General features: G+C 43.7%; 8 protein-coding genes and 1 non-coding gene across 13 annotated transcripts; 3 read left to right on the forward strand and 6 right to left on the reverse strand.

Moving 5' to 3' along the window:
* Positions 1 to 1,428: 1,428 nt before the first annotated feature.
* LOC131585971 (collagen alpha-2(I) chain-like) lies at positions 1,429 to 21,151 on the reverse strand. The gene is made up of 3 exons (XM_058852664.1): positions 21,147 to 21,151; positions 20,192 to 20,822; positions 1,429 to 4,686 (listed from the first exon to the last, which is right to left on the reverse strand). Exons 1-3 carry the CDS (start codon positions 21,149 to 21,151, stop codon positions 4,663 to 4,665), a joined length of 660 nt encoding a protein of 219 aa, XP_058708647.1. The 3' UTR covers positions 1,429 to 4,662.
* Positions 21,152 to 31,441: 10,290 nt separating this feature from the next.
* On the reverse strand, positions 31,442 to 31,513 carry TRNAT-CGU (transfer RNA threonine (anticodon CGU)). The gene has a single exon. It is a non-coding gene; the product is annotated as a tRNA-Thr (tRNA).
* Positions 31,514 to 36,721: 5,208 nt separating this feature from the next.
* Positions 36,722 to 149,745, reverse strand: RAB11FIP4 (RAB11 family interacting protein 4). 2 transcript variants are annotated; one of them, XM_058852543.1, is made up of 15 exons: positions 149,515 to 149,745; positions 117,233 to 117,320; positions 107,984 to 108,072; positions 57,155 to 57,378; positions 53,660 to 53,851; positions 52,024 to 52,158; positions 50,568 to 50,603; positions 49,514 to 49,613; positions 49,006 to 49,109; positions 48,351 to 48,491; positions 47,722 to 47,803; positions 47,323 to 47,460; positions 46,693 to 46,851; positions 46,220 to 46,363; positions 36,722 to 44,436 (listed from the first exon to the last, which is right to left on the reverse strand). In XM_058852543.1, exons 1-15 carry the CDS (start codon positions 149,656 to 149,658, stop codon positions 44,320 to 44,322), a joined length of 1,893 nt encoding a protein of 630 aa, XP_058708526.1. In that variant the 5' UTR covers positions 149,659 to 149,745; the 3' UTR covers positions 36,722 to 44,319. The 2 variants fall into 2 exon arrangements, with proteins under 2 accessions (XP_058708526.1, XP_058708527.1); XM_058852544.1 differs by lacking the exons at positions 107,984 to 108,072; positions 117,233 to 117,320; positions 149,515 to 149,745 and adding an exon at positions 68,327 to 68,403.
* A 7,534-nt stretch (positions 149,746 to 157,279) lies between these two features.
* SCPEP1 (serine carboxypeptidase 1) lies at positions 157,280 to 169,188 on the reverse strand. Its single transcript, XM_058852334.1, has 13 exons — positions 169,042 to 169,188; positions 167,951 to 168,096; positions 167,022 to 167,111; positions 166,162 to 166,317; positions 165,624 to 165,698; positions 165,334 to 165,406; positions 164,406 to 164,443; positions 164,097 to 164,225; positions 162,531 to 162,615; positions 161,660 to 161,773; positions 160,864 to 161,001; positions 159,406 to 159,569; positions 157,280 to 159,298 (listed from the first exon to the last, which is right to left on the reverse strand). The coding sequence occupies exons 1-13, from the start codon at positions 169,091 to 169,093 to the stop codon at positions 159,233 to 159,235; spliced, it is 1,326 nt and encodes a 441-aa protein (XP_058708317.1). The 5' UTR covers positions 169,094 to 169,188; the 3' UTR covers positions 157,280 to 159,232.
* A 16-nt stretch (positions 169,189 to 169,204) lies between these two features.
* COIL (coilin) lies at positions 169,205 to 174,783 on the forward strand. The gene is made up of 7 exons (XM_058852333.1): positions 169,205 to 169,455; positions 170,249 to 171,419; positions 171,730 to 171,816; positions 172,363 to 172,410; positions 173,043 to 173,118; positions 173,832 to 173,920; positions 174,425 to 174,783. Exons 1-7 carry the CDS (start codon positions 169,205 to 169,207, stop codon positions 174,518 to 174,520), a joined length of 1,818 nt encoding a protein of 605 aa, XP_058708316.1. The 3' UTR covers positions 174,521 to 174,783.
* A 5,675-nt stretch (positions 174,784 to 180,458) lies between these two features.
* On the forward strand, positions 180,459 to 187,778 carry TRIM25 (tripartite motif containing 25). 2 transcript variants are annotated; one of them, XM_058851989.1, is made up of 9 exons: positions 180,459 to 181,145; positions 182,212 to 182,307; positions 182,745 to 182,978; positions 183,447 to 183,603; positions 184,223 to 184,300; positions 184,679 to 184,744; positions 186,110 to 186,136; positions 186,465 to 186,563; positions 187,239 to 187,778. In XM_058851989.1, exons 1-9 carry the CDS (start codon positions 180,534 to 180,536, stop codon positions 187,769 to 187,771), a joined length of 1,902 nt encoding a protein of 633 aa, XP_058707972.1. In that variant the 5' UTR covers positions 180,459 to 180,533; the 3' UTR covers positions 187,772 to 187,778. The 2 variants fall into 2 exon arrangements, with proteins under 2 accessions (XP_058707972.1, XP_058707973.1); XM_058851990.1 differs by having other exon boundaries at positions 186,468 to 186,563.
* On the reverse strand, positions 184,932 to 199,089 carry LOC131585659 (meteorin-like protein). Of its 3 annotated transcripts, XM_058851994.1 has the most exons (8): positions 198,700 to 199,089; positions 198,116 to 198,193; positions 196,065 to 196,281; positions 195,872 to 195,980; positions 195,516 to 195,575; positions 192,992 to 193,155; positions 186,962 to 187,114; positions 184,932 to 185,069 (listed from the first exon to the last, which is right to left on the reverse strand). In XM_058851994.1, the coding sequence occupies exons 1-8, from the start codon at positions 198,768 to 198,770 to the stop codon at positions 185,058 to 185,060; spliced, it is 864 nt and encodes a 287-aa protein (XP_058707977.1). In that variant the 5' UTR covers positions 198,771 to 199,089; the 3' UTR covers positions 184,932 to 185,057. The 3 variants fall into 3 exon arrangements, with proteins under 3 accessions (XP_058707977.1, XP_058707975.1, XP_058707976.1); XM_058851992.1 differs by having other exon boundaries at positions 195,872 to 196,281; XM_058851993.1 differs by lacking the exons at positions 184,932 to 185,069; positions 186,962 to 187,114 and having other exon boundaries at positions 192,820 to 193,155; positions 195,872 to 196,281.
* Positions 199,090 to 205,197: 6,108 nt separating this feature from the next.
* On the reverse strand, positions 205,198 to 214,509 carry DGKE (diacylglycerol kinase epsilon). The gene is made up of 11 exons (XM_058851991.1): positions 213,931 to 214,509; positions 212,173 to 212,332; positions 211,584 to 211,694; positions 210,518 to 210,661; positions 208,590 to 208,747; positions 208,249 to 208,300; positions 207,984 to 208,097; positions 207,439 to 207,510; positions 206,784 to 206,911; positions 205,733 to 205,844; positions 205,198 to 205,374 (listed from the first exon to the last, which is right to left on the reverse strand). The coding sequence occupies exons 1-11, from the start codon at positions 214,374 to 214,376 to the stop codon at positions 205,216 to 205,218; spliced, it is 1,656 nt and encodes a 551-aa protein (XP_058707974.1). The 5' UTR covers positions 214,377 to 214,509; the 3' UTR covers positions 205,198 to 205,215.
* Positions 214,510 to 215,087: 578 nt separating this feature from the next.
* On the forward strand, positions 215,088 to 221,577 carry C17H17orf67 (chromosome 17 C17orf67 homolog). The gene is made up of 3 exons (XM_058851995.1): positions 215,088 to 216,574; positions 217,241 to 217,341; positions 220,267 to 221,577. The coding sequence occupies exons 1-3, from the start codon at positions 216,520 to 216,522 to the stop codon at positions 220,381 to 220,383; spliced, it is 273 nt and encodes a 90-aa protein (XP_058707978.1). The 5' UTR covers positions 215,088 to 216,519; the 3' UTR covers positions 220,384 to 221,577.
* Positions 221,578 to 288,358: the final 66,781 nt, after the last annotated feature.

The following is a 288,358-nucleotide window of genomic DNA, read 5'->3' on the forward strand; positions in this document are numbered from 1 at the left end:
CTTGTACTAATTTACTTGGGGCTGTTTAGCAGCACAAATCAATTAAGTGCAGCAGAAACCCACTGAGACAGGGAGAGTTCCCTATCTCTGGTTCGGCCGGGGTGGGAGGCACGCAGAGGTTAAGCTTGTGCTTTTTGCCACACAGGGAGTGAGGGTGGAGCGTGGAGCAGCCCCCAGCTCACCTCCTCTGTGGGTGTCAGCTCTCCCCAGCAGCCTCAGAGAGACTCACAGCTGCTCCAGGAGCTCTGAGGATCTTGGGGAGCTTCTCATCTGGCATCAAATAATCAGAGAACTGGAGAGTGCCAGCCCTGCTGCCATATCCCACTGAGATTGGCCAGGGAGCCTCACTGAACAGGGCTGAGCAGTCCTGAGGTACCAGCTGTGTCCTGGAGCAGGGACAGGGTACAGTGAGGGCCTCCAAGCTCACCTTCATGTGTCTCACAGGTCTGTCCATCATGAAATTGCCTGTACCTGCTGGGGAGAAGTCACTGCTCAGTGGTTTAGCTGCCACTGGCCAGAGGGACATGCAGGGGTTTAGAAAGTAGCAAAGTCATAAAATATGAATGAGAACAGAGTCAGAAAAAATGAGTGGCTTTAAAATAATCATTTGGTTGGTCTTGTTCCAAGTGTAGCACCAGCTCAGCATGCCAAGCAGAGCTCAGGAAGTGCCTTCCGGCTGTCAGCCCCATGGGAACGGGATGCAGGGATGTGCCTCTGCTTCAGGCTGGGCTGGAGCTTCTCACACACAGCACAGGCTCCAGAAACAGGAGATGGTAATTCAAGCCACATGATAAAGCTGATCCACACAATGAAGGAAGATAAAGCCTAACCAAGCAATTCCTGCTCCTCATGGGTGTCTCTCAGGAGGGCCTGAGGCTGTAGGACATACCCTCGGCTCACAGAGACCATTAATCATGAGTGTGCCTTAGTCCCTGGCTATTTTAATCACTGTTGAAATACACACTCCTAAAAATGGTATTTGATTCCAATGCACATGATTTCCTTTGGCTTTCTTTCCCCCAGTTAAGTGCAAGCTGTAACTGCTTGGAAGTCTACACACTGGGATCCATAGATTTGCTTCTCACTTGTCATGTAGCAAAAATCACTTGGTACTACACATAGCGTAAGATCTGTGACACCAGACATAAATATCAGAATATACCATAATAGGGCTGTGGTCTGAGTGTGCTCCCACCTGTCCTGTGCAGTGGCACACTGGAAATGTCACTGGGTCCTACTGGATCATCAGTCCTTCCCTGTTCCACTTTATAATGTAACGATTGAAAATGCCTCTTGTATATGCTAGCACTAATCAGGATGTCAGTCTGTTGTGGGAGAAGTGAATGAATCATGAGAAACTGATGAACTGGGGGTATATTTGTAAAGGGTAGGCTGTAGAAACCAGTTAGTCTTTAATTTTTCCTTTAAAAATGAAGAACAAAAGTCACAGGAAGTTTAAGGGGAAAACAAATTGCTTTTCCACAGATTGAGGAGCACAGCAGAGAGTCCTTGTACTGCTCAGCTTCTCTCATGATGCAGATGAGCAGCCTGAGGAGTCTGGGGGTGTCTTCCTTTAAGTGCAGACTAAATACATTGTGCCCAGCTCCATGGGCTTACTGGTACCGTAATTTACAAACTGAATTTCTCTGCAGTTTTTGTCTATGAGGGTGTTGCTATTGAGTTTAAAGAACCAATCTGAGTTTACAGACAGAAAGAAAAAGTGAAGTTTACAGGAATATCAACTTAAAAATATAAGGAACATTTTGCAGATACACTAATCATCAGGGACCCCTTCAGTATCTGTCACACTGAGCCAGGTCATAGGCCCATGACACCAGGACAAATAGCCAAGAGGACTTCTCACAATTATAACCTGGGGTTTAAATCATTACACCAAACAACATTATTTACCTGGGACACCACAACTGTTTTTCTTGTATCCTTTGTATTCAGGACACAGCACATTATTTTTTCTTTTTTTTTTTTTTTTTTTTAAAGCTGCATAGAAAGCAGCATCAATCTCAGTAACAAGAGGACTTTCTGTCTATTTGGCTTCCAGATTAAGAAGACAAATCCTGCTCCAATGACATAACAAACTTTTCAAACTTGATGTTGCAGAGAAGGCACAGTCATGCTGTTCTAGATCAGCTGATGAGTGTGTGTGCTGAACTTGGCACTCAGGGATGTCAGCTCACTTTTCTGAGGGATTGTTTTGGTTTTTCTCTTTAAAAAGTACCAAGTATCAGCCTTTGAACCCCAGGCAATACAAACTGGGCACCAGAACAGGGTCCAGCTCATGTGAAGGTTGGCCCAGCCATCCCACTGGAGAAGTTGTAGTTTCTTTCCCACCAACTCCAGCAAATGTTCTTTTGGTGAAACATGGCCAATTCTGGTCCAATTAAAAAGAAAAAGCCCAGTAACCACCTGCTAAAGCTGAAGGTTCCTTGAAAGCTTGGATTTATTCAGTCTTGCTGAAAATCAAATGTTTAAACTAGACGAAAGTTTGCCAAAATAACTATTTCCTCTGTGAAGTGGCTATTTATTCATCAGAAACTACATCGAAGTACCACAGGGCTGCAATAAAAGAAATAAAATGAATTTGCCTGCAAAGTGTATTTTCTACTCTAATTTTATTCCATGTATGTGTCTGACATACAATTTCCATTTGATTGAATGTACCACATTAAACTGTTCTGGACAGGAGCTGTGCACTGAAAGCAGCTGATAACAGTGCAAGGCAAGCATCGCCTGCAGTGAGAGACTCCTTGCAGGCATTAACAGAATTACTTGTACTTGAAGAGAAATTTCTAGTTTTTTCCCTTTTCCCTGCTGGGATCTCACCCTGCACCCTTTGCTCTGTGCTGCCTTGGGTCAGTTCTTTGTGGGCAGTGGTAACGCTGTCGCCAATCCAGATGCTCTGCACCTTCCAAGGATGGGCAAAGCAGCATCACTGGTGACTCAGGCTTAGTTCATCTGCTGTTACCTGTTTTTCAGAGAAAAAATTGTGTGCATGTGAGGACATGGGTGTTTTATTTCAGCAGGATCTATTTTCATGTTCATGACGCTTAGCACAGACTAGGGATGACAACTTGAAGGAAGTCTGGGGCAGAGCTTGACAGCAGTGGAAGCTGAGGGCATCACCTGAGTCTGAAAAGCCCCCATAGTTGCCTGCATGGACTTTTCAAAACACTTTTAGGTATTTCTGCCTTTTTTTCAAGCTAAATTGGAGGTGCTAAGTGACACTGAACTTTAAAAAGAAAGAAAATTCAATCTAGTCAGATTTGTTCTTGAAGTCATAGTGGCTTAGTGTGAGCACTAAGAAATGGACTTGGGTCCGTTGACAGTGTCCTCAAATGTTAAAGAGGGACCAGCAGGGCTGGATCCCACTGCAGGATGTGCACAAAGGATCCTGCATGTGAACTCCTGGCCATGTACCAAGTGACCCTAAGACCTCTGCTGCACCAACTCTCCTCTCTGACAGGCAGCGTGGCAACTTGGGGAGATTTGGGAACAGAACTGACAAAACCAGCACCAAACCACGGTGCTCTGCCATGCAGTCACACACATGAAGGGTTTTGTCCACAGAGCCCGGATAAGTGGGCAACTTGCAGCTTGCCACAAGGAAAAAGACACAAGGTTATAAAGCCCTGGAACAGTTCCTCAGACATTTCTATAGGCAAAGTTCCCATAGCACATAACATCCATTCATCAGGGCCTGGGCTGCAGGAGGAACTGCAGGAGTTGCTCTCTGCGCATCCTCTGTTAGAAGTTTTGACTCGTCCTTCTGACCTTAAAATCCATGGGTGGGTTCTCTTCACAGTGGCAGAGCTGAGTAGGAAGACGCTGGGGAGGCGTATTCCAGGGCAAAAAATATGTTTATTTTAACATATAAATATTCTTATTTAAAGTGTTGATACTAAAGATAAAAATTGTAACAGAAACTCATCCAAAAATGTTACAAACCCCCATTCCTGATCCTCCTGTTTTCATCACAAAGAATATTCCACAGTAGTAGAGTGTTACTTTGCAGCCTGTTAGCAGAAGAGATGATTGGGTCAGTTTGCTGTAGGTGTCAGAATCAGAACAGATTTAACTAATTCCATCCAACCATCTTGCCAAGGAAACATTCAAGCCCTTTTATCTCGTTTCAGTGTCCAAAAAAGACACAAGAGTTGCTGGATACAGAAATCCTTCTGGAGAGGAGCAGCAGAACTGGGGTTTCCTGTGATGAGGCAGTCTCAGAAATCAAAGGTGTAAAAGTGGGAAGTCTGGACACAAACAGTTCCAAAAGTGTCACTTTTCAGCTGACACGAAGGACACTCCCAGTTCCGTGGGGCCTTGAACAGCCCAGGTTTCTTTATTCCCGGTGGGTTGAACAGTATCCATCCTTCACTGATAGCAGCACCTTCCTTGTGCCCATTGTGTCTTATCTGTCACACAGTCACTGGGACATGGATTGTCCTTTAGGGCTTGCTTACCCAGCAGCTGCAATAGCTATGGCAGGATGACTCCATGTGAACACTCATTCCACAGCCACGGGATCAGCTCCTGGTTCATACCATACCTTAAGTGGAGCAGCCTCAGTGTGCCTTACAAAGTTAAGCCAGACCTGGGACTCAGCTCAGGGTTTCTAGTCATTCCTTGTTTATAGAGAATTCAGCTTTAAGAAAAGCAGTTGAAATGCTCCTGAGAATGACAAATAACAGATGAGTAAATCTTGCTCCAGAGCCATAAAACTCAATTTAAAAAAAAAAACAAAAAAAACCCCCATGCAATCCTAATCTATTGGCATAGGCATATAAAGCAGAATTAATTGATAATCATATCAATTAATTGATAAAATTCTAAAAGCCATTAACAAAGCCTTTTCAGAAAGGTAATGAATAAGTAATCCACAAAGACAACGTGAAAGGACTGCTGCTGCTGCTGTGGGGCCAGGGACCCATTATTTTGTCTATCCATACCCCTGGAGTTATTAAAGGATAAAAGCTTTGAACATTGCTGCAGAGTTCAATGAAAATAAAAACTTTTACTCAGCATACAGAAGCTTTCAGAAATGCAAATAAAGTATTAGAATGCATAAAGATGGCAAATAATTGAAAATTATGGTTCTGTTTAACAAATTGCTTCTTTGCACACAATTACTTCATCATGGTCTGATCTGAAATATGAGAGCAGGAATAAAGTTCAGAGAAAGATGCTGTGGATGACCAGAGACCTGCAATGAACTTGCTGAAAGAGAAGTAAAACAGAACTGGGAGGAATGGTTTGGGTAAGGGCTCTTTCAGTGGGCTTGGGGTGCATCTCTCTAGTTGCATTTATTTCTGGTGGGGAGAAATGTCACAGACACAACAAGGAGGGAAAGCACTCAGCTTGTTTAATTTCCTCATCTTTGTGCTACAGTTCTCATGCCCTGAGCATCATAAGAAGCTCATGCTCCACGCCACAGGTCACAGCACCACGTCCTTCTTGTTCCACTTCAACAGGAACGGCATCCCCAGCCTGGCACCCTGCTCTGACCTGCCAGCCCTCCTTCCCGAGGGCCGCCTGCCCTCGAGCTCTCCTTCCAGGCCTCCCCATGCCACAGTTGACTATTGCAAGAACAATAAGGATTTTTAGGGGCATTATGACTGGGTTAGTAAAACACAGCTGCCCCTGAAAGTCCCTCATTTTTCTTGCTGCCGCTCAGTCGGTCCCCAGGAGGGCAGGGTCTGACAGGTCCGTTCTCTCCAGCACGGCACACGCGGCTCTGCTGATGTGCCCGGTAGTGCCCCAGTGCCCCAGTGCCCAGTGCCCCAGTGCCCAGCCCACACAGCAGGGGAAGGTGTGCAACTGCTTTGCCATCCCTGCTGGCTCCTCCTAAGCGAACGCCACACTGCGTTTCAGCGTAATGCCAGATGGCTCGTCTGTCACTCGCGAGGATGCCACCAACCACAGCCTGGCACAGCTCTCTGCAGGCAGCCCTGGAACACCCCAGCCACCGGGGCAAACAGCAGGATCACCTTGTCCTGCACCCAGGTGAGCAGTGGTGTTTGGCCGGGGGAAGTGGAGACCCCAGGGCTGACCGGCCCCACACATCCCACACTGGGTCATAACCTGCAACCCCAGGGGCACTTGGAGCTCCCCAAGGGACTTGCAGCACCCAGGTCCCAGCAGGAAAGCTCACACCCATCTGCAGCAGCAGTTGCCTTTAATTTATTAATAAAGCTGAGAATTTTAGGGGATTACTTCTGATTTCTTAACAACTTTCAGCTAAAGTAATATCTGAAGAAGATCTGTACATTTCCATCTAAAAAGGGATTAACTATTTGGCTGGGAAATTTCAACCATCATTCACAAGTCCTCCTGGAAATCCCAGCCCAGCCCTGCATGTTCTTAGGGCAAGGAAGAACACTTTAATTTTAACTGATCAGTATTTTGATGGCAGTGGATTCAACAGAAACTACAGGCAGATTCCCACAGTTCTGCTCTTACAGGGGTGGGCCCCATCCCATAACGGGCTTGCAAGTGTCCCTGCAAGCTGTTGCCCTTGAGAAGGACTTTGAGAGATGCTCAAGCACTTCCAGGAGAGTTTGTGCCAAAGCAGGGAACTCCATAGCACTCTTGGGGCTTTTCTTCTTTTTTTTCCCCTTGTAGTAAAAGCATCACATTGGTGCCTCAGCAAGGGACCCTTTGGCAGCATCATGTTTGCAGGTGCTGCTATTCACACAAGCCATGTCCAGGGACATGCACACAGCTGGTGTGACCAGGGATGCTTGGGGAGCCACAAAGGTCCCAGCCCTGTGCAACACAAGACAAATATCCTCACCAATCCCACACAGGATGACACTCCATGATAACAGACAACCGGGCATCCAAAAACCTCAGAGACCCTCTCAGAACTGCACAGAGCCACACCTTATTTTCATTTACAATTTCTTCTGTAAGTCAGCTGAAAGCAAACCCTATGCCTTGACTTGGTAATAAAACATTCCAAATCCAAATATTATTTGCATCTTTGAGAAAGTTACAACAGCAGGGCAACAATAATAATTAAAAAAAAGCAGCAGCCCTCTAAATGCTAATGACGTTGGTGCCCTAAATGAAGCATAAAAGCCAGAGCCCACAAGAAGCACAGCATGAGTCAGAGCATCAGCAGTCCCACACTGAAAGCAGCACTCCTGGCTGTTTCATTCATTTGAGGAATCAATTCTTTTGGAATGAGCACCAAGTAGTTTTTAGGACTAAAATGAAAATGAGATGCATGTTGTTATTTTCAAAAGTTTTTTGCCCTTTTTTTCTTCTCCTTGGTTTGACAATAAGCAACTCTTTGTAGTTGAGGGGAGCCCCAGGCAGGACCAGGTCCCTGCAGCACTGGCTGCTGTACCACCATGGAAGAAATCTGATGAGCCCCTGCCCCAGGGAGAACACAACCTCCCCAGCAGCCAAGACCCCACTGCGAGCAGGCAGAGCAGACCCAGGGCACAGAAGAGCAGGTAACTGGAGTTGTTGCAGCCTAGGAAGGCTGTCTCACCCCCAGCTGTATTTTAATGGCATTGGGTCATTGGCAGAATTGAGTGAGGATGGATATGTGCTGAAGGGGAATACCCTCCACAGAGGCTTTGCATGTTCCCTCTTGGATTGTAAAGCCAGCACGAGGCTGTGCACTACAAGAGTGAATATTGCCTAAGCTACTTTTGGCTCCCTGCTACCCCTGTCCCATTTCTAGATAAAGCACAATCAGATTCTGATGATCAAAGCGCTCATCTCTAGGTTACACTGATGTTAACTCAAATTATATTTGTTGTGCTCTATCTGAAACTTAGAAAATGGAAGAGCAGAACAAAACCAAAGCGAAGGTAAAAAAATTATTGCAGTTTCTAGAATTCTTCCAGCTTTAGTCATGGAAAGGGATTGTTAGAAACGGACAAAGGGCTGTTTCCTTTAATTTTTTTAAGTGTGAATTTTGTCTTGACAGTTTCCTTTCAGAAACAAAAATTGAAAACAAATTGTCCCATACACAAAACAAAGGGACAGATCCTCAGCTGGAATGGACTGGTATTACCAAGTGAGTAACACCCACTCACAGGAGAGATTCTGAGCCTTTTAAACAGCAGCTGCCGATCCTGCTGTGCCCAGACAAGAGCTTCAGCCTCCGGGTTTAGATGGCAGCAGTGCTGGCTCTACGTTGCTTGGAAAAGACAAAGGACTGCCTTCAGAGCAGTTGAAAGTGCATCAAAGCTCTGAGGACTCTGGGACTGTACACTTCCCAAATCTGGAGTGGACAGCGGACACAACACCAAGAGAGCATCCCATATCAGCATGGCCCTGAAATCAATGTGTTGCTTTGGAGAAATGCTGGCAAAACTTCCAGAAACCATTACATGTGGGGTTTGCTTTCTGGAACAAGGCGTGGCTCTGCGTTTTGTCTCAAAACCAAGATCAGGCTGATCACCATCTTGAAAATTACAGGAGCAGTCCCCAAGAAAGTATTAACTGTACAGCACAAAAGGAATGCACAGTGAGAACTGTGATCCATCCTGGACGGTCCTGCCCCTGTCCCTCACCCACAAAAAATTAAAAATACACACATTAGGAGAATTCAGGAAGTGTCTCCCTTTGCCAAGGAACAGACCATGTCCCCATTGTCACTGTCTCCAGCAGAGCTGCCCAGCTGAGCTCCTGTCTGGGAGAGCCAAAGTGCAGGAACACTTGAGCACTACTGGAAGAGCACCCAGCCTCGGGGGCTGACAAGAGGTGGGTTTGACCACGTGCATTTGACATCTCCTCTCTCTTTACAATCCTCATTTTGCAGCATCAGTTTTTTTTCTCCCACTCCCAACATCAGCAGAGGAGCTGGAAAGCCAGAGTTATTTTTAGGAGATGGTACATTTAGGCTCTGTTCATCTTGACTGGGTCCCTTTGAAAATGGTAAGGTTGGATAATCAAACACATTTCACAGACTTTCCATAGAGGCTGCTTTGCAAACAAGCCTCCCACCATTCAGATACTCAGGCGCCAATATTTCAAAGAGGAGCTTTTGATGCTGTCCTGGTTTGCCTCAGCATGGTGACCTCACTAGCATTTATACACAGAGCCTTGGAGAACAAGCAGATTAAAGCAGCTGACTTTAAGTATATAAAATAAAACAATTAGTCATCAACAAGCTACTAGAGGCTGCCACATTACACTCATTTGAGTAGCAAGGGACCATGACCTGGCTCAGGCTGGCAATGAAGATGGCAGTGTTGCCTGGACAAATTGCCCATGTGTGGACAAAGCACACCTACAGCAGCTCAGGTGGGAGTTCACTGGTGCATGACTGACACATCAAACTGGCTGGCACCACGACAGAGACAGGAGGGGAGAACCGTAGAGCAGTAGGAGAAAAATGCCAAGGGAGAAGCTGTGGCTGGAAGAGGCTCCATGATTCCTTCAAATTAACCTGGGCATGGCCAACCAGACCAGCCTGACAACTGCTGTCCTGTTAAAGTCTCCAAAAGAAGGGGGGAAAGGGGACACATCTGAACAGCCTCTTGATAATGGTCCATTGCTCATGCTGAGTTTCAGACAATGTCCAGGACTGGCTGGAGCAGTCCCAGGCCACAGTTCTGCCCAGGACCACGCTCAGTACCACTGGCTGGTGGGTTCAGTAGTGCAGCTGTAAGCCAAGGCTCTGGCCCCAGCAGTGCTGGAGCAGCTGGAGAGGGCTGGAGGGGGGTATGGATAATGACCAGCAGTGCCCATCCTGCTGGCTCCAGAGGAGTGTGTTCCCACAGAGCCCTGCCCAGACTGCTCACTGACAGGAAAAGCAGCCACGCTGCTGGCCTCGACCTGCCAGTGCTGCCCCCAGTGCCCAACCCACCTAGACCCTGACCAGGGAGTCAAGAGAGAAGCTGCCAGCAAGAGGCTGCCTGGCCTGGGCTCTGCTGCCCAGCACTGAGGGAAGCAAAGAGTTATAGGAGAGCAGCAGGGAATTACCAAGCAAAAGGGATTTTTAAATTTCACTTAAAACAAAACTGAGGCATTACCACAAAGCATATGGCCACACCTTGCTACTTACTTGGCTTTGCTGACAAGACCAGCTTTTTCCTTAGCTATTCAAATATAAGTTCTGGGTGCCTAACTCGCTCTTTCAAACTCATTTTCAAACTCCAGCCAAAAATCACTTTCTGATTCACCACTTTCTCAGGCACAGTATTATTCAGAGAACGCCTGCAGGCTGGTACTGTGCTGTACAAAGTACATAAGCACAAGTTTAATTACTCCGTGGACAGGGGATGTGATTAATTGTATTTTTTAAGTTAAGCATGTGCTTAAGCATGCTACTGACCTGGAGCTTTAGGTGGATCTATCAGGTGTTCTGGTGCTCTCCCATTTACCAGTTCTTTGAGGTCAAATAAGTGGAAAGACTATAAGAATATTTCTTTGCTCATACACTCCAAAGAGTTCACACACAGTCCAGTTTCTGACTTTTTAAAAAACTACAAATTAGGATTTATTCTCCCTATTTTTGCACCAATGCTGATTATGAGCATTACAATAATATGTATATGGGCCAGAATGTATTAGCATTAAAACATGAGCTAATTATTGTCATTTACAAGCTTTTAAAAAGCATTTGGCTTAGTTCTTTACTTTGCCTGGATACTGCTTCAGGTAAGAACTTAGATTCACTTCATTTGCACACTTTGTGGATTAGTTCTCTTATGTCTGGGCAGTGTACAAAGTCCTAAAAAAATATGGAGCATATAATTAAAACTATTGCCCCTGCTAGCAGTGGACTCATCGCATGGAAGAAGTCAAGCATAAAATGTGCATCAGCTATGGGTGGTCACGTAAATTCACATTTCATTAGCCACAGCTTACATGATCCTGGGGATTTTTTTCACTGTGCTTTTCCACCTTTCCAGCAAAGACTTATTCCTAGTTCATAATAATTTAGCAAAGTCAAATTGTGTCCAGTCCCTGGGACCTGAAAGCTCCACTTTTTTTTTTTTAAAGACACAACTGCCCCTTTTGTGGTACTCAGGGAGCCTGGATGGACCGGACAGAGCCACTCCTCGAGGCAGGCGTGTGACCCATGTGCAGTGCCAGCATCCCAAGGGCAGGGAACACCCATGCCCAGCTACACCCACCAGCAGTGACATTTCACAGGGACAAGCCAAGAGACTTCCACTGGAGCAAAGCATGTGCAAATCAATTTTCAACAAGCGAGGGAGAGCACAGAGGGTTTGGTTACAAGCGAGGAGGCACGTGCCTCTGAAGGGAGCCTTCTTTGAAGAAGTAAACAGATACAATAATTGATAAGTGTTTTGGCTTCGCCTCATCACTAATCCCATCACATGCTGCTCCTTGCCAGCACATTCATGAAAAGTGTCTATTTTGGATTCTGAGGCACAACAGAGAGGAGAAAAAACCCCACAGTTCCCAGAGAGACAGCAGGCCAAGCCCAGGTGCACTCACTCTTCTTGAAGCACTAATACACTGACCTCAAGCTTTTAAACTATATTGCTTTCTGCTTAAGATGTTGGTCTTTTGTTGTAAGTTTAAGCTTTTTTTTGTACTAAAAGCGGTAAAATCTTGTACAGAAAATGAAGTTTACATTACTGGGGATCCCAGACTTAGTGCTGCAGGTGTGGGAGAATTTACATGACTTTTCCCTCTCATTTCAGCATTACTTCTTAGAGGTAGCTCTGAAATGGTTTTTTTCAAATGGAACAGATTGGCCAGGTGCAGATTCATAACCACTGATAACTGTGGAGAATGTCCACTGGTTTTGGAGTCTGACTCTATATATCCAGAAGCTCCTTACAGCAGCAAGTCACAGGACAACCCCAATCATTTGCTGAATGTCATTAATTAAACTAGACAGGAGTTGACAACATGAAGCCGAGCTAGGTGTCTTTAAAATTGCTAGTAGTTTAGAGCCATAATAATAGGTTAAAGAAACCAAATTCACTTGTCATAAAGATTGAAAGAAAGTTACAGCAACATGCAGAACAGCTGGATGCTGCAGGCACACCCTGGTGCTGGTGCCTGAGGGTGCTCAGTGCCAAGCCACCACTGGGACCTCCAGTCCCCTGTTACAGGTGGAGCTTCTCATCTGCAAGCTTGGGACCTCTCATACCAAAGCCATCAAGCAAGTCTCTGAGTTAAATGAAATATATGATTAAAAACCTTTATATTTGCATTAGTTGCTAGTGAGCCTTCACATCTGTGACTCAAAACTGATTGTACACACTTCCTGATGAGCACAGAAAGAGCTGTCTCCCAGCCTCAAGTATTAACTCACCCAGTGAGACACCCTGACCCTGGAGCCATCTCCTCCTTTCCTCTGCCTTGAGGGGAAGTCCAGACCAAGAACCCACTGTTTAGACTGATGAAGTTAACTGAACTCCATACTGGGTGAATTAGGAATCATTTTGCCAGGTACTTCTAATGAGATACTTCAGTGAGAATGAGATGTTATCATTTATCAGCTCTATGAGTGTCCAGGCCCTTCAGTACTGCATGGGGCACAAGAAATGCTTGGCAAAAGGGGAAATTCAATCCCTTTAAAAATACTTTTAATGAACAAGAGGCTTCTGACTGTCAAGTAATAACTCAGCAGTGCTGCTTACATTCAAAGCCATGCCTGGAAGAGTGAAGTAACAGCAAATTTCATTAAAAGTAAAATCATCAGTTGCTGTGGAAATCATTCAGGTGGGAGACTATTTCTGGAGGCTGTATTGGGATGTACCACATTTCCTTCACCCGGACTAAAGCTTTTCCTTCTGGGTGTGAATTTACTCAAGTGGGACAGGAGACAAGAGAGGAAGAGCTCAGCCTGGTGACTGATTCCGTTCACCTCCGTTACACTGCACAGGCCACAGGCAAGAGAAGCACAGGTAGCACAAGATCCTGACCACAGGTTTCAAAGAAACCCTTGTGTTTGCAGCCCACCAGTTCAGGGGTTATAATCCCATCCACACCACCCTAGAGCACAGCTCACACTGCACTTTGTAACAGCCTCTTTAGATGTACTTTTAAGCACTGAAACGCTGCTTTCTGCCTGCAAACAACTGACCGTAATCTGGCATTAATGTAACACTGATAGATGACCAGTTATAAAATATTTCTGTTTGGAAAACACACTTCAAAGTTACAGAAGGTTTGAAAGTATTAGAATTTCCTGACAGTTCTGAGCATAGTGCTATAAAATGATAGTGTGCTTGTGACTGTTTGTCTGAAAACATTACCCGTCACCAAAATTAGAGCACGGGACAAATCCTGGGCTGGTGCAGATCAGGAGATCTCTGCTGGCTTACAGGAGATGTTTTATTTAGCACTGGGCACACCTGCTGTTTCTTTGGAGAGCTGTAAATTCATTCTGTGATGTAGCCACATCTACAAGCCAAATTTATGTATTTTAAGACAAAACTACTATCAAATATTTTGAAATTAAATTGCAGTTTATGTTCTTTTTGAAGGCAATAATACCTTAAAAGTATAAAGACATCCAAAACTTTATATAACTAGTATTACATAACACCTTAAACTGGCTCATAAGCATCTTCCTTACTCTGGATTTATTTTTATGCCCCCATTTTTATTTGGGGCATGTGAAACAACTCGCTATACAAGTGCAGTTACTCATATGGGGCTGGCCTTGGGTGGGGAAAGAGTTCACTCTATGGAAATTCTAAAGTGAGAAACTTATTGCTATGTTTGCAAAGAAACACTGTCAGAAAAAAAAATGTTTAATTGTTTCTCACTGCCCTTGATGGCCATTGATACAGAAATTAAATGAAGCTTTAGAAGGGGGCTAGAAATAGCATTAGTTTTAAAGGCTGACTGCACACAGCCCCCTCCGACTGCACAGAGCATTAGTGCCATAAATACATGTGAATGTTCTCATTCAGACTGTAATTTATTCCCCAAGGAGATGCAAAACTAGCTCAAATATGCTGCAAGAGAACCAAACTCTTCCAATGAAGTGAGTGCAGTATGTGAATCCTGGAGCTAAATTTAGGCTGGGACTTGGAGTAAAGTAATTGTAACCTCAGAGTAGCACTTTGAGTTGCAGTAACAAACACCGTGCAAAGATTTGGGGAAGTTCTGCTCCTTTGTTACAATCTATTGTGCGTGACGTTTTGGGAGCTCTTTACTGACTCAGATTTAAGAAATTCAGCTTAAGTTACTCAGTCGAATTTTATTGTTCAGTGAAATTGTTTAAAACATCCCTTCATTTAGATTGTTTCTAAAATGTAGATTCAGGTTGGTTTTGGGGTGCATACAGCAGCAGACATTCTTAATGTACTGAAAGCTTGATGTAAAACATCATTAACTGTAGTGCTGAATAATCCACAAGATGGAAAAATTGGATAAATATCTGATGAATATCTGATTAGGGGGTTTTTTCCGAACGACATTATTTTTTTGCTGTCATGGTCCAAGGTAAATTAAAATGGATGAGCTCATTTGTGATTAAGCACCTTTCTGTTTCTTGTTCTGTACAACTGTTATTTGCATGGGAAAGTTTTCCTTCTTCAGAAATATTTCCTTCAAAATTAACAGATGAAGTCACAATTATACAAAATATCTCTGTAGTCAAAGCAGATTTTTTAATAAAAAATACTTTAAACACAACTGAGACTTCAAGTCTTTTATAGTATCCTTCAAGTGTAAAATACACCCATAATACAAGAATTGAGGAATCCTTTATCTTTCTTTAAAAAATCAAAATAGCATTTACAGTTTTAAATCAAGCGTATTTTAACTGAACTACAATAAAATTCTTTACAAAGCAAACCCTCATTTCATACAAGATTTTTCATGCATATTCTGGCTCCAAAGCTCCAAATCAGTTTGCCACAACTTGTTTCACTGGAATTCATCAAAAGACTAAAAAGCCAAGTGCCAATGAGCCGAGTTCTGGCTTCGGCAGAAACTGTCCAACCAATCTCTGCAGCCTGGAAAGCCCCAGTTCTCAGAATTAGCTGATGCTTTAAACAAGAGATCATAATCAAAATCATGATTCCTGACAAAGTCTCAATATTTCACTCTATAAATTCTTAATTCATTTTCCAGCCATTTGTAGGTTGCTGCTGGCTCCACCCTCTCAAATATCAGCAATTGCTGCTGCTCCTACAGAAAATTCCACTTTGGGGAAATGTGATATTATTCCAGATGTTACAGTCTACGGCAGTTCTGCCTAACCCAACCTGATCGTCACTCTGTAATGCAGCTGAGCCTTAAACAGCTTCTGGAATTTATTCCTTAAACTACTGCACTTGCATATTTGAATTTAACCCTACCGACAGTCATATACTCAAAAGCCTTGTTCTTTGTAACAACAGAGCCACCCCTAAAGAGTTTTTTTCCAAAAACATAAAACCATGACTAATTTTAGCAGGCCTTTGGGTCACTGTAGATTAGTTCCTACAGCCTGCTGATTGAATTAGTGTTTTAAACTGAGTTCCTTGCCATACTTTGAAAGTTATCATGCAGAGAGATTTTGTTGAGTCAAATCTGCTTTCAAATTTTATAGTTTGAGGAAATTCCATACTTGGAACAGCAAAAGAAAAAAAGAAAAAAGTGAAGTGCATTTATAGAGATTCAAACCAGTTGCGAGAACTGGAATGTCACTATTTTTTTTCATCAGATTTCACCAGGAAAAGGATGGGAAGAGATCCTGCCCTGCCTCCAGACATCCAGGACTGAACTTTCAGCAGACTGGACAGTTCAGGTGATGTTTCCTCCTCAGAATCCCATCCACGGCAGTGGGCATTGCTCCATGGGCCCACATCTGGCCAAGTTCTGCACAGTAACTGCCTGAGCAGGACTCCAAAGCCTCTGTCAGGTGGCATGCTTTGTAATTAAAATAATAATAATAACAATAACAATAATAATAATAATGGACAATTCCATCGGACATGATCTAGGAATCACAACTCCAGTCCTGGACCTATAAATGGTGTCACTAACAAATCTGTATTGGGAAAATACTGAAATCTTGCAAATGTGGGCACATCATCTACCCACATGGACATCAGGGACACTGGGAAGGACTTTGTCCCAAAGGACACAAAGATTAAAGGCCTGCTGCCACAGAAAGGAAAACCCAACAGCCTCATAAACTGACAGGCCACCAAGATCCAAATAAAATTCAGGAAGTCTATCCAAAATCAATCTCTTGGAAATATTTTGATTCTTCAGTGCTAAAGAAATGTGTCATGAATCCAAAGCCCATGAGTTGGGAAGGGGAAGCTGTCCCCAGACCAGCATCACCCTGGCTCATTTTCTTCTGTCTGCAGCCACATGATTTCTTTTCCACACTGCTGCTGGCTCACACCAAGCCATGGGTGATGGGATCTGAAAGAGCTATTCTGCCCTCAGCAAGGAAGGGTTTCCCTACCCCAGCAGTCAGACACTCCTCTCTGTGGGATCTGAGCAGTTGTAACCCTCCTGGTAGTACCATTACATCGACCCTCCCGAGCCCTAGAGAAGCCCCTCTACCAAGCCAGGATCACACTGGCAAAAGGAGACAGCAAAGCGTCTTTGCTTTGGCAAAGTCACACGGGTGCCACCAATTTACCTTTGACAGAGATGTCACTCGGACTGTGGCAAGGAGCCAAAGCCTCGGAGGTGTGTCCTCACCTGTGGGCCAGCACCAGCCGTCCTGCAGCCTCTCCCAGGCTCTCCTACCCTCTTCCCCTCCCCTCTGGGACCTGGCACTTTTGGGTCCTTAGAAAGGGAAGTGATGAAATCAGCAGGAGCTGGTTTTCTCAAGTAGGCCAGCAGTGGGAACGGAGAAGCACATTCCCTTCCCTGTCTGGTTTGCCTCTGTGTGCTGAAGAGCTGGCCTGGAGCGGGAGCTGGCACCAAGCACAGCCCGAGCTCAGCATTTGCCATCTGCAGATGGAGCCAAGAGTGGAGGAAAAAGTGTCTGCAAGCTGGGCACACACTCACTGCTGCACTCCTGTGAGGTTCAGTCCTCTCTACGGGTGCAAGGCTCTAACACAAGCACGTCCAGGATTCTATGAAAGGTCTGTACTGAACAAGAGAGCAGATCCCAGGCACGATCTGACTCCAACCTGCCCCTGATTACACATATCTGTAACCCAGACACCACAGGCTTGCTCTGCCCTGTGCCCTCCTGCAACTTAAAATACAGCCCTGGCTCGAAGGTCTCTATTTGCAAACATAGAGGAACAGTGGTTCTTAAATTGCAGGCAAACATTTGACTTCACTCAGGGCAATTGAAAGAATATCCTGCATGAACCCCACCCTTCTGCCTGACAACTCAAACCTTAATGCCTAGATAGTTTTCTTTCAGGCCTTATCACAGATAAAATATGGCCTTTTTTTTTCCTGAAGGAGTAAAACCTGCCAAATATTTACCAACTCTTTCAGAAAGCTGAAAATGTCACCCCTACAGTGTAATAAACTTCCCCGGAAAGGCCCTGATAAATAGAAAGCCTTGCTGTACTGCCCACAACTAGTTTAGTGTGGCCTAAGTATTGCCAAGTCTGACTGACAAAGAAAGCATATTTGTACACACAGAAAGATTAGCAAGAGAGGCATAAAGTTTGTAAGTGAAAATAAAACAAAGCCCCATTATTAACTGGGGAGGGGGGAATAATTGAATCTGCATCCCAGAGAGCACAGAACATTATGAAAGCCTCAGAGCTAAAACAATAATTTAAGAGCTTGTCCACAACTTGCAGCAGAAGCTTGAACCATCTTCTTTAGCATTTGGAAAGTGCTAAACCATGGTCTACCCCCAACTTAGTCTTCAGAGTAATATTATTTAAAAATAAAATATTTTTACTTGGTAATTTGACCCACAAAAAGTCATTTGGGGCATGAGGGAATGCTCCCTTCCAGCCTGAACTTTAATTCAGAGAGAATGTTTAAACTCCACAGTGTAAACCAGATGCTGAGAAATACATCTGCATTGTACTGTATGTTCTTTGGGGCACAGACAGAAGTTGGAAAGTGCCTGTCAATGCAGTGTGTGTGGCTACAATCTAAATAATCCTAATAATGTCGATGAATGGACAAAAACCCACATTCCTAGTACCAGCCAGTCTGTCAACAGACTTCTTGTAGCTATAGACAACTATATCCACACTAGTGCAAACAGATGAATATTGCTTAAAAAAATGTGTCCTTTCACCTTGGCAAATGCCCTTAAGGAAAAAAAAAAGTCTACAAGTGACTAGGGAGTTGGAAGCTCAAAGGTACACATTTAACAACCCTTGTGACCATAAAATACTGAGCACTCACTCTCTACAGAAGCCAGGCTTCCACTGAATCTTGACTGGTGCACTCAAACGAAAAGGTAGCAACTCAAATTACGCCGTATAGTGCTCCAAAATAGGTTTCAGGAGGACAAAACCTGCCAGAGCTACTTAAAGGCAGGAAGAAACCAATTGTTGCTGGAGAAAAAAAAAAAAATATCCAGATTATGTTAAACCTGACAAAAGCTAAACTCAGCTGTTTACAAAGTTTCACAAAGAACAGCACAGTTAAGAAACTCTCATATTAAAGGGTAAACTTCACATTAGCCCACCAGCAAGTCCAGGAGCCTGACCAGCAACACAACCAACAGAAATCCTGCTTGCCAGAGATGCCTAATAAGTTGCACAAGTTGAAGGAGCGGGCTGAGGAGGCACAGGAATCTCTTCCCCGTCCCCCTTTCACACCATCAGGTTTTAATGTTAATGATACGGCTTTGCATGCCTAAAGTATTTTTACACTATGCTTGTCTTCTTGTAGCGCTGACTTGTTCCAGGGAGAATGATTAGAATCAGATTTCTGTGATTTCATTGCAGATTAATTTCGTTAAGGGCTACAGATCTGCAGGGAGAAGACCGCTGCAAATACTCCGGCAGAGTGGGCTCCAGGGGGTTCTGTCCTAAACAGGTAACAGTATCTTTGTATTTATTCCTTAATTTCAGGTAGTTTTCCTTTTGTAGCCACTAGACTTAGTTATTTGGAAAAACAGGCATATAGGGAAAACAAACGTGCAAAAAGTTTTCCTTGAAATTTTGGTTTCAAAGAAAGCTCCCAACCAGACTAGGTTCATGAAGAGAACAGGCCCAAGTAAGATCTGACTGCATCCACTGTCCCCCAAGTCAAAAGAAGCACCTGAGGGACCACACACAGGAGATAATTCTGATCTGTCAAGGTCTGTATGTCCTGACATGTGTCAGAGCAATAGCTGTTAATACATGTTAGTGTGCTGTACACAAGTGTTTGGATATAAAGGGCCGAAGGAGAATAAAATACGCAGAGTTCTGTAAGAGCATTTGTAAATTTCTCTTAATTCCAAAAGAAATAACATTGTTATTTTTCATGGGCAATTGCTACAGAAAATTGTGCTGAAAACCGAGTTTGCTCGTAAAAATTTCATGGGAACAGAGCATAAAAGTTATGTGAGTCTGTGTATACATATACAGAATGTAGACTCCAGCAATGCTATATATCAGAAAGAAAATTAAATTCTAAGTGGCTCAAAAAAACACACAGGAAGATTTTAATTTTCCATTTGCTTTTATAGACTTTAGCCATGAGAATACTGTTGCCACTTGACCTTTTTCTTTACTGGAGGTCAATATCATTGACTTTTTTACAAGAGACAAATAAAAACATCTCTACATAAATCAAAAAATTATGAGTACCCTCAAAATAATTCTAAGAACTTAAAATGTAATGTAACATAACGCAGAACGGCACAGAAGTTATAAATATGATGCTATACAAGCCAAGAGTAATATACACACCCAGACTTGTATATACACTCTGCCCAAAGAAGGAGCACAAACCAGTGTCTGCAGACATGCAGTGTGCCGAATCGAAATCCAACAAATAATAAGGAACTCCGGAATGCTGGGTGGTAAAAGCGCTTAGGTGACTAAGAGAATTCCCGGTGCTCTGTATGGATGTGACTAGATTTGTTTAAAAAGAAGAAAAAAAAAAAAAAGAAAAAAAGAAAAAAAAAGGAAAAAGGAAAAAGAAAACAGATGTGTTTTTTGAAAGTGAAAGGGGAGGGAAGGATGCACATGGTCCTGTGGGAGCGAAACCCAGCGCTCGCTCCGCGCCAAGGCAGGGCCGGGCACAGCCGGTCCGGGCCGCCGCGAAGCCGCGGGGATGGCCGTCAGCACCGGTAGGACGCGTACATTTAAGGCCCTTTCCGAAGCAGAAAGACACAAAATGCACTTACGGTTCGCGGAGAACCAGCTCCGTTCTCTGCCCGCGGGGAGCCGGGACACCCGCCGGCCCCGGCGCCGGGCAAGCCGCGCTCCCCGAGGGCCGCCCGAGCAGCGCCCGCCGTGCCCCCGAGCCGAGCCGCCCGGGCCGGGCCCCGCGTCCCGCCCGAGCGGCCCCGGGCAGCGCCAGCGGCGCCGCCGCGCTCCGTCTTCGCCCGCTGCGCGCCCGGCAGGTCCCGGGAGCCGAGAACTGGGACTTTGTAGGCCAGTTGAAGACATGAACCTCTCATCTCGCCCGCAAAGACCCAGCCCTCAGCTCGCCCATCAGGCGCAGGCGACCACTGCTCACCGCTATCTTTAATTGAACCCCTTTTTCTGGCCGGTGCCCACCGCCAGCGCAGAGCCCCCGCCCCGGGGCCATCGGGGACCCCGCCGGAGCGGGATCGTTCCCCCGGCCGGGGGAGGCAGCGATCCGTGCCGTCCCCTCCCCGAACTTGAAAGCTGTCCCGGTCCCGGCTCCCGGAGGCAGCTCCGCACCTCGGGCCGGGCCCCGACGCCCATCGTGACTCGGCAGTGCCGATCCCGCTCCTGCGGGAACTTCGTGCGCGGAGAGACGGGAGCGAAAACACCAAACGGACAGAAAATCTCCAGCCCCTCCGTTACCTGCTGTGAGTAGGGGGGGCACGGGAAAGGGGATCGCGGGCCCCTGCGGCCGCCTCCCCGCCCAGAGCCGCAGGTCCTCGGGAATCCGCACGGGAAGGGCTCGGGCTGAGCTACAGCTGAGCGGGGAGCGGCGGCGGGCGGGCGGCCGCGCTCCCCTCTCCTGCCTCCCGCAGCCCGGTGGCTCGCAGATGGGTATTTAAGTCGGTATTGATCACGATGGGTTTTTTTCCTACCCTTCCTCTTTGCCCTTGCAAAAGGCAAAATTAAAAATAAATAAATAAAATGCGTTGCCACAAGGGACGTTGCAACATTTCTCTCGGCTTTTCAAACGCGGCGTTTGCCCCAGCGAGATTCAAGTGTCCCGACAAAAGAGCACCAAAGAAGTAGGGGAAAGAGGGGAAAACCACCAAAACCACCCAAAAGCAGCAGAAAAAAAAAAACCCATTAATTAAAAAAAGCCAAAATCCAACACCCAAAGCCATCAAACCGGAGAGAGACGAGCTGCTCCGTGCAGCGTTGCGATCCCGGGCGGCGGGGCTCCCGTCCGGCGCAGACACGCGTCCCTCAAAAGTTCGCTCCACGTGTTGCGGCCGCGTCCCGGGAGGGTCAGCGCGGCCCGGTGCACCGGGGCGGTGCGGGCTCACTCCGCCGCTCCCGCGCCGTTTAAGGAAGCGGCCAGTCCCCACCCCTGCGCCGGGCAGCTCCCGCCGCAGCCCGGCCCGGCGGCTCCGCCAGCTCTCCCGGACTGCCCTCCCCACCCGCTGCCCTCCGCGACGCCCCGCCGGCACGGCCGGCTCCGCACGGGGCAGGCGGAGGGTCCGCGGTCCGGAGCGGCCGGCGCGCCCCGCGCAGCCCCGGCCGCTCCCGCCCTTCCCCGCGCTCCTCCCGCCGGGGCAGCCCCGCGGCCCCGCGCACCGAGGGGGCGGCGCGCCCCCTGCCGGCCGCTCCCGGCGCTGCGCGGAGCGGGGCGAGCCGGGCCCGGGGGGACAGAGCGTGCGGCCACCCCGGCAGCGCCCGGCGGCGACACCCGCTCCGCGCCCCGCACGCAACGAGCCTGCTCGCGGCTGGCATCTCCCTGCGCTTCTCCCTGCATATCTCGCCCTACATCTCCCTGCGCTGCTCTGTGTGTATCTCCCCACACGGCTCCCTGCACTGTTCCCCGCAGATTTCCCTGTGCGCTCCTCGCATGTCTCCCTGCACAGTTCCCTGCGCTGCTCCCTATATGTCCCTGCGCACCTTGAAGTGGGCACGGACACCTTGTCTATATCACAGGTATGTCAAAGGACATACCCTACCCTTCCATGCGTGCCAAGTCTCTTCATTTACATCTCCAGTAAAGCTGGGTGAGTACACCTCTGTGACTGAGAACACCTGGGCACAGCTGTACAGTGTGTAGATAGATTGTGTCATTTCATTACGATACACTCAGTTGTAAATGTGTTTTAAGAAAATGCCACAAGGACCTGAAAAGTTTTTAGCTTCTTTTGGGATGACTTCTGTGCTCATGCATTATGTAATTGTGTGTTCATGTGTGACGTTAGTGTGTGCTCATGTGTGACATAATTACGTGCTCATGCATGAGGTAATTGTGTGCTCATGCACGAGACAATTGTGTGCTCATGCATGACATTATTGTTCCTTCATGCATGTGGTAATTTTGTGTTCATGCATTATATAATTGTGTGCTCATGCATGAGAAAATCAAAGCTAACAGCCAGAGGCCTCATCTTTTAAATTTTTGGGTTCAGCACCCAATGCGCCTCTCTGTCATCTACACCACATTTTTTTCCTGTACGTATGCTGAAGACAAGGCAGCCCTGTGTATGCATCGTTATGGATGTGGCAAGTGACTCTACCTGGCCTGCATGGATGGAATGCCAGAGAGAGAACTTGAACTGAGCTGCAGTGGAACTGCTCTCGATCAAGACTGTGAAGCCATCCCCTACACAGAAGAACGTGTTCCTTGGCTGGAAGCCTGATGAATATGTAGAGCCAAGGAACATGTTGTTTAAAACTGATAGTAGAATGCAAACTGAATCATGGACCATGGGCGAAAAGGTTGGAAGAAGGACAGCGCTCTATGAGCCTTTTGAAAATTAGACATTCTGGCAGAAGGTAGAGAAATGAAGAATTTCTTGACCATCTGGAAGGATTCTGCAGAGATGATGCCTAGAGAGTGTGCTACAAATTAAAACTTCTCAAAAAGGTGTAAAAGACACTAACCTTTTCTCTGGTGAAGGGAATAGATGCTGTAGAAATCACTTGGGTTGAACAAGAAAAGGCCTCAACAGGTTTTATTAAATAAGAGACTACTACTCTTACAGGATGCAAGTTACATCTGAAAGTTACATCTCATACTCTCATTTTTTTTTTTTTTAAATAATTATTTTTGCTCGGTCTCTATCATGTAGCTGCTCAAAACACCACAGAACAATTCTAAGAACAACAAATTCACAGCAAAAAATGTATGTATGTGTATGAAAGGAAGAGCATGAGCCAGGGAATGGAGTTCCTCCCTAACTGAGCTGATGGCACATTGTTTCTCTGATGTCCTGACCAACTGCTTAATTTGCTATTTTCAGCAGCCTCAAAACATGTTGCCTCTTGTCTTGACCTGGCCCCCACTAGTACTGATGTGAAGCGCCTCTTAATTTTCATGAGAGCAGAGCAAGACTTTCACACAACATTTTTGCCCAGCAGGAGCTCTTCTGCAGGGAGCCTGATCCCACGGGACGTGCTCAGCTGCTGGCAGCCTGTTCCCACTTCCACTGACGCCCCTGGCAGCCCTGTGGTAGTAACAGGATAAGGCATATTTCAGGCAAGTCTTCACTTGGAAGGAGGTGCTTCCATAACTGAGAAGGTCAGGTCTTAGGACTTCATCTCCTCTCACGAATACCTGCTGGCTGCCCTTCGTGGTGTGCAGAATCCATGCACAGGGAATGCATGAGTACACACCCCGCCTGGATGGGAGCTGGGAAGAGGATTAGCTCTGCATAGAGCTCAGATGTAATCACAAGCATATCAAGTTGTAAAGCATCACAACTTACACAATTCTAAAAATAAACATAACCAGTTTGTTTCAAGCTGTTTGGCAGCCAAAAGGCTAATATATTAATAACATTTGACCAGCAATAGCCCAGAACAATAACTATGGAACAACAGATTCTATCACTTCTGAAAATAGCCTTCTTTGGAAGAAAAGAAAACATTTTCACAAGAGCCACAAACCAGATGAAGTAGCTTCTTTAGAGGTGTTCACAAAGTGGAAGCCTGGTATGAAACCTCTGAAGTCAGGAGGGATTTTTCATGTGGGTGGGAGACTGCTCTGCCTGCTGCTGAGGGGGACACAGACCCTGTGGATGCTGCTTGGTCCAGTTGAATGAATACACGCATTAATCTGAGCCTGTCTCAATCCTGCCTGTGCTTATGCAGTACCTTTCTCTGCCAGTAGATCCACTGATTTGTTAACTCCCGTGTGTGACACTAAGCAGCATGTGAGCAAGAACAACTTGTAGCCAACAACTTGGTGTTTCAGCATCTGACCTTGTTGAGAAAGAGACTGGATTGTCAAAGACATTAAACTTAAACACAGTGTAATGATAGAAATAGTTGAAATCCACTGATGGCACAGGATGAAATTCACTGTTCTTCACCTGAGAATATGAATCCATGCCAGAGACCAGGGTCAGATCTCTCTCTCTTTTTTTTTTTTTTTTTTTTTTTTAATTTTTTTTTTTTTAAAATTTTTTTTTTATTGGAAGAGTAGGAATAGCAAGTTTGTGATTAAAAGTTCAGAAATGTGCAAATACGACACAGTGCCAGGAGCTGACCTCATCCCGTGTACCTGTGCAGCAACACCAGCAGCCAGGCTCATTAAGGATGCATAGAAAACTGCAGTCTCTCCCCAGAGATCTTTACTAGAACCTGGTGGTTCACCTCAGAGCACCCATGTAACACCAGTGAGCTGCAGCCTCCTGTCACTGCTCAGACATGCTCTGGTTCTCTGCTCACTGGCCAAGGCTCTGCCTGTCCAAAGAACCTCTGGCAAATCATTAATTCAAGAGGAATGCCCTACCAAAAATTTGGCCTTTGTATTTAAAGCATGTGTGCATATATTGGTAAAAGGAGAAAATCACAGAAGTAATGAGCTAAGATTAAGCTCAGAAATAATGGTTTCCTGTTCAAACACAGAGCTCTGTCTCTTCTTAGTACAACTACCTCATCCCCAATTGTGTCTATTAAAGACAATTACTGGGGGAGACAGATATGTGTAACCAGATGTGGAAATAATGGTCAGGGCCATATGCAGTTTAAATTCTTTGGGCCTGAACAAGTTACATAAAAAAAAATTGTGTGTGTGTGTTTGTGCACTGTGGAGCAGCTGTCAATGGGGAAATCCCCTTAGCCCACTTTAATCCTACGTTCCCCAATCCCCAGGGATTAAACAAATGCACTAACATTATTTACTGTAATGCTCCCTCCCTGAGGGGCTTCAGTCCGTGAAATCCACTCCAGCATTTGCAAGTTGTTGTGAAATAGGCTGTGCATATTCTATATTTGGTAGCTCACAAGTACTCTTTCAGTTGGGCCCAGAGTGATGAAAGGACAGGAGTCAAGAATTCAGCCCAAGCAAGTCTCAAAGGGACCAGGCTCAGACTTGGAGCTCATTTCTCACTGTGCAGGTCTTGCACAGGCACTGGGACATTGCAGTGACTGCTGAGAGGGGCAGTGATCACAGGACTGTACAAGTTGCTTTCCTATAATTAAAGGTGCTGCCACAGTATGAGTTCTCCTATCTATACTCTGGAAGTATGAAGTGAGGCTTTTAACCCAGCTACATCAGTAGAACCTTACACACCTCCTGCTTTCCTTTTCCTATGCTGAAATCTGTGTTCAAACTTGGGTACAATCCCTGTGAAATTAGTGACAGAAATTCCACCGATCCAAAGGCATAATCCTCACAGTCCCAATAAGGCTGTGACAGTGCAAACTGCACAATGCCATAGAACTCCTGCAACCATCTGGGTTCAATTGATGGCCACAATGCCCAGCAATAACACAGACAAGATTCAGGCTCCCAAGGACCCTCTGACATACTTGCAAGGCCAGCTGATTGCTCCATCTCTTGCTTAAGCCTCCTGTCCAAGTTTATTACAGCTTCTTCAAAGACAGTAAACATTACATTCTATATTAGGTTGTCCTTGCCTTGAATTCATATACAGTTTAAATTCTTTAACTTGGCTGATTGTACCAACTCAGCACTAGTTTGAAGCACCACTGCCACAAATGAGCTGGCAAGGCACAGCCTCAGGGAGCACCCTCTGAGGCAGCCACTGCTCTTAGTGCAGAGGATGGTTTGGCCCCACGTCCTTTAGGCACAGCAAACAGTAAAACTTCAGAAGCAAAGGAGTTTTACAGAATAGCTGAGGCTGAACCTCTGGGGGTCACCTGGTCCCACCCCCTGCTCAAGCAGGGTCACCTAAAGAAGGCTGCCCAGCACTGTGTCTGGATGGCTTTTGAATTTCTCCGAGGATGGAGGCTTCACAACCTGTTCTAGCTTTAGTCCTGCTCACTTGGAAAACTGTTTCCTTATGTTCAAATGGAACCTCCTGTGCTTCAGTGTGTGCCCTTTGTCTCTTGTTCTGTTTGCTGCTGAAGCTTTTCACTGACCTGGTACCTCAGGCTGGCCTCTGAGCCTGGCTTTGTCCCTGTAATCACCAGGCCTGTGCAGCTGTACTGTGCAGAATGCAAAGGAAATTCCTCTCCATAAGATTCAGAGAATTGCTTAGGTTGGAAAAGACCTTTCAGAGTCCAACATTAACCCAGAACTGTTAAGTCCACCTCTAAGCCATGTCCCTAAGCAACACATCTTTTAAATCCCATCAGGGAGTGTGACTCAACTACTTCCCTGGGCAGCTCTTTCCAAGGCTTGGCACCCTTTTGGTGAAGAAATTTTTCCTACTATACAATCTAAGCCCTCTCCGGTGCAACTTGAGGCCATTTCCTCTTGTCCTATTGCTATATTAATCCAACACCTGACTCTGCTCCCATGGCACTGCATTTCCAAATATATAATTTCATCAGCTCAAATAGAATTTTTTTCCAATTTACAGAAAGATGATCACAATAAAAGCTACACTCATGTTACTGTTCATCCTGCAACAGCTAGCTCACTGCAGTGAACTTCATTTAGTGGTAAAGGCAAGAGTGTACGCAGATAAGGAGAACCCTTCACACAAACCTTCCAGGCCTAGGCGGCTCTGATATTTTTTTTTTTTTTCATATAGTTTACAGCCAGGAACATGACAAAGTACCTGAGAGGGAGTCAGGGAGAAGAGCAGGGCTTCTGTGAGCAGTAGGTCCTGTGCTGTTGAGGTTAAACAGCTGCAAAGAAGGGATTAGTAATCTCCCATCCATCCATTTTGCTCCTCCCTCCCTGCATGGTTGCATCTCATTTGAGACACACTGCCTGGAGTGTCAGCTGGCATTTTCTGGGCTCCCCAGAAGCAGTAGCTGCTATTCAGCACCGCTTTTTTAATCTAAAACCTGTTTCACAGGTTCTCTCGGGAAGCTGAGTGCTGCTCTGCACTACACCAGCACAGCAGTAAGGATTCCCACTCCCTCTCCTCGGACCTCATTCACAAAATCCTGCAGCTGTCATTCCCACTGGTGCTCCTAGAGGAGCAGGAGCATTGCTGTGCTGGGCCTCCATCCATCCTGCTCAGGTGGGAATACAGATGATTGTAGCAACCTCAGGGACCTGTGTAAGGGTTGCTACTCCTGTACCAAAGCAAAAATACAACTGGGTTCCTCACAGGGGAACTTCACAACTGCTCCCCTCACATTTCTAGAGAAGGGGACACCAGTAATTCTGCCCCTTAAACACGGAATAAGGACTCTCTCTGCCTTTCCTATAGTGCTATGAACAGAGTTTTCAATGGGGAAAAAAAATCTTATTTCCTATCTCACTGTCATTTTTTAAATTACTGAATTCTGCAGCATTCAATGGATTACTATTCACAAACACATACCTGCTCCTCTTGCAGAACAAATCGAGTAATTTCTGTTTCTGCTGGAGCCTTTGGCATGCAGACAAAAACATTTTTTATTCATCAGTGGTAAAAGGCTACAGCCATTTGACTTTAAACACAGACATGCTTCTGGGCTGTCTTCCAGGAAGTCTGTGTCACCCAGGCTTCAGATCAATATGTTTGTCTGCAAAGTCACCCTTTTGATCTGTAATTTTTCATTTTGACACAAGAAATGCCTTTTGGTCAAACTTCAGCACTCCATTAAATTCCAGGCATAATAGAAATGGGAATCATTTTTATCACATTGCTGTAGCCATGCGAAGATTTCCACAGTTTGGGGTTTATTTACTCATGGGTTAATTTACTCTGCCATATATCTGGGACTCAGACAATGCTGCAAATACTGTTCTCCTGCCTCATCTGAGCTCACTGCCTCCTGCCCAGTTTGGGGTGGTCTCACTGGCACTGGCAGCTTTATAAAACATTTTGTATGTTTAATTGTCCAACCTGTAAAATGTTGTGGTTTGAGACTGAGGACATGGAGCATCCTCCACCCTGGTCCTGATGTTCAGCTCACAAAGAGGGGTCTGGGCTGCTGGGACAGCCCCCCACAATGGGAGGGGAACTGTGCCCGGCTCATGGCCCAGCTGGCTCGGACTGGTCACCCCTGGCACACCACGCTCTGTTTGCACAACTCAGCACAGGCCTTTTCTTTCCAAGGTCAAGGTTTCACAGCTTGGGCGGCTCATTTTTTTTCCTCTCTCCCCCTGCCCCACCCTTTTTTTTTTTAAGGTTCCAGCCATCCCATGGAAGGATAAACTAAAAAGCAGGAGAGGTGGGAAACAAATCCAACACCTTATTAATGGGAGAAGCGGGTCTGCCCAGCCTTTGGGACAATCCCCCTGCCTGGCTCCACACAGCAAGGTCCAAGCAAGGCTTTCCAATGATCTCACTGCTATTTCTGACCCACACTCAGCGCCTGCCGTGTTCCCAACACACTGGGTTTTGGTTGCTGAAGTTTGACCCAAGGGAGGATGCAACTTGGGAGAGTTGCAAAGCGTTGAAAATGTTATTATAATCCAAACAAACCCCATTATTTTTTGTCGCCATTCATTTCTTACTTTTCAAAAGCAAACATTTTCTGCCAGCCTCTCAAAAGTACATAACCCAGAAATAGTGCTAAAATTGAAAGTTTACAAGAAATACTGTTAAAATTGATTAATTTTCACATTTATTTTAAAGCAGTTAGGAAAAAGTCTAGGTTCTGAATAACTAGTTTGTCAAGCCAGAGAGGTCAGGGAATTCTGTATTTAAGTATAGCCAAGATTTTCAGCAGTAACACACCTTTTAAGTACATTATTTGTTATATGTTTTTATTGGGTAATTAAAAGGGGCCTCATTTTAATCCTCATTTAATAGCTCCTCATTTCATAGAGGTGTTATATTCAGAGCAAGGCAGCTCAGTATTTTCTGGGGAAAAAAAAATCAAAGATCTTAAAGCAACTCAAAAGGGCCATCTAAAAATTTTTATGTTTTCAGTCAAGACTTGCATCCAAAATAAACGATTCTTTCCTCAACTCACAAAAAACCCCAAGCCAAACTCATCTCCAGCACAGCTATGATCAGATCATAAATGTCTTGATTAAAGTTCATTGGCTGGCACTTCAGGACTTTAGCTATTAATTAATGCCAAAATCAAATTTATTGCCTGAGTGAGTAAGAAGAGGGGGTGGGAATTTGGGAGGTGAGCAAACACGTGATCTGCCCAACACATCCCTGCCCTGAAGACAACAACAAGGGCAGGATGGTACACACAGAACTGCCTGTTCCTGAACAGAAAGGATTCAGTCTTATTGTTCCAGGTGTGCTGTTCCAGAAGCGAGCAGATTCACAACAAGGCTCTCCCATGGGCCTCTCCCTGGGATTTCAGCATGGAGCCTGTGAAGGACCTTCCTCACAGACACCTGGGAGCTAGAAGGGAATATTCCAGTTCCACAGAGACTGAAGTTAAGCAACTGGTGAGCTGCCTGAATGTGTTATGGCCACAGAGAACAGCGATGCCAGAGCTTTATTAAAATGCCTGGTTCACAGTCCTGGGTTCGTGGCACACGTTTGGGCAGGACCTGACTGCTCGAGTTTACAGGATGGGAAACCTGCTTCAGGGAGAACCTCAGTTTCACAACTGGTTTCGACCAGAAACAAACCCACAGAATTCTAAGAATCTCTGCAAAAGCCGTAAAATGGCTTTTGAACCAGTAGAAACATTTTGGTTTGACATTCTACTGCTGTAGGGAGGGAAAAAAATAAATCAAAATAGGGTGTTTCAAAGCTGGAACTTTCATCCTCAAAAGCCTCCAACAAAGGTGATGGGATTTTGACAGCACTCTATTTTGCAAGTAAAATAGTGTCTGCATTTTTCTAAACAAGTTCTAAACTGCATTTCCTGTTTTTATATCAAAACGTACTATGGCTTGTTTTGTGGCTTGCTAATAACATCCTGCACAACCATTTTGTGCAGACCTCCCCAAACACCTCATGTGCTCACACTTCCAGCCCCTGCTGAGAAAGGCAAACAGCCCCCTGCCCAGCCAGGTCCAGGCCAAGTGAGGCACAGGAAACAGCAAAACTAGCTTTTTCTTAAGCATCAAAGGAAGCAGCAAGTTGTCTGGAAGAGGCTCCTCTGCTCTGCCCAGATCAGATTGCTGATTTTGCAATACAATGACTCTACTCTTTACATATTTTAAGCTGTCTGGAAGCAGCAATAACCAAAGTGATGTTATACAGAGGCAGCAGAAATGCCCTCACATGTATGTGTATGTTTGCACAGACTGATAGATCAAGAACCAAGTAATCAGGCTAAATTCTGGTGTAAATGGTACAATCTCACAAAAAGGGTGGTCAGCCATTGGAACAGGCTGCCCTGAGAAAGTGGTGGAATCGCCATCTCTGAAGGGATTAAAGACGTGGATGTGGCAGTTGAGGACATGGTTTAGTGAACATGGCAAGGCTGGGTTAATGGTTGGACTCGATGATCTTGCACGGTTTGTCCAACCTTACCAGTTGTATGATTGTAACTGCACTAAGCACTTGCTTATTCCAGATTGGGCCTGTCTATCTGTGAGAAGTACGTCAAACCCAGCTCCTACAGAAAAGCAAGAAGGCTCCTCACACCCGAGTGCACCCAACACTTCCCCTGCCGCATCACAGCGCAAACATCTGCTTTGTTTTCGCTGTGATTCACCCAGTTCAGGACACGGGTCCCTAGGCAAAACTCCGAGGAGTGTCCTCTGCAGGGGTGTTTCTGGATGCAGGGTGCTGGCAGGGACACCGGGGGATGCTCATCCACGGGCCCGATACCACCCGCGGGCTCTCAGCCCGTTCTGCGGCCCAGATACGCGGGTGTCGGGGACACCCGGCCGGCCGCACGGTGGAACTTGCTCCCTGATCCGCAGCTTCGTCGCGGAGCTCCGGGGCCGGATCTCCAACGCTGAGAGCAAAAATGAGCCGCAAACGAGGCGGCGTCCGCGGCCTCCCCGCGGCGGGGCTGCCAGCGCACCGCGCTGCCTCGGCAGGCACGGACGGGGTTCGAACCCGCGATCTTCGGTTTACGAGACCGACGCCTTACCACTTGGCCACCGCGCCCGACGGGCTGGCTGCACCCGCGCGCCGCCAGTGGAAGGCAGCGAGCGGCGCGGCCGGGCCGGGCCGCGCAGGGATGGGATGGGACAGCACAGGACAGACCAGGACAGGACAGGACGGGACAGCACGGGATGGGATGGGATGGGCCGGCAGGGCGGCCCGGGGCGGTGGGATCGGGGCGGGACGGAACGAGGCGGGGCGGGTGCGCCGTGCGGGGGCTCCGGCGGGCACGTGCGGACGCGGGGCGGAGCGCCGGGAACGGGAGCGCGGCATCCCCCGCGCTGTGTCCCCGCTGCGGCGCTCCTCGGAGAGCCCTTCCCGCTGCCGCCATCCCCCGGCTCCCCGAGCGCCGCTGCTCCGACACCGCGGAATCGGCGGTGAAGCTTTGCTTTCCTCCCTCCCGGTGTTGCTCACGGCAGAGGAACGCGGTGCATCACTGTGAAATCACAGGGCTGCCTCGGGAACAAACAGCAGCTGTTCGGAACGACAAAAGTCCTGCCAAGCTCGCATCTCCAGCTCGGCAGTGCTCCGGCACCTGCTCCCGGTTTGGGGAGGATCCCCCGGGGCAGGATCCGGCCCGCTGGGACGCATTGCCCGGACAGCGGGGAACAGCGGGGAACAGCGGGGAACAGCGGGGAACAGCGGGGAACAGCGGGGACTGTCCCGGCGCGGCTCCGTTCCGCCACCGGCACCCGCTGCCTCCCGCCTCCCCGAGAGCCAAACAGCGGCGTTTCCACCCCTTCCCTTGCGACAGGATCAGGCAGTCTGTGTTTCCTGATATTCAAACTGAATTTTCGTGTTTTACTTCAAACCTATTATGTTCTGTTTAAATAGTCAAATCATAATAGCATAAATCATAAATACAATACTGCATTATTAATATTTCCTCCTTTGGGTTTCCAGCTACCAAATATTTAACGTTATGGCTGACACTTGGTTAAAACCCAAGAAGTTAATCAGCTCTCATTTTTATCACCACTAGCTGTAGGACAGGAGGGAAAAATTTGAAGGTTGTGGTTTTGAATCATTATTTAGCTTTGCATCGAAATTTTTCATCATGGTTTCCAGTTTTGAACCAATGTTGGGCAGCAGAAAGTAATCTGGTATTTTTTTTGGCTTACATACTCCTGAAAACTACAAGCCAAACCAAACAAAAAGCAAAAAAATCCAGGCACAGTTAGAACCAATCTGACATAGTAGAATCACTATTCTTACTTATTGCTATGAATCTGTAACCAGGCCCCACTCTCTGCTGAATCAGATCTCAGTTACACAGCCTTTATTACAGGGACACATCCTGCATTCACAATGTGCTCCTTGCTCAAATAAGCCAACCATGTGAGGCCTGATCAACTCATTCCAGAGAGAAACAGTTGCTTTCCTGAGGGTCCCATTATTAGGTTTTCAAATAAATACTGCACCAAATCTATTCAAAAAAGTAAGTTTTACTTTTTGAGGCTACAGTCATTTGGGAAGTCAGCATCCCAGCGATATTCAGAGCCTGAAAACAGCAGGATGGCAGGAGCTGCTGGGGTTGCAGAACTAGCAGATGTTTTTCAGCCATGTCCTGCACCCTCTGTGGCCCTGGACTTTGCATTTTAGGCAGCGAGTGTTGAACCACACGCCTGTGCACAGGACAGCCCTGGCAAGGCTCCTCCTCCCTCCCCAGCTCTGGCAGAGTGATGGGAAGAGTCCAGCTGTTTTCTGCTGCAGGGAAGCTCTGCTGTGCCCGTGGCCTGGCCCTGCTGCTCCCTGGAATGGGGCCACTGAGAGGCTGCACCTTTAATCCAGATTTACACAGTATTTCCAAGAATGAAAGCAAACCCTGCTGCTGCTGCTGCTGCTGCTGCTGCTGCTGCTGTTCTTCAGGGCATCCCCCCATTCACTGCTGTGCATGGCCAGAGCTAAAGGACAGGCTTGGTCATGGGTTATTTCTCTGTTGTGGGGGACAGGTGCTTAGGCTGACCAGAGGATTCCTGAAGGGCGGAGAGCAGCTCTGCCCGGTGACTGTGCAGGTTTTAAATAAAAGCCTGAGCACATTAAGAAAAACCAAAGGGTGGCCAGGAGAGACAGTGCTTCACAAAACACTACCAGCAATTTTCTGCAGTACAACAGGGAGAGAGCAAGCACAGCCTTTCAGCAGCTGAGTTCCAGTACCTCTGTTGGTGCCACAGCCCAGCTCCTCTCTGTCTTTTCAGCAACAGTTACACACTATCACATAAAAATACAAACTGCATTGTTCGTCTGCTGAAGCACAAAGATCTCAATGTGATGGAAATTCAGATTTAAGCACCATGCCAGAGGTTATGCTGACATAACATCATTGCAAAGTCGTTTTAAAATCACCATTAACCCAAATAGTTATGGTTATACATCTGGGACAGTCTTCAATTTACTGGTCATATGGCCTAGCCTTTATTTGCATCCAAAAAGCACTTGGCTCTAAGGATGAATTTCACCCTGAGTTATGCAAGCTAGGAGAGTCCCCGCTGCATTGCATGTGTCAAAAGACATTTAGAGTGGAGTGACACAGCCCAGATCCCAGTCTGCCATCAGAGATTCAGGATAACGTTGAAACATGGGCCATCATGAACAGTGAACAGAGCAAGGGAAAACATCAAGGTCAGGGCTTTCAGACTGCTTTGCTGAAGAAAATGTGTCAGCCAAGACAACCTGAGCAGATCAGAGCCTGCTGCCAGATTACAGGAGCTGGCTAATGTACTCCCTTGGTACTCCCATGAGATGTGTTTCCTCTTTGCAACAGTTCTCCTTGTCAACCCCCAAGTTCCCAGTAGTCAGACCTCCTGCAATCTATTTCCTACTCTGCTACTACCCCATTTAGCCTCTGTCTGCCTCCACACCCACTTTTCTCCCCAAATGGTCAGAGCAAGGCAACATTCACCTCCTAGGAGTTCTGAGCTTTAGCTCCTGATTGTAAAATGACCGAAGAGTCTTGTGTATCCCCAGCCCAGGAAGAACAGCATAATTTTCTAGAAACTATTACAGACTTTGTGACACATGGTGTTGATGATTCCTGCCCCTAGAGTAACATGTGGTTTGCTTTCCCACTGTCTTTCTCATGTACCAGCGAGTAACTACTCTGCAAGTAGGTCAGTAGTACAGCACATTAGTCTGAGCTGCTGAGATTTGGGAACAAAACTACTCCCCTTCTTCTTGGTGAAGTGGTTTAGCATACACAGTAGGGAGTTTTCTTTGAGATAAATCTGAATATCCAACATCTCATTGCTGGGAGGAATCTGGGAACGGGGAAGCCTGAGAAGACAACACATACGTATGTTGCTCCATGGATTATTCATACAGCATCTTTGTTCTGATTCCCCAAGTATCTGTACACACTGTGAGAAAAGCTACCTCACAGCCTCATGGGATGATACTTTAAAAGACATATACCAGGTTTAGAGACTACTGTCAGTCAAATGGTAACTGTTTGGTATAGTATGATCACTTGAAGACCATCAAAATGTTTTTGAAGAGTAAAAAATTTGCCCTGCAAGGCCTGAACTTATTAGTGAAGTCTTCAAAATTCCCTTTCCTCTTCTGCCTTGCTTCAAGCCCAGCTGGAGGGAGAGATCTTACCACCTTAAACTCTGCTTTGTATTTTAAATAATATGCCACAGGCTTGGTTCCCTGGCTTTACACCCTTCACTATCTTTCACACAGGTGCAAAATATTCATATTTTGTCAGCCCAAAGACACGAGGTGACACTGGAGGTGCTGGCTGGGAGTGGGAACAGCAGCTTTTCAGGAGTCAAACTTCAAACCCACTGTGGAAACATCCCTGAACCACCTGCACCCTGTGGCTACATCAGGCTGACATTCCCAGGCTAACCCTGATGGTTCCATCTGAGATGCTGCTGGGCAGGTAGGACAAGGCAGGGAACTGCACTGGGCTGCTTGAGGGGACACCTCACCCTGGAGCATCCCCAACATGTAACAAAAAACCTCAGTTTTTCTCAAGTAAGGAGCATCCAGCATTTCTCTGGGCTGACAGTGTCTGCCCCTCTGCCAGCAGCATTTTCCCAGAGCATTGGACCCCTCTGTTGGGGAATGTGCCCACAGAAACCAACTCAGGAGCGGCTGCCTGAGGGGACCTGCTCCTGCACACTCCCCTCACTCCACACACATCTTGCAAAACGCAGCCTGGAACCTAAGCTGCTCCTCACTTTTCACTCCAGCAGTTAAAATAAAGCCCAGAAAAAGAGGCCAGCAGGTCTAGTGGCTCAAACTGGAGATTAAAAGAAAAAATTACCTCAGAGTGTTGGTCGAGCAGGCCCTGGGTGTGTCCTCCACCATGGTGCCTCGCACAAGGCCGGTCCAGCCAGCCATGGGGACGTGTCCTGGCCTGAGGGTCTCCTCTGGCCTGCAGAGCTGACACCAGTGACAGCTCCCGGCTCCCAGTCACAGCCAGAGGTGTCCCAGCAGTGTCCCAGTCCCTCACAGACAAAGCCACTGTGCTGCTCCCAGGATGGCCCCTCCAGGTACACCCGGGAGCCTCGGCCTCTCCCAGGGGCTGTCCATGGCAGAGTTTTCCCTCAGGACTCTCCTGCAGAAGCTGCTGCCTTCGGTGTAAGTGTGAAAGTGTCCTCAGCACATGCCCTGGGGTGGTGACTGCTGGCCATGCCAGGTCAGACTGCCCCAGATCCCTGCAGGACACAGCTCCAGGCTGTGCCCTCCCCACAAACAGCTCACTGCTCCTCAAGGAAGGAGCCACAGCACGTGCTCATTAGCTACATGGGTCAGTAAATAATTATATTTAAGTCGCATTAAAAAGCTGGAGCCAAAAAGCTGCGAACAGCTCCCAGCTGGAGTTCTCCATCAATTGAGAAGGGCAGCACTGTGGGTGGAGAGATTAACGGGTTGGCCCTATAAACTTTGGCTTGGAAATTTAGCACGACTGTGGATGTCAGGTGAGGCGTGTACTGAGCAAACTCCTTCCCTGGTGCCATCTGTGTTACTTATGCACAGCTAATGAAGCTGGTGTTTGGGAGGTGAGAACAGAACTGGGCAATCCTTCTTTAAATGAAGCACAGAAAGAGAGGTGGACCAGAGAGGAAGGTGAGACATTGAATCAGTCACCCACCACAGACGTTTTAGTCATGCAGGGAAAGCAAATAATTTATTTACATATCTGATTGTACATTACAGCTACCTGAAGGATCCACAGAAGCAAGGACAGCCATATTGTCCCCAGAAAGTATTTCAAGAAAATACAGAGGAAAGAGTGTAATGGCACATTGCAACAGTACTGATACCACTTCACTGATGTTATAAATTACAGAATGAGATTAAAAATAGTCATATGCCACTTTTGTTGGCTGCTTTATTTTAGTAACAATGGAGCAAGTGAACTTTGCTCATTTTCATACTAAGCAGCCTTTGAAATAAAAAATAAAACCACCTCCTTGCTTCTAAGGCAGCTTTATATTCTGTGAAATGGGTGTCAAATTCAGTCAAAAAATTTTTGCCCTGTGAGAGAGAAACATACTTTTTTATAGATAAAAGGTTTGTTCTTTGGAAGATTTAGGGGATATTGATGATTTTTTTCCTTGAGACTTACCACAGTTGATCTCACTGTGTCTGAGGGCTGGTGAATAGGATATTGATAAACAACAAGATGTGAGAGAGGGAACAATTTAAGGCAGGGTCAACATTCCAGAAATGAAACCACCAGCTCAAGAAGAGGCTGGAGGGAGGGAAGGACACTTCTAGGACCAGGTCCCTGGTTGTCAGAGTCACTGATGTCCAGGCTCACAATGCATCTACACAGCTTCCCAAATGCTGTGGGAGAGTGCTGTGCTACAAGGGAAGGAGTTTATTCAGCATTTCCCAAAATGTGAAGAGCGAGACACCCAATCTCTCACATCTGCAAGAGGAAGATCTCCAGTCATGCAGATCCAGGGTTTGTCCTTAGGAAACACTGCCACAGAAGCCAGGGAGGGAAGAGAAGGAATAACTAAAGTTTTAGGCACTCTAAGATGGAGAGTCTATGAATTGGTAATGTTATTTCTCTTTCCATTTCAATGGGCAAAGTAAGTCACTTGCCTGATCCCACAAAAATAATCCCAGAATGGAAGTTAACCTGAAATGGGCAACGTGTTCAAATGAGGTTTTGGTCTGGTGCCCATTTCAAGTATAAAAGGAAGCAAATTTGCTTTAATGGAAATAAAAACTATAATCACCAAGTCAAGACTGTAACATTTAATTGTTTTATTATTTTGAATTAACTGAAGCCAACAAGTGGATAGAATTGGTCTCATAACAATACTACAACAATAAATCTGCAGAGTGTGTGACATTGCCTTACAAGAGACCAACCAGCTGATACAACATTCCTAAAAGAAGACAAAGAACTGCTAATTATGTTAAATTTCATTTGCTACGTAATTTAGACCATGACCTAGTGCTTCTAAAAAAACCTGTACAAAATGAGTACTTTTTACATCTCAGAGGCACATGAATACAAATCTGATCTATTTTATATATACACATGTACATTACAAGAAACCAGATGATTAGAGAAGTGTATATAAAAAGTGTCGAAAACCAGATGATAAAATGTGAAAATAAAATGTTATCTTCACAACAGAGAAGTAAAAGGCACAAGTACTAAAATATGTAACCATGCAAAAAATGTGACTAGTCTGTGCAACAGAGAAAAACAAATGGCTCTCACAACTGATTTTACAGTAATTCTTAAAATGTCTCAGTATTTAAATATATATCAGTGCAACATTTACTGCCCTGTAGTGTACTGAAGTGTTCACAGGATACTAAATTCTTGGTTCTCCTTCTGATGTCCTTTCTCCAAAGCCAGAATAATTTAGCTATGGATAAGGTAGTAAATAAAACAGGCTGATGCTGTGGAGTGCAAGGTCATCACTGGGAGGAGGAGTGTCTGCAGCCCTCCTTACCATCTGCACAGATGTGTCCCCCAGAACAGTCACCTGCCACCCCTCACTGGGGCACAGCAGCTCTGAGGGGTTTCCAGGGTGTCACCGTGTCCAGAATAGTGACAGCAAAGCTGACAGCTCACTGCTGCTCCACTCACAGCACCTCCATTCCAGGGCTAGGTGTCCAAATTACACTGCAGAAGCCCATGTTTGTCAATGTTTTCATTAGCATAGCTAGTTGAAGTAAAAGTAAGTTTAAGTAAAAACGAATCTCTCTAACAGTACGTTTGACCAGGTACTACTCTTGCAGTTGAACAAAAGCCCCAGACTGAAGGCAGCAAGCTGAAACCCAGGGTGCAGAGAACACCAGGAGCCCTGTCAGCTGGCTCCACACTGTGGCAAACTACTGTAGTGTGGCCCTCCCTGCCTGCAGATTTTCCCTGCAGATCCTCAATGGCTGCTGCTGCGACCTCTGTGATGTGCTGGCCATGCTGAGCTGCAGGCCTGAGCCTCCCAGAGTGTGGCAGTAGAGCGTGTTGTGGGACACCTGGACAGAACTGCAGCACATCCCAGGGATCCCTCACCTGGATCCCTTCAGGGTTACTCACCCTACCTGCTTGGATACCATGAGAATCAGCTACAACGTTTTGTCATGGGACACAACCAGTTTTCATGACCACAAAGAAGGCAAGGACAGGACTGGCCTGGTATGAAGACAGGACTGCAATTCTTGCCTTGGTAGTTGTCACACTGAAGCCAAGAATATTGAATTTGTCCCTCCCATCTGCTCAAAGTGCCGCCCCAAGGCACGCAGACACCTGACAGTGGCTGGGGACAAGTCTAAGAATGTAAATGTCAACACAACACTGAGGAGAGTTCCGAAAGAAACAACTCTCTTGCACATCAGAGCAACTCCCTGTGCATTATGCAGAATGACAGGATGCAGACCCAATTCTGACTGCAATCCTCATCAAACTCTAAAGGTACATGCAGAGTATCATTAACTAGAAACCCATGCATGCTTTAACAGCAAACTGCTCCTAGGAGCAATATTTTGAATTCAAAAATACTGAGATGCAAGGGAACAAATAGTCAGAACTGTGGAACTATGTCCTTCAAAACCAACCAGCTGTTTTACATCACCTGTCATGATTTCTTGACAATGTTTCTTGAGTAACAAATTACTTGACAAGAACATGAGCATTGCTACTTACACCAGGAACTGCTCATGTAAAGTCTGAGTCAAGTTTTCACTAAAATCAGTATAAGCCAAGCCACTGATCTGGCAAGTGTTTGATCAGCTGCTACTTCCTTCCTTCCTTGGAAAAAAATCCCTCAGACCACACCATACAGTATTTGTTTTAAAAGAAAACCACTGCATATTCACTGCCATTAAAGAATGTAAAAAAAGCATTCTTTTATTTGTAAATTCTACTTCTTAGACTCATCACATGTCACGGGCACTATGATGCACAGACCACTGAGTAGTGTCTCATGTAGCAGCCCACAATGTGTGTTTATATATCAGCTTCCAAGCCCCATTTACAAACCAGATTAGGGAGCCTAAACACTGTCGGTCTAGATCCTCTCTGGAGAGCAATGCAGTTCTACCAAAGTAAATGGAGCATTGCTGCACTCAGACAGCAAAATATTTGTTGATACACATCTTTGAGAATTAATAATGCTGTGTTCAACTCCCTACAGAGCTGGCTGAGAAATATCTGAATTTTTCCCAAAGGCCATGAAAGGAAAGTTGGCAACAAAAGTGCACTGGATGCTAGGGTTTTTTTGAAACTTCCTACATATTTGCATATTAAAAATTCCTTAAAAATAGATGGGATGGTTACAGTTCATCAATGTTGCACTTCAAGACAAATTCTCAAACAGCTTCAGTCTTAAATAGAAGCTATTCTAAAAGCTGAAAAATCTTCTTTTGATGTCAAAGCAGTTTTGAATCAGCATCATTCTGAAATCAGAACTAGGCAGCAGCTGAAGTCTGGAGGGAAGCAGCCAATACCAGAAAAATCTTGAGAGACTACATTTCAGGTACTCTTTAAGTGCAATTTTTGAAAGAGGTAATTTTTCTGCAGTACCTTGTGTGGGACTAGCCTGACTATGGGCAGCTTCTAGCCAAAATCCAGTCATTTTTTTTCACTGTCCAGAAATACCTGTAGTGGTTTGCAACAGGTTTGACCAGAATATCATTTAACTTTTCAGAATGTAAGGTCAAATGAACCAAGGAACAGATCAAGATACAATACCTGGGATTGTGTTTGCATCTCCAAAGGTTAAATAGAACCATGGATTTGCCACAGGAGTGTTTACTGCATTTGTGTATTGCTAGAAGGAGATGATACCACACTTCTGTGTCTGAAGTGATTTACCCAGGGAAGGGAAGGCTTGTTCCACCAACAGTAACACTGACAGAGGCAGGCTGTGCTTTCCTGGCCAGCCTGAGAACACAAAGGATGTCCACAGCAAAGAAATAAGACATTTAGCAGAGAACAGACAGCAAAATGAGTTGTCTCCCTATTTTTAACATCTCCTGCCTGTTCTGCCAGTGTCTGTCTGACACTTGATGAAAATACGCACTCTCTGCAAAACTGGTATCAGATCACTCTTTTCCCTGCCCCAGTGAGCCATCAAGTGATCCTTTATTACCAAATTGCCTGCATGTCATAAAACACAATGACTTCTTTTCTGGGATAAAAGGGTTCTCCAGGGCTTAAGTTGCAAGACAAGTTGGTCTAACATTTGCAGTTACTCAGTCTAAGAATGCAATTGCTAATTAGTATTTTTAGAGGTGGATACCTTAGAGGAAAATATATCTGCCAGTGAAATGCCTCTCCCACCTCCAACTCACATTATTTGTCAAACAAGCAAGTATCTGGATATGATTTCCACAGTAACAGATGGCAGTATGACACCAAGGGCCCCACAGGAGCAGAAGGATGCCTCCTTTACACAATAAAACACAGCTACAAACACCACCAACATGGTGGTAAGACATCTCTTCAAATGCAAACACTAGAGCAAGGAAGAGCTTCTAAATACTAACACAGCTGGGTACAAAGCTGAACAAGAAGTCCTGCAAGTTCTAAGAAATTTCCACTGCTGGGTACCCTTGGCTAGAATATCTCTTTCTGGATATAAGCCAGATTTGGTGACTATTTGTCACTACTAGTGACTGTTCACCTCCTACATACAATTATCTGCACAAAAACTTGGCTTTCACTACAGTCATGTCTTCTGTTCAAGTCCACAGGCTTTGCTTTTAGTGAAACAGTCCTCAACATTTGCTGATGTTCCACCCTAATGGGAATGGGCTTTAGATCACTGAAATTTTGAAGCTGAATCCAGTTTACTTAAAAATAATTAGGGGAAAACATTCAGTCACCAGCCTAAGCTGCAACAGCTTCACTCTTATTGAAAATTGCTCCATGGAGCAGGACAGCAGTGCAACTTCCCCAAAACAGTCAGCTCCAGAGGCAGGGCTGCTGGGTCACCCAGCCCTGCTTGTCACAGCAGGTTTGCAACAGCCCCCTGAGACAGTGTGGAAGAGTTCTCTGTGGCCTACAAAAAGAGTAAAGTCCCTGGCACTACCCACAGACAGCACCAGAGAGAGGGAAATGCCAACACTGAAGTGCAAGTGAGGAGTCCTGCAGGCAGGAAGCACCGAGCTGGCTGAACTGTTCCTCTCCCACCTTCTGGGTGGCACATCCAGAAGCAGCAGCAGGTGGGAAAGGTGGGTGTGTGGGGTTTCCATGGGGTTCCATCTACTTCTACACAAACAGAAGCTGCTGCAGTGTTACATCTTACACCATTCCCAGGTGGCAAAGGAGTGGTCTTTAAATCCTTTCTTCCACATCACCCCAGGAACCCTGTGACATCACTTTCAACTAGAGTGTCCCATTTCTCCCAGAGCACTGCAGACCTTTGTGCACTGGGGTCTTGTGTCCCTCAGTCATTCCTCTGGTCCCTCTTTCTTTACACTTACTTTACACCTGCCTACGCAGATACATAGAAACAAACTGTTTTTATTTTCTTGCCTTCAAGAAAGCCTGATTTCAGAAGGTCCCCTGCTTCCCATCACTCCAGTAACACATTACTGAAGGCAAGAGCACAGAGATTGCAGAAAATATATATATATTTACATCCATAACTGAATACAGTTTTATGTATTCAAATTCAGGAAAAATGCATCACATATACACACCAAGATACATCAAGAGAATACTAGGGGCAAGACACTGCCAACAGCAAGAAATACACAGAAAAGCACAGTCATTGCTACTGTAACATTCTTCTGGGGAGTGTATTCAATAGAGGAAACACCTCTCTATGCACTGGGGAAAGCCAGACACTTGGCTGATTTTTCTGTGCCAGTTGGCGTGAATCAAAAGTGTGAAACTTTTACTTTTAAAAAAAGTGCATGGAATAAAATTTGTTTTTAGCATTCAACTACCCAAACAATTCCATAGGCTCCTTATATAAGCTACATTATTAATTAAAAATGTCCTAGCCCTACAGTATAGATCCAGCTCTGGAGAACACAGGCACATGTTGAAGTCATCCCTATTTAAGGCAGCATTTAAGCATACGCTCAACTTTAAAGCTTAATGTTCTGTCCCACTGACACCCATGAGCAGATGCAGCACACACTTAAGCACCTGCACAACTGCTCATCTAAATGGGGATGTGTTCCCTACTCAGAGCTTTAGATATGCACATGTGTACTCAGTCTAGATTGGCAACTCCTGCAAGATGAAGCTCTTTTTCCTGCCTAAAAGCCGCTCTGTATCAGACTGTCCTCTGCTGCTGTGCCAGGAACCAGCCGTTCCTCTGCACAGCCTGCCCAAAAAATGCCATTCTCAAAGGAGTGCAGCTGTCTGCGGTGGGAAAGCAACTCAGCACATCATGACGAGGGTGGGTCCTCCTCCTCCCCCTGAAGTCAGGTATTTCATGCAAATTTTTTGTTATTGTTGTTTTTTTTTTCTTTTTTTTTTTTTTTGGTAAGAAATGGAATGTATTCCTTCAGTGAAATCTCTAAAATCAGCATGAAGGGAAGGGGCAGAATCCCAGAATTCATCTTAATGGCCCATGATATACCCCTGAAAATAGGGGAACAGATTTGAAAAGCTCTTTGCCTCAATGCTACAGGGACCCTGGCATAAAAAAACACACATGCACACACACTGGAGAGCAGCCTCAGAGCATCCCAAAGCAGGCTCCAAAGTGATCTTACATCAAAAACACTTTGTGCTGACAGTGGCAAACAAGTGGATGGTGATTTTTCATAAATAGCAAAAATTCTGCAATATCTTCCTTTTCTTCCCATTTACTTTGTGTCTTTTCCCAAAGTTTGTTTTTTGTTGTATTTTTTTGTTTTGTGTTTTTTCTTAATCTGATGTGTGGTTTAAGTATTAAAACTAAATCAAATAGGAAATTGCACAGTCAGCACCAGTCAGGAACTGAACCTGGGTATGTCAATTGGTTTGTGGTACCCAAATTCCTGGAAGAACGAAGAAAAAAATTCTTGCTCCTTAAGTTAGGGCCACATCCATATGTTTCCATTGTCTTTTTTTACTTTTACAACTAGAGGTAGAGTAATTTTGTCCAGTATCTAAAACAGCATGATCCAGTTATATTGTTATTACATTAATATACAGTATCCATCTCATCACAGGTATTGAAAGTGCATGGAAAAAGTCTAACCAAGCCAATTCAATGACAAATAACAGTGTACCAAACATCATATAAACACACCCGCGCACCCACACTCACACCTAGTGTGTATATATATTTATAGATTCATTTACAGTATCAAGAGTGCTGCTTAGATCCAGTGGCATGTGCAGAAATATCAGGCAGTTGCTGCTTTTCCTTCTCATATTCTCTTCAATTCTTTATTTCCAAGATAGATGGATTGTGGTCCAGGATTGCCAAAATTATCTTGTCCATATACTGTCGCAATCTGTAATTTATCTCTTCCTGTTCTTTGAGGGCTTCCATGAGCTAAAACACAACATTTCCAAGTTACTCCTGAAATATGCTCAGTAGTTTATGTAACAGCCTGAAATTGAGACAGGTGAGAGACCAGTGCCTGCTCAGGGTCACCAATTCCTCCTGTTGCAGGTTTTCTAACTCAAGCTCCTCCCTGTATCTGTATTAGAAACAATTCTGTATGTTACAGATCTTTGCTATCAGAGGTGGTGGTGAACAGTCATCTCCAGGGATCTTCTTGCAGGTCATTTGAAACATGCCAATCCATCCTGCATACCATGGATCAACTGCTTTGTCTCATAGCAAGAGCTTCATGATACTCAATTTTTTTCGTAACTACTGAAATCTAAAGGTGTTTGCATGAAAGGCTGCTGAACAGAACTAGTATTTATTTCAGTGTTTTGCACCAGGAAAAATATGTGCTTCCTCTGGATCAGGTGCATACTCTCTCAAAAAAACCCCAAAACAACCACTGCATACTCCAGAAGAACAACCCAATTGCTATTCAGTGTTCTATATTAATTATATGTCTTTCACCAGATTTTTGGGCTGTAAAAGGCCCCTCAACCTCTCCAAAGATGAAGATTTTTTTGTTTTTCATCTCTGAATATTTAATGCCAAACTGACAAAGCTGCCAAGGTCTGTCAGAGCCCCAGATCCTCCTAAAGCTCATGTTCTTTGCCTGTCCGTTTTCATATGACTTCACAGAAGCCCCATCCTGAATCTGCAGATTCTAACATTTGTTCTGATCATACAGGAAAAATGGCACAATGGGAACAGTTTGTGCAGGTCTGTGAGGTTTTGCTGAGTCTGGGACAGCCTTCAGGCACTTTCCTCCTTTAAAGGGAGAGTGCTGGATACTCCTCTCATGAGCTAAGAGATTGAGAGGGACATAGTCAGATTTTTCTTGACAATAGCAAAAGCCAGTTTGCTTTTACCTAATTAGACATCAACAAGTAAACAGCCCTTCCTCACAGTGCTCTGGTTCAGCAAGAAATTGATTTTCAAGTATATAATTCAAGGGCCTTCACTTCAAGAGCCTGCCCAGGAGCTAAGGCTGACAGGTCAGTCCAGTACAGACTGGGTAAAAAGGACTTTTCTGTCTCACAACTTTACTTGATGAAAGAATGGGAAGTTCTGTCTGGAAGAGACAGAGCATCAAGGACAAATAATTCCTTTGATCTCCTTCACCACTAACCTGTCTTCTTCCCTGGAAGCTCTCATGTATCCATTGGCCAGATCTCACAATCTCTCCTGGAGCTCAGAGGAAGCTACACCAGCTGGACTCAGCCCACATACAAATAGGACTCCCAAAATATCTTTCAATGCATTACCAAGTTATTATTTGCACGTAAGTTACTTTCTCCAAGAATTCAGCTCTGCTACAGGGAACATATAGCTCAAATAAATATCCAAGTGAGAGCTTGTTACTGAAGTCATTTAGAACTAAATCTAAAATAAAAAGTAAAAATTAAAGTAACTACCAATGGCCATTTTTGTATGAAAGTAATGTCACACTCTCACATTACTCTGCAAGATACAAGATGTTAGAACTGTAAAACAGTTCACTGAGATTCTAATAATTCCAATTTTTTTGAGGAAAATGGGAGAGTTATAATACAAGGATACCAGAACAGTGTTATATTTAAGGCAATCTTCTAACACCCTTGAACTCCCAGCAAAGCAGAATTTTCTGTTGTTCATTTGTCAACTTCAGATAGTTCAACCTTGACAGTTAATTACAGGGAAAATTGCATATTCTTGGATGTAGTACCTGATTAGAAAAGCACATTACCTCATCTCTCGATGCAGAATCAATTTCAGCAGCCAGTGACTGGGCTTTTGTTTGCGTTGCAAAGAGGTTTTTAGCTTCATAAAGACTGAGGCTTAGAATCTGTCCATTAAGATCATCATTTTGGTCACGAAGTTTCTGATTCTCCTATTTAAGGATGAAAAGACATTGTTTTTTAAGTTCTTCCTACAAGGTTCTATTAAAAAATAAAATTTAACATCACAGGTAGCTTGGATGACATACAGCGAGGCTACAGCTGACAGCAACTCTCACCTCCAGTGACAAGGCCTCCCTGCCTGAGTTTTCCTGGGGCATAATTTACATCACAGTGCAAACAAGTCCTGCAGAGATGCAATGAGGCTCTTGTGCTTGTGTGAGAAGCAGGGGACAAAATCTGAAGGCAGGGTGCTTGGGCTTGCATTTTTCAAGGTATTCCTGTACATTTGATGTGGATTGTGAGGCCCTTCCTGGCTCACCTGCTTCAGCCGTTTTATTTCATGCTCCATTTCCACCTCTCTGGTTTTGGCATTGAATTCACTCAGGCTGGAGGAAGAGCTTCTCCCACGTCCAGGACGTTCACATTCCAGCTTGTACAGCTGCAGGTGCTCCAGTTCCTTCCGCAGGTCTTCGATGAGCTGTGGGCAGCAAACAGGTCTTGTCAGTGCAGCCCTCCCTGCAAATGTTCCCCTCTGTACTCAGGCAAAAGCACTCCCTGAACCTGGCTGAGGCCAGTCCTACAACACAACCTCTTCCTCTTCTTCCTTTGCAAGCACAGGTCCCCTAAACTGCCCCAGAGCTGGCAATGGCTGTGATTCCAAGCTTCATGCCCGAGAAGCATAATTTCCCTTGCAAACAGAGTACAGGAAACGTTAGGGCACACAGTTCTCAAAGAGCTGCAAACCCTTTGGGTCAGGGATTGGCACTTATTAAGTGTTCTTGCAGCATTCAGTGCTCTGTGGGCACCCTTCCCACACAAACACAATTCAGCAACAGCTTCACTGGATGTGTTTTTCTCAGTGTTTATCCTGTCTGCCCATTCTTTCTCAGCAGGGTTTCCATGCAGGTGGTTTGTGACTGCCTGGCCTTACATCCCTCTTCACACTTACCTCCTGTGTGGCTTCCCTCTCCTTGTTGAATTCCAGCCTGTTCTGCCGCAGCTTGTCCATCATCCTCTTGTACAAATCCATCTCATCCTTCAGTCGCAGACTTGTGTCTTCCAACCTATCAGACATGCGCTGCCTCTCCTGGAACAAACAGGGAGCTTCAGAACAGGCTGGTGAGAGCAGGACACAGCCACAGTCTCACAACATCAACCTACAGACACAGCTGCTCATAAACTGCCTTGTGTCTCAGGACATTCCTGCCTCTAAAGGTGACCAATGTTTCAATTCCATTAATAATCTTGTTTAGGGAAAGAAAATTCAGGAAGCTGGGCCAAGCACTGTAAGAGTTTGCTCTTACATAAACTGCTGCTAAATTGCTCAAGGGCTCAGGAGTTTTGTTACCTCATCCAATCTCTCCGTTTGGGATTTCAGCCGTGTAACAGTGCTTTTCAGATCACCATTTTCTTCTTCCAGTTGCTGAACCCTGTGTAAGTAACAAAAATCTTACAGCAAATACCTCTTCAAAGATGCAGACATGAAAAATAGTGTGCCCTAAAAAGCTATCTCATTTGCACTTGATAGACCAAATAGGGAAAATCTTTCTAATCATAGCACTTTTTAACATGCCTTTTTGCTTGTTTGTTTTTAGGTTCATTTTTCCCAAAATGCTACACTGACCCTCAGATTCTTGTGCTCCTAATAACAGGTAGATGGAAAAAAAAAAAAATCAAAGTTGGAGAAAACAAACACAGGCACAAATATTCACTAGAACTGGTCACAATTCCCTCCTTGAATCCATGCCAAATATCCAACTAAGCTGTTTACATGGGCCACGTAGATTAAAGCATTAATGTAAAGCATCCTGCAAGCTTTTGGGCATTAGGCATGTGACTGCAGAGCTACTCTACAGAGTTGCCAACCTGCCACCATCTGTGCACTGTCTGCTGGGGAACAGCCTATATTTACAAGCGAAGTAAAAGCAAGGAGAAGATCTTTTTCCCTGTCCAGGGTGACACCAAGACGTTTGTTACCTTGTATTTAGCAGTTCAATTTCAGTGCCTTTCTCCTTTTCATACTTGGTGTAAGCTTCTCTGTGCCTCTTTATCTCTTCTTCTAGAGTCTGTTCTGCTGATGTTTCTTGGTCTTTCAGTAGCTCCTCTAACTCATGAACTCTAAGGAAATCAGATCTCATTTCAGTTACAGCTTCAGAAGCAAATTCTCTCTTCCCTGCCTACTACCTTGCTTCATTCTAATTCACCATCTCTTCTGGCATTTAACCTCTCCCAGTATCTCTCATATTTACTAATAAACACAGAATTAAGTAGTATCAGTTAATCTATTATTCTTTTGGTCTCAGAAAGATGAGACTAAGACCCAGTTGTCTGTTCTTCTACGTGCAAGGAAAAAACCCAACCACCAGGGGTAACCTCTCTTACAACAGTAGAGTTTTCTCTATACAAGTCAGTAATATCTCACTCAAAAACACTCGTCTGGAGCCTCTTCTTGCTGAAAATTCAGCAAGGCAGCCCTACTCCACCAGGACTTTTCAGATGAAGCCTTATTCCATCTGCCAGCATTAAGGAAGAAGACTTGGTCATACTCTACAGGTAGAAATATTCCTTCCCCACAGCTGCTCTCTAGCTTTGCTCTGACATGGTAAAGAGAGCTGGCTCTGTGTTTTTTTACCTGTGAACCAGCTGTGTGTTCTCTTGTTTCAGTTTGCTCTTCAGGTCACCATTTGTCAGGCTATCATTCTCCAATTCTGTCACCTTCTTCTCAAGGTATGTTACCTGGAAGGACAAGCAGAGAAAACTGAGTTTGAATCTCTCTTCAAACCCCCCTTTCACTGTTACTAACTGGCATTTAGCTACTCTACCATTTAAAAAAGGGGCATTCTCTGCAAAGCCAGCAGTAAAATTACACTCTGCAATTCTGAGTTCACCAGACCCTGCACGTTCCTTGAAGGTGCACACTGCAAATACACCATAAAGAAAACCTAACACAATGCCTAGATCTGTGCTTGCTCAGTTCTTGCATTACTGCCAAGCAAAGTTGTAAAAGTAATGTAACATCAAGGACATTTTGAATAAGCTACTTCAGATCATGGGTAATTTTGAGCAAGATCTTAACCCCCTGATGCAGGGCTCCAGCAGGATTTGGTTGGGTACATTACTCACAGGGCAGAGATTCTCACCTTTTCAGTGATATCATTATCACAGGAGTCTATGCTGTCTCTGAACAAGTCTTCTGTGCTGCCATTACTGCTGCTGAAGTTACTGTTGTGGAAGAGTTGTCTGAAAGATCAGAAGGATAATTATTTTGCTTGATGAGGAGGAAGGACAAAGAGTCTGGCTTCAGACTTTGAACATCCGATGGTAAAATCTGTGCAATCATTTCAGTGACAATTACAACTGTTTAAGCCCAAGTCTTACAAGGGACTGGTAGCTAAATGAAGTCATACTGAGCACAGTCAATAACATTAGTTCTATGGAGTGAGTTCTTTGTTGCTTTTGATAGGATCTGCCACCAGCATTAGCATAGTTTAAAAAATACTTAAGTCTCATTCACTCTATGCACATTGGTTGGTACAGTTAAGCTAGAAAATTTCATACAGTAAGAACTTTAAAAAAAAAAACCAAAACCAAAAAGAAATCTCAAGCAGTTCCCACTGCAGAATAGTGTCAGAATATGTAACACTGGAGATTATCTAAAATGTCCTTGAACCTTACAGCCCTCCCCAGCCCAGGGCTGGTTCACTCAGTCAAAAGAAGATGACAACTCTGTTAGTCCTTTTTAAATGAGTGCTCTTGCTTTCCTTCACATTTTGGAAACAGCAGCAAGGCCCACATTATGAGGGTTAAAGAAGCAGTAGCTGGACTGATAGAATAGCAGTACAAAGGAATACATTTGGCAGACAAGCAAAAACTATATTTTATTTCTATTTTAGTATATTTAATTTTAGAGCTCTTTCCAGTTCAGGAGCCTGCTCCAAGAGTACCAGGGGCTTTTATATTCTGCAACACTCATACCAAACACCCTTCCCTTAAACATACCAGGGGCTTTTATATTCTGCAACACTCATACCAAACACAGACCCCTTCCCTTAAAAACTTGGTATGTTTTTGTTTTTCTAAAACTATAATATTATTATTATTTATTATTTTGTCTCCCACTCATCTCCCACCCCCACTTATGGAATTGTTATAGCTGATTCCACAAATATTCATTGAAAACTTGAACACTCTTACCTTCCAAAAGCTGTGCTTGATATTTTCCTGTTAGGGCTACAGAAGGAATGATACAGAAATTAAGCACTTATTTGATTCAATTTTAATTGCACAATGAAATAAAATAGACATTTTAGCCAGGTCAAAATACGATTTTGTGAACAATATTCTTTTATAACTGAATGAAAAGCTGCAATTACTAAGAACGCAAAGATGAGTGAAGTCACAAATTATTGTGATCATTAATAAGTCAATTTGCAAATACTGTTATATTTAGCAGAGATTTGTCAGTGTAAATCAGAGCGAAACTAACATTAGAAACACCACAAAGGGACACCAAGTTAGTGATGGACATTTATTCTGGATTTCCAGGTTTTAGATGATTTTATGAACAGTTAGTTTATCCTTCCCCATAATGCTTCCCAGTTCAGCACAGGAACTGAGGTCCTTCCATTTTTACAGTTCCCCTGTACAGCCAGAGACTGGTGCTATCTAAATGAAGACCCCTTGCTGCAGACAACAGCACTGGAACCAGATCAAAAAATCCTGCTGCATCTCTCAGTAAGAGGATATCACATCTCCATGTGCACAGACACGGCTCTTGATCAGGCATATCCAGCCTCCCTCCCTCAGAAAATTCCCAAAGTCCTGGTTGGTCACAGTCTGGATGCTGGCAGACTCCTTGCTAGGGCAGGAACATTGTTCATGACAAGTTCTGTGCTGCTGCACATCATGAGAAGCAGCAGTGAGCACAGCATGCCCAGTGCCAACGATTACACCGACAGGCAGGACTCACATCCAGTTTCTAGGGGGAGCTAAAATCCCACCAAATAATTCCCTTCAAAAACTCTAGGTGATTGTTAGAAGCACTTTCTAAGTGCTCAGCACAGCTTAGGAGTGATGGAGTGGCAAAGAAATGTAATCAAAAGGCTGAAATTGCAAAGAACTCCAAAAGTAAATTCTGCCACAGGATTCATCATTTTTTCAAGTTCTCCTGACATCACAAAAAAAAATCCCACAGGAGCCAAGTACCTCTGCTGACCAGTAGCTTTAGGAGAGGTGTATGTAAGGTTATGTGCATTAGCCAAAGATCTGGAGATCCCTCCTTCCCACCTGGAGAAAGCAGTAGCTAACTGTAGATCTGCACTAAGCAGCACAGCAGATCCCACTTCCTGGGAAAAATTCCTTGAAATATCACTCTCACTCTGCAATCAAAGAGCTCATTGGTTAAAATATTTGAGTTTAGTAATAATGTCAGCACCTTAAACCAGAAAAATATTTAACAGCTGATGAAGAACAGCATTTTGGTTTGGGCTACATATCCAAGTCTCAGTTTCTTACTGTTTTGTAAGAACAACACGTGTGTAAGATGGAATGGGATACAGAACAGAGAGGGGCTCTCTCTCCCTCTCCTCCTGCTATTAGCCAGTCCCATGTCAAGGCAGCATTGCCAAAAGCACTGCAATAAGCTGCTTACCTGTTTGCTTTCAAATTTTTCAGCCTGGCTTCCAAATCGTTGAGAAGATTTATCTTTTTGCAGCACTGTGAGCAGTAAACATCCAGTAACTCGCTGTTATAAACATGTCTCATTTTTCGGGGGGTTTGGCCAGCGCTGTTTGCAGGAAAGGAGAGATGTTACTGGCTGTGGTAACCAACCCACACATCAGGTTTTCCTCGTGTCTGTGTGTCAGAATCACAGATGAGGGAATTTGAAGAACCATCTTTAGCCACAGCTCATCTACATCAGAGCTGACGATGGCCAGTGCTACTCTTAGGGCAAGTCCACCTGTCTGAGCTGAGGCCTTGCAGAGGACGTGGATGTTTTTGGGTGGCAGTGGAAAGAATCAGTGTGGGTGACCAAAGAACAGCAAAAGTTACATGGGGCCCACTGTGATGCACATAGCAAAGGCAGCTATGTTCCCCTCTCATCTTGCCCATCTTCCCACTAAAGCCTGGCATGCAACCTGAAGAGTCTTCTCTCCAAGAGAAAGGCAGGAAGATGGAAAACAGAGTGGTCTGATAAGAAGTCACACAACCCCCCTCAGATGGTAGGATGAAAGGATCCCTGGAATGCTGGAATGGGGAGGAAGGGAGAAGTGGACAAAGGTCTATAGAGGAGGTAACAGTACCCCTTGGCATGATAAAGAGAAAATAAACTCAAATAAAAGAGAGCAATCATGGCATGATGTGTACTGAGCCCCAGGAATGAGAATGGAAAGTACTGCATAAACCTGAGGAAAGAGGGGATGAAAGACACAAGCCATCATCATGAAGGGGCAGTGGAGAGGGCTCTGCATGCATAAGAGAGGTGGCCAGGCTGGATTGCAGAAATGCTGGAAACAGAGGGGAGCATGTGGGGGTCGCATGCAGAACAGAAAGATGCAGTGAGCTTGTCCTGTGCTAGCAGTGAAGACAAGACCTCTGTGTGCTATTGATCCAAGCAAACAAATCCTAGAGAACCTTCATGCTCAGCTCTTCCCAACCCTGCTCACCCATTCCCTTGCTTGGGGGAAAGATTGTAAAATCTGGATCTGCCTTGGCCACAGGACGTAAGAGCTGCAGAGACAGAGGATACATGCAGGAGGCAAGTGCACTGCTGTGGCATTTCTAGCTCCTAACAGACAGCAGCTACTTGCTTATGTTTCCCAAGACATTCCAAGTCAATAGGATGCTTGTTTCAAATAACCTCCTGAGAAAATTGCAGCATTTCCCCTCACAGATTAGTGCTAAGGATTTGTAGTATCAGAACACTAAATGGAAACAGCTCACTTGTAACTCTTCCCTGTATCAGGGTGGGTACACAATGCTAAGCTGGTTTCCTTTGCTGCAGATTCCTTCCAATACCAGCCCTGAACTGTGGAATTATTGTCTACAATAGAAAGAAATCTCTACAAGCAAAATAGCCCAGTTATTTCAACAGAACCCAACAGAGGTTATCAGAAACAACATATTTGCTATAGCTCTTATTATTAAATACAGTCTGTCAAACAGAGGGCAGGAAATGAACTGGTAACATTTTGATTTTAAGGTGAATCTATCTAACCAGAGTAAATTCTGCTATGGTCAGAGAAGAATAAAAATGAAAAACTGTTTGTTAATGAATAAGGAGCAACCTGGAAGATACAGATGAGCCAAGGTCAGAGTAGGCGTTGGTTCTGGTCTCATCATCAGGGCATGGGCTACTGGGAGTAAAATCCACATCATCTCCTTCCCCATAGTCTTCAAACTGTTCTTCATTACTGATCAGAGAGGCGGTGGAATAAGTGGAGAGGTCAGATGCTGCAGAAGGGTTGTGAGGACTTGACCTGAAACAAGAGGTCAAAACATCTCGAAGGCCGACTTTGATAGCGCCTCACCTCATATGGAACCTTCCACCTTCACAGGCTGTGCCCTCTTTGAGGCTGTAACCCACCTTTGTGCTAAACCCCTGAAGTGCTAAATGTACCTGATGTGCAGCTGACAAAGTGGCCTTGAGAGACAAGAGCATGAGAATCTATGAAAAAAGTACCTGTGTGACAAGTTTGGATCAACACAAACCATCTTGCTTTAAAGAGCACACTTTGATGATCCTCAGCCACCACTTCCAATGTGAAGAAGACCACATGGGAATTTCTGCTCTGAATGCAGGAACCATGCAGACAGCTCCAAAACATATGGAATAGTGAGAGGAACACGTGTAAGACAGAGGCTGTCACTTTATTCCACAATCAGAGAGTTTCCCAGTAATCCAGAAACACCCTCTCCCACATCCCAGGAATTCCAGCCACTCTCCTCTGTGTGGTAAGAAAGAAACGTCAGCTCACTGCTTACCAGAATCACTAAAGCTACTGATGTGACTAATGGAGGCTGGGTTCCTGCCCTTTCTTCCATCAGGACAAATTCTGTCTTTCAGAGGAGATAGGGACCACAGGAAAAGGCTGTCTAACTACCAGAAAAATACCTAAAATGATGTTAAATGGGTAGGGAATGGCAGCACCCTATGACTTCAGAGAAAGAGGGCACATAGGTAAACAGATCAGCAGAGTCAGGCACCACAGGAAAGCAGCTGGCAGAACAGTTTTGAGCACATCAAATCTAATAAAACAGAGCAAGGTGGCTGCAGAGGGTGCACAGGGTTCACCTGCCCAGAGTCCAGACAGCCCTGTGCAGTGCACCTGCAGACTGCAGGTGTTTTACACAGGTTTGCTCAGCTCCCACCTTGGTGAGGCATTCAAACAGACAAGCCAGTAAACTCACAAAAAAGTTCTTACAAACAAACTTCTCCCTATGGAAAACACACCTGGAAGACCTGAAATAGATGCTTCAATTATGAGGTCCTGGCATTGCCCAACTGTCCCCTCTACAGCAGAATCCAAGGCCTCTGCAGTACAGACCAGTCACTAATGGAATCTGCTGGAACTTTATGCAGATTGGGTTACATTTTTCTCTTCCTTTGCTTCAGCGCACAGTGCTTGTAGCTCCAGCTCCACCAGCTGAGCCATGGGACAGTAGCTCCCAGGTGACATTGTTCTCCAGCAGCTCAACAATATTTCCTCCTAAATTTCTTCTGAGCCTACCTTGAGCCTCTCAGCCTCTCTACAGAGACAGCCCTCTATCTGTAATACTCCACTTGTGAGCTGTAAACAAGAGATGCACCAGTATTCCTTTGGTGGATGGTGCAAGCATCATTTGCATATCCCTTCCCTCCAAAAGCAATTAGTAGCAGAGGAAGCCTGCCAAAATTTCAGATGTATGCTCTTTTGTTTCGCCTGTTTTGATGAGATCCATTTATAACCTGCAACTCATTTATCTAATTCACATTAACAGAAATTAGGGCAAGTCAAGCCAGGCACACTACTGAAGGATGAAGGTAGAAATACTCATATTAGAAATAGATCAAACTTATCTAACAAGGCTCCTTGGCTGAGGGATTAGTGAGAAGCTCAACATATCACACTAACATTGATTCATAAAGTGCTGCTGTGCCATGGACCTACTGGGTATTGGTAAGTTTTTGGGAGAACTTACAATCCTACTGCTGTTTGCATCTCAGCTGCAGTTACACCAAATCAGTTTGGGAAGAAGCTCCTTTAACCACCAAGATTAGAGGCCTAGGAATTGCAGAGTCATCTGCAAAAGACTTGCTAAAAGTGACCTACTTTCCTCATTCTAAAGTTCTGAAGGGAACTTTCAAGTGCTTGGTGTTTTTTGTTTGTTTGGGTTTTCTTGGTTTTTTTTGTAGTTATTTTTGTGTTTTTGTTTGTTTGTGTTTTTGCAGGTAATCTCCTTCAGAGCAGGATTTCAGAGGGCTGACACACCTGATACACAACCCACCTGCTTCTTCAGCGAGCAGCAAAGTAAACCTCTCTATTGCCCAAAGTAAATAGCTTTATTGCCTCCTTTAACAGAAAGGCATGAAGCTTCTCATGCTTTCCTCCCACAGATTTACTGAAGCTGAGGAGATCTCAGGACAAATCAAGGTCTATCAGTAGTAGCACAGTAGCTCTTGGTAGTTCCTGCCTGCCCTAGAAGGAGGGTACAGGAGGCACAACCCCCTTCACAAGAGCCTGACTGGCACAGCTGGGAGGAAAAACATTTCAAACACAGCATGGGAAAAAGTCAGTCACCAAAAGGATGGGGCTTTGGAGAACTGGGAATGCCAAGGAGACAAGTTTGATAAAGAGCTGATGGAAACTGTAATTATCTTGATAAAGTCTCTGAGGTTGCTTGGGCAAATGGGAGAAGACCAGAACTCAGCTAGCTGAGAAATTCAGGAGGAAGGCAGGAATGAGGCAGCATAAAGAGCATCTGAGGAGGCCCAGGAGAGAGAAGAAAGGCTGCCTTAGGAATGAACAAAGCTCAAGAGGCATAAATCAAGATGACAGGCCAAAAATAGGGAAAACAAGGCAGAGGCTTACAAAGCAAGCCCAGCTGAGCTCTGTGCTGTGGTAACTGCAGTAATTCAGTTCAAAGCAGGATTAAACCAAATTGGGTCCTTTTCCCCCACAGTCATCTTTACCCAGCACTCCTGGGTACACACCTGGGAAGAGTCAAGTTAGGGTTACAGAGACATTGGTGTTAACAGCAAGCTATGGTTACACATGCACATGCCAGGACACCCCATATTAAACACAATTTACTGTTGCACAATAAAGGTTATGGAAAATTAGAAACACAAAGAATTAACTTGTTACATGAAGTTGCAAAGCAAACCAGCAGAGCCCACAACATCAGGTAAAAGATGTACAAAAGACTACAGCAGTATTCCCCATACTGAACTTCTCTGCAGGAAGTATTTGTTTTAATTACAGCATATAAAAGTTATGGCAACAGAGAAGAATTTATGTTTTGGGGGATACTAATGCAGTGATCTGTTTTGGAGAGACCCGATGCTTTCACTTCACCACACAACACTTGAGTCCTGTGAGCACTCACAGAATGTGCCAGAAGGAGCCAGGACTGAGACTATCTAAGCCACTTAGAGGACCTGGACATCCATCCCCCTTATGTTGTAAATGGATGTTAAATTTCTAAATCCATCAGCCATTCTCAGCCTCCATCAGTAGGGATTAGCCACAAAAAGGCTCCTTCCTCCCTGGCACACACCACAGAGCAAAAGCAGCACTCACTTGTCACCGGGGAGGAAGAGGCCACCGAGCACCCCATCCTTGTCCTCGCTCCGACAAACGTCCGAGGCCTCCGAGCTCTGGGCGCTCTCGATGGCACTGTCCATGTCAGACTCATGGTGAACCTCCTGCTGTGCCAGAGTCATCACGTCCTCATCAGGAAACAGCTCCGACTCGCTGTAGGCGCTTTCGCTGTCCAAGTAGGCACAGTCCTGGATATCACCACCCTGGCACAAGGAAAATCGGGAGTCAGTTCAGATCATCCCTCAAGGCAGTTCAGCTGACACAGAAGAAGCAATAAGACACTCTCTGGATGCCCTGGTAAGCAAGAGTGATACTGAATAAAAGCCATGAAACAAAAAGCTGACCTGCTTTACAAAGCCAGTTCCTGCAAGCCAATAAAGTAGCCTGTACCTTCCAGAGGGGCTCAAGCTCTGTCTGACTTCCCAGGAGAGAAAGACATAACATCCAGCTATAAAATGCAGTCAGTTTTACCCTAATTCACTATCAAAATGTACTTGAAGCAATAAATATCCTCAAAGGTTTATAATAAAATCAGGCATCTTTTGAGAGATAATAGTACCTTAGTCACCAAGACTTGGTCCTCTAATTAATATTACAGATTAAACAAAAGCAAAACAGATAAGCCTAACAGTTTAGTCTGTCTTTGAGGATGGGCAAAAATTTGTAAGTTGAAAAAAGAATTGGCAGGTGTTAAATTGTTTAGGGTAAGTCTTGGTGATAATCAAAGATATATGAGAGCAGAAAAAAAAACCAAAATCATCTCTTCCTGCTTCCTGGAACCACATGTCTTGATTAAGTATGAACTAAAATAAGACATCATTCTCATTACTGCAAGTCTTTGCTCTTGCTGTTTGCCCTTTCCCTCCCCCTTCTGCCCCACAAATACTAAGAATAGCCAAGACAAGCTGGGTTGTATTTGCTTGTCCCTGAGGCACAAGTAAAAATTCTTAATTGAAAAAATAAAGGCTAAGATTTTACTCTATCCTTTAATAAGCAGCCACTCAATGCTGCTTTGACAATTTCCATCCAGCAGGATACAAATAATTCGGAGCTGCAGAGCAAGTCCTGACTCAGAGCTCCACTCCAAAGCTCCACAGGCAGCCTGACCATTGAGCTACAGCTAGCAAGTGAAGCTTTTGGAGCTGAGTTCATTGGCACAGGGAATGGAGCATTTCATTCAGGGATAAACCTCATGTTAAGGCACAACTGTAATCCCACCCAGGAATCCCAAGGCACTGGCAGTATCACCAGCACTCCCTGCCCTGATGGTGAGCACGTTTGCTGAGACACTCCTTGCCACAGCTCAGCTTTGAGTCCACCCCCACAGCCTCTGGACACTCTTCTGCTGGAGCCAAGAAAACTCAAACCCCTTTTACAGAACCAGAGATGTTCTGTGCTGATGACACAAACTGTCTTTTCCACGTCAGCAGAAAGCCAGGCAGAAGCTACAGTTCTTCAAGATTTTCAGAAACTCCTATTGGAAATGCTGGTCTCACCATCCACCTTTTTCCTGAAGTACCAATTTATATAACTGTGAAATCTCCTAACATATGGAGACTGAAGAAATTCCAAACACCCCCCCTGCTCAAACCTCATTAACTAATTAATATCCCAGCAGGGAAAAGGACAGCACTGCCTGCTGTGTTTGAAACTCCAGGTACATACTCAGAGCAGACACCTGCTTTTCTACCTGAGCTTTCAGCAGACCTTCCAGATTAACAAGAAATGTCAGTGAGACACCTGGCACTATTCAAAAAGCCTTTTCCCACTTTTCTGTGTCAACTTTATTATGTCTCAAACTTTCCTGAGATACTGCTTCGAGAGATATCCTTGGTATATGCCATGTAGTATTTATTGTAGCCACACTGCCTCATGCAATCAGATTTCTAGATCAGAGCCACAGCCCTTCATCCCCAGCGAGCCCCTGGTTTGGCAGGTCACATACCAGCCCTGGAACCTGTCCTGCCTTAGCCCCAGGTCCTTCAGCACACCTGACTTGCCCCTTGTACCCTCCCAAAGCAAGCAGGGAAAATGCCACTGCTGCTCTTTGCAAAGTACCTTGGGACCTAAAAACAGCACAAGGAATAAGTCCTTTCTAGTAGGTGTTGAAAAAGCAAGTATGGCTAGGAGCAATTACAATGTTTCAAAAGTAGCCAGAAGTGTTTATTTATGTTATGTTTTCCCGAAGTTTCATCCCCCACACTGAGCCCCACAGGCACAGACCTCCTATTTTCTTAACAGGTTTAAGGCAATAAAGCCTGACCGCCATTATGGAATTGCACCAGCTGGTAAAAGTCTGATCCAGGAGAAAAAGAGAGGGGCAAGGAGTACACAGTGGATCCATGAAGCTCCCAATTAGCACATCTTTTTCAGAGGTCTTGGAGAAGTCTCTGCTTAAGCAAGTTTTTCCAGCAGGAAAATCTCCCTGGTATTAAACAAATTAACACAAGAAAGTAAAGGTCAAGAAGATCATGAAAGACTCCCTTTTTGCTCCCTGTAGGTAACACCACACATTAGCTTTTTCCAATAATAGCAGCTGAGGTGCTCTTTTGAGAGTCCATTAGCAATTAAACGTGCAGTGTCATCTCTATGGGCTGAGGGCTCACTTCTCCCTGTCACTTTCTGGCAACCTTCACATTTACTTGTATGGGAGAGCTGATCCACACCTACAGCACGCACATCGCTGCCCCCAGCCTGCTCAGTTTCAGGGATTCTCTTCCAAAGTGTAATTCCTCTATTCCTACACTTCAAAGCCTCTTGGAAAGAAAAGAAAAAAAAAGAAAAAAAAAAAAAAGAGTTTTTGGAGGCGATGATCTATGATCCATCATAAGCCTCAACACCTGCTTTACAGCTTCTGAAATGCCTCACTGCAAGACTTGGAACCCCTCCTGGAAACACATCCTCCCTGCTGCTGATCCCATCCTCGAGCAGTGGGGAGCTCAGGGACTGATGGGGACTGGACAAATGGAGAACTCAGGCCAGCCGAGCTCCTTGGAGGAGCTCCCCATAGCTGCTCCCTCCCAGAGGGAGAGCAGATGCCACATCCCAGGTTGCCAAGACCCCTCTTCACAAACCTGGCCCGACCCCACTGCCCGATGCAAACCAAGTGGATGTTTAGGAAGCACATCCCAGCCGCTCTCCTGAGCACCCAGCAGCAGAATCACACACTGAAGACCTCAGCCCTGTCAAAGCCATCAGCACCACCGATGACCGTGCCAGGAGCAGGAGAGCTGAGCTCCAGTAGCTGTCAGTTCACTCTCTGAAGTGCTCAAGGTCTGCCTCCAATCAGTGCTAACACAATTTCAGGTGATGTACAGCAGCAGGACCATGCTCCAGCCTGCCTGTTCCCTGTGGGTAGGGACTACACACTCCAGTGCTGAGCTTGGAGAGATTAGGGATGTGGAATCCCTGATAATGGAATATTCCCAGCACATGGGGACCCCTCGTGCAGATCCTGTAAAGAATGGAACTCGGGTAACACCACTCGGGTGTCTCTTCAGCTCCCTGGGTGAAACCAGCCTCCAGTGCAACTCTCACAATGACAAATTTAATTAAAACTTCCTTTTGTGGCCTAAATAACCAGTAGGAGAACACAGACAAAGCATCTTTAAAACAACTAATACAGGTTAAGTAAGCTATTACAAGACAACAGAATCAGGGCATGTCACTGGCAAATAATATACAGGCATCCACACCTTACTGAGTAAAGCTGTAAGTTACTTGAAGCTGTAATTGTTCAGTGATGGTGGTTTCTCACAGAACTATACTTCCAATGATGACATCTACACAAGCTGCTTACAAACCACACCTAAAGAAATTAAACTGGAAAAAAAAAAGGTTGATTGCACACATTAGCCTCTCAAAATATTCCTTCATAGTTTAGATATCTAGAGTATTTCATGATTTCATGTACCAAATTAGAGGTTGGCAAGAACAAGTGTTATTCAGGTAGCCTTAAGAGAGCTAACTTGAGACTAAGGGGAGTTTAAGAAGTTTAAAGATGAATAGACACTTCTAGCCTGAGTCATTTGTTTCCAGTGCACATGTCATTAGCAGAAACCAGCAAGAGAATGAGGTTCTGACGACTTGAATATGAATCACTGGGGTTGTCATTCTCCTAGGCAGCTCCCTTCTTTGTTGGCTGAGTCAAAAGAGATAAAGCTGCTGCTTATGATCTTGGAAGATTCTCATAAAAAGAAAACCCAACCCTGAACGTTAAAATACCACCAACACAACATAGCTGCGGGTAGCTTTAAAGCCCTAAGTGGTTTGCACTTTTATCTAATCGGATGCTCAAGATAACTCCAAGTGCTTCACAGGCAGCCGGCCAGACGCTTGTATAGCAACTGTTGAATATTCAGCAACAGTTTGCTCTATAGAAGCACCTGCTGCCCACAGATCCAGGGCCACTTCACAGAAACTAATGAATTCCCTTCCTCGGAAGAGGCATTGTGTGGCTGCATTGAAGGCAGATGAGTAAGCCCAGCCTGCCTTTGCAACAGCCACCCCAAACAGAAGCAGGAGCCAGAAGACACCGATTCCCATGGATTCCTTCTGATCCTCGTGGGGCAGGAAAGCAGTGTCAGCATTAGGTGGGTATGGGAATAGAGCTCTGCCTTGCCCTGCAGTGACCTGACTGGGATTTCCCAGGTTGGAAGCAATCTCCAAAATATGCATATAAAACAACTGAAAGCTAAAAACTTGGCTGACAGACAGGCTACATGGCATGCCTACATCAATACATTCATGCTGAAGAACAAGCCTCGTTAAAATTCACTCCCATCACAGCCGAACCACCAGCACCCCTGACATTTAGACAGCCTCACAGTACGCTGGAGGAGACAGGGAAGAAAAGAGGATCCAAGTATCCCACCACTGTGCAATCTGATTAGTAAGAGCTGGACTCACACACGAAACAAGAGAAACAAGAAATGGCACATGCAGATGAGCCATGGCTCTCCCCTCACCAGGATTATGCCTCTGACCCCGCTGACAAGCTGAATCTGCTGCGGGACAGATACAAGTCTGAGTCCCTGCACCTTCCCCAGCCACGTTTTTTCCCAGCAAAAGTGAAGGAAAAGTCACCTCACCACAACTGGAAGGGAAGAGGTGTGCCAGGCTTGGTCTCAGATGAAAGTTACTTACTGCTGCTCTCCATCATCAGAGAAAATACAGGCTGTCATCTTTATTTAAGCAGCCACTGCATTGGAAGGCAAGTATTCTCTTAATTACCGACTGACAAAGAAGGGTGTGAAGCATTTCTCACTAATGTGTTTTAGAAACAGCCACTCCTCTACAAACATTTGCATTTTTACACCAAGTGGGCTATGCACATTTTTTTAAAAGCCCAGGTTTTCCCCAGCGTATTTCCTTTCCTTTTCAGCTGTCAGGCAGAGGTGGGGAGGTGCTGATCTACCCTTTGATCTGACTGACGGGAACAGGAGAGACGAGGAAGAGATAGAAGAAAATGTAGGAGCACTAAGAGAGACCACACGTGTGCATCTGTGTCCATGATGTGAGTAAGCTCTCACCCACAGCCAGCTCCTTCTTGCCCACATCTGGCTCTGGCTCACCCAGGCTGCTGTGGCTGTGCACAGGGGACAGCAGGCTGCTGCTCACAGCCTGGCTGATGGGGGAGAGAGGAAGTCACAGAAACCACTTCCACCTCCTGCTGCAGAACACGGAAGAACACCCAGCCTCTCCATTTAACTGGGAATATAAAATCTCTCCGAGCTCAAGATCAGGGTGCAGAGCACTGTTATTCTACTAAACTGTTCAAATAAGAAGCTTTTTGGGGCCACAAGGTAGTTTGGTCAACACAATAGCTTCCTGTGATTGTTTAGTTACTCAAATCTAATATTTGAACCTCTGTTTAAGGCAAAACTTCACAGGTTGTTGGGGGTATTGAAGGAACTTCTAGGGGCAAAATTATTCCTAAGATGCAGATCTTGCATCGAGCATTGGACAGCATCCTGGAAAGGCAGTGGAGTCCCCAGAGAGAGGGCAAGCCTGTGGCAGTGCACTGCCAGCTTCGCCTCCCTCTGCAGGATAACATCTGTCTCTCGTACAATTGGGCAATTCAAGGACAACAGATTTCCACTGGAAGACCAAGCTCCAGCTTCTGGGCTGTTCCTGCTGAACCTCACGAGGAGAGGGCACCGGAATTCTGAAAGGCTGCCCTGTGCTCTGGCTGGGAAGTTCAAAGTGATATCGTGCCTTTTCCAAAGCAGAGGAGAAAGGCCTTGTAGAGCCGGGAGCCAGCCAGGGAACGCAGGAGTCAGGAGTGTTTACCCTCTGCTGTCACTTTAATTGGCCATAATGGAGATGCCAGACTTCATCATATGCAGGGTCCAGATCCAAGCACTCCTTTTCACAGGTCATTGTTTATGCTCTGAAAGTTTTAACATTAAAAGGCTTTAGCAGACTGCTAATTTGATCCTCTAAAGAAAGTAAAAAAATTAAAAGCTGTTCCCTTGACTTTGAAGTTGTGTCCCATCACTCCCTGAGCTGCTCCCCACTACTGAACTATCATGCACACTCATCATCCATCACTGGAGGGTCAACGAGACAAGAAGAATCCCTGTGCAGATGAAAAGACATCCTAATCTGCAGTGTTAGGAACAAGCCTACATTACCTTCAGCATGGATGGGGCCAGCACATCAACCGCATAGTTCAGATTTAAATCCACCACGGCGTTTGGCGCCTTGTTCCAGGCATTGTTTAAGGCACTTTTACCTCTGAACTGCAGGATGGTTTCCTTTTTCTTTCACACATCTATGGTGTGAAGTGGCACCATGCTGACACACCACCACCACTTCACAAACATCACTCAGGAAACTCCCAAGGTGTCCTGATCTAATCACCTGAAAAGTCTCTGGTAACATTTCTAGAGTGAAATGCTTGTGACTATTCAAGCTGCCAGAACTCTCAGACTGGTAACACGACCCTTCCCACAGAGTGAGCTGCTGGGACAGCCCACAGCAGGTACCCTCTGCCACCCCTGCTCCCAGACAGGGCACCCAGTCAGGCAGCTGTGTGCTGAAATGAGCTCTGGGTAACCCAGCATCACCTTTGTGTTGTGTGTGGCACTGCTGCAGACCTTGGTTTATAAAAGCTGGTATACAACATAAAAAAAAAAAAAAAAGCGCATATTTGCCTAAAAAGATCTGCAGAGCAGATAATAAATGTGACATAATTAACCCTCTTGAGAAGCCTTTGCCTTGAGATGAGACAATTTCATTCTATTTTTAAAGTCATAACAGCAGTAATAGGGAGAGAGGACAGAAAACGTCAAACTCTCACCAGGGTTTGTTGCCTGGGCCTGAGGCTCAGCCCCTGCTGAAGCTGCCAGCAGGGCCGGTGAGGGCAGCTCTGGCACAGTGTGGGCAGCAGCATTCACCATTCCTTTGGCAGGAACACTCAGTGGTGAAACTGTGCCCTGGGCAGATGTCACTGCATTCCTCACACAGCAAACACAGAGCTGAGCTCATGGTCAAAGGCACCCCAAAGACCCCCCAGCACAGACCAGTCCTAAGACCAAGGGTCACAGGAATGGTCAGATTCTGTTATTTTGAAGCAATGCTACAAGGGAACACCTATGTTGTGACAAAGGGAGCTGGAGGCTGCTTTCAAAAAAATGTCCTTGTGCCCAAGGCAGAGTTCAGCACTCCTCAGTTCAGACCCCTACTTAACCAAGTCTAAGTTACAAGATGCTCTTTCCCAGTGGTGTCTGCTGCTCAGGGGACAGCTGAGCTCACACACCAACATGTTTTCCTTGACAAGTCTCAAGGTCACCCTGCGGGGACTCAACAAATAACAAAACCCTTGCATCACATTTGCCCGCGGGTGCTGCAGGCACATGGGTGAAGAGTTCCCCGAGATGATTTAGTGCTGCCCCAGCCCCTGGGTGAGGAGGAGGAGGCACCTCCTGGCACCTCCACAGCACCATTAGGCACAAACAGCATGAAGAACAGGAAGAAGCTGTCCCGGGCAGGAACAGTTCTGCCTGTGTCTAAGCTAATTATTCACAGGAACACTGGTCAAACTCCCTTCCCCCACTGAATTTGGAAACTAGAATTTTTGCATTTATTTTCTACACTACTGCAAGTCTGGTCTCCAACAAACACAACGAAATAAAGCCATTTAAAGAAAAACAAAGGAAAAAAAAAGATTTTTACCTCACAACTCATACTTCTGTCTTACCACCCACCCAGGTTAGATTACACTACAGTCTCCAGCAGGGAGGGATGCTTGGGGAATGGGAGCAATTTCCGACCCCAAGAGGTAGAGAAACATCTCGAGTTTCTCCAACACAGTAAGAAGTCCGGCCATGCCTGATGAGGAGGAGTTTATGTTGGCAAGCAGAGGGAAAGCATTAAGGATGTGGCTTTGCTGTAGTTTATACAGAAACACTTCCCAGAGCTCATTGGTCACTCTGAATGCAGACAAGCCTAAAAGGTAATTTACTTCATGTTTAAGAAACACTGAAGTAGCTCTGAAGAGCTTCTCATTAGGAGAAGAAAGGAGCTGCAGGACCTTGGCTGCTCTTCGGCTGGTGGCTGGGCAAACCACAGGTTAAGCCATTTCTGCTGCAGGTATAACTTTACCCAGCAAAGACTGCAAGGACTGATTTTTAAAAAAATTTAGTCTCCCCATCTATTTATAAAAGACATTTTACTTCTTTTTAAACAAAGGGTCTCAAATACCTGCTCTTTTTAAAATTTTTTACAGTGAAGTTAAAGCACTTAATTGCAGAAGGCCTGCCAAGAACAACATTGAGCTCCACACCACAAACAGGAACCCACTGATCTTAAACCCTGGCTTGGTCAATAAGCTGGGTTTTTTTGATTTACACTGTAAAATACACATAGGCAGGAGATACCCTTGAACCTGCACAGACAAAGCAGATGGGAACCAAGCAGAAATCATTTATAAGATTAGGCTGCACACTGAAAACACAATTCAAAGTAGAGCCATATGCAGAGACCCCCTACTATTAACAAGCAATATTCGGTATTAGCTGCAATACAGTGCCCAAAGCACTGCTCTGTGTTATGAGGAAGCACTTACAGAGCCTGTCCTGCGTTTGTGCAGCAATCAACATAAATGACAAAAGAAGGAACAAAAGGAGTGACATTATCATACTACATTTCAGAATTTTAAGGGGTCAGCTACATAAATGTGGTGAGCATTTGAAGACATTAATAACTGGATAATGGTTAATTCAGTAACAACCTATGATTAGTTTAGTAACCACTTAAAATAATCCATTAGGACAGGTATTTAAAAGAAAAGGTTAAGATCAAGCTATGCTCAACAGATGTAACAGCACTGGTTAATCAATAACAGGAGTGAAGCAATTCCAATTCCCCTGCTATTTTGGCATGGGAAGTGTTTTGTTTTGCAGGTTTTGCACATGGCAAAGATTCCCCAACTACCCTGGCGGTAAGAGCCCTGTCAAGACAACCATAGCTGAGAAACATCTGCACATCAGGTGGCTTCTGGGAGACTTGCTGCTGTTTGCTGTAAGTCTTCAAATAACAAACTTAAAAGAAGCCCATTAAAAATGGTTTAAAACTGCTTGGAGGCTGCCACATCTTGCGTTGGGTACAGCTCAAGCTCCTCTCAGTTTGGGCAGATGCTGCCGAACAGCCAATAGAAATTCCACACCCCTTCTGTGCCCAGCTGTAAGAATAATAGTCCCCACTACTGCACGTATTTGGTGGTGAGACCAAATTATTCCCACCTCCTCCAAAAATTAGAAAGGTCACAGGCAGAAAAATAACTTATGCTGGAAAAGGGCAATTCAGTCCCATCACTGGAACATCCCCCCTCCATTCACTGAATGTCATCTGAATGAAACAAAACTATTTTCAACAGAAGCAGTTATGGTAACATAGCAAAAGGGATCAAAATAATCACAAATTATACTGCTATACAGGTAATAATATACTGGATACAGGTACCATGGAGTTCATGCTTAGGGAGTCTATCCTGAACCCATTTCAGAAGTTTTCTCCCATCTCTGCCTCCTCCTTACCCTAAGTCGATAAATCAGCCGAACACCATGAGAACAAATCTTTCTCTCTGCCTCTAAAGCCACCAACCTTACAAATCTGCCACAAGCAGTGAAAATATTGCCACTACCAAAACAGCAGTATTAAAATTCCGCCTCAAAATCAGCACAGCACAAAACCAGGAGGGCGCCTGCCTGCCCCGGGATCTCTAACCACACGTCACTTCTGCCTAACAGAAATGCACAATTGCCCTTCTCCATTTCAGGGACGAGACAAACTCCAGGCCAGGAACTGCTCACATGTACAAGATCTGTGCTGTGAGCTGCTTTCATATGCTGCCAAACACAGCTCACACAGCCCCACTGGGGGCAGAACCACTTCACCCACCAGGGCAATGCTGGTCCCACACGAGGGCCACAGACAGCATCTGTAGTTCCAGCACAGGCTGTCCTGACAGCCACACACCAACCACAAATCATTTTTTCTGCCTATGTCACCAGCATCCCGGAGCCAGCAAATGCATTCAGAACCACATTTGGGTATTAAAAACATTCAACAATAAGTAATGGCAATCCAAACACATCGCCAGTGCCGCAGAAAATAATTACAGAGCAAGCCCCCTGCTTGCATTCATCCTTTAAAAGTACTTTTTTTCCCTCCTCTTCCCCTTTTTAAGGGTTTAAATCCCAGGTATTTGGGCACCTCCAGGTTATAGAGGCTCATCTATGCAGGAAGACATACCCTTCTTCCCCAACACCCTCATTTCACCCCACACAGCTGCTGACAGACACACACGATTTTAGATTTTCCCACAAAACGACATCCCCAGAACCCGCTCATTTCCATAGCGAGCCCAACCTTCCAGCACACACAACTCTGGAGTGAAAATCCCCTCCTTTAGCAAACAAGAAAAAAAACCCAGCAGGGTTTCTCTCTACCTACAATTTCATGCATTTCACGAAAACGCCGACACCACCCCAAAAACCCCAGAGATGCTTTCCCCGCTCGCTTCTGGATCCCCACCGGAGCGGAGCGGCCTCAAGGATCTCCCCTTTCCATCACGGATCCCCCTCTCCTCACGCCGCAGTTCCCCGGAGGAAACCCCCAAAACCCGGCCGCAAACTTCCTCCTCACCCCTCAGGAGACACCAGCCGGCTCCCACCACCACCACCACCACCACCACCTCCTCCTTTTCCTCCTCCTCCTCCTGCTGCCGCTGCCGCTGCCGGGCTGCCCGTACCTGGCCCGGCGCCGGGCGGTCGCTGCTGTCCCCACGCCCCGTCCCCGTCCCCGCCCCGCAGGGAGGGAGGGCGGGCGGCAGCTGGAGCATCCCCGCCCCGCAGTTGCCGGGAGACCGGAGGGCCCGGGGCCGGGAGGGGGGACCCGGGGAGCCCAGAGAGCCGAGAGAGCCGAGCTCGGCTCCGGGCAGGGGGCGAACAGAGGCAGGGAGGTCCCCGCCGCACGGATTGTGCTGCGCTCCCGTGGCTGGGAGTGACGCGCGCCCGACCCCGCTCGTGGGTTTAGTCGCAGTCACTCTGTTTTGCTCAAAAATAATGAGGTATTGCTCGAAATTATTTGTAATTAAAAATATCCACAATTGCTGGTGAGAGGGGAAGATGCCTGGGGTTCCTGAGGAAGGAAATGTGGCTTAAAACCCGATTAAAACCCGATTAATTCCCTCCATATTATGTAATATTATATTATATAATGTTATATTGTATATAAAATAAAACAGTATGCAATTAGATGTTTATTATTTATATATTTACATATAATTTTTATGTTTTTAATATAATTACGTGTGTGTACATGGCACAGCTTGCCCAGAGAAGCTGTGGATGCCCCATCCCTGGAAGTGTTCAAGGCCAGGGTGGGTAGGACCTCCCCACCCCAGGGTTATGGACAATCTTCCTGCAGGTGGTGAGTGTGCAGGAACACATCTGAGATGGAACAGAAGAATTTTTCCAGACTGATTTTGGGTTTCTGATACTTCATAAGTGAAGGGGTTGCAGTGGCAGGCGCTGAGGGCTGTCAGGTCCCCAGGCAGGGACAATCTCTGGGGACATCAGGGATCACAGGGGACAGCCTCACCTGCCTGGTGTATCCTCATTCCTACAACAGTCACAACTGAACACATGTATGGCCTTTCTGGGATGGTGGTGTCAGAAACCTCAATGTGCTCAAAGCAAAACAGATCCTGTTAGGAAGTGATGTCTGTTTTGTCCTTGATTTGAATCCCTTTAGTTACAAGATAATGAGAAGCAAAACAAAAAGGCTGAGAACAGTCACACTGACTTCGTTATTTTATATTTGCTTCACTCAGAAGTTGTGTAACTTCCTTTTTCACAACACCTCATAAGAGCTGTGTTTACTGTGCTGTCTGTGCTAAAAAATAAAAAATAAATAAAGAAAATCTGTTTCTGTGGCTTTGCAGCAGAAGACTACAAGGAAAATACAATAGAAAGGAGAATACAAAAAAACACATTTTCCATAAAATTCCTATCTAGGAGCCAAACCCTGCCCTTACTGACTGTCGCTGTTGTCACTGCTGTGTCAACCATGGAAGGAAACAGCATCCTACAGGATTCAGCCAGCAAACAAACACCTCCCTCCCAATTGTAATATCACTGAAAGACCTGGAAAAGGAAAGAATCCCCAGCCGTTACCCTGCCATTTGATCTGGCTGTATTCCAGAGCCTGTCTTTAAAGTTACCGCCAGGTACTTCAGAAGAGGAAAAGCTCTTTGGGGTGCACCTTTGCAGCAGTGCTCATACACAGAGTTATAAAGATGCTGTAAATGTAAATCACTGAAAGATAACTTAAGTACTTTATACTTCTAAAATATTTTGGACTTTTTTGTGTCCAAAGACAGGGCATTTTCCAGAGAGACCCAAAAGTTATTTGAAGCAATGGATAAATTCTTAGAAAACAGAGCAAAGGCAGACACAAACACATCTACCTGCATAACATCTCATGTCCTCTGTATTCCCTAAGCCTGCCCTCATTTTCATCACAGCCAGCCACTCCTAAGTGTAAAACACTGCTGTTCAAAAAGGAAAGAAATTAATCAGCCCCAATTCTTATATATATGCAATGCTTAAAGCAATTCACTGAACTTGACCCTTTTCGCAGTTCCTTCAGAGAAAATGAAAAGAATTCTGTCTGCTGAGCGCAGAAGTTTTGGGAGGGCGGGGAACGCCTGAGGTTTGGTGTAACAAAGTGTAACAGCCACAGATGAAACCAAGTGCAGCCTCAGTCAGCACAGACTGCTGTCCCCTCGTGTGCAAGGATGTCACTGGGACTGAGCAGGGCACAGCTCAGGGCAGGTCCCTGGGACACCTTGGGCTCCCTGCAATGGCAGTGGGGCTTCAGACCCTTCTGTTCGGGAGCTCTCCCGGGAAGCTGAGAATCTGATAAAGAACAGGAATTAAAAACCCCTCCCCGACATCCTCCTATTCATTAATCTAAATGAACGGGAAAGCAATTTCTGTAAGACAGGTTTAGGGACAGACAACTTCACTGCTTTTTAAATAGGACAATTCTAAAATCTGATTTTTCTTTCAGTACTCAATTTGAGAGAGACAGGGGCTCCCTGCAGAATAAGCAACAATCACACATAAAATAATTACCTGCACGGTACATTTTGTAATTGTTTCCTGAAAGATGCAAGTTGGAAGTGTTTGTATTGTTACACAGATCAGGAACTACGGACAGTGTGAAACCTGAAAATTACAGAACCATTCCCTGACACAGATCTACTTTCAACAGCTTGTGATGAGAAAAACATAAAGTAAGCATTAAACAGATAAAGCAGCAATAGGTAAAATGAATATTATAATAGAGATGTTAAGAACATATGCACAACTGTGTGGTACACCTGCTGAGTGCACTACTCAGTTTGCTACCCAGAGCTTTGACATTTATTACACTGTAATAATTGAGAAGGCACAAATCTCTCATTGATAGATGCATTTCTCATAAAGGTCCTAGAAAATGTAAGGAGTTTAGACAATCACTCCTCATGAAGGAGTGACTATAAAATCTTTATTAAGACTAAGATTAATATAACAATAGCTATAATACAGGTCCATTTCTCATTTAATTGAAGCTAAGCCTGATTAAGTAGAGATTGTTATAAGCTGCCTTTGATCGCCACTAAGACAAAAACCTTATTTTTACACATTTCACAGTAAAGTGATAATTTTCTGTTTAATATGACTTATGATTTGTTTCCTACAAAAGGAAAAGCAGAGCACGCTGTGATGGCTGAGGGAGGACAGGTGACCATCACTGGCTTCTCTGAGAGGAATGAGGATTCATTTTGGCAGTGACACAGGCCTTTGAGTGCTTCATGCCTAAGAGCAGCAGTGGTGCAGAGGAAGGGTGTCTGCATGTCTGCCTGGGACAGCATCTTCTGCTTGGTGCAGCTGCAGCTCAACTGAGTCAGCGCCACAGAAGGAGAGTTTGCGTGATGCATTTTTCCCATCTGAGACTGGAGTCTATTCTCCTGTCATGATTTCAGGCAGCTGAGGAATTTGTGCAGGTTAGTGACTGCTCAGATGACCACAGACACTGAAATATGCTCCAGGCTTTGTGCAGTTTGCATGAGCAGGCTCTGCACGTAGAGACCCTCCTGAGCACGGTATTTGTGACCCCATCAACAGCAGACTCGCTGCTTTTCTGAGGGAAGCCGTTCAAAGATGGATACACTCTGCCACTACCATAATAGCTGGACCCTGAAAACAGCAGGGCATTCCTTCACACTCAGTTTCCACCTTAATTCATCTTGTTTTTTCCAAAATCCCACCCTCGATACCCCACTTGTATTAAGTGTACCTGCAAGGTTCCTGTGCTCTCCAGGGTTTGGGGATGGTGTCAAGCAGCTGTCAATGGAGACTAAACTTTTATCTTTGTTACCACATGAAAGAAAAGAGATGGGTACATTGGCAAAAGGCTGCTTGGCACTGCCAGATCCCACAGATCTCCCAAACACTATGCATCCTGAAAAAAGTGCTTGCAGAAGCATGCCAGAGAAAATTTGGGAAAAATATTCGTTATTTGGGTGATCAGAAGATTTGTGAACACATCAGTGAGTGCCTATATCACACACTGCTGTGCCCTTCCCTGTGAGGGTGGTGAGGCACATCAGTGGGCTGGAACAAGATTATCTTTAAGGTCCCTTCCAACCCAAGCCTTTCTATGATTCCAGAATTCCATGATTTCCAGAAGCACCCAGAGTGCCTGCTGAAACCAGGGGCTCCTGGCCTGCAAACACCGAGCAGGGCACATCACTGGAAGGGTTTATGGCAGGGAAACCTGCTGATCTGCAAAGCACTGCAGATTCTCTGGAGCAGTACTGAACAAAGGCTGGCACCTCCTCTGCTGCTCCAGAGGCAGAATCCTTCCTCTGTATCTCACTAAGGCATCCCTCACAGGCGAGTCACTCTAATGACAAGAAACTGGAGCTGAAATGTGAAGAACAGAGACTAATTAATAATGAAGATAATGAGATCACCAGAATATAATATATACACCAAACCTGCATCTTAATTATCTCATGAAAACTGGCAACTCCAGTGAAACTCATGCTTCAAAAGCCTTTAATCATGCTCTCTCTGATGAATATTGGTGGCTATTTTACAGAGACTTATGTAAAAATACCTTTTGTGTGGGTTTTTCCCCTACAATAAGAGCTGGCCAAGTTAGTACTGCGTGTAACTGCTCTGCTCCAAAATGAGATATCGCAGACTTGTAATTACAGCTGGTCTGATCTTCATCTCATCTACTCTCATGTTATTTTGGAGTGCTTCCTTTGAAGGAAATGCAGTAAGACTGGCATGAGTTACTGCAGTATTATTATGAGTCCCTTTTATTATGAATCCCTTTTATTATGACAGAAAAAACCAAGAACGATCCCTAATTAAGGCAGTTTCTGCCAAAACACAGGGAGCGTACATTCCCTGCCCCAAAGACCTTGCAATCAGAACAGGCAAAGACACTCTGAGGTAGAGAAAAGAGGACAGAGTGAACTTGTTCCCAACTACAACTTGTTCCCATGATTTAAGGGGAAGTCAGGAGGAGGCTGAGATAGGATGAACGCAGGACAAATGTGGAGCAGGTGAGCTGAAGACTGCAGAGGAGAAACAGTCAGCATTTGCAGCTGGCAGAACCTTTCCAAAACTTTCTGCAGTTTCTTCCCTGCAGTTTCTGCAGTTTCTCCCCATCCCTTCATGCTGAACAGGGTGAGGTGGTCTACAGCTGCAGGGGAACACTGCTCTGGGTGCAGAAGGCTCAGCTCAACCTCTGCTCCCACTCCCAAAGAACAAACCCCCAAGTGCCTGCAGAGAGGCTTATTTTAGTAACTACGGAAGTGGCAATTTAGACTCTACACCACCGGGGTCTGCTCTCCCCATGACCTTCAAAGCAGAGAGCTTGCTTGTGTCCTATCCCCAGGAACAGGGCGGGCAGCCAGGAACATCAAACAGCTCAGGTCGAGCACAGGGCTCGCAGGAGAAGGTCTCTGTGCAAGATGAGAGCACCGAAGGCAGGACAGGGCTGGCTGAGGGCCCATTAGCATCGATTCCTTGGGCCTGTAATGAAGCTGGACCCGACCCTGTGACATGCAATTACAGCATGAAGACATTTCAGGGGACTCACCCACTGCTCTCTCCAGAGATGAGCTACTTGTAACCTCTCTGCCATCACTCGGTTACACTTTGGCTGCTTAATGAGGCGTTTGGAGGGATTTTCTGTGTTCCTCTCCAAAATCCCTCATGAGGGACAAGTAGTCAAGAGCTGTGAGTGCAAAGGCCAGATAATGGGACAGGATATACATCCCCCTCTGAAAAGCAGTTTGTATTTTGTTCATCACTGTAACTGTACCATTAGGTTTTTCATGTCAAGCTCTGGAGGCATCTCATAATCATAGCTGTGAAACCATGATTAAAGAACCTCTGTCAAAAGCATTACAAAACTATGCCAGACACAAGATCTATTCTATTTAACCTTTGTCAAAATACCCAGTAATAAAAAAAAAACAAACAACAGAATAAGTGACATGAACAAATTCAAGTGAAAAATACATGGTCTCTCCTTTAGAAATGGGCTGGGAGGACTCTGCAGACTGAGGGAATGGACACATTCACTTTGCTGATAAGAGCATAGAAAGGAAAGGAAAGTGTGAGCATCCCTCAGCCATCTCAAAGCTTAAACCAAGGTGGAGCCAAGCAGCTCCATATTGCAGCAGAAAGATGGAATCACATTTACTCAGCTGTCTCCACTGACTGTAGGGATAGGAGGCTTCAGTGCTTTTTTTCTAGCCAAGCAAGCAGCTGGCCAGGGCTCAGGTGAGCCTGGAGCTGTGGATGGAGCAGGGGGTTCTGACAGTCCTCCTGACACATGAATCTGCTGGATTATGCTTTACATGGTCTGTAGAAGACAGGCTGCTGCTGCCACAAGAACTTTCTGGTTGTTTCAGTTCTGAGCACGTTTTCAAGACAAGTTTTTAAGCTTTTAGTCCATTCTCTGTGTAACACAACTTATTAGCAGAGGAAAGGAAAAGGAAAAGAATCAGTTGCCCAGGATGAGAATAATTCATGTTCACCAGAGGGGAATTCATAGTGCTAGTATTCTCTCATGGGATACAGCAAGGCTGCAGAACAGAACATCCAAAAGCGAGGACAAACCTGCACTGAGCTCATGGGTGCAACTTCACTTTGGTCCTATTGCTCGCTGGCATTAACATATCTCTTTAATCACACAATTACACACTACTTCCCACTGGTCTGGACATGTTCAGGGCTCTGGCTGGCTGGTGTTTGGCTTATCAGCAACTATTCAATATCTGCTTTAGTCTCTTGATCAAAGTGCAGCTTCATGTCTTATTTATGGCTACTACTAACAGCCTGCTCTGCAGACAGAACTATTTATTTCCCCCCAAGCTTTTCTGTGGTGTTCATCACTCTGACATCTGAGTGCTCTGCAACGATTAATTTATCTTCATAAAGTCTCTTCAAAATGAGAGAAGATGGTATTCCCATTTTACAGATCAGGAGCTGCTGCACAGACAGATTGAGGTCAAACATTTCCACTCATGATAGGTCCTAGCATGAAATGTCTCAGATCTAAATTTTTTTAGATACCTTCAAATACAATGCTAAAAAAATGAAAGCAAACCAACTTCAGGTTTGTGTGTTCAGATAAAACTGACTGGCTTCTTAGAAAGTCAGGTACAAGAACAGGAGAGGATTAGGGACTGTAAATGTTGGTTACCAGGAAGAGGGATGAAAACTTTCTGACCACCAGTCTCAGGAACATTGAAAATCAGTTCAAATAACCCATGTGAATGTAAAATGCATTATGAGACTTTGAAAAAGCAGCAAAGTATACCTTAAAAAACCAAACACATAGGGATGTCCTCAGCAGTTTAGGACACAGGACCAAATCCTGAGAGCACAGTTTAAGGTAGGAAGAATTGCAGGTTCTCTCCACCTCTTGGGCCATTGAACATGGAAAAAACAGAAAGCTTTGTAGTGTGGAAGACCACCCTAGGAAGGAAAGCTTTTGTTTTATCACTGTGTTAAAAGCATCTGTGGATCAAATGTGCCAGTATCACTTTACAGCAGGAAAATGCCGCCCAGGGGACTCTCAAGACTCATCTTTTCAAACGCTGATACCTCTTTGTCAGTTTTAATAAAAGACAGCTACAAAAACAAAGTGGGCCATGTGGTCTCAATGAAGCAGAGACCGTGGCAATCAATAACAGAAACAATCTGCACTTACTCTGGGAGAATTTGCTTTTAGCAGCAGCATCTCTATAATAAGACATCACTCAAGAGCTCCCTTCAATTTTTCTTGGGACAATGAGCCCACTGTGCCCAAAGCACATCTGTGCTTATGGAGATTTGCAAATCAGGACGGTGTTTAGACTGACAACTTGACCATGCACCATATGATGATAGATCACAGCTTGCAGGATGTTTGATTCTTCCTCTTCTGCTCTCAAATGAAGAGTTTTCTATCTCAAAAGAAAAAAGCTCTGTCAAAATGTTGACTTTTAATACAACATAGACATTAGTTTCTGCTTCACCTCATGATCTCTTTCACAGAAGGCCTGAGAAGTGCTCACAGGTCTGCCTGATACAAGCTCCTGTCTCCAGCCCTGTTTTTCAGCAGATGAATGAGGTTAGGAAAGACAACAAAACCTGGGGAGAAGAAAGCCTCTTTCATTTGTTATCCCTGAAAGACACCAAACTGTGCCACAGGAAATGCTTTTTACTTGAGAATCCTGATACATCTCAGGCCCCAGACTGTCGCTGCTGGACACAAAATAAGAAGTGTGGATTCAATGCAGCAACAGAGGAAGATCATCAGAAGGGATTTATTTTTACCTTTCAGCTCCTTTTTATAAGTTGTTCTGATACAGGTTAAACATGATTGGTAAAGGGAACAAGACTTCTGTAATTCCATTGGTGGAACAAGAGAAAACACACTTAACACAGATGTACAGTATTGTTTTGAGAATCATAAACTATTTACAAAAATAGTCCTTGAGAGAGAAATATTCTCAAGAGACTTTCCCTTGGGAAGAGGAATTGTCACTTACAGGCTCAGAAAATCAGGTCCACACCAGACTGTGCAGGACTTAGATAACATAAATTACATTGCAGATCAAAATTTTATTTGTTTGGAAAATTGCATCTGAGACCATTAGCCTTTTCTGTCTTATCAATCTAGCACCATCCTCATGTAGCACATACCTAGTAATGGGATTGCTGAAGCAGCTGGTCATCTATCCCAGTGCCACCAGTACAGGAACCAGCTGTCACCAGGGAAAAAACACTCATGGGCCCAAGGGGGCCTTGGCTCAGCCCCTGGCACTGCCAGCTGAGGTCTCTCCATCCAGGCTAAGTGGAGAGTTATTTGGCAGAGGGATGAGGAGTCTGCAAAGTGCAGGAGCTGAACTGTTTGATGTGTTTGGCCATTTCCATCAGGTCAAGGTGTGGCTCTGCCTGGGCTCTGCTGTCTCACAGTGACCTGTGACCTCTCCAGTGCCAGCATTGACCCCTACCCCTGCCAGCTGAGCTTCATCTTCCTGTCACCTGTGGCCACGTGGTGACAGCAGTGTGACAGACCCCAGCCCCTGCAGTCCTGAGGTCTCCTTGGAAACAAGAGAGACATGAACTGGTCTGGTTCCTGTGGCTCAGCACTTCAGTGACGTTGTGGCACTTGGCTGCTGCGTCCCTTATCTTTCATTTTTGGCTGTTTAATTCACCAAATGAAGAACCAAATGTTTCCAGTTCCCTCTGATGGAGAGACACTGCCACAGTTGTGAGCAGGGAATTGGATTGTCAGGCTAAACCTGTTTCTGTAAGTAATGTTCATAAAATCATTTCAGTCCAAATTCCAGCTGCGGCAAATTTATACAAACCTGGCTCAGGATTACTTTTGGGTTTAGGATCTTGGATCATGCAGAATATCAGGAATGGGCTCAAGTTCTATCCAGAAACAGAATTCTCATTCTTGGATATGGCTAAAAAATAGCAACCACTAAAATATTAATGTACAGATGGAAAACCCCCACTACTTCCTATAAGTATTGCCTACAAAGCATTTCAGAGGCATGGTCGGATATTACAAAGGGAAGTCCAATCTCAGTAAGAAACATACAGATTTTAATTTAAAAGTTACACAGGGACAGTCTTATCATCTGGAACATGAATTCTAGCCTTAATGACTCAGTACAGCCATCAAAATCATCCAATTTTCAACCTGGGCCATCCCTAGCACATTCCTTTACCTTTGTGATTTGTGGCTCCTATCCATCACCCATCTCCATTCATATTGAAATCTAGCAAGCCAGGTACTTCCATCAGCTCTGCACTGCAGCAGTGAGAGACAGCAAGTCAATTTTCTGTGGCACCAGAGAATGACAACTCAATGCTCTCCATGACATCTCATTTTGGTGGATTTTAATCTTGTCCCTGAGAGACAGCAGCTGCTGTAGCCACTGGTTTGAGGCTCTTTTTTGCAGCTAACAGATTTATAATAAGTGGGGAGTGAGAATTCAGTGGGGAGAGAGAAAGTAAAGAAGATTTTTGCATGGTCAAAGTGGTGCTTTGGAAAAAGCTTCCAAAACTCCAGTGAGACAAAAACAGAGAAAAGGTAAATTTTTTATCAAACCTTGCAATCAGAATTACACTCTTCCTCCACGCCACCCTTGCCCAGCCAGATCCTGTCAGATCTCCCAGTATTTTGTTCTGGTCTAAGCCAAGACCCAGATTTGAGGCTCCCAGGGGCACAGCACTGTACAGAGATAAGCCAGCTGTGTAAAAACCTGGAGTTAAGTCAACAGAGTTCAGTGAGCATTGAGAGAGTGAGCAGCAGAGGGGATTTACCTAGAAATGGAGCATCTGTGAACCACCAGTTATTCATAGGGACTAATGGTCTTGCCTTGCTCCCCAGGTATTTTCACTTCAAAGGTACTTAAAAACACTCAGAAAACTGTCTTGATACTACAGGAAACAGCCCTACAATGACTTTGACAAACTAACCCCTAATGCAGATGAGAACTCAACAGGGATTTTTCTTGTACAGTTATTTTGTGTTCTGCCCTTTGCTCTGACCCAGCCAGCTAGAGACAGAGCCTCTCAGGGCACAAAATCCCCAAGATCAGAGACCATAAGACATAAAAACATTTCTGTGCACTGATTGCCTCCTCACAATAACCTCATTATCACAGCTGTCAGTCACCAAAACAAACCAGTCAGGAACTACAGATAAGAGATGCTCACCCTCACTTGCATTTGCTGCCTGGAACAACACAAGGGATGGCAGCTGTAGCACCTCAAGAGGCTCCTCCAGGCCAAAGTAGCAGGAGGTGTCCTGTCCCTCCACACTGCAAGGGACCGGAGAGGGAGGAGATTCCCTTTGGCTCTGTCACACCATGGGGCTGGCTCAGTGTGGAGTTCAGCCCCTTCAATTCCACACTGAGCCAGCACTCACATGGAGATAATCATTTATATCTTCTAGATTTATATCCCACAATGGTGATGTCCTGTGATCAGGCTGGAGAACGTAAGGGCCTTTTTTCTTACAGATTTTGCAGCACATAAATCTTGGATCCATGTGCTATCCTGTTTTAGGTGGCTATCCAAAACCACCATTATTAATCATTCACCTGGTACATGATCTCTCAATTTTACCCAAGTCCTTGATGTACTCATAAGGGGTGGCTACAGTCCTGACCATGCCAATACAAGGCTGGATCACTCATATCCAGTTCTGATCTCAATATTCCTCAGCCACTGCTCAGTACAGTGCTGTTACAGTAAGAATTTGGTCATGATTTATAAAGCTAAGTAAAACATTTTTAACAAATTTCAGAAAAATGCTGTTAACATTTTAAAGTCAGCAAAAAAACTTTCCCAAGGCAGGAATTTTCAAAAACTTACCCTGAACATACATTGCCTGAGCCAGACACTTTAACAGATAGACTTGGAGAGCTTTTTTAATATTGGCTATTAATAAGTGCAAATGTTCACAATGACAAATGCAATTAGTATTTTTAGTCTGTACTGGGACAGTAGCCAGGTCTTCATCAGCACTTTTTGTCAAACTTTCCTCTTTGACACAAACCCCACCTGTGAGCCTCAATATGCAGGCACACAACCATGAGCTCTTTCCAGCCTCACTTTCCTGTTTCACAGAAAGGCCTGTAAACACTCACACTGCTCTGCCTGCCTGCCAGGGGTGCCTGTGCTTCCACCTTGTCTTATTTCTCTCCCAGCACTCAAGAATCTTCTTGTAACTGGGATTGCTCAGTGACTGTAGCTTAGTTAACCTGTAATTATCCAGTGTAAATCAACTCAGCATCAGGCTTTGCTGCTGAAATGAATGGATTAATTCATGATACAGTTAAGTAGGAGGACCAGGCTCTGTACTATAAACATCACAAATGCAAATGTATTTTATAAAGTCAATTCTTTTGTTGTTGTTTTTCAGAGAATACAGTGGGGAGGCAAGGGGTGGCAGTGAGCCATCTGTCCTCAGCAGCACATGTACAGGGTCCCAGTCACCTTCTACCCTTGCAGTGTCTTTAATTCCCAGCTCAATACCTGGGGCACAGCTTCACCAACACCTCCAAAATCCCAGCACCCTGAACTGCCCTTGCCATGCTGTGAACCCTGACTGTAAGCAATGCAAATATTTTGAATCTGATTCCTGTGGCCTTTTCCCTGGGTGACACACACAGTCTTAATGGTTCCCAAGAGAACATTGTGGTAAACATAAACTGTGGTAAGTTTGCCAAATGCCAGCTGACGTAAAATGGACCCATTGTGTGTGTTTAACTGGAAGCAGTCAGAAATTCATGTCTCGAGTTTGTGGTTTCTTCTGGGATCACTGCAATAGTTTCTACATATCACAAGTTTATTCCAATAGAGGATCATTTCTAGACAGAGAGCTGTTAGGGAAAAGGAAAATGAAGGCAATAATTGCAGTGTCTGCACAGAGCCCCTGCTGTCAGTTATCCCTGATGGGGATGTCTGCTCCCTGCTTCCCTCCTGGTGGCTCAGCCCCAGGCAGGCAGAGGCAGCACTGACAGCCCAGGGATGGATCAGCATCATCAGTCCCTCCTATCTGGGGTCTAGCATTGCCTTCAGCTGCCTGAATACAGACATTTAATGTGATTCCAAAACCTGGAGATATTCAAGGCACTCACATGAGCGTGATACAGCCTCTCCAGGAGCCCACACTGCAGCACCACAAATGCTGGGCACAGGCACCCAGGAGAGAGGGTGAGAAGAGCCACAGCCTCCACGGGGGCCGGGCTCTCATCTCCTGTGTTGAGATGTGAGCACCAATTCTCTCCCTGCTGCAGTTTGCTGGGCCTCTTACGCTGCCTGTGTGGCTGGAGCTGGATATTCCAGTCAGAGCCATCAGCCTTTCAGTACCTGAGCACACCCTGTGTGTGCCAATCCATCCCTTCTGCAAAGTGCAACTGCCTTTCTCCACCCCAAACTCAGAGGAATGCACAAGACCCAGGGGATTGAGGCTGCAGACACAGCAGAGACTCACCTGGGAACACCCCAAAGGCTACACAGGCTCCTCTCAGGACAGTTATTGGATTACTGCTTCTGCCTCAATGCTTTGTGCTTCAGGATCTGCCAGACGGGTTTAATCAGCTGGTAATGTGACACTTCCTTCTATAAAGACCTGAGATCTACTTCCTGGCAGCATGCTTTTCCTCCAGGAGGTCAGCCTGAATCCCTGATTTCTCACGTGTTGGGAGAGGGAGATGAAGAAAAGAAAATAAATTATCAAGGCAGTTGTAATTTCCATGTAAACCTGACAGGACATCCTGCTCGAAAAGGGTATCTCAAGGAGCTCTTGAGGCTGTCTCATTTCAGCTTCAGACAGCAGGAGAGATCGAGCTCAAAACTCTTGACTTACTCCAAATTCCCACTGGGTTTAAGTGCTTGAGGTGATTAAGGAATGAGAAGTGAATCTCAAAAGAAATCAGAGGTGACACAACAAACCGTGAATACAAATTTGAGCAGAAATGCACTGCAAAGGAGATGTTATCTACTAGTCCAGAAAGTTTACTGAATAACCTACGAGATTTCTGGAGACAGGAGTGCTGCTCAGATCTGGGACATCCTAACTGCCCTGAAAGCTGCCCTCCAGTTCTTACTTTCTTTACTTTATATGTAGTTTTCTTGTCTTCCTCACCCAACTCCCATCTTTCAGCATGTTTCCACTCTTTTGCTAAGCTACATTTAGCAAGCAATGTCAAAAAATGTCACAGGAAAAAGGGCAACAAAGTTTGTCCCTCCATAGCTATATGTGATCCTCACTTTGAAAAGTGTTACAGAACATCCTGAGTGAAATATTTACTCAGGCTAAAAACTTGGAAACCACCATCCCACCTGGATGCACTGGTACCTTGCTTGGAGAAGGAGCTGGAAGCACCTTCTACCCCTCTTGTTATCCAGCAGATCACAGGATAAAAATTTCTGGACAGTCTCTTAGTCTGCATGTGACCAGGCAAAGCCAGTCTTGTTATTTCCAGCATGCAAACTCTGGCTTTGTCACTGCTTGCTATGAAAATCTTTAGCTGGGCATGAATGAAGGCAATGACTAAACATTGTATGAAATTGATTTAATAAGGTTCAATGATTGAAACAGGAAAGATTTTCCTTGACAAATTGTTACAGGCCAGATTCAGCCTTCTGTGACCAGCTCTGCTGTCAGCCTAATTGAAATTTGTGCAGTAAAGGGGCAACAGCCTTTGCTCTCAATTAACTCAGAAGAAAAGTAGAAATCTTTTCAATCCTTCTGAATTATCAGCCCTTCTTTCATCTGTTTTGGTTTGGGTTTTTTTTTTTCTGTTTATACAGCTATTAAGAATATTTGAGGATACCATAATTCACAACCGTAATTTAGGACCATGTATTAAATTGCTTTAAAAGTTAGGATTAGAGAACAGGAGAAAAATGATATTTTGAGGAAGGAGACAGCAATCTGTACAAATACCCACTAAGGTATTTAAGGGCTGCATCTGGTCCCAGCTCATCCTGTCACAGACTTCTGGCTGCAGATTGCTTTGGATGTATTGAGTGTTTCCTAGATTTTGGTTACAGATATAAAAAAATCAAATTCTGCCACTCTTGATTATACTTGACCAGCACATCCTTTGGAATTACTCCTTAAGGCTTAACTGAACTTTGTTTGGGGGGAAAAATAACACCTCTTGGTAAAGGAGTCTTTGAATCTGGATACAACATTTGGGGCCAACCACATCTTGGATTAGATCTGTTTCACAGGAGCTAAAGGCCACACTCCCAGATATGTCTCGACACGCTGCTGACCCCTGCTTGCCCTGAAAGCAGCAATGTGTGTGTTGTTACCCAGATGGGGATCCCAACACCTTGAGCAAGCAGGAGGCATTATCTGGGCTCCAGGGAGGAGCAGCCACTAAAGCTGCAGGCAGCTTTATGTGAGAATCTCCTTCTCAGGAAAATATCCTTATTAATAAAACAGTAGGGAATGCAGAAAAGCAGATTTATCTCAGAGTAAAATGTTTCTTTGGGAGTTCCCTGAGGAGTCAGTAGCAGCTTGTTATGGAACTAACATGGCTTTTACTGCCGCAGCCATGTGAATGAGAAATATTTTAGTGTTGGGAGCAGTTAGTAGAGGCACAAAGCAGGAAAGCTGGGAAAGCAAAACCAGTGCCTTGAGTAACAAAACCCACAGCTACTGGAAAACCTCCTGAAAGGTTCTGAGTATGAAACAATCCATGACCTAATTAGGTGGCACTGTTAGTGAAGAATAGAGGAAGGAACAGAAAGCAAGCAGGGGGAAGATTAAGGCGAGAGAGAAAGAGTCCTTAATACTCAGTAGATGAGTACAAGCTGGAGCTGACCAACCCTGACACTTTATTTAACACACACAAACACTCCGTGAGGGAGGAGGGAGGCACAGATGAAAGGAGACTTTCCCCATGCTCATGGAAAGCCTTCTCATGAAGCACATTTTATACACTGAGATGAATGAGGGAAACAGACAGGAAACACCACAATATGTTGGGATTTGGGATTAACTAATATCCATGCTGATTTCTGCTACTAAAATACCACATTTTTCTCCAAGGGGAAAAAAATGGGTTAGAAACCCCTCAGCAGCCTTGTAGGAAACAAGTATTACAGTGAACTGGGCCACATGATGTGATCTATTCTGCATCTTTCCCACAATGATTCTCCATCAGCCGTGGCAGAAGCACAGTTCAGAGGCAAACTGGCACCTGTGAGCCAGACAGAGCACAGTTCATGTGCACAGGTTACTTGGATGACACAAAGCAGTTCTCTGCAGAAACAGGCTCAGCAATGCCATACACTAAACCCTTGAGGCCATCACACGAGGCTGCAGGGGAGTAATCAGAAATATCCATATGGATACTGCTGTGGAGCACACGGCCTTTTCCAAGGCAGAAGGAAAACCCAAACCATCTCATCAATGACAGACTACACCCAAGGAGTTCACCACGCACCACTTGAACCACGCTCTGCCCAAGGGAGCACAGGGCTGTCAGATCCTTTCTGAAACAACCCCAGCCAGACTCTTAACAAGGGTGCACAGTCCCAGTGCTGACTTCAGTGAGTTCTTCTGATTTAAATGGCAAAGTTCTGGTGTCTCCCATGTGATACTGGAAGTGGAGAAGAGCGGGATCAGCCAGATCCTTGTCACCTGTCAGCCCAAGAGGTCCCCAGCTCTGTCACAGCTGGCTTCCCACACACACTGCTGTGAGCAGTTCTGGGCCAAGGAGAGCTGATGAGGAGCAGCAGCCTCATCTGGCTGCCAGTCAAGTACGACAGCCTGCACTTGAACTACACGTTCAGTCCAACAGGGAGCCAAAGCTACAGGGATTTGGCCTGAGCATCAGATGTCTGAAGTCTTTGAACTAAGTTCCTTTAAACTCACAGGGCCCCCACAGAAAGCATTTGTACAACTGCCTGATCAAAAAGCATCGATAAATTGAGTCGTGACTTCCCTTCCTCTCACTACAACATTCACTATTCCCAAGGGATCAGATCTGAATCCTTCACTTACTGTACTCTGTGACTAATCTGCTTCATCCCCACACCAGGAGCTGCTGCCAAGGGCTGCTGTTTGAGGCCGGGTGGCACAGAGGGTCCCTGTCCCTGGCTGAAGGACAAACAGACACACTCAGCTCCCTGGCAGCAGCCTGAGTCACCACCCAGCACCGATGGGAGCTGTGCTCCTCAGGACACAGCTTTAGGCAGCTGAGCTGGGAGAGAACTGCACATGAGGAGCTGGGAGAGAGCTGCACATGAGGAGCTGTGAGAGAACTGCACATGAGGAGCTGGGAGAGAGCTGCACATGAGGAGCTGTGAGAGAACTGCACATGAGGAGCTGTGAGAGAACTGAACATGAGGAGCTGTGAGAGAATTGCACATGAGGAGCTGGGAGAGAGCTGCACATGAGGAGCTGTGAGAGAACTGCACATGAGGAGCTGTGAGAGAACTGCACATGAGGAGCTGGGAGAGAACTGCACATGAGGAGCTGGGAGAGAACTGCACATGAGGAGCTGTGAGAGAACTGAACATGAGGAGCTGGGAGAGAACTGCACATGAGGAGCTGGGAGAGAGCTGCACATGAGGAGCTGGGAGAGAACTGCACATGAGGAGCAGGGAGAGAACTACACATGAGGAGCAGGGAGAGAGCTGCACATGAGGAGCTGGGAGAGAACTGCACATGAGGAGCTGGGAGAGAACTGCACATGAGGAGCTGGGAGAGAACTGCACATGAGGAGCTGTGCCACTGGCCTGGCCTTTCCCTAGAGCAGCACAGGTACCACTGCAGGGAGCTGGGCCAGCCCAGCCCTCTGCTGTGCCTGCGAGTCCCACAGCTCTACCCCAACACGTACCTCATAGCAACGTGCTTCTTCACAGGATGAGCCACTGTCTGTGCACACCTCTGCCCCAAAATGCTTCAACCAGGAGTGCAGACATCCCTGCAGCGACTGCTGTTTGCATCAAAGGCACGGGGAGAGGTTGCCATGAACAACGAGGCAGCCAGTCATGCCCACCCACCCCAGTGCACCCACGCAGGCACATCACATGCCAGGCAGAAAGGCTCTGTGTGGGCTCACTTTTAGAGCTCAGGGAGATCAGCTCCTTCCCTGAGGCCACACTGAGGCTGTGAAAGAGGCTAGAGATGGATGCAGATACCCCTATCCTAAACCAGCCATACAACCATAATCATATATCCCCTCCTCTGATTTGGGATGAATCTCCAGGTTTTCCACAATCACTTCTTACTCCACTAAAAGCAAACACAAACACTTCAGAAAGCAGAAAAGCTCAGTGGGAACAAAACCTCACAGTACATTTCAGTTCTGCCTAAGAAAATAAACACCTTAGAAAACAAGGAACAGCTCAGCTCAGTTTTTCTCTTCAAGCCTGCTTCATCACAGCCTCTGCCTTCAGTGGCCAGGGAGAGGGAATGGCTCCCTGTGCGCTGCAGGGCTCCTGTTGCATCAGCCGTGCAGGGGGAGATGTGCAGAGCCCGCGGGGCTGTTCCTGCTCTGCTGTAGGTACCACTGCACACACAATGCCACGGGCTCACCCTGAAAAGAACAAGCTGACAAAGGGGTAAGGGTCAGCCTCTGCTTTCCCGATCTCTAAGGTTTTCTAAGACTCGGCTCCTTCGGTCCCACACCACTCAGTTAATGGCTGGTTAAAGCAGCTTTGCGCTAATTGAAAGCAGCCTTCTGTACGTTTTAACTGCGCGTTTTAGACTGATTTACATCCCTGGATTACAGCACGCTTAACAAAGATGACTTCAGAGGGAAGAAAACATTCCTTAATTTAAAATTGTACTTACTGAGAGTGACTGTGAAAGTCTCTACGGGGACTGCAGCGTCTCTGAAGCCCGACTCGGCAGCAGCAGCAAAGTTTTCTTGCCTTGCACAAGAGAGATGTGAAGCCAGACCTGGGACACGCTCTGTGTCTGTGCTGATGTGGGCTCTCAACTGTGTATGGTTGCCAAGACACCCGGGGCAGACTCCAAAGCTTCCAGATCTCGCCCTGGCCAAGGAATTCTTAATCAAATGCTCCTTTCAGCACGGCCACGAGCATCACACAGGGCTGCAGACAGCATCGTTTCCTTTGGTTCAGGTAAAGATAAACTTCCATTGAGTGCTCTCATCAGTTTGAAATATTGCTTATTAAGGAAATATTTTCTATCTGGAACTGTAATTGATGTTAAAAACAATGTTAGGTTTTTTTAAAAGTAAATAAACTTTCTGCCGCACCCCCCTGCTTTGAGCTGCTCCGCGATCACAGAAACAATGGCAGGGCTGAAGTCTGCCTGCAGGTTTGATGCTGAAATCTGCAGTGGAATCAGTTATTTCTGAACAGCTGTAAGCATCTGCTATGCCAAAATTTCATGATCTGCAAGTGAATGATTCTTGATGGGAACACACGGAATTCATGAAATCAACTACTGCAGCAACACACAATTAAACTTTTGCAATGTGGCAACAGGTCCTGGACAGTCGACTCTCATTGTGCTAAGGTTATTTTCAAAGATATCACAGTCCAAAATACAAGATGTGTGAAGTTCCAGAGAGCAAGAAATAAATAAGAGGAAAACAGAAGTGTCAAGTGCAGCAGAAGCCAAACTTGTCTGTCTGAAAAAATACAGCCTCTCTGCCACCTCTCAAATCAGTATTACAGGTGCCATTTTGGGATCTCACCCCTTCGAACTTGTTGTCCCACATGTATTAATTGTGTAAATGGCTATTCCATATCTTAGTGGTGCTTAAGATGGAAAAGGTTCACAAAGTTCATGGAAGCTGTGCAAGACCAGAAGAGGTGAACGGATATTTAAGAATCCCATTTTCCAGTGTTACAGCTGATCCTAAATGCTCCCAGCTTCTTTGTTCAACATTAAATTGTGTTTCTACAGGTGAGTCGATTACAAGAAGAATGTTTACATTATGGAAGTCAGATCAAAGCATTTTAAAATTATCAGTATGACTGATCTGACATGTTTTTTCTTTTTTCCCTATTGCTCATAATCAGTTCTGAAAATTACTTCTTGAGTTAGGGTAGGCAACATTGTTCAGTATCTTTCAATTTTTAATGGTATAGAAAACACACTTCCTGCCCTCTTCTATCACTTGATCATAAACTAGACCAACTTCTAAAATTCAGATTTCTGCAACAATGGAAATTCATGAATGCTGAATTTTGCTGATAGGGGTTGCTCAAAGTGGGAAGGATCAAACATTCCCAGTATTTAAGTTTTGAGGGAGGATATACTTTAATCCTCTTCTTTCCTCCTACAGTTACCATTATGGATGTGTAACTTAAAATTAACTTCTTGTACAAGACCATGTGTAGTACGGCTGGAGTAAACCAGTTAAATGTCCCCTCCCAGCAGAGCCTCAGTTCCTGATTTCAAATAATAGGGTTGTAAAGGAGAGTGGGAAGCAAAAGGAGACAATGAGGTAAAGAAAGTACCACGGGAAGGCAACTCTGGTTTTGCATCTGAGTTTTTACACTTCACTGTACTCCCAGACACATTCTGGAAGAAGAATAAACTGCTCTTCTGCCAGCCCCTGGCACTGCATTTGCATTGAGCCCTGGAGTGTTCTGCTCCAACCAGCTTCATCATTCAGCCCAAAAGAGATTAAGCGTGAATAGCTCTGCCAAAAAGATGATCATCTGTTAACAGAACTAGTTCTGGACACCCCAGGGACCAAGGCACCTGAGACAGATCACGCTCTTTACACACAGATGCTGAAGGCACATCACTCTCAAGCAGGCAAAGCTCAGTTTCTAGGTCAAATCACTGCACAATTGGGCCTGATGTCCATAAAATTTAGGAATACAGAGCCAAGGATTACAGGGCAGAGGGTGAAGACAGTTCTCCAGCAGAGTTAGGATGTCCTGGGATGTGAACTGAGAGGGAAGGGCTCCACACTGCACAGCAAAGACTGGCAAATATTACACTTAAATAAACCAAGCATGTTTAAAAATGTATCTCTCCCATTCACAATTTGCATGAATTTTTCAGAAGGTCTAAGAAAGTCTAATTCTGAAAAGGTAAATTAACTCCTTATCTGTTCACACTTAAAGCTTTTTAAAAAGCCGGCCTTAAGTCTGGAATAAATTCAGCAGGTAGCAATGTCTTGACCTTACATAGGAATATTTGCTTAATAAAGCTAAGGTTTTATCAGACTATTTCCTTCTGTTTCCTTTCTGGTGGGGTAATGGAAGCTACACCCATCACTTCACTTTGACGTGTGTAACCCAGAAAAGCCTCAGCTCCCTGTAAAACCTCCAAGTGATACGTTTCTTTGTTAGAAGATGCCTCGGGGCTCCTGTCGCATTCTTCTAAACACCTCAGGAAAAACGAAATGCATTGTTAACAGCTAGTAGAAAAGCAGTACGCCTAAGTCATTCTTCTCCTGAATGGAAAAGAACAATTTCTCGTGAAATATCGTTCCCATTATATTTCTAGATTGCTTTGCTGGGTAGCTGCCCTGTCTTTCACAAGCCTCAGGCTGAAAATAGGGGTTTTAAAGAGAAATTTTGATACTCCGGGAAAGAACGAAAGGAAAATGTGAAAGTTCTCGCTAGAAGAATTTTGTAAAGACTGGTGCCAATCAGTTTCTTGAAGTGTTCTTAAAGATTAAACAAATAAAAATCAACTCAAAATGAAAAACTTAAACTTCTACTCTTGAAAGACGTAAAAATGAGCAACTCCGACATTCACAAATAATTTCCTTTTTCCTGAGCCAAAATGTTGTCAGAATCAGCATTTTCTGGACATTTCAGCTTTAAGAGAGAACAGCTTTAACACTGAATTTGGCACATCCAGGATCAGGCAGACTGAGAAGAGGCACAGGGAGCCGCAGGAGGAGCAGGGTGAGGAGGAGTGCCCAGGATGGGCTGTGCCAGCCCGGTGCCCGCTCCTGGCCGTGCCCAGCCGCTCTGCAGAGCCGGGGATCCCTCTGCCATCATCAGCTTCTCCCCCTGCCCGGGGCTGCTGGCCCTAATGCTGCTTTTGTGGCCCAGCATTGTCCGGCAGAAAGGCGTCAGCTGCTCCTCAATGCCTGTCACAGCACACTAGGGCTGCACTATAGCTGAGGCTCGCCCGGTGCCACAGCAGAACCACGGCTATTTATCCGCTATTTATTCCCAGTTCGCCTTCCTTCCGAGCAGGGCACACAAAGACACAGATAAATGGCAATTAAATCAACCACAATGGGTTGTGTTAACTACTGGTAACTAAGAAGCCACCTTGAACCCTCTGCATCTGAGATATTCACCACATGACACGAGGCTTCAGCGCACAAAGACTTTTCAATTTGGGATTAAACGTGTTGCATTGGAAATAGCTCTGGTAAACCCCAGCAGCAGATTAAAACTGGCAAAGAGGGACGGATGAATGGCTGGGGGGAGTCAGTGGACATAAGCATTTGCACTGGAAGAAGGGGTGCAACCAAACCTACTATTTTTTAAAAAGTTTTGCCACCTTCCCATGTTTCTGGCACCTGCAAATTCCTGGAGGAGAGAGGAATTCTGTGCGCTGGCTGTTTTAACAAAGCCTGATTCCACTTGCTGGAGTTCTGGTTCTTTAGGATCAAAATCTGAATAAAAAAATGCCATCCCTTGGGAGGCTTAACCAAAACCTAGACCAGCAAGAATGAGACTGAGCCCCAGCATGACTGGAGAAGGCAGACCCCGGGCAGGGTGTGAGCTCTCTCCAAGAGCACATGTTGGAAGTTGCAGTTTTTCTTAGGAAGACTTTATTTGCTTCCAGCTTGCACGATTGCTTCTGAAACCATGGCTTCCTCCTTTCAGGATTTTCCTGCAGAAAATTTTGCGAGTTGCTCTCCAGATGATTCACATTTAGTCTTAGAGACTATTTTTAGCTGCTTTTATTTCAGCACACGTTCTTGGAGAGTCTCTGCTATTTATGTGGTCGACATTTCGCTCCTCTTGGCTCCTCTGGGGAGAGGCTCCACGAGGCAGATTTTGGGAGCAGAGCCTGCACATCATTCCTCCTTTTGTATGTTCCACACAGCAAAGCCAGAGCACTCCTGAGCCTGACAGCAGCAGTTTTTATCACCATGAAGGCAGATAATGGAAAGCAAATAAGCCAAGGAAAATCAAACACACTCCAGCTTCTCAGAATGTTTGCAAGGCCATTCTCAGGCTGGTTTGAGCAAAGGTCTGATGATCTGGACACTGAAGGCGTAATCATGCAGCAAATACAGAGGCAGTTGTCTACAACTGAGCAATAAAAAACCACGAGAAAATTGCTGCAATATGTCTGGGGCAAATCTGACACCAAGATATGAAGTCACCTCTTAGTTAGGGTCACATAGCTTTAAAAAAAAAGGGAGATATTAAATTATCAGTGGGTCCATAGCCAACATCAAGGTAGGTGTACATTTGGTGTTTGAGCTGGACACTGATGTCTTGGGGATTAGTTTTACAGCATTGACACAGATATTATGGGATATAGCTAGTAATAACCCAAATCACATGCAACTAAGTAATGTTCCCAGCCCAAGAGGCAGTGGGAAAAGTGCAAGTGGGAAACTGCCTTGTATCAGCTTTCACTGACTTCTTTCACATTGGGAATAGTGCTGAAGTATGGAATCATTTTTACACTGGTAAAGTCCCATGGATGAAGCAAGCTCTGTCTTGCTTTAAGGAAACCCATAAAAAAGTCTGTTTTTATGAAACACAAAAGATTAATATTGTAAAGTTTCTGCTGCTCTTCCAAGTGTGGTTAAATTTTTTGAATGAGTTTAAATTTTTGGCTGGATAGAATTTGGATTCATGCATCCACACACACAGTCAAGACCCATCACAAACACTGGGAAACCCAACTAAACCAGAAAGGAATGAGCTAGAGGCAGAGGAGAAAAGCAATTTCAAGGTACACATGTTAAGCAACTGCAATTTTTATCTTTGCTGTTTTCCCTGGCTTACAAGTAAATCTCTACCATGGAGACATTCAGCACACTCTAATATACAACCCCATCTTTTAAGAGCATCCTGTATATTGATCCCCAAAGTATGGTCCAAGGTCATTATCTTATAATCTGCTAGGTTAGGAAGAGCTCCTGGGGAGCCAACATATGGATGTACTCTGAGCACATTATCAGCTGCAGGACAGCAGCTCAGCCCATTGCACTGAGCAGTGGAGCTGGGCACACTCTTTTCTTGTGGCTAATATGGCAATAATTAGGGCTGCTCTCTGGTTCAGTAGACTAAAACATTTGACAGAACAAATTTATCCCAGGAGTAAATCAAAGAAAATGGAGGAGTTACACCAGTAGGAGTCATGGCCCACTGAGCTCCTCTCCTTGAAACCCCTGCTTGAAAATATTAGTTATTTGCACACTGAAGTCTGGGCTACTAAACAGAAATTAGACAGCTACATGGGAAAGAATTACCTGATTGTGAGATGATTAATTAGTATGCTGTAAAGACATGATTATCCTGGATCTAGAGAATACACCACATTTGTTCTCTGCTCCTTACAAGGTGACAATGGCAACATAAAGCACTTCTGCCCTAAATCCCTAAATGAACAGCAAAAGGGCACAGACAGTAGCACTCAGTATTCTGGGCTTTAATGAAGGTAGGAATATGCAGGATGGACTGACACAGCTCAGTCCAGTCATGGTAGGTCAGAAACCAACAAGGAAACAGCTTCACAAACACACCTGCACCATCCCTCAAATACACTCAGTGCACCACTCCTGACATCAAGTGTGCAGCCTCACAGCAGGAGAGCAGCAGTTTCTGACCACCTCTGTTTGGCAGTGTAGGTACCATGCCTCAAGACCATCAGCTCCAAATTTTAGCATTGCAAATTTTTTTCAGCCTTGTAAATTTTATAAATGCCTGTAGGGACTGGAGGATAAACAGCACATGCACTTGTGGCTCCTGAGACACCAGGGAAAGGCAGGAAGGCTGATGTGATAGGGAGAAGAAAGATTTCCAAAACTGGCTGCTTCTAGCAAAACACAGCCTGAACATGCCTTTTGTAGAAGGGTGAAGCAAACTTATAATGCCACCCTTGTGCAGTTTGTAAAGTAGATTTGACACCTGCCAATCTCCCTAGAGCAGCAGCTTTATAAACTAATGCAGGTAAGCAGGACAGGCATGTGCCTTCAGCACTCTCCAGAGCTTTGATCCTTTCCCTGGCTGAGGCAAGGGAGCCCTGCTTTACTCTGCCTTTCATTTGGGCAAGCTCTGCAGACAGAGGAACAAGGAAAAGCACTCTGGAAAATGATTAGCCTTTGAAATTCAGTATCAAATTCCACCTACATGCACAGAAGTACTGCTGTTATAGGTGGTCAGATGGAAAAGCTGGCCCAGCAGACAGGGCACCAGCTGAGACCCAGGTACCTGTTCCCACTCGATGATGGACATCTTCTGTGACCCCAGTGGTATGCAGTCACCTGGCTTATCTGGAAACCAATATGACTCTGCCACCAACCTGGGCCTTATCCCTGAACAGCTCAATTTATCTTCAGACTTGGATGAATAACAATTTTCTAGCTCCCAGAGAAGCTGCAACAGGAATTCATTAGAGCCTGTGAAGCACTTTGATACTATAATAATGGAATAAGTATTGTAAATAGTTTTTATGCTAATTCCTTCATCTACATAACTCTGGCCTCAGCCTCCAGGAATTTAACTGATATATGGTATGTGGAATAAATCTCTCAGAAGTTACAAGCTTCTGTACCAAGCTTGCAGATCATTTCCACATCTCTCCACCCGTGCAGAGCCACCCCACACTTGTCCCTGCAGGATAAGGGAAAGCAGCTGCTGTGAGATGATAGCAAGTGATAGCCCCAGAGCACTGGGAATTGTGCTGCTTCCCACAGCTTTGGCACCAGCCTTAGGGGGAAACAAGGATGGCAACCCCTTTAAAACCCCCTAATGACTAAGGCCATGCGCACCCAGCTCTCTGGGATGGACGTGTGTGGGCAGTTTTCCCTGGCTGGTCCATTGTGCCAGCTGGGGTCTTCCCACTCTGGTAAGTAAATGTCATTAGCACTTCTCACATTCCAACTCTCCTGCTGGGCCAGCTCCTGGCAAATCCTTAATTCCAGCAGGTGCTTCAGAACCAGCCCCTCCAGAAGCATCAGGAATAAAACATCCCTGCACAAACTGGTGACACGAGGCCTCCCAGCCACCACCTCCCTGGGAACCCTCAGCATTGCACCCAGGGTGCTGAGCACACTGTGCTGAACTTTGCCTCTGTGTCACCCCTTAGCTAGACAGCTCCTAATTAACAACCTTGTGTGGGCCCAACCAGCTCTAGACAATATTTTCAAATGTGACCACTGTGAAAGGAAAAAAAAAAATAAAATAGGTCAAGGGGATTATGCAGGGTGACTAATGATTGCTGCATGCTGGGCTGAGATGTGAAGTCTGGCTGTGTTTTCAAAGGTGCATAATAATATGTCCTTGTGTGACCCGTGGTGCTGTTGACACTTTTTCTGAGTTGATGCCTTCTCACAAATCCCCATTAGGCTGGAAGCTTGAACGCCCACCATGAATGATGGCAGCCAAGTGGAAGGACCATCAAACTTTGCAGAACTCCCATTTAAGTTTCACTTCATTTCTTAAAATCCAGGCAGCAGAGGCAATTATTTAATTGTCAAGCTCTTTTGGAGTTGTTTGCTGAGGGATGTGGCTGTTGTTCTTAGACTTGGGGCAGGACATGTTAATTCCATGACAGATCTCTGGAGCTGGACAAGAGATAAGAGGAGGGGGCTCTGCCAGTAGAGCTGGCAACTACGGTCAGGTGGATGTGCCCTGCCAGCCAACGTGCCATCCAGGCAGTCAGAACTTATATTTTTATCCTTATTATACTGATAGGCAGGACAGCATGGTATATGGAGGGCATGGTTCAGCTGCCCTTCCCAAAAATCATGAGAGGCTTGTAGCAATAGGAAAATGAATTCAGCCGTTTTCTCTCCTGGTCATATGTTTAGAGTCCCTCCAAATACACTTTTCATTAACAGGGAAGTTAGAATTCATTTTTCTACGCTGACAAATGTTCATTAGCCAAGTATTTGTATCAACTTCTCCATCCTGGTCACAGAAATACACTCCCTTCTACAGAAATTGGAAGAAAAAGCAACTCAGCTATAGCTCAGCCAAACCTACCTCACAGGAACTCTGAAGCAACAAGTGCTGCAGAGCCTGAGAGAATGACAGAAAGCAGCCTTTTGTTTCTATTATGGTCCCTTCACAGGCACTAAGACTATAAATATCACCAGAGCAAAGTTTCTTAGACAAACACAAACATACCAGGAAAAACATAACCTCTGGTTCAGCTTGACTATAAAGAGGAACTGGGAGACATTTGGTGTCAGACAGCAAGGCCCTGCACATGGGCTGTTGGCAGCCTGGCAAGAGCAGGGTGTGATGATGCCAGACTGGGTGATGCTGGTTCAGACTGGAGCAGGGAACAGCAGGTGCAGATCTGCTGTGGAAGGCAAGACACCCTCAATTCATACCACATTTATTTCAGGATGCCTCAGGGAAAACTCCCAGCTTCAGCAGAAATGTACAGCTGCCCAGTAAAGCTCATGAGGGTGGGCAAGGCTGTGACAATATTAGCACCATCCAGACCTTTCAGATTGATTTGCACCTTTTGGGTGATGTTTGCATTTATACTGTGCATGAGGAAGGGCAGCATTTAGGTACCTCCCCTAGGCCTTTAGATGACACCAGTTTTAATTCCCAGGTGATTCTACACTGGAGAAGGACAGAAATTCCTTGCTATAGCAAGAAGAGAGCTCTGTGACTGAGCAGCTATGGGCCAGGCAAGGCCTTTTCAATGGGGTGCCACTGAGGTATTGCTGTCCAGACTTGTAGAAGCCTTGAGCTCCTCACTCCTGAGATACAGCACAGAATGCAACAGATGATCCACTTCCACCTCACTGTTAGGTCTCTGCAATCACTGGCTGAGAAGAATAATTTTGCACAAATTCCCCGATTTAAATCAATCCCGAAGTGACAAGAATACTTTTCTTGCTTTTTAAAGAAAAGCCTACTGGAGCTAACAATCTGATTGTTCCATAAATCAATTTCTTTCCCAAGTGTAAAACCTCCACTTGTTCATTCTGTGTCTTTCATCCTAATTAAATACTGATGTGAAGTAATCAGCAGTATTGTCAATGGCCTGGTGCTGCACAGATACTTCTGAATATACAATATTAGAGGGACATGAACCTAATGAAGAAGATTCCCACCCAGCATCTGCACCATGACCTGCAGTGCAGGCTGGAAACATCCACTGAAAACCAAGACACCCCATGAATCTGGGGTGAGTCCAGCCAAGGGCCTGCAGTGCCCCATGTTCTGTAGAGAACAGGTCATGGAAAGGGCCCTCCTTGTGCTAAATATGACTTTTGTGTATCCTTTCAGCAGGGAGCAAAATACTTCTAGTTACCTTTCACATTCTGTTTCCATAATCTGCTCAAATAAAAACCACTGAACTACTCTTACACACAAATCCCTGCCCTTGACACTCACCTCTCCCTTCTAATAAATCATGTTCACTATGGAAGTGTTCAGATGCCATGAGAAAAGATGTCCTGTGAGGCAGCATGGGGGAAACTCTGAGACCCCCTGAGTGATCCTAGAAGCAGTTACAGATGGTGAAACGCCTCAGGAAGCAGAAAGACGTGTGGTCCATGTGGTTCTTGTTACCCACGAGCTCTCATGGAGGCGTCAGGAGGGCCAAGGCAGCCCCAGCCTCCTGGAAAGTGGGATGTGGAGCCTCCCCAAGCAGACCTGCACATGCCAGCCCCAGGGAGCCATGCTAACAGACATAAGAGGGGATGTCCTAACACAGTCTGAACCCCTGGGACCTTATTCAGGAGGTTCCTTCCTCTCTTGTGTATCAGTTCCCTCACAGGAAAGAAGACATTGCATAAGAAGATGAGCCCATGCACAATATGATGATTTCATTCAGTAAATATTGAAATACTCCTACTAGTGCTGGTTTCTTCCCTTTCCAATGTCTTCCTTCTAAAGTGAAGTGATCCTGTCCTCCCAGGAGAGAGGCAAAGGAGCACAGGACAGGCACTATAAAAATACAATCAAGAGAGACTGTCTCTTCCTGTGAAGGTTTTTGATCTAGTAACACTACACACAAGCTAGAGGAAAAGCATGTCCCTCAGCAGTACAGTAAGAAATGCCCTGGCTCTAAGTCAGGAAACATCTGACAATTTTGTTTATGGGGGAAAATCAGTGACCTTCAATAACTGCAGAGAAAAGTGCTCCAGGACTTCCCCCAGCCCTAGGACCTTGCCTCATGAAGCACATGGGGCAGTGTTATTCTGTCATTTCACTGCTAAAACTTTTCTTTGTAAACCAGCAGGGTATCAGTCACTCTTGGCAGGGCACCTTCTGCTATACCTAAGCACAAACTCTTTCCCCTTTGATTTGAGAACCACAACATGACACAGGATTTCTCCCAGTGGCAGTTTTTTGTCAGGGTGCAGTAACCTGAGAAGGCTTCCTCAGAGTTTCTTTACAGGCAAGGAATTGTACTGGAGCACAGTTGAACTCTGAATTTACTGCACAAAACTGCCTTTTATAATTCCCCATAATATCTCACCATTGGCTTGGCAGTGAGACAAACAGAATCATTTAAGTGCAGTTTCAAAATACAGTGGAAAGAGAAAGCTGGTGATTTATTCTGCCACTTGACTGACAGCTTCCCAGGTGACAAAACTGTGGCAGCTCCCACAGCCAGATAACCCTGCAAAGTGATTCATAGTGGGATGGTTGTTGATCCTTGTGCTGAACAATTCAGAGGAAAACAAATATCTGAGAAAGGCAATATTTATCTGTTAGTTTCATAAAATACTCTACATTACTGTTTTCCATAAAAATCAGATCTCAGAGGTGCAAGGAAATACGGACTTCATTCATTATTCAGGCCTCTTCACTTTTTCACAATAATAAGTAGTCTGTGAAATATTCTGAGGAGTGACAAGCCATTTTAAATTCTAAAACTCTCAAAACCCAAAAAAGAACCCCATCGAGGGTGAAGCTGTTAGAGCTGGAAGGAGGGATATATATGAGTAAAGCTCCTCCTGTAACCATCTCAAAAGGTTACAAGGCGGGAAAAAAAAACCCCAACCAATTCAGCAGGAACACAAACTTGTTCCTCTCACGTTCTCAAATTGATTTTTATCAATAAGATATAAATTATGTTTAATAATAAGAATCTGACCAACAGTTCTTCATGGTCCTTCAATACCCCTCTGCATTCAGGACAGGTTCCCACCTTCCACACACTAAACCTTTCCATGATTGTGCCCTAGGGCATTGTAACCATATGATCCATCTCCTGATGAAACACACGTGCCCCAGTTACCCACAAAAATGTTCTCCAATGGCATTAGCCTTCAAGGAAACAATAATTAAGAACTCATTGAAGCAACAAACACCAATAATTTTTTCAACATGCATATGGCAGTAATAAATGCAGAACGGTTACAGATCGAGGAAACTTCTTGTGGAGAATATACAAAAATGTGCAAGGTTCTGTCTGTTGCTGTCACCAAAACAAGACAAACATCCTCTCTGCCTGTTGAAGAAGATGGCAGCACAGTCAAGTAAATTGAGAAGTTCCCCCCATTTTAAATGAGGTCAGATTTTGTTGAGTGCTATGAATAAATTCCTATCATGGGCAAGACAATTTACATAAGTATTGCACTATTCTATACAAATCAGTAGCCAAAACTCTATGATGTATATATATAATATTTATGTATTTGCTATACCTATCAAAGGGTGCAGAGCCTGCAAACTTCCTCTCCTCCAGTCATTATCCTGCTTGGCTCTACTTGGTGCTGTACAAACACACACTGAGTACATGTGGAGTGAGCAGAGACTGATGCCCAAAGGTAACAAAAGAGAAGGATTCCCACCAGGGCTATCTCCTCACTGACTCTCAGGCTCCACAGCTCAGGACAAATCAAAACCTCTTGCAAAGTCAAGCAGTTTGTTATCACAGTCTTATTTACACAGGGCTGCCACAAGCTCCAAGGAATCACCCTTTTTGATACACCTTTTCGACTTTGTGTACTCTCCTTCCAAACCCTTCCTGCTGGTTCAGACTGAGCCACAGACCAGACTCACACTGTTGGCCCAAACTGCTCATCAGCATTTGTGTCAGCTCCATATCAACGCTGCCATGGTTATATTTTTATTCCAACTTACACTTCCTAGCAGCTCATCATAACCAAGTTCCAAAACAAGCCTGGGATGTACACATCCACCCAACATCCACCCAAACAGGCTGCTCTGGCTCATGGCTTTTTCCCCAGCTGATGCTGGAGTCAGCTGGGCGTTTACAGTAACAGCTTGGGTAAAAAGGTGAGCCAAATAGCTAGTCTGGCAAATTAAATCCTAATTAACAAGGCCTCTCAGGGGCCTAATTAATCTTGCCTAGATTTCCGTAGACTCAGAAAACCTAACAATTGGCAGTTGCTTTCCTATTTCTCATCTGTAGCTGTTGGAGCAAGGAGAGTTTCATTCCACTTTAACCAGTGCTGAAACTGGTTTAGGTTCTGCAAGGAAAGAAATTATCTCCCTTTTTCCTTGAGCTTAGGATGAATCTCAGCAGCCTCTTGCTGGCACATAATCGCTCAACAGAAGCTGCATTTCTCTGCATCCCCATCCTAGACAGGGCCTCTGTGTCCCTGGCTGAAAGAAGGTCAAATAGCCCATATCTCTTCTTAATTTTTAATCGCAATTTCATGCTGTTATTTCAGCTGCTGGAGGCAGTGTAGCACAAATCCCTCAGGAGTAATTCCTAGATACTCTCTTGTAGGCTGGCCTACTTTTTCTTCCTGTTCAGTTACCAATTGCTTCTCTGAGCCCAGATGTGTGACAGTGCTGGCAAAAACTGCCTCCACCCAGACAAAGACATTCTACACTGTAGCATGTAAAAATAAAAAAATAATAATAATATAAAAAAAAATTAAAATCACATTTTAATTCTTCTCCAGTTTCTAAAAACAGACAGGATAATCAAGATCTCATTTTAGTTCTATGAGCCCAGCTGAGTACAATGGTTTAATTTTGAACTGTTCTGTTGCCTCTGATGCAGGATATTGCCATGGTCCCTCTGTGGCACTTCTGTGACACTCGGCTGTGGCACTGTCCCCCTGCAGGACCAGGTCACAGCCCTGCCACGTGGTTTTGTGGGGACTTTGGATGTGGCAAGAGCTGGGACTGACATGAGAGATGAAGGATGTGGGAAAGGTGTCCTGGAGCTTTCATAACCAGGAAAAGAATTGGGCAATTTCATGAACTGTCTGGGTCACTTTGGTGGCAATTCTTGGGACTACTGAAGTCGTGTATTTGAACCCTGAAACATTGTCTCACAGCACAGCAGCAGCTGTCTGACAGAAATTACTCCTGTAAGATTTCACCCATGGAAGAATGTTTTTATTTTAGTGGGTAAATTTCTAGCAATATGTGCAGCTATTGTTTTGAAAAATGAAAGAAGCTACCTTCAAAAGATGACACTGCTCTCAGGTTCATCAGAGAAGTTAAAAGGCAGAAAAGAAGCAGTCAGATTCTTTTTGTTTGCTTGTGCAATGAGGGATTTTGCTGGTTTAATCAGCTAGAACCTCTCTCTGTGACTGACTTTCTCTTTACAGTTTCATAATAACCTGGAATCTTGGTTTTATCAACCAGCTTTTACACATTTACACAGAAATTTCTTCTTCTGAAAAAACAACAACCAAACCCACAAACAAATAAAAAGAAAACAACCAATTTAAACCAATGTTATTTATTTTAAAAAACCAACTATATTTCAATTTCACAGCTTTATCACTGTAAATATTCCACGAAGAATAAAGACGATTGTGGATTGTCCCACAGTCTTCCATAAATGAAGCAGAAATTTCCCCAGGCAGCAAAGAGAAATGATACAAAGTAGAATAAGAAATAATAAAAATCAAGAAAGAAAGAGCCAGTGTCAATTTATGAACTGGAGGACAAAGATTTCCTTGTCACACAAGTGTCAAGAAACCCAGTGAATGCTGTGTGCCCTGCCCTCATAGAGCTACTTTTATTACAGATATTTTGGTATTCCCCAAAGGCCGTGTATCAGTCAGGACTTGTTCACCACCCTCAGACAGAGCAGTTGCATTTCTTTCACAGGAATACAGAGCAAGGCCAGTGCTGTCATAATATTTCTTTGCTTTTGTTGCTAAGAATGCTGTACTCAAGGCACACCACAAATTAAAGTGGACAGATTTTCAGTACATCAAACAAAAGGCAAAAGGCACTAAACCACAAAGCCATACTTACCTGAAGGGTTAAGTCAAGAGGGATGTGACTTCCTCAATAAAAGAGACCAACTTTTAGCTTTCAGTCATTTCACAGCTTCTACCTAAAGACTGTGCCACAGCCTAAATTGGTTTATCCAAGGATGGGAGGAATATTTTGCCATGGCAACTGACAATTTCAGAAAAAACACCCCCAAAACTGTGCTCTGTCAGAAAATCAGCAGATTAAAAGGTTGAAGATAATGCCTCAGAAAGAAAATTAAGGTTGAGTCAGAAAATGTCTATTAAACAGTGGTTCTGCCAAAGAGAGAGGTGACAGGATTCAAAATGGTAAAGCTCTGAATGCTATACAGAACTCTACCCGAGCTACAGAAAATAAATACTTAAAAAAAAAAAGAAAAAGAAAAAGATAAACAGATCACAAATAAGTGTAAAAAATGACTTTCCTATGGATGCCTGGAAGGATGCTCCAGTTGGAGTTTCATGTCTGTTGCCAAGTCACAGCTGTGACGTCTGAACCAGGCAGTCACACTTCCCTGTCTCAAACCACCCAGCCAAATTTAGCCCTAAGAAACAGTAAATTTTAACTCAGACAAGACCCCGTGGGGAACAAACAATCTTTGCCCCCTCACTGATTTATGCTTCTATTACAGGAGACCAGCGGTTCACCTGCAAGAGCAGGTGCTTAAAATTTAAACCAGCTAACTGGCAGAATTTGTATAAAAACACTGTCACAACTTCATCCCAGATGCTGGATTCTCACAGGGCACCACCTGAATCAACACTTTGCACTGAGACCCTCCATTCTGAGGGCTGTGGCTTCTCCACCAGGTCACCCCCCAGCCCTGCTGGCCTCAGACACTGTGGTTGCATTTGGGGTGTTGTGCCAATTACTGGGTGGGAAAAGATTTCTCCAGCCTGCAGGCTCTAAGATCTCAGAGTATTTTGTTGGCCCAGCCCACGATGAGAAAGTCAAAAACTCAGATTTCTCTCTAAAGAAAACCCAAAACACATTTTGAGAAAGAGAAGAACTATTTTTGACCAGGCCAGAGTGCCTCATTTCTTTTGAGTTATTTTACATGTGTTTTACACCGCAGATGAGCAAAAATGAGTCAGGGACAAAGTAATTTCCCCTTTAAAAATGTCAGTGTGTGATCCACCAAATCAAAAATGCAAGCTGGTTTTAAAAAAGAAAATAATCCTCAATCTCTTTTATGGCTCTGTTTGGAGGAGTTAGCATTTATTTTCTTGAAAGGTGTCTGCCTTGCCCCAAGTGCAGAACTGCTCATTCTCAGTACAGCAGTTCTTCAGGGCAGCATTTCAGAATCAGCTTGAGCAGCCAGAGTGGCAGGTTATTTCTATGCAGGTGTTTTGACCAAGGACAGTTATTTTTGCATGTATGCACAAACCTAAAAAATAAAATTCAGAATATCACCAGGTGAAAGCAGGCAATTTCCATGTAAATGAATCCCAAACGGGGGCACACTGTGCTCTTCATTGCTCTTGGTAATTGCTCACTGGGGTTTTCTCAGCAATTCTACTTAATGTTGCTTTTTGATGCTCAAAAAAAAATAGGAAAAATGAATTGCTGAGAGTGTTGCCTGTAGAGGTTACAATAAACTCCTCCCTGGTGCAGACAGTGCATATTGCCTGTGTAAAATTCTGCCTGGGAACAGGCACTTTTTTCTCTCTGTAACTACACAGCTGTACCTTACCAAGCCTTTCTCCCACCTTACCCCTCCAGCAAGGATTCAGACAAGGACCCAGGGAACAACCCCAGAAGTTGATCTAACACCTGCAAAGGTCTAAGAAGTGTTTCTACCAATTTCAGCAGGGGCTGGGATCAATCCTGAGGCTGGGCCTCCCAAAAGGCCATCTCTGGAGATGCTGAGCACACATTTCTCAGGGGACGCAGCACAAGCTGAGGGGAAGGAGAATCTGGCAGATTTTGGAGCACCAGATGTAACACAGACTTGTGGATGTCCAGGTCCTGTGGGGACAGCAGGACACAGGAGCCCCCCAGCAGCTTGGTAAGGGAAGCAATTTGCAAACATGGACTGTGTGATCCCAGGGGGGCAGAAAACAGCCCAGGTCTCAAGCACAGGGAATCTTCACACGCAGACACTGAGCATCTGCAGGAACACACAATGGGAGCCAACAGTGACTGAGAGTGTGTGGGTGGTGGAGAAAACTGGAGGCTGATAAGAAATGGAGGAAAAAAAGCTTCAGTTTGATGTATTTAGTACTGCTTGTCTTTACCCCACCAACTGTCTTCCTCCTCTCTTGGCTGTTGGTTTGAAAAGATATTTCCACCTTAACCACTTGTGTGCTTTTTCTGTTAAGAGAGCAGTGCTGCTGCTATTGCTGCCACTGAAGGTGGAAGGAAAGATTTATTTCACACTAAGACACAGGCAACACCTGTGTCTGATGTTAGGAAAAACACTTTCAAGAAAACCCTTCTAATAAATGAGGTCAGTTATTCTGCCCAAGAACACTGGCAACTTGATGGTCAAGGTGGAGTCATTGCTTCTAAACACATGAGATGAAAATTAAAAATATTCTGGTTACAGGCTCTCCTGCTACCTTCTTCCACAGCCTAGTGAAAAACTCATTTGTATCACAGTGTTTTCACAGTGCAGAAGGTCCCCTCTGCTCTGACACAGGCACCTGCAGATATCCTCAAGCAGCTAGTGGGGAAAAAAGCTTTTTTCAGAAGGTGGTGAGGGACTCCTAATTGCTACTGAAAATATTTTCAAAGCAGCAGATCAGCCAGCAGTCCCAGCTCCATCCCAGAGGCAAACACAATTTATTTGTCATGTTTCAACAATTTTTCTGCTGTTCATACAGTGTAATTAATCACTTGGCAGGCAGGGGAACACACAGAGGACTGAAAAGGCAGCTCATTCTTTGATATGCAGCGATCATCCTGTACTTTGGTAAGAGACAGAGTCACTCTTATTTACAGATGGGAACAGAAAAAAAAAGGTATGTGGCAACACAATGCAGCAACAATTAATAAGAAACAAACAGCTTTGATTATAACAAGGACCCTGCCATTATTGTACCTTACAACATGCTTTTCCAATGGGTTTGCATGTATGGCTTTTGGCCATTGATTCCAGGTGAAAAGGCAACAACTCACATGTAAAAACAGTCTGTCCCTTCACAAGGAGCACTCAGAAGTGCCCTGCTAGCTGATGGTGAGGCTCTAAGATATGTCACTCAACCCTTCTTCTGTCATCTGTTGGGGTGCTCTCGATTCAAGCTCCCTTTAAATCAGCAGCCAAAATACACCAGGTGAAGAGCTGACAGAAGAGCTCTTGTTCTGATTCCCATTTCCCTAAACTTAGGGTCTCAGACAGAAGAGCACCTAGCCCCACACCACTGCTTCTCAGGGCCTGCAGTGCAAACCTTGGCCAGGGAGCTGCAGATGCAGCCAGCCTAATTCCCTGGGAGTCCTGTGGCCAGTGCTCACAGCTGGCCGGGTGCCCGGGCAGGCCCAGAGCCAGCCATTTGGAAATGTGAGACACAGGCACTCTGCTTTGTTTGTGCTGGCTCAGTCTGGGCCTGGGTTTTCACACACAAACTTCAGCTGTGGACTTTGTGTTGGTTACCATCTCCAAAAGGCTACCCAAGGGCTCTGAAGTGCTACCAGATGCCTGCCACAAAGCAAACTGGGCTAGGGAATCTTTTGTCTCCCTTCAAACTGAAGCCAAAACAAGAGTTGAGGCCATAGTGCCAAACACTGGGAAAGGAATTTGGGATTGACAAATTGCCTTCTGGCAAATTCTGAGTATTTCTATTACCTCTCTAAAGGCTGTGAGAGACAGAAATTATACTAATAAAGAAAACCTGACCAAAGCAGTGCCTCAAATGGAGCACAATTCAGACTTTAACCAAATCAACAGACTCAACTCACAGACAGACAGAAAAGCTTTATTTGTAGGTGCCAAAGCTGAAGGGCTCTAAAGCTGCTATCTCCTAACTGCAATCCCATCCTCCTAAGTTTCTGTGGAGCAGCTGTCTCTGGTCCAAAGAGAAAACACACTCTGCAGCCTGAATCAATGCTGATGGAAGTCAGTGGGACATCCTGTAGTAACCAGGTTTGCTCTTTATGTTCTGCATATCACACCTAAAGAGCCTTGAGCTCAAAGGCAGAGCTCTCCATTTGCCTGTGATATCACTCAAACAGCGTTTCAATAGAGACCAATAAGACCCTTCCATGGAATGGCCTTTACATTTTGAATTCAGTACACAATAGGATTTTTTTTTTCTTCCTTTTTTTGGACAAAGTTTTCAGACATTAAAAGCTTTAAAAGCTTGTCAGCTTTTGCTCTTTGTTCATACTGAAGAAAAACAAAAAAAATCAGACCATTAATAAAACGTCAAATGAAATGCCCCAAACTCTTGGTATCAGGGGGTTTTATATATCCCTTTAAATTAATTGCACTTGGTTGTAATTAAAGGCTGGAAGCTTGGAATTTTCTTCTTCCCCATTTGACTCAACATATTCAAACAGCTGGATCAGTTCAGCACCGCACAGTGGCTTCTGCTACTTCATCCCACATCTTGGAATTACCTTCACTTCAATTTGCTGCCTTTGGGCTTCAGAAAGCTACAGTACAGAGAGGGGGCTCTTGGGAGGGGAAGGAAAAGTGAAAGCAGAGGACAGTCACAAATAACTTGTGACAAGGATGAATCTCCCTTTCAAGTCATCGTGTGAATGCAGAGACAGCATAACAATGAAGCAGCTCAGTACCTGCCTGTGTGTAAGCACAGCCCCTTGGGTGGAATAAAAAAGATGCATTCCCTTTTAAAATATCTGTTTGTACCATCACGGCAGTTGTGTCCTTCTGCTGCCTGGGAATTTGAGAGACATGCAAAGGGTGCACTGGGGTGAAAATCAGATTAGACAGGCAACGACCATTTGTGCCAATGGGAGCTGCCCATAAATTTGATTACAGCACCAGGAATTCACACTCATTAAGGTCTGGGAGTTGCAAGGACAGCTTATATGTTTTCTGTGTGTTCTTCCTTGGGAACTGGGAACGAATGCCATTCATGGTGATAGTCTTAAATCCACCTGACCCTCAGTTCTCTCCTTCATCAGCATGAAAATTCCAATTTCCTTCCATAGCAAAGAATCCTTAAGGCTGGAGCAGAGGCTGTTCACGCCTTTTCCCAGTCTTTAGCTGACATCTAGCGAACAGTTTCCAAACTGCACCTGGAGGACCTGCAGGTGGGAGATGGAACGAACCCTTCTGGAGGGCAGAGCTCCAGAGGTGCTGTGGTATAAACATGGGATGTGCAGCAGTGCACACCATTCCCTGTCTGCTCCCCACCACGACAGCTCACCTGGGCAGGTGTGGAAGGATCTGGTTCTGCTCCCAGGCTGCACAAATCCCACACTAGCTCCATTAAAGTGGGCAAACACTGCTGCAGGACCCCACTGCAGTGGTACCACCCCCTGCAGGGACCATTCAGGGGGCTGGTGGACATCAGGAGTGACCAGCAAGGCTTCCATCACAGCACTGTCAGATCAGCTCTTTCTGAACAGGAAGGGTCACCCTTTGCCCCCTCCCTCTCCCAGAGGCACAAATCCAGCTCTCAAATGGGAAACTCAGCAGCTGGTACCAGGATTAGCAACTGCAATTCCCACCCTCAGGCTCTCCTGGAGGATGGATGGCAGAAGAGGCACAGTTTGCAGAGTTTTGCAGTTTGTCTTCAAGAGCTCTACCCAGCACATCTTTGCATGACAGCAGATGTGAAATCTCTAAGGAATACAAAACTAACTGTCACCTGCATTCAAAGAGTGTCAGAACCAGCCTGCAATGTCTGCATAGTGATAGGGGAACACTGAGGGTGTGCAGAGCCTGTTTTCATTTTACAGCCTCTCTCAGCTACTGCAAACCAAGGAGTTTGGTTTATGGCATCTATTAAGGTAACCAAGAAACAGCATGGTGGGTATCCATGTCATCAGTCATGGGGTTTAGAAAAAAAAACCAGGGGTTTAGAGACAAGCAGAGTGGTGATGGACACTAAGGTGCAGGAAATGTCTCTATTTTTTGTATGGACAGTGGAAACCGTTCTGTGTAACTGCATGGAGTGGTGTAACCACCCCAATCAGCTCACCAGCACACTTATCCTTCTGCAATGCATGAGAATTGTCCTCACACTTCACGACCTGTGAAGGTAAAATGCTTTTCCTGTTGATTTCAGTATCATTTGCAGTTTATAACACTGCTGACACACAATCCTTCCCTGACTGTATGATGCTAACTGCACCTTTGATCTTTAAATGGATGGAGGTGATTAAAAGTAAAGTAAAGTGAAGGAGGGACAAAGAGATGCTAAAAGGAAAACTTAGCAGTGCTCTACTTCTTAGACTGCACAGACACTGGCAAATTAAGGATACAAATGAGGACCTTTAATGGTTTAAAAATATGCTACACCCACCAGCCAAAATACTATCAAAAGTTTCCAAGGGTATATTCTTTCTTCTTCCCAACAGCTGTTGACTCCCTGTTTATTATCTGCAGGAGGTCCCTAAGGACTTGTTCACCTACAAAGTTTGACTGATTTAATTAGATACAAATCAGTGTTTTCCACTTGTGAGGCACCAGCAAGCTTGTACAGGGATCTCCCTTCACAGCCAGGTGAATCCTGAGGTTTGTAAGAGGAACACTACCTAAATTCTAAATACTTTCCCACCAGTTAACCCACGCTAAATGCAGCTAAAAGAGTGTGGGTGGCTCACTAACAGCCATGAACATAGGAAGGAAGAGTCAATAGGCCGAGTAAAACAACAACATTTACAATGATCCAACCACACATCACTCCAGAGGCTTCCTCAGCCCACTAACGTGAGATAGAATTAGTGCCTCTCTTACCTGGTAGTAGTAATCAACATATTGTGGCTGGTAGTGCTGGGGCTCAGAGTTTTCAGGAGACAGGACATCTTTTAGTAAATCTTCACAGCCTGGCAAAAAGAAACAAGAGGAAATGGTCAGGCCAAGAGTTTATCTTCCATTACTTGGACAATGGAGGAAGAAACACTGGTTTGTAGCCAATTTGCATGTACAAAACCTTGGAAGGCAGCTTTGTGATTTATTTAAATAGGTGTAACACAACTCTGCCTTCAGAGTTCTGCCCAGCACACATTCAACATGTAGAACTTGAGAAGTGCAATTATCTCAGCATGGATACACTAGCCTGCAAAGAAATTGAAAGCTGAACATTGCTTGGCTTGGTAAACCACCCCATGGGGTACAAACCCACCTCTAACCAAACCCAGGCTCTGGAGTCAAGCACTGGATTTGCAGGCTTGGCACAGGCCAGTGGCTACTGCACATCACTGTCAGAAGTGCTTCTAATTTTCTCTAGTCAAAGTGACAAAGGGGCAATGCCTAAGTGTCACAAATCCCCCTGCAAAAAAAGCTCTGTCACAGAGTGTTTGGCAAGCAAATATCTACACACTGCAACCAGAGATTTTAAGCTTCTATGTTTGCTTTTGTTAACAACCGCATTAAGAGCTGAAAAAAAATCAATGTCTGTGTTTCCCTTGGTCCTTCTCTCATCTGAAAACCCAAGACAAAGATAGAAACACTGAAATCACCAAATGTCTCATTCCCCATTAATTATCGGTGACTGCACTTGGCAGGGTGAGCTGCAGAAGGCAGTGATGTCAGGCCAGGTTATTTTAGAGCACCCAGCTCACAGCCGTGGGCCCAGACTGTGTGAAACGTTCTCAGCACGTGCTGGGCACTATCCTACTTGGAAGCTGCAATTGCCCAGGTGTTATTTCTCCCTCCCATCCCAGCACTAATGCAATATATTTGCCTGTGACATTACACATGGATACCACTCACAAAGCAGCTCAGCCAGAGGAAACAGGGTGATGGAAGGAAGTGTGAACTGAACAGGTTTATACCATTACCTGACCTTCTCTGCTGGTTTTACATAAAAGAGTAACATCTGTAGGGATGAAGACATGTTGTGGTTATGGAGAGGAGTCCTTTGTAAAGGAAAGGGGTACTTTAGAAACCAGAAAAAATGACCAGATGGAGGAAGCCTTAAAGGGGCAATCACTGTGTTGTCCCTATGTGCCACACACAGACACACGTGGAGGCAGCACCTGCTGAATGAAGACATCATTAAGATCTCAGAAGTGTCACATGGACAAAGGCAGCACGATTATTTCCCTCTTTTAGCTTCTGCAGCAAAGTGAGAGACTCAGGTGGTACTGAGCAGATAAATAAGGATAAATGAAGCTGTTAAATGCCCATTTTGCTGGAGAAGTTAGTGGGAAAGAATGTGTGGTAGGGTCACTTCTCAAAGAGGAGTTTATTCTGGGACTAACAATCAAAAACATAATCTACTGGCTGATAGAGGAAAGATGTTAAACTTGTTTGCCTGCAGAGAGCATCTGTCTACATAACCTGCCCTACCTGTAACTGTCACATTGCCCACCCAGTGATAATCCTTTTCTTCTCGGTTTTAGCTTAAAGTGCTCTGTGCTTGCCTAAGGTTATTCACTAGTCCTCTCACAGAGGAAAATTCAATTTATTGCTTCTACCTTTTGACATTAATAACTAAAGCTTATTGCTCATCAAACTGCCTTGTGCCAGCACCCACTGTGAGACTCGTCACAAGTATTAACTGCTTTTCTAAAAGGTCTCTGCACGAGATGGAGCAACTACTCATTAAAGTGAGTTACCTCCAGCAAAAAAGGAAAAGAAATACCAAGTGCTACATGGTAATGGATGCAGATTAGTGTAAGGAACAGAGTACTGTTTACAGTGTTCTAAAATTTCTCAACAGCAATAGTTTACACCATAATTTCAAGCTTCACTATCCTAATGCAGTTGTGCTAACAACAGTGCTTCCTCTCCCAATGTTCTTTTTTTTTTTTTTTAGTGGGGAAAGTCACAAAAGCTGTGGGTCTTCAGTAAAGGATTTAACTGCCCAAAGCAAGGGTGTGAGAAATGTTTCTACATTGCCTCCTTTCAAAAGGGCAGCCAGACTGGTCTGTTGAGAGTCACAAACAGCTCCCAGATCTCCAGGGTCTGAAATGTGTCCCCACTTTGCTGTTCATTTATTATCTAAGATTACTCCTGATCACATTCTTGCATTTCCCTTGTCAATTAAGGAGAAGCACTCCAGGACAGCTCTTGGCCTGTCATTTATTCACTAAAAACACGGGTGAAAAGCATTGCCTCCTTTGCATCCAGCTGAGTTGGTGAAGCCTTCACCACTTCTTCACCTGAGCCACCTGACCCAGGCTTTTATGGCCTGGTCCAGAACTGGCCAAGCACCAGACCCATTTCCAGAACATCAGCAGGCATTTAATCCAATTTGTTTACCAGACTGCATAGGTTAAAATGGCAAACACAGCCAAATCTTGCTTTTGTTGTAGTCACAGGCCAAGTTTCCATCGGTGGGAGCAGATTCAGGGTGTCAGTTCATCCGAACCAGTCTCCTCCTGCAAAAGTGACTTTTTAGTGTGGAGATGTTGGGGTGTGCAGCAGGCAGCATGCCCTGTGCACTGCTCTGCATGCAAGCTGGCATCACAGCCTGGCTCTCTTCATCCTCCTGGGAAGATCTGCATGTCATTATATCCATTTAAAAGGGAAGAAGAGATGATGAGAGACCATTTTCCTCTGAGATTACCAAAGCACATCATCGCTACCTTGCAGACATCTGAACCTGTTCCAACATCCAGCAAATCAATGAAAAAATGGCTACTGGCTTCAAGAATCTCAAAATTGTGCCGCTTTTTAAATTCCTGTTAAGAATTGAGTTTTAAGAAGTTCTCTGTTCTCCTCTTCCCTGTGAGGACACAAACTGGAATCTCTTCACTCTGGGGAACAGATGCTGGTCTCTTCCTTGGACCACCCCTTATCACCTGGAAGGTGATGTGCAGTCAGGCGATGCATCAGCTTTCTTATTCAGTGTTTTTCTGCAACATTGCCAATATAATCTCACCTTTTGGTCCCCTCATCTAAATATAATTTGAATTTTTCAGGTATTCCAGGAGGGTTACACAATGGTGTAACATAAAGAGGGAACACTGGAGTGTCTCAGATGCTGTGCATGTGTGTTCTTATTACCAGAACACATCCTGGCTTGCAGCCTGGGAAGTGCCAGCGAGCTAAATTAGTGTGACACAGTCCAGACAGAAAAAAAAACAACAAATCAAGGTTTATTCTGGCAAATTTTAATATGGAAATAGGAAGGTACTGGACAAAGATTTGCTCTTTGCTAGCAGAACCACTCCTGAGCAGAACCCTGTGTGCTGAGGTCTGCAGTACTGCCATGGTGGATATTTCAAGCTGTGCAGCAGTGTGCACCCAAGGCTAGAATCTGTCCAAAAATAACCCATTGCAATGAAGAAAAGGAATAATTCCTGGCTACTTTAAGAACCTCTTGCACTAGAGATGTCCTACTATGGCTATAAATTCATGTTCCTGGAAGAGGTAGAACTGAAAGCCACTTACATGGCTGATTAGAGATATTTCATTGGATGTCTACCTGTATCGTGAGATATTAATGTGCTCAATGTTCTCTTTGCTGCAGTTGGGAGAATTTAATCTACATTTCTGGGCAGCACTTGGCAAGAAGACTTAGCTGCACTGCAATAAAAGTGAGGCAGCAGACAGAGGAAAGAGTAACCCAGGAATAGCTCAGGTGCTGCAGCTGCACTGAAGGGTGTCCTTTACAGAGAAACACTCTGTGAAAGGCTGTGCTCGATGTAAATCATCACTGTGACACAGACTGGCAGCAAGCTTGTGTCTGGAGAAAGGACTAAACAATCAGATCCCAGAAGGAGAGTGGCCAGAAGCTGCTGAGTTTTCTTCCCTGGGTAAAGACACCTGACGAGCCAAGCACAGAAGCAGCTTCTCTGTCCACTCAAGAGACTCTGAAATATGGATGTGTACAAACTCTAGTTTAACAAAGCACTGAGTCACTCTCTAGTCTGGTCTATCAAAATTACCTGAGTTAAAAAATATTTATCCTAATACTACAAATGCAAAAGCAAACACGATTCATTTGGCCAGAACTGGGTCAGCTTTAGTCCTAAGCGATGAAAGTAATTTACAAGTCACTGAAGGGGAAGACATAAACCTTTAACTTTTTCACTCAGGCTGGTATGATATCCCTTATGAAATAATTTTACAAATTTACAATCAGTTTAATTTAAAAAATGGTTTTCACACCCTAACAAACATTCAATTTACAAACAGACATTCTGACCACAAATAAACTCAATTTTAGCAAAGCTTTTTCCTGCAAATGCTACAAGAAGAAGACTTAACCCATAACACATTAGACAATTTTCACAGGCAATTAAGCAGTTTTAACACTATAGGAAATCAAATCTGGTTGCCTAATTGAATGTGGTTGGTTTCTGGCATTTTTCCTAACAGCAGTAGCTTTTTACTTTATCTGCCCATGGATCTTTAGTGGTGTATTAGACTCATTTATGGTTTCAGGGTGTATTTAGTGAAATTTAGTTAAGTCTTAGAAAACTCTCAAGTACTTTCAGGAGTAGCCAACTGCAGTTCATTGAGCAGCTCTAGGGTAATTATTTCCAGGATAGCTCAGCTCTTCCCATTCACTGGCAGTCTTTGTCCCTGGAGCCATCCCAAGCACCACTCCTGGCAGTAAGTTATTCTTTCCAGAACTGAGAGATCCATCAGATCATCTCCAGTTACAGCCTCATTGAATTTTGAGATCTATAGAACCTAAACGGGTTCATGTGGACTTTGGGGTTTTCTGATGTGCTTTGCTGAAATTCCCATGCTTGTGCAGCTGTCCTGGTCCTAGATTTTATAGGCAAATAAACCCCCTTTTACATGACTGCAACATACCCATCTCTTAGTCCATGCTGGATTTTCAGGGCACGGCTGGTACAACACTTTTCTCAGCTATGGGACTGCAAATTAGATTTTACAATTAATTGAAGGAGATGGCCAAAACTTGGCACTGGTTTTATGAGAAATATGTTTGCTTGGAGCATCTGAATGAAACTATAAAAGCTATTAGGAAAAAAAATAATCTCCAGTGCAACAGAAACTCAGAAATATTCTGCTTTAGAAAACTTTGTTTTGAAAAAGCACCATCAAAATTCGTACTGTATTATTTTCATATTATTTCACAGTTCAAATAACCTATCACAATCTGAGCTAGCTGAACAGCCAACATCTCTTTTGGAACATTTATTTGGAACTTTGGGCAAATCTGTGTTCTTGAAATTTTCATTAAAAAGTGCTAGGAACTCAAAGAGAAACATATCTACTTTTTAACTTTTAGCTGCTTATATATAGCCTGCTTCTAGAAGCTTTCCAACCAGCTGTGGTAATTAGATGCCTCAGGATCTAGGGAAGCACAGAGATGGATTTTTGAAGGCACATAATGGTCTGTGTTACTACACAGAATTTTGAAGATTCAAAGGTTGCTATTGCTGCAGGTGGGGAAGTGTATAAATTCACAGCTGTGCTTCTTCCTCACTGTTAATGAATATGAAGGATCTCCTACAACTCTCCATTTCCAAATTCCATTACAGAGCATAACTACAATGTCCTTAAAACTTCTGTGAGATGAGGGAAAGACTCCCTTGCTCCAGGAGAACAACAGGCTGTATGATTTAATCTGAAAAAACAGTGATTCTGCTAAAGCACACAGATTCATAAATGCAGAAATGCTCTGTGCTGATGTGGCTCAGTCTCTCCCATTATAAAAGCCATGACCCTCCAAATAATACACAGCAGTCAGCACTGTTTTCATGGTTAAAATAAGTTATGAAGTCAGAATGCACCTGCCTTTGTATTTTAATTCTGTATAAATCTGTGTTCATACAGTACCCTCTCATCCCTGTGAGCTGTAACACCGAGAGCAGTAGGGGGAGCTCCCCCTTTATTTGTCAGGGCTTGGGTACTTTTAAGCAGAATATCAAAGCAAAGAGATTATTGGAAAGACAATAGAAATCTTAAAATACTAGGAACAGGTCAGGCTCAGTTAGAGCCTGGTCCTGCAAACCTATCTGACTGTGGAACCCACCAGCCTGCAGAGCACAGGGAATTAACAGCTCCACTCAAGCCTTGAAGTATTACAAGTGGCAGAAAATATTTACTGGATCAGTACAATATAAATTCAGAACAGCAAAACAAGCCATTGGCTCTGCTGAGCAAACAGTAATGGTTCCCATGCTGACCCTGCTGAAATTAATGAGAATTCAGCCTTTGAGTGATATTCTGGCTGCTCTCAGTGTCTCTGACAGTGCCACAGAACACTTAGGCAAGAGGCTACAGGTGTTATTTCATGGCAATTGCTCTACAGGCAGAGAGTTATTAAAGCTCTGCAGGCAGCAGATAGAGAGGGCAGCTTCAGCACAAGTAAAACCTTCATACTCTGGCATTCCAATGAAATTGCTGCAAAGCTTTAAATTCAATGGCAAACCTATCCCTGGCTCTGGCAGAGCCTAATTGCATGGGGAAAGCAGCCTAGACAGCAGGGACTCAGCACAGATGCTGAGACAAAGTCCTTTAATCCACAAAAGACCAGCAAAAGAAGCAAAGCTTTCCAAAAATAGTAAGCACCACACCTGTCCAGTATTCCACCCCAGAGACACAGTGGGAATGAGCTACTCCAACACACTACTGCTCTCTAGCACATTTACCTCCACTTGAACAAATCCTCTCCACCACTTCCCAAGATCCTGCTGCCAGTGAGATCGTTCATCCTTATCCACAGCTCCTGCTACTCAGCAGCAGAAGGAAATGAACTGTTTTCCACCTGACAATCCCAGCAGCTGCTGCAGAGGTACATGACTCATATGCCAGGAGGTTTATCCAGCTCTGAAGCACTAAGGAAGAGACAAGGCTGGATGTCCATTTGTAGAGGAACACAACACTTCTCATTTGTACCATGCAGGAGTAAAAAGCCCTGGTTTATGGAGGAGAGAGGACAAGCTGCAGATTTTAGACCCAAGGGTAGGAGTTTCTCTATCAACCAGTTACAGAACATTAAACACTCAGATATTTGGGATTTTTTCAGTGCCAGCATTTGGCTTTTCATTGAAATCCAACTCTGGATATGAAATGCTCAAACCAAAATCATCACAGATCAACTCTGATTTGAATCTGTTGCTCTTAGATATCTCAAACATCATGATTTAAATAAATTCAAGACACTCAAACACCAAGAAATCTTGACACCTCTGTGCAGCAAACAATTTTGTCACCATAATATAAAGGCAAGCATCTATAAGACAAATTAATTTGAAGTATCATAAATTAGAAATACAGTAAGGCATTAGGACTGTAAAGCTTGAATTTAAACATTTGGCTTCCAGTGCTAAGAATAGCACAACTTCATACTCTATTACTGAAAACCCCACTGGATTTATAGTAGCATCTCATTTTGCTCCATTAATCTGACTGCCCCAAGCAACTGTAATAGGCTGAGATGTCAAAGAATCATATTTATAATCTGTTGCTGCCAAGACAAATTGCTTTTGTTTGATAATAAGCCTGCTACTCCCTTTGGGATATGGTTGCACTAAGACAGTATGGTGGAGGCTTTCCATTCTGCAAGGGAGACATGACCTTTCTGAACTTTAATGTAACCAATTCAATTTTTAAGGAAAATATGGCAGGTAGCCAAAGATGAATAAAATTTCCATGCTGTGAGGTGAGCAATAGAAGCAGCTTTTGTAAAGAGATGCTGTGAAAACATGCAGCACAGTGTCTTATCAGAAATAGATACAGCTGCTGCTGCTTCAATGATAAACACTTAGCACTGAGTCTGTGTAAGTCTTGAAATGCTAATGATGTGCTAAGGGAGCTCTAGTGATGCTGCAGAATTCGGTGATTTTTCTCCATCTTTCCACAGATACATCCTGACAACCATTACACCAAGGATTTGGAGCCTACATGCTCCACACCTGGGCTTTTAAGCTATTCATAAACTTGGGGTGCAAGGTACACCAGGCAGTTTGATCTGGTCACATCTTTGCAGGATTAAACCTAAGGATATGAACAAGAATCAGTTCCCACAAAGTGAGCAAGGATGAAAACCCCCAAGGCCTCATGACTTTGATAACTCAATATTCTCACACTGTCCCCACAGTAGAGGAGATGCAGCTGCCCACTCCATCACTGAGGGAACATGGACAAGGGTACAGTTACCACAGAAGAGATGCTCTGGGTCATTTCTATCCCTTCCTGATCATATTTTGTGCATTTGTGCAATCTTTAGACTGTGAATTACAGAAGAAAGATGATTTACAGAGATTTACAGATGATTTACAGATGATTTACAGAGCTTGTGTCTTCCTTAAAACTAGAATTCAGTTTGATACAGCATTTTCTGCTCAAGGAAAACCTCCAGCAGAGACTTTAGGGTCTGTGTCCTCGTCTGTTATTACAAATGTAATAACTTTCCTCCTGGACTTTTTCTTGCCTTCTCTTCAAACACATCAGTTTTACCTTGGATGGTGTCTCCAAAACCATTGATTGAGAGCAGCTTCTCACTGCATAACTATGTCTGTGTCTTCTGTAAAGGACTGTCTCCTTGGAGAGGAGGTGGTTGGATCCACCTGATCTCCATCTTCAGGGTTTGCATGGCCAACCTGTAAATAACTCATTTACTTCCAATACATGACCCCAGGTACCCTGACAACACAAATTAATTATACCTTGCAGATACCTCAAGAGGAATAGAATAGTTTTAAATTTCCTAGGAGAGAACCAAAAACCCAAGGACTCCTTAACTCCCTGAGGTGAATCAGTGGCAGCACAAGATCAGAATCTGGAAGTATCAAACCTGAACCCTGCCTGTTATCCACAAAGCTACTCTTTCTTCTGCTGTATTTGTCTTTAAACCACAGCGCCCTTATTCTGACAAAAATTAGCAGTAAACCAATGCCCAAGCACCTATGGATGCAAGAACTCTAGCATTGCTCACCATACATGAGATGCACAAAAAGGAAAAATATCCTGGCTCTGTTCCCAGTTTCTCTACTGTCACTACAAATAACCACAGTTAAAAGAGAGGATGTCTTTGATCATTACATTTTCTGCAACCAGAGAAACATTAGTGGAACTGAAGGGGATTATTTTTAAGAAATATGCACATACCTTTGATAGCAAAAACTCCGTGACAGAAGTCCTTAAAATTGATTCTTCCCAAATCATTTGGGTCCAAGTACTTTGCCAGTTTTTCCACCTAAAATAAAAGATGATAAAATATGTGTTGAGATTGGTGTATCATCTGTTGCTCTAATACAGTCTATATCTTCCACAGAGGACTACAAGAATACCCACACCGTTCACTTGAACCAGCCAGTAAATGGTTCTGCAAGGAGAAATCATGTCTTGTATGACACTGGTGTTGAGTAAAGCGTGTGCTCTGACCAAAACAGCTGGGACACATCAATCCTGTCCTATGGGGATCTCAGAAGCTTAATAAGGGGTGAATCTGTGACTTATCCTCTCACCATAGAGCAGGGTGCTAGCAGAATCTCCTTCTCTGGGAGCTCTTGCCATGCATTCAGCTCAGAGGAACTTAAAACCTTAGTGATTCTCCACCCCTCTTGTCACAAGTTCTCAGGGAAGGAGAAAGGACAGACAAAGATGTGCACAGCCCATAGCAGTCTCATTCCCTGAATAATCTAGATTATAGGAGAGAAAACTCATTGGGTACTTGGAATGAAAACAAACTTTCTTGACGCAGCAGAGAATATAATTTTCGTACAGGAAAATTAACAGTATGAAAATATGTTCATGTGGTGAGACACAAAATGGTTGGGTCCAGTACACTGTGCAAAAAAGCAACACACTTACTCCTTATAATCTCAGCTTCACAGTTTAGCCTTTCTGATCATTATTCACCAATAGAATGAGATTATGCTGAGTTTAAACACAGCCACCAAATTAGCACCTACCCCAAAAATGGTCTGGCAAATTTTTCAGGAGAGTTTTGGGATAGAGGAAGAAAAGCAGCCTAGACTGGAGAGGTTCTTGCACTGTCTTTGAAAAAAAGAAATGGAGGAACAAGTAGATGAAGAAGAATAAGGTAAGAGGCAGAAGAGTCCAGGGAGCTGAGAACACACCTGGACACACAGCTGGCTGTTCTTTCTTACAAGCATGCTGCTGGAGCTTGCTACATCCCTTGTGTGCCTGTGCCTTTGCCTGTAGCACCTTGCAGGGACCCTCACTAGGGCAGAGACAGCCTCTTGCTGCTCGTAAGAGCTCACAGCCAGCTCCACACAACCCTGCCCTTCCTGGGCCCTCCAGACACCCAGGAGTATGAAGAAGCTGAGTGCAGGGACAGCAGGGGTGGAGGATGCCACAGAATCCTGCTGCAGCACAATCTGTGTGAGCTCAGATATGTCAGTCTGAGCAACAACAAAAGCCCAGCTGGAAAGACGCAGCAAATGAATCCAGATGACCCAGTTTCTCAATTTTCTGGTGTGTTTTTTTCCCACGTGCTTGCAAAAGCCCAGCAGTTTCCCAAAGCCCTGCAGATAATGCACTAATGTGTGCGCATGACACTTCTTCCTACAAGCACTTCTCAGTGCCTATAAATTCCCTCTGTACCAATAACTGCTATGATAAGCCAGAGGGCTCATTTAGAACAAGCAGATCTGGATGAAAAAAAGAACAAAATTTTTACTCATATGCAAAATTCTATGTTGAATGAGAAAGCCACAGTTTGATCCTTAAACTGAATCCTTTCCCCTCTCCTTTTCTTAGGGAAAATAAAAAATCACCTCATGTGGGCAGGGCAAGTTAGGAGCTATGAGTTCAGAGCCCATTACAAGTTAGACATTTTCTTAAAATTTTCATATTGCAGAAGGCTTCCACAGCTCCAGTCCTGCCAGCTGGGCAGTGGAGTCCAGATGTCAACTACGGTGTGACTCATGATCAAATTCCCACCCTGGCATCACAAGAAATTACTGTAACCCCATTAATTTAGAGCAGCAGAACACACACCTGTGTTTCCAAAATAAAAGCCACTTCAATAGAAACCAGAGTGTGTAGTCAATGCACACCAGACCAGCTGAAAATCCTGACTGAAACCAATTAAGGAGAGACATGCTTGATACGGAAAATCCAGGTCAGTGTTATCCCTGTCACCTTCATGAACAACAATTGTGTTGTAGGTTATAATGCACAGATTCCTGCAGCCAGCTGGGAAACCTCTAGTCTATTTAATATTGTGCTATAACACAGCGGTGTCACTGGGTGTTCACAGTGAATCTGGCACTTTAAGTTTATTTCTCAAAGTTGATCCAATGACTTTAGTCTACCAGTTGCTCAGACATATAAAATTACACTTTTGAAATAAAATTAAATGAGTTGTTCTGTGTCTGGGAGTGTGTATTATGGAGGAAGAGTTCACATTTAGGTCTAAGCAATGTCTTAACAGTAAATGAAATTATCACCTGAGCAAAGTGCTTCAGTGTCCAGTTTCCCCTAAATCTAATTTCCAGGTTTTCAATTGGAAATTACAACGCAAATAACTGACATCAGTGCAGGAGATAATGAAGAATTTACAGAACAGCCTGATGGAATTAATGCCATCAGTGCTCACATCTTTAGCCAGGAATAAACACAGCTCCCAGCACAGGTCAGGGGATAAAAGAATCTCAATCAACAGGGCCTACGTTTGCATGGGTACTTGTATAGGGTTTGTGAAGTAATATAAACATGTATTTGGTACATAAATCCTTGCATATTTGTGCACAGTTTTCAAGAGCCTGCAGTGTACTTGACCATGCATTTTTACCAGTAGCTTTCTGGAACAAGGCAAGAAGCTCTTCCTAGTTAATTCCAGACTGAAGGCATTGCTTTAAGTTAAATTTCAATCTGTGGCCAAATAAACTACAGCTATCTCTAAATCTTGTCTGGTGTCCACACTATATAAACCACCCTTCTGCTTCACTTTGTAAAGAAATAAAGTCCTCTCCTCCTTCTCAGAAAGGGTTGGTTACCCACAATGAATCAAAAGTTGTTTTCTTTCTTCATTGCCTGAGGAAGCTTATGGATTTGTCAGCTTACCTGGCAGGCTGGGTGACACTGAAACCTTTTGCAGTAAACAAACCCCTGGGACTTGGGGAGTCCACAGCCTCTGCCAGGGAATGAGGGAACAGCAGCTCTGTCCTGATAATGGAATGGGCAGCACAGCCCAGTTCTGCACACATGGGATGTGCAGGATGTGCCAGTCCTGGGCACACTCAGCCTCCTCTGCCCCACATCTCTGGGCTGTGCTGGCCTCTGCTCATCCCCTGGCAAGGGACACAGGACCACAAAACCAACTGCTGACAAAATTCAGTGTGAAATGAGTGTGTGATTGTTGTGATGCCTACAGGCAGCACAGGGAGCACCGTGTGCTCCAGAGTTTAACATCAGAAGCCATCACAATGAGTGATGTGTTTTGGGCTGGGAACAGACACTCTTCTCTGCACAGAGCAGTTCCCCACCACGTGGGATAGACAGCACAAATGAGGATTGCAAACTAGTTTTTCAGTGTAGGAAGTGAATAAGGCAGAAAAAAATGATCTGCAGGCTCAATAATCCAGCTGGTTCTTTTGGCAGCAGCAAGGGTGTCTCTAATGAACCCTTCAGTAGGCATCCAATAGTCAGAGAGAAGACATAAATCTCAGAGAGAAGAAATAAATAATTTTTCTTTGGGAAACAACTGGAGAAAACCAAACCTCTATCCTATTGTTTAACTCACTTGGATGAATGGGTGATTACCCTTTCAATGCAAACATGTTTCTCCATTGTAATAACTCCTTACTTCAGCCGAGGTGTTTGCCTCCTGTCTCTTGGGTTTTCCAGCCATCCTGACTGCCCTGCAAAGGGGTGTTTGCCCCATGCTGCTTTCTGACACATAAGAGGAGGCTGGGAACACTTAGATTTATTGAAACTGATCTTTTCTTGCAAGTGAGTTCAAAACAGGGGCACCTGTACTGAATAGCCAAGGAATCCCCTCTGGACCTCTGGCCAGCTCTTGTACTGAAGCTGCCAAGACAGCATCAGTACTTTTTCCAGCAAAGATTTTCTGACTGGAACTGAATCCTGCTTCCATTTGCAGGCAAGAGGAAACTCAGACCTCTACTGACCTCACTTAATTTTCTTCAAAATGTAAGAGATTCTGTTAACACACAAAAAAATAAATTTGTAAGACTCAGAGGTAACCGATTCAGAGGGATCCCACACCAGCTCTATCCACTGAAATCTTGCAGTGGGATTCAAATCACAGCCAGAAGATGCCATTGGAAATAAACAACTTGTCTCAGCAGTTTGCCTTCATACTGCAGGAGTCTGTGAGCACGTCTCACCCTGAAGTGCGAGCAGGGAACACCTGGGAGCTGTGACAAAGGCAACACAAGCACTTGCAGGAAAAGGTCAGGCTGTGCTGTGGCAGTGACATTTGGGCAGGATCTCCTGAGGCAGAAGCATTTGTGAGAAACCTCAAAAAAACAGCAAAAGGAGATTAAACATGTAAATGCCGTAGGGTGGAATTAGAGAGCCTCCCACATGATTTATACAAGGAGCAGCACAACTGCACTTGCCCTGGTTTCAACAGACTGGCCTTTCCCACATTTGGAAAGGGTGTAAGTTTACACCTGGACAGTTTGAAATGCTGCTCTGGCTGCAGGGCTGGGCAATGAGAGCACTGGGTGCGTGAGACCCACCCTCATTCTTTTCCCTGGCCCCTGGGCTCAGGTGATCTTGGCATTGATGTGGTCCCAGATGTCAGAGCTCTTCAGTCAGAAGGGCTGTCTTTTGATGAGCTGGGATTTATAGATGGATGGGAAAGAAAGAGATTTCTCTGTGATATTGTGGCATTTCAGGGAAGCAACATAAGAAGCGGGAAATTATTTTACATTACACTGGAGAAACCAGCACTCACACAGTTGTGGTACCCTGTCACATGAGATGCTGAAAACACAGACAGGTTGCACAGAACTGACATACAATTAAAACACCTTATGCAACCAAAAAAGAGAGTTTTCTTCTGTTTAATTTGGCAAAAGGGAGATCAAGTGATGATTTGTTATGAGGTATAAAGACCTCTGCAAGCAGGGAAGTGCAGGTTCACAAACACTGTAGCAGAGGAAAGACATAAAGAAGCATTATTTGCAAAATAAAACTGAACAGAGTCCAATTAAAAGGAAAGCACAATTGTTTACCCACCAGAACTATAAATCAGGAAGGATCTGGAACTATAAAAAGCAATTGGAGTCCTTCATCTGAGGCCTTTTGAGAAGGTGAGACACACCTGGAAGATTTACCTTGCCTAGAATAAGTGAGTTAAACTCTGAGCTGTCATCATCTCAAGATGTCACATGAGATGACCTGATGCTGTCCCTGAGCCTGACCCTACAGCACACAGAACCATGTTCCCAGTCACACATTTAAGGAGTGGAAGGCCAGCGTTTCAGAGTCACGAGTCCAACAAACTGCCTGCCCACTCAGTCCTTGCAGACTGTGCATAGTAAATAATTCATACCACTGCAAACAGCATCATGAATTTCCATCAGCTGCTGTCTGATCCCAAAGCATGCAGGGACATACATCATTGCTGGAAACAATGGCTTTGAATTTGCTTTGAATTTGCTTTGAATTTTGATTTCAAGCATCAGTCATTGCCCTTTATCTGCAGGCTTCAAGCCTGAAAGTTGGCTGCTCTGTGAGCTCTCTGTAAACAGAAAGGATTGTTTCAGTTTCTGCTTTAACTGTGCACACCCAATTTACCAGCTGGAAGGCAGATCTTGGGATTGTGTCCTAAATGACATAAGCAAATTTGTTGAGTAATCTTGGCCTCAACTTTGAGCAAATTCCTAAACCTGTCAAATCCATCATGTACTAATGGCTGCAATGCAAAAGTCTAATCAAATTAAAGGGAGTCCATTCACTTGTCTTCCCTGGGTTTAGCCTCAACACATGGAGTTGCATCTTCTTCCAACTATGACCTGAGTCCATGGGGCCTCGGTCCAAGGGGAGAAAAATATCCACCAGCTATCCAGATGGAGAAAACATCCACTGTGTGGAGGATGTGAAATGTATCAGTGAATCACAAAGGCATGGAAAGAAAGAGGTGGCTCCAGAGGCACTGCAGGTGGCTGAGCGCATTCAGAGGAAAAAGGAAGCTTCTAGTGTTGATGTGTTATTAAAGCTCTGTGCAAGCATCACCTGGGCTCAGGTGGGTGACAGATGGTGAGTGCCATGGAGCTGCTGGAGCAGGAGTGGTGGAGCACTGCGGGTCTGCAGCACACACGGCAGGGCAGCTGCTGCCCTTCCCAAAGGCAGGGACACAGCTCCAATCTGCTGAGCTGGGCTGAGGAGCACTGCACAGAGGGACAAGGAGCAGAGGAGGGCAGAACTGCCTCGTCTCAGCTTCTGGAGGGAGGAGGGCAGGAGCTGTAGGATCCCAGGGCAGGAGGGTTTATCTGGACTGGGAGATCCCTGCTGCTGGGGAAGGACGTGGTATGCAGTGGCCATGGGGCTGTGGCAGAGTGGCAAGTCTTCCAGTAGCATGATGTTACCAGCAAATTATTTCATCTGCTTTGTCTTTCCCTTCTTTAAAATGGTGATGGCAATACTGCCACCACACTCAGAGTGCACCATAAAGACAGTGATGCTGAAGACAGCAATTAAACCTGCATGGAGCTGGTCCAGCTTGCTGGGTTTCTTACCCTGTCTCACTTGCCCACGGGCTGGTGTTTGTCATCTCTGAATACATCTCCTGGACTGGACATGGAACACCAGGCACACAGGTATTTCTAAACTGCTCTACTGCAATGAAATCTGCCCCCCTGGGCAGACACTTGTCATTTTGTTTTCAGCATTTTGTTATGTTAATAGCATTTTGTTATCTTCTGATGGTAAAGGACTGAGCCACACTGTAGTGCTGAGAGAACACATTAGGGACAGATTTGTTCAAAACATTCTAATATGCAAATGAGCTATTAAGGGAACATAATACTCCATGAACCTCAATGAATGTTTATGTATAACAGAAATACAGGCAGTGTTAGGAAAATTGATGCTATGATTTCTATTCCACATTGAGAAATCACTTGCAATCTTTAATACACGATGACACAAACCTAATTTGGGATAACAACAAATACAATTCTTACCGTATTACATGCCTCAATTTTCTAGGTATCATCCTTACAGAGAGTGTCTAACCACAGCTGAGATCCAAAGGTCATTACTCTTAAGGAACCTCTTTCTCTCACACCATATACCTTACTGGTTAACCTTTCTACTTACACAACAAAATGTTTTACAGCCACAAAGAATCACCAATAAATCTTGCAACAGAGTGCATGTGAATAGCTCTGAATCTGACCTCACTTGAGAAAGGATCATCGCCTGGAATTAAGAAGTTCTCAGAACTTCCTCAAAGTACATATCCCAAAAAGACAGTTCACAGCTACAAAAACTACCTTCCCCTATTTTATCTTCAAGCCAGAAACCACCAAAATCCTGGTGAGCTTTTCCTCTGCCAATCTACACCTTTGGATGTACCAATTGTTTACACACACAACACCCCTAGAAGAGTAATTCACATTTATTTTGTCCCTCTTAATGCAGCATAGCAGCTGACAGTGAGCAAGTGCCAGAATCATAAGACCAGCCTCTCTCCAGTCTCCTCCACGATCTATGGATATGTGAGAACTGAGAATCTTTCATTTAGTTGCTTAAACAGGATTTCATTTCCCTCCTTCCCTCTGATGCTGTGTTGCAAAACAAGACATTTGGCTGGGCCCACCAATCTTACAACAGTCTATGGGGAATCCCACACAGTCTGGAATACCATGGGAACAGAGAGCAAGGCTAAAAATATGCCGAGCCATCTGTTCACTCTACAGTGATTTTTTTTTTTTGTGTTGTTCTGGAAACAAAGGGTTAATGTGTTGAACTGTTTTCCTAAAACCACTGATTCACTCACTCGCTAAAATAAGCAGGGCTGCATTAACACCTTCTCCTCCGCAGCTAGCAGAGTTGAAACCAAGGCTGCCTGGGAAAACAAGGCTGTTAGCAAAAGCTGTGACAAGCTGAAACGAGGCTCAGCCCATTATCGTCCCCATCAGCATAAGTCAAATACAGCAGAAAATAGATCACAAGAGACACAGGAGGCAATTGGTCATGTGGGTGCAGCATGTTTTCCTTTAAACAAGGAACAGGAAAATGTTTGCATAACATCAGGTTTATCTACAAGTGCTGCATTGATTTTCAGTGAAAATTTTCTTCCTCTCTGCAGCTTGTGGTGAGTGTGATGGTTCTCATCAGTACATACAGGGAATTTCCACGGAATTATGTTTTTCATGGCTCTCAGTTGGGAGACATCAGACAAACAGGACCTACTCTCAGAATAATGATCATGTTTTGTAGTAAAACTGGGGAGAGAGCTGGGGCCCACAGTGCCAGAAAACACTTTCTTGGTGCCTTCTTTGCTGACACAACTGCATTTTAATTGAGGTGTTATGGTTTGCAAAGAACAAATAAAATACCGAAGGCCAGCAGGAAGGAGCTGGAGAGGGTGGGGGGACAGGGCAGGTCAGGTAGGTTGGTTACAGCAGCAGCTCAGACATCAGGGAGTCCCCAGGGATACACCAGTGAAAATACAGCACTCAGAGCTAAACAGGAGCGTCAGAAAATTCCCCAAACGAGTGCTGAAATCCAGGCAGTGGCTCCAGACTGCACGGCAGACACAAAACCAGAACAAGGCACTTTTGTGCCAGCCGTACGATGGCACTTCACTTGCTCATCTCTGATTCACAGGTCAAAAAACACGGCTAAGTGCAACAGCACGCACAAGATATTGTATTTTTTACAGTTTTGTTAGCAAATCCTCACAGACTGGATTTCTAGCCTCAAAGTTACAAAGCAAGTGTTACTCTTAAGACAACCACTTCTCTTGACTGTGCGCTTTATTGTTATATTCTCTCCTTAACACACAAAGCTAACCCAGCAATATGCAACCAGCACACAGCGCTGTGCTTCACACACAACATCTACATTCAGAAAGAATTTAGATTTTGGTCTCAGAGCCAGCCAGAGGCCTGCCCAGAGCAGCACAATTTGGGCATCCTCAGGTCTCTCAGCCTGGTCTCCTGAAATCAGTTTTGAACCCAGCTATTCAAAGGGGATGTGGTTGGCTTTCGGCATGCTCACAGATACAGAGTGTGAAATGTAGGCCTCAAGATCTGATCTCAAATGAAAAAGCCTGAGCAGCAGTCCTGAAATTAAACTGAATGAAAGAAATTTCATGGCAAATTAATGCTTTGACACAAATCCTGGGAGGAATGAGTATGGGATGAATCCAGCTCAGGGAGGCACACATTAGTTAAGATGACAAACATCAGGCAGAAAGGTATGATTAAAGGAACAATATTCCACTTAGCTGAAGGGAGAGATCTTAACCTTTAGAAAAGTGTGGCTGGGAGATAATGTCCTTCCCCGAGGACCAGGGAAGGAAATGAGCAGTAAGTGCCACTCATTACGGTGGGATAATTACCAAGTCTGGAGCAGGGTGACAGGTTTGAACAGCAGCTGACTCCTCTGACGTTAGGAAAAGGCAAGCAGGGATAAACAGGCTGTGACAGCAGGGGATGAGCATGGGACTGTCAATGCTGAGATGGGGGAGCAAGAAACCCCCCAACCAACAGCAAAATTACCCGGGGCTGAGGGAAGGAGGGAGCCCTTCCTGCTCAGCTCTCATAAGCAGCCAGATTCCTGACCAGAGCACTCACACCGTGTTAATATTTCCTAATTCCCCCCGTGCCTTGCTGCAGCTGCCAGCTCCAGGCAATGCCACAGCCCAGAACCCCCCTCAGACCTCACATTCCCATGTCCTGAGCAATCCCCCTATGGAGAAATGTGTCATTCAAACTGCACTGGAGGAAACTTTGTATAAAAATCACAGGTAGAAATCCACGTTACTATTTGATCTTCACCAGGGGAAAGGCATTAGAAGGAATGATAATCAGCCAGCATTTTTGTGTAGAAAGGGACAGAAATATAAAGCCTGAATGCATAGGAAATGAACACTCTTTGCAGCCTTAGAAGCTGTACAAGGGTGCCTCATGCTACTGCCTGCACTGTGCATCCTCATTAGCCATCACAGCCTGGTCAACATTAGCACTTCTAAATGGTTACAAGGCTGAATGGTAGAAAGATCCGAAATGCAATAGAAGAAAACCCAAAAAGAGATGAAGGTGCACAGCTACGATAGGATTGTACTTTTGTGTTTTAGCATTGTGCCCAAGGAATGTGCTGTCAATTAGTCCTTGGTATTGTAAGAAGCTCAGTGAGGGATTGAGGGACAGCATTCTCAGCTCCCTGTTCCCTGTATTGGAAAGATAGTATCTGACACAAAGGTGTTTTTCTCAACTGATGTGATTTCACCTTCTCTTCTTGTCCAGAAACAAATGGACTGCAAAGTGTGCTGGGCCTGGGGACTAAGTAGGAAAAGGCAGATTTTGAAAAAGAGATTTGGGTAATGATGTGGTGACTTCCATCAGCTGGAAAATCACATCTCTCAGGCTCAGGTAAGCAGGTCACTGTTCCCAGTCCAGCTGTCAGTCAGGATAATGGTCACTTGAGAGGCATTTCTGGCCACCTGTGTGTGGGGCTGGACGGTTCATGCCTGTATGCACAGCATGGAGATCCACAGGGCTGTTCCTGTTCTGTGAAATTGCTTCATTCTAAAGCCTTTTAAGAAGTTACTGTTTTGATCTTGCTCATTTCTACAGCTGCCTTTTCCAACTGCCTTTTAGTAGGGATGTAGCTTGCCTTTTCTGTCAACATGTGTATATTTACATAGTAAATCCCAGAGGTATATGCTGATTTATTTTGATATCTGTTGATGCTTTATGTATCAGTATGTGAATTAATTTTTTCCCACATTAAAATCAAACCAAACAGCCTGACCAAAAAAAAAATGTCATTTTGATTTTTCCAGCAAATGTAAGTCCCCTGTAGTTATTATGACAACATGTCACCACAGGGTCACAGACAGTGAAAATGACTTGCTTGGAAAGCAAAACCAACCAACCCTTTCAGTGTAAAAGCAAACAGGCACTGTTTAAGGGAATCAGGAGAGCTTCTCTTAGATGGACCCTAGAAATAAGGTCAGAAATGGTCACTATTATTATCACAAATTATTATCTCTGGTGTAGAACACCCCCTACAAACACCAGATTATGTGCAGTTCTGCTCTGGAGCATCTACACAAGAGGTGAGCGGATTGGTTTATCCTTCCCATTGTACCTCACCCCAATTCCAGGTACAACATATAGGGTAAAACACTACTTCTAAACTAGCTGTGTCCCTTTAAGAGTCAGACCCGTCTTGTCCTTTCAGTTCACAGATTCCTCTTCAGTTACCAGTTTAAACACCCTTGGCAATTTATTGATCACCTGTGAAATCCCTAAATAGGTAAAAACTGATTACTCTGTGTTTTCCAGACCTTTCACAGTGCAACTTCTCTCACTCAGTGCTTCTGCTGCTGCTGCCTTCTCCCAGCCTGCCAAAGCTGTGCTTGCATCTATTTTCCTCCAACATAAAGATGCCTTGTAGGAGTTACAATCAAGAGGTGAGAGAATGCAGAAATCACAATAGATTTATACTGCAAGGCCCTCACCCAGCTGCATTTCACTGCAGTGCTGGAATGGAGAAGCCAGTTAACTGCTAATAGCTGAACATGTACAACCTCCAAAAAACCACAGGTTTTTGTGCTTTCTCAATCTCTGCTGTGTGTTCCTTCTCAGAACATACCCAGTACATTAACAAGGAAGTAATTTACCCTTCAGCAAAGCTCTGTAGCAGAGACACAGGTATGAAACATGGGGTGGAATGCTGAGAGCCTGAAATAACAAAAGGAGCCTTCTGAGAGCACCTTTCATTGGACCAGTTCAGCAGAGGAAATCTCACTGGTGAGGTTTCCTCACCACAGACTAAAGCAGTTTCATGGTTTGTAACCATCTTCAGTTGAACAGATATTTTTACATCTGTCTCTCTGCCACTGCTGACTGTGGTTTCATGGAGGGCTCCCCACAGAGAGGGCTGATGGACTGAGTCTGCACAATGTGTTCCTGGACCAGGTGCCTTTTTGTCCATGTTTTCTTAAAGTCTCTCTATGAAGAGTCTGCCTGAAGAAGGAGGTGAAGCTCAGGGCTGCAGCTTGGTCAGTGCATAGGGGGAAATGCTGAAGGAAAAATGAGCTGGTGCCAAACAAAATGCAGATGCTCAGCAGCAGCAGAAGCAGCAGCAGCAGCAGAGAGATGCTCCCACCCCACTGCAAACCTCACCCTGTTCACCCTGAAGAGCCAGCAGCTCCCCTATCTCTTAATCATCCTGGTTTGGACAGGATCCATGCAGTTCCTGTAAGATTAGGAATAACAGCCTCGTGGGCAAGGTGTACAGCTATTATAGTGATGGGCACCCTGCCAACACCGACTCTGGGATGGACCAGAGACAAACACAAAGTCCTGAATGGATGGCACCATGTCCCCCTCAGCTGGACAGCTCTCTGCAGGTCCCTGTGTGACTGCAGTGGGCTGGAGCTGCACAGCCTGCCAAGGATGGAGAAGGTGGAAGTGGTCCTGGAGATGCTTCATGGTGCTCTGGGAGCCATCTGGATGAATGTGACCTGGAACAGGGCAATTGCCATTCAAGTACACACACCTAAGCTGAGTCACAGTGAAATGCTACACCTGATGACAGCTCGTCCTTGCTGTTCCTTCCAGGTGTGCACTCACATTTCTCACAAATAAAGGTCGATGCATTTTTATGAAATGACCAAGTGCTGCCAGACAGAGAAGCAATGAGGTGGGTATCCAGGTAGTGAGGCAGCCAAAGAACCACCACATCATCAAAAGTTCACAGGAGCTGGAATATAGCATGGACATACGAAAAGAAGCAAAAATCTTATGTGGTGTTATATAAAAACCATTAGAAACACCAAGCCTGGCTGGTTTGAACCTACTTGGCCTCTGCTTTCATCTACTGCAACACAGCTCCACAACTGACATGCAGAGATGGAGAGATTCTAAAAGCAGAATAAAAAAAAGCAATGCAGGAAGAGGGACAGAAGCATGAGGAGGAAAATGCTTCTCTGGCCTGGCTGACAGACTGGGCAGCAGCTCCCAGTGCCCAAGGAACACCTGGTTCCAGTCCTGCTCTGTGAACAGCCCTGCACCCCCCAATTTCATGATGGCAGACCATCTCTGGAATCTAAACATAGCCCAAATACATACATAAGACAGGCAAGAAGGGAGTTTTTAAGTCTGAGGATGAGCCAGAATTTGTCAAATTCTCAAATCAGCCAAAAGAGAGCTCTGACATAAGAAAATTTAGTTGTCAGTGAACTGATGTAGGACATCACCCTAATGCTAAGTCAAACACACAGAACTCTAATTCAGTAACAGGGATCTAATCCTTAGCTTGAGCTCTCTTATATGAGCTGTAAAATTGGAACAATTAAAAAAACCAAAAAAATCCTCTGGCTCCCCAGAACACCAAGCCAATCCAAAATCATGTTCTTGTATGTAAGGTTTCCTCCCTCCTCTGATGGACTACTCCAGGGCTCAGATTTGAGTCACAGCATCCTGTCACAAGTTTATGGCAAGCTGGGAGAAATACTGCTCTTCCCCACTTCTCAGTCCCATTCTCTTTGGACTACAACATTTTCCAGTTCTTGCACAAGTGGTGCTGCATAACTAGTACGGGGAAAAGTAGTGCACGTGCTGTAATTGTTTATGCAGGTTAATGTGGCAGCACATACAGCCCATTTCATTCAGTCACAGAGCTAAACTTATACAGTACCTGGGAACAATTTGCAAGCAGACATAACACCCAGATTTCATCTAACACTTTCAACAACTTTTATCGCTGACATTGACTTCAGGTTACTGCTAAGAGATGGGCAGATATGGTGAGAGCTGGAGATTAGGCATGAGATCCCACTAAAGCTGGCACAGATGTGTTGCATCCCAAATTCTGCCCTTGCAAATTGAAAATGTGTCCTGATAGAGCTAAAACCAGACAGAGAAGTCTACTTAGATGTGTAGCTCTTCCCCAGCCACCTACTAGAGTAAAACCTGAAGCAGAACAGCAACACGCACAACACTGTGCAATTGTACCAGCTGTAAGATTTAAGATTGGCTGGAGGTGATAAGAGCAAGCAACAAGAACAAATTTTACTTCCTTCCCTATAATCAAAGCTTTTCTCACATTCCTTGTGCTGCTTTCCCCTAGTAAAAGTAACAGAGGACAGACATCCTGTAGTTCTCATATAATTATCAGTTGTCAGCTCATCTGAAAGACACCCAGCAAGGCTCCTGCTGCGTCAGAGGTACAATTAACTTGTTCTTCTCTAGCAAGCACTGCATGAGTGAGAGGGCTTGGAGGCTCTTTTTTCTCCCAGCAAATACATGACAGAACTGTGCTCTCAGTTCAAGCCTGGGAATGGCTGAACTGTTTTTACCTCAGTATTAGACTCAATCCTTCACTGCACTGTCATTGATTTGTATGGAAAATCAGTTGTTATCCTACAGCCTCAGACTGTGGTCAGTGCTGCAGCTCTGTGTCCTGCTCTGTGGATGGCATTTGCACACACTTCAATCCAAGCCTTGCAGGGTAAACTGCTTTTTCCATATCCAATGTGTGTATGGGCCACTCAGACTCACAGATCTGCTGTGCTCCATTCAGAACAACAAACACATTCAACCACACAGAGAGTGGAATCCTGCAGTCAGACATGCTGGAATTACAAAATTTGGTTAAACTTCACGTCACCACAGCATACAATGAACATAATTTGGCTTATTTGATATAACAAACACCATCTCTGCCGCAGCTGATCAGATTTGAGCTGTCATTTCATAGGCTCCTGAAAAGTCCCCTTGGGCTTAGATGTTACTTAGTGCTCTCCAGAGTATCACTCTGCATGGCAGATTAATGCTCCATATTTATCCAAAACATTAGACCAACATCCACAGGCAGTGTCTGGACTGCCCAGTGCAAGCCCTGAATATGAGCTCAGCACTGGATTTTGTCCTTTACAGCTTTTGGAATTAAGAGAGGGAAGCAGAGGCACAGGATATTGCAAACTCATGGCCTGTTTAAAGCAAGTAATGAGGGGTGCAGTGTAAGAAACCGAGGAGAATGGAATATTCAGAGGGTCATGTGGCAGCAATAAAACATCATATTCTGCATTACTATTGAACAGAACACTTTATCAGATACTCTCAGTAAACTGCACCTCCTGCCCACCCCAGAAATAAGCTTTCACACCCCAATTGCTGAGCAGAGAGGTATCTGCAGCCAGTGCCAAAACCACCATACATCAACTGCTCCTGGTCTTCAAAAGGGCAAGATTTACACACTAGACAATGTCAAGGTAAAGCATTAATTAAATAAAAGTGAAAGTCTCTGAAAATTCTGCTTGGCATTTTTCACTTCATAAAGATAATGGAATAAACTCAGGACCTGCCAAAAAAAGAAAGGAAATATGCCAAAGGCATCACCATCCAGCACACAGCCAGTGAGCTCAAATTCCAACAGCAGAAAAAATGCAGCAGCAAATCCTGTACAAATAACTCACCAATAAAGATTTGGAATGAGGGAAAACATTTTAAGGATGAGCTGCTGAAGTCAAGCACAAGCAGGGATCAGTGACACTAAAATCATGGTACTAATCTAAAGTATTTACTCTCAGAAGTGGAAAAATATTACAAATAGAGCTTTGAAAGTGCTGTATATTTCTAAAGCACTGGATTGCTGATGCAGTCTGAATACTGAGCGAGCAAGGGCAGACCACACCTGCACTGTCCCTTATCCAGATGTTTTGCTCCTGCTCGTCCACCAGAAGAGCTGATCCCAGCAGCACTCTCACTCTCCACTGCAATGCTGAGAAGCATTCTGTGATACTCAAGTCTAGAAGCCTGTGGGCAGGCAGGGATCTGCAATGTGCATGGAAAAGGTCTGTCAGAAGTGATGCTAGAATGGGAGTTCATCAGCCTCCCACCCCTGGCAGGGAGCCCAAACCCCATGGTTAGCAGCAAAGGGTGGGGATCACAAACAATGGCAGGAACCACTCTGACCACACCTGAAAAGAAATTCCCTGGAGGTGCTACTTTTGTGTGCATCCAGAAAAGCAAGAGTGGGAGTGAAGTAAAGCTCCCAGTTAGGGAGGAGGTAGGCCAGGATGTGACCACAACAACAGGGATCACTGCAGGTCTCCACAGGATGACTGACACAGACACAGCTTTCCCTGTGCAGGGCTGTGGGGCTGGGACCAGATGCTTAAGGGCTCCTGCACAGCACAGCTGGGCTGGCATCCACCCCTTTGACTGCATCCTATGCACAAAAAGAAGGAAAATCCTGGTCAGGCAGAGAGATTGGGCAGTTTTTCTGCAACAGCTGTTCGTACCACATCTCTAAGAAGCAAGACAAAGAGACCTGTAAATATTTAAAACAGCATTTATTAATCACTCCCTTGTTTCTTCTGTATAAATGCTACTTAACTGCTTTGGGAATAGGCCTCCTGAGTTTTAAGTATAAACTGCTTTTTCTGTAAGAGAACCATTACAGGTATGATTCCATCAATCAGCATTTTATTCATGCTCAGTTACACCAGTGCTGAAGTAATGGAGAACAGAGTAAGGCCCTTGAATTATCCTTCAGTCTGAAGGAATAAAATTCCTAAAGAGAATTCACTCATTTATTAACAGGAAAGGAGAAATTCTTATTTTTTTCTAGGTGGTTTTCCATGAGGTCACTAAAGCCTCTGTTTTCTTAAGTTTGTGTTCCAGTGTTTTTAAGAGTGACAGAGGACAGACAGGTTCTCCCTCTTGTTATCTCTTTCATGCCAGTAAAAAACAGAGTTTGAGGCTTCTGGGGTTTTCAGCAGCAAAGACTAAAGATAGTCTAAGATGAAACACCTTTGTTTTTTGTTTGAAAAGATCAATCTTACCACAAGAACAAAAACATGGAAAACATTTAAACAAGTGCTCTGCTTGCATTGAAAACTTTTAATTCAAAGGTCCAGGTTTGGCTAAGCCCAGTTCAGACAGAATTGTGAATCTTGCATATAATCAGAACTGTACCTTCCTTCACTGCCACAGACACAGCAACCCTGTCTGTAAAAATGCAGACTTGAGCTAGATGTAAGTTTTTGTCCTTCCTGAGCAAGAAATTAGGAGGACATCTGTCTTTAAGCAGTTGGTAGAGGTTCCAGGTCCCAGCTGTCACTGGTAAGAAAAAGTAAACACTGCAGAAGGATATGTACAGTAAGTGCAGCGATCACAGTGTTCAGCCACTGCTCATTAGTCTTTTGCATTTAGCAATGCAGAGAAATCTGCTGATACCCTTTGAAACTATTTCCATCCTTCTCCCTTCTGCACTGACTACAGCTCATCCATTAACATTTCTGCTGAGTGCCCTTTAGTTGATTTGAAAGTGCCAGGACTGATTGTTTGCTGAGTCTGTCCTAGATTTTAAAATCCAAGCACGATTTAAACATACTGAACAGCACCAGGAGAGGTATCTTATTTTCTTCCACTCTGTCCCAATGATTCTGACACTTATTAATTTTCCTTGCATCTATTTTTAGCTCTGTCCTAACCACCATGGTCCTTGGTAAAGGATGCTCTTCTAAATACATTGCTGATCCTCTTCCCCTCCTCTTCAAGGTACCTGTGACAAACAGATTAAGCTTTGCTCTGGCCATCCTCTGTAGACACAGGGAACCCCCCTGCACTCAGAGGAGCTCCACAAAGACTGTGGCAGATGACCACAGCATCTTTCTCTAATTTTACAGATTGTTTTCCAGGCAGTTGGTCAAGCTCTGGTCATGAACACTGGCAGAGAGTGAAATGGAAAAGCAACTTATGCCCACTTCATCAATGGACATTCAGTCTTTTTACACCAGGAGAAAGTGAGATGCCACATTTCAGGTGATAGCTTCTGACAACACCCCATCTTTGATTTAGGAAGAAGATGGGATGGGGAAAATCTATATAGGAAAACGCCATTTACAGACAACAAGAGTCCTGAGAGTCATGAGTAATTTGGCCAATTTCCTGACAGATACAGAAATGACACTTTCACATGATGTCTGCTGTGCTGACTAATGCACCAAACTGTCACAATGTGTTGACAGACCTTCCCCAGTGAAGAGGAACCTGATTATTTTATTGTTAATCCTCCTACTGTAAATCAGCTTCATGGACTTGCATATGTGCTTTTGTTCCCAATGCACAGATTACCCAAGATGCAGACTGAACTACATAGGTGGTGCACACAATCTGTACACCTGGAGAATTTCCTGCATATCATTTCCTGTTTCTCAGTTATTCTGACTAACCTGATTGCCCTTCACTGCAAAGAGCAGGGCTCTCTGGAAATCAGGAAGTGCATTTGAAGCTCACCTTAGGTGTGATGTATTCCAGCACGTTTTCTGCGCCTGGGTTATTTTAAAAGGTCAGATACAATTGCAAAGTATAAATGGAGGGTACTTATATGAAAAACCTTCTCTTTAGCATTTTATTTTGTGGCATGTGTATGTGAGCTTCCTCACTGCTGTGCCTCAGGTAGAGCTTAGAGAGCCTTAATACAGCGACAGAGCAGTTTAATCCTCCAAATAAAAAGATGATTCTCATAATTCACTCTGGATTTTATTTAAATGTTTGAATATTTTATGCCAAACAGAAGGAGTCAATGCCTTCAGTCATAGTGGCTAGCACTGGGCTGTTGGCAACTAGAGCCCCCAGTTCAATCAGAAATCACTGCAAAGGAACAGACAGTGTTTGCTTCTGGACCAAGTAGATGGTCAGAATATTCTGTGTTATCATCTAGTCTGACAGCATTATCTCAAAGAGTTGACTCAGACCTGTCTTGAAGATGCACTTTGGAACATCTTGATCAGCAAGCTGGTTTTCTTCCCAGCCCTGCTCTGCTATTCAGACTCCCACCTTGCAGGAATGCAGAGCAGTTTAGCCCCAGTTCAGCATAGCCACAAAACTGAACTGCTAGTTCAGAATTCTGCAGGTTCAAACCCTCTGTCTTGTCAAAAGAACTTCCATTTTCTGTTTGCCAGACTTAGGCCCTTGGAGCTGTCTCTCAAACCCGTGGGCCTTGCCTCATTGGGAATATTATGCTATAGCTTGGGAGAAATGAATCAATAATATCCTGGCATTCCACTCAAATATCTTAAACATTTTACACCTACTCTTAGTAGCTTCTTCCACTGCTTAGCTCTTAGACATAACAGAATCAAACAATAAATTAACCGCTCTATTAAACCTATAGTAGTGAATAGAAATGGCAGATTTCTACTCTGCTTGTAAAAGTTAAGAATTAAATCTATGTTTGCTGTAGAATTCTGTAGTATGGATAAAACCCTGGAAAACTGTCAGTTTTTACATCCCTCATGCTTTCAGATTAATACCCAGTCAATCTGGTCAAAATGAATGCCATAAATCATACAGGACTTTTTGAGGAAGAGGAAATATTGTATAAGTTCAACAAATCACAGCCATATGCATTCAGTTTGAGCCTTTTACTCAACCCCACTCCTGCTCAACAGAAGCCACCAATGCTTTTATCTTCACACACCCAGACCCTACTAACATCCCTGGGAGCACCCATCTCAGTGCTTGGCACAGCTGAGGCCTGGTTTTCCCTCTCCTTCATTGTCTTTGCCAATAGTATAAATCCTGTCACATTTCAGACTATCCATCAGTGCCTGGCTACACTCAGGCACAGGAGAAGCTGTGCAGGTTATACCAGACTTCCTTGCAACAATGCTGTTTTTAAGATCTTTCTCTGCATTTCAGAAACCTAACGCCTTTTATTTTGTTCTGTTTGGTTTCCTTAGAATTGACCTATTTTCAGCACAAGTAAGGAAGCTTATCAAGCTTGTCAGCATCACAAACTCTGGAACCTCATGCTGTGGAACACCAGAAGGTCCTGGTTGCACATAAGGACCATAAGCTCTGGTAGGAAATGTGCTCCTCCTTTTTCCCCACTTCAGGAAGTGTTGATCATCCCCAGGGCTGCCTGTACACAGAGCTCTTGTGGCAGGTTAATACACACTACACCTAAACCAGACACATTCCAGATCAGCCCTGTCACCTCTCCCACTTTGTCATCAGCTGTGATTCAGTCTTGGCACATGCAAAGCAGTGAAATGCTGTGCCCAGGAGAACTTTGCTGAGGTGCTTTAAAGACCCTTTTTGATTACAGATTTTCATAGAACTGCCAAATCCTTTTTCCTTATCCAGCTGCCTTGAACTTGGATTTTCAAACTAATTCCACGGAGAGCTCTGGCAAGAAATCTCTATTGCAAGCAAAAATATCAAACTTAAAACACTTCATAGTCATGTCACAGGCTATTCTTAACTTGGGTAACTTTGCACCAGCAACTTAATTCCCTTCCCCACCACTTTTGTGAACAGTATTTACAAAACTAAGAAAATAGGAATTATTACAGGATGCAGAGTTGCTCAAGAGAGCCCAGAAAAGTCATGCATTTCTTGTCTGTGAACAAGAAATGAGCACAGACTCTACAGTGCAAATCAATGTCATGACTCTCACTGAGACAGGTTTTTATCATTTCAAACCTTGGGTCGATTCAGAAGACCCCAGGGGAGCCACATTCTCCAGCATGAACTTAGTTGCTAAGTGCTCCATCAAATACTTCCTGTTACTGCACAGATTTGAGCCTTTTACCCTAAATTAAACCAGAGCCTGGTGCTGCCTCCCTGCCTACAGGGCTGGGGTGAGCAACTGCTCCCAGATTGCTCTGCAAGCTCCTGGGAGATTTCAAATCCCCATCTCAACTCCATCTGATGTCCACAAATGGTGATAAGAGGACAACAAGCTCTGACCATCAATACAGCATGGTAAAACCGGTCCTCTAAAGCCACATTTGGTGTATCACACTATGGCATTCCTATTAGCAACAGCAAAGAAGAATAAAAGCAGGGATGAGAGCAGCACTGCTCTCTACCACTCCAAGACACTCTTATTGTAACATTTGCTGACTGAGAGCCAGGGCTGTTGGAATCTGAGCCTTCATTTCAGATCTCCTACCATGTGGCAGACCCTGAATATTCATTATCTATTAAAAGCTTTGAAAGTGTAAATTCATCCCACAATCAAGTGAATTTATTCACACAGCTGAGTCACACTCATTTACAGCCTGTGACCTAAATCTATTAATCCGGCATCAAAAAATCCCCAGTCTATTTTATTATTTTATTTTGATAATATTAGTTGAGCAAAGATGAATATTTTAAAATTTTGTGGGGTTTTCCTTTCCAGCAGTGCTGACATACAGCCTGTATTGAGCCTGCTTTCCTTGCTGGTCACAAGAAGTGGTTCAGACATTGCTCGTGTTATCTGGCATGGAGTCACCCACCTAACAGAGGGCACAAAACCTTCATGGGAATCACATCAGCTCTTTAGTTAAGAGTCTCTGAAGTGCCAAGCAGCAGATAACATGGAAACCTTTCCTAAAGAGAAATGTAACTCCCTCATTAATAACAGAAAGCACAACAGCCAGTTCTGACAGAGGGGAAAATTGCTCTGTAGAGAGCAATGTGTTATTGTGTCTAGCACCTCCTGTGTCTTTTCCTAGGGCCAAGGCAAAATTTTACTAAGTCTCTGTACTTGGGGCAATAAAATCACATTTTCAAAAATAACTGGAGTATTTTAGAGACACTGACTTTTAGCAGAACTAGAGAATCATTAAATACAGTGTAGGGGGTAACATTTAAAATGCCATTGAAATTTAATCTTTTGACAGCCTCTCCTTTCCTCCCCATTTGATAGCTGTGATATTCCTTGAGTCCATCGCTGATATCATAAATAGCCCCATGAGCTCCTGAAGAAAGATTGAGTTTTTAAAAGGTTGAAGTTCAGTCCTGTGCTGAAATTGCAATCACAATCTAATTACAGTGTTCACTGAGCACACACTTTGGGTCTTAAAATCCATTTCCATTCCAGGCTGGCAGTTTACTCCTGGAAATCAATTCTTGCATGTGGGTATTAAGATACACACAGGTACTCCCTCAAACACTGACACTGTTTCACAGGGTGCATTTCACCAGCATTTCCTTTGCATTCATTCACTGCTGCCCATGTTTGCAATTCTTTTGAAGGGAACATCCTTCTCTCCCTTCTCACCAGGATCCTTCTGCCCAGCTGATACAGGGAAACCACAGGCTGGAACTGATGGTGGCACATAGTGCTACTGACAGTAGGTTCACCAAAGTTAAGGAGGAGTGATGACTAACAGACTGATTGTAAAATGTGTTTCTATCAGCAGCAAGAGTGGGAGAGAAAACACAGGGGAAATAGAAGAGAAATTAAAGTTGAAATAGTATTCGGTTAATTAAAGAAATACCTTCTGTGACTGGCACATGTGTTATTCAGTGAATGACACAACCTTCTAAGGCACTGTGAGCTGTAAAGCAGTTACACAGTGTGAAAAGGGAAGGGAGGTACCAGCTCAGTGAGGTTCCATCTCACAGGCACTTCAAAGGACTCTGAGAACGTCTCTTCATCCAAAATCACCCCTCCCACAAGGCCAGCTCTGCACCTTTGCTCTGCAGAGGGTGCTCAGCCTGGTGCTCTTGTGGGCTCAGAAAACATGTCTGGAAGACAAGAGTAAATGACAGTGTCTCTTCAGCCATCCTGTGCCATCCAGAAGTCTGGAAGATGAGCCTGATGCTCATGGTCCTTCCAGAACAAAGTAAAATAGGGCAGGGGGTGGCAGGTGTGGTGTGGTGTAAAATCAGACCTAGTGTTTCACAACTGTTATCCATGGCAACCCTTCCCCCTGTAAAAAAGGTATTTGAAATATGGCTCTTTACACTTCTTCCCAAAATAGAGACATCAGCAATTTCTTGCTAGGGTAGACTCCTCCCCTCCTACTCTCTTCACCCTGTACCACAAATCCAGGGAAGCAGCTCTGCAACATCTATAAAATGCAAGCAGTGTCAGGCACTGAATTGGGAGCAGTGCCACCAAACAGAATGTATTGCTATAGACCTGCCACAGCAGCCAACTGCAAAAAAAACAAAGATAATTTATAGCCACACTATCCCACCAACTCAATCAAGCAAGCTTTTCACCTGAAAATTTGTGTAAATAATTTGTGTTTACGACCACTTAGACCAAGCCCTCCTTCCCTTCCAAAGAGGTGCTATTTTCCTGTAACACAACCAGAGCTTAACAATCACCCTCACTTAAACAGGAGCACCCACCAAAAACACAAGCCATGGTGACTCCAGAACTGAAACTGTCCCTGAAGATGGAAGGAATAAATCCTGAGAATAACACAGTGAGGCCAGAACATCATGCATTACTTCAAACAGTCTCCAGTAAAAGCAGTACCCAGGCAGAGCTGTGATGCAGCAGAATGACAGTGAGGATTGCAGTCTGTTCATGATGCCTCCCTCAAGGCACCATCGATCCTCCTGCATTAAATATCCCTGCTGCCTGGTGCCCTCCTCAAACCATTCTGTGGCCCCAGCAGCAGACTGAGAGCAGCAATTTTCCCCTGCTCGTGCCAAGGCACCAAATATTCAGTGCCTGCCCCAAAGAAACAGCTGATACAGAGCATCACCAACCTCCACCACCCACTCAGGGAGAACCAGACACGAGTACCATGAGGATGCTTCCATACACCAGGGTTGTCAGGCTTCTGAAAATGTATTTAGAAACACCACAGGGGAAAGAAAATTATTTCTGGGAAAAGAAGTGCAATTTGCTGTAGTCAGGCCAAGTGTACAAGAAAAATACAGTAAGAGAAACCACATGGGCCTGGGCACACAGAAACAGCAATCTGTGCCATGACCTTTGGCAAAATGCAAGTAATTTGTGAATATTTGACCTTTGCCATAGGTTATCTGGGTGACTATCTAAATCAAGAAACAAAAGATCTGCATCTGCCAGCATTTGCACCATGACAGTAATTTGACCTGTGCCAAATTCTCTGTACATAGCAAATTGTCTTTTCACCCACTGGAAAGACATCGTGAGCTTGGTTAGAGCCAAAGTTTCCAATCTGGCTGGTGTCCAGAGATCCTCTAGAGTACCAGCAGAGTCATCAGTCAAGGTGACTACAGGACACAAGAGAGGCAGTCAGTTATTGAGAAAGATAATAATGGTCTGCCACCCCCAAAGTCACACTGGCACTTACAGATGCATTGACCTTCCCAAATGACAGCTGTCAACAGCAGACTGCTCAAACCAATTTCATTCTTTCTCTAAACAAGCCACATTGGACTGTGATTGGAAGCAAATATCACAGCACTTTCCAGTGAAATGCAGCTGACTGTGTAGAGCAGTTTGTGTTTGGCAAAGGGCACTCAATTCCCAGGTGAGGAGTCAAGATGCAGTTTTCCTCAGTGGAAACTTCCATGCCTTGTAATTGCTCAGCAGGAAAAGCAAAACTGACATTATCAAAGCTCCTTTGAAGATGTGTCCCAAAGCACTCCTCAATTCTTTATTTTCAAGCAATCCCAAAGAGAACTGAGGAATGAAACACACAATTCACTCTTCATGCTGGAGGCTAAAATTCACAAGTTTCCCCCACATCTGGCTGCAATAAATGAATCATAGCCAAACAAACATCCATGGACCATAATCCTAAATTCTCTTGTACCACACTCTAAAGCTGTTCCTGCTTCCTGCACAAACTTGTTACGTGTGGTTGGAAACAGAAATCTTGACTTGAGTCCTCTTGATCATGAGACAAACAGTGTGTTTGATTGTTCAGAAACTTCTTACACAGTGCATTCAAAGCTCCCAGCTCCAGACAATTTATTGTTCAAGGCTTTAGCACTGCCCAGCTCCTTGACCAGTGATGTGTCTGCTTTGTGGATTGAACGTGACTGGCTGAGGTTTCTGCTTGGGTCTGAACCCATCAAGGGACTTGTTTTACTTCTAGGCTGGTTGAGTTTGGAAGTCTGATATGGCCAAATTTACTTGGCACCTACAGACGAGCTGCCTTCAACACAAACTCACTGATTTCCTTTTCCTGCAGATTACATTGTCTAGTCTGTTATGTGGTTTGGGATTATTCATGGTTTTGCTTTACCTGTTGCTTTATTTTCCCCACAGATCTGGATTACTGTAACCTGAACACATCTCCAATTAGACAGAGAACTGAACAATGTATTTTCCCTTCCTCCAACATCCGCAGTCTCTGCACTCGCTCAATACATAACTTGGTAAAAAATTGATTTTTCAGCTTTCTCACTAAGTAAAGGAAATCAAACCCATTTATTCCTTTTCATGTTTCTCAGAAGAAAGTGGGAAAAAATGCTTTGTGTTGAGCAAAATTTTATGTTTTGGAGCATTTTCACTTGTTGTTTGCCAAATATTCCAATTTAAATTTTGTCAATAAAAAACCAGCTTCAAATGAAATCCATCAAGATATCATACTTACAGAAAACCCCAAAAGGTGAAGCTAATTACATTCCTACCTCTTTAAGGCAAAAATAATGTGCCAGACTCATAAAAGGTGCAACAGAATTCTCCTGCAGGTTTCTCCTGTTCCCAGTAGGTTACAACACTGAAAAAATTTGCCTTAGCAACATATCCCAACATACACATCCTATATATTATCCCAACACATCCTATGTATTAGGTTTATAACTGCCCATATAGTCACTTACTACTAAACTAGCAAAGTCACCAATATTTTAGAAGAGTTTCTTAAATCTATTAATACCATGCAAATACATGGAAAAAGCTGTTTGCATGTTTGTTTGGATATTTTATCATAACACAAGTGCCACTGGTAAATAATATCTCATGTTCCAGAAGCCATCTGGATCCCATCAGGGAGGGTCAGCTCATCTGGAGGTGATGGAACACCAGAATGTCCCCCAAAGGGGAAAAAAACAAGTTTGACAATGAAGATGTATGTGTGATGTTATGGAATACTTGAAAAAACATATATGTAAGTACTGAAATGTAGATCATTCTGAAACACCCCCCATTTCACCAGGCCAGTATCCTCTGCATTCCAGAGCACAGCATTCCAGTACCTTTCCTTCTAATTTCAGGAATCCTAACAGAGAAAAGTCTCACCTGTTTCTAAGCTTTTCACTTGACCCCCTAAAACCATAATGCTTCACCCAAACTAAACTGTCAAAGCAGCTTTAAAATCCAAGGAGTGCACTGTAATTTTTCCAGTGCCTGCATTTTCTGCCCTGTGCATCGACCCTGTCTCTCTTGCAGTACTTTGACCCCACAGTTCAGTCCTGTCTCTCATTCTGAGCCTGAACATCCTTCAGAACTGTAATGGATTCAAGGCTTAGGAAGGAGCCCTGCTATTTATGGTTTTAACTGCACACAAAATGTGTAACCACACACATAACTGTACAGAAACACTTGCATTCTCTCCAAGTGAGGCTCTTCAATTGCATCCTGAGTAAAAGGATATCATACAGTGCTTGGTTTACACTCACACTGCTGTTGTAAAACCTTATGTTGAAGTAGTAGTGATTGTGTCTGATGCTCTCTTTTATCATTCATGTGCTTAATCACAGCCCTCACTGAGTTACCCAGTTCAGGGATGGGTGTTTACTCAGCAGCCTGTGCCAGGATCTAGGTCTGAGATCATGTGTGTGCTCAAATACTGAATATTTTAAGAACTGTTAGAACTCCTGACCAGACAGTCTGATGCAAAAATCAGATCAAGGATTTAAAAATGTTTGTGAATATCAGCATTAAAATCACATAAAATTAATAGGAAACTACTGTTAACTGCACAGAGAATAAAACCATTAAACATTATAAGGCATTTGATTTGTTTCCGCTTCATTGCTACAAAAGCACTGCTGCTGATAATGAGTCAATTGTGCTAAATTGCAGGTAACAATGCAATTTAGAAGCCAAAAAAATCTGTTTTGGGGATCACCTCCCCCAATACTAGATGGCAGTGGCTTGTTCTCCCTCCAAGACTTACCCTTCCTTCCAGTAATTTTGTTTAATTTGCCTTTCAGAGCTTAATCATTTTAGAGGAATAAAATCAATACATGTGAGAAATCTGCAACTCTCAATAGGATTTGCAAGAGCAAATTTCTGGAGAACATGCAGGCTTATCACAGACAAAGAACACCAATTTTACAACTTAACAGCATGGACTGAATCAGGCATGGAGGGAGAAAAATTTACATAGAAAATATCTGGCCTTGCCTGGCAGCTGAATGTTTTAACACACCACTTACATATGTTACTTTCCATACTGTACTGTCTTCTGTGCTTCATTCATGCCTTTTTTTACTTTTGCATTTAATGATAAGTCAACACAATGTCACTGTACCTGCACTAAGTGCAAACACTGAGGTAGCGATAAAACACAGTCATTTAAATATCAAGAACTGCTATCAAAATTTATTGCCTTTCCTTTAGGCATTAAGAACTTACTGTTTCAGATCACTGACTTGTATTGCAAAACATAGCAACAATCAATTCTTAGCTGTACATGCATCAATTCTTAGCTGTCCCCCTCAGAGCTTTTACCTTTGAAATGCAAACATTACATAACGAATTAAACTCCTGAGTGCACTGCAAACCTACAGCTCCCCTCTCCACCACAGTGCTTTGGCAAACGTTTCATTAGCACTAAGTACCAAGCTTGCTTTATGTCAGCTGTTTAGAAATACATGCTTAGTTTCAGCATATACCAAAAGGCTATTTTAAACATATTCACTGCGAGTTCATATTGAATTAGGGAGGCTACAGTGGCTGTACCTTGACTAATCCATAAACTGAGTACCCCACTGTTCCACTTCAGAACTCTGCTTTTTTTTCCAGTAATTGTAAATTATATTAAACATCTGGGTCATTAGCAAATAGAGTTTTAAGGAATCTGAATGTGTGGCAGCCTTGCTGCTGCCTAGAAAATAGTCACATGGGACTGCTCCTTGTATTCTTGTTAATGTCTAGGCAAATATTTTATTTTTTCTTTCAATAATTATTTCCAGGAAAAGCAAAGAAGTATACCCTTATGAAAATGACAGTATCACTTGATAACACCCTTTTATTTCCATGTTTCAGTGCCAAAGTCTCTTTTTCTCAGGGCTGCAGACTCAGTTACCAAGAAGGTATGAGCTACTCTGTCATTGTGCACACTGACAGGAATTTTAATTCCTTTAATTTCTGGGTGCAACTGAGTTGCAACACTACAGCCAGGAGCCTGAAATCCACTCAGACTCCTCAGGAAGACTCCTCAGGTCTTGGGAGACATCTGACAGCAAGTCAAAATGAAGCATCAGAAGTGCCATTAAACTCAGCCACAGCCACAACCTGCTGCTGGGCCAGCACTTGAGGTTATTATTGAGAATTGAAATTAGCAACAAACATCTCCCTATAACAGTTTCTTTTGGCCAAAGATTTTCACCTGTTCATGAGAAATTTGTGAACTCATTTTTATCTATTTCTGTTCTACACCACTAAAAACCATTGGCTTTAAGTGAATTACTGTCCACTCACATGAATAATTGATATTGGCCTATACATTTTATTAGCTGCTGAAGCTCCCTTTCACTTGTGACACTACTTCAAATTGATGAGCAGATCTCACCATGACAAAGATGAATGTGTGAGCCCTTGCATGATTTGCACACCTCCAAAAGGTGTTTACCTGCCTCAGGAAGAAGTTGTCAACACACTCAGCTTACTTCACCTGTTGCTGAAAACTGAGTGTGGAGTTTAAGGAGAATCTGGCATAATGCAACATCAACTGGCACTACCCTGAAATACACATTCACAAAATCTGCTGCCAGAACTGGGGCTTGCTGAACATGTCACTCACAATGCTCCCAGACACTTGGCTGCTACTGCAACTCTTTTCCCAGTAAAAGGGAACCAGATGGTGAGCGACTCTTGGCATTTCTCAGTGTTATGTGAAGTGTTTCTTTAGCTAGTGAGCACATGCCATCCAGTCAAGTCACTTTGGAAACAGCCCTTCGTGTCTTTCTTCAGATTTCTACACAAATGGCAAACACCCCATTCACGAGGAAAATCAGACCCAAGCACGGAATCCAAAGTCTCAGCTAGGAGTTTCTGTTGTCCTGGAGACAAAGAAGCATCTCTGAGGGATTTATTTCATCCTTTGATCCTGTTACAGCCTCCGAGTCTTCAACTGCTCATCAATGTCCATGGAGAAAGATTGATGGAGACAAATCAGTTAACTGTCCACAGTCAGATGGGATGAACAGAGGCCAGAATGCCCAACTGCCTAAAAGTACGAGTTCCACAAGTGTTCATATATGCAAACAGCGTCTGACAGCCAGCCAGGTCTGCTCTAAATTCAGGAATTTAGAGACCTGATTCTGCTCCTGGCCCTGCCAAATCAATACATCCAAATCCTTTTTTCCTTTAGTTGAACCACATGCTTTGCAGGGCAAAGCAAAAGCTTGCAAGCAAACTTGCTAGAACCTATTAGAAGCAGAGGTTTCAAAAGCCTGTTAAAAATAAAATAGAAAAAAATATAACCAGAAACATTAAAGTTTATTATTTTGACTGTGCAGGTAAGGACTGCTTTGCTTGAAGGGAAAGCTGCTGCCTTGCTGCAACGCTTTTGCCTTGGGGCAGTTTTCAGAGAGTTGTTATCTTTCAGGAATAATAAAATTCAGTGTGTTGAGTACACACCACACACACACACAAGAAAGAAAGAGAAAACAGGAAAAAAAAAGAAAATAAAAAAAACCAGAAAAGGCTAAATGTCCTACAAACCCTACTGAAGTTAGTACCAAGAATTTGTAGATTCCAAACTTTGGATGGTGGTGGCTTTGAGGAGGTAGAGAAGAGCTGGAAAGCTGTGTGTACCCTTCAGGCACAACTGAAGAGACAAATACTCTCTCATTTCATAGACATGACCTCAGGCTACTGTTGCTAAGTATCAGAATTACTCAGTACACAATGCTACAAAACAGGACCCTTCCTGTGGCCAGATGAACTTGATAAACAGAATAATATTCTGTTTATATTTGATTGCACATGAGGGCAAATCAATCTTTCACTGATGCCCATGGAAAGATTTCTTTTGAATGTAAAGGGAGCTGAGGTACATAAGGCCCAAGAAGTTTAGCATAATCAAAAATATAAGTAATTTTCATTGACAGGAAATATGTTCTAATATGTTAAAGGGAACTGCTCCCTAACAGTGTCTTGTCAGTTTAATTTCATGAGATCCATTTCCACACAGAAGTTGGTAGGTTCCTGCAGATGCAAGATTGAAAGCACTGTGTTACTTGGGAGAGTAGATTCTCACCATCTTCAAACATCAACTGTGATTCATCGCACAAAAAGTTCACTTTTGACAAGCCTTTAAACTAGAGTAGTTCACCTACAGTGGTTGTTCTGGAGTAAATCTGCACTTGGAAAACTGATTCTGTATTTCACTAGTAAATCTCTTTGGGTGATTTACAAATCCCATTTACTCAGCTGCTCCATTGAAGTCCAGGGACTTCCAACACCAACTACACCAGGCATGGGGAAGTAAACCAGAACAAGTCATATTATAACACTAGATAAAGAGGTAAGAGATACAGATAAGACTTCTCTGTCCCAGTTTTACAAATATCAAACACTGCCAGTTACAACTGAACGAAATACAAAGCAAGCATTTCTCACCACTGGCACTCTCCTGTGCCTGCCCAGCAAAGCAGCTCATCCTGAAATTGTCACTGACAACTGGTACTTTTCTAGTGCTGTCTTTACTGGGATTTCCAGTTTTCTCTTTCTCTCCATTCGAGTATTTTTCAACTAATTTTCTACTCCAATATTTAAACTTATTTTCTACTCCAATTCACTCTAAGCTGATGAGATCATCACCCAAACCCTCCTTTGCATCTTACAGAATACCCACTCCACTCTTGCAGCCTGAAAGATTTCTAAAACCAAAAAGGATTGTTATGACCATCACTGTCATTCATCCTGCTGCAAAACAGCCAGTGGAATTTCATCAGTTTTCCTTGGTGCTGCACAAGAAAGCCACTGATCTGCCTCCAATTAAACACAGTAGTGCAAAAAGCAAATTGGATGCAGTTTATCTGGTAGTAAGGATTTTAAAATACTTCTATTAGTTTCTATAAAATTATTCAAGAGACAAATAAACCCCAAATCTATAAAACTTGTTACGATTACTCATTTCTCCTTCTTATTTTGCTAGTTAAAACCATAAACTGCAGCTTGTCATCAAGAAAATGTTTAAGACCTGTGACTATCTATAAGTAATAAGCCTTCTGTCTCCTGATTTCCTGATTTAATTCACAAGCTGTGTTTTATTATGAGTGGCAAGCTAGAAATAAGCGATTTGCTCCAACAATTACTTGAATTCACTCTGGCTTTGCTGCCTCTTTGGCATCTCTCTATAAACCACCGTTTTATTAGCTCCTCACATTAATTTGTTCTATTGGTTTAAAAGGTTGTTTGACACTGGTTTTCCGAACCCCATCGTAGCTCCAGCTTCACTCCTCCTCCCTGGCACCCAGAGTTGCTGGGGCGCATTGTGAAGCATTGAACGGCAAAGTGCAACATCCCAAGAGTCCTAGGAAAGCGTTTCTTGCTGGTTCATCTCTCTGGGGCTGCAGCCCTTGATGGAATCACTGAAGGGAGCTGTTTCCAACCAGCGCCTGGCGTTGCCCTCACTGCCTCTGGCCCGAATCCCACTCCCAGCTCCACTGATGTCACGGTTCACACCGGTCCCACTGACGCAACCTCTGCCGAGCCCGGTGGCGCGACTCCAGATTTGCGCTGTGTCACTGAAGGGCTGGAGGGAGGCAGGGATGGAGGGAGGCAGGGATGGAGCCCTCGCTCCCAGCCCATCTCCGGGCGGTTTTGGGGTGCCTGGACAGGTGTTTTCCTGGCAATCCAGACACGGCCGGCACCGCACCGGCTCCGCTCCCGGTGCCCCGCCGAGCCCGGCGCGCCGGCCAGAGCTCAGCTCAGCCAGGACGGACTAAAAACCCAGAATAAAAACACCCCCGAAAGGCACCGCGACCGCTCCCTGTACCCGAGGGGTCTGGGCTGCCCCGAGGGACGGGAGATGCCTCGGGACCCCACGGGGAAGGAGGGAGCCGGGCTGTCTTTGGGGAGAGCTCCACAGGAAAGGGGGAAGGCGGCTGATGGCCCTGAGGGAAGGGGGCTCCAGGCCGCCAAGGGGAGCGCTCCGGGACCCCCCGAGGAACGGAGGGAGCCCGAGCCAGCCCGAAAGGAGCGGGACCGGGCTGCCCCTGAGCTGGGGCTCCCGGAGGGACGGGAACCGCGGTCAGGACAGGTGGGTGACGGGACGGCCCGGGCGGCTCCGGCCACACACAGCAGGTGAAAGTTGCGCGGGGGCCGGGAGTCGCCGCACTCACCTCATCCCCTTGGCCGAACTGCAGCCCCAGGGCGACGAAGTGCTCCACCCGGATGAACCCGTCCGCATCCTCATCGCACACGTCGAAAACCTCCTTGAGCTTCCGCAGGAACCGCAGCAGGCTGGCCGGCTCCATCGCGGGCATTAGCTGGAGGCCGGCGGCACGGCCGCGGCCGCAGCAGCCATGATCGCCCGCGCCTTCAGCGGGTGCGTGACATCAGCTCCGGGGAGCGGGGCGGGAGCGACGGCGAGAAGGAGGAGGAAGGGATGGAGGGAGGGATGGAGGAGAGCGGAGGGAGGACGCGAGCCCCGGCCGAGGGAGGGAGGGAGCGACGGGCGGGAGAACAATAGGGCAGAGCTGGAGGATGGAGCTGAGGGAGGCGCGGCCGCCGCCAGGGGGCGCCGCAGGCAGCAGGGAGGCCTCGGGGGGGGCCGGGGGGGAGCGGGGACAGAGAGCGGGACAGGGACAGGGGGATGGGGACAGGGACAGGGACAGGGGGATAGGGACAGAGAGCGGGACAGGGACAGGGGGATGGGGACAGGGACAGGGACAGGGGGATAGGGACAGGGGGATGGGGACAGGGACAGGGGGATGGGGACAGGGACAGGGAGCGGGACAGGGACAGGGGGATGGGGATGGGGACAGGGACAGGGGGATGGGGACAGGGGGATGAGGATGGGGACAGGGACATGGGGATGGGGACAGGGACATGGGGATGGGGACAGGGACATGGGGATGCCAGAGGGGAGACCAGGGGTGGTTCTGATTTCTGCACTGTGCCTCAAACCAGGTGCGATGGGTCCAGCTCCAGCGGAGGAAGGAGCTCTGGCTGAGTCAGGCTCAGGTACTCCCTTGCCTCTGCCAGCACTCCTTCCTTTCCTCCTGTAGATGCTGAGTGCAGTGACCATCTATCACTGAGTGATGTCCTGTAGGTGACTGATAAAGCTGTCCCACTAAAATGACCATGTAAGTGCAGCAGGGTTTGAATCGAGACAGTATCCATTCATTTGCTTTTTGCAGCAAGAGAGGTCCATATGGCCCTTAACAACCCTGAAAATTCCATTATTAGGGCAAACTGCTCAAATTTATCTCTTTTGTAGAAACCAGTGTGTTCTCAGGAAGTTTATTTCTTTGAGCACTGAGTCTCTCATCCCTTTTATGTGCAAATTCAGGTTTTGGGAAGAGGCTGGCTTGACAGCCTGTAGCCTGTAAGTCAGTTGTCAATCACCAACACAGTGACAGCGATACAATTCCCCACCTATTCACCCTCAGAGAGATAAGGAGTTGATTCCAGAGCCTCTGCCACTTTGATCTTCCTTTATTTTTACAAAAAAACCATGGAAGAGTTCTCCTTTCCCTCAGTGATGTACTAAATGGGCTTTCCAGTCTGGGAAAAAAAAATAAAATCAAAGTGCAGAGATGAGATATGAACCTTGGGAAGCAAAGAATTTCTGAAGAGATATGTGGAGATGTGAAAGGGAAAAGAGAAGCAGAATATTTGATCAGCAAAGTTCTCTGAAGCTGTCTAGTTATAGCAGGATTCTTAAGATGTGGGGATGTTTAGCTTTTATCTTGAGACCCATGAACTCTTCAGGTTATGTGGGGATTGAGATCAGCACACCCCTTGGGGACACCTATTCAAAAAGCTGTGAGCTGGTAGCCCTTGGAGTTGTGTGAAGGTAACTGTGTGGAATAAGCTCCTGTTTGTCTAACTGCTCTGAAGTGAGTTCAGCCTCTTCAAAGGCTCAGAGCACATCTGTGTCACTGTCCCACCTTGTTTGCTGAGATTGTCTCAGTGACTCTTTGCTCTAAGTCCCCTCTCTGTGTGCGGGTGGACAGCTGTGCAGGCCCAGAAGTAGAGTCACAATAAATACTGTGGTAGGAAAAAAAGGAATATTCCTGTTTGTCATGACCAGAGGAGGAGTTCCCACACCTCAGAGCGGTTGTGCTCAGTTTCATTGTCTTGGTTTGCAAAGACAGGTGTTTGCTAAGGAAAGCAGGAACCTCCCTTAAAATGGAAAAATGTAAACCATTCCCCCACCCCACCCCAAATTACTATAGTCTTGAAATCAATGGGCTCACAGGCAAAGATCTGGGAATAGGAATAACAGTTCTTTATTAGGAAAATTAAAATAAAAATGCAATAGTACAAAAAAAAAAAACTACTGACAGGATCAGAATACAACCTGCCACCCTGTTGGTGTCAGGGTGTTGGTAGCAGTCCCATTAAATGGTGGCTGCAGTAATCCTGGAGTGACAGATGTGCTTCTGGTGAAGCAATGATCCTGTAGAAGGGTGTAGTTTTCCTCTGAAGATCCAGTGGTGATGCAGATGGGTCCAGTCTTCCTCTGGGAATCCAGTGGGGAAAGGCTGACTGCGGTGTTGTGAGTCTCAGATTATATCCAGGTAGGAATGCTTGGCTCCTCCCCCTGGGTGGAGCATCTCACAATGGGATGATGGAATTTTATCAGTCCTGCAGTGAGACTCAATGGCTCATTCACAGAAAATATCCCCCTGGAGGGAGGATGGGTCATGGAAGAGATAAAGAACACTGCCACATCTGGTTTTAACAGCTGGTAATAAAATATATACTTTTGGCTACATCTTGCATTACAATCCAAGACATTAATGAAACCCAGTTAATTTCCACTGACTCTCCTTTATTTTCTGCTGGAAGATGAAAGAACTTGGTCTTGGTATGCAAGTGAGGGGCAACATGGATTTAGTCCAAAACTTGGTCAATCTTACATTAATTTGGAAGGGGTGGATGCAGGAGAAGAAGATTTGAGTTTCAACACTGTGGTTTGGGGAGTTAGTGCTGAAGTCCAAGAACTGCCACAGACAGCTTGAGTGTCAGCAAGCATTGGAATGAAGCTGATAAGAGAGCTGGAGAGGTTGTAGAAGCGATCATTACAGACAGCTGAATATGCCAAGCAAACATCTGACAGCTGGGAGATGATTTGATAGCGCTGAATGGGAGAATCGGGAATTGAGATGAGAGATGCTGTCAGTAAATGTCTGTGATTTTAAAGCTGGGGGTGTCCCATGGGGGCTAAAATCAGGACAGTGAACCAAACATGTGCCACCCACTTGCTGGACAGCTGCTCTGCCAAGGTGAAGTTTGTAGGGCTGAATACTAGAGGTTGTTTTTTATTTCCAGTGGTGTAGCTGGCATTGCTCCTTGTTCATCCCTGCTTCTCCACTTCTAGGCAGGACATGCACCAGTGGGCTGTTTTTCCTTACTGGTATATCTAACTACCTGCTTAATCAGAGATATTTGGCAACTTCTTAATTTGACTCATGAGCTACATGAAATAAATATTTTACATGCTGCCACTCTAGTTTCCTTCTATAATTTGAAATACGACTAGTGGTGGTGCTACCATATTTGCCTGCTAAGAATAAATAGTTGAAGAGGAAATATTTCATTGCATACCACAGGCAATGGCTGTCATTTGCAGGATTTCTTTACAATCAGCTGCTTTTCCATCAATGTCAGTTCCACTCACATAGCAAATCGTAATCTGGTGTCAGAAACAGCATCTAAGGAGGGAACTCCCCAGGGCTGATGGCTCTATCTACAATTCTGGTTGTGTTTCAGCAACATCCAGAGACCCAGCCCCCAAGAACAGCTTTATAGTACAATTTATCATTATAGTATACACAATATAGCCCTCCTTGAATATTTGGCTTCTCATAGTTTTACTGTATTTTGAATCAAATCCTGTTTCCCATTGACTGCTCTGATTAACAATGTAAGAGATGGACTTCATCAGATTGACATTCTCTTTAAATGTCACAAACAATAGGTAATGGGCAGAAATAAACATCTTATGAACACCCTTGCCCCTGAGAACTTAAAAATATTACTTAGCAGGTAATGGAGTTTTTTCAGACTAGCTTAATTAAGTTTAGAAAAGAAGCAAGATCCTTGATTTTTTATTTTTTTATTGCCTTTAATCTATTTTTCTATTATAAAATAGACAAGAACAAAACTTAGAAATTTTGGGGAAATGTTTCTACAAGCAAGGATCTTCCTTTGAAATTTTCTAGGTGCCATAGGACCTCACCTTGTAAAAGTTTTACTGGTTTAATTTTACACAGTATGAATGCTCTAGATTCATTTCAACAGCATTCTTATCAGATTATTAATTAGGCACAAGCAAAATTCTGTCAGATGAGCCCAGCTAGAGAGTAACTGCATTAAATTCAAACACATGAATGCCTTGTTTCTTCTTACAACACAGATACTACACAAAGACCAAAATACCTGTTCTCCCAAAGCTACTGCTAAAATAAACAATCCTCTGTCACGGTTCACATGAAGCCGATTCCTGTGAATTCAGATGATCAAAGGAATATTCCCTGGTGTTTCCAGGACAGCAGCAGGGGTGCAGATGCCAGTTTGTTCCCCGGGCATTCCGAGGTCTCCTTACTCCACCGAGTGGCCGCTCACTCCACTGCACGTCTGTCACCAACCCAAGGCATCCACCTGCTGAGGCTGGCAAGAAGAATATGTAAGGCTGAGGTGAATGAACAAGACTTCTCCCTCTTCCACATCCCACAGTCCTCCAGATGCCCTGGGGCCAAGCCACTCTTCTTGGTACATTCCAGAAACCTCCCTGCTGCCTCAGGGAAAGGACAGAACCTGCCCACTTTTCTCTGACCACATCCAAGTAATTGGGCAGGCTTCCATTTATAACATACAATGGCATCTGGCAACCTCTCAAAAGCAATAAAATGTTTAAAGCTCCAGGACAACTCTGTGAAAAGCAGACCCAGTGCAGTACCAGCAGTCAAGCTATTTTCAACTTCTACCTAAATAGGGCTGCCAAGTGACACAGACATTACTCTCTGGCTCTAACAAGGAAATCACATTAATAGACCTAGGGCCCAGATTCCCAAGGACCGTTTTTTCCCCCTCCTTTCCTTCCCTCAATTTATTAAAAAAATAAATGAATCATCTAGAAAACCATCTAGCAGCTGTAACAGACTGAGGATATACCAGTCAGTGTATTTTTTTTTAGCCTGAGCAGCATATAAACTATTAAAAAGTCATCTTTTACTGCTTCAAATGAAGTTTCTATAATTTTATTTTAGTAGGTCTGACTACAGGAATGTAATTCCCAGATATTGCTGTATTCAGCAAGGAGAAATGGGAGGGAATAATAAAATTAGAGCACGGAATACCATACTGATGCTAATGTAAAGCATCACTTGTGTCTCCAAACATCGTTGGAGATGAGTCCAAGCTGGCTGATAATGGGAGATAAAGGACAGAACAAAAGTATTTATACAGAAGAATGTAGGTGCAGCATCATCATTGCTGTGACCACCCACGGGCCAAGTGGGGCTAATGCTGGCAAGCACAGCCTGGTTCAAAGACACACTGACAAACTATTTCTTTGTAGAGAAATAGCCCTGAAAAGGACACTTCAGGATCAGAGAAGCAACAGAAAAGCAGCTTAACCTGTCTGGTTCTAGCAGCCTTTATAGCTGCCTTCAAAAATGACTGGAGTAGGCATTGTCAAATCTAGGGACTACAGCTTGCAGAAGGAATTACTCCAGCTGTGTTTTAAAGGATTCACACAGCATTTTAAAACTGATACAGCCCTATTCAGAAATCTACCTACCTATAAATGTTGGTGTTGAAACTGGAGGATAAAAACTAGGGGAGAACAGAAATGAGCTCTTGGATTTGAATCAGCTTCAGTAAACATGTGATGTTTGCCTCTCTGCTGTACAATCACTCTGGCCTTCTTTCTTCAAGTCCCCAGTGAATCTGGAATTGTGTTTGCCTACGTGACATCCAAGTGAAATTTGGATGAATCCTATGTCCTAAACCTTGCCTTACCACAAGTGTACTTTGCATCCAAATTTGTGCAATAATTAGATGGAAATACTGAACAGCAGAGCAAGTGACACATTAGCTGGAATATGTCTTTGGTCTTTTGAGACAGTGCTGTGCCCTTATAATGTGTTGTTTTCCAACCTTGAGTAGGTTAGGAGGAGGGAATAAAAAAAGGCATGTCCTGAAGATTACCACTTTAGAAGCATTTCAGACCAATGCTGGAAGTTCTGAAGTCCCCTATGGGTGGGACATGGCTTAGCAGTATACTCAATTTGTTTAGTATAGTTAATGCAATAATCAATTCTGCCAATGCTTGCCACTGAAGTACTTAAACACTGTGAAGAGCAATAGTCAATATATGAAATATGTAAGGATGCTTTGCTTTCCTTGGTAATGTTTTAAGTGACTGGTTGAAAACTGCTGCATTAGGCCATTCATGCTAACATACCTCTCTCTTCTCCTGCCAACATGGTTCTCTCCTACCTCAATCACCCACCACAAAGAAGAAAAATCCTCCCCAAGAAATGACCAAATGGTTCATTTGTTCCTCCACAAGACTTATAACTATCCTTAACTATCAAATCTATCATAGAGCAAATGCTAAAACCAAGTTCAGAGAATCTTTGTTAGGGTGAACTCCGCTCTATTCAAGTTCTTACTGTTTCTGCATCAGTTTGTGGGCCAGATAAATCACTACTCCATTCCTGAATCCCTTCTGGAAAAACATGAGTATGTCTCAAGAGTTCAGAAGTGACACATGAAAATTCTGCTGCCATACATAAGAATATTTACAGAATAACAGACACAACATGACAATGAAGTGCTCCAAGATTTCCATCTTTCCTCAGAACACAGACATTCTTTTGTTGTGGCTTTGTAAGAAACTTCCAGGTTTCTTTCTCTGGCTTGGAAAAGGCAGATTATTATAGAAAGCCAAAACTCCTTATGCTGAAGCAGCAGTGCTGAATTACCGATTTTTAACAGATTTGTTTCTGAGAAAATTTACTTTAACTGATGGTGAGTAAAATAAGTCAGTGGCTGTCAGGCTACCTATGCAATCAGAGCCTGCAGCTGCAGAGGATGAAATACAAACACTGTTTTCTTCTGACTGATCCAGCATCTGTAAAACATCTTATTAATATTTAGAATGAATCACTCTAATGGATTTTCCAAGTGACTGCTCATATCTGGAAAAGGCACAGTGCATGAAATCAAAGTGGACAAAATATGTCACTGCCAATCAGATACACAGTGGGACTTGAACTCCTTTCAAAGCAACTGATTTCTTAGAGCATCTGCTGGACAGGTGACCTACCTTTGTGATGATCTAGAGCTGTGACACACCAGTGACAAAGCTTTTACTGGAATAAAACAAATCTTCCTTGATGCTAACGGATTGCTGCTTTGTTGTTTGCATTTAAATGAACCCTAGTTAAAAGCCTGTCTCCATGGGCAAGTGTTTTTATTCTAGCACACTTAGATTTGGCATAGCCCCTAAAACCAACAAATCATTACCACCAGCCTTCTTGACACCATCTTTTTTCCTCACAAGCTGTCTCTGCCAAGAGAAAAACCTGCTGAAGCTAAAACAAAGCAGGAAAAGGAACAGATGCCTCAGGCCTGTGACTGAGCACCAGCCCATGGCAATTGAATCAATGTCCCATTTGATAAAAAGGGGTGAGAACAGCACTAAATGCTCTTGTGGAGAGACCACCTTCTCAATTATTTTCCTCTATCAAGTCTTATCATATTAATTTAGGTTATTATGTAGAATATTATATATAACAGGCCAGCCAACTCAAACTGCACTCATGGTCTAACCCCAGCCAGCAAACAAACACCACAGAGCTGTCCACTTACTTTCCCCTCGAGACAGATGGGGGAGAGACTGAATGGTAAAAGTGAAAAAAGTCATATGCTGAAATAAAGAGTTTAATAGGCAACAAGCAAATCAAAACAAGGAATTCATTCACCACTCCCCATGGGCAGGCAGGTGTGCAGCTGTCTCCAAGGAAGCAGGGCTCCATCACATGCAGCATTTATTTGGGAAGACAAACAGCATCACCCCCAGTGTGCCCCCATTCCCTCTTCTCCCCCAGGTGAGCATGACACCACCTGGCCTGGGACATCCCTTGGGTCACTGAGGGTCAGTTGTGTCCTGGCTGTGTCCTCTCCAAGTCCTTGTGCCCCCAAACGACCCCTCACTGGTGAGGTCTGGTGAGAGCAGAAAAGGCCTTGTCAGAACTCTTCAGCCACAACTGTAACAACCCTGTGTTATCAGCATCTCCAGCACAAATCCAAAACAGCCCATACTATGTAGTAGGAAGAAAATTAACTCTATCCCAGCCCAAACCAGCACATCACCCAGGCAAAAACATACTGATTTGCTAGGCAAATTATTTTAAAATATTCCAAGAATGCAGATATGCAAATTTTTACACTGGTAGCAACTCCTCTTGTTCATCTAAAAGCCAAAACAGAAAAGATGTCATTTTCAAGCACTGAAATCAATGTGATGCTGAAGAGATGAATTAGACCTATTTATTCAAAAAGGTGTTTAAAAAACCAAATCTGGATTTGCATTGCTAAAGTTCTCAAGAATACAAGAAGGGAAGATGAAAAAGGAAAGCAATTATTAGGTGCCAGTAGTGGAGCTGCTGGGTGATTGCATGTGTGCTCACACAGCATTGTGCCTCAGTTCTTGCCAAGACAATACTATCAGGTGTTTCATAACCATTTCAGTGCCTGGAGTAATTGAGAGGTTGCTATTTATTTAGGATTCTGACAGCTGGAAGAAACTGTTGTGTCTCCTATCAGACACCAATAAAAAAACAACTACTTCATGCTCCATAGCAAAAGTCAGATGATGTCTGACCAAGTCTCTTCCTGATTATGTATTATCAAAAAAAAAAAGTTTCTAAATAATAGGTCTCTATGAGACTTAAAAAAATCTCTAGAAGACATGGATCAAGATTTTGTATATCCTTCTTTTAAATACTCCTATAATCTTTCAGAATTATGCTGCTATTGCTCAAATAATGCTCCTTTCCTTCTGGCTAAACCCAGAAGGTTTTAAGAAGCTCCTGTCTGTTGGGACTCTTTGGTACAAGAGAGTATTAACAGGCCTTCTGCTTCAGGATACAGAAAAGCAGGAATTCCTGCTGGATGTGCTTTAGGTTTTGAGAATAAAGGCAAAATTTGAGTAGTAGTAATTAAGAAGAATGGAAACAAGAAACAAATGGTCAGATGAAAAGGGTCAAATCCTCCTCTGTGCAATGTTTCTCTCTCCATAGCACAGGAAGTCTGAAGAATCCTGGATCCTAATTCAGGCATCTCAGTACGATGAGCTGAACTGTGATTCCTCTAGAGCAGGTCCTCTGTCCTGGCATTTCCATGTCTTCATCTTGTAATCCAGACAGGTGACTCAAGCCTGAGGACAATGGAAGGAACATTCCACAGCCTCATGAAGCAGGTCAGCTCTCCCAGAGGAACACAAAGCAAATCAAGTCAAATCAGTTTTACTCTTGGTGTGTAAACAGACAAGGGAGCATTCAGGGAAGGGCAAGAGCACAAAATCCTTCCAAGGCAAAGGTTCAGGGCTTGTCCTTCATGACAGGGGACTTCCCTCTGGAAGAGTCATTTATGAACAGTGTTAAGGCAGCAAATCACAGCTTAAAAATTCAAAAGCAATAACTCATTCAAGGAAAAAAAATGCCTTTCCACAAGCAATTGTGCACAGTATCAGCAAGACGAGGGAGGCTGTGTGTCCAAACAGCCACTGTATCTCCTTTGGCTTAGGATCCCAGATTCACACTCCTCCAGAGCCTGGTGCTGGGCAGGAAGCCAGACCAGCTGACCTCCCTTCCCCTAGTGCTGCTGCTGGGTCACCATCCTGAGCATTTTGAGTGCCATCTCTCCTTGGTCAGCTGGTACCTAGCACAGAGAAAAGCACAGGATAAGCAGCTGCTATAAGGAACCAGACAGCAGCTACACATCTTCAGTCTTCTAGCTGATTCCACCCCAAGGACCTCATTATTTACCATGTGCCCAGCCTTGAGAATCCAGAAGAAAGCAAAGTTCTCATAGGCCTTGTGGAAAGCAGCTGTCTCGGTGGATTCTGGAGACACGTACAGCGCCTTCCACCTTTTCTGGCTGAACTGGTCCAAATCAGGCCACTTCAGCTTCCGGATCCATGCCTCCTGGCCTGTAGGAGATTAGAGATAGCATTGATTACCAATACTGGGAAATTACCAATACTTGGTTCCACAGCAGCTTGGGAGTACAGTTCAGCTGGACACCCCCTCTAATGGATACCAGTACAGCAGAGGTAGCAGAAGAGTCTGTGTGCTCAGATCCTAAAAACAATTTTGTTATGCCTAGGAAAATTCAGGACAAACTGAAACCAATGGAAGGGAGAAGGGAATAAGTAAACAGTGAAGGTGTGTATGAAATGGACTTAGGATTGTACATGTGCTTCTTGGAGGCTCTGCAGCCCTAGAAATTCCAACATATTTCACTTTGCACCTCAAACATCTTGAATGTCCTGCTATAGAGAAGGATCAGCCATAACAAGTCCCCCATCCTGGAAATCAGAAGAGGCACTATTTCTCTGTTAGACACTCACTGAAGGGAGACTGGAAAGGCTGTATTCCAGGTGCTGCTAGAGAAGGGGCAGGGCAAGACAGCAACAAGATCAATTCCAGGACTCCAAGGGGGACAAAGCTTTAGCCTATCTGTGAACTGCTGAAAGAATTTACTACAGCTCAATTTTGGACCAAAATGTGAACTAAAGCACCACTAACTGCTAATCTGTTTTGACAGCCTAAATACTGTGTTTCCTGGATTTATTGATTACTGTGCTGCTCATGAAGGGCATCTGAATATCTAAGTGGACAGAGACATATAAGGAATAAAGCCTTTCCCAACATAGGAAGATGTTTGTGGATTCTGTGACTGCAAATTCTTTAACTCAGCGAGAAAAGACCAGTGGAAGGGAGCACAGCAGCCTTGTGAGGCATTTCAGCAGCGCTTGGCCAGGCTCCCAAACTGCCCCTGCACCAAACCAACATCTTGCAAGCAGCAAACAAAGCCCAAGGTGTGCAGGAGCCTACACTGAGAGCAGGTGTGATCACTCTTCCACTGCACCCTCCCTCATTAATCACCAGCATTCTTTGCCTATGAATGAGCATACACACATACACATCTATGTGCCTATCCAGGAGGATTAAGTGAATTATTAGCTTCACTGAAACAACCAATTACTGATGTTGCAGATCCATTTCTCAACAGTATAATGGAGGTAAAGGATTTGCCTCACTCAGAGGGATATAAGCAAAACATCTTAAGTGCTGCTCATTTATGACTCTAGTATTTATGCACTGCTAGTTAGATAAGAGATTGGACAGGAGATTGGAGAAATCTGGGCAATAATATACTGATAGCTCCACATTCTACTCATCACATATTCTGTTTCCACCCCCAGGCAAGAAGTTCCTCACCCATGGTGTCAACAATGAGGTCCAGCTGCCCATTATAGACTGTAACATTGACATTGGCTGCCAAAAGCTGATCTACAATATCGATGACGGGTTTCATGAAGTCCTCAGCCATGTTCTCAAAGACCTGCTTGGACTGACCTGATTGGAAGCAGAAAGACAAATTTTAAGTGATGAAGGATGTTGTCCCCAGGCTGGGACAGAAGCATAGGCTAAAGGCTCTGAAATGGAGTTCACAGCTGCACAAAAACCAGCCCTAGCCCAAAGTGGCACCATGTATCAGTCTGAGGAACAGGAGGACCAGACAGCAGCTGTGCTCCCACTGGAGCTCAAAGACAGTGCTGTAGTTCCTGGCTTCTATTTACACACTGACATCAGTCCTTTAAGCCTGTTTCATACCCCTCCTCCATAAGATGCATCATTACATGACACCAGACTTCTGGCAAAGAAAAGCTGACAGGAATTTATGCAAGACTGCATGAAAGACAGAAAGCAGTTCCTGAAATATAGAGGATTTTCCTCCCTCCCCCTGTATTTTTAGTTACTTGACTAAAGATAGTTATCATCTCTATGATATATATCTATATCATAGATTCTAATAGCAGAATCAGAACCAGAACCACACTTGCTCCCACAGGCCTGTCTCACAACATTTTCATTTCTGAGAACAAATCCCCTCCTTAGCCCCATGAATAATGACCACTGAATGTGACCAGTTGCCAGAGTATTTCCCTACAGCATGCAATACTGTAAACAACAGTAATGGACTCATCAAGTCCACTAGCAGACAGGAAAGTACCTCCCCACTTCACACAGTCAGGAATGATCATCAGCTTCTTTCTGATGGGCCCATTCATCAGCTCATCGAGGCTGCCCTGATGCATGTTTCTGACATGGCGCTGGTAAAGCCGCACTGAAAAAAGAGAAAACACGCTTTGATCATACTTCAGACACCATCCTGCACAGATAACAATCTTCAGTTTCAATCATGGCCAACAAACACTTTTCTAATGAAAATGCAACACCACAGAGAGAGATTTGCTTACTTTTACTAGAAACCACTGAAGTCAACCCTTATTTAGGGCAGGATGGTACAGGAAGACCCCATCCATTCCTACTTTTGGCTAACACTGCACTTTCTCTGGGCATCAGCTTCTGCTTTAACCACTTTGCTGTTCTCAACAGACCAGTTATTTTTGAGTGGTGATGTTTTACTTTCAGGAGCTAATTGTTCCCTTATGAAGCCAACAGAAAAAGAGTTTGAATGAAACTCTACATGTGTGGTTTTCACATTGACGCACAAAAATCATGAAGCAAGAATTTAATTAGACTGTTTATAGTGATGAGACACTTTTGTGTCCTGTTTTAAAGACCAAAATGAAAGACAGGAAGAGGAAGTAACTTGAAAGGTCATAAAATGATGTTGCAATTATACTGACTGCTTCCTTGCTATAATTTGTGCAGAATATATAGGTGGAGGTGTCATCTATAGGGCTGTCCCACATTCCTATCTGTCTCTATTTGTGCAACAGCAAACAAGTTCTGCTTGAGAGAGTATCAACATCCTTTTAAAGGATGTGCTACATTGAGGCTCCTTCCACTGTCAGAGTTGAAGGTATGTGATTGGAAACACAGGGCCTCAGAAGTTCAAGTATTTAAATACAACTTACTGAGATGGAGATTTTCTTGTTCATCTGATTTCACTTCTGGAACCTCTTTAGTCAAGATGTTATAAAAGTTCACATTGTCTGTGTTCTGAAAACACAAGATAATTTCAGTAACACTAATAAAAACATTTCTCAGAGATGAAGAACAGTCTTTCCTGAAAAGAAGAAAAAAATAATAATAAAAAAAAAAGAATAAAAAAACCAAGTAAATCCTAAATAAAGGACCCTGTGACCTGTCACTTTACCTGCACACCAGGAAGATACTTGTGGAAAAACTTCAGTTCTACATTTGCTTTGAGAAGTGGAAAAGAGATTCCTCAAGCCTGTATTGTTCATACATGGGTTGTGCCAGAGATGTTATTTACTCCTCTGAAGCAGATGTGAAGCTACAGGAAGTCTTACCCTGCATTAGTCATGACAGAGAGCTGCAGTGCCAGGTGATGCCTTCAGACAGCCCCTGCTGGTCTGGTGCTGCTCTTGCTCAACATCCTTCCAACCTACAAAACCTCCAAAATCTAAAATGCTTCCTCAAAAAGGTGGTGATGGGTATGAGCCACCCCTCTTCTGGAGCTGCTGACAGCTGGATGTGCCCAGGCATTGCAGATTGGCAGCTCTGATGCAGCTGACAGAGGCTGCCTGCATCCAAGGGCAAATGTGAGCAGTGCTGCCATTAGAGAAGTTACTCCACATTCTTGAAGCCCTGCTTCACTGAATTTTTGAGTTTTTAAAGTTCTGATGCTTAGGTCAGAAATCAGCTCACAATAGCAACCCCAGAAGAACTGCAGTGCCTTCACTTGCCAGCACCACCACTACTGAGAGGGGAAGCCAAGTAGATTTGACAAGTAAAACAGGAACCAGAAGTTCCTTCCAAACAGCAAGAAGTGAAACCAACCATGTGCAAGGCACTGTCAGTTATGAAACACAGAAAAAAAAAACCAAACCAAAATAAAAACTCCCAAAAAAAAGACCATAAAAAACGGAAGTGGCTCCAGATTAGCCTTTCTGTCCAAGGAAGCCAGAGCCTTACATGTAAAGAATGAGATTTTGGAGCAACCTTTTAACTGCAGAAACTGGAGAAAAGCAAAACTTTACCAAACTTTCATGCTGGAACTTTCTAAGTAACAAGATGCAGTGTCCCACAGTAACAGACCATAGCTTGAGGTTCCTTTCCATCCTGTGCACCTATTGTAGTTCTTCAAATAGAGATGTATGCTTAGCTTCAAATTTGTGTCTTGCTGGATGCAGTTTTCAATATTCAAAGCTTTCCAGGAGATATAGTTTATTTAATTTGAAACTGTGGAAGTCAAGAGGACTAGTTGTATGCTGAAACCTCAGTGCAGTACTAGAAGACCACAAGGGCTCTGTCCTGCCCACTTTCTCTGTCACTCACCCAGCAGGGCATAGCAAACACTCCTTTATATCAGCACTGGGATAAAACAAATGCTGGCAAAAATGACTGGGCAGAGGGTTGGAGAATTCATGCCAGCTTAGCACTCATAGAAAGGATAACTTGAAATCATGTGCCTCCTCAGGCAGCAGTTAGTTCTTAATATCAGTCAAAGATCTCACCTCTTCAATGACACCTTCAGCCTTGCCCCAGAGCTCAGTGGCCAGCCCATATTGATTTTTATTTATTGCATCCATTATTTCTTTAGCAACAGCAGTCACCTCTGCTAGACCATTATCATCGAGGAGAGACTGGAAGACAAACACAAAGAACGACAGCTTCAATTACAATTCCACATCCATTTATTACAAACAGCCTCCATGCTTTCGAGGTTTTATTCAGGCTAAGAGGTAATCTTAAAATTCACCCATTTGTGCTGTATGGCAGCACAAGGGATCACGTGAGGACCAAGAGTTTAAGCAGCTACTTACAGTGCTGTAAAGGTAGGGCCCCCAGGACAGCACAGAGTCTAAACAAACAGAACAGATTTCAAACATCAAACAGACAATCAATCACTGACATAAGATTTAATTTACTTTTCCTTTATTGGGGCAACAATATTTATTAGAAAAATAAATGGAGATGAATTAATCAGTAAAAAGGTACAGTAAGCTCTGTTTAACCCTAAGGTTATGTACCACAGACCAAGCTCTTTACAAATCCTGCAACATCATTAACCCCCTATGACTTAACCAGTGAAATTTATTTAAAGCAACCAACATGCTTTTACCAAAATGTTCTGCCCCCAGCATTGCAGCACATCACCAGAACATGGGCAGAAGTCTAACAAGAGGATGGGAATTATCTAAACTGATCTGTTTGAAAAGTCACAAGGGAAAAATTGAATTATAAAATAAATCTGCCTTGGAACAACTTTGTAAATTCTCAAGGATCAGCTGATGGCAGACAGGTAAGAGCTTGCTTCGTATTGTCCTTTGCTGCAGGCAATCTGTGAAGCCTGCACTTGCCAGTCCCACTGAAGGACCAAGAGCCCTTAACTTGCTTTTTGTCCTCCTCCAGTTGTGAATCATTTGGAGGCTGTATTTAAGCACAGGACTCTTACAAAACACCTCAGAGGCTGTGGAGATGTGTAGGGACATTTCACCATCCCTCCAGATGCAAGTGTGCTCCTCACTGACCTTACTCTCTGGCTTCTCCTAATCTAGATACATTTTAAAGAGAGACTCTTCAGTCACAGCTTGCAAGGCTGAGCATTTATTATTGATTTACCAGACTAGAGAGTTAATTCACTTAAGGCAGGTATGGCACTTTTGACTTTAGGCACTCATGGAATGATTACAACACCCAACAAAACAAAACAACAACAAATCATCTACAGTCTGAGGTGTTTAAACATACCCAAAGGAGAAATCCAGGAGTCTCCAAGAGCAGTCCCCATAAAATTGCACTTTATGGTCCCTTTTTGAACAGCCTTAGTAAATAAGAGGAAAAACAAAACAAAACAAAAACCAAACAAAGAATAACATTTCAGTTAGCTACTCATGACTGTAGAATCAGTTTTCTGTAAATGAAAAAAGTAAGTAGCATTGTGAATTAAGCAATAGGGACAGTGTATTCCAGAAAATAAAACTACTTGTAGACCCCCAGGTTTAAAAGTGAAAAGTGAACTATATCCTTCAAGTACATACCTTGTGCAGCTCTAAAGCAAGCCCAGCAGCCATTTTACCTCCATAAGATTCAGAAAATATGTAGAATGGGATGGTCTGGCAAGAGAAAAACCACACAATGAACTTGTTGGGCAGAGGGCAGAAGATACCTCCAACCATCTCCCACATCCCACACAACCCAGGCACTGGCTGTTCACCTCTCACCATCAAACATTTAATGTTTTTCTTATTTTAAGCTGCATATAAGGTTTCCATAACATCCTGGTGATCTGCTGGGGTTGGTTCTGAAGTATTTTGGAACTATAAGCAGCTGTGATCCTGTATGTGCTGCTCAGATCACTCCGGAGACAATAATCCACCCCAATGCTTATCTAACTAATCCCAAAATCAAGATGCAACTCCTGAAAGGTGAAAAATGAGACACAGTGGTTATAACTGCACCAAACACTACCTAGGAGCAAAACACAGCTCATCTGGAAGTCTGTTCCCTAATTCTTATTGAATACTATTTAAAAGCAGAGAAAATATACAACAATAAACAAGAATTCAATTCACTTACCTGGAATTCTGTTCTATGCTTGAAGAATTCTCCAAGAAAAACCATCATATCAGAAACTACTGCTGTAAGGTTTCGAGCAAACAAGCTACAGTCATCCACATAACTGAATCCAGTGCCCACAGGATTATCCACAAACAAGATACTGGCTGCCTGCAGCTGTAGAAGCAGAAAGAAAGTTTGTATAAAACCTCAGTTCAGCGCCTGAAAAAAAATTTAATTTTGATGGCACAAATGATTAAGTGAGGCAGCAAATCCCTGGATCTGAAAAAACTAGCAGAAAAATTAGGTGCAACATAAAGTCGTTCAATTTGCCCAATCTGTAACCAGAAATACATCCAAAAACTCCCAGTAAGCCAGGGGCAGGTCTAGGAAATTCTGGAGTACTTCAGACTATTCGTAGCTCAGAGCACAACTATATTGCTCTAATTAAACTTCCACCTTTACAGGCAGCTGTAATTTGTTTTCCCTTGAAGGATATACTGGACCTGTAATTACAAACCATAGGTTTTACATGCCAGCCACCCAGAAAAAGCTCTGTGACTGCACACAATGAAGCTGTGATCTCAAATAACACTTTCTACAACTTCCCTGCTCTGTTTCTCAGATAGCTGCATTTCACAATTTCATGGAAGACCAGACATATTTTATCAAATCAAATTAATATGTCTACCCCTCAGTTCTAAACAAGGCCATTCCTATAAGCTAATTTATTAACTACAATATTTTAACTTGAAATATTATAGTTCTACTGAGCTTTAAATGAAAAACTGTTCTGTGGGTTTTCTGCATAGTGATCATCTGCTTACACAAGCAAACAATCACTTCTAAGTCGTAGTTAGAAGCTGAACTTTCTACTGTACCCAGGTTGTATTTCTTGGTTTCATTTCTTTGTCTAATGGACCAATCTCTTCGAAGTTCCCATATCCACAGCCTGAAGCTCCTGGACCTCCCTACAGGGAAATACCAAATGACAAAGACGTTAAAAGGCAGCATGGCATAGATAAGACAGATGGAAGAAAAATACAAACCAGCCAGTAAGCAGAATGACAGATTGTAAATTTTTAAAAATGGCTTTTGCACTACTACTTGGGTTATGTGTACACATTTCTGAAAGCAAGAACTCAACAGAGAAGCAGTCACCCACTTGTGAGAGCTTCTGATGAGCTGCCTGCCATGTGAGCACAGTTTCAAAACCTTATTCCCTGAATATGGAGTACAAATGTTAACTATCTGCTGACTGGGGCTTTGCAAGTCATTAGCTTAATCAGCATGTACAGCTTGTGGGTTTCACTCTGATGAAATAACCCAGAAATAATAAGAACAAGTCCTCAAGTGATTCTATTGAACATTAACTTCTGAAATGTATTGTGGAGAACACATCACCACTTTTATCAGACTAGGATTGTTTTCATTTAGGAATCATCCTAAATCTCTAATTTTATTTTATCTACTCTCTCTCTCTCTGAACATTGTTTAGACTTCAAACTCTCCAGCAAAGGAGCTGTGAAACTACAATGCACAGAAAATACTACTGTTGTATAAAAGATAAGAACAACCTCTGTTACTGCAATCAAACTTGATGGAAGGTGGGCAGTTGAGGACACCCCACAACTGCAGAATGAAATCATCCTTGTTTTTTCCACCCTCAATACCTCATTCACAGGGTGAGGCATTTAGAACCAGGCAGTTTTGAATTCTGTTTCAATAGAGCTGCACAACATCAGACATAAGACTGAACCAGGTGCAGATGGAAAGAGCTATTGCTTAGGTGTCTCTAACCACATCTTACCTGAAGCCACAAGACGAGAGGTAATTCTGTGAAGTCTTGGATTGGATTATTTGCATAGTAAAGCCACCAGAACATGTGGGCCTTGCTCCGAACCTCCACATATCCCCACACCTCTTTGGGCTCTTGGGGCTGCCTCAGAACTACACCTTGAGAGGAAATAAAAATAACAATTAGCTAGGTAAAAAGGCTCAGCTTTGGGCTTTCCACCAGAATTGTTCCAAAACATCACATTTCAATCTTGGGTGTGATAAATAGAATTGGTACTGCTATTTAAAAAAATTACTATAAGAAACCTAGGCGCCTATACTTACACCCCCACCCACAGCTGAGTTATCATCAATGAACGAAGCGTGTTCCTTAAGTGCTTCCTTATCAGAGCCTGGCTTTAGAGCTGCCGCCGGAATCGCAGCTGTTCTTCAAGTGTTTTCAAGGCCTGGGCTGAAGGCACAACCCCACTAACCCAAATGGAATGACTCCCGTAACCAGCTGCAACTGCGACAAAGATCACATAATATTCTGTGTATAAAGGGACGTAAAAAAATCGAGTTCAACTGTTTAGTGAATTGACGGGAATCGAACCGGCAGCCTTGGAGTTACTGGCTCCATGACCCAACCGAGCTCATGCCGGTACTTTGATCTGGGTGTCTGTGGAGACCGCATCACTTCACAGTCCCCAAGGAGAGCAGATGCAGACAGACAGAGGGTCACTTCTAAAGGAATCTAAAATATAATTTAAACTCATTTAAGCCAGTAAAGTCTGGTCACCTTACGCGGTCAGTCTACGGTCCATTTCGGACACGGAACAGACCTTTGACACTCCATCCATTAATTTCAGGGATCAGGGCAGAAGGCAACAGCGCACTGGAGTAGGAGCAATAAGGCTTTTCCAAGCCACGGCGGCCTGGCTTTGCTGCTCCCGCCGGGACTCTCGCCACCCTCTCCGTCCCTCCCCACCGCCATCCCGGCAAGCGAAATTTCCCGCGGCTCAGCCCAGGCCCTGCCCGCCAGCGGCTGCGGCACCCAGGAGCGCCGTGGCCGGAGGCCCTGCTCCGCTCCCGTCCCGTCCCGTCCCGTCCCGTCCCGTCCCGTACCTGCCGCCAGCAGCAGCACGGACAGCGCGACCCCAGCACGGAGCGGCCCCATGGCTCCCTCAGCTCCCGCGATCACGGGACCGGCCCGGCCCGCCCTGAGGCACCGCCCCCCGTGCCCGCCTCTTGCCCCTTCTCCTCCTCCTCCTCCTCCTCCTGCTGCTCCATGATGGCGGCCGGCGGCGGCCCGGTGCGGCTGCGGCTGGTGTTCGACCACCCTCCGCCGGCCAGCCCGGGCTGCGCGCTGTGCTGGCTGCTGCTGGAGCCGGGCCAGGCGCGGCTCGTCACCGACCTGCTCAGCCTCATCCGCCACCGCTTCGGCTTCAGCCGCCGCGCCCGCCTCAGCCTCTTCCTCGAGGAGGCGCTGCTGCCGCCCGCCGAGAGCGCGCGCCTCGTGAGGGACAACGACTCGCTGCGGTACGGACCGGACCGGGACCGGGACCGGGACAGTGGGACCGGGACAGGGACAGTGGGACCGGGACAGGGACAGTGGGACCGGAACAGCGGGATCGGGGGTCAGTCCCACACACGCGCCCCATCACTGTCTATCAGTATCTGAAGGCGGTGCCAAGAGGCCGGGCCGGGTTCTGCCCGGTGGTGCCGAGCCGTGGGACACGGGGCAGCGGACAGGAACTGATGCCCGGGAAGTTCCACCTGACCATGAGGAGGAGCTTCCCTGTGCAGGGACCGCACGCTGGGACAGATTGTGCAGAGAGGATGTGGAGTCTTCCTCGCTGGGATATTCCAGAGCCCTCTGGACCCAACCCTGTGCCTTGTGCTCCGGGATGACCCTGCTTGGGCAGGGAGGTGGGACCAGATGACCCCAATGTGATCCCTTCCAGCCTGACCCATGCTGGGGTTCTGTGAATCCCCACGTGGGCTTGGTGGGACAGGGATGGGGCTTCCCCGGGGGACTGAGCTGTTCCTTCCCTGGGCAGTGGAGAGGGAGCCAGGTACCCATGGGCACTGATTCCCAGCACCCAGACACCCCAACATGTCCAAAAGGGATGGAGGGAGCCAAGAGGTCGGAAATGTTCCCAAAGATGGAAGGAGAGCCTTTGCCTGGAGGGGAGGGTTCTGTACTGTCTGGGGAAGAGCTGGAGCATCTTCACTCTAGAGGAACTTGCCTGAGCTGCTCACATATAGGGAAAAGTGTTCATTATGCTGAACGGTGGCTTTTGTTAGTTTTGTTTTGTTTTTTTTTTTACAGAGTAAAATTGGAAGAGATAGTTGCAGATGATTATGAAGAAATAGATGATGATTTTATTTACACAACAAAAGAAGACAAAGAAAGGCACAGACACAAGCAGGATGAGGAAGAATTCTCTAGGAATGAAGGCAAGCATAAAAGGAAAAAGAAAAAGGAGAAGCATAACCTTGAGTATTCCTCTTGTAGGGAAGAGACTTCTGTAGATACTTGGGATTCTCAGAAAAGGTACACGAAAAGAAAAAGAAAAGAAGAAGTTAGGGGAAGAAATAGAGTCTCAGAAGGTAAGGAAGAGAGCTCTACTTCCCATTCTAAAAAGATGAAAAAAGCAGAGAGGGAGAAGCAGTTGGCAACAAAAAAGAAGGATGAAAAGCAGACAAAGGTTGCTGCAGCAAAGATGGCTTTAGAACGGGCAAATGAGAGCTTTTCTCTAAATTCTGGTGAAAATAGCACCAAAAAGATCGCAACACAGTCCAGGAAAAAGAGGGTGGGAGCTTCAGATTCCTCAAGCACGTCATCTGACAGTGACAGCAGTGAATTAAATGTAAAGGAAAGTAAAACTTCCCATAAACCTGTAGTGGTGACACTTCCCAAAGATAAATCCCGAGTTGTTTCAGATTTTGATGTGAAAACTAGTAAAGCTACTGTAAAGTCTAACACTGAAAAGACTAAGACTGCAATTAGTAAAAATGCTAAAAACCCCCAGTCTTCTAGTTCAGATTCTGACTCAAGCACAGAGGATGAGAAGGTGACTCCAGCACAAGACAGCACTGCAAAGGAAAAATCGGTGCCAAACCATACGGTGGCTGTAAAAGCCAGCACCAAGGCTTCCAAAGCAAAGAGCTCCTCTTCAGACTCTGATAGTTCAGATTCAGACCCACTTGTCATTAAAAAATCTGCAGCAGGTGCTGGACTGGGTGATTCCGTAGTAAGGAACTGCACTAAACAGTTGCCAGCCAGTGTGCAAGGATCGTTTGCCAGCCCTGGCCGTGGAAGGGGGCATGGAACAAGAGAGGATAACTTCTGGAGAAGACCTAGGGGCCGTGGGTTTCATGGGATGATGAGGGGCCATGGGCGAGGAGCAAACCCTGGCTTCTTCTATAACTACAGCAGTGAAGGCCAGAAACAGAGGCAGTTAAATGAAGCTGCGACAAACACTTCTGTCCTTGTCCAGGTGAGTGACTGACACAGGCAGAGGTCACCTTTCTCTGGCAGCTTGAACTGTACAAAGAACCTAGAGGATGAGAGTAATTCATAACAGAAGAAATGGATTAGTGGGATAAAGGTTGGTCTTTTATTTACTGTAATTCCATTTGTCAGCCTGAGGAAGTGTTTGTGGAACAGCAATAAAGTGATTGTATTATATATCTAAAAACAATGTGTGCCTTGCTCTTAGAGCTTCTTGCAATCCATACAGCATAAACACTGACTTCTGTTTTCACTGGTACAGTAATTAAATCAGTGGGTTACTCTCTGTTTCACAGAATCCAGTGAAGATTCCCAAGAGAGACTATAGTGTGTTACCTCTTCTAGCTGCTCCACCCCAAGTGGGAGAAAGGATTGCCTTTAAGGTAAAGAATTCTGGAAATACTGAATGTTAGTAGGTTAAAATTGCTTCATTTCAGCCACTTTTTAAGTTTCTGACCTAATAGTTTCTCTAAAAAATTCACTTGTTGTAAAGCCTAGCTTTGATTTTTACAAATTTTTGGAGTATATACAGAAGTTAAGTGCATTTCTTTGGACTTTCTGTATTTGTATAACACAAGAAATGCTGTCCCTGCTGTCATTTCAATGTGATTTCCATGTAAATGTTATTTCAAGTCTTACCATACAAATAATTACACTGTGCTGCAAAATAAAAAAAAAAATAAACAAAAATGAAATCCCTGTAGTTGGGGAGACTGGGATCCATCTCCCTGATGTCCTCACACAGCCTGACCTGAATATAAATCCTTTGGAGCAGCGAGTTCTGCAAGTCTAACTGGGACCATGATTGGCACTGGGTGCCAGGAGTAGAAGACTTGGCTCTTGCACTTTTCTCTTGCTGCAGAAGCTGTAGGTGGAATCATCAAAGATTGGGATAAGTTACAGTTTGTTACTTGTATTTCTTTCAACAGCGCCTGGAACTAACTGAAAATTACAGTCCTGAAGTTTCAGACTATAAGGTACTGGTTTTCTTTCCTCCCTTCATTTTCTCACAGAACTATGATAAGTGAGGTATGGCTTAAATACTTTGATGTTGTGCAGTGTTTTTCCTTGCATCCAATTGACTCCACAGGCTATTCCTGGTGCAGCAGTAAAAATCAAAACTCTAGAAGCTGGAACTAATTGAAAATTTGAAATGTGTAGCTGTTATTCAAAGAAAAAAAAACCAACACAAAAACCACCAACTACAAGGATTATTAATAATCATTAATATTTTAGAGATAAAAAATGCAGATCCTCAAGTAGAAAATGTAGCTGTATTTGAGTCTACTGCTATTTGAAGTCTGGGCAAGTTCTTAAAACGTGCAAGTAAAATTTTGTTGCTACTTCAAATAACTTGATTTCTGCGTAAGTACTGATTTAAACTGCAAAATTGGTGACAATGAGTAACTTTGGTTTATTGATGCCAGTAGTTACAGATTGCTGAACATTAATTCTTTGCAGATTTTATACATGGAAACTGGAAAATTTGATAGCCAAATAGACTTATTTACTCTGGCAGCAATCAGGTAGCATACTGGTTGTAAATATGGAGTAGTTAGCCAGTGCTGAAATGTGTCTTACCTGATTCTTTTCTTTTTGCTTTGTGAAGGAGGCAAAAATAATCAGTTGGAATGCTGAAAAAAGGCAGATTGAACTTGAGATCCTTTCAACATCAGCAGGACAGCGTATGTACCTGGGACACCAAGGGCTTGTAGTCATGTGCTGTCACCTGGAAAACCAGAAATCCAAGGAACACTTCATCTTTCAGGAGTATTCCAGATTTCCTTGGGTTCATACTCAACACACTCCTCCCCTCCTCATTCTCTCCCCAATAAATTGAGAGTTCTAACCCTTGCTAGTTGAACTGAAGGACATTTATGGGTATTTACAAAATATTTTTTTTCAGTCAGTTTGGGTGGTCAGTAACTCAGCTCTACTGTGGTTTCATTTTCTGAAAGAAATTATTTTATGGAACTACAGAGAAAGCGTGAGGTCATAATGTGTCTTCAGTGTCTTCAGTGGGTGTGGAAGTGAGTCCCTGCAATGACAAGATGCAATTCCTGAGACCTGAAATGATGAATGTTTCTCAAATTGTGTATCCTGCAGTTGCCATTTAAGCCAGAATTAATGAATTGTCATAAAAGCATTTTTCTCAGATTTCAACAAGATATTGTTGACATTCTCATGTGAGTAGTCAGATAATTACCATAATTTTGGTGTGTAGTATTCAGTTTTACATCAAGATTATTTTTTTTTACAATTATGAACCCAGACACTGAGCTTAAAAAAAATCAACAAAACAACCCCCAAAACCAAACCAGTTTTGATCAGTGTTTGTGGTAAACATTTAAAATTTCTTTGGTTTGTAGCTCATTGAGCTGTTTGCTTGGTTTTTCAGTTGCTAAGGAGCCAGGGAAGTTTGACCTGGTGTACCAGTCTGCAGACGGAGAGCAGCTGATCGAGTACGCGGTGCCTCAGGACACCAAGGTACGTGGGGCCTGCTCTGAGTCCTGCCACCAGAGCTGGTACCTGCCCTGCTTCCTGACTCTGTTCACCTCAGGGACATTCCGTTTGTAATCATGCATCTGATTTGAATCAATTAATTGAATCAATGGAAGCAAGAATAATTGTTCCTTTCTGGCAAGAATATGCATGTTTACATCATAATAATCAGTTCCTGCATGTTACTCAATTAACTGGGGTCACAGCCACTCATCAGACTTCTTGTTTTGGCTAATAAACAACATAATGTCACATAGAGATTCTTTCTTACCAGCTTTTAATTTCATCACTCTTCTTACCTGCACCTTTTCTTACCCAGGACATCAGGCAGGTTGAGGTTCATCAATGGGATCAGTGACTCACAGGAGGAGCTGTGATCTTGGTTCAGTGGTGCCATTGTTCAGTGCTGAGCAAAAGCATAACGGCACAGAAATTGCATCTGCTGGTGTTGCTGGCACCTGCTAAGTGCTGCCTGTGGTTTGTTTTCAGATAACTGAAAGCTGGGATGCACTGATAGAGCCGAGACTGATGGTGGAGCCTCCAGTTAATGGATCCAGCGTTGAGAATGGAACATCTGGAATGTGAAAAAAATGTGAACAGTTGTACAGATTTGGTCTGTGAAATGCTGCCTTCTGATTCTGAGGGTGGCAGGTGCACTGGTGGATGTTACTGTCTTAAAAAGAAGTAGGCCAAAAGAAAAACACCTTTTTCCCTTAGGCTATGTTTTTATGTAATACATGAAAACTTTATTATGAGAAGTCTAATATAGATCTGTTGGGTTTGAATATTTATATCCTACTGTAGCAAGCTGCAGATCTGGAATGGTTTGATTAAAAGATAAAACACAACCCTGTCATGTGAGTAACTATTTAAATGTCTGCGTTTGGCTAGAGTTGTATAACTGCCAGAGGTCACTTGCATTTAAAAATTAATTATAAGTATTGTTAACGAATTATAAATATTGTGCAGAACTTGCCTTCTGCTGCTGTGTCTTGGATTGCAATGCAAGATGTAGCCAAAAGTATATATTCTATTACCAGCTGTTAAAACCAGATGTGGCAGTGTTCTTTATCTCTTCCATGACCCATCCTCCCTCCAGGGGGATATTTTCTGTGAATGAGCCATTGAGTCTCACTGCAGGACTGATAAAATTCCATCATCCCATTGTGGGATGCTCCACCCAGGGGGAGGAGCCAAGCATTCCTACCTGGATATAATCTGAGACTCACAACACCGCAGTCAGCCTTTCCCCACTGGATTCCCAGAGGAAGACTGGACACATCTGCATCACCACTGGATCTTCAGAGGAAAACTACACCCTTCTACAGGATCATTGCTTCACCAGAAGCACATCTGTCACTCCAGGATTACTGCAGCCACCATTTAATGGGACTGCTACCAACACCCTGACACCAACAGGGTGGCAGGTTGTATTCTGACTCTGTCAGTAGTTTTTTTATTATTCCTTTTCTCATATCTTTTCCTGAGAGCCCCTTAATTTCAAAATTACAATAATTAGCAGTGGAGAGAAGTTGTTTACATTTTTCCATTTCAAGGAAGGGTTCTGCCTTCTTTGGCAGACACCTGTCTTTTCAAACCAAGACATGCTACATCATACAAATACTGTGACTTTGCAATTACTTAAAGAGTTCACCTGAACATGTCCAGAAAAGCCTGTGAATTTTGAGCTTCTGTAATTTTGAGGCAGATAAATAGAAGTGGTAACTGTCAACTTTGTTTAGAACCAGTGGAATTTAACATGAACTCCTCACACAGTTGTGTGATTAACACTGTATTAATCTATAAAGGCTATGAAAGCCTTTATTGTTTGTTTTAGAGCAAACCCTCTTGTGTTTGCTGAAGTTTCTGTGTTGCCTTTCTACCCTTTCCCTTTCCAGCAGCAGAATGGGTCACCAGGTGCTGGCAAGGCACTGCAGGGACAGCTCTACTAATTATTAGCATTCAACAGAATTCAACAGAATGACCTAGGTTGGAAGAGACCTCCAAGATCATTGAGTCCAACCCATGGTGTCACACCACACCTAGACCATGGTACTGAGTGCCACATCCAGTCTTTTTTAAACACATCCTTGGTGATGACTCCACCACCTCCCCAGGCAGACCATTCCAATACTTTATTATTCTTTCTGTGATAAACTTTCTCCTGATATCCAACCTATATTTCCCATGGCCCAGCTTGAGACTGTGTCATCTTGTTCTGTCAGTGCTGCCTGGGAGAAGAGACCGACCCCACCTGGCTCCAGCCACCTTTCAGGAGTTGTAGAGAGTGATAAGGTCACCTCTGAGTCTCCTTTTCTCCAGGCTAAACAACCCCAGCTCCCTCAGCCGTTCCTCACAGGGTTTGTGTTCCCAGCCCCTCACCAGCCTTGTTGCCTCCTCTGGACACGTTTGAGTGTCTCAAGGTCCTTCCTAAACTGAGGGGCCAGAACTGGACACAGCACTCGAGGTAAGAAGTACAAGTGGGTACTCGAGGTAAGGAGAAGCCAAGTCCAGGGGGAGAATGACCTCTCTGCTCCTGCTGGCCACACCATTCCTGATCCAGGCCAGGAGCCATTGGCCTTTTTGGCCACCAGGGCACTCTGCTGGCTCGTGTTCAGCTGCTGTCACCAGCACCCCCAGGTCCTTTCTGGGCACTGTCCAGCCACACCATCCCCAGCCTATAACGTTGCAGGGGGTTGTTGTGGCCCAAATGCAGGACTTGGCTCTTGGACCCATTAAACTTCATCCCACTGGACTCTGCCCATCCATCAACTGTTCCAGGTCTCTCTGCAGAGCCCTCCTCCCTTCCAACATATCAACACACACTCCCAGATTGGTGTCATTTGCAAATTTAGATTGAAAGATTCAATATCTTCATCCATGCCATCAATAAAAATATTGAACAGAACTGGTCCCAGCACAGACTCCTGAGAGACACCACTGGTGACTGGCTGCCAGCTGGATGCAGCACTATTCACCATTGAGAGGGCACCTTTTACCTCTGGAACCTTGACAAGTCTTACACTTTCAGATACTCCCTGTCCTAGGCAGTTAACTCCTACAGGGAAAACATGGAAAAAAACAAACCCTAGATACAAACACCTGAAAATTCGTACATTATGGTTTAGCTGTCATGTACTCTGACCTAGTGCATGAATCAAAGTAATGTGCATTTATGCATCAGCCCTATTAAAATGTCTTGTTTGTGAAGGAAACCTTTTTGTACAAGTAAAATGAATTTGTGCATTGTGGTTCTTTTCAGATGTCATTATTTTATGCTAGGATTTGTTTTTTTAAATAAAAGTTCAGTTAGATTTGTGTAGATGTTATTGCAAACTGGATGAAAAGAAGATGTCAGACAGGAGCACAGTCATGCTCAGAGAGTGGGGATTAATGGAAAGATTGTTTTTCTAAGGGAATTGTTACTTGTTAATTCTTAGGAAGTTGCAACAAAAAGGCAGGTGTTTCAAAGCACCTCTTGTTCCGTTGCATACTGTGCATTTTGGGCATTAATTAAATGGGTGTAGAGTTGCTCTGGCTGTGCCAAACAGGTGATGCTGTAAAACAAATACACCCCTGAGAGAGGGTGTTTTGAAGGTAAAATCTTGAGTTTTATTTACCCATTGTTACCAAGTTTGTGTGAAGCTATTGCTTCACTGCTCAATTCAAATCAGACCAAGAGCAGGCAGCCCAAGCCCTCCCTGTCCCATCCACCTCCTGCTCTGAGGAAGCTGGGGTGGGACAATGTGCACATGAATCCCACAGGGAGGTTGTGAAACACTGAACAAACCCTCACATGTGCCTTTCTGTCCCTGGGGCTTTCCTGTCTCTGGCCAGCTCCTTTGCTGGGGGCAGAATGCGAGGTACAATTTATCCCACTGTGCTTCTAAAGCCCTGCTTGGGCTCTGCAAGGCACTTTGAATGTGCAGTGTCTGGGCAAAGGGTTAGATTTAGTTCAGAATCACAGGAAGTTCTCAAGTATTTGCAAGCAAACGAGTAATAACTTCAGTAGCTATTTAAATGGTAGCAGTAATTTTTTATGTTAAAACTTTATTGTCTCTTAGACAACAGGAGTGGTTGGGCTTCTTCTAAACCAGAATTTCAAGCTCTCTTTGATAACGGGAACTTAAATTGCTCATCTGAGCTCTAAACATCTTGTGCTATCCTCCAGAAGCAAAAAGTACAATTGTGAGGGTGTATATTTACCCTTTTTATTTGCATACCTCTGTCCGTATCAGTGGATACCATGTGAGTGCCACAGAAAATTCAGTGAAGGTGCTGAGTCTTTGAAAGATGTGTCAGAGGCTTCCAGGTAAGCCCAGATAAGCCCAGGGTGTTTGTTCACCTCTTGAAAAATAAAAAATGCAAAAATTAAGAGCTGTTCTTCTGTCCCAACTCATGCACAGCACAGCTCTCTAAGAATGTTCCTTTGCAGTCACTGTCAGCCACCCCGTCAGGTGTTTAATTTCCTCTGACAGCAGTTACAAAGTCCTGATCAGCACACCCCAACTACATCGTAAACCCCTGGCGCTGCGCCCATCTCCTGGAAACTCCTCCACCCTCCAGCATATGACAGAGCTGATCCCTGAACTTTTGCTCCTGTCACAGCTCTGCAGCTCCAAATTCCTCCATTGTCCTTTCTGCACCTGTATCTGTTACTGAGCAGTGACTCAGAGCCCTGTGACACACAACCCCTCTGCAGCTTATCCCGAAGGAGTGTTACAAAGCTGGAGGGATAATTTATGTAGATACAAATCCATGTTATCTTTAATAACATAGCTTTACAATGTTTCTCCAGATTTAATTTTATCATCCCGAAAGAACTGGTTAGGAGCTGATTTCAATTGTAATAGACCACCCACCATCGCTCCTTTTGAGTGCTTTTTGCAATGAGCATGGACATGAGCCAGCAGAGTGCCCTGGTGGCCAAAAAGGCCAATGGCTCCTGGCCTGGATCAGGAATGGTGTGGCCAGCAGGAGCAGAGAGGTCATTCTCCCCCTGGACTTGGCTTCCCCTTACCTTGAGTACCCACTTGTACTTTTTACCTCGAGTGCTGTGTCCAGTTCTGCCCCCTCAGTTTAGGAAGGACCTTGAGACACTCAAACGTGTCCAGAGGAGGCAACAAGGCTGGTGAGGGGCTGGGAACACAAACCCTGTGAGGAACGGCTGAGGGAGCTGGGGTTGTTTAGCCTGGAGAAAAGGAGACTCAGAGGTGACCTTATCACTCTCTACAACTCCTGAAAGGTGGCTGGAGCCAGGTGGGGTCGGTCTCTTCTCCCAGGCAGCACTCACAGAACGAGAAGACACAATCCTAAAAGCTGTGCCGTGGCAAGTTTAGGTTAGATGTTAGAAAAAAAGTTCTTCACTGAAGGAGTCATTGGGCACTGGAATGGTCTGCCTGGGGAGGTGGTGGAGTCACCATCCCTGGAGGTGTTTAGAAGACTGGACATGCACTCAGTGCCATGGTTTAGTTGATGAGGAAGCATTAGGTTAGGTCATAGGTTGGACTCGATGATCTTAATGGTCTTTTCCAACCTGGTTCATTCTGTGATTCTGTGTAACTCCTGAACATTATTGGAAGTCCCCAGGGACTAACACCAACAAGATTGCCTGCTAATACTTTTGAATGACATTAAAGGCAAGCTGAGCAGTTCCCCACACAAGGTGTTCTTTGCCCACTAGACAAGAGTTGAAAGCACATGGCCCTTGCTGCTGCAGCCCATCAGGCTCTGTTAAATTACTGGGGGGGTGGGTCACAGAGTTTGAGCCAAACTGCTCCATTTCATCCCTGCTGCCAGCATGGGTGGAGGAATACAGAGGGCCCCAAGGAAGTCCCTGGGACGCCAGCAGACAAGGGCAGAAGACAGAGGAGGAAGAGAGCATTGGAAGAATTTGGGGTCAAGTTAGTTAAGACAGGAGTACTTGCCATGCTGCTATTCAGCATCAATGTTCCTGTTAGAAACAGTGATTATTGAACTCAGTTAGACTGGGAAAAAGAAATTTGTGGAAGCACCTTCTGTTGAGATGATTTCCACAATCACAATGCAGTAACCTGTGTGATTTAAGAACATTGCACTGACATCAGCTGTTGCAAACAGATGATTTTTAAGGTCTTTCCCAGCCCAAACCGTCCTATGAGTCCGTAGGATCTCCCGCAGCCAGGTTACCCACAGCTCGGAGCAGCTGGGGCGGTGCTCGGGGGAATTTGAGGTTCAGAGCATCCCTGAGTCCCGGGCGGGCGCGGTGATCGGAGCGCTGAGCTGGGGCCGCTCCGAGTTCCCCTGAGCCGGGAGCGGCCCGGGCAGCGCGGGGGGCATCGGATGGTGAACACCCGGCTCAGAACCGACCTCCGAGTGCCGCTGCCCCGGCTTGGAGCCCCTCGGGAGCCGCGTCCCCGGCCCGGGGTCCCGTAGCGCAGGGCAGAGCCCCCGGCACCCCGGGGCTACGGGCATGGGCGGGCGCCGCAGGGTCCGGCCCTCGGCCGCCGCCCCTCCCGTCGGGGCGGGGATGGGACACGTCGTTTTCCGGAAAGCCCCGGCCGTAGTTTCGTTTCTCCGAGTTTTGTGTCTGGCTCTGGGGGCAGCTGCGGACGGGGCGATGGCGGCGCTGGAGTCGGAGTCGGGCCTGTCAGGGCTGGAGGAAGAGCTCACCTGCTCCATCTGTCTCTGCCTCTTCAGCAGCCCCGTGACGGTGCCGTGCGGGCACAACTTCTGCTCCTCGTGCCTGGAGCTCAGCTGGGCCGGCCTCTCGGGGGGCTTCAGCTGCCCGCAGTGCCGGGCCACCTTCGAGGGCCGCCCGCAGCTGCAGAAGAACACGGTGCTGTGCCGGGTGGTGGAGCAGCTCCAGGGCCGCGCCGGGGCCAAGGGCGAGGAAGAGGAAAATGAGGATGGGGAGGCGGGGGGGTGCTGGGCGGGGGAGCCCCCCGTGTCCTGCGACAGCTGCCAGGAGGCGCCGGCCGTGCAGACCTGCCTGACCTGCACCGCGTCCTTCTGCGCCGAGCACCTGCGGCCGCACCGCGACAGCCCCGCCTTCCGCGACCACCAGCTCTGCCCGCCCCTGCGGGACCTGCAGCAGCGCAAGTGCCCCCAGCACAACAGGCTCTTTGAGTTCTTCTGCAGCCGGCACGGCGTCTGCATCTGCTCCCTCTGCCTGCTCGGGCACAAGACGTGCCCCACCAACCCCTTGGAGCAGGCGAAAGCCGCTGCCCAGGTGAGCAGGCGGGGCGAGGCGGGGGTGGCCGGTGTCCCCCGGGGCTGGAGCAGCCTCCCAAGGGCAGCCCGGAGCCCCCCTTGGCTCCCCCGGTGCCTGGAGAGCCGCTCTGGAGCGCGGGGTGCAGGCCAGAGCAAGACACGGACTGTAAATCTGGTGTCTGGCACTGATAAAGTGTTATCTGCCCTCCAGCGTGTGCTCAGGCACGTCCTCAGAATCGTTCCTTGCGTTTTCCTCCCCTCCCCGAGAAGTTGCTCAGGGGCAGGGGTCTGGGAAGGCGCTGTCAGGGAGTTGATCGCCAGCTCCTGGGCTGGGCTCACCAGTGAAGCCTCCCATACTCTGTGGCATCACCCAGAACTCTGAGACTCCTCTTCTGCTCTGCTCCCGTCCAGGGCTTGTCACAGCCTGAGGGACTGACGTTCCTCTGCAAATGTTCTTAAAAAGAAGAATTATAAAGATATCCTAGGGAGATCTCCAGTTTGTAGAAGAAAGCGAGAAGGAGGTTCACAGAGTAGAAGGGAGGGAAACCTGGTGTTTCTATTTTCCAGCACAGCTGAAAATCAGTGTGGATGAGTAAAGTATGCCAAAAAAGTTTAGGTGGCCGAACTCCCATCTGTTCAGTGAGTGTGTACGCAGCTTAGCTGCAGAACTTAGCCCTGATTGAGCTTAGCAGGATCTTGAACTAAAGGAACGGGTAAATCACATCTGAACGAGAAAATTCTCCAAAGGATAGGGGTGAACAGTAGCATCAACTTGGTACCCAAAGTCTGACCTGAGAGCTAATGTAATATTTATTCTTAGCATGAGAACTGCTGCACTGATGAAAGCACCGGGTTCTTTGTGAGGAGAGTGTCAACAGTGGCATCTTGCTGTTGGGAGAGGTGGGGAGGGTGTGGGTAAGGCACACGTGTGCAGGACAGTGCTTTTACATCCTCTGAGGTTGAAGGGAAGATAGGTTTTAAGCTGAAAGTATTAATTTAAGCTGAATGCTTACAAGAGTATTTAAAACTGAGAGCAGACGTGACAACTGCCTCTCTGAAATACTTTCTGGTCTCTCCTGTTGCAGTCGGTGCTGAAGAAAAAACTGGTGGAGCTGCATAACCAGAGTGAAAGAACTGCCCGGGCAATGAGCACGGTGAAAACAAACCAGAACCAGTCTGCTGTAAGTGGGTGACTGTTCAGAGAGCTCTCAGGTTGCCTGGCACCCACTGGCCACTGCCTGGAGCTGGTGGTTGTACCCTTGTGACAACGGCTGTAGTACTGAGGCTGCATTGGCAGGAGAAGGTGTTCCTTCCTAGGAAGGAACAGAAAAGAAGAGTTTTGGCAGGGCCAGGCAGCTCTGTGGGAGATGGGAGTAAACCATGCACTGTTCAAGGTTTTATATCCTCACATGAGGGCAGCACTGACAAAGGGCTCCATTCCTTGTGAGGGAAGGAGTTTTCTTTCCAAAGCACATAAAAATCCACAGCTCTTTTCTTGCCTGTTTCAAGGAAAAGAAGCCCACCTGTTCCTCAGAGGCTTTCCTGCAGTAGCGCTGAGAGTATTTTGTTTACAAACTGTTCTTTTGAAACCAGTGCCTATCTGCTCTTTCTGCTCCAGGAGACAGCTTCAAGAAAGAAGGAATTGATCAGAAATGAGTTTTCAGAAATTAAAGCTTTAATTGAAGAAAGAGAAAATGAGATCATGAAAGCAATTACAGAGGAAGAAAAGAGAGTTTGGAATAAATTTGATTATATTTATAGTGTTCTGGGAAATAAGAAGAAAGAAATTCTGTCTCTCAAGGATCAGATTGAGATGGCACTGACTGAAAGTGATGACGTTCTATTTTTGAAGGTAACGTGTCATTTAAATGTGAATCCTATTCCTCATTCTAGAATGCAGAATGACAAAAAGCTGCTGTGGTTGTCCCCCTCTCCAGAGACTTCCAGTCAAATGGAGATGCAGGGGTATGCAAGAGCCTGCTGTCAGAGGATGTACTGAAAAGTACACAAATATCAGTGAAAGAATGCAGAAGGGGTGTCTGGTAACTTCCTCAGTCCACAGGCAGAGGAGTCACTGGGCAGGAGTCACCTCTGTGGGGTGTGGCAGCTCTGTGCTGTGACCTGTCTGCTCACTGATTCAGGTACCATTGGGAATTAAGGCATCTGAGCTGCTGCTGGAATTTTGCCATGAGCTGTGTCTGACTGTAGCCTTTGTTCCCTTGAATTTGAGATGAATGTACAAACTCTACACCATTTAAAGTAAGTTGGTTGTATTTTTCTCTGTGTGCTATACAAGGTGGTCTCTTATTTGTCATTTCAGAGAGCAGCAGCACTGCAACAAACATCAACAAAAGAGGCTTTTGTTCCTGTAGTTGAAATGGACCAAAATGTGATGCATTCCACTTACCAGTCTGCCATTACCCTCAAAGACATAGTGAAAGTTTCATTGATTCAGAGTAGGGAGAAAAAAGAAGAAGGTATTGTATCACTGGAGAAATTGGCATTTTCTAATTTTGCTTTGAGCTGAAATGAGGGATCTTGCCTCTCCAGTCCAAATATAATTTTTTTTAAAAAGTGGAACAAATGCAGTTGGGTAATGTAAATTGTGTTTTCCAGTCTCTGCACTGCTCCATTTCCACACAAAACCTTTACAGTCTGGGCTAAAATGGGAGACAAAACATGCCAGTGTTTCTTCACTGCTGTCTATACTTGGATAAGCTGACGAGTATCATATCACACCCTTCTGGCGCAGCTCAGCCTTTCTTCCTCAGTGTAATTTATGGTGTTACTATGTGGCAGGGTTGGATGTGGTTAGGATGTGGATTTGGAGGGAGATTTGAAAGGCTTTAGAGTGGCAGGACTCAGTTTACCCAACTGTAAAGGTGCTGATTGTGTAAGTGTGGTGGAACAAAGCTCTACTTAGCAGCCAAATTATCTTTTGGACTGGGGCATGGGTGTGCCCATCTCTGGGAGTTCCCATCTCTGCCAAATATCACTTCAGTTCACATAAGTGAAAAATAAGATGGAAAGATGTCCTCACTAGTGCATGACTGTTCCTGGCCATACAAACCATAATGTAAATTATCACCATTGCAGCCAAACCTGTGAAAATTAAGGCCCCTCCAGCAGCTCATCCAAACAAACCTTCTGCTGGAAAAAAGGCTTCTGGACCTCGTAAGTACTACAGAACATCATCCTGTCCTAACTATGGCTTTACTGTTAAATGAGAGTTGGAGCATTTATCCAAGGGCTGTTTGCTGTGGTGATGCAGTGATGACCTCAGTGAGCACCTTGGCACAGGGAAGGGAGGGTGCTTTGGGATATTTGGGGATGGATGCTGCTGTGTGAGCTGGACAGGTGAACTGCACGGTGCCTGAGCCTGTAGTGGTGTCAGTGTGGGCTGTAAAGCAAAGCAGAGCCTCCTCACCCTGTGGCTGTTGCAAGTTTTTTTAATTTGTGCCAAACACTTTTTGGTTTCTTTGATAGATTTGTATGTATTGAGGTCTGCTTAGGATCTTCTCATGTTCTGTGTTTTTTCTTCCTCCCTCACAGACCAGGTGCACAAAGAGAAAACCAGTACCCAGGCTCAAACCACTTCGCAGGCAAACACAGATACCAGTAAGTGATGATTGAAGGAGCCTTCCTCAAACATTTTGCTGCCTCCAGTCTAGAGCTGGGGTGATGGTCTTTGTGGCAGGTTCTTCTGGGGATTTTCAGTACTGTTTTGTCCAGATACCAGAACCAATGGGCACTGTAGCCTCTTTGGATGATCTTCCATGTTTTCTTTTTGAAGTAAATCCAACCATTAAGAACCAAGTTCAGTTACTTCCAGGAAGCTCTTGCCACATGGTCCAAGTGCTGGGTGTGGAGCAGTTGGGGGGATGTGCTGGGGAAGCAGGACTGGAATGGAGCTGCAGCTCGTGGTGTTGCACTAAAAGCTCTGCTGTAAAAAGGAAAGGAACAGTCAGTGTTCCTCATGGGAACAGGAGTATTGTACATGCCCAAACACACTGCTCCTGGAGGGGAGATCAAGCTCCTTCCAGGTTTATGACGCTGTGAAATAGGAAGCAAATGAAAGATTGTGCTTGATAATGCAGCTTTCTGTTGGGCTTTCTGTTGGGAAGGCAGAATTAGAAAGAAATTATAAATATGACTCTGTAGCCAGAAAGGCTAAGGAAGAAATACAAATGATAGCACGGTTTGAATAATTCAAAGAAACCGGGCTGGTATGCCAGAACACATTCTTTCCTGCAATAAAACCAAGCTGAGACCCCTCTTCCTAGCCTTATAAGGAAAGGTCTGAAAGATCCTGAGATAACTAAAAATATGCAAAAATAGCATTTTCTATAGGTTGTATACAAATGTTACTGTATTAGTATACTTAGAAAGATTGGTTGGTAAAGGAATAGAGTATTCATATGTATAGGTTATATAAATAATTGTAAAAGAGAGTTCGCTCTCTCTTGGTAACTCTTCACTCTTCACTCTTAACTCTTAGTCTCTCTTAACTCTTAGCTCTTAGTCTCTCTTAGCTCTTGGTCTTTCTTAGCTCTCTCTTTTTCCCGGCTCTCTCACTTCTGTTCTGTTCTGTTACTCTATTTCTTAGCAATCTTAAGTCTTGAACTCATGTATTCGTATCTTACCCTATTTTGTATTGCTCTCTCTGAGCCCGCTTTGAGCTCTATCTGCTGGCTCATAGCAGGCTCCCTCTCTCTCTCTATCCCACACCCTGAAATAAACTTCTAGCACCTAACTCGCTTATAGAGGTCTTTGTCGTGTCTCAGACTGTCCCCAGAAAGGGTCTCCTACAGCTTTCCAGTGTGAGGGTATTTGTACATGGCTTTAGCCTGCTGACTGTCAGCTCTTTACTGCTGCAGCTTCAGAAGAGCCATGGTGATGGTGTCACAGCTGACATAGTCTTACCAGTGGCTTTTGCCTCCCAGTAGAACTCACAGTTTGCTTTTTTCTTTCCCCCCACTCCAGAAGAGAAAAAGAAAGCTGCTAAAGTTGGTGAGTCCAAACTTTCATCATGCCTATTCTAATTCTCATTGTCTGCTCTTAAAATTATAAGATGGTCATTAGTGTTGGTGTATTGAGCAAAAATTCAGCTCTTGCTGGCCACTGTGAGAGCAATCAAACACTGAGAGATGTCCAGAGAGTGGGATTTTGAAAACTTGACATGACAGTGAACAGTTAATACTGAGGTTAACCCTGCATGGAGCAGCAGATCAGCTCCAGCCTGAGTGTGTCTGTGATGGGCTGTTAAATATGTTAAATATGTTAAATATGTCAGTTCTCTTCCCAACTGGCCAAACTCTCTTTTCTTCTGTTGACACAGCAGCAACCACTACACCAACCACCACATCTGCTGCTGCTGCTGCTGCTAAAGAGCTCATTGACAGCTTCCTGAAGAAACCCAGAGAGGAGCTTCTGCAGTGTAAGACACCCAACATTACGCTCCTTAAAGATGAACTTTGCTCTTGTTCTACTGGTGTTATGTGTCCTCTGTAGTTACCTGACAAAAATACTTCTGAGGGCATTTTTTTAGCTTAATAGGTTGTTACAAATGAAGGAAATTTCTGGAGAAAAAGGGGGCAGGAAGTTTCTAAGTGGTTCTTTTGCCAGATGAATCAAATTAATTTTCAGCATCCAAGTATCTTTATGAAGATAAATGAAGTTTTTAAGTAATGACTTCAGTTTCCCTGAAAAAGACAGCATTAGGGTAGCCTAGAAATACAGTGTAATATACTGGATTATTTTTAAATGTTCTTTTTAAATGCAGGCTTTTATATGAGCCCATGATGGCTTGTTAAGATGCTATACAACATGGCATACCTTTTGCTGCCAGATCAGCAATCGCCTTCTTTTGCCAGGGTGTATTTGGGTGATGAAGGGATCCTGTGGGGCTGCAGGAAGGAAGAAAACCAGCCTCCATTTGCCTGTTGTGCAGATGAACCCAGCAGCTTTTACTCTGGCCCCAAGACCTGTCTGCACTGAGGAGAGCAGAGCTGTAAATAAACACGGCAACAAGTGCTGGTGCAGGGTGGGATAAATAAAAGCACTTTGTTCTTCAGTACCTTCAATTAATGATTAGAGATTAACGTCATTGCAGATGCTGCCAACATCACTCTGGATTACAACACAGCTCACAACACGGTGGTTTTGGCTGAGAACTACACCAGGATGTCCATCTCAGACACCTTCACAGGTCACAAGTACCACCCTCAGCGCTTCACCGATTACCGGCAGGTGCTGGGCTTCCAGTGCTTCAAGAGGGGCATCCACTACTGGGAGGTGCAGCTGCAGCAGGGCAGCTTCTGTGGCATCGGGGTGTGCTACGGCAGCATGGAGCGGCAGGGCCCCGACAGCCGCCTGGGCAGGAACAGCAAGTCCTGGTGCATCGAGTGGCTCAACTCCAAAATATCATCCTGGCACAATGATGTGGAAAAGTCCCTGCCCAACACAAAGGCTACCAAGATTGGGGTGCTGCTGCACTGCGATGGGGGGTTTGTGATTTTCACAGCCGTGGGGGAGAAGCATAACTTGATCTATAAATTCAAAGCTCAGTTCACTGAAGCCTTGTACCCAGCCTTCTGGCTGTTTTCCAGTGATGCTGTTCTCTCTCTCTGTCACATGAAAGACTAAGATCTTGTATCTCAGTTTAGTTCATTTAATAATCTGTCTCAAAGATTGATTGTTTGATACAAAAATTATCATCTCTTTTAAGCAGTTTAGGAAATCTGTCAATTCTTTGGTCTGAATTGCTAAAGCCTTTAGATAGTGATTTAGCAAAATGTTGGTGATAGTAGAAACTACAATGGTTTGCAAAGGTCTTGATTGCCCTAAAATCAAATGGTAAATGTGGCCCCTGTGGCTTCTGTGGTTTCCTTTAAAGGAGCAACAGAATTAATGTGTTCCATGGGTAGCAATAACCCCTTTGAGAAAGAAACAGGAAGAATTCTGTGACAAATTCAGGCTTTGATGGAGGTCTCACTGTTGCCCTTTTGCCTGTGCAGACTGTTGTCCATACAGGTGTTCTCAGTCTATGACTCCACCAGGTGCTACAGAAAGAGCTGTTAAATCCCTAAGTTCAGCTCTTATGGCTCTGAGTTATAAAAGCCAATAGGACAGATCTCATGAAATGGAATTGCAGAGACTTTCAGAATTGATGGGAAAGAAATTATATTAGAATCACCAGGAAACAAATGACATTAACCCAGACATGGGGAATACACCAGAGAGTTGTCAGGAAGACAGAGCAGAGCAGTGCTGTGCATCCTGTGATGAAGATTTTGGGATGAAGCATTCTGTGTCATGTGACCCAGAGCATGCTTCACATCTTCACGCTGAAGGCTCTTCAGTGCTGGGGTTTTTGTGTGTGCTGAGGAGTTCAGGGGGTGCATTCCTGTTCTCAGGGTCTCCCCTCATAAAGCTTTTCCTCTTTATGAGGTGGGATATTCTCTGCTGGTGTATCTTTTGTTGTTCAGGTGGTAGAAACTGTATTTCTTTCATGTTTTTGAGACTCCAGTTTGAGGAGTCTCAAGACAGAGTGCAAGTATCTGGAAAATGTTGTTTCTCTCTGCATGAGGCCTGTGGGCAGAGGGTGAGTCTTGACATACAGAGGATTAGCACAAAGGAGAATATGCATCCATTCCTCCTGGGATGGATTTTTAATTCTCCTGCTGTTCTTTGAGTTGTGGTATGTCTTCAGAAGTTCTCACCAGGTACAGAGAAATCTGTACTTCTTACTTATAACTTTAAAACAATCTATAGGCAGTCAAGGTATTTGGATCTCATAGTTCTTGGGCCTGTATCTTGTTGGTGCCTCTGGACTTAGTGTGCCAGCTCTTACTTCTTGTAGCCCATGGGAAACTCAGACGAGACCTGTCCTGGACTTTGATTTGTAAAACTCCCCTTACAGGACTTGGTGAAATAGAGCACAAAGCCGCTGCTGGCAGTTTGGCAGGGAATTGTTAAAAGGCTGAAAAGAACCTTTGTGATTACATTCCACATTAGCCAAAGTGCTTTGGCTTTCAGGAATTCAGGCTTGGTGTCTCTATTTTTACTTGGTTTGTAAACTCAGTACTTTGTCAAGGGTAGCACAGGTCTCATTTATTCCAATTTTTTGGTCAGAATATGATATGGAATTGATGGTGGATCTAAAAGTGCCATGGCTGTCTTTGGAACAGTTCTACCCTCTCAAGGGTCTTCACTTCCCAAGGCACAGTCAGCACTAAAACTCCCAGCCTGAGCAGAACTCTGCAAAAGGTGCAGAAGGTGGCTGTGCCCTGTTGGGAACCAACAGTGGATGACAAACTGGGTTTTCTGCTCTTCCAGTTTTTCAGCAGTGAAAGATAAGAGCAGTTCCCTCTGAAAAATCCTTTTGCTGCTTGGCTGTGCCGTAGGGCTGCAGATGCACTCAGGGTGCTGAAGGAGTGCTCTGTCCCCTGGGCTGTGGGCAAAAACGTGCTCCAGCAGTCTGTGCAGTGGAGAAGGTCCCCATCCTCTGTTCCTTGCTTCTTGACTTTAAAGAGGTGTCAGTACTGCCCTCTGAGTCTATGGGCTTCTGTGGCCATAGTCTGGAGGGACACCCAGACAAAGTAAAGAGCAGCTTTTATTCTGCCTGATTGGACCAAGTGAGATTCTTGACATGGGACATGGGTGTAGGACCAAGCACGTGGAACACAGGAGGTGCCCTGCATTACCAGGCAGTGAAACAAGCCTTCTGCTGGGCCCCTGATCCTGTGTTTTGCTTTTCTTTTGTGCTATGAATGACTACAAGTCATAGAGTGAAGTTCTGTTAATTTGGAATTCACAGAATCATGGAATATTCTGAGTTGGAAGGGGCTCACAAGGATCACTGAGTCCAGCTCTTAAGTGAATGATTCGTGTGGGGATGGAAATGGTGATCTTGGCATTACTAGGACCGATCTGTGGCTTCTGAGAAATGTTTTGGTTAGCTTCAGGTATCTTGCATATATTGGAACATTAGTGTGATATAACTATTATAACCAATTAGTGTGTTTAGGAAAAATCCTAGTTACTGCATGATAAATGATCATTTTAAAACCTTTTCATTTTAAAACATTTTAAAACACAACTGAAGTGGTTTTACTTGGGCAGTACTTGTCAGAGCTGCACTGGTTTTAAACAAGACATATAAAGGAGCATATTTTTAAATTGTAATTCTCTTTTTAGTATTAAAAATAAAGCAAATTATTCTAGGAAAAGAACTAATTCTGGTGTTAACACCGTGAAGATGCGCATTGATTTGCATTTTAACATAAAAGTGAGAGTAAATCAAAAAAAGTTGCTGAATGAAAATAAATGAATGTTTAATCTTTTCTTCAATTAAAGACATTGGTAAAACAGTGTATTTTGAGAAAGGAATGCTTATGTAGTTATAAACCTGTTGATTATACTGATATATCAACCCTGTATTTCAGTCTGTATAAGGTGTGTTATTGTCCACACAGGCACGGCCACCACCATGGATTTGGATCTGCTCCATGTGCTTGTGGTGGCTGGTGAATGGTGATGGTTTAAATTCAATAAACACTCACAGGAAACCCTAACTCTGAATGTTTTGTTTTCTGCTCAGGGAGGGAGGCAGAAGTGAGGGCACAAGGGTACAAGGATGGCTCTTAGTGCATCACCCACTGGGTTATGGGAGAGCTGTGGTGTTCTCTGGACTGGTCCTAAACTGCCTCCTCCCCCTGAGCCACACACCAGTTATCAGTAATGCTGCTTCCTCACTGAGGATGAGGAGATCATCTTTCCCAGTGAACAAAGCTGGAGACCTTTTTGGGTAAGGAAAACCATGGTCCTCAGCTGGAGGACCAGTGTGGAATTGCTTTAAAAAGCCTTCAGTGAGAGATCCAGCATCTGCCAGCCTAAGTTACACTTGGAAGCAGCAATAGGTGATGATTGCTGATACCACCCAGTGGAATTGCAAGCTGCTGCTTCCCCATGTGGCCACTGGAAAACAACTCAGAGGGAGCTGCTGTGGTGCCTCAATAGATTTAAAAATCAGCCCAAGCAAAGCATCCATGAAACAAGTTAAACATTTCCACCTAAAGTTCTGCAAGTGGGCTGAGGAAGGTTTTGGGAGAGAAACTTTCCTGGTGTTGCTTGAGCACGTGATGGGTACTGCAAAAACTAAGAGAGGGTGGAAAAATTCCTCATCTTTGCTACTTTCCCATGATGTCCCTGGGATCAGGAGGTCAGTTAGGTCTGTCAAAACTTTGCCTCAGTTTCCAACGACAAACAGGTATTTTATATCTGTGCAAACTTGACTGTGACTACAGCCAGGGGCCTGAGCAGGTACTGAGGGGAGTCAGCACGATCATATTCATGCAAGGTCTGTTTTCTTCCTTGCTAATGACATTTCCTCTTGATTTAGCTTTGTGATTACTTTTTCACAGCAAAAAGAACAACTTAGAATCCAAATCATACTCTCTGTGAATATATGTAAAAATGTTTATCAAGACATTCCCTATTTTAGTAAAATTGTATTTAACAGACTATATTTCTGTACCCATTCCTCTGACTCCCTCCCGTTTCTTCTCCCCTTCCTAATTCCCTCACAATTAAGTGGTTGCTACTTCTCAAGTAATCAATGCCAGTTAAAAACGTGTCACAGTGTGGTCATTGTATGACTCCTATTCAAAGCTCATGTCATTTAGACTTTCATTGGCAGCTATTTTGTTCCATAAAAAAGTTCAAGACAGCAATTTGTGAATCTTGCTCAGCCAAGTAGAACTGTGGAAAAGAGGAGTCATTCCAAAAGTCAATTAATTGTGGCCTGTCAGAGTTCTCCTCATTCAGTTTTCTCCAGGCCCTGTCATGGGCTCACATCTGTCAGCCTCGTGTGGCTCAGGCTGCAATCAGATGCCATTACATGGGAAATAATGGCTTTATTCACACCATTTATGGGCTCTGTGTGGTAGACACATTTGTATTTCATTTTACGGTGTAGCAATTCCATTTACATAAAATACAGGCAATTATGTGAGTCTGGCTAAAGCACTAAGGGAGGGTGGGAGGAGCCACCAATCAAACAATAAAAGGTAATTGAAAAGAGGCAGATAATTTAGGTGAAAAGAGAGAAATTCTTGATCCTAAATTAGTTCAACAGAACTTTAAGGAGGCAACTTAGTTGCATTTTGTCTGTGCTTGTATTAAACTCCTTAATGTTTTTCAATGTCAGAAAAGAGCGAGCACTTTTTATAGCATCTATGTTCCATTTTAAAAATCAAGTAATTTTTGGTGAAGAAAGGGCTTTTTTTTGCTTTAGAGATAGTTTTTCCTCCCAGGTTAGAGAGAGTTTTCACATTTGCCTGTAAAGGAATTCAAACAGAGACTGGGGAGAGGAGAAAAATATCCAGAGAAAAAGCACATAACATTTACACAGAGCAAGGGATGTTAGAGAGACTTTTCTAGTGCTGAGCACAGGCTGCTTTCTAACTTTCCCCAAAAGACTGTCTTTCCAAAATTCAGAGTTATTTCATGAGGCAAAGAAAATGTGAAGGAAGAGAAATTAATGTGGGTTAAAAGTCAAAGTTCACAGGGCTCACAGAGCCATTATCTTCAGGAAATCCTCCAGGTCCCAGTTTGGGTGGAATTGTTAACTTTAGCTTTAACTCTGCTCCAGATTCAATATCCAAAGACTAGGCTGAAATATTTCAACTCTCAGCAGCAGTGTCTCTGATGTCAGTTGATCTCAAACTCACAAGGGTTGGCTCCCCTTTCTCTGGCAGCCTGGTAAACCAACATGAAATCCTTGAACCGAGGGGCACAGCCCAGCCAGGCTTCCCCAAAGTGTTCATTCCCAGTGAAGAGGAAATCTCCCCCTCCCTTCTTCACCTTGCACTGCAGAAGGGTTTGGATGGGGCCTCTCCACTCCCCACTCCCTTCCTCCTGCTGGAAAATCCTGTTTTTCTGCCTGTAGACTTTGTGGACACGGACATCCACCTGGGACATGCGGTTCTCTGAGTCGTGGGAGACATTTCGGATGGATCCTTTCACCACTGGATGTGAAGAAAACAGGAGCTGGTTATGGAGCAGCAGGAGAACAGCTCAGGTACTATGAGCTCAATGAATAAAATAACTGGACAGCAGCTTTGCTGTGCACTTTTTACACCTACCACCTGCATGTGGACACATTTCTGAGCTTACATTGCATCCTTTGCACGGGGGATCCCCACACAAGCTGTGCTACGTCCTTGGAATTGTGCTTTATGACTACTCAAACCAGCTACACCACAGGAAAAAGGTTGATAATGCAAAGTAGTGGAAGATAAAAAAGCACATGACAAGAAGTCAGCTCAGGGATTAATTTTTTTCAGTTGTGTTCCAAGGCAATGACTATCACAGCCACCTCCTTCCTGACTCCAGGGGACTCTGGAGCTTTTCCTTTCACAGCACTAACAGAGATCCAAGAAGAATCAGAATATGATTTGGTCAGAAAAAAAAAAATGAGAGCTTGTTACATGTTTTTCATTTAAAGGTTTAGTGTTTTTTTCTCTCTCAAAAGGCAATGTCATCCATCCACCAAAAGACATTTTGGGAGGTAGTGAACAACACTCAGAACTCTTAAAGTGACTTTTTGTGAAGCCTTATTTAAAAATCACTTTGCATACATGTACCTCCTTCTCTCAGAAGGATCCTAGCTGGAAGGAAAGCATAAGAAGCTTTGTCTCTGTTTGACAGCATTCTTTGTATCCATCATAGGGAGAATGAAGCATCCCATCTGACAGGTGTTTGTTGTCCTGAAGCCACCTTTATCATTGTCACTGCCCCTATTTTTCACAGCAACCTGTTATTCTTCTACTAATTAAATTAATTTCAATCCTGCATCCATAGAAGGCTCAGAAACATCCACCATTTGAGAAACAGCTCTTCAGCAAGCGAGAGTTACACAATCATCCTCCTGCCACTAAACTCCTTCACTCTTGTACAGAAAACTCAACAACCCAAGATGACGAAAAACCTTATCTCAAAAGTTTTCAAGAACTTTCTGATTTATTTAGATTTCCAAGGGAATCCAGAATTTTGTGTAACAGATGTCCCTGCTCTCTGTCTCCCTCCTTGTGTGATCATTTTTAATCAGATGCAGCCAAGTCTATTAATGCACTTGTTCCTGGTGCTCCAAGTGGCTCCTGCACTGCTTGGGGAGCAGTGACTGCAGACCCCCATGCTAAGGACAACCATAAAGCCCCCATTCACTCCCAGTGTCATTTACACTTTCATTAGCAGCTATTTTCTCTAATCAAAAAAGCTGATGATAGCGATTTGTGAGCGCAGGGCAAGGAAGTCAGGCCATAAATAGAGTCAGTTCAAAGGGCTGTTTCTGCTGCTCTGTTGCTGCTGTGAGTGTGAGTGCCCCCTTTGTGTGCCTGGCCCCCACATCTGTCAGTCTCCAGTGGGGACAGAACCCACTTGGGAACCAGCACCTTCCTCCAGGACAAACAACGGGCAGGATCACACCAAATAATTTAGAAGAAGAATAAAAATTACCAGTTGTGGAGCACTCTTAAGGAAGCACGCTCTGCACTGGTTTTGTATTTGCACCGTGATGCTGGTGTCTGATTTTATCAGCTTTAAAGCATGGTGAGCCCTGGTGGGAAAGCAGTGATTTGGTGGGGTTTTTAAATGTTGAATATGGAGTTTGTGGTTTTATTTCTTTATGTAGGTACATTTACAGCAATGGAACTGTGGCTATGTGGAGAGGCAGTAGCTATTTGAGTTAATCAAAGAGGTACAAATGTGCATGTGGAAAAATGTGGGAATAAAATTAACAAATCATGATTGAAAGAAAAAAATCATATTGCATTATTATGGAAAATGGAGAAAAGATTTTAATGTATTATCAGATAACTGTTTCTTATTATTTCTTTTCTTATGGACTAATAACTGGGCTGCTTCTTCATAAGGGATGAAACCTAGCCAGGATGCCACTGAAGGGAAGTTTAAATCACATGAAATTTTCAGCTAAGTTGCAAACAACTCACTGCCTCTACAGAAAAAACAAACTGTGAGAGGAGAGAGAAGGCATGTTCATAATGGTGATAAAAAGAAATACAAAGGGATTAAAATGACCACACCAAGCATGTTCAACCTGAGTGTCCATCTATGCATCTGTGACTCAGCAGCACACCTGTGAGCATTACTCACAGTTCAGTTTTAGTTCACAACCTTTCTGCCTGCAGGAAATGAGACCTTGGCAGCAAAGCTTCTCCCTTCTAGGTTTCACTTTGTCCCCCATTTTCCAGTTTCTTTCCCCGATCAGAGGATGATCAGTCATGCCATTATTTTAAGAAAAACAGCAAATAAATCCAAATAATAAATATAAATTAAAGGCAGAATGACTCCCCTTTAGTCAGCTTACCAAAATCACTGCTGCAAATGGCCATGAGGAGTTCCATGTTGTCACAAGGACGGCACATAGCTAAAAGAAACAGAGCAGTTACTTATAACACTATAGTACATCCCATTGTAAAAGGACCGGTGAGTTCAGAGGGGAAATGGGGCAGAACTACCAGCTTGGAGAGCATTGTGTTCAGATGCAAACCAAAGTTCTTGTTACTCACGTACCACCACAGCAAAGATAAAAGCACAGAGGATGTTCTCACTGCAGGGCAGCAGGGCAGTGCCAAAGCAGCCTCTGTCCCCAGGGATGCACCAGCCCAGTGGGGATCAGCTGCCACCTTAGATCTGCCCCCCAAGTGGATCCCCTGCTCTTACCTTCCAAGAGAGCCATCTTTTTGAAGTCGTGGCCGGCGGTGCTCTGCTTGCTCAGCAGCTCGTACTGGAAGCTGGCGGTGCGGCGGCTGATGTCCCTGTGCGGGCTGGCCTGCAGGAACAGGGTCACTCCTGGTGGGGTGTGGGCACTGAAGCAGGACACGTGCTGGGCCCGAGCCCCCTCTGCCTCGCTTACCACCAGCTGCAGCTGCCCAGAATGTTCCACGTAGATGTTGGCGCCCTGGAAGTCGCTGGCGGGTTTGATGCAGACCGTGGTGTGCCGGCCACTGGCCAGGTTGGGCTCCAGGACCACTCGCAGGGCTCGTGCCGGGTACATCCACTCCAGGGAGCCCTCGGTGCAGCGCAGGTGGATCTGCTCCACGGCACGGGAACCGGGCTCCCAGCTCAAACCACTGCCGAGAAACAGCACAGCTCTGTCAGAAACAGCAGGGCAGGAGAGGGGAGCCACTGCAGTGTGCATCACCTGGACATGCAGGTCTTATTCCTGATGACCCTTAAATTGGTTTTCTCCAGCTGGACTGGGCTCCTTCCCTCAGATCTGAGCCGTAGGAACCACAGAGGGACAGGGAATGCTCACAGCTGGGTGCACGGGAAGGAGCCTCAGCCCCTTTCACCAAATCCATGTTTGGATGCCTGGAGCACCCAGAGAAATCTCAGAGGGCAACTTCTCACTGCTAAATAGCTCAAAACTTTTCCTTGTGGTACGACTGGCTGAGCTGTCCAGAAAATCCCACCAGCAAGTGAGTGGATGGGGGTGAGAGCCACTCACAGCAGGAGCTGCACAGTGATGTTATGCCATATTTCCAACACAAACTTATCAAGAAAATGTTTTGGTAAAAAGGGTGGTGCTGGCCCTTCTCCCGAGCTCTCGCTCAAGCCTGTGCAACTCCACCGCTTTCAGAAGAGTTACTTTTGCTGAAGTCACTTACGAAAATCAAATCCGTGCCAGCATAATTAGCTAAAAGAAAAGTAAAAAGGCAACAAAACATAGAGGGAAAGGACGTAATATCTGAGAAGCCTGAGAACATTTGTGGCTTATTTCCCTGCCAGTGACTGAAGTAAACCCACCAGGAGGGTGAGACCCGGCCGCTCCCTCCCCGCGATCCCCGGGGCCGGTTCCCGGTGGCCGCAGCCCCCGGCCCGGCCGTGCGGACCCACCTGCCCCTCCAGCTGCAGCGATCGGCGCTGCCCGGCCGGGATCCCCCTGCCAGCAGCAGCAGCGGGGCCAGCAGCGGCAGCAGCAGGGCCAGCAGCCCGGGCGAGCCCCGCACCGTGGCCATGGGCCGGCGGCTCTGCCGGGAGCGGGCCGGGCTTTAAGGGCGGCGGGAGGAAAGGGGGGTGGGCTGGGGGTCCCGGCCCCTTCCCCCGCCCCGGCAGCGCCGCGGGGAGAGCTCCCAGCACCGGGGACAGCAGCAGCTCCCCCCGTCACCCTTCGCACCGCTGTCCCCATGGCCCGGGCCGGGCAGCCCCCCTTTTGTCCCTGAAATATTTAGAAGTGATTAATAACAGTTTCTCATCGCCGTCTAGGAACAAACAAAAATCGTGTCAGCATAATCAAAGCGAATTTTGAATGAGTGATGGAAATTCAATAGTTTTAACTTCTGCTTCCATGATTTTCTTTCAGGGGTCCGTGCACAAGAAAGCTCCAGGGCCCACGATTATCATGCTAAAAGCCGGGCTGTGCCTGCCAATAATTAGATTTCTATATGCATTGCTCTTTCCATATTTTCAATGAACGACACGGGGAGATGGTCTTCTGCGGGTCTGGGAGAGCGAGGCTCTTTTGGCAGCTCTTGAGCGTGGAATCGGGATTTCGCGGCCGGGAGGGGACAATGGCCCTCGGCACGGCTGGGTGGCACAGCCCGGGACCCGCAGCGCTTTGTTCCGCACTCAGCCCGCAGCAGCCGCGGTCACCGGGACCCTCCGGCCATCTGTTACCTTGCGGTTCTCACATTGCCCACAGATGCACAGGCACAGTCCGCCTGCAGCCCTTCTGCAAGGAGGGATTTTCCTTAAGAGCAAAATAAACTTGTTAGAGGAGAGACCCTGAAACCAGAGCTTTAGCCAAGTGCATGATACTGGACTCCTTGAATCCTATTTCAACCCACTTTACTGTTCATTCACAAAAACTTTGTATTTTTATTGTTATTATTAAAAAAAAAAAGAAACAGAACTTATGCTTTGACTTGCACTTTGCTAATGTCCTGTGTTCTTCCCCACTCACACCTGAGCTGTGACTCCTTGCACAACCTTTGCCTAAAGTCTGGCTCAAGCTGGTGCTCTGCACGGCTCACTCCAGCAATTCTAAAAACATTTAAAGATGCATTAAACCTTGATGGTTATCATTAGCGCCAGTGATCCTGAAAGCTCTGTGAAACTATTGTCTTACCCATCTAAGAAAAAAACTGCTGAATATCTATGCTCTGACCCCATCCTGAATAGAAAACAACACACAAATAGTCTTTAAAAGGTTTGATTGTGGCATAATACAGGAGCTGAGAGGCCAGAGCCTTTCTTTCTTTTGTGCATATGAGACCAGGGAACAGAGGAGAGGACTCGGGGAGGGAAGTGACACTATGATAAAGTGGCCCCACAGGAGGATGTATTCACTTCCAAAGGCCCAAAGGAACCCATCTGCTGCCATCAGGAGAAAGCATTGAGCCACTTGATCCCTGAACATCTCCCAGCAGCAGCGTTTCCCCTCGCTGGGGAAAGCCCCGGGAGAGTTTTGCTGACTTGCTCTCAGCAGCATCTCCCTCTCCATCTCCAGTTTCTACTGACACCAAAACATCTCCGGTTAAAACTCTTACCTGAAACTGCTCATCGCAGGTAAGGCATTCGCAGGGCTCCTTCCCCTCTTCGAGAAAACAATGAGCAGCATCAGAAGCTGTTTTAAGATCCCAAATAAGTGGCAACAGAGGTGAGAAGGAACAATATGGACACTTCACATCACTGTTGAAGGCTGGGAATTCAAACCATTTTAAGCGCACCTACTGAAAAGCCACACAAACTCAGCTCCTCCCTGGGGTGGAGAAGAATGAACCAGGAGTGGGCAAGCAGCAGCTGACAGATCTTTGCAGGTTACCAGTGTTAGTTTTGTCTCCAAATGACATTACCGTGCTGCCTACAACTTTTCCCATGTATTGAGGTTTGAGATGCTCAAATTTTGCAGCAGGAATCTCAGGCAGAAGCACGGCCACAGAGTTCAACAAAACACAAAATTTTGTTCTCAAAATGTCTAAGCTCATCTGGCTGCAGCCCTCCCAGAGCCAGGCAGTCATCCTCATCCCGGGGCTGTTGCAGAGTTGAAGACTCACATTTGTTTTTATGCATAGTGAGGAAAAGGGAAAACTGAGTTTAAATACTTTAATTCACACCCTTAAATCTACAGAGAAATACAGTACAAATAACGAGACAAACAGATGCATTAGGAAATTCAGTGACAGAGCCAGTGCTGTGAAAAAATCTGTATTTACAAATTTGTATGAAGAATATGGGGCAGATATTTCTCAATGGAGCCTTCTGGGAATGTGTCACAGAGAGAGGCCATGGTACAACCAACTCAAGTTTCCAGTTTCCCTGTGTTAATGTGAAATAACCACAGATTGGGGAAGTTCTGTGGCTCCACTGAAGCTGCAGCTTAGGCAGAACCTGACCCAAATCACACACTGTGTCCATGTAATGACTGCACCAACCATCACAGATTTTTATGAGACATAAGTACACTCACTGTGCCTCTGCATCAAATAAAACCAGATGTCTCAGCTTTTATAACACAGACTTTTACAGGACTACCTCCTTACTCTCCCATTTCAGCCTTTCTCTTCAAAACCAAAGGAAAATCAGTTTGGGGTTTGAAAACATGGTTTGATGCCAAGGAAAAAAATTGCCTATTTTGATTTAAACATTTATTTTGGAGGTTCAAGATCATGCTAACTGTTTCTTTCATGGCAAGTGAGATCTCAAATACTCAAATAGCTGTGAGCCGTGGGGTTTGCTCTGGGGTTTTGCTCTCTGAGGGACAAGAATGGTGCAGACAGTGTCTGGTTATGTTTGGGCACTAAATACACATCTCAAACTACACCATAAGGAAACAACTGATCTGCCAAGAGCCCACTGATCACTCCTTTCTTACTGCTCGGTGGGAAATAAAAAAATACTGATTCCCAAATGTCAATTTTCTCAATTGAAAATTGCCTAAAATGTTATATATTTTATTTTTGGACCTATTTCTTGCACTTATAGCTCATATTTTCCTTGTTTAGTGCCACTTTAGAACATAAAGACAAACACATTCAATATAAGCCCGAAATGGCAGCATTACAGCATGTGAAGCTAAATAATAATTTTTTTTTTTAGAAACTGTTAACATGCTGACATTTTCTTGTAAGCAGATATTACTGATTTAAAGTTACAGCTCTTAAAAGCAACATTTTTACAGTATTCTGATCACTACTTAATAAGCAACTATTATACATACTGAAGTTACAAGCTACAAAAATAAAAATCCATTCTGTTTAACTACAAAAATCCTAGAAAGAGAAGATGGCTGGAGGTACTCAAAGGATTACAGCAGTTTGTAGCAGACAAAATGGCTCTTGAGGGATGTAAACCTTGAAGGTACAGAATGCAAAAACCTCACAATTTACGTTCCTACATAATCTTAAAAAGAAACCTACTTTTATGCTGAAATCTACAAACAACTTGCAATTTAAACAATGCAAAGAATTAATTACATACAGCAATAGGGGGACACAGCACAGGACACAGGGCAGTATCAGAAAGTACAAGTTTGAATACATTCATACTTTGGAACAGTTAAGGGCCAGATCCTCAGCTAAGGTCAGTCTGCACAACATGAACAGGTTATTCAAGGCATGTGGCTTTATTCCAGCTCAAAGTATCTCCCTGAGATGCCCAAAGCCTGAACTGGGTATTCAGCACTCTTAGATAACAAAATCATGGTCATGTCGTGCTTTATAATGTGGCCTCAACATTGCTGAGATAAAGAATGTGTAAATTCTCTCCATTTACTTAATTTCTCCAGGAAGTGGTCTCTGCTGCCTTATCCCTGTGTTCAAGAAGCACCTCTCATTTCTCAGAAGAAAACAGCATTTTTACTCAAGTGGTTGTCATAATTAAGTGGTTATCATTCAATACAATCATTTACATCCTAGTATTTTTGAATCTGAAGACAGCCTAATTTAATTCCCCCTGAAGACTTCATTTTTTATTTTCCAAAAGGAAGAAAACTGCTAGTAGTCAGTACGAAATACAGACCTAAAAAGGATTTTCAGCTAGAACACATGCAGATTTTTAAGTGTCCTGCTCTTCCCCACAGACTAACTGGGTTACAGTGCCACTCTACCAAAAGTATTTGTTGCCAAGTAAAAACCAGTAAAAATTACTCTAACACTGCTGCCATTGTGCTGATCATAGCTGAAGGTGCAGTGCTTTTCTATTTAAACAGTGAGATACAGTAACACACACTGTAAAAGCTTCAGTAAAATGCAGCACAGAACCAGAAGGAATTGGGCAGACTGAAACCAAACCCTTCAAGGATGAGTTCTCAGAACCTGTGGAGAAAAGGAACGCTCCTCCCCGGCAGCAATGAGAACAAAGATTGTATTTTCAGTACAGACCAGGGAGCCTTTGGAGTCCTGGTGGTGCTGGTGACTGGAAAAGCCAACCAGGTGAGTCTCTGGGCCAGGAACAGCTATGTGAAGCCATTCCAATTTTCTTGTCTGCCTTTGAGGAGGTTCTGTGCACATAAAAATACCCAGCACATCCTCTCAATGTGAGTAAACAAGTGCAGTGTGAGCACTTGTTTTTAGAAAGATTTATGCTTTCTGTGTTGTCTATCACAGGATTGAGAACCTATAGTAAAGAAAGTTATCAGAATCTGACCAAACTTCATTTAAGCTACTGGGTGCAGCAATACAACTTAAAAATAAACTTTATGAACTCACTTCTAAGTGCTTGACAATCCATGTTATTGTTTACCCTGTACATTTTACACAAAGCTTTAATATACGAAGACTGACAGAAGAAACAATTTGTAATTTGACTTTTTGAAATATTGTTTTCTCTATTTTTCTATTGTTTATTATTAACAGTTTAAGGGGAAACTCTTCAGTACAGGACAGGAGCTCCAGCTGCAGAGTCCCCTCTCCCAGATAGAGAATACACTGTGGGGATTTCCAGGGTTCCAATCTACAAGGAGTAACTCCTTGGATGGAGCAGCTGTCTGAAGTGGTGCTCTAAACACCTACAACATTTTAAAAGCATGGAGCAGTTTACATTTCCAATGCACACCACAGCACTGGGCAGCTACAGCTCTGTTACAAATTGGCCAAGTCCATTTCTGCTGCCAGACAACCTGACAACAAACTTGTGATAGAACTGGAAACAAGGTCATTCAAAACCAGCTTTAAACCAATTTGCAACACACCAGAAAGGAGGATACATTGATGTCAAACAACAGCTGGAAACAGCAAGGCTTCCCACAGATGCCAGGGCTAACTATGTTTTACAAGACCTTTTTTTGCCACGTGTATGACAGCTACAGTCACAATGGACACTTGAACCTTACAGAACATTCTCTAAACCATAAGTACAATTTCACAAGAGGTTTCCCCATAGCCATCATTGCCACTTTGCTTCCATCACTTACAGTCCATGGGTGAGACACAAACTTCTTCACTTCCAAAATCAAGGCCATTTATCAGGGGTTTTCCCAAATAAGCATCCAGTTAGATGCTACTTTCACGCTGTTTCTCCAGCAGGAATGATGAACTTACCTTCCCCAGAGGATTTCACACATGTTGGATTGGACTCCTGGCAGCTGCAGTGAGAGGGAGCACAAAGAGCCCCCACTGGGGCACAGGTGGAGAAACCCATCCACCCCTCACCTGTGGTAACAACAGGGAGACTTCCAACCTTGGCATCAATTATTTCTTTTCTAGATGTCAGGAGTCAAAAGAGTGAAGATTTTTAACAATTAAAGGTTCTTGGGCTATAAACCAATTTGAATAATCATCTGATCAACTTCAGGGCAGACTAAACTGCATTATGAACAGTTTAAAGTAGCCACTGGTGTAATTTCAAATACCGCTTTTCAGAGCACATACCCTGCTTTTCCAGAGATTCCTCATTTGTTTGTAAACAACAGTTACATAAGAACTACAGCTTAGAACTTAAATACTTTTAAGATGCTGATGGTTACAAGTTATTAAAAAAATAATAACTGGTAAGATTTTTGAAGCTAATATAAATTGAAACTCATAACTAAAAAAAAGGTAATGGATTAATCTAGCATAGTATACTCAGGGTGTTTTAAACACTTTTTACATATATTTTACTATTACTTTTCATCTATATTTACATACAATAAAATAATTAAAGTGAGGTGTATAAGGCTAATGAATATGGAATTTACAAATGGCTTCCATTTTACAGTTCATTACACTCTAATCACATTTTCAGACTGCTATAAATTCACTGAGAATCAGTAGTATTGAAGATCTAGTACATACACTTTCTACAAGGAATACCATCAAGTTAAAAATGCTTTCCAAAGAGGATTACAGTTGAAGGTTTTAAAAATACTGACTCTGCCAAGTTTCAATAAATTATTTTAAAATATAAATAGATTGTTCACTGTTAATGCGAACATCATTTTACAGGTTTTTGAAAAACAGTTTCATTTAAAAAAACCTAGAAACACATCCTACTTTACCCAATGGTATCATTTTTCAGTCAGTGTAAAGAAAAAAAAAATAATTAAAAATTGGGGGATCATGACAAAAGCAGCAACATTCAAAGTTCAGACCAAAGCTCTCACTTTCTTATGATTTTGGCTTACACAGGATAAATTCTCTTCTTACTTGGAAGAGCACCTTCAGTAACTAAACTGAATTTACTCAGTGAGACATTTTAAACCTCAACTCAGTTCTCACCTCCTGCAGGCTTAAAATTCTCATAAAAAAAAGAACAGGAATAAGATCTTTTACTTTTGTTAACCATGAAGATGTTTTCACCTGAGAAGCTTTTAACCTGAGAAGCTTCAGATATGCCAAGCTGACATTCCCTGTGTACTGTTGTAGGTGTTCTGAATCTCCACTATCAGGATCAACCACTCATCTTTTTCCCCACTTTATATTCATAAGGGAAATAAGGGTAACCAACAAGGTATCTCTGACCCCCTTAGAACCAGTCAGAAAACAAGTGCTTCCATGCTTTTTTCCCACAAATTATACACATGAATGCCACCTATGCAAACTTAGCTCTCAACCTCCACACATAAAATTGAAAGTTAACTTTCAATTAATTATTTTTCAGTTACTACTGCTCATTCTCAAGTAATTATGAGCCATGCTCTTTAACAAGTTTTTTAAAAAATACTCCACATTTGCCAGTCATCCTTATTTCTTTAAAACCCTTTCATCTAAACAGCTAAAAAAGATGCTCCTTTGTCCAAGTTTTCCTCCAAAAAAGCCTCCCCAGGAACTATGATGTTGCTATATACAGAAACTAGAATTAGTCTCTCACTGAACTGAAGCAAAGTCAAGTCACAGGATCATTCAGTGCAAGTCATGGTACAAATATTTTGAATTGTATGTTGGGGACTCAAGACCTCGGGGTATTTTGGCTTACAAAGCCACTGAAAAAGGTCATTTCCTAAATAACATTTCCAGAAACCTTTGGTCCAAAAGCAATTTTCTTGCTGAGTACCTTCCCCAGAGCTCCCAGATCCTCTACTCTCTCAGTGAAGCTTATTAGAAATGCACTGCACAAGCAGGTGCAGAGTTACTGCTCTTGCTCCCAAGCAGAGATGGCAGCCAGGACCAGGCTGCTGTCAGAACATCAACCCACATTCTGCCTGGGTGGTTTTCTGCTCTGGAACTGTTCTGGGGCAGCTGGAAGCAGGTCAAACCCCCCAGCTGCTCCCCTTTCCAAGGGTATGAAACATCTCTCTGAAACACTGTAGTTTGTATGTGCTGAAGACCTGATTCCACAGCGAGGAAGGGTTGCAGCATCTGTCCCCTTTTCAGCCAATAGAGGAACACACTCCAGTGGGAAAGGCTGGAGGGCATCCCCACCAACCTAAAAGCAAACCAGTTGTGGTAATTCAGCTGTGAAAGTTTCCATGAGTGCAAAGGCATGGCTTTTTCCTCAGCTCTAGTTCATTTACAAGTATGAACCTTAGTGCATAAACCTCAACCTAGATCAAACACGGGTGTCCTAATGAGCTGAAGCTCCTCGCTGCCACAAGTGAAATTCCACAAAATCTCCAGGTCTTTATCCACCTGCTCCCTCCTGTGGTGTTACTCTGACAGGCTGGAGGCATCATCATCATCTGTCTGCTCCCCTGAGTGGTACAGCATCAGAGCGTGGGTCTTGTGAGTGATGGTGACAGTGCAGGGCCCCTGCGCCCAGGGCTCCCCATCCACCTGCATCGGCATCTTGGAGCTCTTCAGGATCAGCTGGTACCAAACACAACAACACAATCACAGCAGTTCCAAGGGGCTCTGAAATCACCTCCTACAACTGCAACACACATTCACAGCCTGGCCAGGGAGGAACTGTGAGGGGCACTCACAGGCCAGCAACCACAGCAACAGAGGTCTGTGTATTATGACATAATTAATTTTTACTAAGCAAGAGAAATATCCATCTCAACTGCAAACTGCAACTTCAGATCTGATTCAAGCAGTTGAGTGCTTGAGATTCTGTATTTTTTGTAATTTTATTTTTAAAAAAAAAATTTATTGTATTTTTTTTTTGTAATTTTTTTTTGTATTAAAAAAAATTTAGGAGAACAGGTCCCTAAGCAGCACTTACCCTCACTGTGTGTGCCTGCCCCAGGCGAACAGGATTTGCCAGTTTCACCTGGATCTGGGCACAGTGGAAAGAACCATGAACACCAACAACTTCCAGAAGTCCATCATCATGTCTATGAAATAAAAAATGAGACCCTTTTCAGTGATGCTGATGAGGTCCAGCACATCTGCCCAAATACTACAGTCCTTTTATTGCTACTCCCAGAGAGAAGACAAATGTTGTGCTACCAATAAGTTTATGTATTTGTGCTGGAGAACAAATCACACTGAACAGCAAAGAAAGCCATCAAACCCCACAGCTATGGAGCAATTCACCAGCCAGCACACTCTAGCTGGCCTCTGGAAATCATGGATGTATGACTTTCCAAGGCTCACTTTGCACATGCAAGGCCCACAGGGCCACATTTTCCATAAATTTGTACCATTTTCTATCTTTTTACTCAGATATTAATCCAAAGGAATGTCTTTTAATAGCCTAATTTTTTAGATTTGGGTAAAGGACCTTGCCCAAGTATTTTTTAGAAATTCAGGATTGTAAGCCTTGTAACAGAATTATGGGTGTCTTTATATAGATGGTTTCTGAAGAAGGAAGTCACAACAGGGTTATTATAATAATTAAAATAATAATAATAATTAATAATAATTTAAAATTATTTTTCTCTTTGGTATTGCTCCCAACATGGGAGTCAAAATTTTTGACATGTTTTGTTTTCACTTTCCATTTTAACTTCTAATGAGATGTGGTATTTTAGATTATGAAATAGATCTATCTTCTACTTTTTGAAGGCTCACTTTATTGTTAACAGCCTCTCCAATACCACTGCTGTCTGTCATGCCAGACATTTTAAGAAAGTCTTAAAACACCCTTGATGTGTAGGATGCCTTTACTCCAAGTCTCTAGTTCAAGGAAAATAAACAAATGTAAGACAGCCTGTCCCAAGGAACCCTTCTGACCTGCAGATAAGCCTGGCTACATAAGCCCAGTCTGAGGGAATTTCTTACACTGCAAGAACTGTTAAAAGAAAAAACAAAGCAAAAATTGCCCTCTGTACCTTGCCAAAGGATAAGGTTCATCCCCCATTCCTTCCCAGAGCCTGCAGCCACCTCCCCAGTATCCAATATTCAGCACAATGATGCCTTCCAAATTGGGCAACTCAATCCTCTCACCGTCCAACTCTAGCTTTAAAAGACAAGCAAAAGTTAATTACTGTGCATCACATTCTGTACTTCAACAGAATATATTCACTTTATGCATTTAATAGGCTTCCACTTAAAGAAAAATTGGCTCTGTACCAAGAGAATTTGTTTTCTTTCCATATTTAAAAAAAAAAAAAAAAATCCTTCTGATTTCACAAGATATCCTGAGCTGTAGTAAATTTCTATTAATAGAGAAAAGAAAAAAAGGAACTCTCACTTATGTAAGATTCTGGTGCTATGGCAAACTATAGCTGAATATCAGTGCTTGCACTCAAAGAACTGAGTCAAGGCCAGAAAAAAAGTTAGGAATTTTCAGTAAACCCAAAGACATGAATTCCATGAAGTGAGCTGAAGACAGCAAAAGGAACACAAAAACACTCCAAGGCCATAGCCACCCTTACACTAATATCATTAAGTAAATATTGTAAAGAGCAAAGCTTCTTTTCTTTCACAATGTAGGTGTTTACATTCCACTGACTGTCCAGAGAATAAGCAAGTTAAAAGACTTACCTCAACCTTTTTGTTAAGATCTTTACATTCTTGTACTAAGCAGTCTTTGGTTCCATAAAAAAAATAAACAGCCTACAAAATAAGAAAACCCCAAACAAAACAGGGAGAAAAGAAAACATTGTTAGAAAAAGACAACACACAGGAAGACTATTTGAAATATTTATGTATAGTTATGGCTGTGCAAACCTTATCTAAAATATATACATAATATATTTTCACATTCTTAAACTAAACCTTCCTCATGAGATGAGCTACAACTTGTGTAAGAAACTAGATTTCCACTTGAAAAGGAAATAAGCACTTGACTCATGAAGTTTCGAAGCAAATGAGAAATTCTGAGTAAAAACTGAGCAAACTGCAAATTCTATAAGCAAACAGAGGCAAGGCAGAAAATTCATGAGTGGGCTGCAAACATATTTTACCCGTGGAATCCCCTCCCTAAGAAAAATGCAGCAAGGAAGTAGTGGTAAAGGAATGTGAACCTAAAAATAGCCTGAAGTCAAATCAACAACTCCAAGGAGGAAATGTCAGTTTACCAAACACACCTTATTGATGATTCTGCTGGAAAACAGAGAGGGAGTCTTCTCACGATGGGCATGGAAATTTAAAGCCATAAGAGCATCAGGTCCTACAGAGAAGTAGTTGTTCATTGTGAATACCTGTAAGACAGAACTTTCAATTATGCCTTATTAAATATCATTATTAGGGTTTAAAATTCAGAGTGTTTAACAGGAAGTTGATAACAACAACAAAAAATTTATAAACATACAGGTATTCCATAGAATTCATATTTATACTTGCAAACCATACCTTTGGTTTCCTTAAGCTGTAGTATCCTTTGTTTGTTACTTGAACCTTCCATCTGAAAAACAAGAGCTGGTACTTAGACTTGTGGCAGACAGCTCTCAGTATCAAAGCTGTAGCTAGAATCTCATATCTATACAAAGGTTAAGGCAAAATATTCAAATTTAGTTAAATTACAGAGACGTTAAGGACCGTAGAACAATTAAAAGACTGAATTCAGGGCTCAGTTACATTGTAGTTCCTTCCAGCAATACTTGAATTTAAGTAAAGAAATGGCTGCAGTGGGCCATCAGCAGAGCTACAGCAGTGTTTGGTTCTATACATTTTATCTTTTCACTGTTCCTTACCTGTCTAGTTTGATTCCATCTGCCTCCATGACATTTCGTAAGATCTGCTCCACAGAGACTTCTCCAGCATAACCTGCACCCCAGCCCAGTGTATTTGACAGGTCATTCCCTGTTCCCAGAGGTAAAACTGCAACTTGTGGAATATACTGTTCTTGCCCCTAGGATACAAAAACACTGCATATTAGCTCCTGCTTCAGCACTCATTGTCTCCCTTCCATCCCCAAATGTTCAGATTTGATAAATTCACCTTCCCAGCAGCCTGTTACACAGAGCAGAGCTGTGGGGCTGGCAGAGCAGGTGGCACACTGAACTGCTTACCCAGGCATAATGTAAAGGAGGGAAATGTTAAACTATTGTGAGAAAGAAAGAGAATACAAACACAACATGGGAACAGAGCATTAGGAGTACTGAAGAGAGTATTCCTTCCCAGGAATGATGCTTTGGATCTGGGAAGTGACATGAACACTGAGAGATGTAACACACAAGGCTGTGAACTGCAACAAGACACCAAAATGCTCCTGCAAGACTGAGGTGAGGTTAGGTCTAAACAACAGATGCAGAATAGCAGAGTGTTCAACCCCACACAGAAATACAGATACTCAAAGGAGCAAAGTCAAGTGTCTCAGTTTCAGACTGTCACCTACAGATGGAGCAGGTGATGATCAGCTCTGCCAAGCACAGAGTGACAGCAGCTGTTCAGAACAGCCACCTTAGCAAAGGGCTTGGCTCTCCTCTCCACAGAAGGGTGAACAATTATTTCAGCTGTACTATGGCCTTTGCAATTCAGCCGTGAAAAGCACTTGCAGTAAATTGGCTCTTTGGTTACTGTTTTGTCCAGAAAGGTTATCAGCCAAGTAACCTGTATTTGAAAGTCAAGATAAATGAAGGGAGCAAATAACTTTATTTGTTATAACTTTATTTGTTATATGTATATAAGTTACTGCTGATAAGAAAAAGGTTTTGCTGATAAATCTCTATGGTATTTTATCTAATACCAATAACTCAATTTGAACAGAACAAAGAAAAACCCAGATTTCTTTAACGATATCAGCTCTGAGAGACGATATATCAAGTCCCCAGGACCACACAACCATATACTCACATTCATTAACCTTTATAGTTACTTTATTTCTACTTTATCAGCACACAATAATTCTCAAAGAGGTTGTTGGACTGTGCATGAAGTTGTAATAATGGCCTTTAGCTACAATGTTTTATGTATTAACAAGAAACCTGTCGTAAAAATCCCCAAAAACTTTGATAGAAAAACTTTCTGCCTTTCAGCACTAGAGAAAAAGTTTATTAGGTATAGCACTAAAGCCTTGTAATAATTTTTCATTCTTAATTTTCTCAGGAGTTCTTAGGAGCATCCCATAAATGAGAATATCTTCCATTTCAAACCAACAGTAAATACAGCGTGTTTTTTCCTCCTCTACTTGCTGCTAACAGGCAAAGCTGCAGACAGACAGACTTCAGAAGATATGACAAGGAGGAGAAGCATTCATGCACTGGCAACATAACCAGTATAGCTGGAAAAATGATGAGGTTCTTTTAAAAGATTGAGTGTGCTGGAGAAGGGAGCAGTCAGAGCACACTAACCAATATTAGCAATGCCATTTATGACAATATAAATCTGTTCAAAGAGGAAATAACAATGCAGAAAATATCCTGCAGCTTGTTCTCTTATTTTGCAGAAAAGAACTACAATCAATATAATTTAAAATCCAAAGTGCTTATATTTTTCCTGAACTACAAGGAATCATAAGATGCATTTCCCAAACCCCTCCCCAATATGAATAAGCAATTATGCAAATATTCCTCTGTAAGCCTAATTGGAAAGATGAAGGCAATGAATGCAGGTAAGAGATGAGGAGTAGAACTTCAGCAGCTTCAAAACTAATTTCACCTTTAAATTTAAAACATCATACCTTTATCTTCATTTCATCAATTGCATCCAGGACCCAGCCCACTGTGCCATCCCCACCACAGACCAGAACCCTGACAGCATTGCAAGGCAGCCAAGTGCAGAGCTGCAGAGCTTTAGCAGGTGCAATTTTGCTGAGATCAAAAACCTAGAAAAATGGAAAATAAAGAATTCTGTAAGTTCACAGAACATGACTCAGGATTTGCCTCACAGACAAACAAATTCAAGAAGTTAACTCAAATGCAAAGCAAAGATTCTCCATTTGCAGTATTACATTAGCAAATGAGATGTCCTGACTTTCATAAGCAGGATTTGTTTCACAAATTCACAATAGAGCTCCAGCTGCCTCCCTAGGATTAAATGACACTGATAAACTGAGCTGACAGAGCCCTTGGAAAAGTCTGTATCTAGAAGCATGAAGATGAATTCTGTAAAGATGAAAGACTTCAGATAAAAGTAATTTTAAAATACTCAGCAAACAAAGAGGTTTATTCTTGAAAGCCTTACTGGGATGCATTTAAAACACACAGTGATTTCTCTTAGGCTGTATTTTACAGCTGGGTTTTGAACTTCAAAGGAAGAGTATTAAGGTGCAGGCAGGAAATCCAAGGAACAACTGCCTGCCTTACGTCAACATCCTGAGCCATCCCAGTGGATTTTAAGGGCAAAGCAACTACACAAAGCAAAACTGTCCAGGCTGACATTTCCACAAATAAAGTGAGGATTTAAACAAACACACGTTTCCTAAAAAGAAAATTTAAATAGTTCATTTTCTAAAAAAGCTACACTGTTTCAAGAGTCTGATACTTCTCATTTACTAAATTACTGCATGTATTACTGTAAGCAAAAAAACTGGACTGGTGTTAGAATCCTAACAAACATAGGGCTGGAGGAAGCCTCTGCACTTTTTGTTGCTCTCTGTGAAACTGTTGCTTTCTAAAAGAATAAACTGCATGAATTTGTTTCCTTTAGTGATCTTCCACAAGATCCTATTACCATTGCATAAGCAAAGTGCTATCTATCCTAATCTAAACCTTGGCTTTATTATGGTGGCTTTGCACTGCAAATACCTGAACGGGGTTCAGCAGCATTTTAAATTCTCCTAGTAAAATTTCACCCATGTTGTTTCCACTGCGAGTATTAGCCAGCACCATCACTGGCATCCTGCAGTAAGGGACCACCTGCAAAAGGCAGAAACAGTCAGTCTCACAAAAACTTCATGTCTGAAAATACTTACAGCCTTGCTTCGAGCCCCATCCCCTGCAAGTGCTGAAATATTACCAGTTAGTCTGAAGTAGCCAAAACACAAACAAATACTTCTGAACACCAAGGCTGAAGATTCTGCAGTGCCCAGGACAACAAATACTACAATGTTATGAACAAGGTAGTAAAAAACTCACAAAACATTCAAAGAAGTAAGGTAGACAAATTTCAGTATTTTGGAATAAAAAAATCCACATCTGCTTATGCTTCAACAACCACGTTAGTGAAATGACAAACACCTCTAAATTAACACAAGTACTTAATATATCTTGAGACATTTACCTGACAGTCACTAATATGACAATGCATTGAGTTCAAAATTTCAAGGTCTCTCTGTGGGTTTATTTGGTTGGGTTTTTTGGTATATTCTAAACCAAAGAAACAGTGGGTCATTACCTTTTCATAACTGGTTCTTTTCTCTTTACGCATCTGGTTAATTGCAGACAAATAGTAAGGTGGAATAATTAAGTCTTTGAATTCTCCAAATGTACAATCCTCAGTCCTCAAAGAATCCACCATGCATTCATCATGCACAGTGTACTGACACCACACACATCTAGAAAAAAAGACCAAAAAACATTAAAACAATTGTCAAATGGGCACATGCATTTTGCTCATTTATTTTAAACTTTTGTCAAAATATTTATGTTTACATGCACCATTATAAGTAGTATTTTAAACACATTACAGGGAGAACCATGCATTCCCTGGAAGCCTATGTATTGGCTATAGAAAATTACATAAATTGGTCATGTGCTTGCAGGTCTAGGAAAGAATTTGAATTCTGCTAGGAAAAAAATTCAACAGTTTTAAATTAATTCAGTTCTTTTTAATTAAAAAAAAATAGGTGCTTTAAATATGCTCCTGTTTGCAATCTTAACAGTTACACTGAAAGGCTGTAAAAGAACCTGAACTCATGTCCATCCTTAAAGAGCACAGATAAAAAACACTGGGCCTCAATTGAATGAATGATACTAGTCATGAATTAATGCATTCCTTAAGATTGATAATGTCCCTTTAAGCCTGAAACCTAAAAGGTTACACTGAGCTGTACCAGGCTGATGTGATTTAGTTATGCAAAACTGCTCTGCTTTATGACCTATTCTAAAAGCTGTCCTGGAAAACAGACTAGAACAAGAGGAAATACTGCAATATCCACTTCCAGCCTCTGCAGAATGTTAATCCCCGTTTGCTACATCCAAAGCTTTGATTTAAGCAGCTGGGAAAGCTATTTTTGGAGTCCTGACTAATCCAACACTCAGCTAGAGTAGCAATGACACTTGCCCTAAACTGTGACTCTCTTTTCCTCTTCTTCCTTTCCCCTTTGCCTCTAAATTCCTGCCCTTCCCTCCTCTCCTACACACACTCTCAAGGTTTTGTTTCTAATAATGTGCTCTTTTACTCTGTAGTACTTACCAAGCATTTTGACAGTACCACACAGAAGCAAAGCAAAAGCTGCCAGAATCTAGGCTAAAAAGATGATACCTTTTGAGTAGGCTGAAGTAACACATCAGGGCACCTATCACTGCATTTGTGCATTTTGGCACAACTTTGTAAGCAACCTTACTAATGACAGTGTAAGTCCATTTAATGGTTCATCATATTTTTAAAACACTCTTACTAAAACACTTAACAATAAGCAGTAGCTTATAAAACTTCTCTTTAGCTTTTTTGAGCACCCTTAAGAATACACTTGAAACCTCTACAGGACATTGTTCTCCTTATACTGAGCAGGGGCCAATTTTGAGATGCACACATTGGTTCTCTGAACTGTGAGCTGTGCCAGTCAAATTGTTCAGGCTATCCACTGTACAACTGACAAATTTATTAGAAACTTCTTAATGTCATCCCCTAAAATACAAACTCCCTTGGACACTGAGAGTCCTTTGTATGTAATTATACGTCAGCCTGCACATCATGCTGGAGTAATGCAATTAAGAGAAAGAGAGGACGTGAGATGCAATGCCACACTCTCAATCTATGACTCACAAACATCTATTTTAATTTTAGGTTCTTTGAAGTTGGTTTTTTTTTTTTTTAGCAGCATCTTATCTGACAACTGCAGGATCTCCTTTGGGGTGTGGTCTCCCAACAACCCTGTGGAAAACACGACACTGACATGGCACTGGACGCGCTCCTACTGCCCTGCAGTACCTGTAGTCGCAGAGCTTGGGCTGCGTGCCGCACTGCTGTTTGCAGACCATGCAGCAGCTGCAGAGAGGGACATTGCCCCTGATCCAGTGGTGCGGCATGGAGCTGGGGGCTCCCGCGGTGCTCCTCATCATGATCTCCTTGCAGAGGAAGAGCTGGTCCGCTTTCTTAAGGCAGCTCTCGCAGACGCGCAGCCCGCAGCAGTCGCAGAAGGCGCCGCGCAGGATGTGCTGGGCGCACACGCAGCAGTACGAGGGCTGCCCGAAGAGGTCCGTGTAGCGCCAGTCGTGCTCGCTCTTGCGGAAGATGTCCCGGATCCGCAGCTGCCGCCGGGACCGCTGGAAGCTGCACCACGCCGTGATGAGCACGGGCAGGAGCACGGAGAACAGGGTCCACAGGGCCAGGCGCCAGTCGGCCACGGTCCAGGAGGCATCGCCCGAGCCCTCCATCCCTGCGCCTCCCCGGCCTAACCCCTCGCACCTCTCGGGCAGGCGGCGGGGCGAGCCCCGGAGCGGCCCCTTCGCTCAGGGAGCCAAGGCGCAGCTTCGCGCACCATCCTCTACTCCCTCCTCGGGGCTCGGCACCGACCTGCGCCACATCGGGCCGACGGCAGGGTTCCGGCCGGGGCTCCTCCGCCGCCCGCCCGGGCCTTGCGCAGCGCCGGCCGCCGCCGGGCTCCTCCCGCCCGCTGCCCCCGGCGCCGGGAGGGCGCGGCCCCGGCTGTCCCTCGCCGCTGCCCCGGGCCCCTCCGCGGGGCACACGGGGCGGAGCGGACAGCGAGCTCCGGCCCTCGGCCCGCCCGGGAGCTGCCGGCGGAGCCGGGGCCGGGGCGCACGGCGGGCTCGGAGCGGCACCGCGGGATGCGCGGGGCGGCGGAAGCGGAAGCGGCGCGGGGCCGTTGCCAGGAGACGGGCGCCGCCCGCCCCCGTATGTCGCGACAGCGGCGATGTCGCCAGCGGCGCTCAGTGGCCGCGACAGAGCCTGGCGGAGCGGCCCCGGCTCCGGCTCCGGCTCCGGCTCCGGCTCCGGCTCCGGCCCCGGCCCCCGCTCCGGCTGCGGCTGCGGCTCCGCCGGGCCCAGACCCGAGGCGAAGGCCGCGCTGTCTTGGGGCCGAGTGACCGCCGTGTTCGTGCCTTTATTGCCCAACCATAAATGTTTTCCCCCATAATTTTGTTCTGCCCTAGAATCATGGAGTTATTAAAGCTGGAAGAAGCCTTTAAGATCTCTCCCTCCGACCGCGCTCCCGGCACTGCCGCTGTAACCACTGAACCACAGCGCCCAGCGCCAGGGATGGTGACTCCACCGCCTCCCTGGGCAGCCCTTCCCAAATATTTTCACCAAACACTGAAAATATTTAATCCGAATCAACCCTGTCTTAGCTTGAGGCCGTTCCCCCCGCTCCTCTATAGGCCCAGCAGAAGAGTCAAATCCCCAGCTCGGTACAGCATTTCCCTGGTTGTAGAGAGCAGTGAGGTTCCCCCAGTCGTGCCTTTGTGCCTGTATTTGTCCTCCCCATGATTCTGCTTTATTGCCCAACCATAAATGCCTCCCCTTCATAATTTTGTTCTGTCATTACGTTTGACTGTTTCCCCTGGAGCAGCTCTAAAAATAGTGGCTGCCATTAGAACCTACAGGTTTTTGCACTTTCAAAATAGTGTAGTGAGCAATGATTTAAATCCGTACAGCATATACAAAATTGATTGGATTCCAGGGTTTTGGTATCTGAAAACACTGAAAAATGCACATACTGCACAGCTGGGCAATTCTCAGGTTTCCAAGGAAATTCCTCACTTCCCTCACGTAAGAGCCAATGACGAACTCTGACTGTCTATTTTATATGTTATAGTTGAAGGGATGCATTTCATGCCCTACAAATTGATGATGCTGGTACCATGTGTTCAGCATGGCACTGCCTAGAAGAGCTCTGCATATTTCTCAAGGCCAAAACTACCTGTCTGCAGTGACGTTTGCTAACCTACATCCTTACTTAACACTGTGTTTACTATCCTTTATAATTCTGTTTTCTCCTAACTTGTCCTGAAAGGAGGAGAATTACGTGGGTTTTCATTTGTATGGTTCTATTAATTTAATAGAAAACTGCTATGTTTCTCAGCAGTCATAAGCTGACTTCGCTAGAGTTAAACCCCTTTAGTAAGCACTTCTCTGCTGGAGCAAAGTTAGAGACAATTCTTTGAAGAAGGGGCCCCTTTGCAGCTGCCTCTGAGATTAACAGTACTGGGCTTTTAAAAAACAATAGTTTAACTTGGGCACCAAAAACCTTTGCTTGCCATGCTAAATATAAGGGGTTAGGCTTTATTTTCACAGGTTTAAAATACCCAGTGTAGCTCTGAAGCCTGAGGTGGAAAAAAAAAGCCTTCTATTTTCTTTCCCTCAGGAAAAGAGTTATGCAGAGAATGTGTGAGCAGATAATAGACTAATTCAAACCTTCAGACCAGATGTCTTCAGAATCATACTATCGCTCAAATTAAAGCATAAACAAACATTTGTGACTGACGTAGCTCCTTCAAATAGGCGAATGCCTTGGTCAGGGTTGCTCATTTTGGGACAGACTGAGAGAAAGCAGAGTCAAAAATGAAGAAGTTTCTTGTGTTTGTCTCCTTTTTGCTCCTGCTGACCACTGTTACAGGTAGGAGTTTATATCAACAAACCTGCATATGTGTGTAGAGCTGCAGAGCATATAAGTTGTATTAGTTTGTCAACCTTCTATTTTAGTATTCATTTTTCATGCATTTTCATGCATTTAACACTCAACTACTTTTATAATTCAGGCTTTCCATGATTTGATTTTTAATAATCATGATGTTGTATTTGATATTCAACTCTCTTCATTACCACACTGTAGTCATTTCTTATAAACCCCCAAATTTTAGTTATACTTGCTTACTATTTTAATATTATTTTACCAAGGTCCTGCAAGTAGAATGTTCAATGCAATCTCTTCTTTGCAATGTATCTAACTCATTACTTTGAAAAAAATCCTGTAAAGCAACACAGAAAAGAACAAAGAGTTGGAAGGGCAACTAATGCCAGTGGTTTGCTGGTGGTGTTATATTTGCTCATTTTATACTAACATGACTATGTGGACTTTGCTTCATACTAGTAGAACGAGAGAAAACACAAGAATAAAAATGATTTAAAATTCCACTCCTATCTCTTGGAATGCAATATCTGCTGGGAAGGTGCTGTAATGAAAGAACACTTTGTATATAGAAAAAAAAAATCAGGTTTGGAGACATTTCATTTCACAAGTGACAGATAATTTCAGAACTAATTTCTGCTGTTCTCATTTTAGACACTTCACCAATTTTGTCTGAAAAAGATGCCAAACAGATGCTGAGGACTCGTCGTGAAGAGAGACCAAGAAAAGCTGGTTTCCCTGATGAACCAATGAGGGTGATTTATGATATTTACTATTAAATTACATTAACTAAAAAAACCCAACACCAAACCCTTCAAAACATTTATGCTTAGTATTAAATTTCTATTGCTTCCAGGCTATATGTTATAGATATCACCCTTTAAAGCAGCTGAGTTCTTCCATGAAATATTAAAAAAACCTTTAAATTCTTTCAAATTACAGTTAAAAGCATTCTTTGAGTGCTGAATATTGCTCAGGAAATGTTCACTTGCAGAATGAGGAGATTACTTATCATGGTTCAAAAATACCAGTCAAATTAGTGAGAACAATGTGGCTTTTGAATTATAGAGATATGGATTTCATCAGCTTGTTCCTGAAAAACCAAGAAACAGGAAGTGTCTTCTGCTTCCAGTACATTCTGTACATCCATACTGCAGGCAGAGAGGAGATGGAGGTGTCAGTAGTCAGCATGGAGACTGAGGTAGTTCTGAACCAGCTTTAAAAATCACTTACTTTCATTGTCTTACTTATTGATGCTACAGATAGGATGTTTTTTTATGATATTGTAAGAGTTTTTAGTTGCTGGCTTAATGCAACATCTTTGGGTTTGCATGCAATATCTACATTTATTTCTTTCTAAAGCCTATTACAACAAGAGAAAAAGAATTAAAGAGCCTTCTGTTTTCCTTGCTTTGACAAGACCTAACACATAATCCTGCACTTCTCAAGGGTACTTAAGGTATTTTAAAACTACTGCCTATTTCTTTCCAAGGTAAATAAACTGAGCTAAAATTACATGGTTCTGAAGAGCCAAAGCCCACAGAAGCCAGGAGCACAAAGATTGTGCGTGTGACGAGCACAGGGGGCTCAGTTTAGCAAGGTGCTGAACACTTCTGGACTCCATAGGACACAAAGAGTACCACGTGCCTTGCAGGATTGTAGAAACAGCTCCTGGTTTTCCCTTTGCAGTGGGTAATGTACACCAGCCAAAAAGAATCCACCTGCCCAACACTGGGTGAACACACTGTTTGTCAAAGGGGACACCACGACAAACCAAAGTTGTCACAAGGATATTGCTCCGTGCTTGTTGACAACCTTGTACACTGAAAATTGCACAGCACAGCCAAAAACCAGAAGGCTGCACTGCTGCCCACAACACTCAGGACTGGGTTGGTTTGTAAGTTGTTAAATGAGCCTTGTAGTTTTTGCAAATTAACAAGAATACAGCTCCCATCTGTGCTTATGCTTAATATACCACCACCATTAAGGGTATGTGGTAAATATAACAAATATTGAATACAGAATAAATGAAGCAGCAGAAGAACTGGATTCAGGTAATTCCTGTAGGGCAAGAAGCTACATGCACGCATGCAATGTTGTCTAGACTAAACTAGTTTAGTTTTAGTTGGTCCTTGAGGAGCAGGGAGTTGGACTTGGGATCCTGATGAATTCTATGATGCTGTGTGTGGGGAGGGATTCAGGGCTAAAGAGATGTTGGATTTCTGACTCTGCTGCTCTGTCCTTGCAACTTTCTGTCCTACCACAATTAGGAACAAACACTTTTTCAGAAATTCCAACCTTCTTTTATTTATTTTCTTTTATTCTTTTATCTAGAAAGCAAAGCTGACGCTCTGTAAGAAAATCCAAACATAAGAGTGTTTGTTTTGCTCCCTAAATGTCAAGGTTTTCAGTAGAAAAGGAAACGTCTGATGAAAAAAACCAATCCTCATTGCCTTGTGGAACGTGGAGATTTTCCACGTGAATGAGGGTGCATGGCTGGTGCATCCCTGTGCACAGCTTGTGCACATGGATTCAAGGAGAAAAACTGATTTTGTATGGGTGCTTTGTAGCAGAATGAAATGAATGCTGGGATGAACCCATCTCTCTTCATCTGTTTTAAGCAAAAGCTGTTTGTACTGGGCCAGATCATGCTGAGCTGGGGAATGTGATTTGCAATTCTTTGTGACACTCTTTGACTTCCACAGGGCTGCTTGAGTCAAAAACCTGTTCAGTTACAGACAGAAAGATCAGCCCCCTTTAATTATTAAAGAATGTAATTTATGTTATCAGCATGTTTTAAACTTACTTTGATTGAGGGCCTGCTTTTGATAATGTGGCATCTTCTCAGTCACATAGCTCTGTTCTGTGCCAGTTCCTAAGGCAGTCTGTCCCCAGAGATCTGAGCCAGGTCTCTCAGTGCTGTGAGGAGAGAGAGCCCAGTGAAAGGCAGGATCCTGATGCTGGAATACTTGGCCAGTGCAAAGGGTTTAGGCTACAGCTTCCATTCCAACAGTGCCCCCTGTGCAAAGCAATGGGGGATTATTTTGAATGAATGTATCTGGTCTTCACAAAGCTCATGAGCCCACTAGGACTGGAACTTTTTGAAAGTAAATTTTGTCCTTGATGGAGGTCAAGTTTTTGGCACACAGCCCACTTTACTTTGATAAATTTGTTGTTGAAACCAAATCCTCTCTCTATGAATTGGTATGGGAAATTCACATTATTTTATTTATCACCAGTCAGCACTGATGTGTGCTACCTGCTAGAACCCTTCAGTCCTGCCACATGATCCTGCAAGGGGTTAATGTTCTTTAAGCAGCAGGAACCAGTTTTCAAAAGGGGCTGTAACAGACCTATTTGTGAGAATCCTTTGTACCCTCAGCCCCAACAAAGGCTTCTGTGTCGATATGCAAATAAGAAATGTGTATACAGAATTCCTAATTTATGAATATTGTTGTATAATTCTTGCTCAACACCTTCACTGATCTGGAGATGATGTCATTCATTAAATATTGCTAGGCTGGGGCAAGCTGACTAGCAACACAATTTCACTGTATTTGATTATTTTAAGGAATAAATTAATGGCTCTTATGTCAGCTGTAAAATTATCCTGGGTCTTTGACCTGACATTAGAATTGGATGATTACACAATTAAATTACTTTTTCTTTTCTTTAAATAGGAGTATATGCTTTACCTCCAGCGCTTGGAGCAGAGATCAGAAGAACAATTCCTTGAACATTGGTTGAATCCTCATTGCCTCCCACACTGCAACAGGGACCTGGTGCATCCAATCTAAGGGGTTTGCCTACCCTGCAACTGATATATATATACACATGTGTTAAGGAGGACAAGATTATTCCTGCATTGGCTACGTGCTCACTGTAGAGCAGAACCTCTTTGCAGTACAGTGCAGTCCTCAGCAGAACTTCCAGCTCTAAGTGGCTTGATGAGTTATAAACAACCATATATTTTCTAGCAGCAATGATTGCATGCATGAATAACTGAATTGAGGGTTTCCACAGTTTCTGAGGCAACTGATTAGTCCTAGAGTATCCTTTTAAGGGCACAGGTTTAGACTGCCTGAAGCAAAAGGAACTTGGAGGGAGAGGTCAATAGAAAATTGCAGAATACCAGCCAGCTTTCTGGGCTTTGGAGGAATCCTTAATTACAGTTTTCTAGGTTAAATAACAGTATTGCATGAAGACACAACATTGATGTCACACACTGTCTTACTGCCTGATGAGTATTTCACGCATTGTTCCATAATAAAAGCTTGAGCCAATTCCATTTGCAGATGATTTTGTTCCCTTAGTCTCCCATACTAAACTCACTGGAAGTGAGGCTCAGTTTTGTGTAGAATTAAGGAAACATCAGAGGACTTTCTAGGACCAGCAGCTGGGAAGCACTATGGTGCAGACTAATAATTGTGTAGTTTCTCTGCACAATTATCCCTTCCCCTTGTAATTCTTCCAGGAGGGGCAAATGAATCCAGCCAACCCTTTCCTGCCTGAGAGCCTTTATAACTTATACCTTGGAGAAGAGTATCTTGTACAGTCAGATGGGAAACACATGATACCTGCAAAACAACATAAAAAATTGCTTGATGGCTCTTAAATGTCGGCTGTGGTCCGTAATGGCAACAGAATTAGTTATGAATGGAGCAAAATAACTTTCAGAGCTCCTCACTGCAGTCACATTTGAAACCTGAGGACTGGGAGCAAAATAAACCACAATTTTATGAATATCTATAAGATAATTAGTGCTACAGAGCTTTTGACAGACTGAAATAAATCAACAGTTTTTCTGGTATACTTTCCTTCCAGTAAAACAGCTCTCCTAGATGACTCCAAGGAAACAATTTAAATCTCAAAGCATCAAAGGCTTGCTTTCCCCTACTGCCAAGATAAATCATAGATTAAATCTGCAAGTGTGAAAAAGTATAATGAGGCTGCTATTGTGTGCTTCATTCATAACTCTCTGAACAGAGAGATCTAAATTTGCATATCCCTGAGTTAAAGTCATTAGGTGAAATCCTGTCTCTGTTTTTATTTGCACAGTGAAAAATTAATTTGATGACTATTATGTCAACTTTCACCCTGTGAAAGTCAATTTTCAAGTACTTCTTTGAAATAAAAGAACTCCCACCTAGTTATACTCAGGGAAGGTTAAGTAGAAGGTTCTACTCAGTTCTTCTCGGTAACACTGAGCTAATCCTAAAGCAAACATGGAACAGAGATTGTTCATTGCTTTGAAGTTTGCTTTTCCACATGAGGGTGGAAGGATCTCATGTAGGTATCTCCAATGAAAAGTTAAATATTATTAAGTCTAATTAACAAGTAGAAAACTAGAAATATAGAAAGGTGAAGTACTTCCTGATCACTGATTCACATTCTCTGCCACTTCATAAGGGAAGGAATTATATGTAGTGTTAAGAGCCTTTAGCCCACACTGGTGTCAGGCTGATGGGCAAAGGAGCCCACTCATATTTGACTAATGTTCAAATCAAACCCATCTCTCTTATACATATCTACCATTCTGTTCTGGGCTAGAACTGACCACTGAAGAACCTCCTGGTCCCTCAAGGCAAGAAAAGCAGCAGACACCATAGAGGTAAGTTTGAAACATAGTGAATAAAGGGAGAAAAAAAAAAAAAGTGTGAAGGAAAGGAGAATGAACTAAAAATGTTGAAGTTAAGAAAAGAAACCTAGACTAAACCCTATGAGTGCCTCTGGAATCCTGTGATCATGAAAAACATAGCCAAGTTATTGCTTTTTAAGACATCCAGCTCTTCTGCCAGATTTAAGAAGCCAAGTCATCTCTTAATACAAATTAATTTTGCAAGTAAACACAGAAACACCCTCCAGCCTATGGGAGAGGCAGCCAGAGAAGAGGAGCCCAGCAAAACAGACTTTAATAAGTTTGCTCATCACTGGCAAACACTGAAAGCTAAAGAGAGAGTGAAGGCGTGTGACTGCTTTAGACTATTGCCATGGATGCAGCAACTCCTCATCCTTCTTATTGTGTATTTCTGTAGGTCCATAAAATACACACAGTGTTTTACACAGAATCCAGGGACCTAACAAAAGAACAGGATCTTAGGATCAGGTAGAAATAAATTAACTCAAGTATTTATTGTGACTCAGCAGTGAAAAAATCTCATAGATAATTAGCATAAAAAACAAACACTGCATAAATATACTTAGTTATAGCTACAGAATTATGTAATTAAGCTTTTTTTCAGAGTCCTTCAGTTTGTTTTTATTCTCTTCCTCTACACAGATCTTTCCTCCAAAGCTCTGCTGTTCTTGAATTCCTCTATAGTTGAACTAGATTGAATGCGTTCAAGGATTAGTTGCAGGTTTGTTTTTGTCCATGTTTAAACTCTCAGGGGAAAATGCTGGACTTTCCTACATGCCTGCAAACCAGAAGAACAAGCATTCTGAAAGCTGTATACTGAAGGTGAGAAATCTGGAAAAACAGTTGTCTTCCAAATGGTTTTAAAGAGAAGGATTAAAACAGACCTGGGAAAACCTTTCATCCATGATAAGCATAATCATAATCTCCAATCACTGACCTGTTTTATATCCAGTGCCTTTCCCAAGCTGAGGAGCTGCCCACTAGATGCCACTGTTTCTGCACACAACCAGGATCACAGCCCACAAGGACTGTGAAAGCTCCACATCCCTCTTCCTCCCGCTTGCTTTTTAACTCATTTTCTTAAAATGTTCAGCTTAATTGATCAAAATCAAAAGTCACCTGTAACTCATAAAATAAAGACCTTCAGCAAATGTCTGATTTTTTCCCCCTCTGGACTGCAGAGTGTTCTGAGTGTGGATGTAGGTGTGGTTTGTGCTTCATTATGCCACAGAAAGAACTGGTTGAAAGTTCCTACAAGCACATTGTAGTGGTTTGTGGCTTTTTACTGCCTGCCATCCACACACAGATGCTAATAGAGGATTCTGTGTGTTTGCAGAAGCTGTTCCCTCTCGGAGTAGATCATTTGATCTATATTCAGTTACCCCAAATTAAGCTGCAGAATGATCAGTTGATAAAAACATCACTCTTCAAGGCATGACAAAATCTTCCTACATTTATTATCTTTAGCAACATAGGGAGCTGTGTGTTAGGTGCTGTACAGAGTGTACTGAAAAGGCAGACTGTGCCCAGGGCCAGAAATGTAGTGTCTCTCTATAAAGAGCAGATAAATAATATCTCCTCTTATTTAAATAACAACAATTCATTGAAAAAAGGCAAAGGCTGGAATTTTGAAAGCATCAACTTCTTCAGCAAGGCCAGAAGTTTTTATCCCAGACAGATAAATAGGACATGAAGTAGTTACACTAATGCCACTAAGCAATTTGGCAGCTAGCAACTAATTGGCTCTTTCTACCAGACTTACCTTGCAGGAAAACATGCACCAGGAGTTCTTATTTACCAAGATTGGAATTTCCAGAAAGCTCCCTGAAAGCAAGCCAGTCACTTGCTTTATTTAAAATTCACTTTCACAGTTGTGAAGGTAATGGAAAATGCAACAGTAAACGTACCAGTTTGCAGTTTAGATGATTCAGTATTTGTCTGCTTCTCAGGGAAGCTGAGCAGGTGACCACATTCTTCCACTCACAATGACAGGATATCTGCTCTGGTGCATTTCTGAATATGAAAAAGAGTTACAAAGAAAATGCCTATAACTCTCTGAAATGATGATATAATATGTATGGAAATGTTTCCCTGCAGTACTCCAGGGCCTTTTTTTTCTTTTGCAATTCCCTTCCCTTTTTCAATTGTCAGAATATTGTTTTGAATTAAGACTTCTGTTGCTTCCAGTGAATGAATGCATAAATAATTTCTGAAGCAGTGGAGTGAAATTGGATTGATTGAATGTGATCACTGCACTAGGAGCCTACTTTAGATTCTCAGTGAGAACTTATTTTTTAATGACTAAAGAGATCAGAGTGGATTTTAGAAGGTTATCTGAGCCTTTTATGGTCTATAAAGAGTAGAAGATCTTGTGAGAACTATGTATCTTGAGATTTCTGGTGAGTGATTAGAAATGCTGAGTGATCTGTCTCCTATCTGGCATTTTAATCCTTTTTCAGGTCTGGGGGTAGAGATGTGCACTAAAATGAGAAAGAGTAAAAAGCAGAAAAGGTTCAATGAACTCAAGAGTTAATAAAACCCTCCTTATTCTAGCAAAGCAGCAAGGCTAGCCCAGTGTCAGCTCAACATGAAACCTAAAGTTTGGAGCACTAGTATTATTCCAAATCTCAAACTCATCTTCATATTTTGTTTTTTTTTCAGTAAGAGATGATCAGTTGAAGTGCTTTTCTTTTTTCCACATTTGGGGAGATTTGGATCTAAAGATCCATTTGGGCATCTTTCTATATAACACAAACATCATGCACATACATTTATTAAATTGAGTGAGCCAACCTTAAATACAGGAGATCTTAGACCAAAGAGGCAGAACATTGCTTCATTTTGTGTTTTGTATTTGTCAGAATGAACAGCAACTATTGAATGATTTCAAGAAATGAATTCAGCAAAATGCTTCAGATGTTCAGAATGTACCTGGCTTAGAGATTTGCTAAGAACCTTTGGTGTGACTCTGAATATGTGCCTGTAGTGCCCATAAAACTGAGAGCAGTCCTCAAAATGGACTGGAATATCTGATCCACAGCACTTCTCCTGTCCAGATATCAACAGAGCTCGATATTCCATCAGTGCAGCATATACTCCTATCTACTTCCCATACCCTGTACAGAATTAGTTCCAGCATCATTAATAAACTCCTGGTTTATTTTAATTACCAAAATATGGTTTATAAGCACACAAGTAATTAGCAGAGCACTTCCCCCCCCACCACCTCGAAATACTTTGATTAAAGTTCTGAGAAAAAAAACCAACGAAGTGAAAAAGAAAGAGCAACACTGAGTGGCAACCCCAGGAAAAGCCACAAAAAGGGTTTTGTGCTCAATTTATTGGTGCCATGGTCCACACAGGAGCTCTGGGCTCTCCTCTGTAGGGAATGGAACACTCCAGCAAAACAGAGTCAGGCTGTTTCTGCAATCATAGAATAATACTGCTACAATAAATTTAAAGGTCCATGGGAAATGACAAGGCATCTGAGGCCAACCTGTAGAAAATTTACTCCTTCATTTCCTAGTTGCCTGGCACTGAACACCTACTCTGAGGTGACAGATGGAGTTACCATTCATGGACCATCCCAACCCATCAGGTCCTGCTCAGAGTAGGGTGTGTTGATTCCTCACCTTGCTAAAAATGAAACTACAATTACTCAAAATAGATCAACACCATCTTTTTCAAGGATTATGTTTACAAAGGAAATTATTCCTTGAAGCAGCTGACAGGGATGGGTCAAGGCTGAGCTGCTACTGGTCACCTCCCAGAGTTCCATGAAGGAACCAGAATTTCATTTTTCACTTAGAAAACATGGTTCTAGCTCCTCTGGGTACAAAGAAAAGCTTGAAATATGAATTGTGTACAGCAGATTCTATGTCTTTAGGGAGGGAACAGTTCCAAGGTGTGTGACATATTTTGTTCTTCCCAATTCTGACATTTATTGGCCATTCTGAGGTAGGCCAGGTTCAATTCTGAGCAGGCCCCTCATGTTAGGGCCGTAGCTCTGCCTTCATTCAGCCCTGCCAACTATGCAAATACATTTATTCATTTTCCAGTTGTGAAAACCATGATTTTGGGCTCATTTATATGCAAAAGCAAAACAAATCAATGAAGTGGATTTGTGTCTGTATTCATTTTTACATGTGTATATATTTATTAATATTTTAGAAGGCTCTAAACTATAGAAATATAGCTTCAATTTCAACAGTGGATGGATCTGAACTGTATTTCAGCATTCCAACTGCAGAAATTAAGGTTTTCAGGAATGTTTTCTGCCCAGAGTAACTTATTTTTAAGTCCTCAATATATGAGTGCATGTCAGTGATACACAAAGTTTTGCTAAGATCAAATCTATAGCACCAGAGGAGGGTTGGGGGTGAGTTGTTAATATTTGTATTTTATATAAGTCATAGCAGAAAAAAAAATATCCTCTTCTTCTCCATTTACCATTTGATGCTTTAGAGCTGCTCAGGGAAAGAAAGAAAAATATCTTTATTTCACATCACACAGCTGTTGCACTGCTTGAGAACAAGTTTAAATATTAATATGGCTTTGGGGCTAAAAGCATTTCTTAAGAGACACTTCGATGCAATGAGTTTCAGCCAAGTGAACAATCACAAAAATAGAATCAAAGACCAAAACCCCTTCAGCTGATAAGAAGCCAATTTATTTATTTATTGGTGTGTGCCTAGAGAGCTCATTCTGTGTGATTGCACCAGTTACAGCTTTCCAGCCCAGACTCAGGAAAGAATTGCTCATGGATGTGAGAGACCACGACCTCTGGAGTCAGACTAGTCTTTCTTTTCTCACCCCAAGCTTTCAGTGTTGGACCTGCTCAGGTCTTCTCCACACCAGCTCTGTGTGAAGGTGAAGTGAGGATAATTCTGTGCAGTTTAGGCTGCTTTTATCAGCTGCACAGCCTCCTCAGCAGCTGTGCCCAAGCTGCCCAGGGAGGTTAAAGCTTTCTTACCCACTGCTGCTGCTGTGTCTGGGGATGAATACTGTGTTGTCTCATTCAGCTCTGCCCCTGACCAGCCCTGAATTCATCATTCCAGCAGCACCTAGGGCTGACTCACCCCAAGGGAACTCATGGCAGCTCATCCACCCAGGAAACAGAGGAATTTCTCTCAAACCAACTGGTCTGATGGTGGATTTCAGAGTGCCCTGAACAGAGGGCATTGCTGTAACTCTGGCTGGCTTCCATGCCAAGGAGCATGGATGATGAACTGACTGGGCTAACTAAGGGCTGCACCATTATTTACACCCTGAGGCTGCTGAAACATCTTCAGTTCTGCTTATGAAAGGAATCATCCTGCACAGTCTGAAATTCATGATTGCCAAGGGCTAGGAGGATGCTACCTCTATCAATTCACTTGCCCATCTATTTTCTGTTTACTATTTCCTGCATCTCAGGGATGACAAATGGTCAAGCCACCTAGCTAATTTATTCCCAAACTTTTAATTCTGCTCCATGTGCATCAACATCTTTGCTGCTGAATCCACAAGCCATGCTCCCACAGGAGCAGCTCTGATGAACACACGTGTGCCCAGAAGGATTTGCCTGAGCAGAGCAAGAAGTGGATTCCAGCTCTGGACTGCACACAGTAAATCACCAGCACAGGGAGAGAAGCTCAGGGACAACGGAAACAACCTAAACGTGCTTTTTGAGAACATAATTCCTTAAATTAAACAAGACAAGAAAATATATGAAATGACAGCAAGGTCACTTGTGCCTTAACTGTTGCCCCAATTTATTCCCACTCGTGTCTCATTTGTGTTCAGCTGTGCTCATCTGCTATCTCTGTCCTGCAGGAGATGGATACAGGGCATTATCAGTGGAGAAGGACTTCACAAGATGCTAGGTTTTTATTAGCCTATGCATTTTTGGTAGCTTCCTTTTACTTTTGGAATTCAGTTACAGAAGTGCCTAGTGCTCCTTCTCAAAACTCAACTCCTGTGCACACAGAGTGCAAACACCTCCCCAAATACAATGTGGCTGTATGTGATGTAGACAAACTCACTAAAGTTGGGCTGCAGTGGCTGTGTCCACCCCGTGGTGATGGAGCTGGCTGGATGTTGAAAGGGGCTGTAGTGGTGACAGAAAATCAGGGAGATCAGCGTTTAGCATAACGTTATCACTCAGACATTGTTCACTTCATTTGCCTCATGAGCAGAGTTTACTGCCTACAAACCTCACCTCCTCCTCTCTATCACATGGACAATGCAGCCATTGCCCAAATTGATTGGTATTAGGGTGGGGTACTTAGGAACAATAAATACATCACCTTGACCATCTTAAAATTTTTGGGGTGGAATAGTGGACTAAATGCTCTGAGGAAATCTGTAAATAAAGTAGCTTGATTCTGCTTAAGAGTTTGTATTTAACTCTGGAACTGTGTATTATGATTTATTAAGAGTCATGCTTTCAATAGAAGCTCACTTTAAAATTGAGGGTTTAATGCTTACAAAAATACAAGTTTACCTTAAGAAAGGTAAACTGTGCATTGCTCAGTTAATGGAGACCCAAGCTCTCCAAACCCAGGAAGAAGACAGGATGGATGTGGGCATGGAAAATTGCTCCACATTTTATATAAGGAAAACAGAATCCACTGTTTTAGAGGGAGTATCATAAAGTTTGATGTGCCTATTTTAAAAGCATTTGGAACAGATATTTTCTCTCTCTGACCAGACAGGAATGTCTTTCCTTCCAGCTTTAATGCCAGCTCCAGAGGGAACAAAAAAAAAGGAATTACACTTCCTGGCATTTTAGAGCATATTGGGCAAAAGCTGGAAGAAGTCTGAGTGGGAAAAAAGCTGATGGGGGTGTGATGGGAGAGCACTGGGGCTGGGACAGCAGACCTTGGGCTGTGTTTTGATTGAATCAGATGAGGCTAGCAGGGACAAACACAGGACTGGCTTCTGAGAGCAGAGAGCCCCAGTCTATGCTCTGTGTGGAAATTGTCCCAGCTTTGCTCTTTGATCCTTCAGCTTAATTCAATCCAGGGGCAAATGAGAGCAGAACTGGGTGTGTGGAGGTGCAGGTGTGCAAGTAGGTTTGGGGGGATGGAGGGATGGAGGGATGGAGACAATGGGCAGTTGGTGCTGCCCTTCCCAGCACGTACCATCCCTGCAGCACCTACAGGAGCTCCCATTCCTCTCACACCTTTCCAGGGCCCAGGTCTGACACTCATAGGACCTCTTCTTTCCCGCCCTAAACCCAAGCATTTATAGAAGCAGAGATTTCAGTTATGAGAGCTGATCTTTGGCCTGCCAGATTACCTTGTGACGTTGCAGTCTCACAAGGTGTTTACAAGGGTTTGCACACTCCAGTCCCTCACGAAGCTGCTTGCTCTGGGGCTGCCCAGCACCGTGTGTGCTGGGCTGTCAGCCAGCCAGCCCATCCTCCTGTCAGTCAGTCAGTCAGTCAGTCAGTCAGTCTGTCAGTCTGTCAGTCTGTCAGTCTGTCAGTCCCCCAGCACTGCCTGCTTGCCCCAGAAACGTGTCAGCTCATCTCATCCAGTGATGGCTGCAGCCCTGCCTGGCCTGTGCCACTGCAGAAGTCTGAAACACCAAGCAGGTCTGAGCAAAGCTCTGTGCAAACTTACAGATGAACCCCTAAAAGCTGCTGCTGCTGCTGCTAACAGCCAAACCAAACCTGCCTTGGAACAAACACTTTGTGCAGTGACACTCTGCCAGACCCAGAGGAGCCCAAGGCAGCATAAAGTGATTCTCCCTTGCTCTGAGGATCTCCTGGCCTGTAGTGGTGGTGCCTCAGGGATTATTGTTGGCTCAGTCCTTCCACACTGATCCAGAGCTATTGTCCTGTGCTGACCAAGAAAGATTCTCCCATTTCCTAAGTGGAGAGCAGATGAACTGTCAGAGAAGGGGCTGATCACCCCCACTACCTTTGTCACTCACAGGACATGTTGTCCCTCTGCTGAAGTCCCAGGTTCAAGGGTCCCTGAGAAATGACCTACAAATAAAGGTAGTATACCCCTGTTTTAGTCTATATAATGAAAAATGAGAGACTAATGCAAGTTCTGTCTAAATAGAAACTTCTTTTTTCTGTCCCTAAAATGGGTCCCTCAGGATTACAGACAAATGCCAGAAGACTGTCGCAAAGAAAACCCAAAACACTGAGCTTGTTGGCCTTTTATGCCTTGTGGAAAACTTTACATTGTGTTGCAGTTCTTCAGTTTGGTACTGCTCTACTGCACAAAATGGGAACTGTGCATAAAAGAGAAGTGGCTATTTTAAACTAATTGAGATTTTAGTTGTGTTTCATGTACTGTGTCCTCTTAGCTCCACTTTCTGTGTGTCCTTTGATATATGACAATGATACAGAAATACTGCATTGTGGGATGGGAAGCGGCTCAGGGGAGGAGGATATGAACCAGATGTGCAACATACCCAGTGTACCTCCTGTGACCTGTCTGGAGATGACACAAATGCAATCAGTTTTTGAGACAGAGAAATTAGTTCCAAGAGCTAGGGAGGGAAAACAGCAGACCAGAGCAGTCAAAAAAATAATTTCAAGCTACCAAAAACAAAACAAAAAAAAGGCAAGAAAGAGTACATTTCTTTAAAAATTTGTAAAATAAAAAAGAAGCTAAGAACAGTTCCCTTGTGTTTTGACTAAAACCACAAAGACAATTGTCTGCAGAAAACTCCAGTTTGTTTCATAGAATCTCTTGTTAAATTGTGTGTAATTTATCTCAGAGCATAGTTACATAAAGCTTTATGCCTTACTGTCATTTTCAGTTTTATCCTCACAGTGCAAGTATTTCAAACCAGTGGCAGAATGGCAGAACTCCTCATGGCAAGCTGACTTTGGAGATTCCACCTAAAAATAAAACCTTCTTTCAGCATAGTTTTTTTCCTCAGCAAGGGATTTTAATGGCCAGACCCTGATTTGTTGTAAGCTGGCCAGATCACTGACTCCATGGGCAGCACCACAGAGCAGGCCAGGGGAAGCACTGTGACACACCAGGGTAACAATTCACACCCAAATCCTGCTGTTCTTTGGAATGGGAAGGTTTTAGGGGATACAATCCCAGACTCTCCCCAGTACTATTCAAACAGTGGCACAGGATGAAGCTTGTGGAGTTTAGGGTGCTTTGCACCCTAAATAACTGGATTCAGAAGGTGCAACCAGCTCTAATTACCACCAGCTTTGTGATTAAACTGAAACGAGGATGGACAAATGCAAAACACTGACCTGGAAGATTTCTGTCTTCCCAGGATGATATTACATTTTTTCTTGTTCTGTTACTGGCTTTTATGCTTCCCTTTTCCGGCACATTCTGGTGTCAAACCTTGTACAAATGTGCCACACACAGGGGCTTCTTCCATCACAGTAAAGAAAAACCCAGGGATGCTACAAAAGTTCCCAGTGCTGTGGGTTTGAACCCACTGAGCCCCAGCAGTGGATATGGGAATTTCTCTCTTGTGGCAGAGTTTGGCAGTGGGAGTTTCCCCTTCTCTTACCTTGGCTGCTGGTGTGGCAGGTCCCAGCAGTGGCCTCCCTGTTCCCACACAGATGGGTGGGGATGGGGTGGGCTGGGAAGGGGAGCTGAGGAATTTTGGTTTGGCACCCCTTGCAGAGAGAGGCAGCCAGGAGGGGAATGTGCCTGGAGCCAAGCACAATGAGAACACGGATTGCTGCTTTTGGAAAGGAGGAAACCCAGGAGCCACAACCAAAGCACTGCTCTGCTCCTGGGACAACTCAGCTGTGTGCTGCCCCTGAGCCCAACAGAACTAGGACAGTATTTCACTGAACTGGGAAATGGTCTTTGGGATGTGTCTCAGAAATGAAATGCTCATTGTTTGGATAATTTGGAAAAATACCTTGTTTTTCTTTGGTTGACTGGTCTCTGGAAAAGTTTAGGATGGCATGCACATTGTGGTAAAAGGAAAATAAAAAAGAGAACAAGAAATTTGAATTAATTTGACATGGTGGGAGTAGTGCTGCTGGGGGACAGCAGACATTACAAATGGAAAAAAGAAGGCAACACAGATAACTGTGTTTACTGCTAAAGAGATTGCTAGGACAAAAACTGCTTGCAAACCTCAGGGCCCAGTGGCTACTGAGAAATGGGAAGGTGCTTATGAGAAAGGAGAAGAGGAATTGCCAAGAAATGTGAGTTCACAGCCTTGCCTGGATAGTTTCATTTTTGTGGGTTGGATGCTGCTGGTCTAATCAGGCCATCATTCAATGGCCCTTTGGGCAGCCCCAGACACACTCATAGCCCAGCACAAGCATTCATGTGTCTCTACTACCTCAAGAAACTTTTTAAATAAAAGTATTCAAGTAATTGAGGTGATACTCATCTGGATGCTGTGGTCCAACACATTGCACAGCCAGGCAGACACTGGTGCCAGCCAGAAGTGGGTGAAAGAAGTGAGTGGCTGCAGAGGAAGGGGGAGAGGGGTGGAATAGCCCCTTTCTGCAGCAGCCAGATTTATGCCAGATTAAAGTGACCGTGCAACCACAACCTCTTTGAGTAGCCCCCTTAATTTCATTTTGGGCATGTGAAGAATCAGCTTTTACTCCTACTGAGTTTAGAGCAGCACAAACAGGCTTTTATCATCCAATCATCTCAGATTTGCTGAACTTGTGATGTGCTCTGCCAGAATTTCTGTGAGGATCTGTGGCAATTATAGGGAAACCCACCTAGGGACAATATCATTCTAGTGTAAGAAGGCTGGTATGTGTGCAGCTACTTTAGCAGCTCTGTCTGCTGTGAAAGCAAATGAACTCAAGAGCAGACAAGAACTGATATGTGAAGTCAGAGTATAAATCTGACTGCATAAATTAAAAGGACAGGAATGCAATGGACTTTGAATAGGTTCTTTCACATGACAGTGTTCTCCTGGAATCAGAGAGCAGACACTGCAGGAACAAAAAGCTTTACAGTGTTCTGAAATAAATATTAGTGTTTCTCTTAGCACAGAGGAGCTAAATGAAGTGGCAAATCAAAACACACATGTGTATGCATATACATTAGTTACAGATAGAAAATGGGGGCTGCAGTGGAAAGGGGCTGATGTGGAATATTGACTGATACAGAATATGGACAAATACAGAATATGTACAAAATATTGACTGTGTGTTGCAAGTTTTGTACTCTCCCTAAGGTATCTTCTCTCTGGGATACAACTGGCAGATACAGGAAGGTCTGTATATATGTATCTATATGTATACATGGAATTTCATCTTCCCTTAGCAATTCCCTGCACAGAGCTATGGAAAGAGTCACAAAATTGTAGGTCAGGGCTACATGAAATAAATTTGGCCAATAAAATTTGGCCAATATCATTGCAGAAATCATAGAAGCAGAATAAATCAGGAGATGTTGAGATCCAAGGCCTCCTACAGGGTGTCCAAGAGCAGCTTAATGTTATTTTAGGTCACTGCAATAACAACACCAATTCCAGTGCTGGTGATAGTAACCCCATGTCTGGTCCACAAGTGATTTATGGCTATTTATAAAACTCCTCTCCATACACAACTATGAATGTAACCATGTCCCAGAGTGTTTATAGTGAGCATTATTTTTTGCCATTTTCTTAAATATTTCATTAGAATTTGTATAGTTTATGTGCAGGTCCAATTAAATGATTTAGCTTTTCTAATAATCTGTTATAATTCCTGGGTTCATTTTTGTAGGTGTTAATTTGATATTGAGCAACTGAATACTTTAGGCTTCAGTTGTCTTTTATTAGTATAATTTCAGTGGTAACTTATTTGGTTTGTTTTTTCACTTTTTCTAATTTCAATGCATTCATGAAAATTATGAGCTGTTTTTCTTTCAAAGATTGCATAGATCAAAACCACTGAAAAAACGAGAAAAAATTGGTTTCCTTATTAAAACTGAATTAATGAAACATGTTTTCACTGAAGTGGTACCTCTAATTCCCTATAAGCTCAATATTTACTATTACACTTGGAAAAAAAGGACATTTCTGGTACTAATAGGGTTTGATTACAGCTGTTTTTTGCCCAAGAAATTACATGTGAAGCATTACAATGTCGTCTGGAAAGCTGTCCTCTCCCAGCTAGCCAGTTCTTCTCTTACTTGCCTGATCCAGAGCCTGATTTCCAGTCCTTTGACTCATTATCCATGTCTCCTCATCTTCTGTGATACTGAACATTATTCACCCTCCAACTCTTTTGAAATTTCAGTTGCCCTTGGCTGCTCCAGTGGTTGCCTTGTCAGGATGCTTATTTACCCTTTACCAAAACACCACAAGTTGTTTAAAACTGAAAACATTCCATGAGGAGTTTCATGCAAAACATTCAGACATTGTAAGTGAAAAGAATGATTGAAAAGATAAATACAAATCCCTGCTGTAGTTTGTGTGTCTCTGCCACCAGAAAAGGCTACAGCTCAGTCATTTCATTCAAAACAAAATATGCACTTTTCCTTAATACCCTCCCTGATCAGACCACCAAAGCACTTAGCAGCTTTCTTTTGCTCACCAAACATTTTTATGATTTTCCACAAGAAATAGCCAGGCCACATGCTAATAACCACTCTGAGAGGATGGGAGCCATCACGTCTCCAGACACCATGAAAATAAAAGAAATCACTAGAGGAACAACATTTTATATGTTCAGTTTATTTTATATGTTTTATTTTATTTTTTATTGTTTTATTTTATGTTTTATTGTTTTTAAATTATGTTTTGCTACAAGGAAATGATGAATAGAAGCATGCACCAAAGTAAGGAGAAAAAAGCTATTCTTGCCTAGACCTTGGAGCACTGCTGTTATCAGAAAAAATCATCAGTCTTTGGAAGAATAGCCAAGAGGTTTAAGAGCACCAGCCACGGTCTTTAGAAACCCCTTCTCTTTAAGATCAGAATGTCAACATTAGGGACTGTGTCTATACCAAAAAATAACATGCACAAATTTAACAATGAGGGCAGTTCATCACTGTAGTATCTTATCTAGGGATGAACAAGATTCCTGTTGCTTTCAGTCTTTAAATCAAGACTTGGTGGATGTCTGGGTGTCACACTGAGATGGAAAACAGAGACAGGAGCCCCTTTTGGAAACCACTGAGCTCACAGAGCAACAGGAGTCCAGCAGGAAAAAGGCAGAATAGTGCTGGTAGGGCAAATGATCCCATGCTGAGGGCAGCTGGACTGATCTCTGTCCCTACCAGCTATTTAAAATTACCCTGTATATCTTGACTCTTCCCTGTGTAGATGCTCAGGTGTGTATATCTACACCTCAGAGTAGATATAACTTGATTAACTTCCTGTACAAAGTACTGAAGCTCAGATAGAATTTATGGGGAGAGCCCTGGATGATGCCCATGGCCTGCCAGACAGCCCCTCTTGAAAGCATGTGCAGGTAAAGTAAACCCATTTTCAGAGATAAGCCCTTTAACAGATCACTCAGCATTATGGATAAAAAATTTCTTCCTCTGGGATTGTTTGGCTCTGGTCCTCTCTGACTCCCTGCTCTTGTCTGTGAGGTTCAGGCTATATGAGGAGTCAAACATTGGGACCTGCTGGTTTGCAATGCTGTCAGCATTCACCCAGAAGCAGCTTGGAAACCAGTGAGCTGCACTAACACCGGTGTTTGGTGCTTTACTGCACTGCCACTCAAAACCAGAGCATCAACCGGTGCCTGAGAAGATTCTTTCTACCTGTATTCCCATCCCACACATCACAACAAACTGCTGCATCAATACCTGTTTCTATTATTAAACTCTGGATATTGCCCCCAGCATTCTCAGTCTCCTAATACTTGTCCTTGGCTCCCCTTACAGACCTGCCTGGCAAACATTTCTGCCTCTGCTGGGAGAAGCTGAGCCCAAAATCGTGCCTTGCTGGCAGAGCAGCCGTGACTGAGTGGCAACATTTCAATCCACTTTGTGCCTGGCCACCAGAAAGCCAGGCACACACACACACACACACACACACACACACACACACTGAAAGGCTGCCCGTGCATTACCACAGTGTCTTCTATAAGAAAACATGGATTTCTGCCACCAGACAGACATAGAAACTAGTAAGCTATTCCCTGCATTCTTCTATCCCCCTGGGCACCCTGTGTAAGGGAAGCCATTGATGCTTGCCATCAGATAGACACACAGACTAGTAATAAAATACCCATGATTCACTGCATTTTTATTCCTTAGGGTGCCTCTGAAGAGGGAGCTACTGATTTCTTACTTATGTTTAAATGATTTGTGAAGGGGGGGAAAAAAAACCCCTATTTTATAGCTTGTGCCTTTAGCCATAGGGGAAACTGTTTTCTGTGAGTTCTGTGTGGTGGTGGTTTTTGTTTGTTTGCTTGTTTTTTATTTTTTTAATAGATAGGCTTTCTCTAATTACTTATCTTTACTCTGGTTGTTTTATAGGAAGCTAAAGTTTTCCCTAATCTTGTAATTTTAATCAGTTAAAAGTTATCTATTTGGTGAAACCTCAAACTGTCCCAGTTTCTGGATTTACTCATTTCAGTGTGTGATTTTCCAGTTTGAAGAACATGACCTTTAATGCCCCAGCATTCTTAACACTGTAGCCCCTCTCTGGTACAATTATATCCCTAAAGATTGTGTAAAAGGCAAAAAAAGGTGAAGAGAAGTGGACATGCCAAGGAGTTTTCCCCAAGTTGTAGAGAAACTCAGGCAGAACCCAAAGTTCTCTGTTTTTGGGGTCATTGGACATGCTGCCTCTGAGCCTCTGCCCAGCACTTGGAGAGAGAAGGCTCCTGCACATGTGCATTGTCAGGGGAAAAGCCAGGATCTCCTCGACCTCCCAGCCCTAGGCCAGGACACAGTGATCTCTCCTAACTCTTTGAGATGGGTTTGGACACTCTGGAGCACAGCACAGAAACTGAAATAAAGACACAAGTCCCCACATTCAGTGAGCAGGGGAAATCCTTCTCCCCAAGCCAGGCTGGAGCTGTAGAACTTCCTAACGCTGTGGAAAGCAGAACATCCCTTGGAAGCCCCAGGCAGGATCCTTGCCACAGGGTGTGTTTTGGTGAGTGGTGTGAACACAGCCCTTCTTCACCATTTCCTTTCCCTATTAGTCACACTTAGCCCTGCTCCACTTTCTGCCTCTGGAAGCCCAGCAGGAAGCGCTGCCTTGGGTCAGGGAGAAGGCAAGCACAGCATTTTCTGCAGGCAAACAGCTCCAAACCACTTAATGATACGTCTCAGTTCCTCCTGGTTTGGTAGTGTCTGCCTTGGAGAGACCAAGGGTTGGAAGAGAAGCATTGGCCAGGACAAAAGTGCATTGGCAAAGCTCTGTGGAGGCACTCATGTAAATCCTGCCCACACTGCCCTGGATCCCTCCAGTGCTTTGAGGAGGACTGGGTCTGAGAATCTTTTTAAAAGCAAATAATCAATAAGGGAATTTAAAAAAAATTAAATAACAGCTTGGCCTGAAGCTTGTTGCTGCTCAAGGACTTCCCATACTGTGCTAAGTGAGAAGTTTCTCTTCTGGAGTCCAATTCACATCCAAGCTCAGCCCCAGCCACATCTGCTTTTCCAGGGATGCTCCAATGCTAACGTGCGGCTGGTGAGCTCCAGAAGTTGGTTGGGACAAACAAGCAGAGTTTAGGGCTGAGCTGGCTGGGAGCTACGCTGATCCTGTGTATTTCTCAGGGAAAGGTTGCTAAGGGAGTGCTTCAGGACCCCAAGCTGGGAAATAAAGCTGTTGCTTGCAAAGGGAAGTCCTGAACATCAGCAGTGTGGGGCAGCTTGCAGTCCAGCAAGGGGAATGTCTCCACTTGGACCTGCACATGTGGAACTGATTTTCCATTTCCTAATATCCACTGGTGCCACTGCCCCTGCAAAGGTAAAGAGCACCCCTGAAATCAGCATCCACAGCCTAATGTGTGAGGAAGGAGTTTATGGAAACTCAAAGGTTCATGCTTTTTTCCCTTACCTGCACAGGCAGCAAACATCCAGACTCCAGTTCTGCTAGTCTGTCTTAAATCCTCTTATTTGACTGAATTAATCCAGACTAACTTATAAACCACCTGTGTTGTCCTAACCTTTTCCTTTAGTCTAGAAAGCATGATTTTCTGTTTATTCCTCTGTCTCAGGAGGATGACTTGAATTTCCATTTGAATTATTTGCACACAGAAAGATGGTGCTGCTTTAGTACTCAAACATACAAGCAGACACAAGAACTTGCATATTAGTTTTCCTGGTGAAGGTGAAGATACGAACTTGTGGAAGAAGAAATTCCCTAGGTGAGATAGCAAATATCTAATATTCACCAGAAATATTTCTTCCATAACAAAATATTGCTTGACCTTGAGCATTACTCCTGACAGTTTACTATCAGTTAGTGGCAACAGCCTTGTTTGCAGGAGGTGTAATCCATTTGTCCTGATGGAAACTGGACATTACAATAAACAAACTTCTGAAGATGACCTGCAAATTATTAACTCAAGGTAAAGATCTAGAATCATCCAAGAGACACAGAGACTGCCTGAAGCAGAGGTACAGCAAGAGCTGCTCTGGAAGGAGCAGCTAAACACCTCATTAACTGAGCTTCATGCCATTCAGTCTGAGTGACTGAATATTTCCAACACAATTGAAACTGTGGTTCTCTGAATTAATGTTATTTTTAATAAAAGGAGGCGTTAAGTTGCCTTCTTTGGTGAGCAGTGAGGAATGTTTCTAACTTCCTTACCAGACATGGCTGTGTTTGGGTGATATTTGTGAAGCACTTGGAGAAGAAATGTGCTATATAAAATTAGAGATTATGCCAAACCTCAGTGTTGGATTAATATGTCTGTGTGAATTTAGAGGATGAAAAGTCACCTTCCATTTGATGGCAAGGTGTCAAATTCCACATTAGTATAAACTGATGCAGACAGTTATAAAGAAGTTATTCCAGTCGTACTGACAAAGAATCTGACCTTGGTCCATTTGCTTGAAATGAAGAAATCAGAATTCTAGTCCTGCCAGAAGTTTGTATGAAAACTGATTTCTAGATCCTGGCTTTGATTTTCAGGCCTTTTTAAAATGAATAATGATGATCTAGTCCTATATAAGCAGCAAATGCTGGTAAAGAAGTTTCAAATCAGCAGAAAAGATCCTTTAAAAACTACAGAATTTTGAGAGAGTTGTTTTTTCAGACACTTTGTGGATTCACCCGAAATTGCAGAGCAAGTTTCTGTTCAAAACTAAGGAATGAATTGTGTGTCCTCCCAAACTCTGTATATGCCTGCAATATGGTAAATGGTACTTTGTGAAAACTGTGCATGAAATTAGGGCGCTGCAGCCCCATCCCACAGCACTGAGTGCTTTGACTCAAAGCACTGCAGCAGCAGCAGCAGCAATATCCCAGCCAGATCCCCACTGCTCCAGAGGACACAGCCACAGACTACAGCAAACAGATTTGCAGGACCACTTTCAAAGCAGTTTCAGTGTCTCACTGGGAGATTTTTGCTGGCTAAATTAGCAAAATTCAGAGCATACATTAGGTCTGTGACTCCAGTTAATGAGTGCTTTGTTTTATTAGCTGAATTGGTGAGGAGGGTGATTTTCTAATACATCTTTCCCAGCAGAGTAAAATATCCACCAGTGAAAACAGCCATAGGCAATCCATTATTTTTATATTACCCATGTAAGCTGCTCCTTACAAATAATGAACACTCATAACTAAACGCTGCTCAGAAGAATAAATGACTAACCAGATTTTATCAGTACACAAGCTAAATTCAATGATTTATAAAAAAATCTTGGTCCCGTCTAATGGAATTTTCCCAAAATAAATTCATGTAAACAACTTGCCACAAAGAGGCAGTCAGTGCTGGTTGGTATGTGTAAACAGCTTTAACAGTTGAGAATATAATCTCCTTGACTGCTGGGCAGTCTGGGGAGATTCATGCAGAGTCTCTGTTCAGAAAACCACCTTTGGCTCTGCTCCTCCTGACATCATAATGCCACACATTTCATTAGTTTTTAGTAGATGTTAATATCATCACAGATGGGTAAAATCATTTTGCTTTTCAAAGCCAACACGTGAATTTTTACAGTGCTCATCAGAATGCCAGGATGGGAGTCACAGGTAGAACGAGTGGGAGGAGGTAAAAGAGCCCGAAATGAACAAAATCCAACTCCTGAATAAATGTATCACAGTGTATTCAGTTCCAGCAGTGGATTTTCCAACACCTTTTTACATGTTCTTAGAATCCATCTGAAAGTACAGCGGGGTTGTATTAACGTGCCACAGTCATTCTTAACATGTTTCCAGGGTAACTCTTATTTACACGGTCTGTAACTGCAAAGTCAAATATCTAATAAATTATCTCTCTGATGTTAATTAGGCCTGTTAGGAGGTGCCACTGAGAGCAATGGGTGTAAACTGATCTGTGTGAGTGGCTCAAGCCCATTTGGGCTGGTTCCCAAACAACCTAGACTGGAGTTCTAAAGCAAACCAAGCCCTTTTCAGTTTGCATCATTATCAGAAATATTTCCTTCTCTGCCTTAATTCATCCTCAAGAGCAACACAGCACAGTCAGCAGCAGTTCTAGGAGAATAAGGGCAAGTGGGCAGGCTGGCTGAGCACCAAAACTGCAAAGACAGTTCGCTTTTTCTAATGGCTATTCATAAATACAGCATATTAACAGTTTCATGGGCATGGGAGCTAAGGACAGCATGTTCTGCTGCTTGGTGGAAGAAGAAATCCTGCACTATACACACAGATTTTACAGGCACTAATAAGTACCTTTTTTAGATTTGTAGAACTTTCAAGGCTTTTCACAGTTAATATTTCTACATTAGCCTGATTTTCCAATCTGCCTGCTAGGCAGATGAAGACTGATGGTTTTTAAAAGGGACTAGTGATTTTGCATGCCTGTTCTGGGGTGCCTAACTTGAGCCAGCCCTGAGAACAGCCTGATAGTTTGAGGATTTCCAAAAATCAGTTCCTTTGAGGTGTCTCAGCCTAGCACCTCATCAGTCACCCTCAACTTTGGTCAGTGACAAAACACAATCCCCACATACTCCTTGCTGCTGAAGTCCCTGCTGCAGTTAGACAGGGTGCTTTCTTACAGGGAAGACCTGATATTTAATTTGCAGCCAAATGCTGCTATTCCATAGCTGGTGATGATGAGCTCAGCAAGGAGCTGATCGAAGGCGTTCCCAGGATTTTCATCATGTAGCTTTCAGTTCAGAGCAGTGTGAATGAGATCAGTATTTACTTCCACTGTCTCAGACATCTGACTGATTAACTCTCTGTAACTTGTGAGCTGTTTTGGACTACACTTTCTCAACTGTCAAAACTTTCATTTCAATTTTACGTTAATTTGTTTAAAACAAAAGAAGTGTCTTTGGTCAGCTGAATTAAAGGATATTATCCATCCAGGGTTTTTACATTAGAATGGTTTCATTTTGAAATAAGAACAGAATAGTTTAATTCAATCATTGGCACAAAAATAATACCAGTATCAGATAATAGAGACTTCCTAGGAAAGTACCTGATGTCAGACAGTCTCCTAAGCAGGCTGGCAGCCAGTTCTAATGGAAAAACAGTCTGTGAAGAATTCCCAGCATATTATATTCCCAGGCTTTTTTGAAAGCTATTTTCTGGCTAATCAAAAACCAGAAGCTATGTCTTCAGCAGATATAGAATAACATCCTTGCTGAAATACAGCACCTTAAGATCTGGCCCCAGCATGAATTTAAGATGTTTAGCTGCACTTGAAGCCCCATCTTTTTTTACCCACCTAGCTTTAGTTAGGTGTGACAGCACTCCAAGTCAGGGCAGTGGGAATGAAGTAGGATATCAAACCAGAGCAGAATGATGGTGATTTACAATGACCTTGCAGAAATAGATCTCTCATGAACAAGGCAGCAGGGAAGTCACATGTCTGTGCCTCTTCCACATCCACGTACCTGCTGGCCAGCTCCCATGCTATGGCTCCCAGAACTGCTGATGGGATGGGATGATGCAGCCCTCAGCTGCACGGTGCGTGGGGAATCCATGGGATCACTGCAGACAGCTTCAAAGTATTCCATGCAAACATGGATTAATCTACAAAAGAAGTTAAGGAAGCATGAGCTGTGAGTGGTATTTATGCAGCATCTGGGCTATGGAGCTAAAGCTCTGCTAGCTTGGCCCTTCCTCAGAATACTCTTTTCCTACTCTGCTCTTCATAAAACATGAGCTGATGTCACCCAGCTGGAGGTACTGAGTGCTTTTGAGAACTGCTGGGGATGTGCAATACTAAGTGTACCAATACAAGAATTTCAAGTCTCTGAAGGCCTATTTGCCAATCTTAATATAATCCTGGAAGATGAAATCCATAACTAATTTAATGCATAAGATATATGCAGAAATAGCACCAGCCTGTCAATTCTATGAAATGCTGCTTCAACAAGTAATGGATTTTCAGTGTTGGGCAGTACTTTGGTCACTGCATTCCTGCAAAGGAAAGCAGGATGTTTTCCTGCTTTTCCTTCTGCTTCCACTCACTCTGTCAATCTAGACAAATTGTTTAATCTCCTTACACCTTATTTTGGTGATGCCTTGAGGAGGCTGACCTAGAACAGAGGCTACACAGAGATCAGAATAAAGTAGGTATTTATTAAAAGGCCTTAAAGGATACCTGGGGAAGAACAAGAGCCTAGCCAGGGCTACACCCAAGGTGGATCCAAAATAGTCAGAAAATGGATGACTGGTCACGAGGTCTCACATTTTTATAAGTTTTGGTCCATCTGCATATTGGGGTTAATTGTCCAATTACAGCTTCAGATTATGAACTCCCATCCTTCTTGTTTTCTCTCTTCAGTCCACCCTTGTTTATGCTTTTGGGCCTGAAATTTGTAATGATTGTTCTTGGTATCAAGCTAGAAAAGGAATTGTTTTGTCTACCTACTCTATGAAGAGACCTCACTAACACTTAATATGAAGCTCAAAACTACACACCTAGGCAATGCATAATCTGAAAAATATGAAAGCTAAAACTTAAGGCATCACTGGTAATCTGTAAAGTAGCTATTCTGAAGCTTAATTACTATTTGTGAGCATACAGAAACTTCAAATGAGTGTCATGGAAACACAAAGTATTGTTGCCTGCTCCTTTGAAACTTTGGGGGGTCTTCATTATCCATCAAGCAGGTCCAATTCTCCTTTTAATTACTTCCACCTTATAGCACTACAACCCTCCAAAGTAATTTTTTACACTGTTGTAATAGAACAGATTCAGGTTGGGGTATCCTCATTTCAGATCCAAGTAAAGATCTTTGAGGATAGTTCAATTTTAGCTCAAACACACAGGGTGTTTCCTTGGTGGGTTATTCCACACCCACCCCTTTTCCCTTCGTCCCCAGATATTTGCTTTGCTCCCTTTTTCATCCAGATTGTTGCAGCACTTCACCTTCCTACAGTATATGTCACATAGTCTGAGTTTATACCACTTGAAAAGGATCAGTAACATTTCTCACATCTGGAAGTGGTCAGTAACAGGGATACAATTCTTAGGAAAGTATAAACTTAAATTTTGCATAGTAGCGTTTATATCAGATAATCTAAAAGTTTGAAGTACAGTTCCAATATTCATCTGTAAATTGGATCCTTGCAATCTACATTCCATGGTGGAAGAGATCTTCATGATAATTAACACCTCTCTGGGGCAAATTGAGATTTTTGTATTTTCTACTCAACCACCATTCAGATGTGCCTGGCATTTCCACATCCTTCACTGCAGACAGCTTGAAAACCTGTCAGTCCTTGGCCACCGGTGTCCCACAGTGCATGAATAACTTCCACAGTGAAACTACTTCTCTCTAGAACACAAATACCTTTATTCTTGCTCTTTCCATCATAACTTGGCCTGCAGTTATGAGTAGACTCCTGTGCATCCTCCCCAGCAGCCTCTCCTGTCTCAGGAGCCCCCCTGGCTGCTGAATGGGCTGCAGAATTCACCCTGTGGCTGTTAGTTTGGAACAAGCTCCATGCAGCTCACTGCTTGGTGTGTTATCCTGATTATGTTTGACATGTAAGGTCAACAGGATCATTGGAAATGTCCCATTGCTGATCTTCTGAGCATTCTCAGAGTTCTCTCTGACAGTTGTTACAGTGCCTGCCACAGATGCCATAACCAGACAGGAAAGAGATATCTTCCCAAAAATGTGGTTCCTGTGAATGTTACTTTGTGTAATTGTTCCTTACACATGCACATGAACAGGCTTGTTTGTCTAATTATTGGGATGGCTTGAAAAACTATCAGTAGCTACAAACTTACAAACCTTGACTCTTCCTGAGCTTGTGAGATCACAGCTGCTGTGTTTCAGTTGGAAATACACTAAAATCAATGAAAAGGGGAAAAAGGGGTTTAAAAAGGGATTATTAATAGCAAATGGGAAGAATTTACTGCCATACCCATGCTATTGTGCTAAGGAAATTTAGGTCAAATCCTAAGACACTGAAGATGGTTAAATTTCATTTCAACCCAGCTAATAGGGAAGCCACCAGGGCTTCCAGAATAATGAGGCTATTTTGGAAGTCTGAAAGTGTAGCAGAGAGCTTATGTAGATTTCTTCCCCTTTTTACGTTCTTTTTTTAATCCCATCTGCCTCCAGATATTTAAGTCCTCACAGAGTGCTTGGGTCACATTATCAAGCTTTTCCCCACAAGTACAAAGCTTTTTGGAAATGAAAGCTGAGATTTCTATGCATCCACGTGAGACAGGACTTGGGGCTCTAAACAATGCACCAAATATCGCCAGACTTCCAATAACACCACGAGATATCCCAGCACTGTATTGATTTCAGCTGAGTGATGGTGATTTATTTACACCAGGCCAGCCAGCGGTCCCTGCTCTGTCCGTGAAGCCATAAATTTGATTTTTCTCTGCAGTTGTGCAGGCCAGACGCTGCTCCCAGCTGTGAATGTGAATGTGCTCACAGCTGCTGTGGCACAGTGCAATGACACTCGCACTCCTGATGTCCCCAGCCCCTCGCTGCCCACCTGAGCCTCGGCTGTCCCCGCTGGGCCAGCTCTCTGTCCCACACAGGGACAAGGCTCGGCAGAACAGAGCTCCTCCAGCAGTTGGGAATAATCTGGGAATCCCCTGTTGTGTGTCAGGAGCAGAGGCTGCAGTGAGCCTCACACGGCGCTGCTCCCCAGCACATCCCACAGGCCCGGGCCGGGCAATTGTCACCCCCAAATTGTCACCTCCGGGGGACAAAAGGCACCGAGGCCAGGGCAGGGCTGACCACGGAGTGTCGCTGTTACCCAGACTTTGGAGCTGGTCACTCACCTTCCCTCACAGCGCCGTGCGGACGGGAACACGAAATCCCTGTCCCTTTAAACAGGGGGAAAAAAGAAAAAATTAATCTGGTATCATCTCTTTCCCTCTCCTTTAAAATGCTCAACTTCTCCACGCCCTCCCCTCCTCTTTTCTCCTGGGAATGAGGATTCCTTAACTCTGCTTGGAACCGAAGTTCGGATTTTTTGGCAGCGCAAAGGGACTCGAGTGAGAGCTCAATTAAAGCTTTTGAAAAGCTCCCGAGCCAGCCGGGGAGCAGACAAGAGGCACATTCCAGGACCGTGTGGGAGATCTGAGTGTGGAGGCAGACAGCAGAGGCAAAGGTGATGCTTTTGCAGGGATGCCAACCCGCCTGTGCTGGCCCTGGCGCCGCAGAACCAGGGCCAGTGCTACTGTCCCCACAGAAATTAAACCCCAGCCCAGATATCCTCCTGGCCAGGCTAAACATTTGTTGTTAATTCCAAATAGTCAGCGGTGCTCCACCACGCTGGGATGATGGTGAGGGTTTACAGAGGTTTAGCACAGAGGAGGGTGAGTGGAGGCAGGAGTCGCTCTGGGCAAGGTTTCAGTCAGGCTTTGGGGGTAGCAAGGACACAAAGGAGAACCCAGGAGAATGAGGCACCCCTAATCCTCCTCAGATTTTCTGTTCATATCTTCTACAGAGTGAACAGAAGGCAGTGGGAAGGTTTCCAGTTGGCTTTATTGACAGTGACATTTGCTCACCATTTCTTTCCTTGTCCTTCTGAAGCAGCTTTGAAGCATGGAAGAGAAGCAAATCCAGAAGAACAGGGATGGGTAGAGCAAACTGTATGAAATTCCCCTTCTAGCACCATGCTGACCTCCTGCTAGGAATGCTTGGAAAACTTCAGTTTTGAGGAATTCTGCATTTTGTCACAATTTCATAACAGTAGGACATTTCTTTGGAAAAACTAGAAAGTACTGACTTTTCTAAGCTTAAAACCAAGATTTTCCCCAAGATAAGGGAAACGAACTTATTGAAATCATTTTTTACCCCCATCATTTTGTATAAACTGTTTCATTTAAGTTTTTTTTTGAATAGCAAAATGGAAACATTTAATCCAAGTAAGATCTGGTTTCATTGTGCATGGGCCACAGACACTTAACATGAGGTACATCTGGGTGTACCAAAGGAGCTGGTCTGAGTAGTTTCCATTTTCTAGGTGTTTTTCTATGAACACTGAGGGAAAATCGCCATTACTGGTCTCTAAAACAGGCCAGACAAGCATCTGATTAGAAGGGATTTAGGTGAAGTTCATTTTGTTTAGAGCAAGCAGAGGGACTGAACCAGACTCTTTAGGTCTATGACTCTATGGCAACACTACAATCTCTGCAAAACTGTATGGTTTGTTCCCAGAACCATAAATCTAGCCTGGCATCACTGGAAACTCAGTGTTGGAAAGCTCAGTTTAATTTCAGATTTATTGCAGTAATCAAAACTGAACAAAATCAGACCAGGACCAAGCTTCCTACCTGAACCTGTGACTTGTGGAATGAAAGTTGCTTGAATTTTCTGGTACTTACAAATTCCTGATGGATCAGAAATGTCACAATCATTTTATGTCTTGGCTTTCAGTAGAATTGCAGTCAGAGTGGTTGCCCCAGACAAACAAAATAAACCCCTGTGTCTCAGTCTGTTGGTGGCTGATGAAGGCATAGTGGACTACACTAATTTAAAAAAATATATATATAATATCCTCATGCAAATGAAAAATTGCAATGTCAGGCAGTGACTGAGCTATCCCCTCTGTCTACATTAATTCCTACTCTATGGTTCATTGTTTTCCTGGGTGGTCCCTACTAAAGTCAGGGAGGGGAAAACCAGATGGAATTGAATGACTAACCCCCAGTCCTATGGAACTGTTGTCCCCTGTTTGTAAGGCTAATGTTCTGTAGAGTAGCGGGCCCTCAAATGAATAAAAATAGATTTATTTATTTTGCCCAAATTCACTGATCTATCTGCAACTGACATCATAATCAAGTCTACAAGCCATGACTGAAATTTTTACTGTTGGGGCGCCCAAACACTAAAAAGACACTGGATCCCAGATCAGCAGGTCCCAACTAAAGAGCACCAGAACGCTGCCTACTCAAAACTGACACATCACTGTTTTGTCGTAAGGCCACTTAAATTTTTAACTTACATTTTAAAGTCTATATGTTTGAATTTTACTGCACTTAGAGTAGACAACTGAATCATTTGCTGTAGACTATACCCAAAGAGTTTATACCTTTCACTGAAAAACTACTGGCCAACCTCTTAGCAAGATAAGAATCTAATTATATACTTTTTAAAGTGACATTTAGAGGCCTCAGTACTTTTCATATTTGATCTCAGATCTTAGAACTGGCATCTGTTTCTCCTTTTAGTTAAGAAATTGAAAGACTATTTACATATTCTTAGGAGTATATCTCCAATTAAATCTTTTTCAGAACTGCGTTCTCAACATTTCATATTAGGTTTCTTGGCAGACAACTATCTTTTTCTTTAAGAGATTTATTTATTCAGTTGGATAGTTTTTTTCATCCTTTGCCTGGGCACGAGAGTCTTCAGCCTCACCATCCTATAATTAGAAAAATGACCCTACTTAGAAGTTTTACAGCTCTGCTCCAAAACTTCGTCTTCCCTGTGTATTTATTTATCCACCTTTTTACTTATGTGGCTTAATTTAGTAACTGCCTTTCTCCTACAATCTGCAGCAGAGTAAATTTAAGCAGGCATTTAGAAACTCGTTATCAAAGACCAACATCCAAACCAAGAAATCAAAACGTTGAATGATAACAAAATATTTCTATATTCAATGAGATGAGGTGGGCAGGGAAGACAAGAGAAATACAGGGAAAATCTAGACTCTGATGTATTTTATAAATTATTCCTTCTGTCCCAAGTGTAAAAATCGTTCCTATCCCAAACCATAGGCAGAAGTCCCTGTTACAGGTTCCCTAATTGGTCTGTGTACATTTGCTATTTAGTTTTCTGGTAATGAAGTTGTCTGCCCAGGAGTCTCAGACTAAATAACCAGAAATAAGCTCCCCAGCACTTCAACCCCGCTCCCAGGGCAGAGGAGCAGAGCCATGTTCTCGCCCTCTCCAGGTATCTGACAATGGAAATCTTTTACAATGTGCCTGGAAAGTCACCAAATCTGGGCTCCTTTGGACTGGGGTGGGAAGCAGATTCCAGAATATTTCCAGTGCCTCATACAAGATGCCCTCAGCACCCTCTGTGTCATGGAGCAGGGCGGGTCCTCCCCCCAGCACCGCTGTGACACCAGCAGGGCTCACTGGACACATCATTCACAGTGATGTGAATCTCATTGACCTCCCAGTTACTCTTCTGCTCCCCACTGCAATTCAGCTTACCAGAAATAGATATTCAGGATTTAGTATCCAAATACAAGAATAATAAATAGAAGGAGCTTTGGCCTGTTAGATCTAAATCCCTAAATCTAAATCTAAATTCCTTACTTGTTATAAAAAAATATTAAATCTAAGCCTAGTAGGGTAAACCTTAACTAGTATCCAGTGCAGTTATCATAGGAACACACAAGTGATTCTATCTGCACTTTCTGATAGAGAAAGAGCTGAGCTGCAAGATTCTTCAGAAGCATTTTGTGGCCCCAGGTTTAGGTGTGCATTTTACACAGCTGTACCCCCACTGGGGCCACCAGAGTTGCAGAGAAACCTCTCCAAGGCTGCACCAGGGGCACAGGAATCAGTTGTGTCACCTGTTCCTGGTATGCAACTCATAACTTGAACACCTCATCTGCATTTTACTCAGCTTTTGCTCTATATTGTTCTCTTTAGGAACCTCTCTCTGCTCAGAGTACAACAAAACAACCATTTTAGTCCTAAGTTAGACAAAGTGGCTACTTCCAGCCACTCCCCAGCTCCCTCTCCATGCAAGCAAGACAATCTTTGGGGTGATCAAGGACAATCCAGACCAACAAAATCAACTTAAGCAAGACATTTGTCTGCAAAAGTCAGATGAAGGCCTTATAGACAGAATACTAATTTGCTCCAGTTTGTAATTTGTTTTGATCCGTGTGAAGGACTTGGAAACTCTTGTGTGATAAAGCACATTGATGGGCTGCCTAGAGGCAGGAGGCCTGGAAATTGAGAACTATGAGCCACCAGTGCTGTAACTCCTCTTCCTTCCACCAAAGTCAGTCCAGAACAACTCCACGGCCTTCAGGGCAATTTCTTCTGCATGAAGAGCCGGATGAGACTCCGGTCTCCAGCACAAAATGGAAAGATGGAGGCTGTAATTCCATCCGAGGGATGGGGTGTGGTTTGCAGACATCAATGAGCCACAGCACATCCCCTCTTGTGGTTCCTGATGTCATTGGAATGACTCAATAGAATTACAGCCTTATGTCGAGCTGGGTGTATATTATTCTACTGAAATTAAAGCTTTTGAAATAGGAGCTTATTGTTTTTAATAACTTCAGTTATATAATTCCTTTCTCATGTTAGTGGTTCAATAAACATTTCTTATGTTAAATTTTACTCCAGATCCATCCTTGCCAGTTTTAGGCTCAGAACTGATATATTGGAATAATCCTCTTCGTTTTAAGTCCCACAGACACTGTGCTGTTCACATGATGTCATTCTGTGTATATTCCTTCATTTACTACTGGTGAGTCATTATTATCGTAGCTAATAGAAAGAGGATTATCTCTTTATTAAATCAAAGGCACAGCATTTTGTTGGTTGTGCTTTGCCTCCTTGATTTTTAACCCTTTAAATTGGATGTGTCAGGATTTTTCAGCACAGGCTGTTGTTGGTGAGAGGCACAGAGCTTCTGCTAGAAAGTCACCACAAAGAGCTCAGTGAAATTAGGACTGTTAATTCCTCACCAGAGATCATACAGGATGACCATGATAGAGCAAGTCAGAGCCAAAACAGTGAAAGAGTCTTTGAGAGCCTGGGTATTGGCTTCTTACCTTTTTTAATTCATAAATTAAAATGTCACCTTTTTAATTCATAGAAGAAAATTGATCTCTACCCCAACATCAGTGCTTATAATGATAGATGTGATTATAGTATATTGCAAAGACAGTAGTAGAAGTCATGAGGTATTTATATAAATTAAAGGATCAGTATTGTGAGAAAAGGCCTGTAGGAAACAGGACTACCTTCCTGGGAAGATAAAGAAATGCAACTCTGTAGTTTAGAAAGGCAAATATTTATCATAATATTTTCTGAGGAACTGCTCTCATGCAATACAAATTTTTTCAGAGGCTGCAGAGCTATGAAAAATTAAAAGATTAGCTAGAGAAATTAATGTCTGCATTTACTACACAAACTATTCAGAAACCAGCATTTCTTCTAATAGGAAATTTCAGCATTTAGAATTTGTTTTCATCCTCAATTGAAATTTCAGTTCTCCCTCACAACCCAGCACTTCTAAGACTTCCCAAGTTTCAGAATTAGCTAAACCTTTTTATGACAATCATATAGAAACTAAGAAATCTACTAATGCAACTTTATGGTATTAAATATCTATCTTTGTAACCTTAGTATAAAAATTAAAATCTAGACCTCAATTAAAATTATGGAGTAAAACCAAAATACTTCATAAGATTCCTCTCAAAAAAGCCAAGATGCTTCTTTTTAATTTTTCTGTGGAAAATTTTTCCAAAACTGATGCCCACCCTGGAGAAACATTTCAATTTTACCAAAAATGAATTTATTAGTAGAAAGCTGCTCTGTCAAAAAGAATTTCAAAGAGTTCTATTTACTCTAAACAGTGATCATTGCTTCGATACAAACAAAAGCTGCCCATTTGCGTTATGACAAGGAGAATGATTCCAGAAACAGCTTCTAGAATGTGATATCTCTTTGCAGCAAAGTCTCCACGAGGGGCTGGTAAGAAAGGCCTTAAAGAGCCTGTCATCAATCCTGGCTTTCTCTGCTTTAAAGCAGAAGATGCCAAGCCAGCCACCACCTCAGAGGAAACAGCAGCTGCAGGTAGAGTGCACAAGAGTGAATGAAATCTTCCCAGCACATTTCCTCCTCTTATCTCCCCTGTCACCCATTATCAGACAGCAGATTACAGTAAAGAACACAAGGCTGAAACACAATTATCCATGGACATGCTGGAGGGCTCACAAATCTGCTAATGTTACTAACAAGCCAAGTCCCCCATTGCAGAACACATCAGCACTCCAGACGGAGGCTTAACTGTTAATGAAACCTAAATCTCAGCGCCAGAGATAAATTTCAAGCTTCTCACGGCTTAACCCTGGAAGCCAATACATCACAGAAACTTTTAAGAATTACCTAAAGAACAAGCAGTGTTGGTAAGCCACCATAATTAAATCTTAGCTGATTTCACATCTGAGGACTCTAAGCAGCAAGATATTGTCATTGGAATTACATCTTACGATTTTGTTGCTGCTTGTCACAATCCACCATTAAAATACTGCAACAGTGGGATCAGGACTAGGGTATCAATGCTTTTAACAAGAAGGAATATGCTTTTGGATACACAGTCCTAACACAGCAACCAGGGTTAATCTGGTGCTGAGAAAGTCAATAGCTTTACAGACATGGGTCCTTCATACAGCACCACTTATGTAACCAGAAGCACAGAAATCTATTGCAAAGTTATGCTATTATAGGATTCTTTTCTGGTAATGACACTGTTTGGAAAGAGATGCTTATCTTCAAATAAGTATGTCCCATTTTCAGAGGAGCATAAGCTAAATGGCAAAAGACTGGGGGAAATAAGGAATTCTTATTCCAAGATAATTATCCAGGCATAGATCTGAAATGGGATAACTACAGTGGTACAGACAAGGTTTAAGACAAGCACAGACAAGATTTATGAAACACCTTGGGCACAGGCCACAAAATACCAGGAGGATTAGTGTCCAGACCTTGAACTTGACTCAATATTCTTGGAAAGGACAATTTGGAATTTTCATTGTAGCAGCTACTGAGGAAGTATATTAGAGACAATGCAGTCAACAACAAAATCTCTGTCCTTCAGCACTCCAGATGTACAACAGGGATATTCAGTGGGGATAAGAGACATTGTGCATCTCACCATGTGTTATAAAAGCTTTTTGTCAGTAATTTCTGTTTATATTGGAAATACATAAAGATCAATAAGAAACTTGGTTTATTACAGAACCACTTACCAAGAGAGCTTGATAGAAACATGCCAGTAAACTAAAAGATGCTTTGTTTTCATTGACAAATCAACTGCACTGCACTGAAAGAACATCACACAATCATCACTCCTGTGTTTACCAATCATGAGGAGCATTTTTCCTCAATCTCCTTATTTTATATATAAACGTAAAGATTTGTATGGCTGACTACAAAAGGTACTAAAACACAAGCTTCCCCTGACCCAAGCTGCTCCCCACTAGAGGGGAGAGAAGAGCAGTTGCTTTGGCTAAATGCATGAAACATAACAAAATCAAAACCACAGTCAGGAGAGTAACATACAATTCTAAATGGAACTTGAAAACTTGAGAAGTCATTTAAGGGAACCACATTAAATGCTAAATGTTTAATGGGACCCATGTGTCTCAGGCAGAGAAAGAGAGTGAGAGAAATGCAACAGAGGAAATCAAGGAGACAATATGTCTGTGCGACTTGTTCTAATTAGGGGCACAGTGCTGGTGAGGATCATTCATTATAATTTAGTTAAATCTTTAGCATGGCAAAGGCACCTCTGTAGAGTGGTATAAAACCAAAGACCCCCAGTCATAAAGTGAGTTAAGGCCCATAGAATAGAGGTTAATTTCAGTCATTTGTGACTGCTAAAGGCAGTTCATCCCAGGAATACCAGCACTTCTTTCCTGCCGCAGCGCCGTGCTCCAGCTCGCAGATGTCTGCAAATTTGGCATGTGGGGGGTGGTACTGGGGAGGGCAGTGGCGTGTTGTCTCCAACTTGTCTGTCGCTGAACTGAGTGGATCTGTTTCTTTTAGCAGGGGTGGGAAAGGAGTTCAAAGAAAGAATCAAAACAATCCATCCATCCAAGCTTTGGAATATCTGAACTGAGCCCAAATATCACCAAGCACTTCCCAATCTCTGCTTTGAAACAGGAGAACGGATGATGATTTGCAGCAGTTTGGGATGATTTACACACACACAGCATGTGTAACACTGCAGTGTTATTTTAAAACTTACAAAGCATCACAAGAGCGAGTGGGGGTCAGGTTCAGGTTTGTGACACCAGCTTGGCTTGTTGCACACCAGAGCAGCAGAACCAGCTTCAGCTGTGCTTCCCCACAGCAAATCAGGGGCACAGGGGACCTAATTCACATTGCATTTGCTATTGTGTATTTTAGGAGTAATTCTGTTTAAATATGGGTCAGATTCTTAGCTGGTGTAAAGCAGCTGAGCTGCCTGCATTCCAGTGCAGATAAACTAATTCACACCAGCTGAAGGCTGGGCCAGTGGAATTACACTGCTGTAAATCCAGCGCCAGATCAGAACGGTGTTAACCTGTGTTAGCACTGGTGGAACTGAGAACAGAATTTAACCCACAACATTTTGACACCATTCCAAATATTTGTAAAACCCATAATAATTTTAAGTGTAAATGTGCCAAATTCACCCTGGTGTCATTCAGAGTCCAAAAAAACTACACCCTAGGGATAAATTTGGCTCTGCATATTTAATCTGAGTACACGGCATCATCCCAGCAAGGAAATCAAATGAGCAATAAACATAAGTTTGCTGTTAAATGTTGTCTCCTTGCTCCTCAGCTTCCTAGTACGTTTTGTTTTTGGAGCTTATTTAAACGAGCAGTTAATGGTTTGATCAAGTCCTAAACAGGAAACCTAAAGGGTTTGTAAAACATTGAGTGTTCTAATTACAACTGACCTAAAAAACCCCTGCATTGTGGCAATCTTCATTTCTATTATACCTGCTGTTCCTGTGATGGGATTGTTTTCTAGTGGTTAACAAAGACATCAGGGAGTCGGGATTCTTGAGGTCTAACTCTCAGTTTTGCCATGGACTTGTTGTGTGGGCTTGGGGGAATTATTTAAGTTCTCTGTGCTTGAGTTCACTTATATGGTGTGGGACAATTAATGATCACCAAAGGGCTCTGGGTTCCTCAGATGGAAACAGAAGGGGTAGTGTTCAGAAGTATGACAAGAATGCCTTCCCCTTTTCTATGTGATATTACAGTAACACACTAATCAAATTACACCATAAAACAGCCATAATAAACGTTACAGTACCATAAAAATAACAATACTAGTCCTAAGACATAAAGATAATAATACACAGTTATTTTTAAAGCTGCCCATTACCACGTTGCCAGGCACCTCATACACAAATCAGAGTGCATCTCCAACCAAAATTGCTTTGGATACTAGTGGAAGTCCACTGAATTCCAGAGAGACCATGCCCAGGCCACGCCAATTGATGTGGCACTGCTCAAATTACAGGGAATTTTAGCAATTTTCACCAGAGAAAGTCCTGGCCACTTACACAACTTCTTTTCAGACCTCAGCAATAATAAATTATGATAAAGCATGCTGGGAAAAAAAAGGGAAATTGAAAGCCTAGATGAATTGCCTTTTCCTGACTCCAGAGCTCAAACCTCTACAAAGCTTCTGAAGCAATAGTTTGGGGAAGTGCTCCTCATTGCCCTCTCCCTCAAATACCCTGAATATCATTTTCCTTCCATTTATGTTGGTGTGAGATGACAAGACTCATTTTATCAGGGATTGAAGAAATCACGTCAAAAAATGAGAATGATCCAGGTTGCCGATTCCCAATTTAGGTTTTTTTCCCTGGTTTCTCCCAGTATGAAGGTTTCCAGCTCAAGCTGGCAGCAGCTGCCCAGGACAAGGAGCACAGGACAGGGTCACCATGCCAGAGGGGGAACGGAGTGCTCAGTAACAGGACTGAAGAGCCTGGCCTTTTGTTGCATCTGCCAGTGACTTAATACAGGCTCTTGGACAAGGCACAGCACAGGCTATTTTAAACCAGCTCTGTCTCCGTGTGCCTTTGAAAGAGGGATTATGAGGACTAATGTTCGTGGAGTATTTCAGTGATGGACACCAGTACATGAGGTGTGACTTTCCACTAACAGCCACCAACTCACCACTTCACACTTCTGTGACTCCAGGTGCCAGTGTTTCCTCAGTTTCAGGCAGAAATCCTATGCTTCTTGGCTGATGATGTTAATTTTTAACAAATAATGAAAGGAATGGCATGGGCTTTTCCAGGAATTGTTAGATAATATTTAGGATACGTATTTGTGCTGGTTTCACATTAATTGATATTTAGTAATGAGGAAAAAAAATCACCCACAGAAATTACGTATACAATATTGCACTGCCTAAACATCACTGAAGTGGATGGTTAGATACCAGTCTCAGGTTCATCCATCAGTGTATCTAGACCAAAATGTTCACCTGCTGCCTGAGTTGCAAAATAGAAAAATTTGAACTGGAAACTATTGAATTTTAACTGACTTGATAATAAAAGTGATTTCAGTACAATAAAATCTCACAAACCTCTCTCATGAGGGGCAAAGTAGGTGGCACCAGCATGAACTCTGTGATTCTAAACAGCACAAGCACCAGGGACTAGGAGGAGTCAATTTATCTGGCTACTCCTTAACAGAGTAGAGGGAGGACATAAAAACTGCATTACTTAAAGCTCCCTTTTCCACATGAAGGGAATATGCATTAAAAAAGTTTTAAAGTTGGTTCATTGGGTAGCAGATCACTGTTTCAAGAACTGAATTTAATTTTTAGGTTTCCTGTCGGGCTACTGCATAAGTAGCTCCTGTCTGTATGTCTCCAAATCTCCCACTGGTATAGATTTAATTCTGAACATTCCAACTGCCTATGTGTTTCAGACAGAAGAGGAAAATAACAAGATTAGCATTAGTTGATCCCTCTATCTCCCCATTATGAAGAAAAAAGAATTGTGCAGTAAAAGAGCCAGGTGAATGCTTCCATGTGTTTGAAAGAACCGGGCTGGCTGCTCCAGGAGGAACACGGGGCTGTGACCTCAGCAGGCACTGTCCTTGTCCTTCACAAGGACAGCAGGGCAGGCCCCAGGCACCAGCAGCCTCTGCCACATGAGGCAAGTCCCTGGTGACAGGGCTGAGTTGGGAAGTCACGTCAGGATCAGCTCTGGTGACAGTGACCAGCGCCAGGCGCTGTCCTGTCCATGAGTCCAAAACCATGCAGAGAAAACACTCAGCAAGGCAAGGCCAGTGTGGGAGCCACAGCCAGAGAGAGCCACAACAGAGCTGCAAAGAGACACCTCAACAGCTTTGGACAAACAAGAGCTCAGAGCCCAGAGCTGAGCTTAAATAGAGCTCCTGGCGCAGCGTGAGGAGACAACAGGTGAAGGGCATTGGTGCCCACAGGGCCTTAAAACAAAGAACATCTGTCATTTTTTTTGCTAGCAGAAGAAACAGAAATTAGAGGTCAAAGCAAAACAAGATTAGAAGTTTTGTGTTGGGGGGGAAAAAAAAAAGTATGGGTTTTTTTCCACTTAAAATTTAGAATATTCAGTGATACTTTTCAACTCCGCAAGTGGCTAAGGAACAGTAAAAAAAATATCTCAGGTTGCTCATAAAAAAACCTCCTGGTATTAAAGTTGTAAGAAATCCATAACCAATTATTCTGAATTAAAAATAAATCACTATCATCCATGAAACTGTATTTTTAAAACAATCTCTTTCTGAAGTGGGAAAGGAGAAGAATTGTACTGGCTCCTGTGATAAAAGGCATGCTTTGGTCAGTGGCCTCTGAACTCGGTGTGGGGATTCTTGTGTAACTCCTGCAAGATTGGGAACTGTCCTGAACTTGCAGCTCAGTTCCTCAACATGGTTCATCAAGAATCTGGTTTAGAATAAGAGAAGAACATCAAGGGAAGGAATTACAAGAGAAATTGTGAACGAAGATTATAAAGCTGCAATGTAAAAACATCAACACACACAGAGTGTGAGGAGTGAGATCTGAACCACCCCAGAAAAAATGTTGTGTTTTCCAGTGTGCAAAAGAATCCAAGTAACATTTTCCATCTTGGCTGCTGTCAGTGAGACACTCAGTCAATATACAAAGTGATTCAACATCCCAAACATCTGAGAAGAGTGGAAATCACTAAAAACAGGTCACTCCAGACTCTGATGCCTCACCACAGTGGGAACCTCACTTTAGGTGTGGCCCCTGGAGTTACATGTGCACACTCAGAGCACAGGCAGGAGGTTTTCTCGCCTCTTGCAACTATGGAGAATACACAAAACCCCCAGCATGGCTGATCGAAGCTTCTGCCCAGCTAAATACCATTCCTTTTAGTAAGACCTTGCTCCCTCACAAGGCTTGGAAATGCTTTATACACATATATGAAAACTGAGGTATGAGGAAAACGCAGAGCTGTAGAATGGCTTGAGTTGGAATGCTATGATTTAACCACTTTTGGACATTATGAAAGTACCCAAACTGGAAATACAGCTTATGCACTTCCATTGGCGGGCTCTAACCAAAGAAAGGCTGAGATGACCCCTTCAGTCCCTTTTCAGCTATTTAATCTTTTATTTCTGACCATCACCTTTTGGGGCTGATGGTGTAACGCTGTGCCATCACCACTCGGGAAGATGGAATGGTTCTAGTTTTCAGTTCTGGGTCCAAAGTAGATTTCAAACGCAGGACAAACACCACTGTCCATGGAACAGTCACCACTGTTCCATCTTACGACACAAGGCAGGCCAGAATAAAGTGCCAGTGCTCTGTCTGATAAGGCAGGGCGTGTGGTGTGCCATGCAAAGGGCTGAGAGTCCCCAGGCCTCGCTCCAGCCCTGCGGAGGACACGCTGCGGAGCCAAGGCTGCACCATCCCTCTTTTTGTTCTCTGTAGATTGGCTGATCCTCCCCCTGAAATCCAAGGGAGTCTGAAAGCATTTAACAGCCTCACAAAGATATGTCATGCGATCTAACATTCTGAGCACAGAACTGGGAGCCAGGAGCTTTTAATGGTGCCTGTAGGAATTGGAGCCAAATCACTTAACCTCTTTGCTTCTCGGCTTCTCATCCATAAAAAGAAAACTATGCTCATGCTGCTGGCTGGGGTTTTATGAGAGTTAATTCATAGACCTGTATGGAAAATGACTCCTCCTCTGCTGCAGAAATGCAAACTTTGTGTTAAAAAAAAAAAAAAAAGAAGAGTAATTTCAACAGAAACCAAGAGCAGGCAGAATTTTAAAATTTTGCTTTTGAGGGAAACACATTTTTTCTGCAAAAGCAGATCTCCATTGTGAGAAATATGTTATTGGGGTTTTCTTTGTGGTCTTTTGTTGTTGTTTGGTGGTGGTGATGGTGGGGTTTTGTTTGGTTTTTTGTTTTTTTTCACTCAGTTTTCCACTGAAAAACAGTGTTGGGAAAATATTGTCAGCCAGCCCTACCAAGAATGACACAAGTTGCCTTTCCAAGGGGCTGCGCTCGCCCACGGCCAGCCCCGGGGAGCAAGGCCCGAGCCCGCGGGGCGGGGAGCGGCTGCGCGGGCCGCCACCGCTAGAGGGCAGCGGCGGAGCGGCCACGGCGCTCGGCTCGGCTCGGCTCGGCTCGGCTCGGCTCGGCTCGGCTCGGCCCGGCTCGGCTCGGCTCGGCCCGGCTCGGCTCGGCTCGGCTCGGCTCGGCTCGGCTCGGCTCGGCTCGGCCCCGGGCTCGGCTCGGCTCGGCTCGGCTCGGCTCGGCTCGGCTCGGCTCGTCTCGGCCCCGGGCTCGGCTCGGCTCGGCTCGGCTCGGCTCGGCTCGGCTCGGCTCGGCTCGGCTCGGCTCGGCCCCGGGCTCGGCTCGGCTCGGCTCGGCTCGGCTCGGCTCGGCTCGGCTCGCCCCGGGCTGCGGCGGAGAGGAGCCGCTGCGGCGGGTCCCGGGCAGCTGCCGCCCCATGCCAGAGGACACCGCTGCCGCGGGGACACCGCGCGTTCTCCGCCCTCCAGCCCGGAGATGCGGTGGGAGAGAGTCCCGAGCGCTCCCGGCGCCGCTCCCGCTGCTCTCGCGGTGGCGATGCGGGCTCAGCGCCTCCTTCCCACCCCGCGAGCTCCGCTGAGGAAGGCGCTGCGCTTCGGCCGCTCCTGATCTCGCTGAGGGAATCGCTGCGCTCCCGCTGGCTCCTGGCTGCTCACCCCTGTCCCCATGGAAGTCAACACGGAGAGAGTTAGCCCGGAACGAGAGTAAGTGTCGGGGTGACTGATGTCATGAGCCGCTGATGTGAATAAGGCATTCACGATCCAGCGTCGAATTATAAGATGCTCGGCTACTTGGGAAGAAAAAGAACATGATTTGTCTGGTCAGGAGAGAAAGTCTGCTTAGTTCCAGGGTGTCTTCTGCCATTTTTCACAGAGTAGCAAAGAAGACAGAGATTTTGCCAAAGTCTTCCCTAAGTGTGGACAGTGACTTTTAGCTGATAGTCAAGGGAAAAGAAAATGAAATCCCAAACTACAAGGTACTACACCTAGTATTTTAGATCCATATATTCACAAACATATTCAAGTTCAGTGAAGCCAATCAGAACATGGTGGGCTGTTACAAACTTGGCTGCACAGGTAAAGGGCAAACTGGAGCCTGGGCTGTGCACTTCAGGGCCACAGACTTGACCTGGTGGCCATCCAGTGCCAGTCTCCAGGCACTGCCTGGCGAGCTGTAGCAGTGGCTGGGCTGTGTCTCTGCTGTGGCTCATGTTCTCTCTTGGTGCTCATCCACTAAATTAAATTCATGAGCAGCATGTGACTGACCTTCCTATGCTTGCTCAAGTGGCTCAACGTTATCCCACCAAACTAAAGCCAGCAACAACATCCACTCCCTCCCTCCCAAAGAGAGGGCACTGTGAAACACAGATCCTGCAACAGACATGGCCAGACACATGCAAAATACACTTCACATGAAATAGGTGGAGTTATGTTCCACCAGGCCTGTTGGCCACCACTGGCAAACCCAGCCAGAAGATGATTGGAATGTGGTTGTGGTGCACAAGACTGTGGCATGTACACAGTGTGGTGGCTGTCACTCCTCTGGGCCACTTCAGGAGCCTGGCACAAGGCAACCACCACTAATCACCACTATCATTTGAATAATTCCCACATACATTCCAGATGTTGACCACATGGCTTGTCTTTGTAAGGCTTCAAAATAAGGGCGGGGGGAAAAGGGTGAAGTGGGTTTTTTTCCCTTCAGTGTCCATATTTGTTTTCTACACAGATGTTTGTAGTTGTACAGAGTAAATAAGCATAAATCACACCCCCCTTTTTTTAGTTCACTATGATTTGTATTTATGGAACGTGCATGGAACTCAGTGGAGCTGACAGACCTAAGTTGTGGGCTGTTGGCCATTTATTGTAGGACAGTAAATGGTCAACATATATATACTGGTTTTAGGGACATGAAAATCTTAAAATAACCCCACTGATCAAAAGCACAAGCATCAATGTTGCTGCTCTACTCACCCTTTTCACACAGTGGGCCTGACCCTGGCAGCTTCTCTTCCTGCCCTCTGAGCAAGGTGTCTCTCCTTCCTGGGATGGGATTGTGTCAGGTTTTGGGGCACCAGCAGCAGCTCTGCGGGGACAGGAGGGAGAGGTGTGAGGGCTGGACTCCCTCCCTGTGCAGCAAGTGCTCGAGATGAGGTGGGACAGGTCTTTAGTGCTGCTGCCAAAGACTGGCTGTTAACAGAGTAAATAAGTTCAGCTCAAATAAAGATGAGCCATGGACTCCCTTGTTTCAGAGTTTTCTCTTTTCCTGCCTAATTCAAGATTTTTTTTAAGTCAAGCATGCAAGCCCAGATGAAAAACTTAAGACTGTGTAAGGGAAATAATTTCCTTCCAGACTGCAATTCTTCATCTTAACCTGGAGAGGGTGGAGTGGAATATGACAAGATCATGGAATGTCACCTCCCCAGGAGTTCTGTCTCTTTGACATTTACACTACAGGAACCCCCCAATGGTCTTCTCAGCAATAAACAAATACTATTTTCTGTGTGTCAGTCTCTCACAGTGCAGCAGTGTCACAAAAATGCTTTGGCCTCAGGAGAAGCAGCTTTCAGGGGAAATCCTTTTTCTGTACAGCAGTGACTGAGCTAGTGGCAGCTGGCAGAAACAGGGGCAGGGATCTACCTAAGGTCAACTCTGGAGCTATTCTCTGGATTCCTCCTGAAGCTGGTAATGTGACTTTTATGCTGAGCTGTAGCTGCTGAGGGCAGAAAATAGATTAGGTAACTGTGCCATGAAGATGAAGGCTGGAGGCACTGCACCATTTCATCCCCTCCACCACGGGCAAGGCAATGCCCACAGGGCTCACAGCCAATGGCCAGATTGCCACTCTCATTCTTTCAGGGATCCATGAGGTTCCAACACTAACAGCAAGCAGCCAACACTATGAGCAAGAGCACAGTATTTTTTATGAAAAAAATATCTGTTTTGTTAAAAGTACAACACCTTGTTGACCAAAGTGTAACACGTTGTTAAACTAGAGAAGACTTTAAGCTCTCACCCCATTTGTCTCTGCTGCTTGATTAATTTGCTTTGAAAGCAGAAAAGGTTAAGGAGATGCTACTGAGACTTGGATTGTCCTAAGCAGGCTAAGAAAAGCCAATGCCTGTGCTGCTAATGCAGCCCTTCAGTCCTGCTGAGCCCAGCAAATAAACTACACCTCATCATCCTCATTGGGAGAGTCCTCTTTTGCATAACAACATCAACCACAACTTCTCTCAAGATGTTTTACCAGAGGGAAACTACAAAATACAACCAAGACCACAACTTTTGTCAGCACATTAGGAAATAAAGGTCATAACACTGGTGATTTTTAAAATACATGAATCATAGACTCCAGGTCTTTCCATGAATCACAAGAGAAATGTGAAGAGTGGGACAGAATATTAAAACAAACAAAAAAAGAAGAGGTATATAAAAGAAGAGGTATATTTTTAGTTGCTGCTGGTTTATATGACGAATAAACTTTAGAAAGTCTCAATGTCTCAATCCAGAACTAACACCTAAAGGCAAAAGGGGTCAAAAAGATTTCCTGTGGTGTATGGAGCAGTAGGACCAAGGGAAGGGGATGTCAGGCAGGCCTTTCTCTAGACTAAGAGCTGTTCTCTTCCATTTGCCATAGGTACAGCCTGGAGAGATGCAGTCAGGCCTGGAAAACACTACAGTGTCAGCATTAGGCTGATACATGGGAACAAACCTCTGCTGATAAATGGATGGCACTAAACATAGTTCTTCATTCACTCATTGGGGCTTTCTGCCATAGCTAACACTCAGCTGTACCTAAATTAACCTAACCTGGGTTTGAAGCATGTCTGACAAGAGTTTTAGGAAAAAAAAAAAAGAATTAAGCATTTTCCCCTGAAAGTTTCAGGTATCCTTATTTCTCAAAAGTGTCCTCTGCTAAAGACTGACTTGTACTACTCACATTCACCATCCAGACTCTGGGATCAGCACTGACATTACTCAGTTCAGCACCAATCCCAGCTCAGATCCATGTTCATCATGTAGGGAATATTGTACCTTTAGGCACAGCATCAGACAAGGGGTTGAGTGTTAATCAGACGTCTTGAAGACAAACCCCAGGCTGTTCGTGACTCACAGACACGCCTCTGAGTCACTACTCTCATTACTTTCTCTGGGGGCCAGAAAGTTACTGCTGCTTTACACCAGCAGCAAATTACAACATCTTCCTACTATGCTGACCTTGCTGTTTTGGCTACTGACTCTTAAAACAGAGCCAACATTTCTTCCTTGCTCTACCTACTGGGATAAGGAAGTCAGTTGATGAGTGAATCCTCTTCATCCCATCACACCCAGATCTGGAGCTGAAGGGTAAATTTTCTGAGCTGCCCAATTCACTGCAATGGAATTATCTGCTGAGGGATGCAATACCCAGTCTGAGGCAGGTTGACAAAACGTGGATTTATAGCTTGAGATCATAGAATAACTTTAGTTTTGCCAGATAGAATGAGGGCCTATCGAAGAAATAGTCCTAGGAAAAGTTGGGTAAAAAACCTCTTGAATCCTTTGGTTTGCAGCTCACATTGGCTATAGAAAGAACTATCAATTGTTACATCAATTGAAAATAAGCTTCTTGCTGTCATTCTCTCCTGAAATCCAGAGTAGCTCGAAATAACAGGAATCCTCACAAGATCTGAGATCAGATCTCTATCAGGTACCAGTCTCTTGGTACCTAGGATTTAGTCTTATTTAGCCAGGACTGAGAGCAAAAAAGAGATCTTTCTATGTCACAGAATATCACCACTTTAGCAGATGCCACTGAATCTATTTCCTTCAAAGTAATGAAGTGAGATTGTTTATGTGAATGTTTTCAAAGAGCTGAACCTGCAAGGTCCTGCTCACAGTTCAGGAAATGGCAGAATATAAATCTGTCCAAATTAACCAAGCTCCTACAAAATTCAATACTGGAACATAGCGACAGCAGCAATATCTTGTTCTTTTGGTGTAATGACTGTTGATGCTGGGATTTAGAAGGATTATGTCGATCTAGGAAAAAGTGGGGAATATTAATATACAAAATTGTTGAATGTCAAATCAAATCCTTTAATAACCTGTGTGTCTGGTTGAGAATGGGAGTGCTTTCAAAACTAGCTACAAATATTCAAGAAATCCATTTGGCAAGTTCAAACAAATAGCCCAAATCAATTACACACACAGTGTTCTTTAGGGGCCACATTTTCAGCATAGTCTGTGGAGAATTAAGCCCTCTGCTCCCATTATTGTTAATGGGATTGGCACACCCAATTCCTCATACATATGGTTGTGAAGTTAAAGCTAACAGATAAAATGAGACTTTGAAAGAATAACAATGTTTATATATTGTCTAGTTTTTCCTGTACAGTGTAACATTTGTGTTTGCTAAGAAATTTCAGTCTATACTAGTAGAGCTCCCTGGCCCAACACAGACTCAAAGCTGAAACTGGGACAGAAGAGTGCAGAAACCCTTCTTGATATCTATGTGAGAGCTTCATAGATAAATCCAGGTTAGGAAATAAGAATTGTACTTTGTAGGAATTGCTGAGTTTTAGCACTTATTCTCAAGCCTTTCCCAAAGAACAAAGATAACTCCGTCTGAATTTTCATGCCCCAAAATCAGAGAAGAAGCGATAAAGGTAACATTTCCAAAGTAATAATTAGTGTACAGCTGCTGTATAAGCTTTAAATCTCTGAATCAGAGGGACTGGAAGCCAGTCAACTCCTGTTCTAAGTAACTGTCCCAGTTACCACCTTCTTCTCTGTTTTGAAATGGGTGGAAGTAGCAGTTCCTTTCAATCTTTGTTTTTCTCTGATTTTGATCCAAGTTTCTTCCTAAATATGAGAATGTTGAATTTAAATTCAAAATCTGTTTTGATAAACTGGTATTTTTCTATGAAAAAACAATAGGACAGTTGCAGTTAGTGCTTGTCATTGCCTATTTTTCAAAGCACCAGTGTCACACACTGAGTCAGAACCCCTGAAATCTTTCCACAGACTGTAGCTCACTCTGTGGTGTGCCCCTTTCTATGGGCTAAAAACATCTTAAGTGTAGCTAGAGATCCTTATCACAGCAATGCTTGGGCAAAGTTAAGAATTGAACTCTGAGAATTTGGTTTTAAAATAAGCAGATTTGGAATGCTGTCATCTGCCCCACTGCAATTACTCATAAGACGATGGATTAAATTCTCCTGACCAGAATCCGGTGACGTTCAGCAACAAAGTCACCAGGACTCTCTAATACTTCCAGTTGCTGTGTGTTGGACAGCTGCAGTTCTTTGCACAAATAGCTGTGTATTTGTCTAGAGTTTTTCTTGTAGGTGCACAATTGCTCAAGGGATAAAAAGGAATTGCCTGTTTGTATCCAGAGGCTGGAGCCACTTACTTCAAAGCTAAGTGCTCTACATGCAAAGGACTCCAGAAATACTCTGTGAACTTGGTGAAAGAGCCTTTCCAATTCTAACAACCAAATTTTGCTCCTGATATTCTGGCTAGATCTCCTACGCTGAGTTTCCATGGATTTAGTTTACAAGTGAATTCAGCCTCTGAATTACACACCCGTGTAGTCCAGTGGACAGGACGCTAAGAGAATGCTGGAAAACATAAATGCTATTTCTGGCTTTAGAGTTTACTTGCTCTGTACTGCTGTATTCTTTACTCCCTCCTCTTTCTTCCTTAGGTGTGGTCTTCAGCAAAGATTCTCATTTTTTGTTGTAGCCATGTGGGTGACATTGCTCCTGATTTTCCCTGGTGTTAACCAGCAGCAGACTGGGCCTTGACAAGAAATGCTGTATGTAGACAGGAATCACTGAAACAGCAATGACTCCATTCTGATGCATGAATTATTGTACTGAACCCATCTTCTGGAGCTCATAATGATGGAAGGCTAAAACAAGGATATCTTGGATATGGATCCAGAAGTACATCCAGAAATTATTTGAATTCCATGAACCCTTGTACTTTGGTTCTGACTCAGAATGTTTAAGAACAGGGTGTAAAACGAAGAACTGGTTCCACAGCTGGTGTAAATTGGCACAAATCCATTCACTTCAATCTGAAATGTGCTTCTTAAAGGTCACAATACCTGGAGAGTGTAAATAATTAGGTCTGAAGGCCAGCAAAACCTGCTGGCTTGAATTAGGTGTTGGGCCACTTAAGTTGAAGCCAAACATTGACTATTCATTGGAAAATGCTCTTCACAGTTACTGAGACATCAATGCAGGTAAATATTTTCTCTGCAAAGTCCTATCTGATGGTCACTCTTTACACTTTCCCAAGGAGCAAGTGTTAAATTCTTTTGTGAAGATCCTTCTTCGTTTACCAGGTTTTAGATTGGATTTACAGCAGTGAAAGCCAGGAGGAGGAGCAATGGAAAGTTCTTTATGGAGCTCTGCAACCGATGTACCTACAATTCAGTGCAGACAGCATGATTTTAACCAGGAAAAACCCCATTCTATGATCAATCCAGATTTTTTTTTTTAATTTAATCAGACTTTTACATTGTATATTCAACTGGCATTTCACTTGCTTAGTGGAACATTCTTCATAAGCAATTTCTGTAATGACAGCCTTGTAGAATATGGTGTGAATAAATTAAAGACAGTGTGTAATAAAGTTTCATCATAATGAGATAGCTTATTTCAAGCAGTATATGAAAATTATTTATATAAGGTCCTAGAAATAAAAATCCTGTTTTTTATCCTGGGTTTATAAGGCTAAATTTTTGAAAGGGGAAAAAAAACATGGGTGCAATGTACACATATTTATTTCTTTATAAAATATGCACTTATGGTAGCCACTTTGCTCCTTACTGTAGATATCTACTTGGCCTAACATGAACTGTTTATGTTCAAGAAGGCGTTGCTGGATTTTGCACATCTATGTAGCCACTTCCCTATGAAATGGCCTAAAATCTGTGCTGAAAATAATGCAGGAAGCACATCCCAGAGTGTACCAGGGTTCCAGTGGAGTCCTGCAATCCAAGAGCCTCTGCTCAGTTACACTCACTAGGAATGTAGGTGTAGTCCATACTTCAAATTCCATTATCACCCTGCAGAAGCTGATTCCATGTGCAACCTCCAGCTGTATCAGCATTGATTCTGGTATCCAGGGAATACCTATCAATTATTCCAATGTTATTGGATCAACTGCTGTTTTCTAAAAACTTCTCAGCAACCATCTCACCACACAACATTAACCAGTATTATTTTAAATCTCCACTGATTCTCATTTGTCTTACATGAGACTTTTCACTGGACTTTTCTGGACTGCCAGAACTCTCTCAGGGAGAAAAATTAAAACCACAAATAGCATTATCAGATGATTTGTGTGAGGCTTGGCTAATTCTGGTCAAGCAGCACACACATTATTTACACACTGCAGTTAATTACTCTTCATATAACTGTAGCATCATTTCATTCTGTCCAGAGCCCTTTTGCCTCCAGATAGTAATTCATATCTATTACAACATTACAAAGTGTTTGAAGAAATGATGTAGCAGCCTCAAAATTATAAACTCTTACGACAGTTTGTAAATATTTATTGGGCTGTGTTTGCCTTCTTGTCCTAAAAAACGTGTCCAAACTTTATACCCGCAGCAGTGAGAGATATATTTTTAAGTATAAAACTTGAAAATTGTTATTTTAACATCTTCATGCAAATCCCAAAGCCAAGGCATTTTAACTTAAACTAAGTATTAAGTGGGCTGGGAATACTGTTACTAGAAAGTATGTGGTGAATAGAGGGTCTATTCTATAAAAATGTAAAGAGAATATGATAAAGACTGCTAAAGGGTATTTGAAAGAAATGTGTAAAAGCATTAGCATTAGCATTGGGACTAAACTCTTGCTACTGAAAATTTACATTTAACTCACAGTGCTACTTGGGATTATATCAGATGAAGGATGTGCCCGTTGTCTAAAAATAGGAAGAGAAAGCCTGGAACAGCTGTCACAGGGAATTCTGCTTTCTAGAAGTGCTCTATTGTGACAGTCATTGTAAAGATAAGGTTCCTTTCCAGAGGAATAAAAGAGATTTCTGTGAGACAGCAAGTGTCAAAGAACAAATGATACTCAAAACTATGTTGTCAAAAATCCTGCTGAGTAAAGCTCAGACCTGGACCTTTCAGAGCTGGTATAGCTTCATGTGTTCAGTATCAACAAGATTTGTGAAGATGCCAAAGTGTGAGCTCAGAATTGTATTACAGCTGTGAAAATCAATGTGCATTTCAGGACTGAAAAGGATTCTCTGGGAAACCCACTGGGCATTACAAGCTTTTGGAAATGGAGTTATTCCTGTAGTTACTTCAGGTCATGTTGCCATAAATGCCTAGTACTTGCTTGGGTTGCTCTGAACACACAAAAATTATGGGATTCTCAAAGAATAGCAGGTAAGAACTAACAAGGGAATCTTGTTTATTAGCTGCCTTTCTCAGTTATGCTTTACTATAGACAGGTTAATGATATGCTGATTTCTAGTTTGTAATGACTTGATCTCAGGCCTTTGTCATTCTTACCTCCCCCATCTTACAGCTTCTGCTGGTTTTAGACCTTCACAGACAAGAAATTACTTCAGCATGTGCTTGACTTCAAAAAGATGACTCTCCTAAAGACAGTAAGTATTTACATCCTTGAAATTATTCAGGTGCTGAAGTTTCAGCCCCTCTCCAAGGGACAGGGAATTTGATCTCCTCTGTGCTTCCATGGGAGCCAAGCACAAAGCTCCCAGCTGGCTTCTCCTGTAGTTCCCAGTGCCAGCACCATGGATGGCAGCAGCAGAAACTCCAGGACCATGCCAGCCACTGATACACTGAGAGAGGGAAATTCTTCCTTGGTGGCATGTGATGAAAAAGCCACGCCATGTGCCCCAACTATCACACAACTGGCCAGCCCCACTCTCTGGGGTAAAAGTGGTCCAGACTGAGATGCTCTGGCAGAGCCACACAGGGAAGTTTGCACAATGCCTACCCCACTATGTCTGACCCAAGCCACTATTATTAATCATTCACTTTCATGAGCAGTAAATTAATCCATAAAATATAATTGGAAAGAAATATGTGAATGCAGTTTTAAAATATGGCATAAAATAGAAATGCCCATTAAAGGAGTAACATGAACATGCACTTGGTGCTTTACTGAGGAGCCGTAGAGGAGGGTTTCTTTGTTGTTGTTTTTGTCTTGTAATAAGTTCTAAAATAAAATAAAAAAATAAGCATCAAGAAGCATTGTTTTGAAGGGCTGCATTATACACCCTCTGAAAGAGATCTCTGTCAGCTCAGTACCCAAAATTGCACATGCTATTAGCAGATAAAACAGTAGCACAACATAACTTTGTATCACTGGAGATCTCCCATATATTTGCCTAGAAAGGAATACTCTGCATTGACTAAGCCTTTTTCCTTCTGTGCTAAACAATAATTACATTTCTAGAAGAATTCAACCCCAAATATTAAGCATTCCTGCCAGTCTTTCCACAAGCAGAGGGAGCAGTTGTTAATCTATAAATACTGCTGCACTCAGCAGAGGTGAGCACTGCAAGAGTTGCTCTGCATTGATGCCAACCCTCTGCACATCAGTGCTGGCAGAAAGGGAATAATTTGGGATTGTGTCAGAGTGGTGGAATGGAGTGCTGCTGTGACAAGGATGAAGCACATCAAGAGACCTTTTTGGCCACCTTGCTGCCCACCCCCAAATCACTGAACTTTGTATTGCTTGTTTGTACTGCTCAAGACATTTGCAAAATAAACTTTTTCATAGATGATTTATATGCAGAGAAGCTAAAAACAAACTGACCTTTCTCACCCATCAAATAGTCCAAGCTTGTTCTTGTATCCCATTGCCTACTTAAAGCATCTGAGATTGCTCTTTGTAACTCATAGATCTGCTTTTGTGTGTGTCCCCTTGCAGGAGTTCTGGGAGGAAAAGCAGTGAGGGGGTTTTGCAAGATGTTAGTCCATTTAGCAGATGGAACTGCTGAGAAAAATCACCACCTATTTTTTCTGGAAAAACAATGTTACATAAGCACTTCTGTAACTTTTTCTGTTTCATAAGTAACCTGGCAAGTTGAGTAATTCACATTCTGGGTATCATTCTAAAGGAATATTTCTAATAATCCTCTCTGTGTACAAAGCAGTATTGCCTCATTCTGGTTTGGCATTTAATCTACAACTTACTATTTTCAGAAAGGCAATTTCCCAGCTCAAATAAAAACAACAATCTCACACTTATATAGTGCCTTTCTTCCTAGAAGATTCCAAAGAGCTCTGCAGAATTAAAACAAAACACACAGGGTTGGACACAGGGTGGCTTCATTCATCACAGAAATGCAGCCAGCCCTGGGGTGAAGTGTGTTCAGCAGCAGCAGCAGCCCAGAGCAACAGCACAGAGCAGCTTCCAGTAGGGAGCATGCAAAGCCCGATTCTCTTCTTCCCTATCTTATTGCAGTTACTGGGAATTCTGTGCTGATATTTGTGATTTACACATGATGTTAAGCGTTTAGGCTGTAGCTCAATTAGGGAACAGAAGGAAAATTCAGCCACCTGCTCCCTTTGCCATCCTGAGAGCCAGGGATGTGACTGTGTTAAAAAACTGGAAGAGGTGGAAGAGGGAGAGAGCAGCAGTGACTCAGCAGGCTCCTAAAATGAAAGGATGGAATGTAGATATTAGTGCCACAAAAGTCCCATACAAAATAAAAAATTCACTCAGACTGAATCCTCTTTTCCAAACATCTGAAGGCCAGAACTGGGAAACATCTACTGACCCCATAACCAATACAACAACTGCACAGCCCCATCTCCAGCTGGATCAGAAATCTCTGGGATAGTCCTTGAAGGCTTCTTGTTACGGGAGCAGCGTGGGAGTGTTTGGGAGGCAGCCACCCCTGATGGTCACCACAGGTTTAGTGAAGCTGCTGAGATTTCCCCTGAGCACCTGCAGAGCCAGCTGGAGCACCAGGAATCACAGCTCTGAACAGCCCTGCATAACCTGCAGGTGAAGGTCCATTTTCTCTCCTGCGCTGCACACACATGAACTTTTACCAACTTGATATGAAATATTTTGTGAAGTTTTTTTTTTTTTTTCCAGGCTGTTTTTCTGCTGCCTCCAAGTGTCACAGCATAACTCAGTCAGGCTGTACCAGGATCCAGAGCTGGCCATATTATAATCTCATTTAAAGATACGAAGCGATAATTAGTGAACTCTGAATAACCATTCTGTATTATGATGTCTAATACTTGTCTTGGCTAATGCAAATACAGGGGAAAAGGTATAATCTTATTTATGTGTATCAATGTACTCAATATATGTCTTTACAAAATCCTGCAGTACTTTTGCCTGCACAATTTAATCTGTGGCACCAAAATTGCACATTAACTGCTTATAATAAGTTGTGCCTTGATTTAAAAAAAAAACAACAAATGAAAGGAAGGGAAGCAAAGCACCAACCTTGTTAAACCTATTACCAGCCTAATACTTCATTGAAAATCCCCTTGGTTGTAATGGATTTTTCTTTTTATACGTACTTTATACAGCATTGTATTAAAGTGGCTTTTTATAAACACAACACATGAGGTTAATAGCTGTAGCCTGAGTTAGGGGGGTTTTGTACCCTAAATCTCTACCAAGACTGTTATATAAATGCTACTATTCTAAAAATAACCCCCCAAATAATCAGGGAAATGTTACATTATCACTCCCCATATCAGGCTACTAATGATGGCAAATGAGGGCAGGCTATTCATGGGTGAAATAATACTCTTTTACAAAAAGAATCCATCCTTACCTGCTCAGAACTGCTTACCTGAGTACAGGAAATCTTTGAAGGGCATCTTTAAATACATGGTGGCTGTATCAACAGGTCTTAAAGGTTATACATTTACAAAAATTCACTGACTAAATGGAATATCTATTATTTTACAATAATTTCTGCACTATACTGTCTCCAACAAAGGAATCAAAGAGATTTTTTTTTTCCCCCCAGATTTTTAGGCCAGAAGATTATTAAAAATCTCATCTACTTTAAACCACAGTCCAAGTGACTGAAAAGACATTAGCAGTGTTTGTAGAAGCCTCAAGGATATTTTACTGTTTCTCATATATAGAACTCCTGGTGCATCCTTCAAAAGAAGCTGGTTACTCCCCCTCCATTGCTATTTTATGGAAATTTGATTGGGCACTGTTTTGTCAGGTACTTAGAGTAACTGTGATGGGAAAAAAGGTGTAATTTAAAGCTATAAAATCAAACATCATAAATTAGTGCACCTTGATCTGCATTTCATCACTTAAACTGAGTGTGTTTGCCCTGGGCCTTGACCTTCAAGAAGTGCAAAAGAGCAGCCAGAGGCTCCTTTTGTCCTCTCCTGTGTGATCACTTCATCCAGAGGATCCCTCCCATGGTAGAGTGATGTGCTCTGGGCCAGGATCTGTGATGTGCTCTGACAGCAGGGTCTGTGCAACTCCTGTTTTCACCATGAAAATGTTGCACTGCATCCTACAGGGCAAAGCAAAGGGTTTCTCTGCTCTTGGTACAGCTTTTCCGAGGTGTCTACCCAGACCAGGATTTACCCAGAGAATTTTCAGCTCACTGTGCTAGTTTTTTTTGGGTCACACATTAGATTTTACTGGCTTGCATCAAAGTTTTGTGTGGATACATAGGAACACATATTGTAACATGTACCCCAAACTTTTGGGTGAAAATTGTGTCCCAGTTCCTTTTTAATAAATGGAGGATATGATTTCAATCTTTACATATGATGTAGTCCTTAGCACTTCTGGACTGGCACCTCACTCAGAGCCCTTGTAAATAAAAACTGCTGCAGTACACAAGTTCATCTGAGTTTTGGAGACTGTGAAGAATTCTGGTTTGTGTTGTTGATATCTGTCAAAAGTTGCTTCATAATCTCTCTTCAGCATGGTGAAATGGCTATTTCACTCCACAGTGTGATGTGGCTCGAGGGGAAGAGCTTCTGTTCTGGCCTTTCCTTGCTCTGTGACCTCTGACTAACAACAGGCTTTGGCATCTTAGTGAATCCTCTGCAAATGTCTAGAATTATGTCTGCTCTATAATAGTAACATCATCAAGAATTTGAAAAGTTACTTCAAAACCTTCATACAACTTCAACCAAAGATTTTCAGAGCTTTTCCCTACTACCTGACTTTGCAACTTTACCACTCAACATGCCACAAGTGTTGAGAACACTGCATTCCATGGAGATAATTTAATTGTAGTTAGTGATCAATAAGCTCTGTGTTCAGTCCCAGCAAAGACTCAAAGTCCCATTTGAGTGGGGACTTTATGAAGACACGTTGTCAGGGCCTGATCATTTCAGATGAAAGAAATGCTGCCCAAGGAAGGTTGTGGCACAGTTGAAGATTTAACTGAGCTCTCCCCAAAGCTCAGGATCCTATTTCTGATGGAAAAGTGTGTCCCTTCTCCTCAGTGCTGAGTCTGATAGCACAGACCCATCTGCACTGGGATCTGAGTGTCAGCTCCTGACTGCTCCGGGAACTGATAGACCACAGCTGGTGATTTTCTCATTTTATGGGAAAAAAGAAATATTTTCTTCTGATGGATCTTTCCACAGGCTGAGACAGTCTATCTAGACAGCTTTTATTCTAGCAGAATATACTCTAGGCATTTTCTTAATAATTTTAGCATTGCTCACTCGTTTTTTCTTTTTTCTCTCTTCAATTCCTCTCTGTCATGAGAATAAAAAAGAAAAATTCCATTTAAAATGGAACATTTTCCCTAATCCTATAAAGAAAGAGTATAATTGATTCAACTATAAAATTTATAGGCATGGAATCAATGCTTATTATAGTCAAAACATGCCAGGTCACTTCTTTGTGGCTGGTTTAAAGCTGTTCCGTTAAGTGTAACGTTAAATGAAAGTACTTTAGTCTAAACATGAAAAGGTTAGATTGTGTTACATCTGCACAGCTCTGTGTGCCTGTTAGGATCTGATTTCAGGGTTTCATGCAGAAGACCTTCCATTGTTTCCTTTGTACCTTCTCTCTGGGGTAAAACTGATTTTTGACAGTCACAGTAGTAGCTGCTATAATGTAGATATTAATTTAATCTGGAGCTGCATCAGTCCTTAAATAGTTCAGACTTTTCCTTTATGTCTTTGGGGTCTGGAAAACACTGAAAAATTGAGTATGAATGGGGCTTAATCATGGCATTGATGGCAAATCTTTTCAGTCTCTTAATTTTTCTGTTCTCAGACGTCTACCTTCAGGGCTAATTGAAAAGATTCAAGTGCTACGCAGGCACAGTCACTCCTACAGCTCTACTCTTCTGGCTATTAAACATTTCTACACACTTTGCAATTAAGCTACTAAACTTTTCAGCAGATGTTTTTTCTAAGCAGCAAAGTGTTTCTAGATTTTCTGTTGGCACAGAGCGATGCCATCACAGAGATCTAATGGTGGAACATTTAGGGAGGGTATTTATTAGGGCTGGATCCAGTAAAACTGACTGGAGAACCTCAGATTGAGCAGATTTCCAATTTTCTTACTACTTTATGATTTCATCTTCGTGGTGTGCCTGGTGTTGGTGCAGTACTTCGGAGACAAGACAGAGTTGAGGCTGTGATTGCTCAGGGTGGCTGTGCCCTGATGCAGCAGCATCTTTAAATTTCAATGCCTGGGCCAAAGTCTGCCTTTGGCTGAACAGGTGTAATTCCTGTTGAACCAAGTGGCAATTCCACAGTTTTAAATAAAAACAGCTCTTGGCCCATTATCCACTTACATGCACTTTGCCCAGGGGACAAGATGCACAGCATTGACAAGTGATTGGGGGTTCCTCAAGAGCTTGAAGCTTTACTACACAGGGCTCAAACAAAGCCATGTTTCAGACAGCAGGGAGCACATGCCAGTTTCATTTGTCTGAATTTCGTCACTCAGAATAAAAGCCTTTAAAATCACCAGTCACTTTCCAAAAAACCACCCCCAGCCCCCCAATTATAAATCCTGGCAGTGTAAAAGCCTAAATAAATACACACGTAAGCTGCCAGGATCCTGGATGTCAGTTTTCAAGGCATATATTGCCCCAGACTAGCTTGTAAATAATTTTTATTTTTATTCATGACTTTAAAACCACATCACTGGTGGGCTGGACTTGTGGTTCTTCATTTGCATAGTATATGTTTTGACCTAAAATGAGTTAAATGCAGAGGGAGAAGAAATGAAGGTCAAATTTCATTAACAAAATAAAGCAGCTCATGTGAAACTGACGTCTAGTGATGGAAAAATATGCAACTGAACTGAGCCTTTCACTGGTTGTTTAACCAAAACAAGGTCTCTGTAATGACAAACATTCCCATCTTCAACTGCATCACAGACACCAACAGAAAAACTTGGCATCTCTCATTGTATGGGAGTATGAGGCAGAACTGGTGAGGACTTTTTCCTGCCATCCCCTTGCCAACTGTACATTCCATCTGACTGAGGATTACTGATAATTTTTGGCACCTTTGTGGCTACAGAGGACTCTTCTGTACAGTATTTATTTATCCAGGACTTCAGGAATTTATTTTTAACAGAACTTCTAAAAATGCTGTAAACACAAAATATGCTAATTGTATTAACAAGAGGATTCCTACACCAAAAGTTTACTTTTTTCCCCCCCAACCACACTTTGGGGCAAAGCTTCTCAGTTGGTTTAAGTTGGTAGAGCTGCTCTCACTTTGGTGGACACCTTTCAAATTTAAAATGGTTGAGGATCTTCCCTAGTAAAGCAAAATGCTTATAAAAATCTGAATAAAAGGGAGTATTTAGACATATGATCTTTCCTTAGCAGTACTACCAGGAGCCTTTAACAGCCATGTCTCTGCAGCTACAAACGGGACCTCGTTTGCCAAGAGACAGAGACCCTGTCAGAGAGCACCAACACACTGGGGAGAGGAAAGAGGCCAAGGATATTATTCCCATTTTACAGAAGAAAAACTGAGGCAGAAAAGCATTAAGTGACTATTTTCTACCAAACTAGACATAACTGACTCCAGCAGAGCCCTGGGTCACCTCTATCAGGGTATGTGGACATACCCAAAGAGATTGTCAGAAACCTCTGACAAAGCCTTCTGTGTCCCCATACAGAGCATAGCTTGCTATTCCCTAAATGTCCTGGAAAATCTCAGAACTAGATTAGAAACTATTACTTTCACCACAAAAAATTTAATGACAACTTTTTGGTTTTCAGTGACAGAAAGCTGAAATGTTTTAGTTTTGAACAAAGTTCTTCCCCTCCGCTTTTGGGTACTGAAATCTGAAGAATTTTTACAAGCAAACCTGATTTTTTTTCCTGGTTTTAACATAAGGTTTTCTACCCAATCAAAGCCTCACATTATTTTCAGAACCTGAACATTTTGAAATGCATTAGCAAAAGGAAAAAATAACCCAATTTTTTTACAAGACCGATTTTCCATTAAAAAATCACAGCACAAGGAGCAATTTATTTTCTACATTTTCTTCTTCTTCTCCTTCCTTATCTTTCAGGGACTCTTGAGCTGCTTTTGCTGTTATTATAATGCCTGTGTGAAATTCTGACCATGCTTTAGAGCAAATAAGGCAGTAAACAGCCTGAGAACTGTGCTCTGCCTCTCTGAATGTTCCACTGGAACCCGGGACACAAACTGCTAACTTAGGAATCTAACTCATGTACCTGGCACAACTAAAGCTGGGCAGTGAGGCTGGCTTTGGATTAAACCTCCTATGCTTGGTTTTCTGGCTAAGTCAGCATTGCCCTGCATTGAATTAAGGGTACCTGCAGAGACCCTGGCCAAAGCCAGGCACAGGAACTCACTGAGCTCCATCTCATGCCTCAGGGCTGAGCAGCACCGAGGATGGCTCAAAAGAAACTGGGGAGCTCTGAAGCAGGGAGAGCATTGTTTGACAAAAAAATAGAGCAAATTTCTCATTTAAAATATTTAATTATTTTTAAATGTAAAATGAAATATCCATAAAGTAACACAAAGAAGTTTAATGTTCCCTTTGAGGGAAATTTTCTCATTTTAAAATTATCCCTTTTTCTAATAAACTAGTAATTTATATAATCCATATAAAACCACTAACACTCTTTATTCTATTTTTAAGTAACACTGGAGAGCTTTCCCAAGGCTTATTTTATTTTTATGAGAAGGATTAAAAATTGTGATGGTCCAGATCCTTTCACACTTCTATCTGCTGACAAGCAGCACCCTCCTGCCATAACCCCAGTGAGCAGCAGCTGGGGATGTGCTGTGTGGAATTTGCAGCACTCCACTGGCTGCAGTGGAGCAGTGCCAGGCTGACAGATTCACTGCTCTGAATGCAACACCATCTGATTTGGAGCTTGTTGAACAAGTCATAAATCAAGCAATCTTTATGTTTCTAGACAAACATTTCAAGGAAAACAAGGATAAAGGGTCTGTATATAGAGCTATTTGTTCTATCCAGCCTCTTATCCAGCTTAATATTTTTGTTGCTTCACAACGAGCGTATTGTCACTTGCCTGGGCTGCACAGGAGGATGCTTTATCCTTTCAAAGTAACTCCAGGCTGTATTCCTGTTTTTCACCCAGAAGAGGACCATGGGAAGAAACTCCAGCTGAGCCACCATCCTTCCTTGGGCTAGCTCTGCTGGGGATGCTGCTCCAACCCAGACCTAAAATATGCATGCAGAAAGAATATTTTACTCTTAAGTAAGTCACGGTGCTTTAGTTTTGGATCCAGTGTCGTGCTAGACATGGCACAGTGCCTCAGATGGCATTGCAGACACAGCCTGAGGGGACACACATTCCTCTCACCACTCCAAGGAGCATGGGGTGAAGTCTACTCAAAGAAAATCCTGCCTGGTCTCTCATACCTCCCTTCTACCCCCTATTTCTCTTTCAAATAATTCAGATGTTTTAGCCCTTCCAGACAAAAACTGGAGCCTTAAATTAAAATGTCATCTGTTAGTAAAGAAACTGAGCTATGTTTTTCATTCCTGAGAAAGGACTCACTTATGCTTATAACTATAAGTTGCTAGTGATTAAGCAACTGGTATATTTTCACACTCATTAAAAGAAACACGGTGTGTTCGCCTTTCTAAGAAAAGGCATCTTGTTTGTAATACTGTAATACATTGGGAACACCTTCTAATTGGCTTCTAGTGCCCCTTGCCAAAATTCAGACACAAGTTTGTTTATTTACACAAGGAAAAAAATAAAACATTGTATAATTAGTTGAGTAATGGACTCCTAAATTCAGAAACTCAGAGGTATGCAAAACTGACAAACTTTTTAAGATTCCATTTTGGTTTATGAAATATCTCAATAGGTAGCTCAGACTGCATCATGGCTATTGTAGCAATGTGCTGCTCAATGTGCTGTTTGTGTCGAGATGGAAAACTTTGACATGTTTGATTTTTATGCAAGTCAATTAACCTGTTTTTTAAAACTGTAAGGGCATGCTTTGCAAATAAGATTACTTACTATAAATTATGAGAACATAGGGCTCCATTCAGACAAAAATGTTACACACCCCTTACACATGCATAAGTCTGCAGAATATAGTTCTGCACCCTGACAACTTATTCAGCTAGGGGTAGGAGCTTATTTTGGTCTATTCCACGGGGGCTTTCCTAAAAAGATACGAACAAAAGGGGATAGAGACTTAATTAGAATGTCTCTCTACACCCCACCTTCCTTTACACCACCCAGGCAATTCCAACAGGCCAAAACCTCTCCTGATGTGGTGAGGGAAGAATTCCTTTTTTCAGTTAAGTCAGCCCAGAGCAGAATTAGCAATGGTATGTCCCCCTAACCACAGCACAGACAGACATTTGGCCATTCCCACCTGTGAGTTCTGCTCTCACACTCAGGCACGCTCTATTGACTGCAGGCCTGTCCATCTGTTCATACAACCTTCATTGTGCTTGGCCCCAGCTCAGCTGGGACCCTCACTCCAGCGCTGCAGGGAGAAGCTGTCCTGGAAGAAATGACACTGAACACCAGAACTGACACACCACCAGCACAGATGAAGATGGCAGAGGCATTTCAGACAGCATAAATCATTTTCCTATCATGCAGCAGACATTTGGTCAAGACTTCTTCCTTCCAAAAGGCAGATGCTTCGATGGGTGCATGAGAAATGCAGGATGTGATTTTGGCACTCAAAATCCAACCTAAAGAGCTGCAGAGATGTACTTGGGGCTTGGATGGAACAGCAGTGCCAATACACACACACAGCAAATCCAGAGACAAGTATGAGTCAGAGAAAGAAAAAAATGTGGAATTTTGTCCAGGTCCTTTCCACTTTTACACATGCAGAGAAACTTTACCTCAGCAAACCATCCCATTGATTACACATGTGAGAAAGAATTGCTCGCATGAATAAAGGTCACTGGATCTGGTCCCTGCTTTATGCACATTGTGATATAAAGCCAATTCTTACTAAGCCCAAGACTGGTTAGGTTAAGGCACAAGAGACCACAACAGAACATTCTGTCTTCCTTGACAGCTTCAGTCTAGGTAATGAAGTCATTCTTATTTGAGCATGACGTTAGATTGTTGGTTGTGATCTGAAGTCTGCAGCAGAGATAGTGTGTATTGCAGATTACACATTTCTTGAGATGTCTTTACTTACACAAAAAGGTTAAAACAAGGAAGGATGACTGAGAAGATTAAGGAAAAATCTGCTTTCCTTGTCCCTTGGCCACATTCTGGACAAGCTCTTCCACAGATTATTTGCTAGCAGAACTAACTTTCAGCTTGGAGCAGCGAACTCATACTCCTGGAAATAGTTACAGACTTGCAGAGAAATGTGTGCACTGACACATTCAGAAAAGGCATTTCAGGCAAAAGACCTTCCAGGGTAAGATTCCCATCAGTGTGTTCAGAATAAGGGAAGATGTCCCGAAATCAGCCACAGCATTTACTAGAACAGACCTGCCATGTGTGGAAAGACACCTCCCATAGCTCAGGAGAGCCAGTGTGGCTTCGTGTCCCCCAGCAGCCTCACAACGCCGGCTCAGCTGCTGTTGCTGGCAAGACACTGCTGTAGAAAGCCTGCAACAGAACCAGGGACCCATCACTACCAGCATGGGTTGCTATGGACACCACTGAAGAAAAGCAAAATCATTTGAGAAGGAAATAAAAGACTCTTTTCCACTAATAGTGACAGACACTCCAATAGGTTAGTGATCCTGGTGGAATGCTAATCAACAGCACAGAGAAAGTCTTGGAAGTTATGCAACTTTTAATATTCCTAGTGAAGGAGTGTGGAAGGGAATTCATGTAATACTGGCCATGCACACTGAATTTATACCAACACTTAGTGCTCAAACACAGGCATCACACATTAGTGCAACAGATAAGTCAGATAATTTTGTCCTGCAAGTCTTTCCTCTCAAGATCTCAGCTCCAAGCCGTAGCCACCTGAAGAGTCCATCTACACCTTCCTACTGAGCCAAATATTTAAATGGAGGTGGATTCCTTGTTGGCATAAAACCACCCAGCTCACCCGACATCAGCACAGCTATGCTGATTTACTGCAGCCATGGATCTGGCATCTGATTTGAGCTCTGAGACAATCTAAATTTTCCATTCCTCCCAGCTGTGGTGAATAATTTAAATATATGCTCTGAGCTCACCAAAAATAATACATTTTCAAAATTTCTGGTGAGCTGAAAAAAAAGAAATACTGGCTCAGAATCGCATGAAATGCTCTGTTCCATCTTACTGAGTATAATTTTGATTGAAATGGGATTTCAGTTTATGCAGGCTAAAAGGGAATGGAATTTTGTAACAGAATTGAATGAGGACTTCTAAAATGAAAAAAAAACCAAACTACTAAGTTAAAAATCAAGAGGTATGACCCTGAAAAGATTAGAACAGAATATTTTATTTAAAAAAAAAGAATAATTTATTGTTTTCAAAGCTTAAAGTGGCCAAATTTTTCAGCTGATGGGAATCTATAAAATGTTACACTGCCAACGAGTCACCATTTTTGCCCCAAAAAATCTGCTAAAATATTTTCCTCAGCTGTACCAGTAGATAAATTTATTGACCTTAGTAAGATAGTTTGCACAGGTAGGGCCAGGAACATTTACTGTTTTACAGAACTGAAACTATTTTGAGCAATTTACAGCATATTTACTCATATGAATCCCAAATACTAAGAAGAGGCACAAGGGTTACAGAATAAACTATAGAATTGCTCAGGAAGGCTGGGAGGCATACCTTGAAATAAATAACATATTTGACTCATACATTTCAAGTGGCATCACAGAAATGATGCTCAAGAGCATCTGAGGAAGGAGATTTGGGGATGATTTGGAATGGGGCTATTTAATACTCACAGTAGAGCTACTCATGATTCAGATCTATCATTCAGTGCTACAGTAATTTTTTAAACATATTTTGTTTCCAGTTGAAATGAGGGTGTTTGGACCATGCTGTCTATATGGTGGAATATTATGGTGTCTATATGGTATTAAACTCTCTGCTCTCCCAGTTATGAACATTAAAGTCCATATTTTGCTCTGTTTTTACAGAAAGTGAAAGAAATTCCACAAAGCTGTACTTGCAAGACAAAAAACCATGCAATTTCACAGAACACCTACTATTTGGTAGAAAAAAAAAAATTTAATCACAATATTAGGACAACTTCCAGGGAAAATATAACAGGCAAAGTGAAACTTCAGTGACAAGTAATTACTGTACCAAAGACAGAAAGATTCTATAAGAAAAAGAGATCTCTTAAAATACTTCATATTTTTAAAAGCAGATGAAGATCTTTGATTGACATAAAATACATGTATTGAGGTTAATATATTTATCCATCACATCTGCAGGGGCTGATGTAGAGCTGAAATGAAGGAGGGAGGGGATTCAACCACTCCTTCAGCATGGGACAGCATCAGCCACGCTGGTGGAAGGCAGGAGGAGGGAAAAAAGTGAAAAGAGGGTAATGCTGCCTTAGCTCTTCCTCCCCCATCTTCTCTTTGCCCCCACAAATCCACCCTGGCAGGAGATATGGCTTAGAATCCAATTTGCTTTCGGATTACTCTTTGTGAGAAACTCCTGGAAACTCCGCTTTTTCTCATTACTTTAGAGTGAGAAGATTTGGAAATGGGGTTTTCTGCAGCTCCTAGGAGCGTTATATACCTAAATGCCCCATTTCTAAAAACGTGCATCTATTAGCTCTTCTGAAAACAAAATGAAACAAAACAAAAAACCTTAATATAACCAGTTACAAAATTCACCATACCAGATAGAGTCTTGTACATAGCAGTAAAGCTACATCTGCTGTTTTTCACAGTGTGGTGTATTATCATTGTCTCCTGCTGAGAGGGGTGAATTTCTGCATCCAAAAACTTAAACCAAAGGTTTTTCCTGCAATAGATGTCATCTTATTGAACAAGATACCTAATCTCAGGCACCCAGGACTGAAAATGTTAAAGTTTGTTGGCATCTCTCAGAATCTTAGGAGTAAGAGGAGTCTGCCTAGTCTGAAAAGTTTCTTTCAGATTGCTTTAAGTATTTTGTGGATGATTACAGTCTGAACATTTGACTACATGCCACTTCATTAGACTTACTCATTTTTTTGTTCTTACCATAGATGGGAAATTAAAAGTGATCTCCGATATTTGATTTCCCATAAGATATGAGAGATATTCAGGGCACTGTCTGGAAAAAAATTAGGATAATAAGGTGTATAAATCTCTGCTTCATTTGAAACAACGCATAAAAGCCAACCCCACATTAATTTTTTTTGCTGAAAGAACTTCAATAAGTTTTAAAGTAAGTGTTTCATTTACTGCCACATGCCACACATACATGGCAAACAGTTTATACAAACCACAACACTCAGCTGTTCCTGGTTAGGTAGAACAGCCCTCCCCTGAACACCCAAGCTGCTCCTGGTTCCCTTGGGACTCTGGTACAGGGTGCTGACGGTTTCAGCTGGTCCAAGAAAGAACTTAGGGACACATGGGGTGAGCAGTCACCTTCTGAGGATGTGCTCGTGAAGCCTTGGCTGAGTTGTGCTCAAGGTTTTGCTGGCTCAGAGCAGAATGCTGTGCACTTCAGAAGACAGCTTAAATACAGTGTAACTATTCCCGACCTGGTGGTCCAGCCTTAATGCCTTCTTCGTGTAGTGCTCAGGGAGCTTTATTAGACTCACCAGAAACTCCTCTGTGCACACACACAGCGGTGCTGGCTCTGTGTGGCCAGGTGCTACACGGGTGCCTTCACTGAAACGCTTCCTCCATGTCCCAATTCCAGCCCGATCCAAGGTGGACCAAGGCTGAGCCCATCAGCGGTGAGGGGAGAGCCTCTGGGCTGAGGTATTTAAAAATGAAACAAAATGTCCAGCTACTTCAGACAGAAAGAGGAGAAAGAACATTGGAGAGAAACAAGTCTGCAGACAGCCAGGTCCGTGCAGAAGGAGGGGAGGAGGTGCTCCAGGCACCTCCAGGAGAAGAGGTTCCCTGCAGCCCCTGGTGAAGACATGGTCACAAAGGCTGTCCCTGGGTCCCTTGTGGAGCACACATCCACCTGCAGCCCTGAAGGAGCCCACGCCAAGCTGCCTGGGGGAATCCCACGCTGGAGCTGGCAGGACCTGTGGTCCTCTGGAGAGAGGAGCCCACCCTGGGGTGGGGAAGAGCATGAGGAATTCTCACACTGAATGAGCTGTGATGATCTGACCCCAGCCCCCATTTCCAAGCCACTGTGCTGCTGGTGGGGAGGAAGCAGAGAAAATCAGGAGCGCATTTAAGCCTGGAAAGAAGGGAGGGGTGGAGGGGAGGTGTTTTAAGATTTGATTTTGTTTCTCAATACTCTGATTTGATTGGTAATAAATAAATTTCCCCACGCCAAGTCTGTTTTTCCTGTTACGGTAATTGGTGAGTGATTTCTCCCTGCCTTTATTTTGACCTGAGAACCTCTTGTTGTATTTTCTCCCACCATCCAGCAGTGTTGGTGGGCACCTGGAGTCCTGCCAGGGTCAACCCACCCCAGATCCAGTAAACTGCTGGGTGAAAACAACTCTTCAACACCCTCCTGAAGCCAGGAGCTGATACAGTGAGAGAGAGGAGAGATACTTGGGTGTTTCTGAGGCCAGGAGATGTAGCACTGAGATTTAATTTAGGTATTGGTTCTAACTGAAGCTTATCTACAAGAGCCTCAAGGTTCAGGTCAACGACCTCATTTATTGTGCATTACCTACAAAACAAAAATTAACCACTTATTCCAAAAGGACATGATGAACTTGGAAGTCCACCTGATTTTAAAAGATAGCATTTCAGCTCATCTCACTGGGCTATAAAATCTCTCTAGTAATTTATGCATGTTTACAATGATATCTATGCAATATTATTTAACATTCTGTTGTGTGAAAGAAATGGAATGTGCTTGGAGGAACAAATCCACACAAAAGGCAAAATAAACCTGGCTAGATATGCAGTGTCTAAATGTCCAACGCAAACTAGGAGAGGGAGTGAGGGAAAATTATTTTCTGTCCATTTTTCACTCCCAGACAATATTATGAAGTGCCTGGAATGCCAGAAAGTTCATTTTAAAACAGAGGATTGATGTTTACACTGGCTCTTATATAAATATGTATTGGTTTTATGTACTTCTTTTTTCTAGTACTTCAAGTTAAACTCAGTTTATTTATTGCTGAGAAAGGTACTGGATTTTTTTATTGCACAGGTACAACACAGCAGCCTGAAACTGAATACTGAATATTCTGAAACTGCTCAGAGAAATGTGTGCTTGGAGCTGCGTGATTGGGAATGCTATGGAAGGATAACCTCTAACCTGAGCCCTGGAAAGTTGCACTGCAGAAAATAAGGCATTTGCACTGGTAGGTGTAAGATTCACTTATTATGAAGATATTTGCACCACCCAGAGCAGTGCCTGGCCCTTCTGTTTGCTCCATCTTCCTCTGGACCACAGTTTTGCATCCAAGCCAGGGAGTCAGTTGACAGGTGTAGGCCAAAAATAAAGATATTACTGTGCCAGAAAGAAAATGCTATTAGGGTTGTATCAATACAAGGGGCTATACTTCATATATTCTCTTAATTTAATCCCTCCCCCATAAAACAAAAAATACCCAAAACAAGATACTCTTCTCAATCACAATCACAATCATGATCACAAAGTGCTAAGCTCCTAACCACAAACACAGATCAAACATCCTCATTCCTGTTTCATTTTGCACTTTGGATTGAGAATCCCTGCAAGTTTGACAGTCCTGGTGGTGGCTCTGTGATCTGGATCCTGCTTGGTAGGATCTATGCAGAGAGACCAACAACTCATTCTACAGAGCCCACTCTGCAGGCATCAGATGACTGTGGCTTTCAGTTACTACCTCTGGATCAGAGCCAGAAGCCTAGTGGTGAAAAGCTCTTTATACCATTACCAATCCCTCGAGCCACCCAGTCCTTCTCCATTGCATACAGGTTTTTAGTGTTGTGCCTTAAGATCTGTTCTGGTTCTGAGTAACGTTCTTTGTGATGGGAGCCTTGCCACTCCCCCTCTCATGAGGGTAAAAAAACAACGAGGAGGGAGTGTGAAACCTATTTTCAAACTCTGTTATGATTATCTGATGCAGAGACTACTCTGGGATTCTCCATGGGAGAGACCTGAGTGCTGGGTGATGTCTGTTTTGAGTGAAGAGCAGACTCCAGACCAGTCAGTGCCAGGATCTGCGTGCCTTCAGCTGGGACAGGAGCACCCACACACAGCCAGAGGCCCACACAGGGATGGCTCCAAAGCTTTCCAGGACATCTACAGGCTGACAGGTTGGTCTGGCAGTGAGTGCTGACTCAGAACGATGCTTGAAGGCAGCAAGAATTTACCCCCAGAGAGAGCAGAAACACAAAGAGTGAGCTCCCAGAACATCTGCTCTCAGCTGGTTTCCATCTAAGCCATCCACCAAGAGAGTCAGAGGCTAAATTGTGGCATCTCTGCACTCCTGTCCCACAGCTCAGCAGGGAAAAGTGACTCACTGTGACATTACACCCGTGCAGATTTCCCTGCAGTAGCTCTTTGCCCGGACTCTTCAGAAGCATCACGGAGCAGCTGCTTTCCCCACAGAGAACAAGCTGCAGGGGACTTAACAGTAATACACTGGTACCCAGGCTTCACGAAGAGGGCTGTAAGCTGCTGATCCTGCAGTAACACCTCCAAGGATTTAGAGTTTTTAATGTTGATTGCTGAATATTTCTGTTCCAGTCTAAACCATTCCAACAGTTGTTTCAAGTGCATGTATTCATTCCCCTCCTTTTAACCATTGGAGCTTCTTGCTTGGTCTGGGAGCAGGGAAGAGGGAATGAAAAGGTCTCTTCAAATTTGCTGGAGCTGCTCTCTTAAAAGAGGGCATTGACACAGATCCTGCAGCTCCCACGTGCAGCAAGGCTCCCACAGGACCTGCAGGCACAGAGAGACTGCAGGATCCTTGTGGGCACTCCAGGAAGAGTGTGGCTGTTCTCCTCCCCGCTGGATCAGAGTATCGTATCTATTCCTAGCATGGATCTACCAGGTGGCAACATTCCCCTGCCAGCATACCTTTGGTTTGGCTCACCTTGAAAGCTATGATGTTATATTATATGATGATGTCATTATATTTATTTCAACTTTCAATGAAGATTCCTGGCAAATCTCCAAGCTGGAATATCTTCTCTTTAATGTGTCCAAGATCCAGCCAATGTGGTGCAGATTACATTTATATAACACAGCCCAGTGAGGTGAACTGCTGGGAATTTTTTTCAAGGTGTTTATGTTACTAAATTAAGACTATTTCTCTATTAAAACTATGGAAGAGGAAAACCCTGTCCAGTATTTACTGAAATACTACTGCTCTAATTTCTAGCTGTGGTTGTTTCGGTGATGATTCCATAGTGCCCTCATGCAATCACAAGAAGTCATCTTTGTGGTGGTGTTTTGAAAATGATAAAAGGAATCAAATATATTTTTCACTTAAGTATGTATGTGAGGACATGGCAGTTTAATGTGTAATGTTTCCGAGTTGGTTCATTTTCTTCACACTATCTGAACTAATTTTGAATTAGTTCATTTGGACAAGTTACTTTGGTTTACTTTTTTGTGCTTATTGACTTATTGACTGTGCTCCTCTTTCAAATAATCCATCATCACGACTTCGGTTAAAAGCCCCATGTTTTTCCCTGATAATCAGAAGTATAAAGCATTGGAGAGTGATATGTAGAATACTGCTCTGCACTGACAAAAACAATGGCTTGGATGCTAAATGCATTATCATAGAGGAACCTCCCTTGAACACTGGGCCTTAACTTTACTAGATTTTGAATAAACACACGGTGTGGAGAGAACAGAATATTCTGACAAAGACTGACTACAGCGGCAAAGAAGATGGAATCCTGTGCTCCTCACAAGGAACTGCAGCACACAGGTTAAATTAACTCAGCTGAGCCTATGGCGGACACAGAAATGAATTAAAATTCCCATTATTATGCTTTAAGACATGAAAATTGCAAAAGAATAAACTGCAGAATAAGTAAAAGCAACGTTTCAACTCTTCCCTTATTTCTTTCCCACAGTGGTCTTTGTGCAGTCTTATGATGCCACTACAAAGACCAGCAAAGAAAAAACTGGCTGTGTTATGAATTGATTTCTATTTAAAAGAGCTATAATTCAATTTTGCTACAAAAACATATTACAAAATCTAATATTAAATAGATTTGCATAGAAACATTCATCAGAAAGATATTTTATTTGTTTGGCTTGAAACACTTCCACTACAAGCCAAACATTTCAACACTAGGGCAGGAGGACCAGAAAGTGGACCTGACCAGAAACAACATTGAAAACTACTAGTTTATTTTTGATCTACCAGCTGACAAAATTTAGCTATTTATTAAAAATCATGGGCCTTATGGATGGTGAAAGTTGATTTTTTAAACCCCCAAATATTCTCATAAATTTATTAGCAGGTTGTTATTGGTTGAGAAAGCATATATGTACACGTGACTCTCTGATGGCAATGACCCTTGGATTAAAATTAAGACAGATATGGTAATAGATATTTAGACTACATTAACAGCACACTTCTTTTACACTCACATAAGTCACCAATACACATTCAGCTCTGCACACATAAAAATTTTTAAATCTTGAAGCCAGCAGTGAGAGGTGGTTTCCAGATGAAGTCCCTGTTTGCCCCATTTCTGGGATCACAGACCGATAAATCACTGGCTGAGCCCCCTTGCTAAATAGTGGGAATATTACTTTAGCAAAGTTTGCTAATGGGGCAAAGGACCTTGTATTGTAATCCAGTGACATTTTCAATCTTCGGAGAACTTTTGTTGACATTCCCGAGTCCCTGGCTGCCATCCCAGCATGAAATAGTTTCTGTTCACATAATTCTCGTGTTTACCAGTCATGAAA

This window comes from Poecile atricapillus, chromosome 17, assembly GCF_030490865.1.
Source record: "Poecile atricapillus isolate bPoeAtr1 chromosome 17, bPoeAtr1.hap1, whole genome shotgun sequence".
In the NCBI taxonomy this organism is placed as follows: domain Eukaryota; kingdom Metazoa; phylum Chordata; class Aves; order Passeriformes; family Paridae; genus Poecile; species Poecile atricapillus.

Excerpts from the sequence above, each read along its gene's own strand:
- LOC131585971 (XM_058852664.1), bottom strand. Across the intron at positions 4,687-20,191 it reads GAGCTGGTTCTCCGCGAACC|GAGCATTTCAACTGCTTTTC; the intron begins GTAAGTGCATTT and ends TGTCATTCTCAG.
- RAB11FIP4 (XM_058852543.1), bottom strand. The coding sequence starts at position 149,658 with ATGCCCGCGATGGAGCCGGCCAGCCTGCTGCGGTTCCTGCGGAAGCTC. Across the intron at positions 52,159-53,659 it reads GGCTCATCTGTATCTTCCAG|CGCTGGCCAAACCCCCCGAA; the intron begins GTTGCTCCTTAT and ends TCCTGCAAACAG. Across the intron at positions 46,364-46,692 it reads AAATAAAACGGCTGAAGCAG|GAGAATCAGAAACTTCGTGA; the intron begins GTGAGCCAGGAA and ends ATCCTTAAATAG.
- SCPEP1 (XM_058852334.1), bottom strand. The coding sequence starts at position 169,093 with ATGGGGCCGCTCCGTGCTGGGGTCGCGCTGTCCGTGCTGCTGCTGGCG. Across the intron at positions 168,097-169,041 it reads CGTGCTGCTGCTGGCGGCAG|GTGTAGTTCTGAGGCAGCCC; the intron begins GTACGGGACGGG and ends TTTCCTCTCAAG. Across the intron at positions 165,407-165,623 it reads TTGCTTTAGAGCTGCACAAG|GCTGTTCAAAAAGGGACCAT; the intron begins GTATGTACTTGA and ends TTATTTACTAAG.
- COIL (XM_058852333.1), top strand. The coding sequence starts at position 169,205 with ATGATGGCGGCCGGCGGCGGCCCGGTGCGGCTGCGGCTGGTGTTCGAC. Across the intron at positions 172,411-173,042 it reads CTGAAGTTTCAGACTATAAG|GAGGCAAAAATAATCAGTTG; the intron begins GTACTGGTTTTC and ends TGCTTTGTGAAG. Across the intron at positions 173,119-173,831 it reads TTCAACATCAGCAGGACAGC|TTGCTAAGGAGCCAGGGAAG; the intron begins GTATGTACCTGG and ends TTGGTTTTTCAG.
- TRIM25 (XM_058851989.1), top strand. The coding sequence starts at position 180,534 with ATGGCGGCGCTGGAGTCGGAGTCGGGCCTGTCAGGGCTGGAGGAAGAG. Across the intron at positions 182,308-182,744 it reads CAAACCAGAACCAGTCTGCT|GAGACAGCTTCAAGAAAGAA; the intron begins GTAAGTGGGTGA and ends TTTCTGCTCCAG. Across the intron at positions 184,301-184,678 it reads AAAAAAGGCTTCTGGACCTC|ACCAGGTGCACAAAGAGAAA; the intron begins GTAAGTACTACA and ends CCTCCCTCACAG.
- LOC131585659 (XM_058851992.1), bottom strand. The coding sequence starts at position 198,770 with ATGCTGCTCATTGTTTTCTCGAAGAGGGGAAGGAGCCCTGCGAATGCC. Across the intron at positions 198,194-198,699 it reads CCTGCGATGAGCAGTTTCAG|AATTGCTGGAGTGAGCCGTG; the intron begins GTAAGAGTTTTA and ends AAATGTTTTTAG. Across the intron at positions 187,115-192,991 it reads AAACCCTTCTGCAGTGCAAG|ACAGGTCTTGGGGCCAGAGT; the intron begins GTGAAGAAGGGA and ends TCCTCAGTGCAG.
- DGKE (XM_058851991.1), bottom strand. The coding sequence starts at position 214,376 with ATGGAGGGCTCGGGCGATGCCTCCTGGACCGTGGCCGACTGGCGCCTG. Across the intron at positions 208,748-210,517 it reads TTGATGAAATGAAGATAAAG|GGGCAAGAACAGTATATTCC; the intron begins GTATGATGTTTT and ends TTTGTATCCTAG. Across the intron at positions 205,375-205,732 it reads GGCAGGCACACACAGTGAGG|CTGATCCTGAAGAGCTCCAA; the intron begins GTAAGTGCTGCT and ends GTTTGGTACCAG.
- C17H17orf67 (XM_058851995.1), top strand. The coding sequence starts at position 216,520 with ATGAAGAAGTTTCTTGTGTTTGTCTCCTTTTTGCTCCTGCTGACCACT. Across the intron at positions 216,575-217,240 it reads CCTGCTGACCACTGTTACAG|ACACTTCACCAATTTTGTCT; the intron begins GTAGGAGTTTAT and ends TTCTCATTTTAG. Across the intron at positions 217,342-220,266 it reads TCCCTGATGAACCAATGAGG|GAGTATATGCTTTACCTCCA; the intron begins GTGATTTATGAT and ends TTCTTTAAATAG.